Source organism: Actinia tenebrosa, unplaced genomic scaffold (genome assembly GCF_029948245.1).
Source record: "Actinia tenebrosa isolate PJP-AT-01 unplaced genomic scaffold, QUT_ActTen_1.0 PGA_scaffold7__59_contigs__length_16204524, whole genome shotgun sequence".
NCBI lineage: Eukaryota > Metazoa > Cnidaria > Anthozoa > Actiniaria > Actiniidae > Actinia > Actinia tenebrosa.
This window is the reverse complement of record NW_028292584.1, coordinates 2005429-2249221: the sequence shown is the minus strand read 5'-3', so window position 1 is coordinate 2249221 and position 243793 is coordinate 2005429. Positions and strand designations below refer to the sequence as shown.

Sequence of the window (243793 nt, the reverse complement as noted above, 5' to 3'; positions counted from 1 at the left end):
TGTAACATTCTTATTACCCCCATAAAGGTTATTCCATTTATTACGTCATGTGAAAGGGCAACAAAGTCTTAATTTTAGGGGTGGGGTGGGATGGGGCTAGAATGTAGGTTTATCTCTTTTGTAACGCCTTAAGGGAGTCTCGTTAGTTAAGGCAATAGCATAGTTTGATTTACGAGTGAAAGTTGAAGTTTAGTGCGTCTGGGGATTGATTCACAATATGGAAAAGCAATACTTGTTGAGAAGTATGAAGGGGTAGGTTGTGAAATATTTGTTGACTTTTAACGCCGCAGGAAGATAATTTTCTTAGAACAAAATCAAGTCTGACTTAGTGTCACACTTTACATAATCAACCTGCCTGCAGGTAAACCCTTGCCAGCCAACAGAAAATCGATAACTGCGATGCTAAAATTAATGATTTACCTCATATCCCTCCTTCCATGCTCTAATAAATACAAAATCCCTATTTTTTGCATTGTAAAACGAGATCGTAAGATGCTCGGTCGTCAGGTGTAAGTGTGCCCCTAATTTTTTAAATAAAAGCAGTCGACCTTACTAATACTGTAAACTAGTTCAAAAAAAAATATTGACATAGAAATAATTAAGAACAATAAAGCGAAAAGGTTAGAGAAAGAAAGAAAGAAAGAAAGAAAGAAAGAAAGAAAGGAAATGGTTGATCCCGCTATCATTTTAAAATGTTGAAACTTATCGAGTTCAGAAACATTATGCCACATAACCTCCGGATCGGCCCTTTTTAATGATGTGTGCAATTACTGCCATCATTCAGAGTATTCTAATTAGAGCGTAAGTGACGGGAAATAATACTTGATTACAGACTTTAGACGTCGATCACTTTAAAGTTCAAGGAAATGGAAAACTGCTAACTACTTTGAAATGAAAAAAAAAAAAAGTGTAGGTGATTATCGGAATATTCTGGAGTCTCGCCTGACTGCGATAGATGTAAATAAGTGCGTTCTTGTGAAATATCAAAATCGCACGCTGCTATAGTGAAGTCCTCACATATTGTAAGTATTTAACTAACTTTGAACTATTTCTACTCATTGAAATACCTGTGTAGGATATTGTCTCTAGTTTCATACAACGTGAAACGCTAGCACGTGACAAGTTCAACAGATAAACCACCCTCAATTGTATAAATCTGAAAGTAAAGGGCAACTCAGTGAAACATAGTAATAAAATTCCTAAAGATGTTTCGGAAGAAAATGAAATTTCTTGGCCCATTTGCTCGATTTTCAAGGCAATTCTGAGAGTTCTACGTAGATTTGGCTCAAACAAAAAAATATTTTTAAGAGGAGGTTTTAAATTTCAAGTAGTAAAACTAAAACTTTTAATGATTCCTTCTTGAAATGTTTTTAGTTAGTTATCGTTTCTTGACGAATAACATTCATGCGGAATTTCATAAAATATTGTTGAAAACGAAAATGTTAGGAGAGTGAGGAAACGAGATAAACTGGTTTTCAAACAGGTTTTATATCACCTCGGTAACTACAAGGCTTTAGATAACACTTAGTCACGTGGAAATTAGTTCATTGTACCTTTGTTTGAACGGAAGAGTGATCTATATCTCCGATACAAAACCACCACGAATTTTCTAAAACTCAGTGTTCTATACATTCCAGTTGAATAGGCAAGGGTTCTCTAGAAGTTACAGTTTGGTGACCAAGAGTTCTCTGTTAGATTTGCATTGATTGACATGTAATTATATATGACGATCGTACATAATAAAACACAAATACACCACAATTACTGGCGACGAGGATGGCCACATTGTAAAAATTCGGAGGACTTCTTCTTGAAATAATGTGAGATTTCCTTGGTTTTCACAAACAAAATGGCCTTTATTGGAAGAATAGAACCATTCGACGAAGCTACAGAAACATGGAGTGCCTACATCGAGCGTTTGGAACAATATTTTACAGTCAACGAGATCAAAACAGAGAAGAAAGTTCCCGCGCTTCTTACGCTACTTGGAAGTAAAACTTATAATCTCTTACGGAATTTAGCAGCCCCAGAAAAGCCTTCTGAGCTTGAGTATAATACCATCGTACACCTTTTGGAGAGACAACTATCGCCTAAACCGTCTGTAATCACTCAACGTTTCCGATTTCATACAAGAATGCAAGACGAAGGAGAAACTATAAACGACTATGTAGCACAACTAAGGAAGTTGGCGATTCACTGCAACTTCGATAACCTGAACGACACACTCAGAGATAGATTAGTATGTGGAATCCGTAATACCGGAATACAGAAAAGATTGCTTTCTGAATCTACGTTACCACTGGAAAAAGCTATCGCAATATCCGTAGCAATGGAAATGGCCGCGAAAGACGCCATTGAATTACAAGGTAAGCACAAAGAAGTTGGTGTAAACAAGATAGCTAAAGCAAAGCCTAGAAAACCAACCGAAAATCAGCTTAAACCAAGAGATAATACGTGTTTTAGATGTGATAAACCAGGTCATTCATCTAATTCATGTAAACATAAAGAAGCTACATGTTATTTTTGCAAGAAGAAAGGACATATCGAGAAAGCATGTTTAGCTAAACGCAGACAACAAACACGCCGCCATACACGCCGGAATGTACACGCCCTCGATAACAATGCCGATAGCGAAGACGAGTCGGACAGCGACAATGAACTTCCCGTAGGAAGCTTAGACATTAATTCGATAAAAGAGAAGAAAACTAAGCCTATTCAACTACCATTAAATATTAATGGAAAGAAAGTATCAATGGAGCTTGACACAGGATCAGCAGTTTCAGTTATGTCTAAAGATGAATTTGAGAAGCAAGTCGGCAAGGCTAAAATTGAGCCCACAAAAGTTGTTTTAAAAACCTACTCAGGAGAGAAAATTCATCCGTTAGGAATCACACGCGTCAAGGTAAAGTACAACAATCAAGAGAAAAACCTCGAATTATATCTAGTCGAGAGAGGCACAGCAGCACTGTTTGGCCGAGATTGGTTAGCAGCGATACAGTTAGAATGGAAAGAGATAAACAACGTGTTAACACTGAATAAGGAACCTGCAAGTACCAACAACGCACTAGACAATATCTTAAACAAATATCCAACAGTCTTTGAAGAAGGAATTGGGAAAGTGAAGGACATCAAGGCGACATTAAAGTTCAAAGAGGAACCGCAACCAGTATTTCTGAAAGCCAGACAACTACCATATGCCTTGAGACCAAAGGTGGAGCGAGAATTAGACGAACTAGAGAAAATGGGAATAATATCCAAAGTGGAAACAAGCGAATGGGCCACACCCATAGTTCCCGTACTCAAGAAAAACGGAAGAGTAAGAATCTGCGGAGACTTTAAGCTCACAGTTAATCCCCAGCTTGCAGTGGACCAGTACCCGTTACCCAGGATAGAAGATGTGTTCGCATCGTTAGCAGATGGAGAAAAGTTCACAAAGATCGATTTGAGGCAAGCCTACCTACACATGGAGATGGAAGAAAACTCAAAGAAGTATTTAACTGTAAATACGCACAAGGGTCTATACCAGTTCAACCGGATGTTGTTTGGAATCGCTTCTGCACCAGCAATATGGCAGAGGACTATGGAACAGATTCTGCAAGGAATACCATCAGTCCAATGCATCCTAGATGACATGATAATAACTGGTAAGGACAATACCGAACATTTTAACAATCTGGATAGTGTGTTGAGCCGTCTGCAACAGTACCAACTCAAGGTCAACCTAGAAAAATGCCAGTTCTTCCAAGATAAGATCGAATACTGTGGACACAAGATAGACAAGCACGGCATACACAAGACAGAGGAAAAGATTAAAGCAGTGCGTGATACTCCAGCACCAAAGAATGTCACTCAGCTTCGCGCATTCATTGGCCTCGTAAATTATTACCACAGATTTCTACCAGACCTAGCCTCGGTAATGAGACCACTCCACCAGCTACTGGAACAAGGTAAAGCATGGCAGTGGACGAAAGCATGTGACAAAGCCTTCGAGAAGGTAAAAGAGATGGTCACGTCAGATTTGGTATTGTGTCACCATGATTCCAAGAAGCCTATCCGCTTAGCATGCGACGCGTCACCATATGGAGTCGGCGCAGTTCTGTCCCATATCATCGATGGACAAGAAAGACCAATAGCATTCGCTTCTCGCACCTTAACGAAAGCAGAGAAAAACTACTCTCAAATTGACAAAGAAGCTTTAGCAATCATCTTTGGAATCAAACGATTCCACACCTACCTTTACGGAAGACAGTTTACGTTGGTTACGGATCATCAACCACTAGTAACCATCTTCAGCCCAACCAAAGGCATACCAGTGACCACAGCTACAAGACTACAGCGATACGCTATGTTTCTATCAGGCTATACTTACGACATAGAGTATAGGAACACTAAGCGACACACTAACGCTGACGCCCTTTCAAGACTACCGTTCGAAGTAACCCCAGAGGATCAAAAGGAAGAAGCTGTTGACATTTTTCACTTAAGTCAGTTTGAACAGTTACCAGTGACAAGCGCAACAATCAGGCGAGAGACAACAAGGGACAAGATCTTAAGTAGAGTCTATGAACAGACCATGTCTGGATGGTCAACTAAGCCAGACGACAAGTTACTACTGGCGTACTACAATCGTCGAGATGAAATCACAACGTATCAGGGATGTCTCATGTGGGGAATACGAGTAATCATTCCAGACACCCTAAGGAAACAAGTATTGGAGGTCATCCATTCAACTCACCTAGGCGTAGTGAAAATGAAAGCCCTCGCTAGAAGTCACATCTGGTGGCCAGGAATCGACTCCGAAATTGAACAGATAACCAAAACCTGCTCTGGTTGTAACAAAGTACGAAACAACCCAACAAAGGTACCCATCCACCCATGGGAATGGCCAAGTTCACCTTGGGAACGCATCCATATCGATTTTGCTGGACCATTTATGAACAAACAGTTTTTGATTATAGTCGACGCACACTCTAAATGGCCAGAGGTGTTTCCAATGAACAAGATCACAGCAACAAGCACTATTGAGGTACTACGCTCAGTATTCGCAAGAAACGGCGTACCACAGCAGCTCGTTTCTGACAACGGACCGCAATTCACGTCAGAGGAATTTCAAACATTCATGAAGAGCAATGGGATTCACCATTTTAGATCAGCACCGTTCCATCCTGCAACGAATGGACAAGCAAAAAGATTCGTGCAAACCTTCAAACAGAGTATGAAGGCAATGAAATCAGAATCAGCCTCTTTAAACAAGAAGATAGCAAATTTCCTACTGATGTACCGCAACACACCTCATGCTACCACTAACGAAACACCAGCCAAAATGTTCCTTGGTCGAAACATACGTTCACGTCTGGATTTGATGAAGCCAGATGTAAAAAGCACAGTGCAGCAGAAACAAATGAAGAAAGCACTTGAGAAGAAAACACCTATACGCTTGTTTGATGATGGACAGCCAGTGACAGTTCGAGACTACAGAGGACAAGACAAGTGGGTTAATGGAACCATCAACACACAACTAGGACCATTGATGTATGAAGTCAAAACAGAAGCTGGAAGTTATTGGAGAAGGCACACAGACCAAATCCAAGAAAGGAAGCATGATGAAAATCAAAGTGACCCTCAACCAAGACCAGCAGAAGATGTCTGCCCATCAGCAGTAGAACAGCCATCAGTCAGCACAACCCAGACAAGCAAGAAAGTTACCCCCGCTAAGAGCAACATGACGCAAGAAGGACAAGGCAAAGGACATCGATACCCAACAAGGCACAGAAGCCCACCAAAACGTTATATGTATGAACAATATTAGGACAGTCATAATAGATATGAACATTCAGAGACATTATTATTGAGTTATTTTTTCTATCACAGTGATTCATAACTAAGAAGGGAGGAAATGTTAGATTTGCATTGATTGACATGTAATTATATATGACGATCGTACATAATAAAACACAAATACACCACATCTCTATGTGTTCCAGTTCAGTGAGCACAATCAGCCCCGATTTCCCCTGCGTCCGAAGTCAAAACCGCCCCCAGTCTTTTTAGTTTGTCGAGTTTCTTTATCTGGTATAAAGATCCATGCACGTGATGGATTTGAAGGACCTGATAGGTCTAAATACTCATCAATTATTCATGAGTTTTAGAAGATGATGGTTATGATCTTATTAATCTCATCATAGTTAATGGAGCGGAATGGTTTGGAAATTCCATAGAACTAAGCTATCGTTTTGCGTTTGAAGTTTAACCGTACCATCACGTGATACTGACCGTGCAGAGTGAACCAAAGCAAGTATGGCTAAAAATACTCATTTCCTTATTAGTTTCATGTATGAACATTTTGCCAGTGAAAACTTTTATTCGATGACCACAAACTATGGGGATGAATATTTCCGCGCAGATGCATTTAAGTTACTAGATGATAAGTAGTATGAAAGGATGAAAAAAGAAGATTTTATTTTCAAATAAACAATTAATCTTAATCACATATGATTTATTTACAAATATTGACTAGTTTTAGAAGCTTTTTTAGGGAAATAAACTCATCAGGGGCGGCGGAACCGGGAGGGCCGGGGGGGGGGGGCATGCTCCCTCCCCCCCCCACGAAATTTTTTGGGGGCCTGCCCCCCCCCCCCCCCCTTCCACAAAATATTGTTTCTCAGTCATAGTTTTACGGCGCATGCGTCTGCAATCAAACAAAATAGCGGTCATTATCGCATAGCGTTAAACATAATATTTCAATGACCCTTCCCCCCCCCCCCCCCCCAAAGATTTCAGCTTTCGCCTCCCCTGCTTCTATATTCCCGAATACTATGAAAAAACTGAGCAACGTTTCTGTCTCTGTGCATGGTCAACGTCATATAACAATAGATGAAGTCGAACAAAAACATACAACAATAGGTTTCCCAACCATTCCGCTCCATTGACTATGATCTCATTCATCTTGGAATATACATAATTGTCCTACAACACTGATTATTTAGTGCATAGCTGACTGGAGCAAAATTTTATGAAACGAAATTTATTTTTTATTCTTAAAAAAAAGAACAGACAGACAAACAGAGAGACAATGGACCTGTCATTTGAAGTTCACTTACTTTATCTTTATGCGGAACGAGGCCCTCTATTGCGATATTGTATCCATTCTTGCCCCGATATGCTATGATATATACCATGCCTATTTGTTTGCATAAGAAAAAGCAGAACAAATAGTATAGTGGTTCTTTGTTATATCATCAGGTCTTTTCTCGAGTGTCCTTGATATGATCTATAGGATAATTTAATATATCCGCCCATGTAAGTGTGTTCGTTGAAAAATCTCGTTATTGGTCCTAATCTTCACATATAAGATCATAAATTAAGAGTCGTTTGTCTTTTTCTTGGCCTTGTTAAAGTGCACCTAACCCCTGATACATCAGTTATTTTCAGTATTGATTCTACATCAAGTGAATAGTTGAATGGTGAAATATTTCTTTATTTGAGAGTTGCTTCCAATATGTTACTGACTGTGACGTTATCCCAGGCTTTATTAAATATACAACCTTTAACTGGTTACACAAATAGTATTTTAGAGACATCACCATTATACTCAAAGGTTTCCAAAATGCTTGTTATACATTTGGTTTCTGATGATGGCTAGTGATCACAAGGTAAAGCAAATACATTCAAAAACCTGCGTTGACGTTATTGGAAATAATAAAAATAGTAATATATTACGGATTTTATTCCTATAGCTATGAAAAATAGAAATATATTACGGATTCTATTCCTATAGTTTAACCAATGTTAAACTGGGCTATTAGATAGTCTTTGTGTGTTTCTGTTAGACGTTTCGAAATTCCTCGTTACAGCTACATGCCCGAAAATCGTTGTGAGGCATATAGCGATATCATATTTGAAGTTCATTAGGTTAGAAAGGTGAAGTATTGATTGTATTTTGTACTCAAGATCGATGATTCATCTCAATTTTAGAGTCGTCAAATTAGCATATTTGCCTGTTTGCATAAACATTCAAATTTCTTCCAAACAAAACACAATTTTGCAAAACTATAAGTGCACAGGGGTTAATGTTCTATGATAGGATATCTAACTTCAAAGTTTGAACAAAATCGATTTTTTGACTGTTGCCGCGAATTTTTTACGGGCAGCCGCTCTTAAGTGCTTAAGGTAGTTCCGGACCCTTGCTACTGCGCATCCATTTCGCGCATCTCGTTTTTTACCCTTTCTTTGCGCTGTTTTGAAAATTGATTTAAATAATGTCGGAAGTTGAATCCTTTTCTATAACTTAACAAAGTATTTCGCTAATTATTCATGGAACTTTTGAGGCAAAAATGAAATGTTTTCAAAACATGCTTAGATCTAGATCTTCATTGCATGACTTGATCATTCTTTTGATTCAAAACGACAAATTCATGACTTTATAAAAATGAAGTAACAAAAAATGAACTTGACATGTTTTTCTCAAAATCAATTCGAAATACGTCTTAGATTTTGTGGAGATTACAAAGACGATTTGACATGTTTCAGACGGAGGTTAATGTACTAGAACCCAGTCCCGCGCGGTCAGGATTTGTGTTTTTTGACTAAAAACTTGGATTTAGTCACTCATAGCTCGTCTATTAGTACGGTGACCCCCAATTTCACTTCTAGAATTAACTTTTCACACTACTTGCAAAAGATTGGATGGATTTTTCATCTACAATTAGATATGTTTTCTAGACTCAACACCTATAGTTTAAAGCAGTTTTCTATTTTTCTTTGTTAAATCGATTCGAGTAATTTGAATTTATTAGAGGAGGCAGATTTTCGGCAAAAACGCGCGGAAAACTGAAAAATCCCTCTTTTTTGAAGCCTTATATCTCAATAACCAATACATTGACCCCCTTCTCTTTTTTCATTATCTGAATACCCTAACCATGAACTTTAAATGACAGAATTAAAAAAAGAAATCATTGAAGAATTTTGAAGATCCGGTACTGCCTTAAAAAGAAACAAAACCTTACAATTATACCACATTAGATAAGATTTTTAATTAAAATTTTGAAGGGAAAGGTATGATCACGTGACCCATTCATTCGATCCACCCAATTAGCTGACGTTTTGACGCGAAAAGTATGATCACCGTGACTTGTTGATTTGATTCACCTAATAGACGACTTGCACTAAAATGTCATGATCGATTAATCGAATCAAACGAAGTGATCAATCTTGTTTCGCCTGCTGCTTCATGACCTCAAAACAGAAAAAAATCTTGTCGAAAATTGTCAAGTATTTTTCAACTTCATTCTCGAAAAATTCGGATCCTTTTTCTTTGTAAGAAATATACTTTTAGTAGATATCGTAAGTATATTTATTGCTATTAATTTTCCAGAAAGAGGAAAAACTATGGTATGTTTTGAGGTTATGAAGCGGTCGGCGAAACAAGATTTAACACTTTTTAGGTCTTCACATCGTTTCGGAAAAATACCCTTTTTTGTCTACTTTGCGAGGTAATAGCAAAACTCTACTTTAAATATCTACTAAGAGTATATTTCGTGCAAGAAATATATATGGGATTCTTATAGTTATTTAGTGCGCTAATTTACCTTTTTATCACCCCAAAACATAGCTACCCGAGTCCGCCATCTTTGTTTACATTCTCGCATACCTAAAAACCTGTAAAATGCCAACGAAAATGGCGGATTTGATCACGTGACCTCTTGTGCAGGTCTTCTATTGTAATTACTTGACGTTTTGACGCGAAAAGTATGATCTTGTGTCCTGCTCATTTGATCTCCCAAATAAGCTGATGTTGACGCTTCAAAGTATGAACACGTGACATATTCTTTTGATTCACCGAATCAGCTGATGTGTAATTTCCCCTTTCGTTTCCTGCTCACGTGACAAAAACGTTTATTCCCAAAATAAATAAAAGAGTCAATTAAAGCCTTAGAAGCAGTCTTCAAGATATATATATATACTACAGTCTCCGCAAGGGTGCTAGGACAGACGGTACGGGTTAGATGTGTGTTTGTTTCAGTTATATTCTTAGATCACGGATTTACTATTGATATATGCCGGTTTTTTCGTACAGTTATTCGTAGATACGAAATTGAGGCTACTTATCTTATAGACCCCTTGCATTGATTTCCTAGACGAATTGTTCTGGGGGACAAAACAATACGCTGTCTTTTCTTATGCAAAAACAAAAACAAAAAAACAATTGTTTTGTCCTCCAGAACAATTCCCCTCGGGACTCAGTGAAAGGTGTCTATATATGGCGTACTGCCGGGCTTGTCGTGTTTTCCGATCATAAATGTCCTTTACCACCAACTGTCTTTCTATTTTGAAGAGCCGTAAGTCACTAAGTGAACAAGCATGTAAGCAACAAACATATCGATCCCGTTCGAAACAAATGTGACATGAAGTAATAATTGAATACAACACATATATACCCAATCTGTCCTCTAGCATGTGAAAGGTGTGTAAATTAAAACTAAACAAGAAAGCAAGAAAAAAAGGGTTCGTAGGAACAAGAAAAAGCGTTAATTTCTATATCCAGACCAAAACCAAATGAATGCAGTAAATGAAAACTAAGGAAAATAAAAAGGTGGCAAGCAAAAAAAATAGGCTTTTAAAACATGGAAAATCGAGGAAATGCTACATTAAAACCGAGCTTAGCCATTGAAACTGCAACATTAAATTAATCATCTCATAACCATTCGTGTCGAGATTCGAGGTTAGGTCCAATACTTTTGAATATATGTCAACATTGTGTCACTATTGCTCTCTTAATGTTATTCATCGTACAAAAACAAACATTAACTCTTTAATGACAGAGAAATTAATTTTTGAATATCGTTAATATTGGAGCTTGAGTTTGTTTTGTTTGTTAACGATGGCGCGCTGTTGGATTGGGCCACAATTTCGTCATTAAAATAAAAGTTAATTTGCTTTGATGTTTATTTTTCTTGAACAGTGCAAACAAGCTTCTACGGTTGCACTAATTTCCAGAAAAAATAAAAGCTTTGTTTTACAGCTGAAAAAAGGAAGAATTTTAAAGTCAAATCAGTTCCACCAATAGCGAAGCCTTAATTTACCTCTTTGATCCCAAAGTTTATAGTTTTCCTATAAAAAAAATAATGATCTTTTTAAAGTGGTATGTTTTTCAGTTGCCCAGTAAACCTTGCGCAGAATAACTTGAATCGAAAAATGCAAATTATTGTAAGATTACTATGAAAGTTCATCGCATAATCTCATTAGACTACAAGTGAAACAACATGTGTGGCTCGTCTGTAAAACAAATTAAACCAAAGCCCGACGTCTTAAGTACCCAGACAATGCCATGTCGTGATTTATTCCTGTCAATTTTTCGAATTAAAATCATCCCAGTTAAAAAGCATGAGAATCCGAACAAATGTTTTGAAAAAATGATCATTACCAACGTGACTCTAGATCGATTTGTCATGCAAGCGTAGGAGTTTTTTACCTTTATGCCATGTAACATTCTTACTTTCAATTTTCTTTTGAAATTAAAGTTAAGTCGTCTTTTGTTGTTGTTGTTGTTGTCGCTGTTGTTATTGTTGCTATCGTCTCTGCGTGTATTGGTGGCCAGCATGGTTTTTTGTTGTTGCTTCTATTGTTTTTGTTCATTTTTGCTACTACTTTGCTCATCGTTGTTCATTTGTATTATTGTCGTTGTTGCTTTTACTAGGTGTTGGTGGTGTCTTGTTGTTGTTTTTATAACAAACAAGCCATTTCCTGCAAGCAGACTGTCTATCCTCCTTCTTTCCCTTAGGAACTAGACTCTGCTATACTGACCAGGGAATCACACGAAGGAGCTTACACTCAATCGACCCTTCTTAAGATCGTCTTAAATGCGAGGCTAACATGGAAATACAAAAGAAAGCCTCAAATTCCAATGACAAAAAGTGAGATTCTTTTATATTTCCATGTTAGCCACGCATTCAAGACAATTTTAAAAAAAGGTCCACTTTTAATAGAAATATAAGGAAAACTGCGGTGTTTCGTAACATTTTGGCAAATTATAATTTTTGCAAAGTATTGCAGTCGGTATGTTGGATGGATATGGATAAATGATGCCCATTCATGTTAAGTTGTTGGTGTTGGTGGAGGTGTTGTTAGTGGAATTTCATTTATTCATTTAGCCACATATTTGCAAAGATAACAGCTCATTAAAGTTAATTGGTAATGGCAAATTAACGATTTACATACATTAACCCAAAAATGCAAAACCATGCGGGGAGTTGTGTGAATGGTTGTTGAAAAAATAGGGGCTTTCAAGCTGGCAAGGGTTGTTCTTGTCATCGCTAGAAAAAATTATCTAATTTTTCCATTCACCTGTGCCGTCATTAAACTTCTGCGAATTAGCCTTTCTTATTTCCAGTAGCTTTGACTTTCATTTTTCGTACAGCAAACTTACTTGGTAGCGGTAAGCTATCTTTTGGTCCTTTGGTTGCCATTCTCTGTTTCATTTTACAATTGTTTAATATATGATCCTGAGCAGCCATCCATCAAAGCTCTCTAAAAATAAACCAATCATTCCATGAATTAAGTCCACATTGCTTCGATACAAACGTCCTTTTTGAATTAACTTATTTTTGTCTAAATATTGAATGCATTTCTGTATAAATAAATAGCTCATTCTTCTGTAGATTTTCGGGATATTTCTTTAATTATTTAGTGCATCGTTTACTTTGGTTTAAATGAAATAAACGAAAAACCACGAGTTGTATATTTATAACTGATAAACCACCTTAATTATGACTTTCGAAATGATTAAACTAAAGTTTTTATCTAGCCTTAATGTTTGATCTTTCGACAGATTTCTTTCGGCATTGAAGTAAGAAACAATGCGGGGTCGAGCCGCCATCTCGAATAACACTGTGAACGCGACCCGTCGTGCCATATGGTCACATTGTTAATGAATGAGAAACTCAACGATGAGGTTTTGTAATTTTAAAAGCTAGAGTTCAATTCTGGGACGTGATGAGATAGATGACGACGAGCAGAAACTCTTCACAAGACCTGTATCAACAAGTACAGTAGCAGCTTCACCATAATTGAATGAAAAGCAAAATCTCTTCTCTTCAAACGTCTTCACTGTAAGTAGCAAAATGTTTTATGCACATTCTCTTGCAGTTATAAAACAATTTTCATTTTAAATTACTAAAATTTTAACGCTTTTTGAATTACAAATTTCATTTTTCGGTAACAGTAGTTTACAGTAGAACAGCCTAACGTGGCGCCATTCAGATGGAAATAAGACAAAGTTACAAAAGGCAAAAGGCTTTTTCGACAGAAACTAAAGTAAATAGTCGTTAAAGCTAAAGCTCGAAGATTGAAATTAAAGCTTTAGAATTCGAAGATCGAAATTAAACACAAGCTTTAAAAAACCAACCTTTCCGGCATTGTCTATAATTGGTCATGTCATGGTTCGAAATTATTGGCTTGAGCTGAAACCGTGAAAGTCTTTAAACATCTTAAAAGGATAAGGAGTTTAATTTTGGATTATTTTGGACTTACGAATCCAGAACTCGTGGATGGTATTACTATTTTATTTGAAACGCAGAAACTTTGACGTATTGGAAAATATATATATATACAAAAAGAAATGAAAGTAAAAGAAAAAATCCAAAAATGTCAAAAGTTTTCTTTTTCGTAAACCAAACCATACTAGTTTGATGGCTTCTCGTTTTTCGCTTTGGGCTTAGTATTTCACAGTCATCCTAACATGCTTTCCCTTGCCATTACATGACACTATATTCTCGGATTCATTTGGTTTCTAAGCATATATAATAAATCACTTGCCATATGACAATGTTTTTTGTTCGACTTTTCAATCTTATCAAGAAATATAAAATCATGCATATTCTTGTTACTGCAGCTAGCGACACTTGACAGATATTCGTAATCAATGTTATCATCCACAAATTTTAGATTAATGTTCTGAATATCAATGTTACATGAAACGGTAATAAATGGTTTCAAGCTGAGGTTCTTATTTTCCACGAAAAACTATGAAAACAAATAAATAAATTTACAAAATACAGGTAGTAAATAAAGAAGAAAGGCGCAGAGAAAACCGTTTAGTTTGTAAAAAGATTCTGCACCCTATGTCGGTGATAAAGAAAACGTGTACGATTTACCATCATGGTTCACTGTGTCTCATACAACATTTACTATATTTTGCTATCACACACATACATTTTAAATTACTATTCTGATTTCAATCTTATTAAGAATTTTCGATTCTAGTAAAAACACCTCCAGACGTCCTTTTTAGTACCAATAAGATAAATGCTTGGTAATATACTGACGATCAATAAATCCTCGATCAAGTTTTTTAGGCGAAAATTTAACTTTGCCAATATTTTTCTTAATTTATTTTTTCCGTTTTTAGTTTTACGATTTTTTTCATTATTTTTTTATTTTTTTTAATTTACATATCAAGTAGAGTTTGTTATCATATGTCCCGTATCTGCCCGGGCGCGCGCTCTTTAAAAAATCTTCGGGAAAATGGCGTGAGCAGGCCCGTACGGCTTTGAGCGAGTACGGCTCTGCTCGAAACCTGCGACTGCATTTTCTTTCTTTTCTTTTATTATTTTTCTTTTCGTGAGGGTCGTATGATAAAATGCTTATTGACTGAGTTACGTTGGGCCGTACGGGATAATATTTGGCTCTCGGTCATTTGTACGGACCTCGTTGTGTTGGTCCGTACGGCATCACCCCCGGGGCATCACCTCGAGCCAAATATTTTCCCTTACGGCCCTCCCACTCCGGCTCAGTCAATAAGTACATAATATTCACCACCATCGCTTATCGACATATACAGATATACAAAAAGCTATATATAACATTTTCTGTCTCTTTTCCTTATATTTCTTATATACGTTTTTTTTTTTTCTTTCTTTCTTTTTCTTTTTCTTTTTTTTAACCTACCTCCTACTCTTACATCTTTTAAAGTGAGTGTCGCTTGTCGACATACTTGCGTAGCTTCATCAGTAACATGGTAAAAACATGTTATGTTACGTCACGAAGTATGACACGGGCCTTCGTATCTAGCGGGAAGCGGTGAAACATGACGAAGGACTAACGTCCGAAACGTCAGTTTCACAAAGCTTTTTACGGTGATCCAATTTATCTACAAGTTCCTACCACTAGTACAAGAGAGCACCTATACTGGTGACAGACCCATATCATTATTTCAACTGTAGCGAAATGTGAATATTAAAGCTTGCTCATTGGCTTAATTAGAATAACTTTGTTTCGTTACGTTGTCAGTACCCGGCTAGAATTATATATAGACGTATACATCAACTGACATCAAGTCTTATTGCCTTGGGCTATTTATGCGTCTTCGCTCCTTTTTCGAGAAACAAGAAAAAACTTTTTTTTCTATTTTCGTTTTTTCTTTTGGTCTTACATTTTATACGTTTCGGCTTTTTCTCTGTCACTATCTTTCTTTATTGTCTGAAATCGTAAATAAACTGGTATATAGATACATAAAACACTGTTTATAAAAATCCAGGTATAAACTTGCTTAAAAAGCCAAACTAAGGTATATGTGGTTCTTGTTATTCTTTACACATCTCTAGTCAAACAGTATGGGCTGGCCTCATTATATATTCACACCACGATGGAGAAGCGTCTGTTTTCTTTTCTTTACCTTAGAAAGATCTGTATCAAACACGATCAATAAATTGCGGCGTCATTTATCTCAGAGTAATTTTTTTAATTATTTTAACACTAATAAGTTACTGTTGGCGTGATAGTAACAATAGCAAATATCCCTGTATTTAATTGAATCTCGTGTGTTTGTAGTACAACGTAAAAACTCAATACAGACAAATTGCCTCGTGAGTATCATAGCCAATCAAATGATAGCTGGCATTTCATGCGATTCCCCAGCAATCATAAGACTTGCGCTTCCTTATTTACTAACTAAACTGTGCCGGAATTAAATTTTGCATCCAAAAGTTGATACAGTCTTAAATATTTATTTCAAAGCTTCATTATTAAAGCAAAGACTAATACGTTCCCACGCATGATTTATATATTTTGTATTTTATAAATCATCATCGGTTTTCCCGTGTATTTACCTAGTCTCAGCCTGAGGATGATTTGTATTTAAAGCAACAAGTTCCTGGAATAGGAATTGGACACACTATGGCAAATTAAAAGCAGAAACGGCAAACTTATTCTTATATTATTGTTTCAGTTATTTTCAAATTGAAAAAGAAAAGCAAAATAATTTTAAAACAATTCAAAAAAAGTTTGAGAATGTGTAATGTTTTGATTACCCACCCATGTGCTAACCCTCCCCCTTCGGGCTTGACTTTAGTACCTTTGTGTTTGTTGGTTTGTTGGTTTGTTGGTTTGTTGGTTTGTTGGTTTGTTGGTTTGTTGGTTTGTTGGTTTGTTGGTTTGTTGGTTTGTTGGTTTGTTGGTTTGTTGGTTTGTTGGTTTGTTGGTTTGTTGGTTTGTTGGTTTGTTGGTTTGTTGGTTTGTTGGTTTGTTGGTTTGTTGGTTTGTTGGTTTGTTGGTTTGTTGGTTTGTTGGTTTGTTGGTTTGTTGGTCCTTGTGTTTGCTTTCGTTTTCTTGGCACAATCAAATTTTTTATAAATTTTTTCGCTTTAGCAATTACTAGTGCTTTGATATTGTTTCCAGCCATATTCGGTGGAATTTGAAACAAGTTTATTCGACTTGTCTCGGCTCATCGATCACACTGAGTTTCTAACAAGAATTCATCATGGCTAATGGACTGGCACTAGCTAAAATATTTATCGAGTTTGTATCCGATTTAACCACGATGATTCGGCAAACAAAATCGTGTTAGGTAAGCTATGCAACACTAAATTGAAGCTACTGACTGAATAGAGAATACCTACAAGATTAGCCAACTCTGAAAACACCAAAATATTTAGCTCAGCATTTGTGTCTCTATCTGCGGCATAAGGCAATTCCCTTGTTTTGCAATGCGTATTATTTCTGCGCATGCAACTAAAAGCATAGAAATAACGAAGTGTAGGCATTTTTCTTTTGAAAACTAAATAAGAAACATGTTCGAAGCCAATTTCACTTTTTTTCTCTTTTTTTGAGTAGATAAATTGTGATTTTTATCTGACTCGCCCCAGTCTCCACTCGGAAAAGTGTCAGTTTTCGACTATTTTGAGATGTTTTTTGCAAGATAAATCAAAATCGAGAATGGTGACCCCCATTTTTTATTTTAGATTTTTGATAAATGCGATGCTCGTCATTATATATCAAAATATAAAGGAAAACTTACATCAGAAACAATCTGTTAACATTTGGTCAGCTACGATTTCAAGCTCACGCCCCATCATGTAAGCCCATACAAATTATGTCTCAAAAATACGGTTTTTGGATCTTTTCTCAAAATAATGACTATCTAGGCAAAAAACAGAAGTGGATTCAGTTAATTCAACTATTCACGGACTGTATTATATGGTTTAGATTGAATTCTATTGAAAAAAATTACCGTACTTTTTGAGTTGAATGTACGCTATTGGATGTATTTTACAAGAGAAAATGCATGACATAACCGGGGTCAAGCTAGAAAATCGTCTCTCCTTGAAATAAAAACAAAACTTGTCAAAAAAACAGAAGTGGTTTGAAAACCCCGGGCTTTCCTGAACATTTTGGTATATAATTCATAGGAATTTGTTAAAATTTGGAACCATATTTTTGCTGATTTTACAAGCTCATACTATCTGTTGGCTATACATGTTTTGTCACGCAGTTTAATTGTGCTATTATAACTTTACTTTTAAGAACACGACCTTTTGCTTTGGAAAGAAAGGAAAAAGACCGAAAAGAGCAAATATTCCAAATGTATGGGCAATTTTTTTCAATGTGGATAGAGTTTGAAATATTTTGATGGGAATAGTTGACATGTGTAGTTGACAGGCGCACACACCTGCAATTTCACTAATAGTTCAAGAAGCATGGTCATCCAATGACTTTGGAGCATTACATGTAAATAATGTATTTAATTAGCAAACTTCGAGATATAAGTACGTTTTGTTATATGAAAGTACTTTTAACTGTGAATAAAGGTTCTTGATTACAGCTTACGGTTGCTACCGCATTTCACTATAAAATCCATAACATAATCAATGTCTATAATGCAAATGGTTTCAGGACAAAGTTATTGGCAAAATTTCTTTCAAGGACATTACCATAACGTGGGCTGGCTGTCTGCTCAAGCTTGTAATTGGTTTTCTAAAAATTCGACGCGTCTGCTGTTTCCTTGCCTTAGTTTTAATATAATTCAACGTCATTCATATTCACAGTAGTAGCTCCAATTCCTTTGAATTTTTGTATTCACATTTTGCCTCTTCTTCAAAAAGGCATTTTTCAAATTCGCCTGAGTGACCAAGAAAATATAATGCAGTGAACACATCAAGTCCATCCTCGACCTTGAACCATTGTTTGCGTGGTTTTATTTCTTAGGAACTTAAAAGAAAATTTCACGTATTTCACAAAAAAAGATGGGTTTACTAGAGAAAGGTCAATTAACATCTGCAGTAAGTCTACTTTTTGGCCATTTGATCGTATTCTGAACATATTCTTAAATACTAATGCGCCTAATATAAAATGAAGATATAGAAATATAGATAAGTTATAGTGCTTGGGAAAGAGGATATTCCGGGCGAAAGACCCTTGGAATTAAATTCGGAAAAATTAATTTCCGACCTCGCTGGGAATCGAACCCACGACCTTCGGAATTTTACTACCGATCTAGAGATCAGACTTAGAGCAGGCCAGGGTGAAATAGATGTTAGGTCGCGGTAATTATGATGCCAAGATGAGAATATGTGGACCGCGTAGCACTTATGAAATACATGAAGATATAGAAATATAGATAAGTTATAGAGCTTGGGAACGAGGTTATTCCGGGCGAAAGACCCGGAATATAAAATGAGTTGTTTTTATCGTTTTTGTTATTCTAAAATTGTTAATTATACATTTTACTCAGCATTTCGCCTTTGCAGCTGACATTCAGCCTATCCTTGTTTGTGTGCAAACTAAACTTGCCCTACGTCTTTGGTAGATAACATAGCTATGGTCTTGAAAAAAATAAAGTATCATGCTCAACTTCACACAATGAACGACTTTATTATTACTATACTTTTCAGTCTAGCTAATATAAGCAGTTTCCGGCTTAAACGTACTGGGAGTGTTGGCTAATTTTGGTAGCTATCATTTGTTTATCTTTGATCTTGGTCGGATCTTCCAGGTTGTTTTGATTTGTACATCAGATCTGAATGTTTATTTCCACTGGTGGTGGCAACTCATTAATGTTAATCACCTTATACTACATGAATAATAATAATGTAGTACTCGATTGTCGTACGTTGTACGTTTAGAGAATGTAAATACCTGAAGAGGCTTTTATCAAATTGGGTTGGGATGGGTGTTGAGGGGAGGGGAATCCTTAGCTGCAAATATATGGTGGCTTCAAAGTTTTGGCATGCCATCTTCTTGACAGGTTTTATGATTTTATTTTTTTCGAAAATGGTTTTGAGTGCTTCTTTAGCCTCTTTCCTCAAGCTATACTTTCTATTTCTTCCACCGGGCTTCCCTCCCTCCATACAGGAGAGACTCACAGAAAGCGTAGTCATCTCTAGAATTCCGCGTCGTCTTTGCACCCATTGCACCACCAAACCTAGAATTTCGATTTGATTTCGTACTCATGTTGTGGTTTGCATTTATGAGCTGTACTCTAATTGAAATACTGGTTTGATCGGGCTTAGAACTGTCGAGCGTTCAAATTTCCCGCCGCCACCTACCCACCTACCAACCTACTTAAATGCAAAAAAAAAACAAAAAAACAAAAAACAAAAAAAAAACTATGGACATATAACCGCATAGACAAAGAATAAGGATTTGGAATTCAGTCTTAGAATGGCTTCGGCTGTCATTGGCACTAATTTACCTAATGATAGAATCTACTCCTGCAGCCTATTTGACAAATAGGTACATATATACCCTTCCTTGCAATATCCGGTCCTGATTGATTGTACGAGACCCCCCTGGTCGTTTCTCGTGTAATTAAATCATCCATCCGGTATACCGTGAGTATTTTGACGCAAACACAAGCTTTGAAATAAAAACGACGAAAAAGCAAAAGAGTTGCGAGTTTCATCACAATAAACAACCGTTATATTGGAGCAACCAATGCGACTAGGGATTTGAATGAAGTAAGTCAATTATAATCTGATTTAATTAAGTATAATATTTTGAATATGGAAGTGAACTGAGTTTGACAATATTGTATATTGTGGGAGAATTAGTTGCAGCGATGCTAATGTTTAACTTGTGGGAGAATGATGAGAATATTTCATTGCTTACCATTACCAAAATGAGAGAGAGAGAGAGAGACTAACAAAAAAAGACAGAGAGACAGAAAGAAAAAAAAAGAGATAAAGGGAAAATGTAAAAATGAAAGTAATTAAAAAGAAAGAAAAACATGAAAATCAAGAAAAACGAGAAGAAGAAGAAATAAAGAGAAAGAAGAACGCCAAAAGGTATAAAATGATATAAATAAATGATGACTAAATACTTCATTTATGCGTTATCAGTGAATATAGACGGGAGCATTGGATTTTCACAAAAGCCGGGCACGAAAATAAAAATATAACAATTATTGTAAGAAATCTGGAGAGAGGAGAGAGAATAAAGAATAAAGAATAGAGTGTAATATCATTTGAGGCTTTCACGTTTTGACATATTCAGGAATGATGATTTCGGATGAAAGGCGTAGACTTAAAAAACATGACTTTTCGGTTATAAATAATAAAGCCTTCATCAGAATGATGAAGAGAGTGAAGTACAGTAGATGAAGGGACGATAGTGTAGATATAATATTTATGCTAGCCAATATGTTTGTACAAAATGCCTGCATCACTAATATCCGTACCGCAGGGCCGCCAATAAACAACATATCTACATAACAACTTTATCAGTGTTTGCCTGGGAGATGTTTCAGGAACCGCCTGATCGATACCTTGATCATATTCCATCTTGTTTTGCAACGAGAAAGAGATTGCGCTTTAATTACAGGAAGAGCGATATTGGTTTTCTTTGTATTAACGGCGGCGAGAGATCGATCCATTTTTTTTATAGTGTATGCCACAAAAATTATCATTCAACTTCCAAGAAAAATTAAAATCTTTATTGACGGAGTGTTTATAGTAATATTCTAAAAGTGTTTATTTTTTCTTTCTAAATATATGTTTCGATAATTCAATGACATCATCAGTAGTACATACGTTCAAGAATACTCAAAAAGAGCTATTGCGTGTTATAAGATTGATATGGTTGAGTTGTGGGTTCAGTATAGTGAGGCCTAGGGTTCGAGCCAATATACCAGTTTCGAGTTCGAAATCACTGTGTTCCTTGATTACAGACATTCACAGGGTTAACCTCGTATCATTGTTTAAATATTCACAAATACCAACGTAAAGTAAGGAATGAACATCTTCAACAAAACAAACACTTTGAAATTCAGCGGACCATTAGAACACATGAATATTCTGCACAAAATCGAGGCTAACCCTTTGTAAATGAGTCTTTAATCAAGGAACACAGCGGTTATTTGGAACTCGAAAATTGTATATTGATGTGTAGCGCTTCTTTGAGCTCGAGAGTGAATTTATCAGAGGCGTATGAATTTTTTTGTAGTTACTTGCAGAAGACCTTCAAACAAGGTCGGCATAATCTCAATATTCTTAGGCAAAATGTCTTCAAGAAAGAAAAATTATGAATAACTTATTCAATCAGTTAATAAATCAGCGAGAACGAGTGAATTATAGAAAATAAAAAATATATATGAATGAAATTGACGAATGATTAGCTGAAAAAATTAAAACAACAAAAACTTCCGAGTAATACTCTTTAGTAATTACCTTTTTAGTGGTTTGTTATTTTGAAGAACAAAAACCAATATAATTGGTATTTGTTTGTTGAAAAAGACTCGAGACAGCAACTGATTTCTTTGAAAATTCGAGGGGGGAGGAGTTGGTTTTTGCAGAGGGAGAAAAGCCGCAGAATCAGGAGAAAAACACTCGAAGCAAAGGAGACTGAGAAACAGTATGATCCATGATAAATCCAATAATAATTTGAAGATTAAAAATTATCAAAAGTATTATGTACCAAAGTTGGGATTCTCAACCTAAGTCCTAACCTAAAAAAATGCATAAATGCATTTCCACTGTCCGATAATCTTTGCGGGCTTTTGCTATAGAGTCCCGGTCAATAGTCCGATCAATTAGTATGTACCAGCTGCCAATCAATGTTACCATGATGTCAAGTGATTAAGAGAGGGCGTAGCCAGCCGATCACGTGGCGTAAATTATGTTTACGCATGCTCTTTTTCGTTGTCTGCTGTAATTCAAGACAGACGAACTATAAATACTCGTAAAAAAGGATTTCTAGCCCATTTCTAAGCGATTACGACTCCGAAGCGAATATTTCTAAGAATTTTCAATGCATTTCATGGGCAATAGCTTTTTTTGGTTGACTATTCATGATCCAGCTACTGGAGCAGTATTCTGTGAACAAGCGAAGATCTGTAAGGAGAACAGGGTTTCAAGAGCCAGGTTCACGATAAAGCTATATCAACAAATTCATTCAACGTGACTTGTTATTCACTAGAACTTGACAATATAGATATTCTTATAGCCTATATTTACGTACTTAACTGTTTTGACTTTAAAGTCTGCTACAAAGGAACATGAGGCACATAGGGGGCACATACCAATATTTATTTTAAGATTCCATTTGATTTAAGAAGCAAAATAAATAATTTGCTAAGCAAATTCCAGGGTTTGATCTTTGCCGTTCGAAGCCGCAAGCGTTTTATATAACCTCCTTTAATTTCCTTTAAAAGATAGCGATTCATTAAAAAATATTGATAAATTATAAAATCATGAAATGTAAAGCAATTCTGAGATAGGCCTCGATCAAATATTAGCGTGTATTTACGTTTTATATGAAGCAGTTCGATTTTAAAGTGAGTTATAAAACTCCCGTGCGATTGTGTATGTTCGTGCGTGAAAGCTCGATCGTCGCGACAGCGTATTTACGTATGCCAAAATCAGGATCGCAATTGGAATTGGAATTGGAGTGCCAGATTGAGTTATTCGAGGTCTGATAAGTATGGCATTAAAGTTCTGCCTTTTTTGCAAATTATTTCCACTTCTCCGTTAGATTCTTAGAGACTCTGATACTAGTAAACCTTCCCAACCACAGGTAACCCGGTCTAGCCTGCCACCAGGGTCTTGTTAAAGATTTTCTGCATCCATAATGATGAACAACAAAAAGTCTGGACATTTCTCTGGGACCTAGTTTGGAATTTTTGTCATTTTTTCCATAGCAAAAATCAAATATGCCGTATCCAATGAATGAATCAGTAGAAAAAGATAAAAATTGTTTTAGCGAAGTGTTAGTTCTCTCTGTGATGCTCTTGTGGTGAAAAGCGGCTATTTGAGTGCAAATGTTTTAGAGGTTTCTTATCGGCTAGCTGACATTAATGAATATTTTTGAAATACGTCCATGAAGTCAGTTGATCGCACTTTCAGCTTCTGGATCTGTGTCAGGGTATGGCTAACTCACAGATGGAACCTCTTGAAACAATCACTGGGTTGAACAAAACCATGGCATTGTCAAATCACAAATTAATTAAACCCTGAAACAACCTCTGGGCTGATCACTATGTCAGGGCACAACTAACCCACAGATTGAAATCTGGAGCAACCTCGGGACAGATCTAAGTCAGGGAACGGCTAACTCTTCCAGAATAAAACTTGAAAAAAGTAAACGTATGGGTTTATCTAAGTCTAAGGGCGCACCAAGTATAACGGGGATGAACGAAAACTGTGTTCGTCTTTATTTCTTATTTCCATAATGGTTTGTATTGGCGTAAATGTTTGGACAGAAATGACTTTCTTTTTTTAATGTCTTCTCTTTTAAAGAACCTTTGAATTGAACAAACATGATAACAATATTTGGTTTGTCTTTGATTTTAATTTACGAGAACTATATATCAGTCGTTTCGACATGCGATTCATAAATGACAAAAAATGGTTGCGCACGGATTTCAAATTATTATATGAAACCGTGCATTAGCTAGCTTGCTAACTATTCATAATAACTAACTAACTAGAAAACTCAACAAACAGCAAAGATATGTTACCTGAAAAAATATCCTGCGTATAGAGTTTTCTAATTCGTTGTGATTTAAATTTTGAAATTTTTCTACCTCTTTTTTTCATCCTCCTAGTTCTATTGTTTTATGGCAACCCGTTGATTGACCCGGGTGATTGATCATCCAAGCACCTTTTACAATGCACACACGCACTGGATGATGTAAGTTGTCTTCAAAGACTTACATTGAATAAATACCCGGGTCAAAAGAAAATAAAACCAAGACGGTCAATATGAAATAAGTCTCGCAGCCAAGCGTTATTTATTTATTTTTTAACGACGGAAGATCAGCCTTAGGCAACTACAGCTAGGGTCTGCTTGCATGTCCAAGAGTACTTGCTAGTCGACGTTCAATTTAGTTTTGAATTCATCTCCTCTCCTCTCCCATCATCCCGTCTTTCCTATTTCTTTTATCATCTTTTCATTATGTTTTCTCAAATTACTTGATCCTGTTGTAGTGCATTTTATCAATGCAGCAATTTTTTTACAGGAGAAATCTTTTTTTTTTATTTCTCACATAAAAATTTATATTTCCTCCTAAATATGGCTATCGCTAACTCTTGTATTCGAAACATTAATTAAGGTGCGATAACAAATACAACGATAACAAAAAATCCTTATAAATAAACATGGTCTTGAAATTGAAGTCATAAACTCTAGACACTGTTTGGATTTTATATTACATTCTGCTATCCTCAAAATCTTGGTTCTTGCTATATTTCTAGCTATATTTGCGATTCGAAGCCAGATTATTGAAATAACGAGATGAAAAGCTTAAACAAACTATAGTTGGTACTGCAATTTCCATTTTTTCATTGCATTAAACAGCGAGAAAAAAATAGGGATGTCGAAGTTGTCTAAATATGTATGGTTAATAGAAACAACATGTCCAAAATGAAGACGGTGAAGTGAAAGTAGGATATAAGAAGATGGAATAAATAAACGCATGATGTAAGTACGAACACTAAGTAAATCAAGGAGTAAAAATTCAATTTATTATGCACGAATGGATAAATAAAACATGAATCAAGAAATAAAGAAATGAAGAAATAAAAGAATGAATACAGTGATTGATAAAATGCCAACAAAGAAAGTATGACGCAAAGAATAAAAGACTAATAAAACTTTTGTTTTCAACACTTCAAGTATTTTCAAGTGCTAGGAGGAAGATTCTAGCTTCACGTAAGAACAATATAAACATGAAAGCCTTAGAAATCCTTAAATATCCGATGAAATAGTTAAACACAAGCTTCAGGGTGATATAAAGGAGTGGAACACCAAGATAATTAGTTCTCTCGCTACTTCGTGTATTGAAAACGAATATACTAGTAATATATGCGTGACGTTTGCGTGACGCAAACGTTCTTAGTTTAGAGTTTCAAGTCCATGGACCCGGAAACATGACAGGAAGAAAATATTCTCTTGCAGGGAACGCTTGAAGAAAAACTGTGCAGGCCTCGGGCTAAAAAACTAGAATTAAAAATAAAAAACAATAAAGACTTTTGTTCCGTTGACCAATTGACCGCAATTGACCACACCTTTACCGTTAAAAAATATACTACAATAAGTAAATTTTGGTGAAAAGTCAAGGTTCAAAAGAAAAAAAAAAAGGTTCAAGATTGATAAAGAGGCTCAGGTCTTATCATTAACTTTGACCAAGCTTCAGATCAAAATAAGGAAACAAAGCAGTAAGAGGAAATAGATACAAGTTTATTTATTGACCGGCGCGTTGTGGACCAAAAGGACCCACTTTGCGTCCAAGGAAGGAACAAAACTGGATTGTTGTAGGTTCATCTTTGATAACTCTAGCTATTCTTTGAATATTTGAAAGAAAATAGGACGTATTATTTTATTTTATTTGGTGTATTTTATTTTGTTAATTAATTAATCAATTGATTGATTGATTGATTGATTGATTGATTGATTATTGACTGACTGACTGACTGACTGATTGATTGATTGATTGATTGATTGATTGATTGATGATTGATTGATTGATTGATTGATTTGTTAGTTTGTTTGTTTGTTTGTTTGTTTGTTTATTTTTATATATATTTTTTTCAATGAAGATACTTCCATTGCTACTCCGAATGGCTACCGTTTTATTTCAATAGTCGTTCATTTTGCTATTGTTTATAATGATGAGGTTTTCTTCTCCTTTTTCTTCTTTTTTTCCATCTCTTCATTCTTCTTCTTTCTCTTCTTAATTAAATAATAGCATAAGCAGTCGCGGCTGCTTGTTTTCTAGCTTTTCTTTTCTTTTCTTTTCTTTTCTTTTCTTTTCTTTTCTTTTCTTTTCTTTTCTTTTCTTTTCTTTTCTTTTCTTTTCTTTTCTTTTCTTTTCTTTTCTTTTCTTTTCTTTTCTTTTCTTTTCTTTACTTTGCTTTTTCCTTATTACTCGCCTGTCATTACTTGCATTCCCAAGTATCTTATTTTCCTTTTATCAATGCGTGCAAATCCCAAGAACATGCTAGGACTTACGTCAATAACGTTCTTTCTTCCAGCTTCCCCTCTTCTTCTCGCTTGTCATATTGTTGTTTTTGTTGTTGTTGTTGTTGTTTTTAAAGTCAGTAATCCATCTTCCTTTTCCCAAGCAGCTGTTTAACAATGTTTCACTTAATTCTTTTGTCTTTGTATTTTTTTAAATTATTTTCTTGTTCGTAGTTTGATTATATTGATCTTCTAACTAACAAAAGTAACGATGACTTACGTACTACGGCAAGAGTGGTTACGGATCATTCTAGTAGGATATATTGGAAGAGAGAGCAATAGAACAAGACGGCCGGCAAAGTACTACTAACACTCGTAAATGGCTTTCATGTTTTTTTAATTGGCTCATCTCGGAAGCCCCTCGAGTGTTACCACACCTAATGTTTTCTGATCCCGGAACTGAATCTCCACTAATAACCAACCATATCCAAACTAATTGCCCTATAACACTATGACGTCACATGAAAACAATATTTTGCTTTAACGCTAAGAACATTCTAGTTAGTTTCAAACATTTACGCCAATACAAACCATTATTCAAATAAGATGAAATAAAGACGAACACAGGTTGTAAAAAAGGGACAAAACGGCAATAACCTAAAGAAATGCCAAACATTGAATTTTTAGAACCTAGAAAACCAATAATAGCCACCAACTATTGTAGATATTGTAGGATATATAAACATCGGTTTATAAAATGTTTTTAAAGAACACAGACATATCGATATATCAGAGCTATGCATTCAGCTGCAGAGTAAAATGAGCCTAAACTCATATTGTCCCTCGCCATTCTTTCCCCCTTTTAAACAAGCCGTATAATGCCATAGGAATATTGCTAACTTTCCAACTGTATTCTTAAGAGCAAATTTTGGATCATTTTTTAATTATTCCTTTATTTCTATAAGTTTCAAGAACAAGGTTTTCTGCGCAAGCGTTGGATACTCTAATTTAACGAGGCAGCATCTGGTGACTGACTCAGCCAATCATAACGCAATATTTTACCGTTTTTATTCCTTATCTACAAAAGCAAATTAGACCACTTGATATCATTAGCTATCGTTAACAACGTGTGTATTGTCAAATTAACAACTCTATTCACACATTGCATTAGTAATTAATGAGAATACAGTTCTTGTGAAATCACGATTATTCAACGAACTTTCAAAGATATTCTCACTTCAGATTGTCTTTGATGTTTCGCCGTGTTCGCCGCAGCCCACAATATCTAAACATGATAACGATCTGTGTGTCTACTGCGTCTATAATTAATCAAATGATTGGAAACACGTGCCGTTCAAAACTATTTCCTTTCTGGCAAAACCCTATTGTTCCAGTACTTAAAACCTCGCGACAATTTACGTCAGAATACGTTGGTTTGTCGTCAACCTATATTAAGTGCACTTCCATCCGACTTTGACGATAGTTACTTTAAACGTTAAGCCCAGTCTCGTAGCTAGGCTGTGTGTGGCCAGCTTCATATAACTTTGCCTGCTCGATTCAAAAGGTAAGACCAGAACAACTTATTTTTCGACGCCTTACACTCCAATGCCAACGAACAATCTTTTTTCAAATTTTACTGGATGCTGAATACTACTGAATACAGAATGACGCATTACAAGGTTAAAATGTTTAAAAGCCAAATTTAAAAAAAAGGTTTTTTCTCTATTTCTACACTGAAAAGAGATATAATCATAGAGAATACGAATAAAAACACTCCTTTCTACCACCTCTTTCTCTTTTACTCCGACGAAGGACTAGCGTCCGAAACGTCAGTAAGTTTTTTCGTCTTTTCACGGTGTATAATTTACCTTTTTATCATTACTGTTAGAATACGAATGGGTAAAAATATATGTTCCACTTAAGTTGGTCCGTTTTACCACCAAAAGACAGTGATTATGACTCAACACGTTCTCATTTAATAAGAATATCGAGATCCGAAACGCAAAGCTCAATATATATTTCCAGATACACTTAACAATCTTAAGCAATCTCGTCACCCATAGCTAATCCTGGAGGACCGTTGCTTTTGGTTAAATATTATCATTGCTGGTGAGTGAGGGTTTTGTGTGAGATCAATTCTAGTAGTACTCATGTAGATTGTTGGGTTCCACATAACTCAAGGGTTTTCCTTCATCTAGGACGTCGCGACATTAAGCTAACTTTCAATTTGATCGGTGTGTGTGTTATCTGTGCCCTTGCTGAAATCAGCCCAAAGATTGTTCCGAATCCGGAGTTCGATAACATTGAAGGTTGATCATGAGCTCGTGTATAGTTTAATATAATTATTATCTACTAGTTCGATCATTTTCTGCGTATAAGACATGCATAGTTCTGCTCGGCCGCCCTCCATATCTTTACCGTATATGCGGTCCAAAATTCATTGTATTTAATATCAACCGAAAAGAATATTTTCCTTTTTCGCAAAGATTACCTTTCAAAAACGTCACTTAGTTTCACAGATTACTCCTCAGTGATCTGTTAAAACATTGGAAAGCACTAGCTTTAGTCCTTATATAGTTTAACACAATTTAGAAACAATGATAACATTCATATAATATTCTACCTATGAACATGTGAGACACTGATTTACATGGATGTCAAATCCTGCAATCAAGGAAGCGACTCTTCAGTATTGCTACAACTGTCGTCAAGAGGATAGGGAGAAAAACAACACGATAGGAATGTTGGATGAAGAGGGAAACTAAAAAATAACGACGAAGCATTTCAACTTTCATAGCTACTACCCTACTCTAACTCATAATAATATATCCTAACCTAATCTACTTTACTCTCTGATTCTACTTACCCCACCCTGTTCTACCTTCCCCTACTTATCCTACCCTATATTTTTTACCCTACACTACACTACCTTTCCCTACCTTACCCTACCCTACCGTAATTTAATCTCACGGCTACTCTATTCTACGTACCTTTCCCTGCCCTCTCCCTGACTGCTTTACCATAAGACGTCACATATCATTTTAAACATTTTTAGACGAATCTACGAAGTTCTATTCATCTTAAACGTATTCCTTTTGAGAAGATTCTAAGCACTTATCATTCGTTAATACAGCCCTATTAAGTGCACCTTCTTTATCCATGACCTTCACCAATACTATTATACAAATTGCTTTCTTCTTAACCGAAAGCTTAATCATCTCCAACAGATTTATCCACTATAGTGTAAATACTACAGATTGTTTTGACTATCACAAGTGTGGTCGTATTTGTATTCGTGTTATAGGCTTAAATGTGTTATGATTGAGGTCACTACAACGATTGGATAGTACGTTTATATATATATATCCACTGATGGTCATACATCAAAAAGTTCTAAACATTGTTTTGTTTATTTAAGGACTTTTGGTTGTTTTGGATAATATTGTGGTGTAAAGAAGCCGACACTTAACGGTGAAAAAAAATAGAGAGAGAAGAGAAGAGAAGAGAAGAGAAGCAAAAAAGGACGGACTATCAGAGCAGAAGCATTGTGTTCATTTGAGCATTAATGATGTTATTTATCATTGATATTTTAGAATAATTAGATGCTAGATTGAGGAAAATCCTAAATTAATGAATCTGGAAACAAGGAAAACAGAGGCATTTATAAATTTGAATTAGTTCTAACTGAGCCGGTTTCTTATTTTGTTTCATTTTGCAGATAATAATTTCCAGATTGAATGTTTTTTACGTTTTTCACTTCATGCGACAAGCCATCATTTGTTAACTTATAAAGTCCATTTTCCAAAGATACAATCGGCGTTGTCTTCATTAAGACTTTAATTTGATGTAATTAATATAACTAATAATGGTAATTGACCTAGGGATTTTACTTTATTTTTTGCAGTTGGCGCGGCTTTTTATAACCAACTATCGTTAATCTTTACCTCATACACGAATGAATTGACAGAATTAGTTCTTTAAAACAAGCATTATAAATCTTTGTTGGTTTTCTTGTAGTTTTTCTTGGGGGGGGGGGGGGGGGGGGGGAGGAGATTGTGTAATGTTCGTCAAAAAATATAAACATAAGGGGTTTTGCTTTTTCATTCGTTCGTTCTTTCGTCTGTTGTAGCCATCTCATCCCGAATCAAAAATCGTATATCGCTTTTTATAGTGATCATCTGGAAAAGAAGAAAAAAAAGCCAACTACAACTACAACTGAATATAAATATAAATGGTCATTTTGAGAAGGTTATAGAAGAAGAAGGATGGAGAGTAATATTAAGTGGTCATCCGTAAGACTTATCGGTTCATCCATTGACTTGAAAGAAAAACCATTAAGTCAAACCGAATTTGTGAAGTACTAAATTAATGCGAATGAAATAAGTACAGTAACCCATATGGTTAATCCGTGTAGGATGACCATGAAATAGTGACAGCGGCGGGAACCCTAGCTCTTCGCCACCAACATTCACTTCAATAGCTGTTTTACCCTTTACAGAAAAGCTATTCTTTCCATTAATCGTAAATATGAAGTCTTTTTCACCAGTATTCAAAAATTCGGTAGATTTGAAGGATTTTTGGCTCTTGGTGATAACGGTTTTGATTGGTTATCTAATCCTGACATCACGATCAACTGATATTCTTATTAGTTCGTTAGTTAAGTCTATGTAAGATAGCCGCATACGTCCGTGTTGTACTGAGCTGCCGTGAATATTCATTATGACAAAAGGAATCAAGGAATACATGATCATTTGAATAGGGAAAATAGGAAATGATAAAACTAAAGCAATTTTTTGTTTTGTCAGACTGTCGATTTTGTTTAATTTTTGGAGCTCATGCCATTTTTCTCTGTAGTTCTCTTTCTGTCGTTCTCTCATGTCTGTCGTTCTCTTTCTGTCGTTTTCTCTTTGTCTCCCCCCCCCCCCCCCCCCCCCCCCCTCTCTCTCTCTCTCTCTCTCTAAACTGTTTATAATATACGGCTTTCACGTAAAGAAGTTGTAAAACTTATGGAATTACCGTATGTATTTATGGAAGTGAATCAATCAATCAATCAATCTCTCTCTAGCCCTAGTCTTTTTCTTCTTCTTTTCTCTCTTTCTTCTCCTTCGTTCCTCTCTCTCTCTCTCTTTTCTTTCTCTGTCATTTGTTCCTTCATTTTTCGACGACAAAAAACAAATGACAAACAATCAAAGCCCCAAAAAAACATTCAGCACAATATATAACAAACTTTGAGACTTTCCGTTCTTACCGGAAATTCAGTTCGCATTTAGAGCTTAGTCGAACCCAGTCGTGGTTGGTTTTCAATGCTAGCTGTCAAGCTCAATTAAGACCGTATCGGGGTTTATGTCAAATACTCGATAGCAGCTTAATACTGAAACCGTATATATTGATTAATTGTTTTTGCTGGTTGAACTTTTCAGTCAACTGTCTCGATATTTCAATATCAAAACGCCCAAACCGCCACTGAGCCCAATATCAGGAATTTTCAAGAGAGCGGCTACATCTAGAAGCGAACAGAAACCACAACAGGAGAGAGGCTTAAAAAACTGACCTCGCCAAAACAAGTAATAGAGTACAGAAGGTAAGAAATAATCAACAAACTACCAATTTCCCAATAATAAATGTTGACTTTTGTATTTTTTAGTATTAGCTTTTTTGACAAGCAAATGGAATTGGATTTTCGCTTTTTTTTTATATATATATATATATATAACGAAAATCTACTAGTGCTCAAATACTGTTTACTGGCCGGAAATTTGAAAAAAAAAAAAAAAAAAAAAAAAAAAAAACTGAGGGCAATATTTTTTTAAATGGCAATAGTATTCTGCACATCATTCCATGTTCTGTGAACATTTTAGCCCCCAAAGAACGAAATGTATAGTAGCTTGTAAGATTACCAGTCAACGGTATATTCAAACGCTACAACTTCTGAAATTCTTGAAGAATTTCATTATATTGGACGTTTACGACTAAGGGATGATTTCTAGAAGAATAGGGAAATAAGAACAATATGTTTGGATTAGATTTCGGAATAGAAAAAATAAACGTGTTTTTGTTTGGGAAACAGCCCCACGAAATATCTGTTCACTGTAAACAAAAACTAATGCAGAAATCGTTTAAAAAAATGATTGATGTGTGAAAAAAGTTCAAAAAAAAAAAAAAAAAAAAAAAAAAAAATCCAAGACCGTGTATATTTATTGCTCCTATGCACCTATCTGTGATTTTTGTCTTTTCATTCGTTCTCTCTTGTCTCTCTCTCTCTCTCTCTCTCGCTCTCTCGCTCGCTCGCTCGCTCGCTTGCTACATAAAGCGAACATTACTTTGATTATTCATTATTGAAATCAAATCGATCGTCATTTTTCTTAAAACCCTAAGGCCTTAAGAGAAAGAAATAAAGTAGGAGGAGTTCCTAAGCGAGAGGCTTTTAGATGTCAGCAATTGTCACGGCCAGAAAATAATACAAATAGAAATCGCGGTGTTTTCTTGAGGCCATTTTGCCATGTTAATGCTTTTTGCTCTGGAGAGTCGTTTTATAATGTAATTGATATTTTACGAGCTTTGAAAGTGTCAATACTATTAGAGTAATGGGCTCTGATGTTTTTACTTAAGCACACACGTTACTAGCCAGTCTTACCACGTTTTGACTACTCCAAACTCTACTTATGCATTCGGCATGACCTGCTTCTGCTTCTGCTATAAGAATTTTTTTAAGACCAAAGAAAAAGAATCGGACTTAACGTGGTTTGAAAATTTAATCAATCTGGTACAAAAACCAGTGAGTAAGTGATGTTAGGAAGATAGGCGGATTGTATGTGAAGTACAATATTAATAAATTTGCTTGGCTTCTCTAGAAAACTCATTATTTTAATCAATGACACTTATTAACCAGGTCAAAACAAACATGAAACTCAGAAAACTCTTTTTAGTAGACTGAACAGAAAAACACTGAACATTAAGAAATATCAGGAAATATTGGGCAAAGTTTTCTTCTTTAATTTCGCTTTCTTTTTTCACAGTTTCATGATATATTAAATATATATGAATATTAAAATATATATGTATATATTTGTTTTATTTTATTTATCTTAGTCTTCTCTTAAAAATATGTTCTTGTAATGCAAATTAAAAAAAACTTGATCATAAAGAAATTACCTTTCTTTAGCCTTGCTATTTTTAGAGGCTAGGAATCCATACAGGGAGATTTTCCCTAATTACAAAATCTCGATTGGTTATACTAGTGAAGGGAAAAGTCGATGATCGCTGTTGAAACACATATTCGTATGTTGTTTTGAAAAATGTTCTCAAAATTTAGGTTTGTTTACAATAATTTCGACACTGATTCAATGTTCTTTATAAACATTTGTTCCTTTATTTAGGTTTTTCAAACCACAATGTGGAATTTTGCGAATGATTTTTGGTGGTGCTTTAAACCCACTAAATTTCTTTTCTTTTCTTTTCTTTGTTTAGTTCCTTTTTTCCCCCCAGTAATATGTTATATATTCTTATATATTTATTTTTGATTTGATAGCCCCTCCTTCTTCCTTTTTCTTTTCTTTTCTTTGTTTAGTTTCTTTTTTTTTTCTCTTTTTCCCAGTCATATATTATATATTCTTATATGTTTATTTTTGATTTGATAACCCCTCCTTCTTCCTTTTTCCTTCTTTTGTCTCTCTTCTGTTCGCCTTATTTCTTACTTTATTTTTTCTTTTGTTTCATTCATTTTTTTTTCTTCTTTTTTTTCTTATACTAACTAATTTCATATTCCCTCCATTCACTTACATTTCATCCATTTCTCATACTTTAGCTTCATTTTCTTTGACATTTAGTCTCACGGCTTTCACGTACGTATCAGAACTTTCTTTGTTTATTTACTCTCATTCCTAATTTTTTTGAACTAAATTTGACCTTCCTCTACACTTCCAATTTCAAGTTCAAACCATATCTAGTGTATCTAAAACTCTTAACATAGTTAGCGTGTGTTTAAGACTGTGTAATGCCAATATAGCTTGGTCATACCCATCAACCAAGACATAATGTCTAGGACAAGATTAAAGACTAAAAGAGCTATTTACCTTGCGTCGGAGTAAATGCACGAAGGGATATAGGTAAGCAGAACATCGTGGAGCTAAAGGGAACAAGCGAGTAAACTACTAGTCTGAGCTGGTTGTATAGACTAATGCATAGAATAGTAGTAGTAGTAGTAGTAGTAGTAGTAGTAGTAGTAGTAGTAGTAGTAGTAGTAGTAGTAGTAGTAGTAGTAGTAGTAGTAGTAGTAGTAGTAGTAGTAGTAGTAGTAGTAGTAGTAGTAGTAGTAGTAGTAATAGTAGTACTAGTAGTAGTAGTAAAGATTTGAAATAACCTACACGATAACTATATGCATCAAGTAGCAGTAGTTTAGTGACTGTACTGAGAAGAATGGTTATTGATATTGAAAATCAAGCTCGTACTTTATTTTAGTAATTTGCGTTATTACTGACAATGTAATCTCAGTATGAGTCATGATCAGATAGTACACGATAAATCAAGGTAAAATCAATAACTGTCTTCTCTTAAAAGAATTATCCTTGGTTGCTTTGACTAATATTTACAAAGTTTTCCAAGGAAATCTAAAAATAGTAAGCGTTATAATGACCGAATATTTAAAAAATTAAGATAAATATAGATTTAAGAATTAATTTTTAAACTAACTTAGTTGACTGCAAAAAAAAATTTGATTTAGCAGCTATAGCATCTAGAAGGCTGTGAAACCTTACTTCATAGAAAAAGAGATAAACAATTCTGTACATAAAATTAATAAATGATACCAAGAGTTTCAAAAGGTATCTGAAGCTAGTGATTCCTCTTTAAATAGACAGACGTTTATTCGATATTTGCACTAATTTGGAATATTGGACGTCTCCGTTACTTAGTTCAGTCCAATACACATCTCGTAAAAGGATAATAAAATTGATAAATCACCATATATCGTTGCTTTTTGTTCTTCTCAAACATGTAATTCGATCGAGAATTTTCGATGAGGAAAACACAATAGAAATCATGACTGTGAAAAACACTACAATATATTAAAACACTCATTAATAATTCATAAGCTTATGGTCCAATTGGAGCCACCATACACGTCACGTGCATGAACCTTTATACCCGATAAAGTCCTCTTCATTAGTATTCAAGTGATTTTATATAAAGACCACTCGAATACTATGAGGATGACTTCATCAGGGATGAAGTATGCATCCAAGTTTAGATGAAGACATAGAGCTTCATCAAGGTCATAGTCAAACCTAATGATCTTCGACTAACGTGCCTGTCTTTGCCTTGGCACTACGCCTCGTGCTTTTATACCTGATAAAACACTCCTACTCGTTTTTTAAACACTACATATTCCATTTTCCATTTTCGAGTTTGGAGTCGCATAGCAAAACTAGAACTTTGCGCGGCAACTCCAACCTCAACTTGGAAAACTATTATTCGTGGTCACTGAACGGAACTGTAAATTGGAGTATTTTGATATAGAATCATGTCATATGCCATATAAAAACTGTGCGGCTCGAGTTTGTAAATCGTATAACCTGGGCGGAACTCACAAATCAAACCCTGAAACAACCTCTGGGCTGATCTAAGTCAGGGCATGGCTAACTCAGATCAAACCCTGAAACAACCTCTGGGCTGATCTAAGTCAGGGCACGGCTAACTCACAGATCAAACCCTGAAACAACCTCTGGGCTGATCTAAGTCAGGGCACGGCTAACTCACAGATCAAACCCTGAAACAACCTCTGGGCTGATCTAAGTCAGGGCACGGCTAACTCACAGATCAAACCCTGAAACAACCTCTGGGCTGATCTAAGTCAGGGTATGGATAACTCACAGATCAAACCCTGAAACAACCTCTGGGCTGATCTAAGTCAGGGCACGGCTAACTCACAGATCAAACCCTGAAACAACCTCTGGGCTGATCTAAGTCAGGGCACGGCTAACTCACAGATCAAACCCTGAAACAACCTCTGGGCTGATCTAAGTCAGGGCATGGCTAACTCACAGATCAAACCCTGAAACAACCTCTGGGCTGATCTAAGTCAGGGCACGGCTAACTCACAGATCAAACCCTGAAACAACCTCTGGGCTGATCTAAGTCAGGGTATGGATAACTCACAGATCAAACCCTGAAACAACCTCTGGGCTGATCTAAGTCAGGGCACGGCTAACTCACAGATCAAACCCTGAAACAACCTCTGGGCTGATCTAAGTCAGGGCATGGCTAACTCACAGATCAAACCCTGAAACAACCTCTGGGCTGATCTAAGTCAGGGCATGGTTAACTCACAGATCAAACCCTGAAACAACCTCTGGGCTGATCTAAGTCAGGGCACGGCTAACTCACAGATCAAACCCTGAAACAACCTCTGGGCTGATCTAAGTCAGGGCACGGCTAACTCACAGATCAAACCCTGAAACAACCTCTGGGCTGATCTAAGTCAGGGCATGGCTAACTCACAGATCAAACCCTGAAACAACCTCTGGGCTGATCTAAGTCAGGGCACGGCTAACTCACAGATCAAACCCTGAAACAACCTCTGGGCTGATCTAAGTCAAGGCATGGCTAACTCACAGATCAAACCCTGAAACAACCTCTTGGCTGATCTAAGTCAAGGCATGGCTAACTCAGATCAAACCCTGAAACAACCTCTGGGCTGATCTAAGTCAGGGTATGGCTAACTCACAGATCAAACCCTGAAACAACCTCTGGGCTGATCTAAGTCAAGGCATGGCTAACTCACAGATCAAACCCTGAAACAACCTCTTGGCTGATCTAAGTCAAGGCATGGCTAACTCAGATCAAACCCTGAAACAACCTCTGGGCTGATCTAAGTCAGGGTATGGCTAACTCACAGATCAAACCCTGAAACAACCTCTGGGCTGTGTCAGGTTTTTAGTAATCATACGTAGAGTATAGTAAGATTTCTTCTTTTTTTTATTTTTTTGCTCTTCGTTATAAGAGAAATACAAGAACAGTAAGTGCAATGTTTTGTGGATATTTAGATAAATAACACTCGTAACATTTCACAATATATTGCAGAATTTCTTTAGTGAAATCAAAAGCAGTTTTTTATTCTGCAATATATTGTGAAATGTTAGAAGTGTTATTTATACATAAAGGTCTCCCGCTCATATTTTATCTATTACTTAAAAATATCTCGAGTGAGTTTTGTTTTCGATTTCGATGCACGTCGACAATGATCTAAGTCAGTTAAGTTCAGCCTCTGAAATGAGACCAAGATGGTATTTCATAAAAAGCCGCTTCCATCATCATCATCATCATCATAATAATAATATTAATAATAATAATAATAATAATAATAATAATAATAATACAATAATAATAATAATAAAAATAACAATAACAATGATAATAAAAATAATACAATAAAAACTATATAAATTCAAAACGATTGGGCAGCTTCCTTTTGTGGTTTCTAGGATGCATAATACCCGGCGAAGATGCATCGAAACTTCATAGAAACTTGCGGAAGATAGTTTATGCTAATGAGTCATCAGTTAAAAATGTCGTCGAGCCGGGTCCAAGGCCTACGCGATTGCACCGAAAGCAAGTATGAGTACAAATCATTGAACCAAATACCGCATTAAAGATCACAATATGATTGGTTTATTTAGTGATCCCGCGTGGAGTATCCGCACACCAACTGCGTGCTGTAAACCAGAGGCATGTCTAATCAGTACAGAACTTACATAGGCGAGCGGTAGTATTGAAGGAGAAATTTTTACAGTCTTTTATTACCTTAACATTTGTGAAATTGGGAACTTCTTGAACTGAAAAAAAAATCATAAATATATGGCAAAACATTTACAAACTTGAGCTTGGCGCACGCAGAAAGTGCGTTAATGTATGGGCTTTAAGATCCTTTAAGGCATTCCTCAAGTTAATGGCAATACTTTACGCAGCTTTACGGTTTTATTAAACCACCGCAATTTTGAATTTTCCGCCAGACGTACTTCCATCAATTTATTCATTCTTCTGCCCATCTATAAGATAATCATTTATTGTATTAATACAAATTAATGTCATTTTTTGGGTCTATTCATCTTTTTATCGATATATCGATTTATCTTCTTCTGCTTTTTTTTTTTTTTTTTTTTTTTTTTTTTTTGTAAGAGAGTGAGTTTTGTAACTATATTCCATGAGAAGTTGTACGAATCAATACCCTCCTTGGTATACCAGCACTAACTTGATTACTATTTGCAGAAACATTCAAACTATTCTTGAAGTCAAAAATTGATCTGGATTTCGTGCGAAGGTACACGAGAGCGGGTTACTTGTCACTGTGAACTGTCACAAAATATAAATCTAATCTTTTCGACATTAAATGTAAAATGACGAAGGAAGGAAGCTGTAGATCAAAATATTTTTTAAATTCAGCCCTTGCTTATCTCGTAATCCATTTCTCCTCTCCTCTAATTCGGCTGGCCTCTTTTTCGTGTTGATACCAGTCCTGCTCGTCTTACTACAGATATACGAATCGCGGTTCTGTTAAAATGAACTGTAGAATAATCGACAGTAGTGTTAAAGTGCTTTCTCCCCCTCAGTCTGCTATTGAATACATCGATTCACTGATCAAACACAAAACATTCAACCAAGGCTGCACCGTTCAAAATTGAATCTACTTTTCAGCCTCGATTGAATGCTTTGTCAGTTGACCAGGGAACAAAAGTATGGAAGGTGGTGACTATTCCAAATTTCTGCTTCATGAGCAACTGCCGCCATTTCAATAATCCATAAAGATATCGTTAATATCGCGTTTCCGGTTCGAAAATAGCAATGTGTCGACAAGGCGTCGAAGCTCCTGGTCTTTGAACACTGTATAAGCTGATGTAAAACAAAGTCCTGCTACTTTAGGGTACTTTACACTGCACTTTAGACTTGATGCCGGAAAAACATGATAATTTTTTGACTTCTGTTCAATTTAGATGTTCAAAAAATATGTTTTTCTGCTCTCTTTTTTTCTTGAATTAGATCAAAGCTGTGATCAACTATGCCAGACTGGCATCTTTTGCTAGGAGCATTTTTGGACTGCCTCTACTAGTTAAAGGTTAGTAATTCATACACAAAGTATTTGATGTAGTATGTTGTCTTTTAAAAGACCTTAGATAGCCAATCTTGGGTCTTGGATTTCCATGCGTGCTAGATTACACGTTATGCTATGGTTTTCAAAATTTCAATGGATAACATGGTTAGGTTGTCCTCAGAAATGCACTTAATTTACTCTACTGTCCAGTAATTTTTAGAAATCTTCAGTTTTATAGCAGCTTTCGTATTTAGTAGGGGAAAGCGTTAAGTTTTGTAAAGCCTTCAAGCGACTAAATCACGAATCAAATCCTAAAACGACCTCTGGAGCTCTCTGGGCTGATCAAAGTCAGAACATGGCTAACTCACAGATACTAGAACCCTGAAAAAACCTCTCTAGACTATACAAAGTCAGGACATGGCTAACTCATAAATCGAATTGCAATTTAGCGTGTTAGGTTTTGCTGAGTGAGAGAAACCAGAGAAAATTCTCGAATGAAAGAAGGGACGAAACAAACTTTACTCACATGTGATGCGGAATTCAGGAATGAAACTCAGATAGGAGAGTCGAATGTTGTACCGATACATCAGCACCATCCATTCCCCAAGTACCATTGATTCCCCAAGTGTGAAACTTTAGGTTGAAACTTAACAAATACGTACCTATGCACTTTAATCGAATAGGACTGTTGATCAGATTATATTGCAGATATAAGAGAGACTTGAACCCTTTAGCTTGGCTTAGAGAATCTAGGTAGCATTGTTTTAAGGAGAAAGGAATACAGTCACTTTAGAGAAGAGAGATGGTCGCATACGACAGGTATGATATTACCCAAGATACCATCAACTGTAGGTGACATGTGTCTTGATCGCTTTAGACAGGTAAGATGGTCGCAATGTACAGGTCTGGCAATGTTTCGGGAAATGTAATAGCTTAAAGAGTGTTTTAAGGAATAATGAGATACTTTATTTAACGAGGGTGGCACGTAATAGTATAAAAATACTAACAAACCTGTGGCCCTCAAAAACTATGCATTAATTACAATATACATGAACCAATAAAATCCCTTATGTAGAAAATTACTTAAAATATCAAAATAGTAAAAATATGATACAAAAGCCATAGCTACAGTAAATAAAGTGTGACTGTACGAAAAATGAATATTGAGAAATTAATATATTATCAATCAAATACGTGGTCGCCTGGATTGGGCATGACCGTATGGTCGCAAACCAAAGGGGTGGCATTTGAATTAGGGTTAACGAGAAGAATGCGGTCGCCTTAAAATAGATAGTCGTATATAAGAAGTTGGACATTGTTTGAGAGACTCCTAATACGAACACGTGTCGTTTTAGAGAGGAATCATAGACAAAATCCCATTAAATAGTGTTTGTCTAGCAGGTGCATCTATTTCCTAATTCAACAGCCATCGGTAGATTAAGACCAATATTTATCCCCACAAAGCGTCTGTGGTCTTAGTTATTTCGCCTGAGTGATATTTCCAATAATATTTTCTTTTCATGAAGATACATACACCCACCAAAACCTGATCAGCTAGCGTCTCTGTTTTGTTATCTTACAAGCGGCTGTACTTATGCCTTCAGGCATTTCATTGTAGCTATTTTGGCCCCCATCTGCGAACCACAGAAACATTGTCAAACAGCACGTACATTGCAAAAAAGCTATCTCATTAATATTTAATGTCCATCGATTGCGCATCCATCTAATCTTGTTTACTTAACGGGCGGCTTATATTTCAAATGTAATTAAGAGACTTTTTGAAGAGATTTGTCGTGGATAGATGAGGTATTCTAGCCATCAATCCTATGGGGTTTTATCATCATAGATTTACAAGAAATAGAAAAGTAAAACGCCTTTGTCGGCGATGAACTGACATAATTCTTGATGACGTTCTATATATTGCATGTTGCTTACAATATGTATTGAGTTGATGATGATGATGATAAATGTCATCATTGATTTAGATTGCTTATTACTCCTGATACTTACTTCTTTGTTGCATTGCAGATTATATCTTTTTTCCTTTATTTCAATAATCATCAAATCTGAGTTTTCCCAACTAGTTTAAATTGTTCATTTGATAAACTATTTTCGAAAGTGAACATCATTATGCTTATTTTTCAATTCATTATTGAATCAATATCTGTCTTCTATTTTGATTATATTCCGCTATCCATAAGTATTCCATTAAGAATTTTTTTCTCAGTAAACGAATTTAGATGGCTCTATACATTTCTATACTGTATATTCACGATTTTTTCATATAGTATATAATACTAAAAAATGTACCGTGCTTAGTAAGCTTTAGAAGAAAAAAAGAAAGAAAGAAAGAAAAGAAGAAGAAGAAGAAGAAAAAAACACAAAACAGTCGGAATCAGTTTAGCTAAACCTTTGATGATGTTCTTCAATATTCAAAATTGAGTTTTTGATGCTTGAGAGTACATTTTGAAACCCATTTGCTACAATAGCACTTTGACCAGTTGTTCCTGTGTTGTATATTAGAATAAGCATGGTTAAGTGTTTGATTGTCACTGATTAAAAGCCTTTTTGGTAACAAATGTTGGGCTTTGCCTACGAAAAGCATCAGTAGATTCCTTGTGTAGTTATCCAATTCTGCACTCGCAAAGCAATTAAGTCGGGAGAATATTGCAATTGGTCGAAGCCAATGGCGCGGTGAAATGCTTTGGGATCAAACGATTGATACAACGGACGAGAATTTACTTCGAAGTTTATTTACGTTAGAAAGGATTCAAGATTTGTTCACTAATCAGTTGTGAAGGTTTTGCTCTTGAAGAATATATTGGATCAACGCGGTAAGTTTACAGCGGCTGCACGACAAAGAAGTATTGCTTCACAGATTATATTATTTTTATTACAAAATAGGGGTTTTGAACAAACTAATTCAGTAATATTTATCGTATTTGATAGTGATCCAGACAACGATATGTCGTTTCTTCTCGCATGAAGTATATTTGGAGTAATCACGTCTCTTGTCTAATATTCGAACTATTTGCGGAGTTTTTATTTGAAAAAAAAGTACTTGTACAACTGATTAAGCAGTTGAAGTAGCAGACGCAAGTATCCCTCATTACAAAACAATTCAGCAGTCATTTCCTAAAATAATTATTTTTTTCATCTGGCCGACCTTTATTACTGCTATAAGGCTGTCAAGAACCGCTTTTGTCGCATTAAACCTCATTAATCTGAAACCTCGGTTTAAAAAAATATATTGTCCATAAACTGAAGAAATTTTCATTAATATTAATTAAAAAAACATCATTAATTGAAAAAAGTTATTTTTCAAGTGTTAGCGACTTTCTTTTTGTTTTTGGATAAAATCGGAATTCGATTTTAACGGTTTTTAAATTTTGATTTTCAGTCTTGTGATGGAAACTACGAAAAAGAAAAACTTTACAACCTTAGCATAGAGTTTGAACTGATCATATAGGCAATAACTATTTTGTGTTTAAAATATTGCTTTAATCAGTCGTTTGCATAACATCAGTATTTTTTGATTCCATATAATTACAGAAAAAAGTATTTGTGTTAGAGTATGATCTGTTTATTATGACTTTGCTCTTTTGGCTCGAAGTAGTCAGAATTACTCGTTGTGTTGATTGATATCCTACGCTAGCCCTGTTTATAATGAACAACAGGTCAACAATATAATAAGCAATCTCACTAGTACAACGACAACTGACCAAAAACACAGACTGTAAAATATACGTAGGCCTTCAAAAGTTGTTTCGCAGTCGATGCTATCAGAATGAAATAGCAAAAGACACGGTCGCCATGGTTGAGAAAGATAGCGGATCTACCACCAATGAAAAGTTTTTCGTTCAACGTAGCCAATATGTCGCTTGTGATATGGCATCACACTAAATTAGACTTGGAATTATCTAGGGGATGCCTGTTGTCCAACATGGTATTTATGGTAAACATCAAATGTAGTGGTTATTTTAGCTAATCTGAAGTTCAATTCAAATCCGAAACTCTCCGTGACCTCCCACAATCGTTCGCACCATGAGGTGTTTACCAATTTTGCTCTGAACTTCGGGAAGAAATTCAACTGTGTTTACTCACTCCGCGATTAAATAATCTATTCTAAAAATGACTATTTCTAATAATAAACTAGTATTACAAGATGCTGATGCACGTTTCAGATGCTGCTTTAAGCAATCATATGGTTTTTTTCCGGGCGATTATACCAGAAAAACCTAAAATGAAGTAGTGTCCTATAGTATAGGAGGTAAGCAAAACACTGACCAAAATGTAATGGGCGGGTGATTTTAATACGCAGTTATCTAAGTGTTTATTTTACAACACATCTTGGAAGTCAAAAGAAATTGAAAATTAAATTGAAAAGATTTTTGTTCTTCTCGTAGGCCTGTTGTTTTGTGCCCGGGATGGTGCTCTAGGGTAAGGTGTATATTAGCTACTACTACTTACAGAAGAGCATATGTGAAAAATATCAAGTAGGAAAATTTGCTATTGATACCATTACTTTGAGCATTTATTGTCTTATTTAGTTTACATTTTGCAAAATCGCTGAACAAACGAATAAACAAATAAATAAATGAAGGAGTATAAAATGGATTGCTGGATGGATGAATGATACATTTAACGAAAACGTTTGGTAAATTTGCTTTAAATAGTAAATAGTCTGCTGCCAAAAGGAGTCACTATAGTTACTATAGTATAAATAATAATTGCACTTAATCTATTAGGGGATTTATAATTAGAACAATTTGTTAGTAAAATTTCAAAAATCTTACCTAGCTGCAAAATTGGTCTACAGACCTCAAGCGCGGTATTTTTCATTACTATAATCTATCAATTTATGCGGCATCTAAACCCGAATAACCACTGTACAGAATTTTTCAACTAGATGCTATCAACGTAAATATGTCTCTTATAAGATAGATATTTTTTTTAATTGCTTGAAAAATTTGACCGTAATAGGTTTCGTAAGATTAAATTATTTCCTAACCATCCTTAGTTTGCACTTTTACCCGCTAGGATTAAGAAGAGCTCTATGAATCCATAGTTAATTGAGGGGACTATTATTAACTATGATGAAAGTAATACGCCTACTTCAACCTTGTTCTAGTGTTTATTTGCACCCGCGAAAGAGCCCGTGTTGGTACTCAAAAATACTTAGAGGATATATGACCATATATATTCAAAAATAACTCTAACGAGTAGTAATAGGAGACAGTTTGTAGATATTGATTGATGTAAACATAGGGTCATCCATATGTTTGTTTATCGATTACTATAAAAACACAGCGGCTATAACAAACATGTAGTATAGCCGAAGGTTCGGAAAAGCTCTGTTATCATATATTATTACAATATTTTACCCATAGTTTTTCTATTAATGAATATCAATCTATTAGATATTAAAATCATTGCCTGTTAAGAGGGTTACAGTGAAAGGAATGCCTGTTAAGAGGGTTACAGTGAAAGGAATTACTCTGTGTGCTATCTGAGCCATGAAATGTGTCTCTGGATTTGTAATTAGAACGGTTTTCGAAAAACTCGTATTCATACGCCTGCGTACACTGTAGCCGTATACTACCGTAACGGTAACCGTAACCAAACGTTGCGATTGGATGGAAAAATAAATGAAAAAAAAAAAAAAAAGAATTAGCGGTTGAATTCTACACAATAGCTCTAGCTTTGTCCACTGAAATATCTATAGGAAGTAATTTAATAGGGTATGTTATACCTAGGACGTGTGGTAAGTCAGTACGGTATGTTAGACGGGCACTCATACAGTAAACACTCAGTCTAAAACATCGAATATATAGTTAGTGTTTTTAAAAAGCTAATTATTTGATGCCTCACACGAGGGTTTCTTGCTCCGTGACAACCAGACAGACGAAAACGAATCTTATGAATCTGAAAACCACCCTATAATGACACAACCGTTTGTGCTCAACTATCCAGCCAAATTTCTATTAAAAACTTGCCATTCAGTTAGTAAAACTCCTTTTTACTGAGAAAAGGCTTCTACTGATAGCAAACTATAGCCCTGGGAGCTTACGATCAGTTGACAAACGGCTGTTCGAGGTATACATCCATTTTTGAAATTATGGGATAACTTACTTCTTTTGATAGAGCCTTAGTCTTTAATATTCCAGAAAGGAAGACTGAATCATTCTTGTCATTACATAATGACATTGGAAAAAGTGCCTCAGATTTTCGAATTTTTTTAAAAAGATCGAGCGCAATTACGCGTTAAAACCGGGTATTTGAGATTTCGATAGCTGTGATTGCAAAATAGACGATATTTGTATTTTTTTCATATCAAAAATCTGAGATAACATTTTTAAGATCGCATGGCGATATAGTTATCATTATCCAACATTTCAGTTCGATCGATCCGAAATATTCCAAATGATCAGAGCCTGAAAGTAGGAAGCTATTTTCTTCCCTCAAAAATGACACTTTAAGCACATAACCTTTTTCTTGTTCCAAAATAAATAATTATATTGATATTTTTGAAAACTAAGGTAACTACATATTTGAATTTCAGGAAATGTGTAGTTTTAAATATTTTATTGAAAAAGGCAGCGCGAAATTCAGCTTGCGTGTATTAAGTGGTCTCCAAGGTATCTTGATCATCCCTTAAACTTCGATGCTTTGGGTATCGTGACATATGGGAGAAAACGGCTGTATCGAATCGTACCATATCAATGTTATATCGGAGTCTGAAAATTAACCGCAATCTTACGTTATGCGCAGTGGGGATGCGCAGAGCAAGAATACAGAATTACCTTGATATTTGCAATTATTTACTTAATACTTTTTAAGGCACAGATTTGTTGAAATCGGAAAAACGGATGTCAATACATATGTGTAGTGCATTGAATAACGTTTAGCTATCCTTGAGCCAAACACTCATGTTTTTATTATTATTATTATTATTATTATTATTATTATTGTTGTTGTTGTTGTTGTTGTTGTTGTTGTTGTTGTTATACTTATTATAATTATTATTATTGCTATTACTATTATATGCATAGTAAATATACAAAACTGTTCATAATACGATATCAAACAGCTGTCATTAATGAGAAAGAGAAGACAAGAGTACATTTAGTTCTTTCGGTAAATGAAGGACCGTTTCATAAGACTAATTTTTTCTCTAACGTTAATACCACAAAAAGCGCACCTACTGGGCAGTATCTATCTTCTAATCGAGTCCTGATCGTAATCTTTTAGATTTGGTTATATAAAAGGGTGCCCTGAAGAACTGGACATTTGACTACTCCTAAATGTCACTATGCTAAAGATAAAGTCGGAAGAGATCAAAGCAGCATCGAGAGAATTGGACTTTGGTCTAAAAGGATTTATGAGTAGTTCGGTGCTTTAGGGAAGTTGGAGATATTCGAAAGGAAGATTTGTCGTGTTGATACGACAACCTTTTACTGACTTCTTGCCAGCGACAGTTTGGTGACTTGTTTGTTCAGATCACGGCCATTTTAAATTAGTGCCCGGCCCCGAAAAACAAACTCTAGAGAATAAATCATTGGTAAGTAAATAAACTAGTGGACTTTATTGTTCGCGTCTTTACCAAGCTAATCAATAAATCTCATCTTTCCATTTCGCAAGATTTGCGAGAAAAAATCTCGACTGTGTTATTTACTAGCTAGCTATTGCAAGGATTATGAAGAATGCGCTGTAGGTTGTATAACTGTCATAAGGACTTTGTATGGAATAAAATGTGCAAAGTGCTGTATGAAATTTAAGCTTGCCTCATGGATTTAACACGCTCTAGGAATAATCGAGAAAGAGATGCTTTTTTTTCGAGTTGATTTTGAGATATGTATTGGATTTTGTGTTGAAAATATTACCAAATAGAATAGAATAGAATAGAATAGAATAGAATAGAATAGAATAGAATAGAATAGAATAGAATAGAATAGAATAGAATAGAATAGAATAGAATAGAATAGAATAGAATAGAATAGAATAGAATAGAATAGAATAGAATAGAATAGAATAGAATAGAATAGAATAGAATAGAATAGAATAGAATAGAATAGAATAGAATAGAATAGAATAGAATAGAATAGAATAGAATAGAATAGAATAGAATAGAATAGAATAGAATAGAATAGAATAGAATAGAATAGAATAGAATAGAATAGAATAGAATAGAATAGAATAGAATAGAATAGAATAGAATAGAATAGAATAGAATAGAATAGAATAGAATAGAATAGAATAGAATAGAATAGAATAGAATAGAATAGAATAGAATAGAATAGAATAGAATAGAATAGAATAGAATAGAATAGAATAGAATAGAATAGAATAGAATAGAATAGAATAGAATAGAATAGAATAGAATAGAATAGAATAGAATAGAATAGAAAGCTTTTAATTATTTAGATTTCAAAGTATAGGTTATGGTAAACAAGACAATCATAATGAAAAATAAATAAGTGAAGAAAAAAAACAGATTAGTGTTAAAGGATTATACTCTAAGCTCCCTTAATAAAAACCAGTAAAATTTCAGCTCTAGCTTATATGTTCCATAACCTCTCTTTCTAACTCTTCCATAGCCCACTCGTTATTTAAAATGCGATCAAAAGTATTAAAAGTCTGTGTGTACTTAATGGGTAAATATTTGAGCATGGAATAGGATTAGTAAATTAGTTCTGAACAGCATTCTTGACATATAATATATTAGCATGCATGACGTAAGCTGTTATTATCATGTCATAGACAGTTTAAAGCATTGGGAGATTAATTGCTTTCTTAACTTGTCAGCAAACCGATGATTTTAATGAAATGTTTGTTCAAATTGTCATGAATAGAAAATCCATTCATTCCTTTATTTATTTATTAATGCCGAATTGAATTATCAATAACTTCAGTCATTCGTTCAAGTATTTATTTACTGATTCATTCACTCATCAATCCAGGGCCATCCAGTACTTGTTTATTAGACCGTTAATTATCCAGCCATCCAACTATTTATTCATTTATTTTTCCATTCAATTCAACACTGTGATATTTCCCTCGATTCGATTTTTATTCTGTGTTTTCTATTCTTTTCAATTTTGCATTCATATTTTTATACACTGACTGAGAAGTAGCTAAAAATAATAAGAATCTTTCTTACAAACCTAGAAAGGAAAACCTCAGATCATAAGGTTCTTCAGGACCCTGAGGCACAAAATAGGAATTACGTACATTACAATGTTTCATAGGTATAGAAGAATAGCCAGAGGGGAGGCGCTGTGCAAGAGATCGACTTTTAAATTTAACAAGAAAATTACCGCAACCCTTTGGTATCCTCCCTGTAAACACTGACACTGATTCAATTAATCTATCTATCTATCTATTTATATATATATATATATATATATATATATATAACTAATACAACTAAGGTCATACAACTGAATAGTGTTATCTCTATAATGAAGCAATACGATCAGCATCATCTACTAGGTTTACTAAAATTCCATCTTTTGATCTGATAAATATTTCATATCATTAAGAAATCACGGCTATGATGTTAGAAAATGACGTCATAAGCCTTCATCTTGAGCCGATAATGGCGCCCCTGATTTTAAGCTGAATGTTTGATGAACGGTTTGTCGACTGACTATAAATGGTTTGTAATCATTCTAGGAAAACCAAAACAAGCTTAAGAAAAACAGTTTTTTTTTAATGGAACCAACATGGCGCCTATGAAAATCCGTGAAAAATTGTGTGCAAATATTTTCACTTTAATATTTTCCTGCTTTATCCTGGGTTTGTTTTTTAATTATTATTTTTTATTATTATTTCATTTTACTTCTTCTTCTTTTTCTTCTGAAGAACTATTTTTCAGTTTTCACCTGAAGGTTATTGATATCCTTAGGGCAAATCGTAATTTTGCCTTCTTTCATTCAATTTCAAACCAACTGTCTCTCATTTACATTTTGAAAGCTTTCAAGTTAACTTTTGGTTGAGAGAAAGGACATGTGGGATGTTGAAATATAAACACTGGGCTATTCTCGGGTCATAAAAACAGCATTGTTCCTATATATTGCTATCCATCACATCTAAAGAATGTTTTATTGGCAAGAAAGTTCTTTATAAGTTTAGGTAAACGTTACCCTGCTATTAAAGCAGTATCAGTCAGTCATATCATTCAAAAGTAAACCTAAAATTAGCAGAAAAAAATAAAATCGCTAAAATTTCATTTCGGGATCATATATACATACATACATACATACTTTATTCGTCCTCTATAAGGCTTTTCAGAATAAAGGGCCTAATTAATTACAATTAAAATAATACTATATATAATTATATAAGAAGCAAAAAGAAAAGATCAAAGAATAAAGTAAATAAATAAATAGATAAATAAATCGTACATTTAAATTACATTAAGGTTTTAGAAAATCTGAAATAAGATGTTGTTTTAATGTCCGTTTAAAGTCTTTCACGGTTGAGCTCAACTTAAGGGCAGAGTCTAGTGAATTCCACAATTTGACAGTTCTATAGTAAAATGATCTTTGTCCAGTAGTCGTTCTGCAAAGAGGTATCTGCAGCTTTTGCGAGTTTCTTGTCGTACGCTGCGTGATGCTTGATCTTGGAATAAATCGCGAGCATAAGGAATCAGGGGCACACCCAGTCATGCATTTGAATGCCATAATTGCATTACGGTAGTGTAATTGCTGTCTGACGGGTAACCATCGTAGCTCTTTAAGAATAGGCGTGACGTGATCGTACTTTCTTTTGTTGCTAATGATACGGCATGCGAAGTTCTGCACAGCTTGGACTTTGTTCAGGTTACTCTCAGTGGTATTGCTCCACACATTAGAGCAATAGTAGAGCTTGCTGAAAACTAAGGCATTTATCATGGTTTTTAGAGTGTTTTGATCAAAGGCATGTTTTACTCGGTTAATCTGTCCCAAACGCGACATGCAACTAGACACTGTCGATTGTACATGATCTTTATACGTCAAGTTGGAATCAAGGAGAACTCCTATATATATACACTTGATTGCAGAAAGGTTGTAGTATACAATTATACAGATATCTAATGAGATGCAAGATATCAAATGAGATGCAGAATGTAAAACATGCGTAAATACGATTGCTTAGCCAGAGCATTTAGCGGAAAATTTTTTTTTAACTTGACTTTGTGCAATACGTATGTCTCTGATACTGTACAATAGAAGATAAATAACACCAAATAAGTTACTTTTTTAAGCTTTGCATCTCATTTGATATCTTGATTCTCAGATATATTTTTATAAAATAATTGGGATACTACGCGGGCTATGATTGGTCGAAAACCATGTTTAATGATAGTATCAAAACACGCTCGCGTCATTTTAGCTCGCGCGAGAGTATTGCAACTGTCAGATTTTAATCTATCGAGCGCGCTCATTGGTCAGTTTGAAAAAGACGGCACGTAGGGAGAATTTACTTAGGCTTTGGGTTTCTGTCATCTTTTCGCGCGTTTGTTATTTTATAATTAACAGATCAAAAACAGTTTTCCGTGTTTGACACTCTGATGAATACACTTGGAATGTTGGGAGAACACACGGGAAGCTGGAAACCACTCCGCTATGCGTCGTGGTTCCCTACGCTTCTCTCGTGTTCTCCCAACATCCCGCGTGTTTTCATCAGAGTATCAAACACGGAAAACTGTTTTTGATCTGTTTAATAAATGTGTACTACAACCTTTTTGCAATCAAGTATATGTATACATCGTTAGCCGGTATAAAACTCAGTTAGCAATATTAACCCTGTATCTTGTTCTTTTCACTTTATCGCTTCGGGTTGATCTTAAAAGAAAAATAATTTTAGCTTGATTGTTAACAGTTTGCTTCATCAGCATAGATTCACCCACCATGAAAGTGACGTCATCAATCAAAGAAAAAGAAAACATCTTTTGTGAGAAAAATGTTTTTTAGAGGTGTGACTTTGGAAACGTCGGCTTTTTGGGTGTTGAATAATAGTAGAATAATAATAGAATCGATACGATACTCTAGAATATCGACAGTTTTCTATCTCTTTCAATACAGCCAAGATTGATAATATAATATCATCAGTCTGCGCATATTTCTGTCGGCACGTGAGTCAATCGACTAAAATATTGCATGTAAAGGCATTGGCCCGGTTTTGATTCCTATATTTTGTTGTGTTTGCCGTATCATTGTCAAAACCTTCCTTATCACCTCTCACTATCTTCTACACTTCTACACTTAAATCAAGTCTGTTCATAGTATTTTTTGTTTTGTCTAGCATGCACGGCACGATGGGTAACAAGATGGTATTCGCACCAACTCCTTTTTCTTTTTTACAGACTGAGATTTTACGAGGGTAATATCGTTCGAACAAGCAGAGAAAAAACAAATTCTGCGAGCAAAGGTAAGTCATTGGATAGTTAGCTAAAAACAGGGCTGTTCAGAAGTCTAGTACTTCAAGTATTTACTAGGAATTTACAATGCAACTTGCAGCGGTAGAAACAGCAGCGGATTGAACGGGGTCGTTAGCAAGATATTCTAACGGTTGTAGGCAAATTTAAGACTCGTGTTATTTTTTTCGTTGACTTGGTACTATAATATTCGGTTTTTCAGTTGAAATGAGTTTGTTGCTTTTAGTGTCTGTTATTGGCATGACTCGATTAAACATTAGGCCTCAGATAAAGTTACTCAGAGCTTTAACCTGGCTTAACGCCTAAAAGGTGAAACGTTTAGCCGAACCTTATATGTTTTTTCACCGGAACTACACTAAGTATATAAAAGCCCGTAAGAAAATAATAAAATCTCTTAATGATTTTCCGCTTGCCGCTTTTCTCCGGGTATCAACCATCTTTCATGCTGCTATGGATTTCCTAACATTGTGTGGATTAGCGTTTTCCCCTCTTTTGTGCTCCCACCCCCCCCCCTTTTTTGTTTTGTTGTTTTCGTTTCTTTCTCTTTTTCTTTGAAATTCTTCTTTACTTCCTTCATTTTATTATTTCCCTCTTACTGCGATCATTTTTTCTTCGTTGCTTTTGGATTTCCTCCCATACTTCCATTCCTTCTTCCTTAAGTTTTTCTTTTTTCACTTGTTTTTCATATTCCCCCATAAATTTTTACTTAAAACAAAAAACAAAAAAACAGGAGGCCATTTCAAGAAAATACGAAATATATTTCACATGTAGGAATCACCTCTAACTAGGCAACTAGCAAATACATAACTATCTAACAGCTCGTTCATCCACTTAACACGAGTTCTATCGTGAAAACACCTTGCAGAAGAGAAAATCGCCGCCGGGGGAAAAACGCAGCATACGGATTCGTTCTAACGTGGATGACGTACTCGCTGAAGGACTAGTTGCCATAGCAGCAACACCCTTCAATTTCTTTCTTCGTTCTTGAGTAAACCAGTTCATTAGCGGTTTCTTTGTTGTCCTTGTGTGCTAGGGGATCTCAAGTTAACTTGTTAAACTCAATTCCCATAGTTGCTTCAGTATTTACTAAGCTTACATCATTAGTTGCCTAAAAATCTAGATTTGCTAGCACGTTACGTACAACAGCCTCCAATATTACTAGACCGAGTACACTAAATCATTCTAAAAAAAAATTCTAAAAAAAAATTAAGGAGGCTCGGAAACTGGTTTTCTAGAATTGAACGCGCCACGCTATCGATAATGACACTGCTGCTGTCACATATGAAATTTACAGTAGTGATATCCATGCATATGATTTCTAAACACTACTTGCATTTCCGTAAAGTAGCTTAATTTTATGCCATTAAATAAAATATCTGTTTGGTTCGTTAGAGTGCTCACCATATATCCGTGAAAGACATTGTAAAAAATTCCACAAATTTGCGCAAATTAGCAAGTTCAGTAGATCGTAGACCTACAAACCTTTGGACTTATTTGTACAATTTTGTTATCTAACTTTTTCAAGGGTAGGATTTATGGTATTATGTGCTCTAACCAATAATGCTTTGTTTGGCAAATTAGTATCAATCTGGTGACGTCAGCGTTAACGTCAGATTTGTATCGTGAGTATTTGTTAAAGTAGGAAAAGAGATATCGATCTTTCAAAGTAATTTCTGCCGATATACAGATCAATTGCCTTATATCATTATCAACGCTGAAAATCATGGTCTTGAGAGGGTTACAAAACAGCAACACAATAAAAACTGCGACAGTGTGATAAACATTGTATTTTTAGAGCCTAGGAGAGCAATAACAGTCAACATATATTTTAGGTTAAACACTGGTTTATAGAATGTTTTATAGAGCAATTGAAGCATTGATAGGAATCGATCAAGTTTCTTTATGTAATTAATGGTGCTATTCTTTCTAGACCAATGACCTTGTTTTCAGTTATCCATAGGTGAATCCAGGTAATGTGACTACTAGGCACACAAAGCATGATTTTCTGATCGAAATAAGAACCATTGCCATCAACCTTCGAGTTCTCATTGCATTTATCGAGTTTCGTATCGGCCATCTTGAAAAGGAGCTATATATATACATACATATGTATACACCAAATCGCTAAAACTTTGACAAATTATCGGTATATATACATATATAAGTATCCCCTTTTTCCTATTGTCTTTCCTTGAAAATCCAGGTAAGACAATAGAAAACAGGGGGATACACATATATGTATATATATCGTTAAAATGTCAAACTTTTTGCGATTCGGTGTATATATATATATATATATAGAGAGAGAGAGAGAGAGAGAGAGAGAGAGAGAGAGAGAGATAGCGATTATATATATTGCGATTCAGTAATTTAAAAGAATTTTTCGCTGGTGATGCTGCATGTATCCTCATCATCATTACCATCTTCATCATCAACACTATCATCCTCACTCTTATCCTCATTATCACCATCATCCTCATTATTATCATCACCATCATCAACACTATCATCCTCACTCTTATTCTTATTATCACCGTCATCACCGCCATCCTCATCATCCTCATCATCACTCCTCATCCTCATCCTCATCTTCATCTTCACTTTCATAATCACCATCATCATCATTTCCATCGCCATAATGATTGTCATTCCAGAACACTCCGCCCAAAGTGTAAAGGGTCTAATCCTTATAGCAGGCTTTTATTTCAAAATATCAAGACCCATAGCATGATTTTAGCCTGATCAGCGGTATGATTAATGGCCTGAAATAATTTTCAATTACACCCATTCTAAAACGGATGCGCTGCTTCTGTTATAAGACCCTGTACGTGACGCATTAGGGAAAATAGAGGCTTTAAGATCAATTTACAATTGCTAGTCAAACTGTCTTTAATAGTCTACTTACATATCACGAAGAGGCACCAAATTTATTACTTTTTTCTTTTCTTCTTTTCTTCTTTCTTTCTTTCTTTCTTTCCTTTGCAATAATTCTTTCTTTTTTTCTTCTCTCCTTTCATTTTTGTAAATTTCTGTCGTTGCTATTGTTTTGTTTTTGTTGTTCAATGTTGTTGTTATTGTTGTCATTATCTCCTTCCTTCCACATTCTTTGTTTTAATTCCATTCTCACGACCTTTTCTCCTCTCATCCTATAGGTATAATTCACCTGTTCTTTCTTTCTGCTACACCTTACTGTTTTAAAATATTTTTTCCTTCCTATTTTTTCACGATTACCTTCGCCTACTTAACCCCCCCAAAACAGAAAAATAAAATGAAAAAAACATAAGAAAATGAAAATGAAAGCTATAAATTAAAATTCATCTCATCACATTAACAAAGAGAATTTAACTCGGTGTTGACACGATTATTATATGAATACATTTGAAAGGAAAAATTCTGTGCAAAAAAATCGAAGTGGGTTAGCAGAATTTTAAATCATATAAAAGATATCCAAACAAAGCAAATAAGGTTTAAAAGGAAAAATAGATAACTAATTCGAAATTAAGAAATCCTTGTCATAATCTAATTTGTAAGACCAATGCACAAAATGCAACGAAATGTCGAAAGAGCAATTAGTCACAACACGATAAGACTGCCTTATGATATTCAATATCCTTTGAACGTAATAGTTCTGTAGATTATTAGACTTTTCTTTAAATAAGTATAATACGTATTGCAGCATGTCAGCTTGTCAGTAATGTTCATGAGATGGGGACTTCCAGAATAATTAAAATTCGCTCATCTTAACTTGATTTCCAGACATTTTAGACTGAAAGGATTTAAAGGTCATTGTATAAGAACTTGGACAAAACTAATAAAGAAATTAAAAAAATTCGGAAAATATCTCTTCCAGGACGGTATACATATATATATATATATATATCTTTTTTTTTTTTTTCATTCCTATTCTTTCCTGCCCCGCCTTTCTTTTCTTTTCTCTTTGTTTTTTTTTTTTTTAAATCTTATTTTATTTATTCACTTTATTATTATTTTTTTGTTTCGAATTATTACCCGATCGACTATTATAGCGCACAAAGCTTAACGTCCAAATAAACAAACAAAAAACAACCTCATCATCATAAGTTTTCCTTTCAACATAAACTCCTTTTGTTCTGTCTTTCCTTTGATCAACAATACATTAACTTTATCAAGCTTTAAAAAAAATTCAAGTACTTTTATCAATTGGAAGTACCAAATATAGGTAGTTACTTAGACTTGAAAAGATCAAGTTTGACTCTTGACTTGGCCGGGCCTACATCGAGGATTTATACATACAATAGATCTTCTCATAATATACTGTTCTTACCATATCGCCGCATAGGTTAGTTATTCAGAAAGTAATAGTTAACGAACAAACACGAATCTATACTTTTCGCTTTTACTTTCCGTGACCATTAGCGTTAGATGTAGTGTAAGGACGTAAGGAATGGATGTTATGGATACGAGCTGAAACCAAATTTGTACAAACAGAATTTTTCAAGGTATGTTTTTTATTTTATTTTTCATGATAGAGTATTATGCAGTATTTGACAATCGCATTGAAAACCAAAATGTGTTACCAAAAATAATGGAATTAGTTTAGAGGTGAAATCAGTTTGAACGATACCTCGATTGGAATAAAATATAGAATTATCATGACACCGGAAAGGCCAGGTTTGGCCAAAACGTCTTTTTCTTATATTTAGACTTCTTAACTGAATAGAGTATATGATATAAGTATCTTTTTTAAAATTTGGTTGAAAGAAATGGCAAACTTATAACTGAAAATAAGTAATGTATAAGTAAAAGTTTAATTTTTCGTACAGTGCATTTCCTTACCGATTTTCGAAACAGTTGTAAATATTATATTCCCAAGGGTCGTCGATGGCATTTTGTGTTTATTTAAGCATTTCTCTGCAATAGTCGGATAACCATGCCAAGTGTTCTTTTTATCTATCGGAATAAATCTGTTCGCTACTCGCTCTGTTTGCATACCGTTCCTTTCTTCATTTTATTTAATATTGAATTTTCATTTCTTTTCATTTTTGTTATTTGTGTTTTCTTCTTCTTCTCCTCCTTTTTTTCAGTTTCGTGTGGGTGCATGTCATGTGCGATTTTGTTCTTGTCCTTATTTCTAAATTTTCCGATTCCTATCAATAATACAAACATCGTCGTTTCGCACTTAAATTCGCATTATCTTAAGAGAAAGCAGGAGAAAAAGCTTCGTCATTCGTTAGATATTAAAAATGAATAAATAAATTTAAAATTTTCGGAAAAAAGCAAAAAAAAAAAAAAAAAACGGATAAAACATGACCGAGGCACCATCCCGTCATTGCCTAACTAAGACTAGTTTGTAGTGGAAACGTCGCGCTCTTTTCTACAAATGACTCATGCAATCGTGAGGCAAACGGATAAGTCTTATTCATTAAATGAAAAGATATTCCAGAAAATAAGAAGTTCACCACCAGACATGCATTGTTTTTACTTCAGTTGTATATTGGTTAACACCTATAGATTGTTCAGTGTTTTTCAGTGATTATTCAACTGAACGATTTATCTCACGCTATACTGGCCCGGTACAAATCAATGCAATTTTTAGCACGTTGGCGCGAAAGAGTTAGAGTCATGGTAAACAACAACAGACACCTTTTGCAAAGCCATTTCAGTTTTATGAGATAGATGAAACCCGCGCCAAAATCGATTCTGTAGGACTCTCAGCAAATAAACTTTGTCTTGTTGACATAGACTAACAGATATAGCAAGCATGAAGGCATGTAATACTGAGGAGGCAATTGAAATCTTTCAGCCATATTGTGATGCTAGATGGATATTTATTCGATAGTGCGAAATTTTAATTTAAAGAAATTAAAAAAACCCTTGATTTTGTTTGCTGTTTAATGTTTGGAAAAGCAACTGAATCAACAGCGATGAAAATTGGATTTTACTCATGCGAAAACCGAATGAAAAGCCATATTATTTATCGGCTTTTCGTGGTTTTATGCTGTATTATAAATTGCCGTCAGATTGGATCAGTTTTTTGTTAACACTTTAAAACTCCAATCCTATTTTAATTCCTTTTAATGTTTGACAAAATAAGTGATCGTATGGAAGCCGAACTAACCTCGCGGATTCTAGACTTGTATGAAGTAGAGTTTTCATTAAATCTTAATATTTTAATGAAATATAATTCTAATAACGAAAGATCATAAATTTCCTATAGTTGAACAAAACATGACTCTTGTATTTGCATAGATTTGTAAAGTTATAACGCAGGGCAGAAAAACGATAGCACATATATTTAATCCGCTTTGACCAGAAGAATTCTAGCCAATCTATTATAATAATCGCAAGCCAACTTAAAATGAAAATTGAATTCTTAACCCACTTGAAAGGCATTTCCTTGCTGTTTCAAATGGGATCTTATCTCTGCTCCGACAAATAGGGAAATGACTGGCTCAGTTCATCCATTTGTCTTAGCTGTATTAGTCTGGCTTTTAAGAACATCGTTCATTTGGGTATTTTATCGTTAAGATCGGAGCTACTGATTTTGTACGTGCTAGGAAAGCATTTAAAGGACTTTTTGATGGGCGGAAGGAAGGGTGGACGAGTAATTGGTTTGGTTAATAGGTAATTGGACGGACGGACGCAAGGGAAATAGTTTTGTTTTCCCGAGAGTCTCGATGTTTCACGAGGCGAAGCCGGAAACATCGAGACTCTCGGGAAAACAAAACTAACTAATTTCCCGAGGGACCAGACATTAAGTGTTTTGTTATATAGCAATTAAGAAATATTGAGAAGTCATTTTACGCAATAAGAACTTTATTTAGCAAGCTAAATGCATGAAAACAGACCATGATTTTACAAATACAACTCACAACTCACGGTCTTGTATTTCTCTACCAAAAGCGAGGAGAGTAGCAACAGCATTTTCAGTCGCTTTTTTCGTATTTTTCAAATCCTTTTTCTCAATAAAAGTCTGTAATTTTTCTGTAGAAACACTGGAAAATCTCTATTGTTTCGCTTCGAGCTCTATTTGTACTGAAAATTCAAACAAAATATCTGCTCCCGCTCTGTTGTTTTTGATTGGTGCAAAATATCACGCATTCAGCGATTTTCACGTTCTGATCACGTGCACATGTTTATTGTCACGATTATGGTCACGTGCAACTGATTTCCCGACAGGGAAATAAGTAAGTTCTTTCCCGGTTGGGAAACATTTAGATTTAACTAGTGTCACGTGGTCATCTTTCAATCAATGAGAGTGTTCGTTATATAGGAAAATTTTGTAGCTATATAACAAAAAGCAATAAAATCTCTACATGTAGTTAGTGCATTGTTTCAGATGGAATACACTAAAAATAAAATAAGTAATTATTGTTAATCCTACAATGTCACTATGACCCATAATGCACTTTAATCTTGGAATGCACCATTCAGTATGCAGTATTTAGTATTCAACCTTTTTAGAAATAGCCGTATAACTGCGAAATAACAAGAAAGTATGATTATAATTAACTTACAATTGAAATGAAAAAATTATGTTTTTTATGTTTATTTATTCATTCAGAAATGGAGATTGCTCCTCTATCTCTTTCTACCCTCCTTACCTCTCTCATCCTACTCCTGGCTTACACTTCAATGATCAACACCACCCCTGTTGTAGGATGCTGTCACAATGAGACAAACCTAATTGAACTCTGCTGCCAGAAAGGACAATATTCAAACAGCAGCTCATGTTGCAATTCATCTGAGTGTAAAAATCAAAGTACACCATGTGTTCATCCCATACAGCTCCATATTGGAGCATATGTACGGTATCTTAACGAAGACAGGTATGCCGTCAAGAAGGCGATGGTGATGGCGATGGAGATGATCAATAACAACACCGATATTCTTCCTGGTCATGAAATAGTGCTTCACTTTGGCGATACTATCTGGGTAAGTATTAGTATACATCGCATCAAGCAAGGCATTTGAATCTAAAAATATATAAAAAGAATAGTGCTATTTTAAATGATACATAAAGGACGATTTCACTCAACTATAACGGCAGACTTTGGTGTGCATACATATCGATTTCATTGTTTTTACAGTTTTCTACCGTGAGTTAATGCATAAAATGAAAGCCATATATCCGTGAAATAGCACAAAAATTATTTCATGGATGTATGATTTGCACTCTACAATGTCACACTACGCTAGTTTGTTTATTTGTTTGTTTTAATATTCATCATGACAATGCTTTTTCTAGCATGCAACACGGACAAAATGTTTCACACACTTTCTAGAAGCTTTAAGCAGCATCATCGCTATAATATTTGATATAATTGTATAGGAAATCATCGTACGACTGGAGTTCGTGGAATAACTGTTACAGTGCTAATCGAAAAACCGTGGGCACCAAAAATATTCCAGGAATGTTCTATTGTTCTTTGGCTAATCAGAATTGACTTTCTAACCACAAGATAACTGAAAGATCACAACAACGCTTCTAATTGGTTAAGAAACATTCTTAAAATATTTCGGTTTTTTTATTAACATTGCACGCAACATTGCACGCAGCAGGACTTTTGCAGCGTGTGTCTACCCCAAGCTTGTTGTACGCAACGTTGCATGCAACAAAAGTTGAATCGCGCTTTACTCTTGCAACATTGCGCGCAACAAATTTCATCATGTGAACATGGCTGCAACATTACCTGCAACATTTTAAAATTTCCAGCCAATCAGCTTGCACCAAATTTATAACTGCTGACCAAATATCTTAACATAGCAGGCTGACACAAGCGATGTTGCGTGCAATGTTGCACCGTGTGTCGGCACCTTAATTATACTAGAATATCCTACTAAATTTACATGGTCTTCCTTATGAACACAGGGCAATGGAGGCAAAGCAATTGAGATATTATTCGATTGGATTCACAATCCTCCTACCAAGATGATGCTGATAGGACCAGCAACGACGGCAGCTCTTGAGCCTGTAGCTAAGTCAGTTTCTAGATGGAACTTACTTGAGGTATATCTCGCACATTACCTAGGACAGACTTCAAAGGGCGTGAAAAAATTATGGTGTTTTCTTTTTTTGCGATACGATGTAAAGACCGACGAAGCGTTTTAAAAATCTTGTTTCGCCGACACATGACCTCATGACCTCAAAACACCACATTTTCCCCCTTTTTTTCTGAGAAATTAATAGCAAAAATCTACTTAAGATATCTATTAAAAGTATCAATATTTCTTGACAAGACAATGACAAATGCATTTTTCAATAATGAAGTTGGAAAATACTTTAAGGTTTTCGACAAGAAGTCGTTTTTAGATCATGAAGCCGGCTAAACAAGACTAAATACTTCGTAGGTCTTCACATTGTATCACGAGACTAGTCGAGGCCGCCATCTTTTTTACATTCTCGCATAGCTAAAATCCTGTAGAATGCCAGCCATAATAGCGGATTTGATCACGTGACCTCTTAGTGCAAGTCGCCTATTAATCTTTTGAGCGCTAGCCCAAAACGTGTTGCATTGTGTTACCAAAAAGTTCGGACATCAATTGTTCTCGGATTCTGTAAGAATGTACTGGTTTTTAAACACACCATTTACTCGGTTTGTTTAGTTAGCTCTCTAACTACAAGCAAAATATCATCTCTCTAACATTATCGAGGCTTTTCTTACTGCTGTTTAAAAAAAGTAGCTAAAGAAATCGTTCTGAATTTTCTTTTTAAATTCAGTAAATTTGTGTGAGAATGAATCCGAGAACGATGTCCAAACTTTTTAGTGACCGTAACACGATCCAACGGGTTTTATGTCACGTGATGGCAAGCGTTCAAAAGGTGAATTCATTGTTTCTGCTAGTTCTGAAATAAAGACGGATAGCAACAAATCATTAAGTCTTTGGGTTTAGGAGAAAGAAAAACAAATTAGTTATGGTTCAGCTCACAATCCCGAAAATACGAAGGCATTAAAAAAAACGTTTTCTTCACCACTTTCCACTCGCCTACGAAGGCTCGTCTGTAAACCAGAGGCATGATTATAATGAGATAAAATTGGCAGTCAACTGCCTCAGTAATTTATACCCAGAATTCATTTCGGTCTAGTGGCTTACACTTTAGTTGGTCTACGACAACGTTTTTTAAATTGAGTGTATATACCTCTCTAGGTTTCTGGAACGTGAATAACAGAGCCATCACCAATAATGATTTATCTTTTTTCCCCCTTTCTCACTAGATTACGTATGCGGCGATATCCCCCAAATTCGGCGAATCTCTTGAATACCGGAATGTTTATCGGATGGTTCCATCCACCAGTTCTCTCAACATAGCAAAAGTGGCCTTTATGAAGCACTTTCACTGGAAGCGAGTGGCCATTATTCACGCGTATCATTCAGAAATATTCTCACCGGTAAGAAGAAGCAGATAGAAACATCATCATATGATACTTTTGTATATACACAAAAGTTTAATATCAAACCGCCCTTTGGCGAACTCGTGGATACTAGTTGACGTTCCAGAGATTGGGCTTCCTGTGTCCTTATAGTTGTTGACGTTCGAAGGTTTCAAAGTATTTCCCTCAATTTCATATTTTAAATTTAGCCGGTAAGATGATAAGTTAATTGTCTCTAGCGACATCTATTGTGTAGATTTGTACCTTCGCAGATTAATGTACAAGAACATTGCTTCGGCGATCAATCTACTTTTTATTCATAACGGCTCATTTGGATGACAAAACTAGCCAAACGTTCTTCAAGACTCTATCGGAATTGTTCCAAATTTCGTCTTTTGCAAATTTTTTTACTATCTACATCCACATTGATTATATAAGAAGTCACTTTAAGTAAATAACTGTTCTAATAAAACTTTAAGAGTAGTAAGTTTTAAGATTTTTTTGCTGAATACCGCCGTGACTTCGATCTAAAGAGAATAAATTCTCCCAAAGCTTAAAATCTGAATCTCGTTTTGAATTCTAATGAAAAGTGATTTTTTTTCGATGCATCCGGCTCAACCCACGAGCCGTATGGAAAAATCTAAATATGTTGACGAACGTACATTCTAGCTGTAGGCTCACTGTTTTCTTAATGAATAAAAACATGGGCGCAAATAGCGTTAATCGCATGCAGAAAAACAAACGATCCAGCAATTTGACTCATGTGCCCTAACAGAGGCACTAGACCCCTCACCCAGACACTCTAATTTGGGATATATATAGGCTCAGTATTAAACGAACTTTGACGCGCAATGATGAACAAGACCCAATAGCTTAATTTGGGATATATATAGGCTCCGTATTAGACGAACTTTGACGCGCAATGATGAACAAGACTCAATAGCTTAAAAAGGTTTCTTTGATCTCGATGGAAGTTGACTGATGATGTTGTTGTTGTTTGGTATTGAGGAACTTATGTTTTGGCAATGAAATATTGCCATGAAATCGTGTTACCTTTTGAGGGGTCATTTCAGCTTTCGTTTCACGAATACTTTCTCTTTTTTCATATTGATATCAATACTCAGTTTTTCCTTACATATATTTACTTCTAGTCTGTAAGAGAACTCCAGAAAATGTTAGAGAAAGAGAACATTAGTGCTATTGCTGTCGAGGGGTTTCAGTATAGCAGTACTCTTGACACCAGCTTCCAAGTCAAAAAATTAAAGGTAGATTACTGCTCCGTTATCACACTGCTGTTGTTGATCAATATTAATGTAGGAAATAACGATAATGATGCTATTTAGCTATATCTTTAAAAATATATAAATGTCCATGATTTATGATATTAAAGTGAATATTGACTATATTATATATGTTACTGTTTTATTGCAGTCTCTAGACGCTCGTATCATTATCGCGGAATTTCAGGATCTCAGTGCACCAACAGTGTTCTGTGAGGTTTGTTGGTCATTTTACTTCGATCTTTGTTGCTTATCGAAATAACCAGGATCTTGATCTGAAGAAAGAGGTAGAAAATATCTCTATTTAACATAGTTTTTGACTTGGATATAGAGGTTCGCGCGCTATGATTGGTCGAACGATCAGTTATTCTGTGACGATAATCATTGATGTTTCCCAAGGTTTGCCAGAGCGGAAGTAATTATAATAATTTTTTTTCTAAATCCTGAATTGTGTCTTTTTTCCTGATATTCAAATCTAAAATTATACAAACAATAAGACGATTTCGATTGACCCATGATAGCAGTTGGAAAGGAATGTTTTGCTCAAGTAAGCAGACGTTCGTGGGGAGGGAAACGTTATTACGTGACAGCCCTAAGAACGTTTGCGAAGGAGGGTACATATTCTTGGCTTTGAACGTGACTTCATCAAAAAACTAAAATCCAAAGTATTTACTCCACGAAACTGTTTGTCAAACACTTTGTTTATTCCGTTATATTTGAAAAAATTTTACCAAAATAATTTTATACTATCAATGTTTCAATACATTTTATGCCCTATGATAGGGAAGAATAAGGAATTAGGAATAGGGGATAATGTATAAGAAATAATGACTGCAAAGACAATGTTTGTAATAGGACGTTTACACGATGGCTTCATTGATCCTGTCTTACTTTTCTCATGATTGCTTTTTCGGCCTATAGAAGTTTTATTTATAAGTAATACCATGACACGAGGGAAATTAGTGATGAAATTTCCCCGAATAACGAGGGAAAATTTGTGGTGATCATGGTATTATTTTATATAAGTCCTGGGAAAATTTTCAATGACGTAGGTGAAAGTAAGGAATATTGTTGCTTACCACATATCCTTATCTCACGATTGACTAATTACTGTGCATACGCACTGTTGTAGTCAAGCATCAGTTTTTCTTACTTCTTAACTGAATGTACGTTGCAGGCTTACAAACTTAAGATGTATGGAGAGAACTACGTCTGGATCTTGTTTGGTAGAAGTAATCCCGTTTTCATTCTCCAGCTTATGGCGAAAAACAAGAGTACAATCGACTGTACGGCAGCCGAGATTATTGAGTTCATGGAAGGAATGATTGGCATGGATTCTTCTGGTCTCAGAAAGGACAACGTTACCACTGTTTCAGGACTCGTAAGTAACATTTAAATGATAAACAGGATTTGGCAGTGGTTCAAAAGCCCTCATTCTATTTTGTCCTCCAAACCGAGCTGCATTGCCTATTTGGAATGAAATGCATAAAGCCAAACCGATCTCTTTCTACTAGCTCACGATCATGTAAGTCTTAAATAATGGATATATGTGTATATGTTTTGTGGGCGCGGTGTTTTCGTGTCTGTGTATATACTATACTTTATAATACACTCTACAAAACTACTCTGATTCTGATTGGACAAGAGGAATACAATTGATCCCAAATGTAGAGTACACATTTTTGCTCTTTGCACAACCTTCTCGTACACTTCGGAATTTATAGACACTCGTGATGTATATCCAATGAGAGTTCACGTTAGAATGAGCAATGGCTAACAGCCAATCAGAATCTATTATATATAATCGCGCAATTTGCGGGGGGTCCAGAACAAGCTTTCTGGCGATGTTTCGCAGACGGTATTTACGAAGAAAATTCCGGATGTGACGCAGGCTAGTGATGTATTGAAAGTTCTCAAATTGGACTCGCCTAATAGGCTCGTCCAATTTTGAAAACTCTCAAAACGTCGCTCGTACATATAAATTCCGAGATCGTGCGATTTCTTATATCAATTTTCTCCTTTCTTATATTTATACTCTTAGATTCTTAATCGCAGATTTTAGTATACATTGTATTTCAATTTTCATAGATTACATATTGCTGATCACCGGTTTATACCAGCTGTTCTTATGTCCAGCTGATCGTCGTCCTTTCATTATTATTATCATTATTATTATTATCATTATTATTATTATTATCATTATTATTATTATTATTATTATCATTATTATTATTATTATTATTATTATCATTATTATTATTATTATCATTATTATTATTATTATTATTATTATTATTATTATTATTATTATTATTATTATTATTATTATTATTATCATTCACATTCAGCAAGCATGACTTTTGGCGTACGTTCGTAGTTCTCTCTCTGTTCGGGTATTTGACTTATGACTACCGAGATGTAGATACAAGTCTTCTATCTTATAAAGAGTTCGGTACGTCGTGAACCATTTCCTAGAGTTGAAGATGTTTGTGGACGTAATGCAGAAGCTTCTAGTGGTCTTGATGAACACCTAGCCAAGTGTACATGTGAATATAAACTGGTTCTTTCTCAGGTCGCACACAGACGTACAGAGAGATACCTGGTCATAAAAGGAGTGCGGAAAGCGAAGCATTCTGTGGTCATCAACTTATCCTCTGAGCTCCAGTGTTACTACATGGCTCAGTACATCTTTCATTCTTGCGTGAAGCTAGATTGAATCGCAATCGCTCAAGCAAAACATTGGAACCACATTTGGTCCCAGTTGTACCTAAAAGAAGACCGAAGAGAGAACATACCTATAGACATACTGATATTTGTGTTGGTACACAATAAGGAAATGTCAAGGAAAGGAAAACAAACGAAATGGACAGAGGGAATGACAGAGATGTTTTAGAATGTAAGGAAAGAGCATTCGAAATAATATCTTCGAAGGATCCACCGCTTAACCAAAATGGCAGAAAGAAAGGCTACATTCAAATAATGGCGGAGCTATGGGAAGAGAAAGGCTATGGAAGCCTTGGTTTAACCGGCCAAAACCTCAGAGATCAAGCCTCAAGACTGCGAAACACACAGAATTGCTCTAATATGACGATTTTAACACAAGTAACCGAAGAAAATATCGAAAATATCGAACAAAATGAGGACGAATATGCAGCTAATCAACCAAGACCGACACCGAATTTGCATACTAGTTTATTGCAATCCCCTGAGGCATTTCTCGACAAAGAAGGAAAAACCTCAAGCAAAATTCAGCCAAATCTACCTGACTTTGATGTGCTTCCCTCTAAAATAAAAGAGTAGTATAGGGGATGGGGGTTCCAGCGCAACGACCACTGGAGGATTACCCGTCTAAAGTACCCCCCCTCGATTTGTACCGTTATTACCCGCATCCCGCGTCTATGTAGTTAAATATGTTAGTCTATATATGGAGTGTGAAGAATGTAAAGAGTTTATCTACGACTTCTGTATAAAGTGCTTGAAACCCAGATTCGTACCTAGTAAACCAAATAAGTATATTTGTTGTGGTAAAAAAATGCAAATAGAAGATGACACGTCAGCACAGTGTTACGAGTGTGGTAAGAACATTCGTAATGCCGTACCTTGTGCTACCAGGGAACAATATTACGCCAATGGAGGTCGTAAGAAAACCCCATACAAGAGAATAAAATACTTTAGGGACTGGATGAGTCATATCCAAGGTTATCGACCGGTATATTTAGACAACGAAGTAAAGAAGAAAATCATAGACCACTTAGAAGAGCCAACCCCACAAAGTCTACGGAAGACATTGAAAAAATTAAAGCTAGGGAAATATTACAAAGCTATTCCCTACCTTTTGTCTGAAATTACCGGTAAGTCTATTCCTGAGGTTTCTGATATGACAAAAGCCGAGTGGATGTTTTGTCGGTTGGATAAGGATATTCCTTATTACCCTGACGTAATTTACGAAATATTTTACGAAATAGACCCCAACCACCCCCTGTTAGGATGGATTCCGAGGCGATGACGTCACATAGCAACGCCAACATTCCTCTTCCTCATAGCAACCAGCGCTTTCACTTTTAAAGTTGAAAAGTACACAGGGGAAAATGGAATGTAAGAAACTAATTTGCATATGAACCAGACAGCCGACGTTCAATATGTAAATAGAATCCTGTCGCGATATTTACTGAGCAAGCTTTCTTTGGAGCTCTTCTTTTGCCTCCTGGTAGATCTTTTTGCGAGATTCCTCGGAAAGATCTTTTACGACTGTTTTTTTATTTCTTATGTCCGTCTTTAGTTTCTCGTATTTGTCTTCTTCGGCCAGAATAAGCGAGAATTCTACGTCGTCTATCTTTCTATCACGCAATGCTTTTGAGACAAGATCGGAAATCGTATTTACTTTAGCCCTTGACAGAGCTATTGTCGTGTCATGCTTGGATATTTTGCTTGACAACTGTTTCATAATACCCGTAGCAACAGCAGAAATAATACCACAGGCTGCCCCAACGCCGGCCAAAGGAACTCCAACAATTATTCCCGGTCCAGTAAGCGAAGTAGCAACGCCGGAGCCCGTTAACACTACGGATATGGATCCTGAAGTTATCGCAATCTTATGTAGCGTACTCCGGGCTCTGACGTATTTTTTCCTAACTTTTTCATAGTGTTTTGCTTGTCCTTCCAAGTAAGCCAGGATTAAGTTTGCCTTATTGAGCCTAAAGTTTTCAGCGTTTAGTTCGTTGGGCTCCGTATAGGGAAGACCTGGGTACAACTTAGGTGCCGATGGTATAACATCCATTATATATACTAATGTACGACGCTTTTGGAAATGACTTTGGGGAGCAGCCACATTATGGGGACTACTTCAATCGGGGAGATCTTGAAAAGATGTTTGAGCATCGTCAAGAACCCAATAAGGTGTATGACGATTTGAAACCTACGCCAAAGCATCCTAAGATTTTACCGCCCGGTTATGTTAAGCCAAAACCCGTGCATAAAGAAAGGCAAAAGGTAAGCAAACAGCCCAACTTTCCAAAGGATCTATTAGTAACCAATCAGAATTACCCATTTTACGACAACAAAGATGGTGCAAATGACTTTGCTAAGATGGTTACTTCTTTGGAGATTCCCGTGGGTCCTGCAACCTTCAAGACAAAGGTCAGAGACATCTTTAGAGAAACCGCTATGAAACATACCTCAGGGAAGGAGTCCAGAGAATGGTTATCAGGCCCCAACATGCGGTATTGGCCGCAGCAGTTAAACTTTGCTGTCTGGGCTGCTACTAAAGGATGTGGTATAGCCGCGGACATGTTCCATGTTCCTTTCCTAAGATTTCATGTTGCTTTTACTATTCGTAGGATATTGTTTGAGTTAGGAGTGCCGCTTCCTGGTGACACTGTCTTTAACCCAAAGGATAACAAATATGACAAAGTCGCATGGGAGCGATTAAGGAATGAGTTTAAGCTTACCAACCCTGATTTTCGCAACAAAGAGGGTGCCGCCCATGGTTTAGGAGAAACTTACACCTATGCTTCGTATGTTGGTGCCAGCATAGAAACTCCAGGTATGGGATATCCTAGCTCTTACGAATTCTCAGACTTAGGAGGCAGCGGAACAAAGGGTAATCTAATTTACTTTATTCAGAGCAAAGAGAAGTATCCTTGGGCGCCTTTCTTTGCCGCAAAGGGGTGGGCCTAAAGAATCTAGCAAGGATTAACCGCAGCATCGAAGCCTTTGTTTACTGCATTCTAGGAGCACAGGTTAGCACTCGCAGCCCCATCGTAGATGCCAGTGGTGCGTCGCAGGAAACGCAACAAGTATTCTTTGTCCTCTTCGAAAGCGCTGTTATTGAGAATGAGATCTCTAAGTCAGTTCAAAGGTATCAATTAGCGGTGCAGCAATCCAAAGTGCGGTTAGATTACGCTTTGTCGCCTGGTTGTTGGTTAATGCCAAGTAATTTGGTCATCAACATCAATTCCGTTGTGGGTTATAACAACAAACTTCAGCGAGCTACTAAGGATATGAAGTTTGGGGTGAATGACGTGAACTCTGACATGACCAAGGGCATTCCTCACTTCGTAGAGAAGCCAAAAAAGGAACATGTAGAAAAACCATCAAAGAAGGCGCATGTAGAAAAGCCACCAAAGAAACCATCAAAGAAGGTTACCGAGGAATATGACCATAACTTACTAAAAGCCGGCTTAGCCGCCGCAGGCGTTGGTCTGAGCTATTATATATGGCGATGAACAACCCCTACGTAGCTGGAGTAGATTGTGTCTATACGACTTACACAGGCGAGAAAAAATACGCCCAGGCATCTTGGGTTGATGTCACTGGGATGTCTGTGGACCTGAACTACTCAGGAAAGAAGCTGATAATATGCAGTATTTGTATTGGTACGAGCAGTCATGCCAACGTGAGCTTTAGGTTCCTGGATGAGAATGGCATACTGCAGCCTATGAGAAATAAGACAAACAACAGGGAGCCTGCGCATTTCTCCGTAGAGCCCAACCCCCAAAGCGCCGAAAATCTATCGGTTTGGACTTTCCACATGGTTGCTGATTGACACGGGAAAGTGAAGCTGCAAATGCGCGTAGATGACTCAGGGAGCGTTTGCATAAATAGCATAGAAAATCAAAGAGATACAGCCTATAATCATAAGACCATTAGCACTTTTACGGTGCTTAGTCTCTAGAAGCAAACTATGTTTGCTGCCCCTTCTAGCGAAGAGGACTTGTTCCCTGTAATATATGAATATCCCACACATGAAGGAAGATTGGTTTCTTCATTACCTGGAGGAAAAGGAGTACTCAGAACAGCATTGGTATGACACCGGGCTGTGGGTGAAGGTTGGGGGCCTGGGATTAATCATGTGTACTATTAGCATTAACACGGGGTATTCATGCAATGCTGGGTTTAGGATCGTTGATGAGGATGACCACCCATTACTACCTTACAGAAAAAAAGATAACAATAGGAACCCAGTTCATTTCTCGTCGGAGCCCCCTCAAGAAGCACAGAAGACTTAACGCCGGTAACGTTTCACATGATAGCCAATTGTCAATATGCGAAGCTTCAGGTTCTCCCCAACGACGTTGCCTACCTTCGGATAAATGCCGTAGGCGCTCCTGCTGTAGATGCTACTTGGAATCATAAGCCCATTAGCACCATGACTGCCCTACCGCTAATGCCGAATTATCAAGGCGGCGCGAATACTATCTTTACTTATCCCCAGTCGAGGATGCCTCGGGTACCCGACGACGATAAGCCGCCAGTAACGTACAAGGATAAGATCAACCCTTCATCTTCTTCAGGAGTACCACTCCAATAGCGACGACCAAGATCCAAATGTTGTTGCCCACGAACTTTAACAGTTCGCCGCCGGCCCTAAGTGCCAAGGAAACAACCGAACCCAGCAGCCCAGGAAGACCGGCTGCCATCTTTTTCCCCAAGTCCGTCAGCCCATTGCCTAATTTCTTTACGCCTGCACCCGTAGCCTTAAGCGCGTTAAGGATGACTCCTACTACGGTGCTAATAGCGACCGCGAATGCCAGCGGAAGGCCATACTTCAAAAGGGCTCTTTTTACCTTTTCCTTGGTAGTAAGCCCCAGCTCCTTTTCCAGGTTGTCCTTTTGTGCCTGTAATTCCGCAAGGCGCACCTGAAGGGTTTCTACTTCCTTTTGGGCTGCCTCCCTTTCCTCTTCGGGACGAGTCTGGTCATTAATTATTTCCTGCTGCCGCTCTATTTGCCCCTCCAGGTCTTCAATAGCCTGATCTCTTTGCCGGATTTGCTCTTCTTTAGTGTCGATTTCGGCAACCAACTGCCGCCGTTCCTCCAAAGAGCCGGCTATGGTAATATGCAAGTTTTTGGCTTCTTCCTTGCTTATGTCCAGGTCTTGCAGGGCAAGATCGAAGGCCTTTTGGGCTTGGTCTCTTTCGCGTAGGGCATTTTCTTTTTGTTCTCTCATTTCTCTCATTCTTTGGTTTTTGTCGTCGATTTCTCTTTTTTGAGCATCAAGGAGCAGTTGGTTCTGTCTCATGTAATCTGCCTCCCTTTCTTCCAACGTTCCTTGCAGCTCCTCGACGCGCCTTTCTAACGCAACCCTCTCATTCAGGGTTGCCAACCTTTCTAAGTCGCTCCTAGCAGCCTCTTTGAAGCCCCTCAATCTTGCCACATTAACCTTGACCGAGCCATTTTCGTCGAAAAGGAGCTGTGGTTTCGTCCAACGGTTTTTGTCGGGAAATCTCATGTCTCTGACGCTTATGAGAACTTTGTTTCTGCGTTCTGTGAGTTTTATGTCGTCAGCCTCGAAACGGGGATAGCGCATTCGTAGCTCTTGCGTTGCCCACTCTACGGTTTCCCGCGCGGTTGTTCCCTGCTCGCTTATGTTTTGAAGCTCTAAGTACTCAGGGACGGAGCTGCCGCGGTTCTTTGATTGCCACATGCGATTTAAGGAGGCCTTGAAGCTTTTCCACCCACTACCATACTTGTTTTCTAGGGCCGTGTCGTAGATTAGGGGGTCGGTCTCCGCGCCTTGGGTCCATGCGTCGTATTCTTCATCGTTAATGTCTACTTGGCCTTCTTCAGTGGTGAGGTCAAAGTCAGTAGTTTCGTCTACCTCCATTATATATGATAAGCTCAAAGTTAAACCCCAACGTATTACCCAAGCAGGTTGGCGGACTAAAGGCAGAACGCACCTTTCACCGGGTCACATTCACGCCCAGCAGCGCAAAGCCAGGGGAGACGCTGTACGTAGGCGTACCCCGCCTAACGGATAACCTAGTCTTAGTTCCTGGCACCTTGGCTTTAAGGTTTGACTTAGCGGTGCAGCCCAGCACCAAGGACAAGCGCTATACCGTCAATAACGTGGGCAGGAACCTCGTCTCTAAGATGAGAATCAAGTTCGCCGGGGAATCCCTCTTGGACTTAAATAGGTACGATCTGTACACCACGTATAAGGATCTGTGGCTAACAGCCTTCGACCGTGCACAAAAAATAGAACAAGGAATTGGAAGCGTTATCCTTCGTAAGCTTCGCAGCGATACCAACCCGGCGCCTACGGACTCCAGCGGAGCAACCGCAGTAGCAGACGCAACGAGGGTAAAGACCGCCTATGGTAGCAAGTACGTTATCCCTTTGGACTTTGAAGTAATTACGAACCATGGTGCGTATTACCCCAGGCAGGTATCCGAGTTACAGTTTGAAGTAACCTTGGCGGAAACTACGAACGTCATTGGAGGCATAGACAGCGCAATTAGCGGGGCTGTTGATCCCTATTCTGTTACCAACTTAGAGCTACAGTACGAGACCGTGTACAGCGAAGAGCTGGCCCGTAGCGCCGGCATGGAATACAGCGCCGGAAAGGCATTCCTTTACGACCACGTAGTGATGTATAAGACGTTTAGCTTTCTGGATAAGACGGACGAGGTTATCAACCAAAGCATTAACCTCCCCCGAAGAAGTCTCACGGGGTTGATGCTGGTGTTTGCCAAACCCTACGAGGCCGGCAAGCGCAACTCCGAGGCCTTTCACAACCCTAACATTACGAACGTGGGGGTAAATGTCAACGGGGTACCTAACAAGGTATACTCCCAGGGAATAAAGCCTGCAGACGTGTACAGGGAGGCAATGCGTAAGTTTGGCGACCAAATTAGCCCTGAGGAATTCGTTAATGATAAGTATGCGTTATGGATTGACATGCGCACCATCAACGATGAGACCATGCACGGTCAGGGCCTGCGGCTGGTCAACACCCAAGACGGTATCACTTTGGAGATCAAGCGCACAATGAATGCCTCCGCGGGCGACGGCGACAAAATAAACTGCTACGTTTTCGTGGTGTCTGACGCGCAACTGAGCATAGAAATGAGTCAATTGAAAAGCGTTGTATATTGAAGTTAAAATATTTCTCAGATATACCATGTTACGCGTCTTCGAAAGCAACGATACCAAACTGCAATGCATAGTGCAAGGCGACAAACTGTACTTTAAAGCGAAGGAAATAGCGGCAGCCTTGGAATATGAATATCCAAAGGATGCTATTAAGGTACACGTTCGCGATAAATACAAGAAAAGGCTTAGCAAACTTAGAAGGGAGGTGAATCGCCTCCCTTCCGACTTACACCCAGATTCCGTGTACGTAACCGAATCTGGGTTGTATCAATTGATATTCAGTTCAAAGATGTCAAAGGCAGAGGAGTTCCAAGATTGGGTCTTTGAGGAGGTCTTGCCAGCATTAAGGAAGACAGGCAAGTATGAAATAGAGCGGCGTTTTAACAGTCCTAACAAGTTGGTATTTAAGATCGAAAATGAATTCGACCTGCATAAAAAGGTGGTGGACTACATCCGCAGGTTTTACCCCCAAATGCTCGTGACCCCTGGTCTAGGTGAACTGCAGGATTCGGACGGCAAACGTATAAAGTGCTGGCAGAAAGGATATCAACGCGGTCAACCCGACCTCCTTATCTTGAACGCACACGTGCGATACCGTGGCTTCTGCGTCGAGCTGAAGACCCCTAAAGGCAATGGGGTATTATCTGAGGATCAACGCCGCCTGTTGCACGAATACGAAAGAAATGGTTATAAAGTGTTAATCAGAAACGACTACGACGACATCTGCAGAGCCATCACGGAGTATGCACAAGGAATGCGTTTACCATGTAGGTGGTGCTGCAAGCGCTTTAAAAGCGCGCAGACTCTGGAAACGCATTTAAAGATATTCCATAGGTATAATGGTGAGGCAAATACATTGGCGAGATCTAATAGAAGGCATTGCGTATGAAAAAAAAAATTACGTTGTCTTTGAGGATATCAACCGCTTGCGGCTGGTCCTCAAAGACGGTGACGGCGTAGAGTATTCCCTGTGGGCGCCTGATAGAGTTAGGTACGTCATACAGGGCGAGGAATTCACCCATCTGCGCTCGCATGGTAAGCAGAACGGGCGGTGGGAGTTTGACATCTAAAGAAGAGTCACTCCATCTCCCCTCTGCAGTTAAGCGCGTCGGCAATGGTCCGTAGCGCCTTAGGGTCTGCGCTGCACCAATGGCCGGTAAAGTCGTCGCCTAAGTAGGTGTGGCGGCAGTAGAGACAGTCATACCTCTTGTCGGGGAAGAGGATGACTTTTTTTTTGATTTTCTTGGGTTGGTCGGCGCGCTCTTTGACGACCTCCTTAATAACTTCTATGACCTCAGGCCTCAAAATGCAATCGTTGGATATCTCGCAGGTAATACAGTCCATATATACCAGGGAACAAGCCCTTCGTTAAAAGGCGCCCTGGAATGTTAAGATTTGGTTAGGATTTTGTTAAGTCACCTCCAAGAGTCTCCTAAGGAGCGCCCTGAAATGTTAAGATTTGGTTAGGATTTTGTTAAATGCGGTCTGGAATATCTTAAGAGGTTGCCTCAGAATGTTAAGATTTGGTTAGGATTTTGTTAAATGGGTAGCAAGATATCAAATGTTAAGATTTGGTCAGGCAGTTAAATACGTGCTTCTCCTCTCTTATGCATCCACACCTGTTACACTCGGACCTCCAATATTCCCTGTTGGTCCATGGAACACCCTCAACGACGTCAAAGCGGGGGAATGTCCTGCTTATCTTATTAAAGTAGTCTATTCGATTCTTAAGGTAGTCATCTTTGTGTTTACAACGGCTTATGATATCCCCGCACTGGTAACAATCCACCCCATCTAAGCTGTAGTCTCTTGAAAGGTATCTATATGCCCCATTGTGTTTTTTCTTATGCGTTTTAAGACGTTGGTAGCTGCTAAAGACCTTACCACAATAACTACATTCAGTCGTCTTATGACAAACCCCATTCTTAGTGTGGTATCGTAGCTTTTGAGGGGTGCTGAACTTCTTATTACACGCCCTACAGGTCTTACCTATTGACCTCCTTGCGCAAACCCCATTCCTAATGTGGTATTGCAGCCTTTGCTTCGTACTAAACACCCTCTTACATCTGAGACAGTCCATATATATATTTAACAAAATCCTAACCAAATCTTAACATTTCAGGATGCCTCCCTGAGATATCCCAGACCGCATTTAACAAAATCCTAACCAAATCTTAACATTCTACGACCCCCTTTTGGGATATCCCAGACCGCATTTAACAAAATCCTAACCAAATCTTAACATCCTACGACAACCTCTTAAAAATTAGCGGGCACCTTGCGATGCCCTTCCTTTTAATTTAAATGGGGTAGCGCATGAAATCCTTTACAGACTATTTTGCCCACATTGCCATCGTTACCAGCGCGCTAAAGCGCTCCCCTTGCTTCAGGCTATGCATTTCCTCATAAAGCTCCTTTACGCGTTCATTCAGTCGGTCTATCTCCTCCCTTTGCATTTCGACCGTCCTCTCTAGGTCTGACTTTTCTTAGACGACGTTAACCATTGCTTTGACTGCTTCCACGGGCTCCATATATATCTAGTGGAAATCCCTGTGATTTCCTAGAATATATGAACCCAGATCACATGCCTTGTAACGCTCTGATAGTAGGACCCACCGGCTGCGGAAAGACCCAGTTCGTAGTAGAGCAGCTATTAGGAGCCTTTAGATACCGTTTCGACTATATCGTGCTGCTTTGTCCCACCTACGTGAATAACTGCACCTGGACGGGCGTGGGCGCGAAAGATGACGACTTCTTTGTGGATATCTTAGACCCCAATGAGTTATCCAGCCATCTTAAGTTTTGGCACAAACAATTCCCTAAAGATACGCAAACCTTGCTCATACTGGATGACATTGCCTGTGGGGACGACGTAAAAAGGCGCACGTCAGAGCTCGTTAAACTCGCCTTTAGCGGCAGACACGACAATATTAGCGTTTGGTTGCTCTCGCAGCAGCTTACTAGTGTCTCTAAGCCTTTTAGGGAAAACATAGGATCTCTCGTAGTATTTTATACTCCAAGCAAGTCTGACCTGGAAACCATCTTAAGCGACTATGGAGGTGAAATATCCAAGGAACAGTTACACGAATACATGCACCACTTAAAGACGCACCAACATTCCAAGATGATCTTCTCTTTGAGGTTGCCGTATTTAGTAAAGATCTGCGATCTTTGATCCCTAATGTATATGGAGATTGAGCAGCTCTTAGACGAAGTCCCCACACAGTTAGATGAAAGTAACCTTAAGGAACAACTTAACATCCTGGTGTCATCTGGGAAGTGCAAAGAAATGATAGGCAAGGAACTTACCCATGAGCAGGTTAATAAGTTGTCGGAAGAGGAGGTTAAGAAGTTCCATAAGAGGTACGAGGCCGCTCTTGCAAGTAAGACCACGGACGCCGTAGCAGACTCCGCTATCCGACTCGCGACTAAGTTGCTTGGACTTGCGCTACCCATAGACGACGTGGAGCAACTACGGAAGGACATTAGCGAGGACTATGTCATCGCCCAAGAACTTAAGATAACCTGTGGGTGGTTGTCTTTGAAGTGCGGTAAGTTAATGGCAGTCGCCTCTGCGGCACTTCACGTAGCTCAGCATGTCAACTTGAAGGAGGTACTGGTGTCTTGGAAGGACTTCAAGAAGGACAGAGAAGTCGAGAGGGTCTTCCAGGCGGCACTTGCTGAGGTACCTGATCAAGTCGCCTCAAGTACTTAGTCAAGTCGTCCTCAGGAATTACCCAGGTCGCCAAAAGTACTTAGTCAAGTCGTCCTTAAGTACTTAGTCAAGTCCTATTAAGTTACTTATCAAGTCCTTCAAGTCCTTAGATATAAATGGAAGCGGAGGAACCCGAGCAAAAGATTACCAAGGCTAAATCTCCAGGCAGAGTCGCTGCCGGAAAGAAGCTCGCAGAGATGAATAAGAAGAACAAAGCAAAGAAAGAGGAAAAGGTGGAAGAGAAAGAAGAGGAATCCTTTATTAATCCGGGCTACGTCATTGGCGCGTTGGGAGTCATCATAGCAGCAGGTAGCCTTTACTTACAATCGAAGGCAGCAAAGCCAAAGGTAGAATTAGACCCCGTGCATGTGACGCAGGATCCCCCTAAGAGAAGCAAAATACCCGTGATGGAATAGCGGAATAACCTTCTCGCTTTGTAATATAATGTCAACCGCGTTATTGAAAACTGTTGAAGAAGCAGCTATTATTACTTCCATTGTTGCGGGTATTGGTTGGGTAGGTAAGAAAGTGCTCAAAGAAGACTTTACTGAAGACCCAAGCAAGAGCTTCGCTAATTTTGCCAAGATGACCGCTGCCGTTGGCGGGGCTATCATGGTAAAGGATTACCTACGGAAGGAAAAGTACATTCCTCAGTAAGCGTAGCTTACTTCTAGAAGGGGACTTGTCCCCTGTAATATAAATGGCTAGCGTGGTCGCGGGTGGAATTATTGCAGCTTTAGCATTTACTGGAGCTAATTATGGTGGTCAATATTTGGATAGATTAGTTAGAGGTGATCGCAGCGGAGATTTAGCCGCCGAAAGAAAGAGACACGACTTAGCGCTGGAAAAGTATCAGCGAGACGTGGCGGCTTGGAATGAAAAAAGACAAGCTTACAGGGATTGGTTGGACAAGAACTACCGAAGACAAAATGCAGGCGGATAAGAACTTCGAAAATACGGACTACGCCTTTAAACTTTATGCACAGGCGCACCCCGCGGCATCGACGGGGTTGAAAAGGCCCCAGTTCAAGAATTACTACCAGCCTTCTAAGAAACAAAAAGACAATGAGTTGGTCTTCGTAGGAGTCGCAGGGCTGGCCGGAGGCGTGGCTTTGGCGTACTTAGTCTAGTGACGCGAAGCATGAGCGTCTAATATATAATGATCGTCTTTTTGGAAAGCGACAGGAATAACTTTACCACTTATTTGAATCCCCCCATCAAAGCCTGTAAGGTTAGGCTGGTTAGTTGCTCTTTGTACAATTCTTGGTATAATTTAATTAATGGCATGGTCACCGTGCATAAGGGGTCTAACAATTACCAAGGCGTAATGCTACCCGATGGACATTACACACCAATCACCCTTGCTAAGGAGCTCGCCAAGCGCGGTTATACGCTCACCACAAGATTGCCGCACGAAATGACCTTCAAACATAATCTTCCTAACAATTTCTCGGTAACCCTAGGAAAAGCTGATGCACTGGGATCTTTACTAGGTGTCTCAGGCAAGGAAATTACCAACACGGCCATACCCGTGAAATGGAAAGTCGCATCCTCTTACGAAGTCTATTGCGATTTAGTCCATAGCTACAGCAATGGAAAAAAGTCTTCTCTTATGTCCAAGTTTCTGCCCAAAGGTAATCCATTTGACCCAGTAGAATACGCGCCCATTTCTTTGGAGTATGACTTGTCTCATTTGGTAGAAAGCATAAACATCACCAACAAAGTGGATGGAGAGACGGTAGATTTCAACGGACGTAAGATCAATCTCGTCCTATCCTTCGCTTGAATCAAGCGAAGCGCGATTCTATTCATATAATGGGTCGAACTGAGGACAAACTCAAAAGGATTTACTATGGGCCCAAAGGCTATTGGAGAGGAGCGTCAGCTATCAAGAAACTCGCGACCGCGGCCAGGGTATCAGAAGAAACGGCTAAGAACTGGTTAAAAAAAAACAAACCCTCTGGCAGGTTTATCTTCCCGTGCCCAAGTACATTCCCAGGCCCAGCTTCACCGTAAATGCCCCCAATGAAGTTCATCAGGCGGATTTGCTTTTCTTACCGCACGATAAGGTGAGAAGAAAGACCTATAGATACGCTTTGACCGTAGTTGATATCGCAAGCAGATACAAGGACGCCGAACCCATAACCAGCAAGGATTCTGGGGAAGTCGCAGAAGCCCTAGGTAGGATTTATAAGCGCGTTTTGAAATGGCCCAAGCTGCTGCAAGTGGATGCGGGGACCGAGTTCATGGGCGTGGTTACCAAGACCCTGAAAGACCACAGCACTAAGATTAGGAGAGCCGAAGCAGAATACCACAGGGGTCAGAGCATCGTCGAAAGATTCAATAAGACCCTGGCCGAGCGTCTCTTTGGATACCAGTATTGGAAAGAGCTGGAAGATCCCTCCAAACGGAACAGGGAATGGACCCAGAGGCTCCCCCAGGTCATCGTGGCTTTGAACAACGAGGCGGCCAGGGCTACGGGAATAAGACCCAAGGATGCCATAAAAAAGAAACACGTGGAACACAAGTCCTACGTCAGAAGTTCGAGGGCGGTCTTCCCCCAGGAAAAGAGATTAGGCGATGTCACGGTTCGATATCTCTACGAGCTGGGTGAATTAGAAGGAGGATCTAAAAGAGCTACGGATCCTAATTGGTCTTTGGAAACTTATCAGATCCGAAGTGCGATAGCTAAGAAGGGCCAGCCCATCTTGTATTATCTTCATGATGGTCCCACACGTGGGTTCGTCAAAGAAGAACTGCTTATCGTGTGATGTCCGAATGCTATCGTATGGATACCATCATCACACATCCATCTCTTACCATCAAATGCGGACAGTGACACCTTCTCCTGCGTAACGTTGTGTATTTGATGTCCGTAGCTGCGCAGGGAGTTCATCTTGTGACGCTGCTCCTTACGCGTGCGCAGGACCTTCAAGTAGGAATCGTGGGTTATGTCCTTCTTAACCACGTATTGTTTTACGCCTTTAGCTTTCTTTTCTACACCGTCCAGCTTTAGCACGCTGTACATTTTTGGTTTTAGCCCCACGTATTCCACGATGGGTTTTCCTTTCATCTCGTCCTTCATTTTCCCGATTACTTTCTTGTTTTTAGGGGAGTAAAGAAAGTGGTCTTTCGGATAATCGCTGGTGTCGTATTCATCGATGTCGGGAACGCAGTCTTCGTAAATGTCTTCCGTCTGCACCTCTAGTATCAAGGAATCGGTGTCGGTGTATAAGAGGCGGCACTTATCACCGTATTTCGGTTTTAGCTTGTCGTAGTAAAACTTATACATGAGCAGCTTTGATAAGTCTAACACTGTAAACCCCGTGTATACGGGTTTGTTCAGGAATAGGTTTGCTTTCTTCATGTGAATCACGTAGAAGTTAAGCATTTCTACGTAGCGCACGAACCCCGGCTGTGATACGTATACCTCTGCCTCCTCTCTGGTGCTGGCAATCTTTACACTGACGCGCTTGCGAATGTTCTCCATTGTCTTACCAAATACACTGTTATTCATCAATTTAAAGAGATTCTTCTCAAAGTCATTCTTTGCCTGCGTACGCTTTTGTGTGTTAAAGTCAATGTAGGAGCGCATCCAGGGTTCCTGCGTAAACTTCAAGACTCTATGTATCTTGGTTACTCGCATGCCATGGTTAACGTAGAACTGCAGGTTGCGGTAATGCACCACGTACTTCTTTTTGTCCATCAGGTTCATAGTTAGCTTTTTGTACGGTTTGTATCCGGGGCACGTTTGCTTTTGTAGCGGGCTTAGCTGCGCAAATGGTATCTCTATCGCTTCTGGGGCAAGAGGAAACTCATCGTGTGCGTCGTGTAGGTGCTCTGGGTACTCCAAATCCACTTCTAAGACGTAACCTTTATCGTCTTCCTTACCCACCTGCATGTAGAAGTCTATCGGTTTCACTGGGCCCCATTCGAAATCTCTTACGGGTAAGTACTGTGACATTGCCCAACCATAGAGGTTGTTAGCGTCTAAGTAGAATATGTATGTGGTTGGCTTCTCTGGATTGTACTCTACTGTGGGATTGTTTGCTTTTGCGTATCGTCTGCTGGGCCCGCAAACACCACCACGAATACCGTCTTCCATAAACCGGTACATATCGTATTCCGTTAGCAAATCCAGTTGCGCGTTTGTCTTCTTTAACAGCGCACTCCAACTAAGCCCGGGAGCTGTATAAAAGTTCGCTGGATCCAACCCGTAGTATTCCATTGCCATCTTTCGAAAGCTTTGAAAGACGTCAGCCAGCAGCACTACGTCTGAACGTAGGTAGATGTCGTGGTATTCTCCCATCGTTTGGCAATCATGCTTCTGCCACACATCTAACGCATGCTGGTACTCCTCATCCTTTATACCAGACTCTGTTAAGGTGTTGTAGAATCTCTCTTTAGGTGGTAAGGACTCTTCAAAGCGCTCCCAGGAATCCATGTACTCGTATGGGTAAACTCCTTTCCTTTCTGCGCCGTATTGACTGGAAATGGGGAACTCTGTGTTGTATTTCACGAGGTTTGCTAAGGAGTCCGCCATGAATTGCTGTGAGTCTAGGAACTTTAGCTTACCCACAGTTACGGACATGTATCGCTCTTTGTTATTAGGTATACACTTTACGTCGGAACCGTCTGTTCCTTGTAGGAGCAGGTGGGAGTCGTAACCCCTTAAATTGTGAAAGAATACGGGTATTTCCATTTCTGAATTTACTTTGAAGTTTATATTGCATTTCCAATGAGCTGCTCCTCTGTATTTACCCGTGATGTGGCAGTGATCTCTAACCTTATCCACATAGAAATCCTCAACGAATGCTTTATGACAATGAATGCAGTGGGTGGAAGGCTTGTTGGGCTTTCCCCCCTTCCTTGCATACCTACCACATTTAAAATGAGCTTCTCCTAGATACTTTCCATCTTCGTCCCACGCTTTCTTGGCTCGTCTTCCAAACTGGAGAAGCGTATGTTGGCAAATGTGGCATTTCTTTGCCTTGGTAAAAGCCTCCTGGTTCTCTTTGGTAAATACCATCTTCTTTGGGCGTCTCAATTGTTCTCTTATCTCTTCCTCCTCTTCTCGCAATGCTTCTAGAAACTCATTAGCTGCGTTCTTACCTCGGTAAATCACAGGAGGGTCGGCCTTACCGTCTGATCTGACTAGTATGTAACCAAAGGAGCAGATCTCGTGTAATCCCACCTTATTCGTGGCACCACGTTTCTGCTCTTCCTTAGTTATCAGCGCTTCAAAGTCTGCATATATCACGTAAGGCACCTGCATCTGCTTTTGATGGTCTGAGTACGATAGGTTCTTATCTGTGGGCATCTGGATCCGTTGCGCCACTTCTTCGACTCCGCGACATATTTCGTCGTGATCCTTTAGAGCTTTAACGCTGGTAAAGGATAACAAACAACAGTCGCAGAAGTATTTCTTGCCTTTGTGTTTGGTGTGTCTGTAAAATAGTCTGCTAACATGTTTGACCCACGAATAATGTCCGCCGTGGTAGAAGAGGTGTATTCGTTCTCCTTTACTCTTTGACAGCACTAGTGGCACTATCGTTTGGTCTCTGACTCCGTAAACGTTAATGGCTAGGTCATTTTCCTGCTCGAATATCGGTATGTCTATCAACTGCATTGGGAACTCTACGCCATCCCACTCCAAATCATCTGTTGGGTACTTGCTTGGTCTACATGGATCCTTATCTACTGGATACAGTGCGGATTGTATTGCCCACATAAAGCATCTGTTGTCATCATTTTTTACGTTGACTATGGCTTTCTTCCTTTCTACCCACGTTGGTAGGGGCACGTAACTTCCTCCTCGTATTGGCACGTACCTTGCCATGCTAACCTCCATACCTTCTACCTCCTCCACTGTCCAACCTGATCCTTCTTTCGTGTAGTTAGACAGCGACTCCATTATTACTTCTAAGGCTTCGCTGAGTGACCTATCCAGATTCGTGGACTCTAATATCACTAACGACTTCGATCGCAACATTGCTGTCGTCATTACCTCGTCTTTTGATAGACTCACTTCTACCATTATGCTTGCTTTCAACGCTCCTAATTCTTCTATACCTTTTCGGAGCGTCCTTTTGACCTTCCTTTCTGACTGCCGCCAAAACTGTCTAACGTCAATCTCACCGTTACCGGGTATTGACACCGTTTCGAATTGCTTTGGGATTCCATCTATATAATAGGAAATATGTTATACCTAATTCCAGACCCTTTTCAGATCGTCGTAGTCATACTCACAATCCTGACAATGCCAAAACAATTTAACCTTAGTCTCAAACTTCTTACCACATCCACAATCATAGCTACTCATACATTTCGTCTTCATCTTCAAATGCTTCTTTAAGTCCGCTTCTTTCTTAAAAGTTCTCTTACATTCTTCACACTCCATATATAGACTAACATATTTAACTACATAGACGCGGGATGCGGGTAATAACGGTACGAATCGAGGGGGGGGGGGGGTACTTTAGACGGGTAATCCTCCAGTGGTCGTTGCGCTGGAACCCCCATCCCCTATACTACTTAAAAGAGAAAAGTTGGGGGACCATAACTCAAGAACAGTTCTGTAAACAAATCCAGGACATCTACGATGAAATTGTTCATTTTAAACGAAATATCTTCAATATACCATCGGGTAAAGCAGGCAAGAATTTCATAACCGAATTGACGTATTGGCTAAAGCAATTCAATTCTAATACAGATCTAAATTATATTGCCTTGAAAGCCTTTATGGTGCTCCCAACGTTGATTCTACAAAAACCCTCAGCGACATCCAAAAGCAAGGAACACAGTGAGGCTATTGAACGGAGGCTGTCCTTATGGAGAGCGGGGGATCTATCTCTCCTGTTGAAAGAAATAAGGTTCATACAGAGCAGGTTTAGCAAGACGAGGAAAGCAAGATCTATGGAAGATATATCCAAAATATTCGCCAATCTAGTTATGCAAGGAAAGCTATCAGCCGCTATAAAACTTCTTGACAGAGAGACATCTACAGGTGTCCTTACTTTATCACCCGAAGTCTTAGAGGAGCTCAAACAGAAACATCCTTCAGCTGCTGACATCGAAGATGAAAGCCTCTTGAATGGTCCCCTGGAACTTAATCCTCATGGCATCTTTGACTTAATCGATGAACAAATGATCTACAATGCAGCAATGAGGACAAGAGGATCTGCCGGACCTTCAGGAATGGATGCCGAACTTTACCGAAGAGTACTCTGTTCAAAAAATTTTAACGCCGAAGGAAAACTACTGAGAGAAGAAATAGTAATTATGACCAGAAATCTATTAAAATCCTCATACCATCCAATCCTGCTAGAGAGCTACACCGCATGCAGGCTCATACCTTTGGATAAGAATCCCGGAATTCGACCCATAGGAGTAGGAGAAGTTCTATGGCGAATTATCGGTAAAACAGTGTCTGCATTCTTTAAAGAAGAACTAAAACAAGCAGCAGGTCCCCTACAAGTTTGTGCTGGACACAGTGGAGGGGCCGAAGCCGCTATTCATGCAATGAGCCAGATCTTTAGTGAAGAGGATACAGATGCAGTACTACTGATCGATGCAAGTAACGCCTTCAATCAGATGAACCGGTCAGTAGCCATGCATAATATCCGGATTGCCTGTAAAGAAATATCCTTGTACGTAATTAATACTTACAGAAGCCCTTCCAGGTTGTTTATATGTGGTGGGGGAGACATCCTATCTCAGGAGGGCACCACACAAGGCGACCCATTAGCCATGCCATGGTATTCGGTAAATACATCCACAATAATTCAAACTTTAAGAACTTTTATTCCTGATGTAAAGCAGGTGTGGTTAGCTGATGATTCTGCGGGAGCAGGAAGAATTCTCTCTTTCTTTAATGGGTCCAAAAGCTGGTTGATCGTGAAGTCGGAAGCTTTGGCTTTGGAAGCGAAACAGGTATTTGGAGAAGAGGTTAACGTCACAAGCGAAGGCAAACGTCACCTTGGAGCTGTTATTGGATCAAAGATTTATAAAGACCAATTTTGCAACGAGAAAATCTACAAGTGGAAAGAAGAATTACAAACCCTCTCAGAGATTGCAAGGTGCCAGCCACAATCGGCCTATATCGCATTACAAAGGGATACAAATCCAAGTTTACATACTTCATGCGAATAATTGAATCTTTTGAGGACTATACTGATCCTGTTGATAATGTAATAAATGAAATGCTTCTTCCAACACTTTTTGGTCAAAACGAACCACTACCTGAAGAGCTGAGTAGGCTTTTTACCTTATCCCCTGCGGAAGGAGGCTTAGGGATGCCTGCACTAAAAGAAGAGGCTCCACAGCAATATGCGGCATCACTTCTAATAACAGCTTCACACACTGAGGCTATTAAAACGCAGAGCAAAACGATGTATACGACCACAGAAGATGTGAAAAAACAACATCAATCACTAAAAGCTGAAATCTCTAAATCGAAAATGGATGAAATCGATGCAGCATTACCACCTGACATACTCCGTCAAGTAACCCAAGCAAGAGACAAAGGAGCAAGCTCATGGCTCAATGCGATACCAATTAAAGAACAGGGACTTACTTTGAATAAACAAGAATTCAGAGATTCTCTTTGTCTGCGTTATAATATACCGTTATCGGGTTTACCAAGTACCTGCGCTTGTGGGACAACCTTTTCGGTAAGCCATGCACTATCTTGTAAAAAGGGAGGATTTGTTGCACAAAGACATGACAATGTCCGTGATCTACTTGCCATACTTTTAAACAAGGTTTGCAACAACGTTCAAAAGGAGCCACAGCTTATCCCATTGGATGGCGAACAATTTAATCTAAAATCTACTAGCACAAGTCAGGATGCAAGGCTCGACATCAAAGCTGGATCGTTTTGGGCACAGGGAGTAACTGCATCTTTTGATGTAAGAGTATCGCATGTTAATTCCAAGAGCAACCAAAACAAATCCACTTTTACAATCTTCAAGGATCAAGAAAGCGAAAAAAAGAGAAAGTACCAGCAAAGAGTAATCGATGTCGATGTGGGAACTTTTATGCCCTTAGTTTTTGGTACAAATGGAGGAATGGGGGCAGAATGCCAGATTTTTCTAAAGCACCTTACTGAGAAATTAACCAAGAAGACAGGGGACACATATGCAAGTACTATAACATGGATTAGAACTCGATTATCTTTTGAAATAATTAAGTCAGTACACATGTGTGTCAGGGGGACAAGAACCCCTTTTTTTAAGGACAATGAATTCTTGAATGACTTTAATCTTAACGCCAATGTAGCGGAAATTTAGAAATATTTAGATTTTAATAATAAATGTATAGTTTTAATATAGTATTATATCAGTGTGAAGAGCTGGACTCGTGTTTTGAGCTATTAATTTATTTTACAAATATGTTTTCATAGATAAATAAGTAAATATTATATAGATTTGTTATTTTATATTTATAATCTTTTCTTTTTTGTTTTATAATTATAGCAATATTCTTATCACGTCTCATATTATAATGAATTATTAGTTAATTATTATTGTCAATAAAGTTATTTATTATTTTATTATCATTATTATTATTATTATCATTATTATTATCATCATTATTATTATTATTATCATTATTATTATCATTATTATTATCATTATTATTATTATTATCATTATTATTATTATCATTATTATTATTATCATTATTATTATTATCATTATTATTATCATCATTATTATTATTATAACTATTAGTTTTATTATTATTGTTATTATTGTTATTATTATTAAGATTAGAAGCTAAACAGCTTAAAAAAGCATTCTAAAACCACCTTAAACTTGTTTTTCCCAAGATTGTCCCAGTTTAGGTCCTTAATATCCCTTTATCAACATGCATGGTCTCCCATGGCCTCATTGGCTGACCTATCATGCAACGTTGTACATGGCCTATATTAGGGATTGATCTGTCATGTACATTTTAAATGACCTGTGTTAGGGATTGATCTACCATGCACATTGTACATGACCTGTGTTAGGGATTGATCTATCATGTACACTGTACATGACCTATGTTAGGGATGGATTGATCTTTCATGTACAATGTACATGACCTGTGTTAGGGAGTGATCTATCATGTACATTGTACATGACCTATATTAGGGATTGATCTATCATGTACATTGTACATGACCTATATTAGGGATTGATCTATCATGTACATTGTACATGACCTATGTTAGGGATTGATCTATCATGTACATTGTACATGACCTATGTTAGGGATGGATTGATCTATCATGTACATTGTACATGACCTATGTTAGGGATGGATTGATCTATCATGCACATTGTACATGACCTATGTTAGATTGATCTATCATGTACATTGTACATGACCTATATTAGGGATGGATTGATCTATCATGCACATTGTACATGACATATGCTAGGGATTGATCTGTCATACACATTGTACATGACCTATGTTAGATTGATCTATTTCCACTCCAAGGTATTTGTAACTTTCTTCTATTAGTAGCACCACGCCATCCTGACTTTTTCTCTCTTTTAATAGACGTCAACGGAGTACTGGAACTTGATCCTTTCCACAAATCCAAGCCCAGGCCCCGCCTCACCTTTTGCATTCGATACCGTATGGACCACTGCTCTTGTCATGGACAAAGCATTAAAAGACGGGCTAGCTCTAGATAATTTTACATATACTTCTCGCATTCATATGAGAGCATTTAGGACGGCGATAAGAGAGCTAGTATTCGAAGGAGTCTCGGTAAGATTGTCATGCAAAGTACACTCTAGAGGGCTGGGGTGGGGGATATAATGGATAAATCAAAGTACAAGGGGTAGGGTGGAGGTTATGATTCAACGCACTCTCTAGAGGGGTAGGGTGGAGGTATGCAATGAATGCAGAGCTAGTATTTTAAGGAGTCTCGTTAATGTTGTGATGCAAAATACACTCTAGAGGGGTGGAGTGGTTGAAGCAATGGATCCGACGTTTGAGTAATGATTGTTGCAAACTTAACCTCGCTCTTTGCAGCAGTTGCTGTCATATTCATCGCTTTACTATGCACAATAGCAATAATATTTTTCTTGTATATAGTAATATTCCTATTATTTCTGAAATTTGTTTTTCTTTCACTGTTGCAGGGAACGATTCGCTTTGATAGTAAAAGAGAGAGACAGGGACACGTAGTAATCAAACAGATGCGCAACGGTATTGTCATTTATGGTGAACATTGCGTATTTTGGTCTAGCTTGGGTACAAGTGTTTTGTTTAACAAGCCCTATATACTACCCAAGCTATACCACAATGCATCTTGTTTATCGAATACGGATAATGCCTAGGCCTGTTTTTATGATGTTTATATGTTTCTGCTGAATAGATTTTTTTTTTTTTTTTTAAATCAACAAAAATCTTTTAACAAACTCAATGCAAAAAACCATTTGGAATTGACGGTGGTATCCGGTTAAGGCCGTTATGTTGAATTGTACTGGCAAACTTACTACAAATAATAAAAACAGGCGTCCATATGAATGTCTGACAACGTCTTACAATCAGTTGGAATAAACAAAGTTTATTAAGGTTATTAACATCATTATCCTCGTTCAAAGTTTTGAGCCGAACAATTAAAAGGGCCTTTTGATCTTGGTATTAACGGTAATTCGAGGAAAAAATGTTATACTTGTTATACCTTAGTTGTGCTAAATAAATAAGTCCATAAGCCTCCCGCTTTAATAATCCAGCTTTTTGTGGCGCAAGCACGAAAGAAGCTAGTGTAAGGAGAAGCACGCGGGAGCCGTAGACACCTCTTGAGTGCTTTATTACTGAATTGAGCACGGCAAAAAGCTGTTTTAATCGCTCTATTATATAGCTACTAATTTTTTCAGTATTGAATTAATTTACGCAAAAATATATAATAAATGTATATAATAAATGTTAATGTGTTACGGCCATAAATGTTAAATGCACTTCCATTACAGCAAGCTGGGTTGAAGTTGGTCAACATTTTACGTACCAAGATAAACTTGAATTTTTTGGTTCAAGCGAAGAGCATCTCTGGCCAGGTTAGTACGCCTTACTTTAACGCGTAATGAAATGCGCACGTGACTAAAAATGTGCACTTGAATAAAAATGTGCTGTGACTAAAAGTGTGCACGTGACTTAAACTGTGCACGTGACTTAAAATGTGCACGTGACCTAAAATGTGCATGTGGCTTTCTCAGCTTTCGCGCGCTTTGACGTTATGACCGCCATGTATGAATTTCAAAATAATTTGGTAATGCGAAGGACGTTTTCTGAATTTCTTTGGTCTTTTGACACGTTCACACCAGCTAACCTTGTTTAGCTGTTAAGGTGGCTGACTACTTTGGTAAATGATAAACAGAAAATTGAAAATTGAAACTTTCTTAAACTGAAATTTCATACAGATTACTTCTTTTTGTTGGCCCGATTACGGTCATTAACTTGTTACTCTCACTCGGGATCGGAGTTTAAACAATTATTTAAGAGTATCAAGACGTACGAAAGGAGGATTGATTTGAAAGGACCTACTTTTTACTTACTAGCGTGTTATGCGATTCTGTCATCACAGGAAACCGTGTTCCCATCGACCAGATGATCCGCATTGACGACCTCCTCTTAAACCCCGTCACGCTTATTGCTGTTATATGGCTGCTGGCCTTTGTGGGGGCCTTGCTCTCCATTGTTTTTCTCTACTTTAATATTGTTTACAGAGAAAACAGGTAAGTAGGGTAACAGGCATACATGAACTGGGACGAAAGAACGAAAGAACGAAAGAACGAAAGAACGAAAGAACGAAAGAACGAAAGAACGAAAGAACGAAAGAACGAAAGAACGAAAGAACGAAAGAACGAAAGAACGAAAGAACGAAAGAACGAATAAATAGATAAATAAATAAATGAAAACTGTTATCGTTCACAGATCAATCAAGATGTCTTCCCCTCAACTCAATAATGTTATCATCCTAGGGTGTTTACTGTGTTATATTTCTGTAATATTGTTTGGGTTGGATGGACGATTTCTCTCACTTCACTCTTACGGTATCAACTGTAACGTAAGTAGACTTCAACATGGTAAACGTTAAGATAGCGTTCTCTAACCAAGAAGTTTTATTTCAGGCTCGAACGGCTGTGTTATCTATTGGCTTCTCGTTGGCATTTGGCGCTATGTTTAGTAAAACTTGGCGAGTACACAAGATATTCACTGCCGCTAAAACACTGAAAAAAATGGTTAGTGAAACACCTAATGACTTGTTTTCTAGATCTGATATACTTATTTCAATCAAGTTAGTCACCAAACACTTCAAGATCACTGAGGATCAAGAGAAACTTGGTATAGAATACCGTTGCTGCCAAAAGGGATCGAATTTTTTTATAAGGGGCTAATTTTTTTTTTGATGAGTTCTATGTTTTTTTGAATTTACCTCGCGCTCTATTAATATTTTCAATGCCCTGATGATGGAGAATTATCTCCGAAAGCTTGGTTAAGAAAAAAGTATTACGTGATTGATACAAAACATCTATAATAATAATTAATAATAATTAAAAAAAAGTTGCTTCAGATTAATTATTACAGGGTGGAAATATAATATATAATATATAAATTTAGGCACTGCCTAAATGCGGATCTCCCAAAAGACACAGGGAGCCCAATTTAGATCAATAAAATCGGAGAAAAAATCTTCAACTGTTTTTCTTCTTCGAGATGAAGATAATGTCCCCCATATTGAAAAACAAAAAAACATTAAATGAAAAAATGAAATCGAAATGCACTATATTATTTTCTCCAGGGGCTAGTTTTGTTCTTGAAAAATTCTTCGACAAAGTTTTGCATAGCCAACATTTATACGCTTTGAGTTTCCGGTTAATTTTATTTGATAAGCGAAAAATAACTACAGATAATCCATTACAGTATCAAGTTTAGTGAAATTTGCCTTGGATGTCTTTCATTAAAATACAAATTTCGGAGATTTCCGAACTTCTTATGGACAAATCAACACTATGAAACAGCCTTGAAAACTGGTTAAAAAAAGGTGAGCAAAACATAAGCTTACTTTTACTTCTTTTACACAATGATGTTTGGCTGTTTGGTTATTCATTTGAAGATTTTTGTGTTTTAAAAAGAACCGTATTTTTACCGCAATGAAATTAAGAAAATAAATGCTTTGGTAGCATCAGAGAGAAAACTAGCTGGAGATCATTAACTAAGTGAAACTAGTCAAATGAAGGCCCTCAAAACCAAATGTGTCAGTTAAAAATAATTTTCTTATCCTGAAAATATTTTTATTCCTTTCATAAAAGCCTTAACTATTTTTCGAGAAGCTTAAGCTTACTAGATTTTGAGATTCAATTTTACCAGTTTTCATCTGTATTCATTTGTGAGAAAGATACGAAATTATAAAATAATTGGGATACTACGCGCGCTATGATTGGTCGAAAACCATGTTTGATGAGAGTATCAAAACATGCTGTCGTCATTTTCGCGCGCGCTCATTGGTCAGTTTGAATGTGACGGCACGTAGAGAGAATTTACTTAGGCTTTGTTGTTTTTTTTTCCGATCTTTTTGCGTGTTTGTCATTTTATAAAACAAATCAAAAACAGTTTTCCGTGTTTGATACTCTGATCAAAATACTTGGGATGTTGAGACAACACGAGAGGAGCGTAGGAAACCACGACGCGTAATACAAACACAGAAAACTGTTTTTGATCTGTTAAATCACGAACGACAAACTTTTCGAGATAAAAAAGCAAGCTTAACTAAGTTTATATATTTAGTTAAATTTGACAAGAACAACTGAGACAAAATAAAAAAATTAATAGTGCAAAATGCAATGCAAAATACAAAATAACAAATTTTTTTTTGTAAGTTGGCATTTGCATGTAAATGTTTTTGAATATTTTTTTAGCTTTTGAAAGTGAAAGACAAGGTAACGCTCTTTATAGTAATAACTATGCGATTGTTCGGCTAAAAAATACACACCTGAACTCTAGTTGAAGAATATTTCTTGGTTTATCTTTGACTACATGGAATTTTTTTTTTAATTATCATTTTTAATCTGTTGTTGGTCTATAATTTGTCCCAAAGCAATGAAAACTCGCTATCGAGAATATACAAAGAACTCGCTAGCGATTACTAAGCCTAAAATATAAAAATTTGAACACCTAATTTTTTATATTTTTATATGTAATAATAATCTAAAGCAGCAAAAAATTTCAACCCCTCTAAAAAAAATCGATCCTTTTTGGCGCCAACGGCATTCCATAAACTTTTCATATCAAACAAGTAAAGCTTTTTTGATACAAACTGCAGCTTGAGGATGCTCAGAAGAGGTGAGACTGTAACTGGTATAAAATGTGCCAGTCAACAGTTATCAAGCGATTGAAGCATGTAATCTACCAATAATCCTTGTTGGTCTCAGCTTTTTAGCTTTTCAGGTGACTATCTCCATTGAAATAAGTATTTATAACAGGATTGATAATGAATATGTTCATCGATAGGCCATCAAAGACATCCATCTGTTTGGCATAGTAGCTGCTTTAGTCGTCATCGATGTCATTTTTCTATCTCTTTGGTTTGCGTATGATCCTCTACAAGCACACAAACTGAAGTTTAACTTAATGGTACGTATTGTTGAGACTACACTGAATAACATGCATTAAAAATACGTTGTTCCGTTGGATTCTTATTTATCTTATATACTTCGATTGCTACAACTGCCAACATTATCTCGCTCCCTGCCTCTCCTTCTCGCGTACACTGAGAGGAGCATTACAATAGACAGGAATTGGTTACACAATTACGAATTGAATTACGAGCAAAAACATCAATATATGTATATCTTTAAAACCAATAAGAAAAACGAAAGAGCTTCCATTTAGTTAGTAAGAATTAACTTGATTCAGCTGGGCTTGACTCATTGTGTCTTGGGAATACGTACGATGAATCCCCCCCGCTCCCCATCTTTGAACCTGGTTTCTAGAAGGTTAACACACCAATAGCCGTGAAAAATGCCACGGATAAACTAGATTATTTCCCCCTCCAAATCGATAAATGTTGCAGATAGTACAAGGGATTAGCTGTAGATACGGTCTGGGGGTCAGCTAGTTTCTCCTCTGATGTTTTATTGCGTAATCCGTACAAACAAAGGCGGAAGGACGTAATTACCGTCAATCAAGTCCGAAGTCCATACGACGCCTCGGCTTCTGCGGATGTCAGAGGGTATGACATAGTGGATCTTTTAAAATCTTGGAATTATTTATTGGATTTATGTTGGTGAAAGTAGGTTCAAATCCAATTGTATCCAGATAAAAAAAGAAAACAAAAATTTGACATAATCTCAATATTGTATCTGTAGTGAAGAAATAGAAAACGCGCGCGCGTGCTGTGTGCTGTCATAAAGCACGCGGGGGTTAGCAGAACACGAGAGAAGTGTTAGGAGAAGCACGACGCGTAGTGGAGTGCTTCTGGACACTTCTCTCGTGTTCTGCCAACCCCCAAGTCCTTTATGACAGCACACAGCACAGCAAGCAAGTTTTTTTATTTCTTTTATAAAACACAAATTACAATAATAGATAGGAATGACGCAACGGAAAGTGCGCGCGCGTGTAATGTGCTCTCATAAAGCAAACCAATTAGAACGCGACATTCATAACAGTTACTTTACAATGTTTTTTTGTTAATGTTACTGCGACTACTGTCGGATAAAGGGGCATTTCCTAGTCTGTACGCGACAAATAAGTCGCCAACCCATTTCTGTCAAGGGCTATTTGCTTCTATGTGCACTCATATGATCAACCCTTCAAGATTTTGACTTTGAAAATGTTTTGAACATCACAACTCTTATTATTTGATACCAGGAAACAACCAACAATGACAAGATCTATGTACCAGTCCTATACCAATGCACCTGTCAATATAAAACCTACTTCCTGGCCACTATGTATGTATACAAGGGTATACTCTTACTGTTTGGTCTCTTTCTGGCCTGGGAGACACGTAATGTTACAATAGCAGCACTAAATGACTCCAAATACATCGGCATGTCAGTATACAACGTGGTGACGTTATCGTGCATTGGTGCTATAGTAACTACAGCCTTGGATAATACCATCCATTACGAAGCTCCGTATGCCATATCCTCTCTTTGTTTGATTATCTGTACGACAGCTACGCTGCTACTTGTGTTTGTACCCAAGGTATTTATGCGTGCTTGGTTCATTAATTCATTCATCTTATTTTCACTTCTGTGCCTTTGCTGTGGCCATCGCTTCACATTTTCAACTTCTTCGCAATTCTAAAAGAGTCTTTTATCATGAGAAAATAAACTAGTTTTCTCATTTTCTCTTGCTTCTATAGACCAAATGCAAATATAGCGTACAATTTGAATATCATTGTTGATACTAACTAGCCTCGTGTTCCTGTTCATGTATGAGAGGCTAGTCAATCGAGAACGATAGTTATTTAAGTTACTCGCCATGTCCTTCCATCCCCATCTCACGTCACTCTATCACACACCATCCTAATCATTAATAATATCATCATAGGTGTACAACTTTGTCATGGGGACAGACGATCAATCCTTCAACACCGCAACTATGACTAACGGTGTGGCAACGACCATTGGACGAAACCAGAGCCATGCTTTCCGATTTGATTCCGACAACGGCACGAAAGCAACCCGATACTCGACCAAGAGTGTGCAGACAGACCACCATGAAGTTACTGGCAGTGCAGGTAGGTTGGAATAGTCATGAAAAGTATAAGGAATAAAATAAAATTATGCCCGCAATTGAATCATGGATTATGATCATGATGACACAACTGAAGACTTTGGTGACAATGAAAGAGGTTATGAGTGAGAAAAAGGACTGCTCTGTCAAGCACTGTGATTGGATGACATACATTTCGTTACGATTTGATTGGTTCATTGCGGAAGCCAATAAGATGTCAGAGTCTTTTGTGTGCTTTGTTTTCACTTTAAAATAAGATCCTGGTTTAAGGACAAGAAATTTAAGGACTTACTTCAAGAAGAAAACTCTCTCTCTTTCTTGTCGCTGTTTTGCTCACGTGATTAATTTCATCGAATCACATTGCGCGGAAAGAACCTCAAGCCCAGATCTAGTCTCTTCAGATTTAAAAGAGGCCTGGACTGAGAGGACGAGAAAATCTATAAAGAAAAAAATCCATAAAAAGAAACGTATGATAGCGAGTAGAATAATGAAGATCTCGAGGATAAAAGTCCTCATTCTGCAAGGGTGAGAGACATCAGCTTCAATACGTTCGTATTGTCACTGTTTATCAAAAATACGTTTGTTTCTATGGGATTAAAGTTTCTCCATTTTTTTATTAAATTATACTTTCGTTTCTTGTCTGTCTGTCTGGCTTTATGTCGATTCTGTCTGTCTGTCTGTATATCTGCGTCAGTCTCTCTTTGTCTTTCTTCTCTGTCTGTCTGTCTGATCTGTTTGTTTGTTCAATTGTCTGTCTGTCCTTGTCGTGAACTTTATCTGTCCGTCTGTTATCTTTGTCATTCTTGTGCTAACTAATGCTGAAATAACCAAATCGCTTGTAACCAGGAGATGCATTATGGGTAAGTAACCATAGCAACAGCTGATGACCTAACAACCTTAACCTAAGATGCTTTATAGACGTAACAAACGCTAACACTTCTACAGTAACTGTAAGACTTCAACTAACATGGAAAAACAATTTGAACCAAAGCGAAGAGACTTGTAGCCCTCCTTACATGCGTCGTACAGGAATAAAATATCATTATCGACCACGAAATGTCCTAGACATTTAGCAATAAGGCAAACTCTTTTACTTTGTATACTGGTCTTTGTACTTTCAAGAATCCAAAATTTATAGTAGAAATAAGCATGATGCATTGAAACAATGGCTAACAGGGCGGTTTTCTTTAATGACATTAGGTTCGGCTCATGTGAAGTTCGAAAGTGCCGACTCTAAGGCTGATGTCAAACATGATCCTTTCAAATTTTGGCATAGGTATTTGATTTGAAAGACACATTGTGCTCTATCAAAAACACCATACGAGCGTAGTGTTAGTGACAAACACTGCTTCTAGTTCATCACCATGTTAGAAGCTAGTGTGAAATAGACTAACACCTTACACGGCTGGTAATATTCCCATCGGATCATATTTGTTTCTCTGTCCATCAGCTATAGGTCATTTGCCTATGATCTAAGCTTCTTTAAAGCATGTTAGATTCTTCGCTTTTTATCAAGGAAGATCTTGTCTTTGCTTCAGAGCACCGTTCTGCCTCCTTCAGTCACTAGGCCCCACCCTCTAAGCCAGGGTTCTACCTTTTTTGTTCCCTTTTGCCCTGGTTGCTGTCGTGTCTATTTTCTAGATACAATCCATTGGAATCCTACATAGGTAACCAAGGGTGCAATAATTAGAATTATGGTAGCTATGGAAACGTCTTTAATAAATGCCATAATAGGTTATAATTCTTTTTACTTGAACTAGAATTGGGGGATCGAAAAACGATATTTCTGGAATGACTAACTATGAATATTAAGCTCCTCTGTCTAAGTTAGAAGCTAAAAGCTATGTCTCCAGCAGAAAAGCACTCTTACATTAATGATTAATATCTTTTCAATCCAAACTGAGTGAAATCTTCAATCAATATAATTTAACCATTGACAGCAAATAAGCAATTATCGAATCTAACACAGGCATTACTTACAATATAAGGACACTGATATTTAACGATGACGTCATTACTCGATCAGGTGATGGAGGATGATGTCACTTAATGGGGTGTACAATGGCGGCATTCTAACTGCCTTCTAACCAAAACTGGTTATTTTTCTGCGTTTATACTTGGAGTGGATTTTAAAATTATTTTTTTGGGGAAAAGCGATGAGGCTGTGAGCTGGGCACTGCAGCTACGCTTGTCTAACCTGATTCAATAATCAACTACAATAATTGGGGAATTTTTCTTAAACTTAAAATAATTCCTTTAAAAAGTTTTGATTAAACTAAATTCCCGACAGGTTCCCTTGCATAGTGTTGGCAGCCATGACAGAAAGCAGAATCTAGTTTAAGGGGGAAAATATACTCTTGTTGTGTCTCCTGTCATGGCTACCATCACGTCATGGAGCAAACCCTAAACTATTTGACTTTAGGACCTGTATCTTTAGCCATAATAGGAAACCATCCCATGTTTGCGGGACAACGGAGACGACGGAGCAGTTTTTAAAGCCAAAATCCAGACGTAGACGTTTGGATGGTTTGCGTATTATTCTGCGGTTTGCTTAGTTTATTATGAGACTGCAGTAACGTCCAGGAACGGCATGCGCGGTACACCGGTCTTCCCCGCCTCCAAACTAATCATTTGTTTTTTATAAGCCATTGAATTTTCTCGAGTTATTGATAATTATACGTTATACTCAGCAATGATGAGTCCGATGATTAACTCATGGACCTAATAGTCACCTGACCAGTGGATCAACCAATCAGAAGACAGTAAGTCAACTAAAAACATTGTCATGAATATTTATTTGTATTTATAAATCTAAAAAAAAGTGTTCAATATTTTACCGCTCATGTGACCAAATGGTCGGTCAATCAGAATATAGTTAAGCACGTGACATAGTATTAGCCAATCAGCACACTAAGTGTGCAAATCATGCGATTGAGTATTAACCAATCAGAAGCCTTTAATAAAAGTTTTGGGTTTTGATAATTTATCAATCAACAATCCAAACCAATTAAAAAAATCAAAATAAAAAACTATTGAATTGTTTTCATCTTGAAATCATCATGCATGTAAAAACTAATATATTCGCCTAAATCTGCTGTAAGGCATAGTAATAAATCAGTACAAATTATAAAAACACCCTCCTTCATTTCAATCTTTAAAGAGCAACTGTAAACTTAATGGAATATCATAAGAACTTAATCTTGCTATCCAAATCATGCCACATTTACTAAAATTATGTTTATTAAGAAATCCCTTTTGTATATCGTGGTTGTTTCTATTTTAAGCACCTTGTTGATCAAGAAGTATGAACTGAACTCGTAAGATATATTTCTGAACATTGAATAATAAAAGCAACGATCCAAGAACATCACTCAATATAATCCAATAAAAGCGTAAATACATTATTCCGACAGCTAAGAGAGCCTAAGATAAAGAATCTTGAGAGGTAAGGGATGGATGCCAGTTTAATAAAGCAACCAATGTCTTTCGTTATCTACAAGAATACGGGAAGCAAGACCGACGAGGCTTAGAAAGCTATTAGGCACAAACTGATAAAGATTATCAGTTGTTTATCGTTCGCCCTTTTGGATTACTTATAGGCTAATGTTTATGAGAGGGCCGTGGCGTCATAGGAACACCAGCTGAATCTAGATCCGATGGAAATCTCTTTAATTCTTATATTAGAGAGTTTTAGATTGACTTTTTTTCTACCCGCAAATGGCAAACGTGACCACGTTTTCATCGTTTTTTCTGTCTTTTACTTTACCTTTTACAAACCCTCTCGCCAAGGGCAAATACTCTTTTGTTTTTCTATTACTTGGACTTTTTTGCGATTCTTTTTCAGTAATTTAAAATAATTTTTTACTGGTCAACTGACGTTTCACGTTTGCCGTGAACGTAAATCTAAAACTCTCTCTATTAATTCACGACGAACCACAATTGGAAATGGATGTAGAATATTGAAGGGATTACCAGTTGTCGATATATAGCAAGTGACTTGCCAGTGACTTGCCAGTGTGACAATACAGTCGGGCTAGGCATACAAAGCTTGCTAGGTAACCATCCTTCTTTCGTCATCGATTCTTATATTTTCAATCCTAATGAGGGACGCAAGGGCTTGGGGGAAAAACAAGTCACTTAAAGAACTTGCGGTCTTGCGCATCCTTAATCTTCGTTAAATCTTTTATTCTTCGCGATGGCTTTACCTGCTACACTCCAACCAAAATGACTTAAACAACTTGACTCAAACCACCAATGAAATACCTTACGGCTGAGAACAGAACGTTTTATGGCTACAAAAAAAGCCGTTGACAGCTTTACATATTACAAGCACACTAAACGCGTAGTCGAACCATTTAAAACCACAGAAAACCCAAGTTCATATTGTTTGTGCTCCTTGCATTGCCTTATACTAACATTAAACATTAGTGTAATCCATTTATGTTTCTCAATATCCTATTCATTTTTTAATGTCGCTAATTTTTCCAAAAAAATCCTTATTTTGGGTAACCTGTGGTTTTAGGTCTAAGAACTTCCATGATCTATCTTATGATGCAGTATATCGTATACTTTTGACGACTCCTAACACACTGAACAAGCACAACCGTTAAAAGCATGTTTTAAAAAACGCAATTTGAAGGAGTTTTTGGTTTGGATTGCCTGTGGCTTTATCAGTCTCAGAACTCACAACACCGATCCTTAAACGAAAATAAAGAAAATTAACGATCAAATCGCTAAAGCCAATTTTTAATTTAAAAAGCTTGTGTATTTTAATTCCCCCAAGATTCTAGTGGTTACGATACGTGGTTATGACGAATCATCTATCTCGAGTTTGTTCCCCAAAAACAGGACCCCAAAACAAGACTGGAAGGTATGCATGAAAGAATGAACAAATGGGAAACGGGAGAAATTATAACTGATGCTTAAGTAATCATAACCTAGCTAATTTATTATTGTTCTCTTAACAGTACATTTTTGTTGCCTTTAACATCTATATTAACCGTAACTGATTTTGCCAATAACCTTCGTTACTTACCAGCTAGAGTGCATAATTATCTCCCCACCCACCACCACACCCCAACCCCACCCCCTTCGAGAAGAATATTCGGTTTTACCTTTTTGAAGAGGAATGAGTAACAAATTCAAGCAGTATTAAATGCCATAATAGATACTGATCATGTGCCACGTGGACGTGTGTTGCTATTTCTCTCCGTCGTGACCTGGAACGTATTTTAATATAACATAATATTTGTTCAGTGAATCGGTGTCTGTTCCGTGCTGTATATCAAAAACACGTTTTAGCTTTTCTGACGTACAAGGAGGTAGAACATTGAATGCGGGATCGGTGTATTTTAGACTTATAGAGTTTTACCTGCTTTGATTGTTCGAGTGATCACTGAGTCTGAGACGATATTCACTGTATGCTCGAGCGTTGATGTTTCTCAAAGTTTGACAAAGCGGAAGTAATGCTATAAACGTTTTTTGAATCATAAATTTCGTCTTTCCCTTCGACTTCGGCGATAATTGTTACTGAAATAATCTGATGCTGATAGCGGGAAGTCTTAGAAACAAAGATAATTATCAGTGTCTCCTTTAAGTCGCTTTATAGCAGTAGATTTTTTTTGATTATTTTGGCTAAAAAATTATTCGAACTCTTAAAAAACACATTATGCTCTCTTGATTAAACCCATTCCCATTACTCACGTTCATTCACTTTCAATTTTTGGTCATCAAATGCTTTCCTTTTTTCTTCTGTTTCTCCAAAGTGTAAAAGTTTGCTTTTGTTTCCGTTTTTACTTTACGATTTCCAAAGTATAATGCATGCCTTAAGACTTCTGGGAAATATTTTCTATTCTATTTCGTTCATTAACCGCTTTCAATTGTTTTCTGTTTTGCATTCTGTTTAGTTATCCTATGCTTTATCGGTTTACTTCTAATCTACACATACTTGCACCAGCTCAATGTATTTCAGCCAATCATCATCTATCAGTTTTCTCAACCTTTCAGAATCTATACATATTTAAATGAATTTCAAGTACCCTAGCCCATCATATATCTAAAGATTTTATTAGTATCTCAGACCTAGCCTACTTTCAAGATTATTAGTATTTTTCTAAGTAGGGTTTTCGTGTTTAGATATTTTGTTTTTAGTATCTTATTACATTTTTTGTTTTTTTTTGTTTTTTGTTTTTTTCTCGAAGATTTAAGACAAGAGAAAAAGAAAAGAGAGTAAAAGATAGAAAAGAGATGAAAACGATGAGAGGACGTATTGAAAAAAATCCTCTAAGTATTAAACAAATGAATAGCATGGGCGTTATGTTTTGCTATTTTAGACCACTCGTACAGTTGTATTCATATTCCTGTATCTTCTCACGCGCGTCCATTAAACAAAGAAAGTATACTGTATGGAATAATATGTGAAATCAGGTAATAAACATCACACCCAAACTAGAAAGGTTATAAAACGTTATTTTTCAAATTCATACCCCAGTATTTTGTCTCCCATAACATTGTAGTATTCTCTTTTCTTCAAACAGTAACCGAAACCTTCATGTTGGACAACACCAAGGACTATGACAACGTTAATATCAACAAAGGCTATGAGATTGACATGGACGACATTGAACTGAAAGATAGTTCATTGATACCTAAGACACGATATGATCAACAAGTAACAGACAATGGACTAGTAACCCTGATGCTTACAGATATGTAAAGCATTTCTTGGTTTTAGTTATGTAGAACACAAACTAATACAGCAACCAATAATGGGTGTTGGATACCTCTAGTCAGTCCCGGACTCACTTTCTGTCGGCCCCGGCAATTCACTGATCCCGGGCTTTTTTAGAAGTTTTCCAAATTGATTATAAACAAACTCGAATTCAGAAGGTTTTTTAGTTATCATAGAGGTTTTGCATCATCACGTGCTACGCCAATAGAGAGTTTTAGATTGAATTTTTTTTCTCCCCGCATACGGCGAACGTGACCACGTTTTCATAGTTTCCCTGTATTTTACTTTACCTTTTACAAACCTTCTCACCAAGCGCAAATACTCTTTTGTTTTTCTACTACTTGGACTTTTTTGCGATTCTTTTTCAGTAATTTAAAATAATTTTTTACTGGTCAACTGACGTTTCACGTTTGCCGAGTGAACGTAAATCTAAAACTCTCTAATAATACAGTTTGGGCTGCCGCTGGTTAGATGGCAGAACAATAAAATCCATTCTCATATAAAACGACTGCATTTTTCCTGTCATCTAAAATGGCTCAGTGCCGTCACGTGATGGTGCATTGATTCTAAGACAGACATTTACGATTTTCAGCAATCGGTGTCTGTTCCATGCTGTTTATCAAAAACACATATTAGCTTGTCCGACGTAGCAACAGTAACTAGGGAGGTAGAACAATGAATTCGGGATCACTGAATAACCCTCCGCGGCCAGCTATCGAGCGGAGCCGACAGAAAGTGAGTCCCAGGACTGGTCTATGACTTCTATGATCTCACTTCAAACATTTAGATATGTAAATTCACAGTCAAAGCGGAATGTATATTATATATATAACAAACAGCATAAGGATCTAAAAATAAATTCAAAAAAAAAAAACAAACTATTAGTCTATATAATAAGAGAAGTCATTTAAATTTGGGGTTCTGTTTGGGAACGCGAAATTGTATTACTACTACCAAAATCCTTTTCACTGCTCTGAAAAATAGCGACAGCACTATAACAGCCGCGGGGGAGACTACCCTGGAAGCTATGCTTTGCTAATACGAATGTCATGCTCTGATTGGTCGAAATACATTTAGCTATAAGTTTGACGTCAATACTCTATACCATTTTAGATGAAAATATTTATTGTAAAATGCTTATGTCATTTTTATTTCGTACGAAAAATAAAACAGTACTTTTCGTGAATGTATGCGTTGTTTTATAAGAGTAATAAAACACTGGTTTTCCGTTTAAGATATGTTGCGAGGACACGTGAGAAGCGCGGGAAACTGAAAAAAAAGTCCAAATGACAACTGTTCTTTATTTCTTTGAAAATCCGTTTAGCCAACTTCCTTTTCCATGCATTAATGTGTTAATAACTACATGATGATTGACTATCATGTATATTCAATAAAAATACGTACAATGCTGTCATGAACAAGCTTATATTTCCTTATGTTAATTTGTCCCTTTAAAACAAATTGTGAAGATTTCCACAAACTGACGTAAAATAGTCTTCTTCACAGTTCCCTGCGCTATCTTGAAATGTAATTGTGTCAGTATATCTCGAAGCGAGAACTGCAGTGACCTTGCTGATGATAGAAACATGTCAATAAGTTTTCAAGGTGTTACCGCTACTGAACGTGCCCGATTTGTGTTTAAGGCTCCGGCATTCTTTCAAAAAAAATGAAAATAAAAAAAATCATATTCTAAATCTTTATTATATGGCCTTTAAAACGATATATAGTTAGATGGGGTTTTGTTTAAAGTGTTGAAAAGAGATAGTCTTAAACGAATCATACCCCTGACGATCTCCAGTAAGCTTAAGAAAGGTCTCTATCATTACAAGGCCACCGCCGTCTTTGCTTTGACGCACAGGCACGGTTACCTTTAAAGGGCCACTTGGACGAAAATCGTTCCAAAATTAAAACTCTTTCATTCGAGCTGGAACTTTGCTGAAATAATCTTGAACACATTAAGAACCTCTCACTGAAATATCTTTCTAATATTCGAACGGGAAGGGCCAAAATGTTACGATTTATTTTCGTCCGCCATTAATTTTTTGACTCACGGCCAACGAGTCATTATGTACAGAGTTTTACGCTGTGACGTCATTTACTCAACACCGTCATGTTAGCGTCGTTTTGACTATACATTTCTTGTTAGATTACCTGAAGTTTATTTGATGTTTTAAACGCGTTATCGTGAAAAGAATCTCTAAACAGACTTTTTTTAAACCTTTGATACCTCTTCAAATATGATGGAAACTCCTTTGGACGCTCGCTTTGTCAATCCTGAAGAGTTAGAACCATAAGTTATAATGTATGAAGATGAAGCCGAACTAGAAGAAGAAGAAATGCTTGGGAAGAGGTTTTCATAAAAATTCCTTACGTTCATTTCATTATTTGTATTTGCTACGTACTGTCCATGATATAAAGATCTTAAATTTGAAGTTTCAATGTAATCTAATAGTGATTGATGTTATGAAAACAACCGATTGCCTCTCGGATTCTGCGTTGTGATATAAAGATTTGTGACAATATACTTAGATCTATGTGCCGAATAATTTAGAATGTGAGCTCGTAATTCTCCTAGCTGATTTACTACAGAACGGTTATTATTTGCTTCAAAATGTTTATTATTCATTGAATAGGTACAAACATACGATTATCTAATATCATCTTTGTAAAAGAACATGTCAAAGGTTTCTTATTTATTACTCGCGCGACAGCGGCGTCTGTCACTCAGCTCGTAGATTTTTCTTTCATTGTGTCGGATTTCTCGCGGACCCAAATTGTGGGGTTGCTCTTTGCCTTTGTATGTAAATATACCTTGAAAAGTTGTTATCCTTAAAATGATTCGAATAAATCCCGAATATCTCAGTCACTTCGCGCGATGGAACCGCTAGGATCTCGTCCATGCGTCCTACTTTGTTGTGATTCTTGGCGTGCCGAGATGTATTGAAATTTTCGAATTATGATCGTCAGTATTATTGAAACTGAAAAATTTCAGCGCCTAGACATTGTTTGGTCATATAGTAGTTAGGAAACCGAATGAAACATTATATATTTTCTGAATAAACCAAATAAACCGAGTTTTACGAACATGGCACATACATTACCCACCAATGTTTTGGTTTGGGTTGAGTAAATGACGTCATAAGTACTCGTGCCAGTCTTCTTGACTCGAATTCTGTGAGTCAAAGAAATTAATGGCGGACGAAAATAAATCGTAAAATTTTGGCCCTTTCCTTTCGAATATCAGAAAGATATTCCAGTGGGTGGTTCTTAATGTATTCAAGATTATTTCAGCAAAGTTCCAGCTCGAATGAAAGAGTTTTAATTTTGGAGCGATTTTCGTCCAAGTGGCCCTTTAAAGATGGTACAAGGAACTGTGAAGGAGACTATTATTAATTACAGTTTCATCAAATTCTTCAAATTTTGAACCAGTTATTTCCTTTTATTACCTGAAACCAAACACATTACTGCAATTTTTATAAAAAAGCGAACTTAGACTTTAAACTTTTTTATTATTCACACACATAAATTTACTTACAAAAATAATACAGTAAATTGAAATAAAGCTTGAATATACAATGAATGTGATAACCAGGATATGTTAAAAAATAACTTAATCGTTAGGTGTGTGTGGCTGTTGAAATAGTTAAAATTTTCGTGTCTACGAGCTGCACGCTGAATTTTGTTTTTTCGAAGGGCTGAAGGGAGTACTCAACTACTTTGACGATATTGTTGTGTATTGGTCAACTCCAGAAGAACACTAGCAGAACTTGAGACAAGTGTTACAGGATTGAGGAGAGCAAGCCTTAAATTCAATAAAGCTAAATGCGGTATGGGTGTGAAAGAGCTGGAATTTCAAGGTCGTATTATCTAAGCTGATGGGATCAGACCAGATCCGGGGAAAATCAAGGCTATCGCTTTTGCTCCAGTGCCAGAGAACGCAGCAGAGCTTCGATCGTTTCTCGGAAGTATTACATATCTAACGCAGTATTTGCCAAACCTCGCAATGGTACTAGCCCGAATACGAGCCTTGACCCAAAAGGGAGTAGCCTGGAAGTGGACAAAAAGAGATACTGACGCGTACAGCCAGGTAAAACAATTACTATCTGGCGCACCCTGTTTAGCTCATTACAGAATGGAGGCAGAAACAAAAGCCCGGTTGGTTTGGCTGCCGTGCTGCTACAAAAAACTGAGAGTGGAATAAGTTCAGTAGTGTATGCATCCCGTGTGGATTAACAGACGTAGAAAAGAGGTATCCCCAAATTGACCGCCAGGCTCTCGCTGTCCTCTCTGGATTAAAAAGTTACACAAGTATGTATTTGGTCGCCATGTCACAGTTGCAACAGATCACAGCCCGTTATAGTGTCTGTATTTTCAAAGCCTTCACAATCGATAAGGTTAGAAAGAATTGCGTTGCGAACCCAAGATTATGACGTCACATTGGTTTATGAGACTGGAGCAAATAACATTGCCGATGGATGGCCAAGGCTGTCAGCATAACCAAGTGATGAGATGACAAAGTTTATAGAAGATCATGTGCAGTTTGTTGCAAATAAGATGGAGTTACTCACACTTAAAGAAATTTGTGAATAAGGCAATAAGCATGTTTATGGAAATTGTAGTAAATGAGTCTCCAGTACCCTTGGCAAAGTGCCATAACTTATATATTTTTCAAGTTCAGTGAACTCAGCCAGTCTTGTGTTTCTAGTTTAAAAGTCCCATGTTTAGCTTCAATATTGATGGTATTTTGATGACCTCCTAGACTGTCATCAGTAACGGTGCCATTCACTACAGCAGACAGGACTGTAAAGTTTTCTCCTTCATCTTTATTCTCTACAGACATGTTCATCACCGGGTCAATGTTGATGTCTTTAGCTTTCACATGAATTGCTGTTGACTGTGTTTCTTTGTTCATTGACACGGTTATGTTACCTCCTGTGTTAGAAAATAAGCAAGTTCAATTGAGATAGTTTGGCTGGTGTCTTATGATTATTGGTGTTGGTACCAAGGCTCCAATGATGCAATAGCCTCATTAACATGACCCAAAAACCTTCAGTTTAACAAAAATCTGAAACAACATCTAGAGTGATCTAAGTCAAGGCACTACTCAAAGAAAGTCAAATTGAAATTAGTTTTTGCAAAGAGAGGAATTACCCTACTTATGAATTATACAAATTTATCTTACCCTGTTTAGCTTTCAGTTTAATATTGTTGGGTTGAGAAAGATGTAGATTGAGGTTTCCTTCATTAGCTACAGCAAGCAGGTCACCAGAAACAGAGCCAATGGATATGTCACCTTTTCCTTGGTTAACGTCTATAATACCTACATAATGATGGAAAGCCAAGTATGTTGTTTATCTCAAGAACTTATATATATTTACAGTTAACAGATCTTTGGTACTTGCTGCATGATTAAATATATAGAGGATATAACATGGGCGCGCGGAGATACGAAATTTATGAATTTCGTATGTCCAAGCGCCCATGTAATATTCTGTTTATTATATATTTATCCATAAAATCAACTTAATAAGCTTTTTATTATGATAACTAACCAACTAATAGCTTAAATACACATGGTAAAGATATTTTCACATGTGAAAATAACATGTTATTTTCACATGTGAAAATAACAGTTTTTCGAAAAGGAGAAATATAGGTATTTTATGGATAATTATATGATAAATAGAAGTATTTTGTAAGATCCCATAAGATTGTGTAGGATCCTACAGATCTTAAAACAGGATCCTAAAAAAGATTCTTTGCAGGATCTACTTATGATCTCAGGCTAGAATTCTGGCTAGGATTTAATTGCACCATGGTCAAACCTACAACACAATGAGTAGAAGCTGCCTATTTGTGGTGCATGTAGTCCCCTCCCTCTGGATTAGAACTTCAACTTACCATGGATGTCTCCAAGACTAATATTCCCAGATTCTGATTTCACCTCTCCTCTTTGTAAATATAATGCGCCAGTACTGATTGTCCCCACTTCTGAATCCAAACAGAACTTACGGCTCTGTAACTTGTTGACACAAATCTTGCCATTATTTTCCACAGCTAGGGTTCCAAACTCAGCAACCAAATTACTTTTAGATATGATATTGCCATGTGAAGATAGGACATGAAGGTCTTGACCTTTGAGCTTAGATAAATAACAGCTTCCTTGGTCAGTAGTTACCTCATATAGCCAGCCACCTTCGAGATTTTCAACATGAACATCTGCATTGTCTGATGCATTCACTTGTATATTGAACTGCGTAGGGACTTCAAGGACTAAACTGATGTCTTCTGGAGGAAAAGTGAATCTACGCTGCGGTCTACCTTTCACCTGTTCATGAAAAATGATTGATATCATGAATATTTTATTATGTAACAAAAGTGCCTATCACCCATTCTGAAATAGCACTAGCATATGGCATGGAAAAACCTTTATGATTTCAAGTAGCCACACTCAAGCTATGAAATATTTTCGGGTTATTCCACATCTTACCCCATGTAGAATCAATACTGTGAATATTGTCAGAAGGGTGATAGGCACTTTAATATATGAAATAACTATATTCTAATACACCTACTTGCACTGAAGAACGTTGTCATACGATATTAGAACATTAGTAATTTAGTGAGAAAGGAATACATTACAAGACAAAAGAAAAAGTTCAGCTTCAGTGATCTTCTTTTGTTTTTTAATATAATTCCTATCCCACTAAATCACTAATGTTCTATTTTCGTATGACAATGTTCTTGCAAGTAGTTGTATATAGAATAAAAAATTTCAAAATGAATATATATAAAAAAAATTTTTAATAGTACACTAACATGACCATTATTAGTTATCATTATAATCAAGGGTTATGCAGTGTTAGATAACTTCTCTCTCACTTGTGGGGTCTCAGGTTTGAATCCAGGGTACAGTATAAAAGAAGCTTGGCAAATTCATGTTACAATGGTAATGTTTGTAAACGCCAACTTTTGCTAAAGTTATATACATGATTGTATGGATAATTCCATACTATTAAGATCATTTTTATTGTTAAACATTTACTGCTTCAATATGTTGTTTATCATTTAATTCTGCAAAGAAATGCTCAAACTCCCTCTAAACTCTATTGTACCACATCCCACTAAGCAGATGAGGAGTGCTGATACAGTCTCATATCAGGCATGTTCTTTTCCCATATCATCATGCACGTATTCTCTGCATAATTACATGATAATATATGAAATCAGTAGTTGCAATTTGCCTATTGAAATGTGGTTTTCACTCTTGCAAATCATTTTTGATTGATGAAAGCAAAAAAAAACAAACAAAAAACTTTAGCATGCAACTTGCAACTACTGAGTTTGCATAATACTAATATATGCAGTAAGTTGATTTTTGTTTTGGTTGCCAGTCAAAGGAAAATAAGAAATAAAAAATGCATGGGTTTATAGAGAAACAGGTACCTTGTTACACACTCCATAAACATACCACCCTGTGACCAAGACACATCAACCCCTACCCACCCCACCCCCTGATTTGTAGTTACATAACAACCTATGGATACTAACCACTAGAAAGTACCGTTGACTCTCAATATTCAACTGTGGGTTATATCTTATGTCCTTGGTGAATTCATCTACGAACGTTTCGTCTATTTTCAAGTCAGATTCTTCTGGTAGTCTCAGATTCAGAGAAACACGTGCGCTGGCTTGAGTGCCATCATCAAGCTTGTGAGGCCATATTTCAGGTTTCTCTATGTATTCAAGCGGGTCCAATGGTTTTATATACGTTGTAAAGTGAGTATTGACTACAGCAAATCCATTTGAACGAATAGGAATTGTCCAAGTGTCAACACAATGGATCTTGCTCTTAAAACGACGAAGCAAATAAGAACAATTTGCACTTGACTTTAACAGCAGGTTTGCCTTTCGCATAACCTTGCAACTCGTAGAGACAAACATCTTCAGAATCGTACTCCCTTACAGATGATATAACTTGCAAACTAAATGTTCACAGTATTGGATAGCTTTAAGTCCATCAGCTGGCTATCTTACAAGCACAATTTGTCAAATCACAAACAGCCGCCATGTTTACTATTTTTTTTCTTAGGGGTCTCCACTGAGTTCCATTTTGACATCAATTGATAAAAAAGCGGAAATGAATTCCTTAAGTTTGGTACGGCAAAAATCAAAATTTTTAAATTACAAGATTAGTTAAAATTTAAGTATTGCTATTTTTAAACAAGACAATGCTTATTGTATTCAAAATTAAGTCTTGTTCTCAGAATTAATGCATTACTGAAACATCAACTAGTAGTCGATATCTAATCGTGTTGGGTTCGTACTCTTCCAGCGGCATTGTACTGCGGGCGTAAACAGTTTCCCAAGATGGCGACCACGTTTGACTCAGAGCTAAGGAAAGTAAGTAAAAAACGTTTTACTATGTTTATCTATTAATGTATTAACTTGTTTCTTCTTTAGAAGAGTAAATAAGGGCGTACTCCGCCTACCTATAGCTGGTCTTTCACTGCTAACTAGGCGAATCTACTGAAAAACTGCAATGATAGTGTGAAAGTTTGGTTGTCAACCATGTACAAGACTGGGTGTGTTTCGTAGAACATGTGAATGAGCCAGTCTTATCTGTTATCAACCACGACTTTAGCCTTACTAAATCAGATTACATGAACCTTATGCCAAATTGCATTCTAAAAGACAAAGTGAGACAAAGTGAGTAACTTATTAACCCAGAGTGAGACAAAACCAAGCCTGGTTTCTGTCAACCAATTTAAGGTCTCGCACTATTCCCCCCCCCCCCCCCCCTCTTCCACCTGAAACCCCCTAAAATTCCTCCCCAACTTCTTGAAACCTTTTCTATTTCTGTGTAAGAGAGGAGGAAGGAGATAAATTAGGTACGGGAAAAAGAGAACATAGATTATAATTATTAAATAATGTAACTTTGTCTTAGGCATTCCAAGAACTTCAAGTCAAAGTGATTGACACAACACAGAAAGTGAAAATAGCCGAAGCTCAAATAGATCAGCTAAAGAGAGCAAACCAACATGCAACACTGACTGATCAAGAGCTCAGCACCCTCCAGGAAGACACTAAAACATATGAGTCTATAGGCAGAATGTAAGATAAGCTTGCATTAACCTATTTATTTAAAAAAAGGCTATTAGAGCTAAAGGATATAGGTGATAGCTAATATGTCATACAAAGGAACCATGGGCCTTATTCACGCGGCAGCCATGTTGAATTGAATGATAGATTCCACCACGCGTAGCCTCAAATTCAAGTGCTTGAGAATTAATTTATGCTGGGGAAACAAAGAAAATAAACATGGGCGCCGTGTGATAAAGGTCCATGGACACTTGCATTGTTATATATATACAGATGAATATTGCAAGCAGCAATATATCCAAGATTGCTAAAATAAAAGCTAGTTGCTGGCTTCCAGCAGCCAATGAACATGTCAGTATTTTCTTCCTGTAAAATCAGAATGTTTAGTGGTGGTGCAGACTATTTATGGTCATGCACTCTAGAAAGACTTATCTTCCATCTAGAGCTATGTAGTTTGTCTTTAACAGCCTTTTTTCATGTACAGTCCATGTGAAGATCTATGAAAAGATCTATGCAATTTGAAAGCATTTGGCATGTTAAAAATAAGCAATTAATCCCCTACCCATACCAACTGAGTGGGGGATTTTGTTTCAGCCAATCACAGCACTTTTAGCTGTTTTGCTGTCAGCTTTCATCCCCATGCTACTGTATCCCAACTTTTGATGTTTTTTTATTTCTTTTGACTAAAAGAAGCAGAATTGCGGAAAGAAAAATTAAGAACGAATTAACTTTACTGCCATGATTGCTTCACCATTCAAGCTCCAAAAATGCTCAGGGCTGGTCATTTTGTCCACTGTGCTTTGTTCACTGCACTCACCACTCAGCTGGTATGGATTATGAGTCAACATATCTTGTTGTTCAAAGGATAGAAAAGTATGAGACTATAATTGGACAGTATTATAGAAAATAATCAAAACTTTGTGGATCACATAGCAGTGTAGTTTAAATGAAGTATTATGGTTTACAATTGATACTATTATTGTGTGCATCATGTGTTTAATTAAATCTTGATTCAATCTTCAGGTTTGTATTACAACCTATATCAGATGTTAGGACCACAATATCAGCAAGAGTAAAGGCTAATGAAGAGAAAATCAAAAACATTGAGGTAGGTTAAGTAGTAGTTGTGTACTACACTGTTGCATTGTTCTTTCATTTGTATGATGCTAATAATGATATTGAAAAAAAATATGCACACCCTTCCCTAATCACAAAGAGTTGCTGTCTCCACTCCACTCCCCAAACATTTTTCCTTTCATTCCCTCTCTAGCATGGCTGACCCAATATCCAACTACTTGTTGGATGCTGACTGATTCTTTTTTATGATTTATTCAGGCCAACAAGGATTATTTACAGAAGTCTGTCAAAAGTCATGAAGATAGCATAAGAGAAATGTTAATGCATCGTAAATAGAACACCATGCACCCAATCTTGATTACTATCCACGATGAATGTGTGCGATTATAGGCTGTGTTTATTGTTTTCTTTTGTAATTCAATTTTTGAGTGCTAGCCCAATACGTGTTGCATTGTGTTACGGTCACCAAAAAGCTCAAACATTGTTTACAGATTTCCAAACAAATTCTTAATGAGCGTAACACAATCCAACAGGTTATATACCATGTGGTGGCTAGCCCTCAAAAGGTGAATTGCATATCTTGATCTGATGTATAAAGAAATAGTTAGTTAGGTCCAAAATGTTTATCAGATTTGCATCAAAATGCTAAGATTTTGATTCAATTCAACTAAACAAAAGTTAATCACATGTATTTCCTTCTATATGACCCAATGACCTCATAGCATTGGCAGACTGCATGTCAGTGATAGATGTAGATAATATAGACCCATGCAATTATGTTACTGCCTTTGTTACTTTAAATGTGACCAGTTTTCTTGTGAGTGATAAATGGTTGTTACAGTACCGCTCCATTGTGCTTTGATTCCTCAACCCCAGCAATATACCTTACTCGTGGTGTGACAATCTTTTCCCAATTCAGTGTGACAAACCTCTAGTGGATTCATTTTCTTTTGTTTTTACTCTTCCAAAAATTCATAAGTATCCCAAAGCATAGGAAAGGAATAACAATGATATCCCGACGAGTTTGTGTGCGAGTTTCAAAACAATAGTTGCTCATTCCCCTAGAGGTTTGTCACGTTCAATTGGGAAAACTTTGTCACACAACGAATAAGGTCTATAGTGTACACATAGTCGTGATGGGTTTGTGTTGAAGGAATCCCTTCTTGTATGATACCAGCAACCATTCCTTTGTCCTGTAAAAAGTTTCTTATAGGATAATCTTGATTCAATAACTCATAATTTATGAACCATTGCTCCGTTTACTTGTGATATCTCATCAACCAGTGCACCTGTCTTGATGTTGACATACTGTCCTCAACTAATGGAGCCTTCTTGGACGGACATCACATGACCGTGAGAAAGAAACAAAGAAAATATCTTGAAGACTCATATTTGTCAACCATGAAAATTATTTCAATTTTTGAAGCTGTTTGATAATCTTGCAAATCTTGCTTGTTGATTAAACACTACTGAATGCTTCAGGGGCGGATCCAGGATTTTTTCAGGGGGGGTTGTAGCATTGATTGAGGTACTTGTTTGGCGGGAAAGTAGCACAGGGTTCCCAAACGGAAGTAGGTCTTATGATAATGATTATTTGCTGCAGGTGAACATGGTTGTTTCAGGTCCCACACACGGCGTATAGAAAAGAGTGAAATGTGTTCGGCTTTGATAAAACTCGCGATGATGTTGGTGTTGTCATGAAAAGAAAAAATCACGACGGCTCTCATAGGGGGGTTGCAACCCCCAAAACCCACCCTTAGATCCGCCACTGTGCTCCTGTACCATTAATAAAACTATGAGCCTAATGCAGAACTTGAACTTAAGGATTTTTATTTATATACAGTCAATCCAAAAAATGTCGTCGACCAACTCAAGCCTACGCGACTATGGCGCGTTTTCGGGTTCAAAATTAGATATGTGTAGCTTGTGCCAATTACTTTTAAATTCATATCTTTTTACCGCTTATTACTTACAAAAACATGTTTGTTTCACTCAAATTACCTTTGAAAACATGTAACCTAGAAGACAACTGACTTTTGAAACTGTTCTTGTGTAAATTATTTTTGAATTCATATCTTTTACCACCATGTATTACTTGCAGAAACACGGATTACTTTTGAAACACGTCTTTCGGCATCACTACTTTGAAAACACTGCTCTTTGCAGCATTATTTATCAAAGACCTTCCTTTCACTAAATGACTTTAACAAAACGAATCCGGTTTGTGCCCATTTAATACTATCGAAGCTCACACCTCGCTTACGTCTAATACGACGATCCTTTTCAATTAATTCTTCACATTCCAACATAGCGACTTCCGCTTTGGCTTTCATTCATTACTTGCGAACAGTGATCGCATTACTTGCAAACACAAATTACTTTTGAAACATTTTTGAGCCAGGCGTTCCTGGTCAACTCTGAGCCTGATCATGTGACAAGAGACTAGGAGGAGCGAACTTACAGCTTTGTAGTATATTTATTTATGTAGTTCTTTATCAAATTTAATATAAATTTAGTCAACCAGTATTAATATATAATTGCATGTGTTCAAATGTTCATGAAGAACAGTTGAGGCTTCTGTCATCCCTTCGTCATGTGTTGCTCGATCTCTCTAGAAGGCTTAAATCAAGATTCAAGCGAGGAGTTCCCTAGCGGTTGTTTCCTCTCTTTTGTCAGTCAGAACGATCTCTCAGGGTCGCAGTCACAAATTTCTGATTGGTTCGGTTTTAAAGTAGTTCCTTCAGTTGAAATTCAACTGCTATCAATGGAAGCCGACGGTGCGCACTTTAACCCCTCTCTCCATCAGTTTAAAGCTGAAGCTACACGGATTAGAGAGAAGTCGAAACAGACGTGGAGATCCTAATGATCGTACCGTGGACCTCAGCTCCGAAGGTCGCGCACTAACCAACTGAGCTACGCCTGCTCCTAGTTTTCTTATATTTTTTCCCGAACTTTGGTTCGGTTGAAACCGGACCAACCGTATCGGTGGCTACGGCCCTGTCTCTGGAAAGATATAACTAGCTAAAAACTAGTGTGAGCTGCGTCGGTGTTTCTAATGAAACAGTAATGATGAAAAGGTAAATTATACACCGTGAAAAGATGAAAAAACTTACTGACGTTTCGGACGCTAGTCCTTCGTCGGAGTAAAAGAGGAAAGTCTCTGGAAAGTGTGTGTCCAAGTGTGTAATTCTGGGCAGGTTGGTCGCACACGATTCGAAATACCGAGGGAACAGTTGCAGTATCTTATAGATTGGGATTTAACTTCAACAGATATTGCTCTCAAAGGATCTACAGAATTGGAAAGTTCGTGGAAATGGATTGCTTCTAGAGGATTCGGTGTCTCTGGTACTTCCACCCTGTCTCCCCAAGGCCCCCCAAAACCCACAAGGAACGCCTGGCTACGCAGGCTAGCTCCTCCTAGTCTCTTGTCACATGATCAGGCTCAGAGTTGACCAGGAACGCCTGGCTCAAAAATGTTTCAAAAGTAATTTGTGCTTGCAAGTAATGCGATCACTGTTCGCAAGTAATGAATGAAAGCCAAAGCGGAAGTCGCTATGTTGGAATGTGAAGAATTAATTGAAAAGGATCGTCGTATTAGACGTAAGCGAGGTGTGAGCTTCGATAGTATTAAATGGGCACAAACCGGATTCGTTTTGTTAAAGTCATTTAGTGAAAGGAAGGTCTTTGATAAATAATGCTGCAAAGAGCAGTGTTTTCAAAGTAGTGATGCCGAAAGACGTGTTTCAAAAGTAATCCGTGTTTCTGCAAGTAATACATGGTGGTAAAAGATATGAATTCAAAAATAATTTACACAAGAACAGTTTCAAAAGTCAGTTGTCTTCTAGGTTACATGTTTTCAAAGGTAATTTGAGTGAAACAAACATGTTTTTGTAAGTAATAAGCGGTAAAAAGATATGAATTCAAAAATAATTGGCACAAGCTACACATATCTAATTTTGAACCCGAAAACGCGCCATACGCGACTGGACCGAAAGGAACTCTGGGTAGTAATCATTGAAGCCGAGTTGACTACATAATTTTATCTGACTAGTTATGCCTGGTTTACAGCACGAACCTTCGTATGCGAGCGGGAAGTGCTGAAGGAGACGTTTTTTTAATGCCTTCATATTTTCGAAATTGTGAACTGAATCATAACTACTTTATTTTTCTTTCCCTAAACCCAAAGACATGCATTTGATGGATCGTTTCTCGCTATTATTATCTTTACTACTAGCGGCAACAATTAATTCAGAATGAATATTTAACCGCTACAGTGATTTTTACTCATATTTCTTTCGGTCCAGTTGCGTAGGCTTGAGCCGGTCGACGACAACGTTTTTTGAATTGACTGTATTTCAAAAAAAAGCTATCATGATTTTGTAAATTTATTTTTTGTGGCTAGTGCCTATGGCGTTTAATATGTTCCCGACAAAATTCAACATCAGGTTTTCAACATTCTAATAAAGAATTCAGTGTTTCACTTGCAATGCAATATTGTTAGTTGCTTTTCCGACATTGAAGATTTCGATTTCAACTTAGCTGTAATCTCGTCCAACATTCGAGTTCCACGATTGAACATTCGTTAATAGCTTTCCGTGCCTGGACAAAATTCAACATTGCTCTTTTGACATACATAAATTTCAACATTCAACTTTGAGAACGTTATTTTCTAAACCGTATATTAAAATGAACCATTAGAGTTTCTCGTTCAAGGACTAAGGTTTTAAAGTTTTTAGATACAAACACATAATCTTTCCTTCATTGTTGGATTACAACCCAACATTCAAGTTCTACCATTGAACTTCACGCACGAGTGCGTTTGACCTATGCCATAGTAAGCCGCTATACAGTGATAACGTGGGCTCATCACACGTGCTTTAGTGCTGCACGAACTACACTTACTGTAGCTTGCAGAGATGGCGGACGAGGAAGCTAAAGCAACCCTTTGTTGCGTAGCTGAGCAGTTACTTTCTTGGGCAAACACTAGTGAGATTTTGCTTTTATCTAATCTTCAGTTTGGAGGCTGCCCCGAAGTGTTACTTAAAGCCTGAACTAAATTGAAAGTTTCACGTAAAGCTTCTTAGTAAGGAGGTGTTGGATTGCAGTTGCAGTTGGTTAGGTATCTTAATCTTTACACTGTCATGGCGACCGGTCACGTTTTGGGAGTGCTCCCACTCTTAGGATATTTTTACGTTTTATCGAGTTTACTGGTACTTGAAAACCAACGTACTGTCTATGTAAATACGGGAGAATGTTTTCTTGGACAGACCAGAAGCAGTGTATGGATCTCAGGAAGTATTTCAAGCAAATTTTTCACAACGAAGGGCCGAACAAGATATGCGAAGTCGAGGGCATCTTACTACAGTAACTGCTCGGCAACTTTTAACTACGAGTACCTTCGACTCTGTGGCGATGTAAGCACAAACCCAGGGCCTCAGTCAACTAGAAGGATTTGTACGGAATGTGAACGGGTAGTAGCTCGAAATCATCGGGCAACTCGGTGCGATGGTTGCTCCTTGTGGACTCACATTAAATGTGGAGGAGTCCTTCCAAAGGAATATCGGTCTATGAAATCTACCGAGGACTTTTCGCGCACCTGTAAATCCTGCCTTGAGTTATTACACCAACTTCCTTTCGCCGACGCAAGCCTAAATTCTAGCAACAGTTCGATTCTGGGCTCTGAATCCGGGGCAGAAGACGCAAACTCAGTCTGGGACGAATTTGACGAAATAGCAAAAAAATACCGAAAGAATCTCAAGATCGGACACGTAAATGCAAACAGCATTGGCGGTTTCAAGTTCCATGAAGTAAAGACCTGGCTGCTCTCTGGCAAGCTTGATATCCTTGTGATTTCTGAGACCAAGATTGATGAGAGTTTTCCTGATAGTCAGTTTCAAATCGACGGTTATCGTTTGTGTCGAAACGATAGAAAGGCCGGCGGAGGAGGACTCATGATTTACGTGAGAAGTGATATCTACTTTGTGAGGGTCCAGCAACTCAGTGGTCTATCTCCGGAACGTTGGTCTCGGTTTAGAACCGAATCAATTGTACTCAAGATTAAACTGGGCAAAACTTGGCTTGTTGTCGTTGGCATTTATAGACCTCCTTCGTTTCCCAAAACACAATGGACGGAGGAGCTTACACTTCTCTTTGAAGCTGTTTCTGCACTAAGCGATACTGTATTTTACGCCGGGGATTTCAATGCGGACCTCTTAGATCCCGACAAACCCCCTCGAGAAGGACGTTGTCTTCTGGATCTAATGGATATTTTTGATCTTGACTGTCTAATCACAAAGGCAACTCGTAAGACACACACATCCGAAACGCTGCTAGATTTGATCTTGACAAATTCCAAGAAAAAGGCTCTGACATCAGATGTAGTTGATACGCAAATAAGCGATCATTCTTTAGTATACACCATTTTACGGGCAACGGCTCCAAGATCGCGCTCTCGAAAAATATGTTTTCGAAGTCTCAAGAACTTTAATCAAGAAAAATTTATGCAAGATTTGCAAACGGTACCATTTTCTATAGTAGATGTTTTTGACGATGCGGATGATAAACTTTACGCCTTTGACCAACTTTACACTGGTATTTTAGATGAGCACGCACCTCTTAAACAAGCAGTTATCAGGGGAAACCAGGTTCCTTACATGACAGAGCAGTGGCGCAAGGCTATAAGGCATAGAAACAAGCTCTGGAAAAAGTTCAGCAAGGACCGCACAGACGCGAATTACGATCAATACAAAATTCAGCGAAATAAATGCACATCGTTAAGACGGAAGGCTATTAAAGAACATTTTGCGAAAAAATCTACGGAACCGGAAAACCCAAGGGAGTTCTGGAATACGTATCGGCCTTTCCTATGCACTAAAGCGAAACAAGCAAAGGACATAATCCTAGAGGAGAACAACAAAGTCATAAGTGAAAAGCGTGAAATTGCTGAACTTTTAAATAAACATTTTATTAAGATCACAGAGAGCGTGGGGGCGGTGACTGAAGAGGAGTACGGAAAGAATTTCGTCAACCATCCAAGCATTATAGCGATCCAACAACATAATAGCAACACGAGTTTTGAATTCCAGCGCACAAATCAAGTGCAAGTCGAGAAGCTGCTATTAGAGATCAATTGTCGTAAATCGTGTGGCTATGACATGATGACACCTAGACTTGTAAAGGATTCGGCGGCTTTTGATAGCTAAACCTATTGCAAGCATTTTGAATTCGTCGATTGACCAAGGTGTTTATCCGAGTGGTTGGAAGAAAGGACAGGTGACACCATTGTATAAAAAGGACGACGAGTTTATGAAGGTCAACTACAGACCCGTCACAGTCCTTGTCGTGCTCAATAATGTGTATGAAAGGCTGTTGGCGGTACAGATGCAGGACTTTTATCGCGCGATCTTGTCTGACCTAATAAGCTCTTATAGAAAGCTATATAGCTGCGAAACAGCTTTGTTACGCTTGACAGAAGATTGGAGGGCAATGCGCGATAAGGGGGAGCTAGTTCCGGTGATGTCGATGGACCTATCTAAAGCGTTTGACGTTATCCAGCATGATTTATTGTTGACTAAACTAAAAGCGTATGGTGTTGGTGAGAGAAGTTGTGCGCTTCTGAAAGACTATCTCACTGGGAGACAGCAGAGGGTGAAGATAGGAGACACTTTCTCTAGCTGGGAGGGCGTTAGCCGTGGAGTTCCTCAGGGTAGCGTCTTAGGACCAATGCTATTCAACATATTCATAAACGATTTGTTTTTCCACGTCACAGAAGCCAAGTTAAATGCTTATGCGGACGATCATCAAGTATACTGTTCAGGCACTGATCCAGCAGAACTTGAACACTGTTTATGTAGTGAAGTAGCTAAAGCAAACACATGGTATAAGGTGAACGCAATGAAAGTTAACGAAACCAAGCACCAAGCGCTGATTTTGGGAAAAACTGACCACAAATTCTCATTCCCTGTGAAAGATTCTCTGGACATTTTTGGAATGAATATAGACAATAAGCTCTCCTTTGACAATCACATCTCCGCCATTTGCAAAAAGATCAACAATCAGTTTAATGTTATGTTAAGATTTAGAAAACTTATCTCAAGGGACACTCTAATAAAGCTGTATAAGGCTTTCATTTTGCCGCATTTTCATTACTGCTCGTCGGTGTGGCATTTTTGCGGTGCGCGCAATGCCAGCAAAATGGAAGCTTTAAACAAGCGAATATTAAGGTTCCTTTTACAAGATTATGATTCTTCATATGATTTATTACTTGAGAAGGTCAACCTAAAATCTCTACAAGTTAGACGCCTTCAGAATTTCTTAATCATATTGTACAAAAGTCTATTTTTTTCTCACTACCCAGGATATCTAAACAGTATGTTTACTTTCCGGTCTACTTCCTATAATTTACGCGGTACACTGTTATTTTTTAGGAGTTGATATAACTCCAAAAGTGGAGTAGGAAAAAAAGGTACAGGATAACTCCTTTTTTGGAGTAACTTTAACTCCACTGATTTAACTCCCTTCCAAGAGTAAAATTTACTCCCATGAATAGTAACGTTTACTCCCATGAAAGAGTAACATTTACTCCCATGAAAGAGTGACTTCTACTCTACATGGGAGTTGTTTTGAACCCCCTAACAGAGTCAAATTTATCCTTTCGGAGTTGTTATAACTCCCTGTTTGTCACCTTTCAAAGGAGTAAAATTTGCACCTTTTCAGGAGTAGATTTTTTCTTGCTTATTAAGCTTCATCAATTCCCACTGTACGTTAAAGAATAATAACACAAATGACTACAAAACTACATTTGGTTTAAAAAATATTTATTACATATAAATGCCGAATTGATAAGTATATTTAAGAGCGGCTGTCCAGAAATATCGAGCACGGGGCGGCCACAGTCAAAAAATAAAAGTCCTTTATTTTTGGTCTGTAGACACTATTTGATGAGTTTATGAAAGTACTGGGGTCGGTTTTTCGATCTACGTAAAAAATCCGGATTTTTTTGAAAAAAACGATTTCACCCCGGGTCGGTCTAAAAATTGCTCAAGAAACGGCTGCGAATTACGCTTTCAAAAACATTCTCGCTCCAAGTGAAAACCCAAGTTACAATCAAATTTGCAACTGAATTCAAGAAAAGGGGTGTTGAACAATTGTTCCAGGTGATTTTAGACGTTTTAGACTAAACTTTAGATAGAAAAAATTGCATTCTTCCAGCACAGTTATTCACAGTTTCGATTTTACCTCACATTTATAAAAGCGATTTTTCGCATGTGGCCATTCTCCAATTTTTACAAAACTCAAGCTGTACAATGTTCAAATGATAGAATAACACGAACTACAAAAATTAGTTTGGGTTTTTCCACAGGCCTTATGAAAACTTTATGCGAAGTTGGAAAAATTTGCCATGTAAATATGCAAATTAGTAGTTTGTTTACATCTCCACACCACAGATCACGGCCGCGAAAAAAGTCATCTAAAATAGTTTTAACAGCTTATTAATCCACACATCAGCCTATCTAAGGACTATCTAAGCATGATTGGCCTTTGTTATTATTAAACGATTATTTGTTGAAGTTAAGCCTACACTTCCGGTGTTGAAGACACTCAGCTTGCTTGCCTCGGTGGCATTCCATCGGTGCGTAGTAAACTTAGTAATCATAAATGACTGTTAACATGCTCTATAAACGTTACTATTCCTCACTAGTGGTATCCAGCTTATCACAGTATTTTCACATACTGAGTATGCTTGAAAAATTGCATTACTTTGTAAATAAGCAGGGATCAAACCTGTCAAAGCGGATTATGTGAGCTGATGGCGTGACAAACGACAGTTTGCGCGGAGCCGGACGTGACGTCGTTTGGTACAGTACGTTTTTTATTGCCTGAACATCTTGTGATTTGGCATAAACTAAAGAGAATCACTCATTATCAAGATTTATTTTTTTTAGCTGTCATATATTTTCTTGCTTGATCGAAGTCATGTTTAAAAGGTTTGAAAGTTTGCATTACTTTGTAAATAAGCAGGGATCAAACCTGTCAAAGCGGATTATGTGAGCTGATGGCGTGAAAAAAACAACAGTTTGCGCGGAGCCGGACGTGACGTCGTTTGGTACAGTACGTTTTTTATTGCCTGAACATTTTGTGATTTTGCATAAACTAAAGAGAATCACTCGTTATCAAGACTCTCTATGAGCTTTCAATGAAATTGTTTTTTACGACAAAAAGACCCCGATTTGAATAAGGCTGCGTTCATATTGTATAGCAGAAGGGGTTGGGGCAGATGAAATCTTTAAATGACAAAACAATTCTTAAGACCACCCAAAAGTCCCTCAAAAAATATACCCCCCCCCCCCCCCCTGGCAAACTCTCGTAGCTTCTTCTAAAAATTTTGCATCCCCCCCATTTCTCTGAAAAAAGGTTTTCAACCCACCCACCCCCCCCTTTTTATTGGTAAAACGTTTTCCGATCCCCCCTAAATTTCATCTGCTCCCCCCCCCCCCCCCCCCCCTCACCACCACTCTCTGCCATACATTATGAACGCATCCTAATGTCTCATGGAATTCAGACATCAAAGAACTAGTTTATATAATAACTTAACTGGAATCATCGAACCACATCCCACATCGATTTGCAATCAAGTAGCTTGCGTCCCTCGTGTTGTTCGACTTAACAAAGTCAATTCTTCCATTCGTAAGATAACTTCACTCTCTTCCTTGGCCTCCCCAAGACTATTTCTATATGTGTAAGGGACTGGTCATAAAGTATGGTAGGTTGGGGGGGGGGGGGGGTTGGGGGGCAAAATCAGGGGATGGGTCACATAATTTTGAACTCCTTAAAAGGGGCGGGCTGTTGATAAAATTTGACAACTAAAATGGGTGGGCCTGCAATTTTGCTTCTAAACTGGTTTTGGGTCATCAGGATTTTCAGCATCATTTTATGTGGGCCACGATAAAAAACACTGATTCTATTCTGATTTTGCCAACCCCCACCCCCCCCTATATTTTATGACCAGTCCCTAATCAATGATGTAGTAGCGTCAAGCTTGCACAATTTCACGACTGAGCACTGCGCAAATAGTCATGGCGTCGTATAGACCGTATATATTAGTCAATGTAATGCTAGCAATCCACCAACCTTCCTGAACCAACAGTAAGAAAAACACCAGTCTCTTTTAACACAGTTTTCGATCCACTTTTGCTCAAACCCCACTCTGATTTTGGATTCCTTTTGACATCGGCTTTGTGCTGAGAAAGAGTTACGGGTACAGAACAATTCGCTGATGTCCGTTTCCAGCTGACGCCCAAACGCACGGTGATTCCGACAGATTGTAAGGCTGTCTATGTTTCTAGAGGGCTCAAAAATACAAACTCTTGCGAGAATTAATTCGACCTCGGTTTCAACTTCAAATATACTAAAACATCGTTTGTCCTCGGCGATATCCCGTCTACATCTTGTCAAAGGAACGTTAGTGACAGATCTACCTCTTTCTTTTGGGTCAAACCCACAATGACCACCAATGATAGCTTGAAAAGAACATGATTCACGAGCCTCCATAACTGATGCTCACCATAATTTAAAAATTTTTTTTATACTGACTATAAACACTTTGTTAAATGCTGCTTTTATTTTTGTCTACCTGGTAATGTACAACAAATTTTTGGAATTTGATTGAAACTATCAAATTTCTGGACATTTCGGCCACACACGCGTCATGTTCAGATCACAGTTCTATCAAATCGCACTATCGACATAAAATGTTATGTATATATATATACTTTAAAATGTATTTTCTTTTTTCTCATAGTCTTATATCAGATTTACGCTTCCACGAAACCAGGCGAGTCTATCATACATTCGATCTATTGTACAGCCATGAAGCTAGTGGGGTAGGGGAGGGGGAACTGTATATCAGGCTACAACTGCACTCATTATACATGTAACCAATTTTAAACATGACTTCGATCAAGCAAGAAAATATATGACAGCTAAAAAAAACAAAATCTTGATAATGAGTGATTCTCTTTAGTTTATGCCAAATCACAAGATGTTCAGGCAATAAAAAACGTACTGTACCAAACGACGTCACGTCCGGCTCCGCGCAAACTGTTGTTTGTCACGCCATCAGCTCACATAATCCGCTTTGACAGGTTTGATCCCTGCTTATTTACAAAGTAATGCAATTTTTCAAGCATACTCAGTATGTGAAAATACTATGTGATAAGCTGGATACCACTAGTGAGGAATAGTAACGTTTATAGAGCATGTTAACAGTCATTTATGATTACTAAGTTTACTACGCACCGATGGAATGCCACCGAGGCAAGCAAGCTGAGTGTCTTCAACACCGGAAGTGTAGGCTTAACTTCAACAAATAATCGTTTAATAATAACAAAGGCCAATCATGCTTAGATAGTCCTTAGATAGGCTGATGTGTGGATTAATAAGCTGTTAAAACTATTTTAGATGACTTTTTTCGCGGCCGTGATCTGTGGTGTGGAGATGTAAACAAACTACTAATTTGCATATTTACATGGCAAATTTTTCCAACTTCGCATAAAGTTTTCATAAGGCCTGTGGAAAAACCCAAACTAATTTTTGTAGTTCGTGTTATTCTATCATTTGAACATTGTACAGCTTGAGTTTTGTAAAAATTGGAGAATGGCCACATGCGAAAAATCGCTTTTATAAATGTGAGGTAAAATCGAGACTGTGAATAACTGTGCTGGAAGAATGCAATTTTTTCTATCTAAAGTTTAGTTTAAAACGTCTAAAATCACCTGGAACAATTGTTCAACACCCCTTTTCTTGAATTCAGTTGCAAATTTGATTGTAACTTGGGTTTTCACTTGGAGCGAGAATGTTTTTGAAAGCGTAATTCGCAGCCGTTTCTTGAGCAATTTTTAGACCGACCCGGGGTGAAATCGTTTTTTTTTCAAAAAAATCCGGATTTTTCACGTAGATCGAAAAACCGACCCCAGTACTTTCATAAACTCATCAAACAGTGTCTACAGACCAAAAATGAAGGACTTTTATTTTTTTGATTGTGGCCACAAATTTTCGATTTTGCTCGATATTTCTGGACAGTCGCTCTTAATAACAACATTTTATGTCGCCTGCGTTCACTGCATGACATAATCTCTACTCATACTTCTTCATTTTTCAGTTACAGTCAAACCAGCTAACGTTCCTATCAAGGCTAGAAGATTCATTTAATTATTTAGAATCTGATTTCGAGTTTGTTTTGAAGCTTGTATTTAATAATACGTGCTCAGATAAAAATCGTTTTATGTCTTCACAGATTTGTGCAAAACCAAAATTATTTCACTGTTGTATTCTCGGTTTTCACTCACGTGACCAAATCCTTGACAACCGTTGCTATCCGCCATAGTGGTGTACAAACAAACACTTGAAGTGCTCGTAGTATGAAGTAAAGTTAATAATAATAATAATAATAGTTAAGATGGTTCTGTGCTTATTTGTGGATTGCCACTTAAGAAGTGGTCGAGATAAAGATGTTTCCTTCTTCAGAGTGCCAGTAATTGATAGAAATCACGGTGAAGAGGCAGAAGAGCTTTCAATAAAGCGTCGAACGAAGTGGATCGCGGCTATAAGCAGAGATGACTTGACGGAACAAATCCTTAAAAACGACCGTGTTTGTAGCCGTCATTTTATCTCCGGACGTCCAGCAAAACCGTGGGATAAATATAATGCTGATTGGGTGCCTACGCTCAACCTTGGGCACACGAAAACTAACAACAAAGACAAGGGGAAAGTAGTCCAGGAACGAGCAGAGAGAGCCAAAGCTAGAAGAAAGAAGAAGCTTGAAGACGCGAAAGGGACGATCGAAGAGAAAAGACTTCGGTTGAATAATGAAGGGACTCAAGTCTCTAATATCGCTTTTGCATCTTCGACAACAGAAGAAATTGATGTGTCGTTCGCGGAACAAAACATTGATGAAAACGAAAAATCATCGCAGACTGAGGTCAAAAGCTTTGCCGAGATGAGCACTCAGACCGAAGGGTTGGCACGTACGCCTAAGATTAAGTCTTATGATGCCTCTTCACAGACAGACGAGTTTGATTATTTATTTAAGTCAAACGAGAAAGTCACCGATTTTAACGAAGATTATTTTAGAAATAGCGATGATAAAGTACTATTTTATACTGGCCTTCCCTCTTATGAAATCCTGAACTTTGTGTTTGAACTCGTGTCACCGTTTGCCTCCCGTCGCTCCCAAACCCTTAGTCCTTTTCAAGAATATGTAATGGTCTTGATAAAGTTAAGATTGGATGTACCATATCAAGACCTTGCTTATAGGTTCAACATCTCAGTGCCCACAGTATCTAGAACATTTCATTCTTGGTTGACAACTATGGACATACGATTATCTCCATTTATCCACTGGCCAGACCGTGAAAGCTTGATACGATCAATGCCACAATGTTTTAAGTTCAGCTTTGGAACTAAAACGACCGTAATAATTGACTGTTTCGAGATTTTTATCGAGAAACCTACAAATTTACTTGCTAGAGCACAAACATTTAGCTCCTACAAACATCACAACACCATCAAAGTCTTGATTGGAATAACTCCACAAGGCACAATTTCATTTGTTTCTGAGGCATGGGGTGGTAGAACCTCAGATAAGTTTTTGACAGAGAACTGTGGGATTTTGAGCAAGTTGGTTCCTGGTGACATGGTGATGGCTGATCGGGGCTTCACGATACATGAGAGTGTGGCATTCAGGAGGGCAATATTGGTAATTCCAGCTTTCATCAAAGGCCAAGAGCAGCTTGACCCTGTTGATGTTGAAACCACAAGGGGAATTGCCAATGTTCGCATCCATGTGGAAAGAGTCATTGGTCTTTTGCGCAGCAAGTATACAATGTTACAGGGAACACTGTCAACTGATTTTTTAATGAGCAATCCTCATGGACCTACTGAAGATAGAATTCCAGCACTCGATCGAATCATAAAGGTTTGCTCTGCTCTGGTTAATTTATGCCCTGCTATAGTACCATTTGACTAGGCAATTTCAGTTATTTTCATGTGGAATGAAGCTAGTTGGGGTCACTCAGGCAGTGATGAGCAATCAGAATTTATATATATATAAAAAAAAAATGCATTCAATTTTTGTCATAGACTCCCTTCAATGATGAGCATCATGCTCTTGGAGTTAATCCTGACAAAAATATGTTTTAATTAAAAAAAAGATCCAAGCTTAAGGCACTTCCACAAACCTACATTCCACAATTATTGAGAATGCATTGTTTTCTTTTTACTCTTAAAAATTGTCCCCCTTTTAGTGCCTGCACTGCTGACAGAAACAATTCATAAAAATAACAAGACATAATTATTTGATATTACCCACAGTGGAGGGGGCTATGCTGTATCTATTATAAATGGATTATTACAGGGACTTGCAGTTTTTAAATCAAAATTCAAATTAAATGGTTATGTACAGCCTCCATTTGTAGATTTCAGCAGAGTTTTCATTTCAGTTTCTCTCTACATGGTTTACTTACAAACTGTATTTTTTTCTACTTTCTCCTTCATTATTGTAGTTCTGATGTACTTCCTGACAGCATTTTCAGTCAAATGCTAATAAAATAGTTTCATTTAAAAAAATTTTAAATATGAAATAGCAATTGTTTCATTGATTCTTGATGTGATATTAGCAATGCTGAGTTCTTCCTTCGATCTTGAATAAATTGATTTCAAGCTAAGTGTCCATCATCAGGAATGCACTCAGTAATAAGAATGTTACATTGAACCATTCCACCATTGATGGTGGCTGACTAATAAGCTTATCACAGGTTGAAAAATGACTCGGCTGATTGCTAATAAAATTTTCATAAGATTTTACAGTTTCCAATTATTAATCACACCATTGCATAATAATTATCATTGAGTGAATAATAAATAATCTTATATCTCAACTAAAATAAACAATAACATGTTATTATATTTTAAGCATTTTTAGGTGATGACTTGATCACCCTTAGGGAGTGTTCATATTTTATCTAGAGGGTGTTTTATGAATTTTTTATTTTTCCCTTCAAAAGATGTCAATCAATCAAGGTAAAGTTATTTTATTCCTGGGGAAATTTTTGTTACCCCCTCCCAAAAAATCATTTATGGGAAAAATGGTACCCCCCCCCCCTCAAAATCCTCATATTCCCCCCTCTAGAAAAAATTTGAATACTCCTTTAGATCCTAGTGGTAGGGTACTCTTCCATTATATTTTGATAATAATAAACTTGTATACACTATTACACTTCTGGTTAATATTATTTAAAATGTAAAATTTATACCAGTTTATAAAAGCTGTACAACTCTATGGAAATGGGGTGATCACTCCAGTTTTTAAACATCTTGATAAATGTGGCCGCATTTGTGGTATATCAAATTTGGCTGTACCAGGGTTGAGACCATGCACAATACATGTCGCAAATGCGACAGAGAAAACACCACAATCACTGCCGTTTCTTTGTTGCTGGACTGGTACAATATCTATTCTTACAAATTTGTCTGCCATTAAATCTTTCACTTGTTGTTCTACTTCATCTACAATGACGTCATGAAATAAACTGTCATACAAGTTTACTATGCCAGGTAAACAGCCTACAGAACTCGTACATACCCAATGCTGATTTCCTGTATGAAGAATTTGCACAAATTCGCTTGATAACACATCAAAGTTCCTTACTGGTCCCAAGGTGGTTCTTTGAAAACCATCAATCATTGAATTTACCTGTTTCAGGACAATGTGGGCTTGTTGAATGATGGTGCAGTCTAGCCATCCAGTTGGGGATTCAATGGTATCATAGTCAGCCTGGGTTAAATTTCCCAAAGAGGCTGTCTTATCAGTGTTTCCCTGAGTAACAATAGTTATCTCTACAGCATCATCACTGTCAGATGGATCATCAAATAGGTCATCATCAATGATGTCAGATAGATCATAAACACTGTTATCATCATCACTGCAAGTAAGATCTTGTGGACTCAAAGAAGTACAAGTGGTAGATTGTTTGGAAGAAGTTGATGTAGAACCATTACATTCAACTTGTGGTGTGGTGGTGGCATGGGATGCTTTAGGTTTATTTTCTTTGTGGGGCTTTCCTTTGCAGTTGTTGCAAATCCATGTACTCTTGCTGTTGTTTGGCATCCTTTTATAATTAAGGCAGTCTAAATGAAAGAATTTTCCATTTTGACAGTCTTTACTGTGACATTCAAGAAGCCTTTGATCTAATCTTGGCTTGGACTTACAAATGCAGATGCTATCCAGGCTGAGTGCTTTGTTACATGTATCCTGCTCTGCTGCATTCCTGGTTTTTGCACTTCTTTTGAATTCTGGCAGCAGACGACAGGTAGGACAATACCAAATCCTCGGGACTTGATCACTTATTCCCAGACATGACGAATGAAACTTTATAAAAGGGCACTTGGGGTTGGAGCAGGTGATGGTTTCCTCTTCAGTAGCTTTTCTGCAATAACAAATAGAAATGTCATTGCAAACTACTGAAACTTGTGTTAGACTTGGCATGTGGCATTTTCTTGTGTACCATCGACCCAAAACTTCTGGGAGAATGCAAATCCTCCAAAACTTGGTCAGCTTTGGTTGTAGTGATTCCCACAGGATGTAATCAGGATATATCCTTTCATGATAAAACACTGGTTGATTACTAGCATTGAAGGCAAAGACAACAAAGTCACAGTACTTCATCTTAGTTATATTCAGCTGCTGCTGGACTTGGAAATAGTACTGGTGGTTTCTCTTCATCCTGAATTGACCATTTACCTTTTCAAGACAGGAGGTCTTCTTTGAAATGTAGGAATTAAAATCACCATTTTCAATTCCATAGGGACATTTAACCTCCCCACAACCATCACCACAACAGGAACAAGAAGGCATGAAGTCAGGAGTGGTATGCAACCAGGGATGTTCTTTATCCACAATAATTCCACAATACCCAACTTGAAAGTCTTTGTGAGTCTGCTTCATAAGAGAAACATATGCCTCAACAGCAGATGCCTCATGTTTCTTGCCATGGGTAACAGCTTTCGAGGTGACTTTAAACAAGTGGGGGTAGCAGAGAGACTTTATCAAAGACTGTGAAGGCTGCGTCGCATTACTGTGTGCCACAGACCAACTGACTGAAGCACCAATGCGGCCAGCCCGATGTCGGTAGAAGAGGTTACCCTTGGATTGCTTTCTTGTGTCTGCTTCAATGGCATGTAGTGCTCTATCATCAAGGTTTAAGTTGACTTCGAAACATTTTTTTAGCAGGTCTGGATAGCTGAGGTTGAGGTAACCAGGGTCATATAAATCTGGTATTGTAGCAACATGTTGGCTTCTTGATATAAATCTATCACAATAAGGTTTAAATAGACTTAGGATGACTGGTTTTGCATTCAAACCATTCAACTTTTCCAGCTGAGCGTTCATTTCATCCTCATTTGGTGGTCTTAAAACGTTCGATGTTTTGCAAGGCCTTGCTTGAGCGCTGGATTCTGACTGTTTCTCCCCCACACAGGCATCTATCTTAAAGTCCAACTCAGCTTTTAGCTTCTTAGATGATTTAAAATTGATATCCCGAGCTCTAGCGTAGGGAACTTCATTCACGTAGGTCGGCAAAAGCCACGTGCATTTGACTTGGGTACATGCTAGTTTTCCGTTGATTCTTGTCCATGCTTCGATATAAAAAAGCACGCTTGCAACATGGGAACACGTTTCCGCTAAACCTGCCTTACATCCCATGCAGTGGGCCGAAATAACAGTTCCTTCTTCACTTGAAATAATCCAAATGGGGATCGGAGGGTCATTCATACGCTGGGAATGTCGCACCTTTGCTAAGACCACGTACTTTCCCGCGATAACCTTCCCTTGTACGCTGGTGATAAATCCAGAAACCATCTGATTATACGCTTCCAAACTCTTAAAGGCTTTGAACTGCTTAGCTGTATAAAAGCTGGTATCCAAAACCAAATAGGATAATAGATCCGTAGCTTCGATAGGAGGTAAACATTCCGGATCCAACTTCGCATTCCACAGCGTAGCCGGGTCGATACCAATCACTGAAATTTTCTCTACATAACGACGTTTTACACGACTTTCTAGCTTTTTAGAGTATTCCGATAACAGAGGAACAAGAGGGCAATATTTTTCATCGGGTTTTTCTAATATTTCTTGAGCAGATTCGTCAGATTCCTCGCTACAACTTTCAAACATACTAAAACCTAAGCCAAAACATTGCAATTTGACATATGCAAATTAGCCGTCTGTACACCAATATGGCCGACGACCGGAAATACGATACCCTATGACGTAAAGTGAAAACCGAGAATAGCTACCAACTCAAACCCATCTGTGTGATGTGATACTTTGAGTTAATGCCGGGATCGAAGGTCATTACAACCGCCAATACAAGTTTCAAAAAAAATTCGAATTCAAATTTCTGTCTATATCGTTAATGAGCATGTTTGGCGCCATCGAGCGCCATCGACAAACATGCTCATTATCCTGTTAAATCTTTTCATTCTTTAACCATCGGTCCCTTTTTTCAATGTTCCAGCTGTGTGGTATATATTTTTCTACCGTATATATCAGTATTTCTTGAAGGAATACAAATCTTGGAAGACAGTTTCGTTTCGAATTTACCTCATTGTCAACAAGCTTGGTGAGGTGCGAGCCTCGTGCTTTACTCCGGCAGAAACCAAAGCATCATACAATTCAGCACCCATAACCTATGATAGGACAAAAAAAGCTATTATTAATGATTTATCATACTCAGCAATATACAAGGATGCTTAAGCTTAAATAAGAGCATCGCTTTGCAGTTACAGAACACCGAAAGCTTTCAATTTCTTATCAGTATTAACATAACAAACTTAAGTTTAAACTTTCTGATCTAAATAATACGAAAAAAATAGTAATTTACCTGCACAATATATTGAATCCTTTGAAAGTAAGTCATCCATTACCACAAAAGTTACTTTTGAAATAAGAATTCAATGGGTTTTAGGCTGGTTTTTAACTTCAAAACCCCGAGACAAGCACTTTCCATCTCCAAGCTTCAGGACACTGTTGCAGGAAATAGTGATACTCTATACCAGGTCATAGTCCAAAAACATTCCTGGCATTGCCGATGTAAGATCCACCAATCACGATCAAGAAAAGTTGATACATGTCATGTAATGTGCAAGTGGTCTAACGAGTCCAACTTTCATGTCCTGTGTGGTATAGATCTTGTGCGAAGACCTACAAAAATGTTCTCTCTTACAGAAACATCTGATTCGCAAGCACATCATCGCGAAAGATACGCAACAACACGATTCATAAAATGACGACTCTGGAAGTGTTTGAGTGCTCTAGCGCAAGTGAAGTTTATCTGACAAGCGAGGAGCGCCAAGAACTTTACCATCGGTCCGATCGGGCAGAGAATGGACAATTTGACCCACAAAAAAGCCGAAAACTGAATGAAAACGGCATATGCTTTTTCCCTTGTGAAATTTAAAGAAAGGAGTCGAGTGCTACAGGCAATTATAGATTTATATACGATACGTCAGAGTTAAAATTACTCTAGGGTCGTATTAACGAAAGGAGTTGAAACAACTCCCGTCAATTTTACTCCAAAAATTATGGAACGCCAAGTGTTTCAAAAATACTTATGCGCCACCTATAAAACTTCTGTTGACATATCTAAGACTTCCTACAACATATATACAAGACATAGGTCTTAAAACAAAAGTTTCGACTAAATATAATACTTGTTTATAAATATATAAGACATCTATCTTAAAATGAAAGTTTCGAGGTCTCAAGATAAAAGTTTCTATCAAATTAATACTTGTCCTGATAAATATACAAGACGTCTGTCATAAAATAAAAGTTCCGATTCAAATAGATACTTCTTGTCAATAGCTTTTCTCGGTATGTATATGTATAGTCTTTACATGGATATGTAAAATAAATGAGTTCATAAATGTACAAAAATATAATAGCAAAATAAACGGATATCTAACACTTACAAAAATATAAAACTTCTTTCCAGAAATACAACTTGTTGCGCAATTTGCTTTAGGAACCAGGCTCTTGCGGCCAAGTCCTTGTTGAGTCTGGGTTCTAATCCATAATGGCGACCATTAAAATTCCAAGTAGAAATAGACATTAATTAAGTCACATAATATATTCTTTAGTAGTTGCAGCAAATGACTCATCAAATCTGCTCCTTCCGTTCCAAAATTCTGCGACTCGAAAATGCTGTAAAACAACACACAACCAAAGCATATGCCTTGTGCAATTCTAGACATTTCATCGGCAACCTCCAATTTGTCCGTAAGAGCGTTTACTCGAAGTTGTTCATAGGGAAGATCAAGTAGAAATCGTTGGAACTCTCTGCGAATAATATCTGTACTGTCCTCCGTGGTCGCCATTATGGATTAGAACCCAGACTCAACAAGGACTTGGCCGCAAGAGCCTGGTTCCTAAAGCAAATTGCGCAACAAGTTGTATTTCTGGAAAGAAGTTTTATATTTTTGTAAGTGTTAGATATCCGTTTATTTTGCTATTATATTTTTGTACATTTATGAACTCATTTATTTTACATATCCATGTAAAGACTATACATATACATACCGAGAAAAGCTATTGACAAGAAGTATCTATTTGAATCGGAACTTTTATTTTATGACAGACGTCTTGTATATTTATCAGGACAAGTATTAATTTGATAGAAACTTTTATCTTGAGACCTCGAAACTTTCATTTTAAGATAGATGTCTTATATATTTATAAACAAGTATTATATTTAGTCGAAACTTTTGTTTTAAGACCTATGTCTTGTATATATGTTGTAGGAAGTCTTAGATATGTCAACAGAAGTTTTATAGGTGGCGCATAAGTATTTTTGAAACACTTGGCGTTCCATAAAAAATAGAGTCAAATTTACTCTGGTTGTTTCCGTCAAACATGAATTAAAAACAGCATGGTTTATCTTTTTTATCTAAAAATAGGCTTAAATCTACTCCATTATTGATAATGTACTCTTTATAGTAATGTTCAACTGTCGTCATTTCCAAAGAGTTAAATTTACTCTTGGAGGAATACATTTTACTCTTGGAAGCATTAAAATTACTCTCATTGTAGAGTAGATTTAACTCTCTTTCAAGTTACTCCACTCTGTAGAGTAACTTTAACTCTTTTGGTAGGGTTATATCAACTCCTGAAAAATAACAGTATAACTACATTCTGTCTCTCCCTAAACCTAAAACAACTACATATGGCCTTCACTCTTTTTCTTATTTAGCTGCTACTTTATGGAATGCACTGCCGGATACTTTTAGAACCTCAAACTTTTTGGACTTCCGTCGTAATATACTAAAGTATGACTCTTTCGAGTAACTACTCATCAACATTGAAATTGAACTGATTCTGCAAAATAGTGTATATAGTGTACATATGTAAATATTAATTACCATTATATAATAGTTTTATGATCATTATTCAATAGCCCTTTTCTTTTCTTTTTTTTTTTCTCTCGAAGATATTAGCTTTGTAAGCTACTCTGAAATTCGAGGTTAAATAAAGTTTATGTATGTATGTATGTATGTATGTATGTATGTATGTATGTATGTATGTATGTATGTATGTATGTATGTATGTATGTATGTATGTATGTATGTATGTATGTATGTATGTATGTATGTATGTATGTATGTATGTATGTATGTATGTATGTATGTATGTATGTATGTATGTATGTATGTATGTATGTATGTATGTATGTATGTATGTATTTATGTATGTATGTATGTATGTATGTATGTATGTATGTATGTATGTATGTATGTATGTATGTATGTATGTATGTATGTATGTATGTATGTATGTAGTTAGGGTTCTGTTACAAAGCTACACTGTAGTATACTGTGAAAGTTACTTATATCGTGTCTACTACATACTACAGTATACTACAGTATACTACAGTGTAGCTAAATTGAAAGTTTCTACCCCATACTAAAACTAAGAATTATACACCCTATCCCAGACTAAAAGACGGAAAATACGGTTTTACAATTGATTGCAATCAATATTTACTAACATTTCTATTGTTTTTGTGTCGGCGGAAAGCGTAGCCTATTCGCCAGACAAAAATGACCAAATCGTTAAATCGTTAACCCTATCCCATACTAAAATGATACCCTATCCCAGACAAAATGTCAAAAAAATGTTACCCTACCCCAGACCCAAAAGCCCAAAAACCATACCCTATAGGGCGGCACATACCCGTATAGCAAATATAGGGGTATACCCCCTCCCCCCCCCCCCCCCCCCCCCCCCCCGGGCTTATTTGGTAGTGTTATTCTCATAATCATCACTTCTTTTTATCTTTTTTAGCCATTATGGATGTTTAAAAAAAAAAGCTTCAATAAATTTGATTTAATACAAGCAGCTTTATAGTCTAATTGTTTTTTTTTTATAACCGCACTGAAATTAGCAGCCAACTCAGCAACCAACTCAATATTTCGAAATATTGCCTCGAATGCTAAAAACTGTTGTACAAGGCTAAAATCTTGTTATTCAGAAAGTTAAACTTGTTTGGAAGTGGAGATGACCGATGAAAGTGGAATCAAAGCGTTAAACCCAAGGCAAAATTTTGAATCAAAAATGAGGTTTAGTCTTCATTTGCTTATTTCGCATATATTTTCTATTAAAAAGCCTGACAAAGCTACTTTCTAACACAAATGCAACGAAACATCTTTGTACAATTGAAAATACCGCTTCAAACAAGCATTTTATCATAGTACATCAGTTTCTAACTGTTTAAAAATGGTTTTGAGTGTTAACCCAAAATGACTAAATCGGGATCAAAACTCATACGAAGGAGCAGCAGTAAGGGGGACTCGCGATCACCATTTGGAATCGCCTGGGAATTACCCGTGTTTATACACTAGCGTCCCCCGCGGGAATTACCCGTGTCCCGTTATATGTTGCGCGAATGTTAAGATATTTGTCTTATATATGCATGAATGTAAAAAGTTCACCAATGACTTCTGTATGATTTGCCTAAGATCCAAAGTTAACATACCTAAGCCCAAGGGTTTCTGGTGTTGTGGTAAGAAAATGCAAATAGAAGACGACACGTCAGCGCAGTGTTACGAATGTGGTAAGAATATTCGTAATGCCGTACCAAATGCTACCAGAGAGCAGTATTACGCCAATGGAGGTCGTAAGAAAACGCCATATAAGAGAATAAAATACTTCAGGGACTGGATGAGTCATATCCAAGGTTTACATCCGATATATTTAAGCGACGAAGTAAAGAAGAAAATCATAGACCATTTAGAAGAGCCAACCCCACAAAGTCTACGGAAAACGTTGAAAAAATTAAAGCTAGGGAAATATTACAAAGCTATTCCCTATCTTTTGTCTGAAATTACCGGTAAGTCTATTCCTGAGGTTTCTGATATGACAAAAGCCGAGTGGATGTTTTGTCGGCTGAATGAGGATATTCCTCATTATCCTGACGTAATTTACGAAATATTTTACAAAATAGACCCCAACCACCCCCTGTTAGGATGGATTCCGAGAAAATAAAAATGCAAAACTGGCGTTTATTTTGCCAGAAACCCCACTGGGGAATGCATCGCGCAGAACACCAAGCTATCCCCAGTGGGGTTTTTTGCATTTTGGGCTTACGGGGCTTATTTCATCCCGCGCCAGAGGCCCTCTAGTACATACACATATATCTTTCTTACGACCCACCAGAGGGTGAACTCCGGACAGCGTCCCGAGACACCCCCTGACTTTTCCAACTTTTCCTCACGAAACCCCCCATCGCGGGGTTGAATCGCACTTTCTACCCCTCCCCCCACGGCTGCTGTGAGTGGGGGAGGCTTTTTTTTCACTCACAGCAACCGGTCCAAATGCATCTACAGCGAGGCTCGAACTCGGGACTTTAGGCCTCCCCAGCCCCAAAGTCCACGATCGCGAGCGAACGCCAGACACATCTGGACGCTTATGTATGTGAAAATTATTATATTTAATTTGCATAATTTCTAGACTGACGTTCGATATGTAAATAGAATCCTGTCACGCTCTTTTCGAAGCAGATGTTTACTGAGCAAGCTTTCTTTGAAGCTCTTCTTTTGCCTCCTGGTAGATCTTTTTGCGAGATTCCTCGGAAAGATCTTTTACGACTGTTTTTTTATTCCTTATGTCCGACTTTAATTTCTCGTATTTGTCTTCTTCGGCCAGAATAAGCGAAAATTCTACGTCGTCTATCTTTCTGTCACGCAAAGCCTTTGAGACAAGATCGGTAATTGTATTTACTTTAGCCCTTGACAGAGCTATTGTCGTGTCATGCTTGGATATTTTGCTTGACAACTGTTTCATAATGCCCGTAGCAACAGCCGAAATGATACCACAAGCTGCCCCAACGCCGGCCAAAGGAACTCCGACGATTATTCCCGGCCCAGTAAGCGAAGTAGCAACGCCAGAGCCCGTTAACACGACAGATATGGATCCTGAAGTTATCGCAATCTTATGTAGCGTACTCCGGGCTCTGACGTACTTTTTTCGGACTTTTTCGTAGTGTTTTGCCTGCCCTTCCAAGTAAGCCAAGATTAAGTTCGCTTTATTCAGACGAAAGTTTTCGGCGTTTAGTTCGTTAGGTGTAGTATAGGGAACGTCTGGGTACAACTGAGGTGCTGATGGTATAACATCCATTATATATACTAATGTACGACGCTTTTGGGAATGATATTGAGGAGCAGCCACATCACGACAACCGGGATTACTGGAACTGGAGGGCCTTTAGGAAGATGTTTCCGCATGCAGACCCTAGTAAGTTCGAAAGAAGACCCGATGGGATTTACTATAACGGCTCTAGGATGTACAGCAATGAGGATTTGAAACCTACGCTGGTCGATCAGATAGACTCTCAGCTGAAGCATCCTAAGCCTAAACCCGTGCAAGGTTGGTCAAAGGAATTATTGCTGGGTACCGGTACTTATCCGATACCCGCAGTTTCATTTGATAAACACCCAAGCCTGGACTTAACGTTGAACATACGGGTCTCTAACAACCATTCCTTTCCGTTAAAGGTGCGAGATATCTTCAAAAACGTGCCCATTATTCATACCACCGCCAAGGAATCTCATGAATGGTTAAGCGGTCCTAACATGCGTTATTGGCCGCAGCAGCTGAACTTTGCGGTTTGGTGTGCCACTAGCGGCTGTGGTGTGAGTGCGAACTTGATGAAGAATTCGATATTTATGTTTCATTTTCACTTCACGGTTAGAAGAATACTGCATGAGATGGGCGTTACTGCATTACCAGGAGATGCCGCGTTTTATCCAAGAGATAACAAATACAGCGTGCCGGCTTATGACAGGCTTTGTAAGGAGTTTGGTGTTGTAGGGAAGGATTTCCGATGCACTACCGGTGCTAACAATGGTCTAGGGCACATTTGGGCTTATTGGGGGATTGGTGGACATGTGCTAAGCGATAAAGAAGTTCATGCATTGCGGCTACGGTGGAACACGGGATATCATAAGGAAACTCACGACAGTAGCACCTTCTTTGAACCAAATGCTATGACCACTAAAGTCAGAGACGGACCTCTGTTTAAAGACGAGGGTGGTAAGTATGCAGGGGCTAACCCGCTGATTATTAAGATTACCAACGACGAGCAAACGAAGCAATACTTTAATTTCATACCCCCAGAAGGTAAAGGACTAACCAAAGCCGGCCTTGCCCGTTTGAACCGCAGCATAGAAGCTTACTTGTATTCTATTCTTGGAGCCCAAGTGAATACCCGATCAAGTATAATTGGAAATACGGGCGCCGCAGAAGAGACGCGAGCCGAAGCCTTGATCTTATTCGAAAGTTCAATCTTGGAGGGCGACATTAGCAAGGGCGTACAGCGTTACCAACTAGCTATACAAAATTCTAAGGCGAGGTTGGACTATGCAGTAGCCCCGGGTTGTTGGTTAATGCCTAGTAATTTATCTATAAATACTGGTTCTGTAGTAGGATACAACAACAAACTTCAACGAGCTACTAAGGATATGAAGTTTGGGGTGAATGACGTGAACTCTGACACCATTAGGAGGCACTTAGTCGAACAGCCTAAAAACGTGCACCAACCACCTAAAAAAGAACCATACCGAGCGCCTAAGAAAGAACCATACCGAGCGCCTAAAAAAGAAGAGGAATATGACCATGACTTATTAAAAGCCGGCTTAGCCGCCGCGAGCATTGGTCTCAGCTATTATATATGGCGATGAACAACCCCTACGTAGCTGGAGTAGATTGTGTTTATACGACTTACACAGGCGAGAAAAAATACACCCAGGCATCTTGGGTTGATGTCACGGGCATGTCCGTGAATTTGAACTACTCGGGAAAGAAGTTAATCCTTTGTAGTATTTGCATTGGCACGAGTAGTCATGCCAACGTCGGCTTCAGGTTCCTGGATGAGAATGGCGTACTGCAGCCTATGAGAAATAAGACAAACAACAGGGAGCCTGCGCATTTCTCCGTAGAGCCCAACCCAACCAGCGCCGAAAATCTATCGGTTTGGACTTTTCATATGGTCGCCGATTGCCATGGGAAGGTAAAGCTGCAGATAAGAGTAGACGATACGGGAAAGGTTACGGTAAATAGCATAGAAAATCAAAGGGATACAGCCTATAATCACGCTACCATTAGCACCCTTACGGTAATGAGTCTATAGATATATGAACCCACACGTAAAGGAAGAAGGCTTTCATTACTATTTAGGGGAGATTTATTACCAAGGGGATGAGTGGTTTGATACCGGAATTTGGGTAAAGGTTGGGGGTTTAGGATTACTAATATGCACCCTTGACGTTAACCTACGCAATAGCTGTAATCTTGGGTTTAGGATAGTAGATGAGACCAACACTCCACTATTTCCATATAGAAAAAAAGTAAATAACAGGCACCCATCACACTTTACGTATGAGGCTTCAAGTAGTAGGGAAAATCAGTCGCCGGTGACTTTTCATATGATAGTTAATTGTCAATACGCGAAGCTTCAACTTCGCCCCAGCGACACCGCAGGAGGTGATAAGTATAAAGGCTTCGTCGTATTTAATGCCGCGACGTTTAAGGGTGACGTGGTGGACGCTGTTTGGAATCATAAGACCATTAGCACCATGAGTGTGCTGCCGCTAGTTCCGCATTATCAAGGCGGTGCGAATACTATCTTTACTTATCCCCAGTTGAGGACGCCTCGTGCGTCTGACGACGATAAGCCACCAGTAACGTACCCAGATAAGGCTAACCCCGCATCTTCTTCAGGAATACCACGCCGATAGCTACTACTAACAACCAAATGTTATTCCCCACGAACTTCAACAGTTCGCCGCCGGTCTTTAGTACCAAACCTAAGGTGCTGCCAAGCAAGCCCGGAATGCTTGCCGCCATCGTTTTTCCCAGGGCTGTTAAGCCAGCACCTAATTTTTTTCCCATTTCCCCCATTTCTTTTCCCACCTTTTTTCCAAGCGCCTTTGCACCTGAAGCCACACCGTTAATTGCATTCATAATTCCAGCAATAGCGCCTGCGAGCGCTACGGCAAACGCCAGCGGCACGCCGTACCTCCGAAGGCCTCTTAGTATTTTTTGTCTGGTGGTAAGCCCTAGCTCCCTTTCCAAGCCTTCCTTTTGCGCCTGCAACTCCGCAATCCTTTCCTCTAGGGACCCTACTTGCGCCCGAGCTGCTTCTCTTTCCCCGTCGGCGCGAGTTTGATCGTCGATTATTTCCCGTTGCGTTTGTATTTGCCTTTCCAGGTCCTCTATGGCTTGCTCTCTTTGTCTTAATTGCTCCTCCTTAACGATGATTTCCGTGTTTAACCGCCGCTCTTGCATTACCGAGGCTTCCAGCTCCGCACCCACGCGTCTAAGTTCAGCGTTCCTATCTCCGGTGTCCCTAACTGCACTGTCGAAGTTCCTTCTAGCCTTATCCCTTTCATGTAGCAACATGTTGATGCGCCGCTCATTGTCCTCGCTTTCCCGTTCTTGAGAATCCGACATCATTCGCATCTGCTTCATGTATTCCTCTTCTCTTTCGTCCATCGTCTGTTTTAATTCTTTAATGTGTTCCGCCTGCTGCTGCAATTCGGCGGTTTTTTCGTCTAATTGCTCCGTAAGTTCGTCAAGTTGTTCCCTATGTTTGTTTATGAGTTCTTGCTGCGTTTTTTCTTCCATGTTGAGGGATTCTAAAGACTGCTGCAGCTGCAAGGCAGCGCTGCTGCCCGACGGCGTACTCGTTAGCTTTTCCTCTACGTCTTCCTTGGTAGCTTGTGTTTTTGCGAGCTTTCCTTGATCCTTATCCAGAATTCCGGAGATGGCATGCATTTGACTGGTAGCCCTAGCAGTCCTAAGACGTTTGAAGAATCCTGAAGCTAACCTTGATGTTTCCTTAGTAGTTAAGCTGGACAGCACGGATAAGTCAGGCCTACCCAGTGCTGTCGTTATTTCCTTCCGTAAGGCATTGTTAAGTGCGTTAGACTTTTTACTTTGATAAAAGTCATACCATTTTTCCCTGCCTATGTAACGGACTTGAATTTGACCCTTGTCACCGCGTTGGAATTCTAAGAGAGTCGAACTGGCGCTAGGATATCTCTTACGCACGTCGGTAAGTAGCTTTTGGGGTACCGTTTCGCCGATAGCTGCCATTAAAGTTGGAGGAATTCGGGGGTCGGTAAAGAACCTTCCTTCTCCATCGCGGATGACGTAAACCTTAGCGCCGCTTCTAGCAAGTCTACCCATGATTAGTTCCCTGCCGTATTCATCTTCTTCGAACATTAGCTGCGCTTTTTCAGGCATCCACTCGGGTAGTAGCTCCTGAAGCCTTTCAAAGTCATCCGGGGGGTCTTCCATGGATTCATCCATTTCCGTTTGTACTTTTCGCAACCACTCGTCGCTAGGAGCTTCAGGAACCAATCCTAAGTCGTCCATTCGCATGTAAGGTGGGGGGGATTTGCCGGGGTTTTCCCTTTTGAACCTGTCCGTAAGGCTACGTAAGGCACCGCGGGCCCTTGGACCATACTTGCGACGTAGCTTTTCGAAGAAGCCCGGCTTATCCGCTTCCGGCAGCAGGGTTTCACATTCTTCATCGTTAATGTCGACTTGACCTTCTTCGGTAAGGGGATCAAAATCCGTTCCTTCTACTTCCATTATATATGATAAGCTCAAAGTTAAATCCCAACGTATTACCTAAGCAGGTTGGCGGACTGAAAGCAGAACGCACCTTTCACCGGGTCACCTTTACGCCTTCTAGCGCTAAACCTGGAGAAACGCTGTACGTAGGCGTTCCCCGCCTAACGGATAACCTAGTATTGGTTCCTGGTACCTTGGCTTTAAGGTTTGACCTAGCAATACAACCAAGCACCAAGGACAAGCGCTATACCGTCAATAATGTGGGTAGGAACCTCGTCTCTAAGATGAGAATCAAGTTCGCAGGGGAATCCCTCTTGGATTTGAATAGGTACGATTTGTACACCACGTATAAGGATCTGTGGCTAACAGCCTTTGACCGTGCACAAAAGATAGAGCAGGGAATTGGAAGCGTTATTCTTCGTAAGCTTCGCAGCGATACTAACCCCGCGCCTACGGACTCCAGTGGAGCAACCGCAGTAGCAGACGCAACAAGGGTAAAGACCGCCTATGGTAGCAAGTACGTTATCCCTTTAGATTTCGAAGTGATTACGAGTCATGGTGTGTACTACCCCAGGCAGTTATCCGAGTTACAGTTTGAAGTAACCTTGGCGGACACTACGAACGTCATAGGAGGAATGGACAGCGCAATTAGCGGGGCTGTTGATCCTTATTCTATCACCAACTTAGAGCTGCAGTATGAGACCGTGTACAGCGAAGAGCTGGCCCGTAGCGCTGGCATGGAATACAGCTCCGGGAAGGCATTCTTATACGACCACGTAGTAATGTACAAGACATTTAGCTTCTTGGATAAGACGGATGAGGTTATTAACCAAAGTATTAACCTCCCCCGAAGAAGTCTCACGGGGTTGATGTTGGTGTTTGCCAAACCCTACGAGGCTGGTAAGCGCGACTCCGAAGCCTTTCACAACCCTAACATTACTAACGTAGGGGTCAACATAAACGGCGTTCCAAACAAGGTCTACTCGCAGGGAATAAAGCCCGCAGACGTGTACAGGGAGGCAATGCGCAAGTTTGGCGACCAAATTAGCCCCGAGGAATTCTTTAAGGATAAGTACGCGTTATGGATTGACATGCGCACCATCAACGACGAATCTATGCACGGTCAGGGTTTACGTCTAGTAAATACGCAGGATGGCATAACATTGGAGATCAAACGCACCAAGAACACCGATGCCGGCGACGGCGACAAAATAAACTGCTACGTCTTCGTCGTGTCTGACGCGCAACTGAGCGTAGAAATGAATCAGCTAAAGAGCGTTGCCTATTGATCCACTCGCTCATCCTTTTGATAAAAAAATATCGTTGGTATATAATGCTTCGCGTATTCGAAAACAACGAAACCAAACTGCAATGCATAGTGCAAGGCGATAAACTATACTTCAAAGCAAAGGAAGTGGCGCTGGCGTTGGGTTACGAACGCCCAAAAGATGCAATTAAGGTGCATGTTCGTGAAAAGTATAAGGTAAAGCTTAGCGAACTTAGAGTGGAGGTGAATCGCCTCCCCTCGTATTCACAGCCTAATTCCCTGTACGTAACCGAATCTGGGTTGTATCGACTAATATTTAGCTCTAAGATGCCAACGGCAGAGACATTCCAGGATTGGGTCCTCGAGGACGTTCTTCCCGCATTGAGAAAGACAGGTAAGTATGAAATAGAAAGGCGGTTCGATAGTCCTAACAAGTTAGTCTTCAAAATGGAAATGAGTTTGACCTGCATAAGAAAGTCGTGGACTACATACGCCGCTTCTACCCACAGATGCTCATAGCGCCCGGCTTAGGGGAATTGCAGGATTCTGACAGCAAACGCATAAAATGCTGGCAGAAGGGTTATCAAAGGGGTCAACCCGACCTCTTAATACTGAACGCGCATTTAAGGTATGAAGGGCTTTGCATCGAATTAAAGACGCCGAAAGGAAATGGCATACTCTCCGCAGACCAACGCAAGATAATTTCGCAGTATGACGCGAATGGTTACCTGACCATGGTTAGCAACGATTATGACGTCATCTGTCGTGCCCTTAGCAACTACGCGGAAGGCATCCGTATTCCCTGTCGGTGGTGCTGCAAACGCTTCAAGACTACGGAGACAAGGGCAACGCATTTAAGAATATTTCATAGATATAATGATCGTCAACCAAATACACTGGCGTGACCTGATTTGCGGTAAAGCATACGAAATAAAAAATTACGTCGTCTTCGAAGACATGGACCGTTTACGGTTAGTCCTCAAAGACTTAGAAGGTAAGGAATTTTCCCATTGGGCGCCGGATTGCGTGCGGTACGTAATTCAGGGCGAGGAATTCACCCACTTACGCAGCTATGGTAAGGTAAATGGCCGATGGAAGTTTGACATTGAAAGAAGAGTCACTCCATCTCCTCTTTGTAGTTAAGCGCGTCTGCTAAAGTCCGCTGCGCTTTAGGATCCGCGGAGCACCAATGCCCCACAAAGGATCCTTCGGAGAATACCCTGTCGCAATGAAGGCAGGTGTATTTTTTACGCGGTTTGGGTATCGGTGGCGTACGAGGGGTAATGCAGTCGGCAGGTAGTTCGCAAGTAATACAGTCCATATATTGAAAGGGCGATTAGAATGCCTCCCAGAAAGGCAGCTGCGTAGGCTAGCATATACCTTTTAAAAGGGGTCCTTATATTTATTAATGTATCTTCTTTTCTTTTTAATAAAGAATCAAGGGATATTAATAAATATAACAGTGTGTTTTGAGACTCTTTGCGCAAACTAAGGACGCCTTTTTCTTACCTCCATGTTTTGAGCATGCCAATCATCAAAGCGATCCAAGTACTCCTTAAAACCGCGGGAACGATGCTGCGGGCACAAGCACTGCCAGATATGATCATCTCCTTTCCTTAAGCCGCCACACGCGTCACAGGGCGCACTCCAATACTCTGCGTTCTCCCAGCGCGTACCTTCGGCGCGGTCGAATTCCGTAAAGCGTTGGTCTATTTCTTTCTTACGAAGAGTTAACTTCCTTATGGTTTCCGCTGGGCAACATCTCGCTGCGATATCACCATGCTCCTCGCATACGACATCCAAATCATAATTACCACGACATCTATGTTGATGCCATGCGTCGGTTAAGAGCTCCCCACAGCGCGCACACACATCCTTTAAACACACCCTATTTTCTTGGTGGTATTGCAACATTTGGGGCGTGCTAAAGAGCCGATTGCAATCAGCACAGCGTCTTTCCTTAGACTTCAAACACACCCTTCCTTCCACGTGATATCGCAGCGCCTGTTTACTGCTAAACTGCCGGCTGCAAGTGTCACAGGCGGTGACGTTATCCACCTCTTTAAAACATACCTTCTTTTTTTGGTGATATTGCAAAGCCTGTTTGCTACTGAACTCCCTGTCGCAATCCTTACACTTCATTATATAATAAGAATTTATTAACCCTTATAAGGGATACCGCATGAAGTCCTTAACGGAATCTTTCGCCCAGCCCGCCATCGTCAAAAGCGCACCAAACCGTTCTGCGCGCTTCAGACCGCACATTTCATCGTACAATTCCTGCACGCGCTCTTTTAACCGATCGATCTCCTCCCTTTGCATTTCTATGGTGTCTCTTTTATCTTTTGCGTCGGCGACAATTCTTTGCACTGCGTCCACTGGGTCCATCGTATATATAATGGATCCGAACCATATTCCTTGTAACGCTCTGATAGTAGGACCCACCGGCTGCGGAAAGACCCAATTCGTAGTGGAGCAGCTATTAGGACCCTTTAGATACCACTTCGACTACATCGTGCTATTATGCCCCACCTACGTGAACAACCGCACCTGGACGGGCATAGGAGTGAAAGATGACGACTTCTTCGTAGATATCTTAGACCCTAACGAGTTATCCAGCCATTTGAAGTTCTGGCACAAACAATTCCCTAAAGATACGCAGACGCTCCTCATATTGGATGACATTGCCTGTGGGGACGACGTAAAAAGACGCACTTCCGAGCTCGTTAAACTCGCCTTCAGCGGTAGGCATGACAATATCAGCGTTTGGTTGCTCTCGCAGCAGCTTACCAGTGTCTCTAAACCCTTCAGGGAAAACATAGGCTCTCTCGTAGTATTTTATACGCCCAGTAAGTCTGACCTGGAAACCATCTTAAGCGACTACGGCGGCGAGATATCCAAGGAACAGTTACACGAATACATGCGGCATTTAAAAACGCACCAACATTCCAAGATGATTTTCTCTTTGAGGTTTCCGTATTCCATTAACATATATGGACATTGAGCAGCTCTTAGATGAAGTCCCCGCGCAGTTAGACGAAAGTAACCTTAAGGAACAACTTAACATCCTTGTGTCTTCGGGGAAGTGTAAAGAAATGATAGGCAAGGAACTTACCCATGAGCAAGTTAATAAGTTGTCAGAAGAGGAAGTTAAGAAGTTCCATAAGAGGTACGAGGCCGCCCTTGCAAGTAAGACCACGGACGCCGTAGCAGACTCAGCCATTAAGCTGGCCACCAAGCTTCTCGGACTTGCGCTGCCCATAGACGACGTGGAGCAACTGCGGAAGGACATAAGCGAGGACTATGTCATCGCCCAAGAACTTAAGATAACCTGCGGCTGGTTGTCTTTGAAGTGCGGTAAGTTAATGGCAGTCGCCTCTGCGGCACTTCACGTAGCTCAGCATGTCGACTTGAAGGAGGTACTGGTGTCTTGGAAGGACTTCAAGAAGGACAGAGAAGTCGAAAAGGTCTTCCAGGCAGCACTTGCTGAGGTACCTGATCAAGTCGCCTCAAGTACTTAGTCAAGTCGTCCTTAAGTACTTGGTCAGGTCGCGCCCAGGTTATTTCCAAGTCGTCCTTAAGTACTTAGTCAAGTACTTATCAAGTCCTTCAAGTCCTTAGATATAAATGAGTGAACCAGAGTCGAAGGTAGAGCAGCCCCAAGAGGAGCAAAAGATTACCAAGGTTAAATCTCCAGGCAGAGTCGCTGCCGGTAAGAAGCTCGCGGAGATGAATAAAAAGAACAAAGCCAAAAAAGAAGAAAAGGTGGAGGAAAAAGAAGAGGAATCCTTCATTAATCCTGGGTACGTCATTGGCGCGTTAGGAGTTGCTATAGCAGCAGGCAGCCTTTACTTACAATGGCGGGCTACGAAGCCAAAAGTAGAACCGCCAACATATCACGCGCCCGTGCACGCACCCGTGGAACCGGCTGTTAGAAAAAGTAAGATCCCTGAAATGGAATAATAACCTTCTCGCTCTGTAATATAATGTCAACCGCGTTATTGAAAACTGTTGAAGAAGCAGCTATCATTACTTCCATTGTTGCGGGTATTGGTTGGGTTGGTAAGAAAGTGCTCAAAGAAGACTTTACTGAAGACCCAAGCAAGAGCTTCGCTAACTTTGCCAAGATGACCGCTGCCGTAGGCGGAGCTATCATGGTAAAGGATTACCTACGGAAGGAAAAGTACCTGCCAACGACATAACTCGTGAAAATCCCTGTGATTTTCTAATATATAATGGCTAGCGTGGTCGCAGGTGGAGTCGTCGCAGCTTTAGCATTCACTGGAGCTAATTATGGTGGTCAGTATTTGGATAGATTAGTTAGAGGTGATCGCAGCGGAGATTTGGCCGCCGAAAGGAAAAGGCATGATTTAGCGCTGGAGAAATATCAGCGAGACGTGGCGGCTTGGAATGAAAAAAGACAAGCTTACAGGGATTGGTTGGACAAGAACTACCAAGACAAAATGCAGGCGGATAAGAACTTCGAAAATACAGACTACGCCTTCAAACTTTATGCGCAAGCACACCCCGCGGCATTAACGGGGTTAAAAAGGCCTCAGTTTAAGAATTACTACCAGCCTTCTAAGAAACAAAAAGATAGTGAGTTGGTCTTCGTAGGAGTCGCAGGGCTGGCGGGAGGCGTAGCTTTGGCGTATCTGCTCTAACGAAGGAAACTGTGTTTCCTGAAATATATGATCGTCTTCTTGGAAAGCGATAAAAATAACTTTACCACTTATTTGAATCCCCCCATTAAAGCCCATAAGGTTCGGTTGGTTAGTTGCTCTTTGTACAATTCTTGGTATAATTTAGTCAATGCCTTGGTCACTGAGCATAAAGGCGGCGGCAATTATCAAGGCGTATTGCTGCCCGATGGACATTACACACCAATCACCCTTGCTAAGGAATTAGCAAAACACGGTTATACGCTCACCACAGGATTGCCGCACGAAATGACCTTCAAACATAATATGCCAAACTATTCAGTAACTTTTGGAAAGTCTGACCCATTGGGATCTTTATTATGTGCCTCGGGCAAGACAATTACCGACACAGCCATACCTGTGAAATGGAAAGTCGCATCCTCTTACGAAGTCTATTGCGACTTGGTCCATAGTTACAACAATGGAGAAAAGTCTTCTCTTATGTCCAAGTTTCTGCCCAAAGGTAATCCATTTGACCCAGTAGAATACACTCCCATTTCTTTAAGCTATGATTTGTCTAATTTGGTAGAAAGCATAAACATCACCATTAAGGTGGACGGAAAGACGGTGGATTTTAACGGACGTAAGATCAATCTCGTCCTGGAATTCATATAATGGGCCGCGTAGAGGACAAACTCAAAAGGATTTACTATGGGCCTGAAGGCTATTGGAAAGGAGCGTCGGCCATCAAGAAACTCGCGACCGCGGCCAGGGTATCAGATGAAACGGCTAAGAACTGGCTAAGAAAACAAACCCACTGGCAGGTTTATCTTCCCGTGCCCAAGTACATTCCCAGGCCCAGCTTTACCGTAAATACCCCTAATGAAGTTCATCAGGCGGACTTGCTTTACTTGCCGCACGATAAGGTGAGAAAGAAGACCTATAGATACGCTTTGACCGTAGTTGATATCGCAAGCAGATACAAAGACGCCGAACCCATAACCAGCAAGGATTCTGGGGAAGTCGCAGAAGCCCTAGGTAGGATTTATAAACGCGTTTTGAAATGGCTTAAGCTGCTGCAAGTGGATGCGGGGACAGAGTTCATGGGCGTGGTTACTAAGACCCTGAAAGACCACAGCACTAAGATTAGGAGATCCGAGGCTGAGTACCACAGGGGTCAGAGCATCGTCGAAAGATTCAATAAGACCTTGGCCGAGCGTCTCTTTGGGTACCAGTATTGGAAAGAGCTGGAAGATCCCTCCAAACGCAACAGGGAATGGACTCAGAGGCTCCCCCAGGTCGTCGCGGCTTTGAACAACGAGGCGGCCAGGGCTACGGGAATAAAACCCAAGGATGCTATGAAAAAGAAACACGTGGAGCACAGGTCCTACGTCAGAAGTTCAAGGGCGGTCGGACTGAAGGAAAAAAAGCTACCCCGCAACATAGTGGTCAGATACCTCTATCAGCCGGGGGAACTCGAAGGTGGCAGTAAGAGAGCCACGGATCCTAACTGGTCCCTGGAAACGTATGAGATTTCGAAGTCCGTCACCAAGGAAGGGCAACCCGTGTTGTATTACCTAAATGACCCAAGTCGCGGATTCGTCATGGAAGAGCTGCTCATAGTCCCCAAAGACTCAGAGTAATGCTGCTCCACGCGCCCGATTACACTCTAGGCATGTCAGCCTTACGTTGCCTCTGCAATGCCCGCGCTTGTTGTTGATACGATCCACGGAGAACTGCTGATCGTCATTTGGGTCAAACCTCCATAGTAGAGGTATGTTACACTTGGCACACCGCGCCCCTTTCTTATAGACGTCGTCCACGCATAGGTCGAACGTCATATCTTTTTCTTCGTCGTGCCGCTTGTAGCGAAGGAGTTTCTTAGCAATGTTCTCTTTGGCTACGTCTTCTGGGGTCTTATCGTAGCGCAATTGCGGACCCCAGGCTCTTTTTAACTGTTTGGCATACTCCACACGGCTTACGGCGGTGTAGATAAGGTTGCTCCAACACAGCCGCTGGTCTATGATCCATAAGGTTTCTTTTATGGTAAGCCCTTGCGCGCTGTGGACCGTCATGCAATAGCCTAAGCGCCAGTCTGGATGGGAGGTTATTTTTTCCACCTTTTCTATGGGTACCCAGGCTTTATCATGCGTTACCGCATTTTGCAGTTGGATGTCGGTACCAGGTACCCAGACGTCTCTTTTTTGCATGCGGGTGTCGTGGGGTTTGTAGCAAACAGGTACGGGATGCGTAGGGAAGCGCTCTTGGTGTATATTTAGCAAATCCTTTTGTATGCGAGACTGTGCTGCGCGTTTGCTGCTCAGCACCAGATCTTTAGGATGCCAGGCGTATAGAAAGTCCTCGTATTTCTTCGCTCGTACGCGTTTGCGCAGTGTCTTGCATTGCTCGGCATTACTGAGCCCCCTTAATTCCGCTTTCAGGTTCCTTACTTGATCCTTACTGCGGTAGTCGGCGTTAATTTCTTCAGAGTAGTCTACGAACCCCTTTAGCCATTCGTGGGGCATTTCTCCGGCTATTGGAGGAGGCTGGCAGGGATCTCCGGCGAATATTACTTGACATTTCCCGCGAAGGAACTCTACGAATTCTTTGAGGATTTCCAAAGATACGGTGCAAATCTCATCCCAAAGTATCACCGGAGGTATGTCGTGGATGGCTTCTGGTACCCACTTTTGACCATTCCAACGGAAGAAGCTGTGGTAGGTCTGCGCGTCGTAACCCATTTCGCAGATTTCTCTTTCCAAACGATGCGTTGGCGTTAGCACCTTTATCTTAGGAAAGAGTTCTAACACACGCGTAGTCTTACCGCTGCCTCCTGTACCGTAGAGGTAAGAGAAGCGTTGGTAGGAAATGGGGTCGGCAACCGAAGGCAGTGGCTCCCCGGTTGGTTCCACGCTACCGCAAAGATGTTCTCCGTGATATTCTACACGTTCTCTCCATGCTTTTATCTCCTCATCTTTAACGCGCCATTGACCACTTTCCGCCAACTCACCTTCGGTGTAGAATCCTTTCTCCCTTCTCTAACACTTCAGGCTTTACGTACAAGGAATCCGTGGCTACGCGCGGAACGTCCTCTTTGTCAAACCGTAGGAGCATCGCAAGTAGGTTAATATGCGCATATGCTAACATACTCGCACGCAGGTGGTAATATTGCGGCCTGTGGTCTTGGTAGTAACAAAGTGCATTCCATTTCTGTTCTTTTTGCTCGGCTTCTATGAAATAATCCCACTTCTCCACGGATACCATGGTTCCTTGGTCATGGGCACGTTTTATGAGGAAACTCAACTCACCTTCGTCTGTTATCAGGCGTCGCTGCATGTGTTTCTCGCCCTCCTTAGCGCCCTGTGTGAATTTTCCTATGACAACGCGTGCTGTGGGGTTGTGTTCTGGGAGCCATTGCGTAAAGGCGCCATGACAAAGTATGGCTTCATGCGCCGTGTATTTTAAAAGCTTGCGCTCTTCAAAGAACTTCAATAGAGGTACGGGTATCCATTTTTTCTCTTGTAGATGCTTCCCGTACCACGCGTAAATTATGGGATGTAAGTCTTTAGCCAACTTCCAAGACGTTAATCGTACGAATCCAGTTGCTGGGGCGTCGTAGTGACCGTCTAACGAAACGCGGAAGAATTGGGAGTCTGGATGTCCGTAACGGTCGTAATATTTCTTACAATCCCCTAGACCTTTAAAACTTGCGGGGTAACAATGTTTCATATCCAGCGACACGTATTCGTCTTCATCGTACTCCATGTTCCACAGACCACCGTGACCGTGTTCTACACAAGCTTTAGCTATGTCTCCGAACTCTTTTGGGGTAGGTTTCCATCCATTTCTTTTCTTTGCGGCTAAGAAGTCCAAGCTGCGACTGCTAAGGACCTCGTCAGAGAAGTCTTCCCCTAAGGTCTCACAGGCGCTTTGAATGCGCTGTTGTTCAATTTCGGGTCGATACAAAGTGCCGTCTTGCGTCATAAACTGACTTCCTTCTGAATCCATCAACCAAATGGAATTCTCATGGATTAACTCTGCCAATGGAGAATTCTTATAGACCTTCGTTTCCTTCTTTCTTGGGAACCGCAGTTCACGCCAGGCGTGCCCATTGTGCTGGTAGATGACTATAGGCGCACCGCGGCCCCCATATTTGTGTGTTCCGGAGTAAATAAAGCCGTTGGTGATATCTTTCACATGGATTCGCCTCTCCAGCGCCGTTTCTAACTTCTTGATGTTGTCTATCGACCCTCCGGTCCTATTAGTATCTTTTTCCCATTTCCTGATGGCTTCTCTTCTCTTTAAAGTCAGTTTACCGCCCCGAGAGGAGTCTTCAAAGAACTCTCTTACTAACTTCCCTACGCAGTTACCGGGATGTCGCATCGGTTTCAACTTCTTAACGTCTGGCGTCTTTATCTCGTACGCACCGTAAATGACTACGGTAACCGGGTAAGCAACCTCGTAGAACAGCATGTCTATTCCTACCAATGCTCCCGGGCGTGTGTTTTCGTTTAAGACAAACAGGTCCTTCTTACCAGACGCCCTGATAGGATTGCGCCCCTTTTCTATCATCCACTCGCCGTCTAAATACTTTATGAACGTTAGCTCCAACCGGTAGTTACCTTCGGGTATTAAGTTAATTATTCTTTCAGCCCTTTCTTCTGTCATCGTCTCGTCCGTATCTCCCTCCATAAATGTTGTGAAGGCAAAGTCAGCATCCAGGCGATCCAACACCTGAGTTCGCAGTCGGCGCACAGTTTTATTTCGAATACTTGTGATGGCGTCCATCTATATGTAAGGGATATTTTAACCTCCGTTTGCGGTTCGACAACTAGCAGCAGTAAGGACTTATCGCGCGGCTTATTCCCGCTGCCGGCGCCTTCCTTAAACCGCCTGTAAAACCCGTAAATCTTTGACATCGACCGCGAGTCCCCCTTACTGCTGCTGAAGGTCTAGTTTTTGGCGCTTTTTGCCATTATTGCTTGTTATTGAAATAAATTCCATTAAGTTTTAGGCCTGGGTCTTTCTCTATATCACACACTGAATAAACTCAAAAAGAAAAAAAGAAAAAAAAGAAAGAAATACGTCACAGCATTTCTTAATGAAAAACCATCTCAACTAACAATGTGCAACATAAATCTCTAACGAAGTTGATTATTAACTTTTGCAGTTGAAAAAAGTGACATTTATAAACACACAAAATTACGAAACACAAAGAACGTGTAAACATTGAATGAAAAGTCACTTAATAAAAAAATCTTGAAAAACAATATACAGGGCACCCACTATAGAATGATATCCAATAATAAGTAATGGGTTATTTATAGTTAATAATTATGAATTCACAAATAAACTGTATAAGATAAAAGATCGAGGCTGGTTATATTGAAATATGTGTTACTTTCTTCTTGCACACTAAGAATTAATTCAAAATAACCGAAAAACACACAAGCACAATTAATTCATAAAAAAATTTACACCCATTTCAAGTACCTCTCTAACGAATTTTTAAAATAATTAACTTTCACTAGTACTTTTACTAGTACTTTTAAAAGTGAATAAGCTTAAGGACCTCAAAGAAAAAGTAAACATTGAACGCCGGAAAAGTTACTGAATGAAACACATCTCTTGAAAAATTATATTCATAAGCCAACCTATAAATATATAGGCCATTTAAAAATTTTAAATTCAAGATAGAGACCGCACAATGTATAAATAATTTATGGAACTCGCTATATATATTGAAAACGTTTTCATCTTCTTTTTCCACAAACAAAAACAAAACAAACATTTGCCAACATCAACGGCTGCTGTATTACCCTTAAATGAAATAAAACCCATAAATGTAATACCCACCATAAATGTAATAAAAATCAACTATAAATGTAATAACCAAGTATTCCGGATAGTCAAACAAAGTGTTCAATCAACAAACAACTCTAAGCAGCTTTGAGTGTTTCGTCAAACACAGTGGGTTGGGTCACGCTTATCATCATCATCGCTAACGTCATCGCTTATCACCACCACCACCTGTCTTCTATCTTATAAAGTTTATTTGTGAATTCATCATAATTATTAACTATAAATAACCCATTACTTATTATTAGATAATATTCTATAGTGGGTGCCCTGTATATTGTTTTTCAAGATTTTTTCAAGTGACTGTTCATTCAATGTTTACACGTTCTTTGTGTTTCGTAATTTGGTGTTTATAAATGTCACTTTTTTCAATTGCAAAAGTTAATAAACAACTTCGTTAGAGATTTATGTTACGCATTGTTAGTTGAGACGGTTTTTCATTAATAAACGTGTGACGTGTTTCTTTCTTTTCGTTCTTGAGTTTATTCAGTGGGTCAGTACTTCGTGTAAGACTACATGAGTTGTCCCGGCTTTATACACCACTATTTCAAAGATTCCCTAAATTTGTCTGTGATCCCCTTTGTTTCCCTATGTTCTCCAGTAATCCCCTGTGTTCCCCTGTGTTCCCCTGTGTTCCCCTGTGTTCCCCTGTGTTCCCCTGTGTTCCCCTGTGTTCCCCTGTGTTCCCCTGTGTTCCCCTGTGTTCCCCTGTGTTCCCCTGTGTTCCCCTGTGTTCCCCTGTGTTCCCCTGTGTTCCCCTGTGTTCCCCTGTGTTCCCCTGTGTTCCCCTGTGTTCCCCTGTGTTCCCCTGTGTTCCCCTGTGTTCCCCTGTGTTCCCCTGTGTTCCCCTGTGTTCCCCTGTGTTCCCCTGTGTTCCCCTGTGTTCCCCTGTGTTCCCCTGTGTTCCCCTGTGTTCCCCTGTGTTCCCCTGTGTTCCCCTGTGTTCCCCTGTGTTCCCCTGTGTTCTGTTTCCCTGTGTTCCCCTGTGTTCCCCTTTGTTCCCCTGTGTTCCCCTGTGTTCCCCTGTGTTCCCCTGTGTTCCCCTGTGTTCCCCTGTGTTCCCCTGTGTTCCCCTGTGTTCCCCTGTGTTCCCCTGTGTTCCCCTGTGTTCCCCTGTGTTCCCCTGTGTTCCCCTGTGTTCCCCTGTGTTCCCCTGTGTTCCCCTGTGTTCCCCTGTGTTCCCCTGTGTTCCCCTGTGTTCCCCTGTGTTCCCCTGTGTTCCCCTGTGTTCCCCTGTGTTCCCCTGTGTTCCCCTGTGTTCCCCTGTGTTCCCCTGTGTTCCCCTGTGTTCCCCTGTGTTCCCCTGTGTTCCCCTGTGTTCCCCTGTGTTCCCCTGTGTTCCCCTGTGTTCCCCTGTGTTCCCCTGTGTTCCCCTGTGTTCCCCTGTGTTCCCCTGTGTTCCCCTGTGTTCCCCTGTGTTCCCCTGTGTTCCCCTGTGATCCCCTGTGTTCCCCTGTGTTCCCCTGTGTTCCCCTGTGTTCCCCTGTGTTCCCCTGTGTTCCCCTGTGTTCCCCTGTGATCCCCTGTGATCCCCTGTGATCCCCTGTGTTCCCCTGTGTTCCCCTGTGTTCCCCTGTGTTCCCCTGTGTTCCCCTGTGTTCCCCTGTATTCCCATGTGATCCCCTGTGTTCCCCTTTATTCCCCTGCGTTCCCGTGTATTCCCATGTATTCCCATGTGATCCCCTGTGTTTCCCGGTATTCACCTGTATTCCCATGTGTTCCCCTATGTTCCTCTATATTCACCTGCATTCCCGATGTGTTTTCTCCTGTGTTCTCCTGCTTTCCCGTATGTTCCCCTATTTTCCCTTGTGTTCCCCTGTATTCCCATATGTTCCCCTGTGATCCCCTGTGTTTCCCTTTATTCCCCTGTATTCCCCTGTGTTTCCCTGTGTTCCCCTGTATTCCCCTGAGTTCCTCTGTATTCCCCTGTATTCCCATGTGATCCCCTGTGTTTCCCGGTATTCCCCTATGTTCCTCTGTATTCACCTGCATTCCCCTGTTTTCACATGTGTTTCTCTGTGTTCCTCTGCGTTCCCCTTTGTTCCCCTGTATTCACCTGCATTCCCATGTGATTCCCTGTATTCCCATGTGATCCCCCGTATTTCCCTGTATTCCCCTGTGATTCCCTGTATTCCCCTGTGTTCACCTGCGTTCCCTTGTCATCACCTGTGATCCCACGTATTCCCTTCTATTTTCTGTGACAAGCGTTTCCTGCTATTATCAGTTTTTATGTTAATTTTTTCCCTTTGGTTTCTTTTGTGATTCTCGGTTTTTCTGAGTTATGTTTCGCATCCTCTTGTGATTAGCTCTGTTTTCTTTATTTCTTATGGGTTACTTATGAACCCCTTTCTGGGCCATAGCAATAATTTTTCAACTGTGGCGCTTTCAATATCTATGGGCATGGCTTGAGAGTCCAAGAGGGACCCCCTCCCCCTTCCCAACCTCAGAAAAATACAAGGGATTACAGGAGAACCCCGGTGCGCACTGAAGATCACAGTGATTCACAAGTAAACACAGGTAATTACAATGGACAAAGAGGGTCACTAGGGGAGCACAGGAGAACAATGTGAATCACAGGGAACACTTGTGAAGTCGGAGATTCATAGAGGGCAACACAGGAGAACACCGGGGAACACATCGGAACACAGGGGAACACATCGGAACACATGGGAACACAGGGGAATACAGGGGAACACAGAGGATCACATCGGAACACAGGGGATCACATGGGAATACAGGTGAATACAGGGGAACACAAGGGAATACATGGGAATACAGGGGAACACAAGGGAACGCAGGGGAATGCAGACGAATTTACGGATTCTTTAAAACAGTGGCGTATAAAGCCGGGACAACCCATGTAGTCTTACATGAAGTAATAACCCTTCAGTGTGTGATGTAGAGAAAGACCCAGGCCTAAAACTTAATTAAGTAATTTATTAAAGATATTAATATTATTTTGATAGTTGTATCTTTATTTTTATCAAAAGCTTTTCCTTGGATATACCATTCGTAATTTCTAGCATTCGAGGCAATATTGCGAAATATTGAGTTGGTTGCTGAGTTGGCTGCTAATTTCAGCGCGGTTTTTTAAAATCTTTCAACCACGCCAAATATATGCCTCCCTAACATCTTTCTCGGTGTATAATCAGGCTAGTCATATTAATATCGTTTTATTTACATTGTTTTCCTACTTATGTAATCTGTACAACTTCTTTGAAATTTTGTACAATTAAAATCTAAAGTGGCAGTAGACACATGCGTTTTACAACTGCCTATTTTATTAAATTTGTAAATTTATGTTTCATGTAACTATTAAGAGCTGATGAAATAATTGTATAATAAAAACAGACACAACTGCAGCTAACTACAACCTGGTTAGTAAAGAGTTACTTCAGCAACGTGATTTGACCGTTTTATTTTATTGGAAACTGGAGTGCCCCCCCCCCCCCCCCCCCTCCTGTTGACCCTGTAATACTTTGACTGGTCTGATTGTCACAAGGGATCAACTGTTCTAGTAAGGGTCGGTTGTTTTTCCCTAAACATCAATGCTACGGGTTCGAAAACATTGCAAATGTGAACCACTACTGTGTATTGTTTTCCCATTTCACACCACTTTTTATAACATACAATTCTTCCTAGAGTGCAAATATATTCGTGAAACTTTAGCAATGCTAAATAGCACAATTTCATGCAAATTCCATTGTTTTCTATTGTTTAATTAGCACTATTTTGTACTATTTAGTAATTAGCGTTTCACGGATTAGAGTGCACGCACTAAATCCGTGAACATTAATTAGTACTAATTAGTACTATTTCATACAGAATCCTTTGTTTTCTATTGTTTATTGATCACCATTTAGTACTAAAAGTTAGTATTTGTTTCACGGGTTTAGTGCGTGCACTCTAATTGCTTGCACTCTACTTTGTTTTTCCCCTATTTATCAGGGCTGATCTCTAGCTTCGAGCCTATAGCAAATTACTAAAATAAAACCAATAATACTATTTCAGGGCTTTGAGTTTACTGTTACTTTTCGTTCTTTTCCCTCTTGTTTGGCAACACCAGATGCTAGCACTTCATGAGAGTAAATTATTAAACAAGGCAATGACGTGTATAGCTCTAGTGGAATCGAAAATCCTATAACAAAACTAACTATTGACATCTATTGACCATCATCTCATCAATAAACTTTGCCTTGCATGTGAAGTGAGCGCAATCCCCAGGAACATTTTGAAGATCTCACATACACCGGGAGACATATGTACGTTGATCTCAGTCAAGATCCATGGCAGAGATCATTATTTCGGGTTTGGCCTATCTATAACAGAAACCCCTGCATAACTGCGTCCTATACTCATACATGAAGGAAGCAATCCCCATTGATCTGTTCGAGGGTTATAAACCTCTACTGAGGCTAAGTTAGTCGATCCATCGTCACCCCCAACAACAAATAACAGTCCATTAACTGAAGCAACCCCTGCGTTTCGTCGACACATACTCATTTCTGACACAGGCCTCCATGTGTTTGTATCAGGGTTATAAGATTCCACGCTCTTTCTAACATGAGGCCCATCATGTCCTCCTATTGCAAACATGACTCCTTCTGCAACTCCGACTCCCGCTCCACTACGCCGGGTGCTCATATCACTGACCAGACTCCATTCATTGGTGTTAGGGTTGTAGCACTCGACGGAACTCAGACAATGCCTTGATGCGCCGTCATAACCGCCGACCGCGTATAATACTCCGTTTAACACTCCTACACCGACACTACTCCGTCGGCTACTCATATTTGCGATAGGTCGCCATTCGTTTAACTTGGGGTCATAGACCTCACAAGTGCTAAGTCCAGTCGTGCCATCAAAGCCACCAACAGCGTAAAGCAACCCGTTCAGCACAGCCGCCCCTAGTGTGCTACGTCGTGCTTCCATTGAAGCAGCAGGACGCCACTGGTCTTTGATGGGGTCGTAACAATCGACCGTGCGCACGCGTAAAGAACCATTAAAACCACCTACAGCATAGATGAGACTGTCAAGTACAGCCACCCCGGCGCGACAACGACGAGAGTTCATCTCGGCCACAGGATACCACTTTTCTGCTTTAAAATCGTAGCATTCGACACTGAAAACAAAAGGTAAAATTAAGGGTTAGGCTTGAAATCTAAACTTATGGGACAGACAGGTTTCGTATGACTGTTAAACCTACGTAGCGTACGTGTTATGCTGTGTCTAAAATCTAAAATCTACAAAGCTTTTCGCTGTCATATCACAGCGTGGGACAATCACAACAGAGCTGGGCTCCAAACTAAGTGAAAGCCCAAAGATCGAATTAGAATTTAGAAGTTGATTTTTGAGGAGGGAGGAAAACCGGAGAACCCGGAAAACCCTCGAAGCACAGGAGAGAACCAACAAACAACTCTACTCACATACAACACCGAGATCGGCAGGACTCGAACTCGGGCCACGTTGGTGAGAGGCGGCGCATTAGCAGCGCACGCCACCCGTGCTTCCCATTAGTGTCGTGTCGGTGTCGTGTTTGAGCACTGTTCGATCTGCTTCACACATGTGAATACCTTAATACTAACAGAAAGTGCCGCTGCAGTTTTTCCACAAACGAAATATACAACAGCTCAATCGGCCATCTACCGCAAATCAATATGCATGTTGCCAAGCACCTACATGGTATTTTGGTTTTTCTCGCTCGAACCTTGGCAAGTCAGAAGCAATTAATATGTCCTAAACATTCAATTTTTCGATGAAGAAGAAAGATATTGTATTGTTTTCAACAAACTACTCTACTCAGACTAAAAACTTATTGGTAGCGAAAAGACCCCGGCCTATGAAACACCGTAAACTGAGCTCGATCGTTCCACTCAATCGTTAACTTTTTGGCGTTCACATCAGATATTAAATGGCCTCAAATTTATTCCAGATAAAGTCGCTAGATCATTTCGTCTTAGCTTTTTAGTGCAAATAATAAAGTCTAATGGATTTTAAGAAAAGAAAGCGTCAGTAAACGACTAGGAAAAGCTTCTTGATTACACGAAAACAATATGGCGTCGCTTTTGTCGATCGATGTTTCGCGCATAAGGTATTTTGTATTTTTCTCGAACTTTGGCAAGTTAAAAAATGATAAAGAATAATAAAGCTACCCAAAACACACATTTCATAGATTAGAGTATGGGGAATTAAAGTCATCCGAGTCATGAGATGGTAGAAACGGACTCGATATGGTAGAAGAGAACGCTGTCCTTGGTCAATTTCACTGATCGTATCGTGAAATGATCGCTCCAAATATGCTTCAAAACCATATACAAATGTCTTTCAACAGACTATGTTTCTTCTTTACTGATCGTAAAGCCTTATGATTATTCCTTCTTGGCGGAGTTTGTTGAACGTTTCTTTACGAATTTGCCCTAACACGACCAACTGCTTGTAAAAAAGAATACGAAGATGGAAACCCGATTTTGATTAGGAACTGTGAAAATTCTGCCGATATTTAGCTTTTCATGATTTTGCTCGCGCACCATGCACGCGAGCACGCTGTGATCGCGAGCAAATTGCGAGCAAATCGCGAACAACAATAGAGAAAGGTGCGATCATTTTGCGGTCAAAACGCGTGCAGAGCGGGTGCAAATCGCGAGCATGTGGTGCGATCTGCTCGCGATTTGCCCGCGGTCAAATGTACACATGTTTATGGACTGCACTGTATATCTTCACGCGTGCTCTTTTGCTTGTGTACGATATCGTCACATTCAACTTAACTTTAATGAATTCGGACTAACACTTACTGGATACTTTTTGATGCACGCAACTTTTAATGTTGATCACCCTGCGTTGTGTTTAGGGAGTGAAGAAGAGTGACATGGTAAAGTGCACTCACCTCTGGGGCATTGGGTTTGATTCCTACACTCGACATCACATGTGAGCAGAGTTCTTTGATAAGAGCTCCGGGGCGGCCGGTTATCCTCCCTCCACAAAACCTAACATGCTAAATTCCAATTCGATCTGAGTTAGCCATACCCTGATTTATATCAGTCCAGTGTTTGTTTATGGTTAGATCTCTAAGTTAGCCGCTCCCTGACTCAGATCAGCAAAGAGGTTCGTGTCGTTTTTTTAGTTTTTTTTTTTTTCCTCTTCTTAAGTAAAAAAGTGAGCGTTTCGTGTTGTTTTCTCGCAGAAAATTGCTTTAAGATTAAGATTCTCACCTTCGTATAGCTTTGGGTGCCTGTCCACCAACGACAAACATAACCTTAGGTAACCCAATGGGTGTCCTGGGTCGTGTTCTGGGTGTCTGTAGCATTGACCTCTGTTCACTCGTCAATAAATGATACTTTAGCGCTTCTATGAGAAAGTCTTTACATGCAACATTGTTCTTGATCAAAGCCTCTGTCTCTACTCGGCTGACAAGGTATTCCCGAGAAAGAAGCGGAAGTCGCACATGCTCCATCAGTTGGGCAAGACAATCTTGTCTATGTTCTGGGTCGTGCATTACCCACCTGACTACTGATTCAAACACCTGGCAAGATTTGAACATTCGAAGCTCATATTAAAAGATTTGCATTGTTATCACCATCATCGCCAATGATCACATTCTATCATCATTACTATCATTAATATCATTATCATCATCACCATCACCACTGCCAGCATCACCACCATCAGCATCACTACCACCACCAACATCATTACCAACATCATCACACCAACACCATCATCATGAACTAACATCATCCTTGTCATCAAAACCATCACCACCACCACTGTTGTCAGCACCACTACTACCACCACCATTATCATCATCATGAACTACAATCATCATTGTCTTCAATACCACCATCATAAGCAACATCTCAACCACCACTATCACTGCCATGCACATCACCCCCCTCACCCCTCCCCCACCATGCTATTATTGTCAACCATCAATAACACCATTGCCACCATCATAGCCATCCTTTTATTTAGAATGTATCAATATTACCTTTTCTTCTGATGGAACACACGACTGATCACTTGATATCAGCTCTGCTACTTGCATGTAGGGTAGACCAACAAACTCTTCCCCATTAACTACTTCACTGAAATGCTGTTCAGCATAGCAATGACCAGATCCCATCAGGTCAGAACAAGAGTGCATATCAGCAAATGCTCTGATGCCCAGACAGTTGGATGGGTGAAGCTGAGCCTTCAGGAACTCACAGCAGGCATCCCTTACTTCTGTTAGCTGGAGAAGGTTAGCTGCTGGTAGAAGGACCTGTTAATAGCACAAATATTTATTGAATGAAGGATGTCAGTCATTAAACATATTTTTCAATCTAGCTTGGTCTATTGATTTAGAGTTTCTCCATTTTATTTCCATTCATCATGTCATATCATACCCTATCCCATCCTCTCCACTCATCTATCCTTTCATCTTTCTGTCTGGGCACCCATCCATTCATCCATTCACCCACCCATTAATCCCTTTCTCCCTACTGTATGTCCATCCATCCATTCATTTACCACTTCCTCTCTCTGTACACCCATCCATTCATTCACCCCCTTATCCATTTAACACCCCCTCACTCACTCACTCACTCCATCCATCCATCCCTCCCTCCCTCCCTCCCTCAGCTTTTCATACACGTCACCTTACAAGGCACCAGCATTCATTAAGCAATATTCATTTCTGTTTGCACAAAACAGTTAATTTACTTCTCAAATCCTTACTATCTTGAACTATTTTTTATTTCCCCTAAGTGTTCAAGATAGCAGGATTTATCTCTGTATCCAAAATAACCTAGTTTTTGTGCAATTATATTACTTTGCAGCTTAAATGGTTACCAGGCAGACTTTACCTGTACATTTTCCTCAGTCACTTCAATTTCTGCAATGTAAACAAAATCCACCAACAGTTCCAGTGCTGTGCTGTCAATTTCTTTTAACGTCACTACATTTTGCTTGCTTTCAGAAAGTTCTCCAGTAAACATGGCATAAAAATAAGGGCTAGAAGAAGCTAACACCACTCTGTGAGCAGGAATTTCAACATTTCCTGCTTTCAATATGACATCACACAGTTGGTTTTGGTGCCTGAGTGCATTCATAACCTGGAATCCCTTGTTACAATGATCAAGATCTTTGTAGGGTGGAACAGGAACTTTGTCCTCTTCAGCAAGTTGCTGGGTGAAATCCATGCTAATGAGAGGGGAAAATAATTTAGTTTATCAATTAAAGAACTGATAAAAAATATCCATTTTTTTATGTATATGTACAGGGCTCCTACAGATTTTGTAATACAAAATTTAAGGACTTTTTAAGGACTAATATTCAATTTTCAAGGACACAAGATCAACAACAAAAAGAAAAAAACAGTTACTATACTGATTTGTCTATGTCCTAAGGATTTTTGACAAGGGGAAATTTTGCCTTGGCTGCAAAATTCAAAACCTAATAATTATTGCTTCTGGCTTTTTTTAAAAGAAAAGAAACAAAATATCAAGATCTAAGGGTTTGAAGGTCTGAGGAGCAGTGTTTGAACTGTCTGTGACTGTCTGTAAGGTTATTGATGAAAAACACAGTATGTAATTCATGATCGTGGTCATTATTGTTGTCATTGTTGCTGTTGTTATCATCATTGTTAGTTGTTGTTATTACAAATTAACTTTAGCCTGGCTAGAACTCCAGTCCATACTTGATTGCAAAATCACTGTCGGGTTTAAAACATAGAAAGAATAAGCCGAGACCAAAAGCTATTCTGGGAAATAACATAATAATCCTTTGATGTGTTCATTTGAGATATACAGTCGATATATAACAAGTTTTAAAAGCCTCTATGCTTTCTGTGAGTGTGAAATTTTATGAACATTCCACAAAATTTTCAATCACTAGATACATCTAACTAACACACTTCCCATGTACCATTATGGTCTCCAGCTTCTATTTTTTATTGTATAGAATGGTCTGAACCCAGGTAAATGAATGTTAATCAAAGTAACAATATTTGTATTATGATCATCAGGGTGGATGTAGTCCTGAGAAGGACTGTTTGATGGGACTGCATGACGTTTCAACAACCTGAGCGGAAGTCATCTTTAGAGTCAAGTGAAGAATAAAGTCAGATTGGTCATATTTATACTGCAGCCATATGATAACAATAGCCTAATTACTTGGATTTGCGTAATTGGCGGCACCCATGTAATGAGTGTGAGTCGCTAGTTTCGGTGTTGTGGGCGGAGTTATTGTTTCTAATAAGCCTATTATACGGAGCCGGTAAGTTCATTGAGTGTTTTAATTAGTGGATGATGCTCAACTCTATTTTCTATGTCAAAAACTGACAATGATTTTGCACTTGAGTGTATAAAGTAGCACTAGTTGATAGATGCCAAACAGGGATGGATTCTCAAGCTGATAAAACAAAACAACTTTGCAAGAACTATTGTGATAATGTTTAGCACACTAATGTCACACTGCAGCTAATGTCTATAAACACCAACTAGTCTACAAACGACATATAGAGAGCTTTGAACATCACAAAAAAATTTATTAATTACCCAAGAATTCATTTCAGGGAAAAAGCCTCTATTGTTGTGCCTCCAGATTTTCCCACTACACAACAGTTCCTTGGGACTTCCCTTGACAAGTAAGCTTAATTCATTTATTCTTCTTACTTCATTATTTCTATATTTAATTTGGTATTAAATTATAATATTCTAGGAACTATAGAATAATGCACTTTTATGTAAACTGTTAACCACAACCACATATGAGGAGTACAGTCAACACAAAAAGTTATTAGCCTAATAAACACAAAAAAAATTGTATCGGTTGGCAACTGGAGAAGTGAGAGTTTCAAAGCTCACATACCTGCGAATAAATAATCGACAGCTAAAGGAATCCAGAACTAAGGAATGTGTCAAACTACCAAGAAATGCGAAACAAGACGACGAGCAAAGATGGCGAGTTTTTGCTGAAGAAAATTGATGTGGTTATCGTTGCTGGTAAATACCACTTCAAGCCATAGATAACATGTTAGAAACCTTCTTGAATTTTCTAAGGAGCGTTTGGTCAGTAGCTTTAAGAAATCGGCTGAAGAGATCTGCCGTAAACCACAGAATAATTCTCCTCCCTCGCCAAGCTCCTGATAATTATTTACAACTATATTTTCCCTTTCCCATGATGCCCTATCAGACAAATACTTCCCTGTGGGTAGGGGGTGGGGGCAACATTGGCACTATATTTTTATTCGAGCGCTTAGAATTATTTAAAAAATTTTGCCTAATGTCGGCATAGACATTATTTATAAAGATTCCGACTTTTTTAATACTTTTGTTTCTAAATTATTTTTTGAAGATAGGTTTTGATATAAATGTTTATAATTAGTGCTCATACTTCTCGCGGTCTTATTACTAGTACTAGGAACGCCTGTCGATTTTGTAACTTTGGGCACAAAATGTGAAGAAAGGTAGCGAAAGTTGTAGGAATATATTTTCGTCAATAAGTTTTCTTCCCGAAAATATAAAATGGACGAAAATAAAGAGAAGGAATCGATAGAAGACATTGCTAGACCCATAAAGACCGTCAAGGTGGGTAAATAGACTCCTCATATGTAGCAAGTTTTGCAAAACTATTTTATTTATTCCATGTGCGCTATTTAGGAATGAATTTACTGACTCAATACTCTCTACTCCTTCCTTAAGGATAAATGGAAACTCCTACCTGCATTCTTAAAGGTATTAAAATGTTCCTGAAAGTGGGTTTTATTCCTTCAAAGTCTTGAGAATTTTGCACAAAAGATACAGTGTAAGATGACCATGTTTTTATCTCCATCATCTATAGGTCAAAGGTCTGGTGAAGCAACACATAGATTCATTCAACTATTTTATCAATGTCGAGGTTAGTATCTTTTATTGTAGACCTATTATGTAGAGACTGCTGTGATAACAATGATTGGGATTGTTCAGGGTGGAAACTGCTTGTTCTGATCGATTGAGGAGGGGAGGAGCATACATGGACAAATTGTTCTTGCATTGCTGAAATAAAATCAAAGAGGAACTTAAGTCCACAGTCTTAACCTCTGTCTGTAGTACCTTAGTCTTGGTACCTACCCATATGCATGTAAAATATTAACTACATGTATCCTTAATTCCCCCTCCCTATCCCATGGAAATATGACATTAATTTTTGATCTCATACCCCAGGCCTTTTCACAATTAGAATGTGCCATTCTTGAACCTTGTTCAAAGGAGGAGGTACTCTTGGTATTTTCCATGAGTTGCGTAAAAGACAATTGAAAAATATACATACCAAAAACAATCTGGCATCATACAGTATTGTAGTGGATAAAACATGCATGGATAAAAGTATATATGTTTTAAACTTCCACATTTGGTTTTTAAATATATTTCATACATTTTTTTACCAAGATCAAGAAGATTATTAAAGCAAATGAGAAAATCACTACAGATGCAGACTCTGTTTGGTATTTAAAGTGAGTATTTCACTGCCTTATGATAATTATAGTGTACAGTACTAGGCTGCATAATACCTGCTGTCTGGTGTTGGGGGATTGGGGTGAGAAATGCGAATTGGAGAAGAAAGGGACAGAGTTGCTACAATATCCTCCCCTCCCCTCTCCCCTCTTTCACATTCCCACAAAGGCAGGCTTTATATAGTAAATAAGCAGAAATAAATATAAAGATCTATAATTTAATTAACAAATAAGAGCATGACAAAAGTGTGAAGAAGCATTGTGACGATATAGGTGTGAGACAACGTGATTAACTATGCTTCATTCACTAATCAAAAGCACAATTTAACCAATCAGAATGGGGGTCCCGGGAAACTAGTTAAATCATTTGTTTTTTGTTTAATTTTCCTACTTTAAACGACTGGAATTTCAGCCACTGAAATAAGAAAAAATTTTTGTCTAGGTATAAAATTGTCAGGACTATTAATATTCATGATATGATGCTGTTTCAATTTTTGTTTCTTTTTTCGAATAAGATTCCTCAATATTTACGTTGGAACACCAGATGTTGAAGAATCATTCAACATTACAAAACCTATATCTCCTCATGAGGTGAGCAGCATTTTATTTTATAAATGCTTTCCTTAACATATTCAATAAATCCTACCCTTTTTTCCTTAAAATTCTAGTGTCGCCTAAGAGATATGACATACTCTGCTCCAATAACTGTGGATATTGAATACACAAGAGGACAACAGGTAAACACTGGGAAATCTGACAAGGGTACGGTGATACACCATTCATATTTTACTTAGGATTGCTCTTCTTAAGGTTGATAATCATTGTACTTCCTGGAAATACAATTATCATAAATAATTTACAATGATAATTTTCTATTACAAAGGGTTTTTTTGCATATTAGACTTGATAGCTCTGCTCTCTTCAAGGCATATGATTGTACTTTCTGCAAATATAATTAAATGATAAAAAATTTGCATTAATAATTTTCTATTTCAGAGAGTTGTGAGAAACAGCCTACCAATAGGCAGGTAAGTAGTTATCTTAAATTGCTATTAAAAAACAAAACACAAAAAGATAAGTCAGATATCTAATTTATTCATGACTTTTTAAAAAAAAGTATAATTAAAATTTGATCTGTGACTTAGCCATAGCCATACCCTGACTTTATAAGATCAGCCCAGAGGTTGTTGTAGAGTGTTGATAAAATTTGAAGGGTTGTCTCACTAGGTTTAAAAGCGCGATTACACAGAGCAATTTTCTCCGCATGGAGCATTGTGCGTGTAACCTACAGAGCAATTTGAAAAATGTTTAAGACAAGTTGCAAGAATAATTGCAAAAAGTATAACTACTTGTTCTGTTGCAAGACAAGTTGCAGAGACAAGTTGAAGAGAAAATTGCTACATGTAATAGAGTCTTAAAGGACAGTTTAAAGCACTCTGAGAACCGTGATGAATACATTTTTTTTTTATATCCCAGGATTGATCTACCCTTACTTTTTTGATATTGTAATCTTTGTCAGAATGCCAGTAATGCTTCGTAGTTCTAATTGTGTATTGACTGGCAAAAGTCCTGCTGAGCTGGCCTTACTAAATGAATGTCCTATTGACCCAGGTATGACTTGATACACATTTGACTTATATACTAACAGTAAATATGTGAATAACATATTATATTCCAATTAATTATGCATGAAATATTAGGTCAGGAAGACAGACTGCACAATGTAAGTGAATTTCCTGGTCAACTTCAACACACTGTGCAATTTTACTCAGCGACTAATTGCCTTGCAATGCAGTTGCAAACCAAGGTGCTGGAGAATTGCACAGTGTAACACAGGTTGTCTCACAGTTTTGTTTCTCTTTTTTCTCTGCTTAGCATTGTGTGAAGTAGAATGATTTGACAACTGCCAGCGCTATTACACAGTGTACTACTCCTCCAACCCCTTTTCTCACAATGTTAAGGCATATTTATTTTGCACCAATTATTATATTGCAAGTTCTCCCCAAACTACCCAGGCCAAAAAATGTTGCAAGCTGAGATCGTGTTGCAGTGTAACACCTCACCTCTGCAACTTGCAATTATGCTACATTTTCAAGCATTGCAACATGACTTTTACAGAAAGATTTGAGAAATGAAAGATGGAAACTGTTTGTTATTTTAACTGGAAGGAGTGGAGTTTTCTATGTCTCACAGACACTAATGTTTTGATGGATAATGCCAATAAGAAACCTTTTATTTTTCCTTCAACAGGAGGATACTTTATTGTGAATGGCACAGAGAAGGTTATACTGATCCAGGAACAACTCTCCAAGAACAGAATGATAGTGGATACAGACAGGAAAGGCAATGTTTGCTGCTCTGTTACCAGGTATACCAAGCAAACATTGATGTTTTAAGGGTTTCAGTTGATGGGTATAAAGTATATTACTTTAAAGGAGGTTTTTAAGTTGAGGTACTGTTTTATTATTATCAAGTCAAAAGATTCTGCCCTAAGGCTTAAGTTTGTAAACTAGTGCTTCTGTGCACGGCTAAGCATTGACCATTGCTTTTATAGCATTAGCAAAACAAGTTTATCAACAAAAATTCAAGTTTTGTTCTAACAAAATCTTCATTACATAGCGTGTGCTACTCAATCACATCAGTGTGCACCATCCATTTTTGGATGTACGCTCACGCACGCTAATTAACCAATCACAGCACACCTATTTTGGATATGTTACATTGCAATAGTATTCATTAGGTGGTGTGTACCCATGGGTCAGAAAGTGGCCACCATATTGGTTAGTTAATTGTATAACAAAAGAAACCATGACCAAATGTTAAATTCCATTGAACCTTGTTATTGCGTGTGTAGGATATCACTTGTACACCAGCCTTCCCCCGCTTATCATACCTTACAATGACCTTACATGACGTATATGGTGTGGTATATATCAAATGGCATGGTATCTCATAGAAACCTGTTTTCTTTAGCTCAACTGCAGAAAGGAAGACAAAAACAGACATCATCACAAAAGGTGGAAAATTCTACTTGAAACACAACACCCTGACAGAGGTATGTGGTATCCTTGATTCTCACCTGGTATTGATGTCAGGCTCTCAGCATGTGATAATTCGATATTTCACACATATATTGTAAGAGCATTGAGAATGTCATAAAATGCCTGTTTAAGAATAAAATTATTGTTATTATTATTATCATTATTATTATTATTTTATTATTTATTATTATTATTATAAAATTATTATTATTATTTTATTATTTATTATTATTATTATTTTATTATTTATTATTATTATCATTATTATTATTATTATTATTTATCATTATTAGAATTAATTTTTACTAAATAGATTTTATGGTTATACATTAGTAGATATATTTTTATTATAGTATATTTTATTATAGTTTTTCTTTTTCTCTTTTTTTGTTATTATTATCATAAATAGATATATTTTTTATTGTAGGATACATGAAGAGATAATCTATACGTCGTATATATCTATACAGATACCAAATACTTTTTTTTTTCTTAGTGAAGAAATTTAGTACCTAGCAGAATAAATAATTATTATTTAAAAAAAAAAGAAAATTATTTATCATTATTATTATTATTATTTTATTTATTATTATTATTATTATTTTATTATTTATTATTATTGTTTCATTATTATCATTATTATTATCATTATTATTATTATTATTATTATTATTATTATTCATCTTATCCATTATTGTTTGATATTACTATCAGCTATTACTAATCCTAAAGGGAGTCATAAGATACATTACATGTAGATACATTTTATCTGATTGATACCGAGCAATAGAATATTAACTTGTTGAAACCACCTACATAATTGGGTAATTGGTAATGAGATTTATGTGATTGATTCAGCTGGTTTAATTGATACCAAGCATTAGAATATATTGGATCAATGAATGACAGTCATCAATATAGATCAGAGAATTCATGAGATTGATATCATTCTAATTATGTTTGTACTAGGACCTTCCTGTCGTAGTTATTTTCAAGGCCATGGGTCTAGAAAGTGAGCAAGAGATTGTTCAGATGGTTGGTTGTGAGGAGGATATTGTGGGTAATTTTACCCCTTCACTTGAAGAATGCCATAAACTACAGATATATACACAACTACAGGTGAGGCAACCCTTATTTTGAGTATTGCCATGTACCCTCTAATGTCAGCAATGCTATAGTACTTTGACAAAGTAATGAAAATTATAAATAATATTCAATAGAATAAAATATTAGCCGCCTTCACTGATCAAGAAACAATGGTTTCAAGTCGAGGTTGGAGTTGATGAATAAAAGAATCAAGTTCAGTTAAACTTCAAACCATTTTTGGTGGTATCGGAAAAGGCGTATCGTAATAAATACTTTTATTCTTTTATTTTGTATCGTGATTAAAGGACTGCAATGTTTGGACTGCCAACTGTTAGTCTTCGTCAGGCGATGGTGTAGCATGGATGGCGTGCCCGCTATATGCCGCTTGTAGGATAATTTGTGCTGACAATTAAGATAATAGTGATGGTGATATAAATGTTGATGGCGATGTTGATTCATGTTGATGATGTTTGTTGTAAATTATGCAAAATACAACATCATCATTGTGCTGTTGTCATTAAGCATGGCTGTTGTATTCAATTGCAGGCCTTAAAGTACATGGGTAAGAAGGTGCGTGTGCGAGCCACCTGGGGCAAATCAAGAAGCAAAGTGGATGAAGCCAGGGAATTGTTGGCTCACGTTCTCCTCGCACACATACCTGTAAGTACAGTACTCGACCAAGACAAGAATGTATGTAAGGATTTCCTATGAAAGTTGTCTTAAACACTACACATACACTCTAACCTGGAAGATTCTTGGTGATTGTCTATGTTGTTGTTCGTTCTTTTCTTACGAGCTTGATTTGTTTATTCCTTTTCTTTACGTTCGTCTTTTCGTTCATTTGTTTGTTTGTTCGTTTGTTGTGTTTGTTTGTGTTGATTGTTTCTTGTTTTTTTGTTGCTTTTTCGTTCGTTCGTTCTTTCGTTCATTTGTTGTTGTTGTTGTTTTATCTTTATAGTTTTTTTCTGGTTCCTTCGTTCGTTCTTCGCTCGTTCAGTTGTTTGTTTCTTCCTTCGTTTGTTCCTTCGTTCTTCCTTCGTTTGTTATGTTTGCTTTGATTGTTTTGATTTTTTTTTGTTAGTTTGTTCGTTCGTTTGTTGTGTTTGTTCCTTCGTTCTTCGTTCGTTCAGTTGTTTGTTTGTTCCTTCGTTCTTCGTTCGTTCAGTTGTTTGTTTGTTCCTTCGTTCTTCCTTCGTTCTTCGTTCGTTCAGTTGTTTGTTTGTTCCTTCGTTCTTCCTTCGTTCTTCGTTCGTTCAGTTGTTTGTTTGTTCCTTCGTTTGTTCGTTCGTTCTTCGTTCGTTCAGTTGTTTGTTTGTTCCTTCGTTTGTTCGTTCGTTCTTCGTTCGTTCAGTTGTTTGTTTGTTCCTTCGTTTGTTGTGTTCGTTTTGGCCGGTTTTTTTTTTTGTTCGTCGTTTGTTCGTTCGTTTGTTGTGTTTGTTTGGTTTCGTTTAATTGTTTGCTTGTAGTTTTTTTTTCATTTTTTTTTCATTCGTTCGTTCGTTCGTTTCTTCGATCGTTTGTATGTTTGTACACTTCTATTTGAGACAAGATTAAAGATTATTTCAGATTATTTCTTTTGGAGAAATAGACCTCTATTCTCTACTTGTATCCTTTTTGAGTCAGTGTTACCAAGTGAATGAAGAGACCGAGTTGAGGCTTCCAAGAGTTCTTCAGGTGATGAAATTTGTGGGTTTTGTTTTTTTCAGGTCCATCAGTATAACTACAGAACGAAGTGCGTGTACATGGCACTGATGATTCGACGTGTAATTCTAGCATCTGCCAACGAGGTGAGCACTGTTTGAGCACTTCATATTGTGACACTATTTTAGGGCACATATTTCCCAAAAACAGCCCACAATGCACTGCGATGCCAACTCGACCCAGTTATTCCCTCAACCTCAGAATGGCATTAGCTTACGGTGAACTGTGATTTGTTAAAGGCACATGTAGACGATAGAGATTACTATGGCAACAAAAGATTAGAACTCGCCGGACAGGTATATAATTGGGTAACATATGATGTGTTATTGTGTAGCTTAGTTAGGTGCGTTGTTTGGTGTGGTGTTGCGTGGTGTGGCGTGGTGTGGGCTGGTATGGTGTGGTGGTTAGTGTTGCGTGTTGGGGTGAGGTGTTGGTGTTGTTTTTAGCGTGGTGTGGTGTGGTGTGGCCTGGTATGGCGTGGTATGGTATGTTTGGTGTGTTTTGTGTGGTGTTGCGTGTGTGGTGTGGTGTGGTGTTGTGGTATTGTTAGTTGTGTGGAGGGTTTGGTGTGTGGGTGTTTGTGTGTTGTGGTGTGTGTGTGTGTGTGTGTGTGGTGTGTGTGTTTGTTTTGTGGTGTGGTTTGGTGTGTGTGTGTGTTTGGTGTGGTGTTTGGTTGGGTGTGTGTGTGTGTGGTGTGGTGTGGGGTGGTGTTGTGTGTGTTGTGTGGTGTGGTGTGGTGGTGGTGTGGTGTGGTGTGGTGTGTGTTGGTGTGGTGTGTTGGTGGTTGGTGTTGTGTGGGTGTGGGTGTAGTATGGTTGGTGTGGGTTGGGTGTAGTATGGTGGTGGTGTGGGTATGGTTGGTGTGTTATGGTGTGGGGTGATGTTGTTGTGGTGTGGTGTGGTATGTTGTGGTTATGTTATTCTGTGGTTATGCATGTGGGTTTGGTGTTGCGTGGTGTGGGTTGGTGTGTTGATGGTGTGGTGTGGTGTAGTTATGGGGTGGTGTGGTGTGGTGTAGTCATGGGTGTTGGTGTGGTATGGTGTGGGGTGTAATGGTGTGGTGTGATGGTGTGTGGTGTGTGGTGTGGTATGTGGTCGTTTATTCTTTGTTCTGCTGTGGTTTGTGTATGAAGTGGTGTGGGTGTGTGTGTTGGTGTGGTGTGGTGGGTGTTGTATGGTGTGGTGTGGTGTGGGTGTGTGGTGTGGTGGTGTGGATATGGTGTGGGTGTGTGGTGTGTTGTGTGGTTGGTGTGTGTTGATGTGGTGTGGTGTGGTGTGGGTATGTTGTGGTATGTTATTCTGTGTTATGATGTGGTTTGGTGTTGCGTGGTGTGGTGTGGTGTGTTATGGTGTGGTGTGGTGTAGTATGGTGTGGTGTGGTGTGGTGTGGTGTAGTATGGTGTGGTGTGGTGTGGTGTGTTATGGTGTGGTGTGATGTTGTGTGGTGTGGTGTGGTATGTTGTGGTATGTTATTCTGTGTTATGATGTGGTTTGGTGTTGCGTGGTGTGGTGTGGTGTGGTATGGTGTGGTGTGGTGTGGCGTTGCGTGGTGTGGTGTGATATAGTATGTTGTGGTGTGGTGCGGTGAGGTGTGGTGTATATGGGATTGACTCTCCTTTTTTATTTGCTTTTCATCGCAGCTTCTATCTTTACTATTTGAAGATCTTTTCAAAAGGTTTTGTGGAGAGGTGAGTCTAGCTAGGTACTCTGAATAATGGAAGTCTTCTAAGAAAAGGGAAGTTATTAATTATAAAACAGTTTGGGATTGGGATTTATTTTGATAATGGACCTTTATCACGCGACAGCCATGTTGACAGAACAATAGATTTTACCGCGTGGCCTCGCTTTCGAGCGTTTCAGGATGAGTTTACCGTATTTATTTTTTGTTCAGTTGAAGAAAATTGCAGATCAGACGATACCCAGGCCTCGTGCAGCACAGGTTAGTTTATAGACTAAATACAAATCTGTATTATTCTAGATTTTAGTGCTAGTGCTAGGTTTTCTCGTTACTGCATAGCTTCTCTTTGTGTCATGTCTATTTCCAGTTTGACATCGTGAAGCACATGAGACAAGACCTGATAACCAATGGGCTGGTACATGCAATATCCTCAGTAAGTACATCATCTGCTAATCAAACTTTCAACTTTTTTCTTACTCAGTACAAATAATTGGCGCAGCTTGAACTGCGTTGTTTTCATGTATTATGAACAAGACCTTGAGTGCTGCGTTTGTTATTAGTGCGCATTCTCCGTTATTTGACTGCTGCGCATTGCAGGCTCAAATGGTGATGACTGGGACCCAGTACAGCAAAAGCACGGGTAGTGGAGGACTGTGGAGAGGCTTCTGATCTTTATCGCGAATCAATAAATCTGATCAAATGGCATGCTCAATGATTTATAAAGCAACTTTTGGTAGCCTCCTTAAATTACCAGTTATTGTATCTATCAAGGGCTTAGCTAACTGCCCCTTCCTTTCATTCTCTTTGACTGTTTCGATCTCATATTTATATATTTTCTCTTTAGGGTAACTGGGTAATCAAGAGATTCAACATGAATCGAGCAGGTGTGACCCAGGTTGGTACCATAACATGCATTTGTGCGATTTATCTTCTCACGTACGAGGTCAATCAAGGTGTTTTCATGGCATCATCGGAAACATTTTCAAGGGCACGTGTCGATCTATGAAATGTCATTGAAACGCCTTGATTGACGTCCACCAAGACCTACTTTGTCCTGGCGACAAATTGTACGATGTAATGTGTTTTTGTTAAGAGGTGTAAATCTGGACCTTGCAAAACTGAATCTGCTTGATGTGTACACGTTGTTGATATCCGCAGGTTCTCTCCAGGCTTTCTTTCATTTCTGCTCTAGGAATGATGACAAGAATCACTAGTCAGGTAAACTGCGCTCTGTACCATGCCGCGCCGTCCTGTTTCACAGTCATAAAAAAGTTGTTTTAGTTCGACGTTGCGTAGATTAAGCATCTTAAAAAAAAACTGAAGTGCGTCATATCTTGTCATATCTTAGGAGGGATTTTACACACTTAAGAGATAAAATGAATGCTCTGGAAGCTTATATGAAGTTATTTTTTTATAGATATTTTTTTCAGTTTTCTTCTAACAAGTTTCAAATCATTACTACTGAACAAGTGAAGCGTAAATGCAATGAATGTTGTAATACCTTTCCCTTACTTTTTTCAGTCTTTTGTAGACCACATCAGTTAATTAATAGGCAAGCCCAGTTTCATGTCACGAAGAGAGAGATCCGGCTCTGAATAAACCTGTACTTCATCAATTATTTATTTTTAGTTTGAAAAGACACGTAAAGTCAGCGGTCCTCGATCATTGCAGCCTTCCCAGTGGGGTATGTTGTGTCCCTCCGACACTCCTGAAGGAGAGGTAAGAACTTGATTTTATAATTTGATTTTCAAGGACAGCGTGAGTTATTTTTGGTAGCAACAAAAAAAGAATGGCTCGCCATGGAAAAGAAAGTGGCTGCACGTGACAGTAGTCTGGCTCATATAAGGCATATTGCTTGCGAGGATGCCTATTTCCCTGTTTTAGTCTAGTAGGAGCTGGTAGTCGATTTAAAGAGGTCATTCCTCACTAGTTGTGGTAGGCTTTTATCAGGTTTAGAAGGATTCAATAAGAAAGTACTTTTATGAAAGTGTGTACTCGTTCTAGCACTTTTGCTCTAATAGTTTCAGGACACACACCTGCACTACCGCTACATTTTCCTTTTTTTTTTTTCGTCAGGCATGTGGTCTTGTCAAGAACTTGGCTCTGATGACCCACATAACGACCGACCAGGATGAAGAACCAATCATACGACTGGCTTATAATCTAGGCGTAGAGGTAAGAAGGCACACTATACAAACATAGGAAACTATATTCGGAGGAGGGTGAAAAGGTAGAAGAAGGACTTTAGTATACAGTAGGTGTCAATGTTTGTACTTCGAGTATATGTGGCTGCTCTCGTGTAAAATTCAGGTTTCCATTTCGTACTTTATTTGGGGCATGAAAAAGTAAAAATAATGGAGAAATCATTGTTGAAATTATTTGTTCTTTGTCGAGGTAACCAATGACTAAATGGTCTCATCGATGACTTGTTTTGAGATGCGCTCACACTCTAGCTGTGGGAAATCTCTGTTGCTCAGGGTTAGCCTCGATTTTGCGCAAAATGGTCATGTGTTCCAGTGAAGGCCTTGGAATTTCAAGATGTTTGTTTTGTTGAAGTCGTGCATTCTTCACTTTTGCGTTGGTATTTGTGAACATGCTAACCCTGAGTAAATGAGTCTGTGATCAAGGAACACAGCGGTATTTGACTAATTCGAAAACGGTGTACTCTGCCACTGATCTTTAACAAATTATTTCTTCGTACTTGATCACTATCGTAAATTAAACTGTTTACGTCATCACAGGAAATGTTACAATGAAATAATGAGTAATGTTTTTGAAAATTAGAACGTAAACCTTCTGTCTGGCGAAGAAACAAGTCGTGCATCTGTCTATCTCGTGTTCTTGAACGGTAAGGGAATGGAATTGATTCAGAGATAACGTTAGGTGAGTGGGTGAATAGATGGATTGAATGATGGAATCCTACCTTTCCTTCATCTATCCATTTGTCCTATTTGCTCATCCACCCATCCATCTATCAACCCATCCATTCATTTATTTATTCACTTTTATTCATCCATTCACCAATCCATCCATTTATCCATCCATCCAACCACCCATTCATTCGCCCATACGTTTATTAATCCACTGTTCTACCCACCCACTGTCTTATATAGCGTTTTTACTACATCGAAGAAATTCTGAAAAATTGATCAATTACAGAACGATTAAGAGAAAGAATGAGAAAAAAAACATATCTTACATTCATAGGATTGTTCCTTGGCGTGATCAAAGACTACAAAAAGCTTGTCAGAACATTCAAACTGATGAGGAGAGCTGGTTATGTGAATGAGTTTGTGTCGATCTGTCCCAACCATAAGTTAAGGTAGGTACACCATACCTGCTGAGCGGTCAATATTGTTTCAGCCAGTCACAGAGCGTTTATCTGTTTTGCCGCTGGCCCTCATTCCCAGGCTTCTGTCAACCAACTTTTGCGCATTTTTCTCTTTTTCTTTTGACTAAAATATACGTGCCTACAAGCAACAGACCTGATTCTGTTATATTTGGTCCTCAGGTCTGTGAACATCGCAGCAGACGGTGGAAGAGTATGTAGGTGAGTACTACATTAACCATCATGCATTGAGTGTTCATGGTATAAAAGCTGGGTATTCTTTACCTTCACATCCCCATAATACTTTGCGATTTTGGGGGGTAACCAGAGGGTAAAAACCCACTTATTTTGCTGAAGGCTGATCAGACAATGTTGACAATACCTTGTTTGGTATCCAAAAATAAAATGAAGAAGTAAAAAACAGAAAATGATAGAACCAAAACTCTTCATGATCTGTACACGTAAAAATAACTTGGAATAAACTGATAATCAGTATTGTACAGATAAAAGCAGGTATAGTATAAATTCAATCAAGAAACCTTTCAATTTGGGACAGTTTTTTAATTGGTTACCCCCCAAAGACGCAATGCATTATAGGGATGTGAAAGTAGAGAATTACATTAACATTCATTGTGTTTATACCCAAGATAGCTCACTTTAACATGCCGTTTTTCCAGACCCTATATCATCGTTGACAAAGGACAGCCACGCGTAACAGATAAACACATCAAAGAGCTAAACCAGGGGTTCAGGTAATTATGTCTCGTAGTAAACACATGAGTTTTAGGGCTTCGGAAAATATGTTGATATGAGTACCAAAGCTAAGTAAAGGTTACAGTCAATTCAAAAAAATCACTGAAGCAGGTGACTGCATATTTTTTTCTGTTTAGTTATGCCTTCGGTTTACAAGACAGACCCTTCGCTGGTGACCGAAATTCGGAACTGAATCATAACTACTTTAATTTTTCTTTCGTTTAACTCAAAGGCATATACAGTTAACGGCTTGTTGCTGGCCATTATTATCTTATTCCTACGATAGGCCCTTTACAGCTCAGTAATCACGTGCTAATTAGTTCACTGAGAGCAAATGAATGAACATCTTGATTCCCATGGGTGAAATATGATGGTGAGCGAACAAACTTTCTACAACCTGTTTCGAGAGATCGTAATAAAACTGCATTTCGTGACACACTGCTTACACATCGTTCCATTCAGTTCTTTACAAGTAGCTAAAAAGAATCTCCAATTTAAAATAATAATAAAAAATTCTCACCAGTACAGACACGTGACCGTTAACTTCAAAAGGCCTATTAATTCAGAAAGAATATTTTTAAACCGCTTCAGTGATTTCTACTCGTATTCTTTTTCGATCCAATCGCATAGCCTTGAGCAGTTTGACGACAATGTTTATTGAATTGACTATATGTATGAGCATTCCTTCCATCTTCGTTGTGAAATTCGCAACACAGGTATCCCAATTCATGTGATATTAGTGTAGGTATTTTTAGCCTTTCTCTTCTTTTATGTAGGAGTTTTGATGACTTTCTACATGAGGGTCTCGTGGAGTATCTTGACGTAAACGAAGAGAATGACAGCGAAATAGCATTGAGTGAAAAACATGTTACGAAGTATGTATGCAAGGTTCTGTTTCTTAATTCCATCCATCTTCCTTCTGGACATCTATACATCCATCCTATTCATCCCTTTCTCCTGTCATTCTTTCTACCATATATCCTTCCATCTATACCCACTTCTTACTTCCTGTCCTATTTTTTGTTGTGTTTTCAGGAGTACAACCCATCTAGAGATCGAGCCGTTTACATTACTAGGTGTGTGTGCTGGTCTGATCCCATACCCACATCACAATCAGTCACCAAGAAACACATATCAGTGTGCTATGGGAAAACAAGCCATGGGTGAGTGACTACTTTCTCCATCCCCCCTCCCCCCGCTCCGTTCACAACCCAAGGTCTTTTACATCAGCTGATAAACGTCTTTAAATCTTGTTATCTGTTACAAATGATGTTCAATTACTGACCACCATGTGCTGTCAGCCAAAAAGGCTAGACGTTAATTCCCGTTTCGCCCGGAGTCAGTGAGGTAGCAAGGGTACCAAAGTTGGAGGGGTGAGCACACGTACTTTGGCGAATAATTCCCGCCAAATCAAAATCCCCCCCTCCCTCCCCCCACCGGCAAAAAATAGGAAAAAAGGAAAATGTATAATTTTTAGTCAAACGCCCTTTCCTGGATTTTTACTGATTTTGTGATGTTTGCCTGTCGTTGTAGGCTTTTTCTAAGATTCATGAGAATCATTCTATCGATTGATACTAGTTATAATATTGTGTGGTCAAAAGGAGAAGACTGACAGTGTTTGCCCTTCATATCTAGTACACCTTTTTTTCCAGGAATCTCGTTTCCATTATTTTGTTAGCGGTACGCAAACTATTAAAAGTGGATTTCACTTTTGTTTACAAGGGTTGTTGTCTTTCCAGGTTCTATCGGCTACAACCAGAGAAACAGGTAACTCGTGCTTTTTTGTTTATCGTAAGGAAATATGATTTATTTGTCTTTCTCGTTGGAAGGAATTCAAAATGCTCACCATTAGAGAACATGTCGCATGATTGTACGGTACGGACGGGTTGACCGTCCCATGAGGATATCTCAGTATATCGATTCTCTCAGCAGAAAAAGCTAAAAGGTGCACGAAGGTGCACATTCTACCCCCTCTTACTATCAGTACTCCTTATTGCGGAAATTTAAAGCTAAATCTAGACGAAACAGAGAGAAGTCGAAACACACTTGGATATCCTGAGGATTGAATCGTGGACCTCTAGCTCTAAAGGCCGCGCACTAACCAACTGAGCTACGCCTGCTCCTAAATCGAAATCTCGTGCATTTCGTCCAGGCCCGCACCATTGCATTCCCGTGTGCCGCGCCGTATCATTTTACGGTCATGTAAAATCTACTGAAGACCAGTGGAGTTTAGAAGCCGATTCTATGTTCTTAATTCATCTGATTGTTTTTCAGGATCGACACCCTTCTTTACTTTTTGGCATATCCCCAGGTTCCACTCGTTAGAACAAAGGTAAATAGAGATGATACAAGATACCAATATAAAATATATTCTAACACACTTGACGTATCTTTTTGTTACACAGACTATCGATCTTATTCACTTCGACAAGATCCCTGCAGGTAAAAATGGTAGTAGGAAGAAAAGGAAAAAAAGAAGGAAGGAAGGAAGGAGAAACGGATTGAAGGAATGGAGAAAGTAATAAAGGAAGCTTTTAGAGAATGTTTGAGAAAGGAAGAGAGAAAAGAAAGACGAAAAAGAGCAAGGAATCAAGGAAGGGAGCGACAAAGAAAATCTAGATGTAGAATTAAGTTTATTATATGTACGTAGGGTTTCATATAAAACAAAGATTTTGCGTTTCATCTACGCTTTTTTGACGTTTGTTTATCCGACTTTTCGAGCCTTAAAGGCTCGATTGCACGGAGCAATTTTCTCTGCAACTTGTCTCCCAGCAGCGCTGCAACATAAGCTGCAAGAGTGTATATACGGTGCAATGGAGACGCAGTCGTTGCCAAATATCTACTTTTCGCAACAAGGGCTGCTCCTTGTACTGTCTCGCAACATATTTCAAATTGTGCTGTAGGTTACACGCTGCAATGCTCCATGCAACTTGTGTCGCAACGGCGAGAAAATTGCTCCGTTTAATCGAGTCCTTAGTTAGCGTTCAAGCTCGTCCAAAAGAATACTGGCAAACATATAAAGAGCGTGCTCTATATTTATAAGTATGTCGTCAATTTAATTGGGGGAGAGTGAATGTTAATTTGGCGGAAGAACCTTGCCAGAATCTTTGTTGCTTGGAGCGTTTTCATTATTCGTTATCTTTTGTCCTAATGTACTCTCCCACCTATTGCAGGTCAGAATGCAACAGTTGCTGTCATGAGCTACAGTGGGTATGACATAGAGGTGAACACATTTATTCTTTTTGTTGAATATTGTTATATATTATTGCATTATACTGAGAACATTGGTTTATTTCCATCGCAGGACGCACTAGTCTTAAACAAAGCATCTGTGGATCGAGGTTTGTACCAGATAATATATCTGTGCCATGTTTACTCATCGACCTTTTGTCAACAACACTTTTCATAATATTGAATTTCTATTTCGGTTTTACTTGTGCGCGCTTCTTTAGCATTTTCCTTTTCTTTTGTTTTCTTATCTTATCTTACCTTTTCTTTCCATTCTTTATTTTCTTTCGTTATTTTCTTTCGTTTTCAATTCCATGAATTTTCATTTTCTTCATCTCCAGGTTTCGGTAGATGTCTGGTGTACAGAAAACAAGTCTGTACTTTGAAAAGATATGCAAACCAGGTAACATTGTCTGTTGAACAGAATAATGTCGTAGTCTATAAAATGAATAACTTTTGTTATGTTTTTTCTTCCATGAATTAAAAGACTTTTGATCGAGTGATGGGTGAGTATAATGATCATAATATAACTAGATTATTACGCGCGCTCTGATTGGCCAAAAACCAATGAACTATTTCCCCATGGGCTGCACGCTCGAGCACGCTGATCTCAACGGACGCTCGCCTTTTTTCTCTAAATTTTCAAACCCGATGGCGTCAATAGCGCGCGCACGAGCGAGATGTGTGATATAACGCGCGCTCTGATTGGCTGAAATGCCTATGAACTATTTGCCCACGGGTCACACGGTAGATTTTTGGTCATATTATAAATCACTTAGACGACAAAAAAGCGCTCGCCCATGGCGATATAGACGCACTTGAGAAAATATAAAGAACTCTTAACAAGCTAGAGTGTCACTCGGCTTCGCCTCGTGCCACTCTTTCGCTTGTTAATCGTTCTTTATATTTTCTCTCGTGCGTCTATATCGCCATGGGCGCGCGCTTTTATGTCGTCTAACTGATAACTGATACTTCTATTCTCAGACATTTTTCCTGCTATATTTGTTAATAATTTGAAGTACTGTTGATCTTTCGCTGTCATTCCAGGGCCTAGTAAAGACGCGCAGACAGGAGAAGTGATTTGGAGACACAGACCACTTGATGCTGATGGTATTGGCTCACCTGGTAAATATACCATGCATAATAGTCCAGTTTCGAGTTCCAAATTACCGCTGTGTTTCTTGATTACAGACTCACGTACTCAGGCTTAGCCTCGAATTAGTATCTAATTACTCGCAAATACCAACGGTAAAGTAAAGAATGAACAACTTCAACAATACGAGCACTTTGAAGCTTGACAGACCTTGACTGGAATAGGTGAATATTCTATTGTTCCTGCCCTATACAATATGGCTGCCATGGAACCTCTCTACTGCCGTAGAATGTAGAGTTAGCACGCGCTGTGATTGGTCGAACGATCAGTGATTATAACACGATATGTTTACTACTCGAGAGGTGATTATGACTGAGGTTTTCCTAAGTTAGCCACAGCGAAAGTAATACTAAAAGGTTTTTTCATCATGAATTTCTTCTGATATTGAAGTCTAAAATTATTCTAAAACTATTCACTTTGCCTTCGGTTTATAATTATCCTTGCTTTATCTAGTTGAGCGGTTATATGCTTGAATTGTTCACTTTTTGGTTAAAAGCACCAAACTTGCACTGATTATAGGTTTCATTGTGATAAATAAGATTTGATATGGAGCCAACTTGAAATCGGGTTCTGAGGTTAGTTATAGGGAGATTTTCAAAATGGCGGCCATCTTGACCGGAAGTAAAATGTCATTTCCTTAAAAGTAACGCTGATTGACAATCAATTCATTTTTTAAGACGACAGTTGCATAACTCATAAGTAAAATACGTATTTCGTAATAAAATGTTACAAAAACAGTTTTAATCGTGGTGAAAATGACTTTTGGCAAAAAATATTGTTTAAACCGGAAGTGAGACTACTCACAACCGGAAGTCCTTTAAAACAGTCATTCAGCGTTGCCACAGTCCTCAAGACAACCACATAAGGCGGTACAGACAAGTTGAGCCTTCACACATGAGCACCTTCCTGAGCAACCTTTCTTGCAGGCACATTTCACGAGCTCCATACATGACCTGGTGACATCTGGTAGGGATGACCAATATGGCTGCCACCCATCGTCACTCATGACCCATACCCAGTTTTGTGGACTCGGAAGAACTGGTACCGGTAAAATTACTTGGCCCCAACAGTAGCCAGCCTGGTAAGCGGCTCTTCTTGAGTGTTGCACCAGTGCAGTCCTTGTTGGAGGGATTGATTCCAGAGAACGCCCTTTCTGGGCAAACAGCTGTTTCCTTGCCTGGTTGATGTCAGTCTTGTCACTTGTACGATCGTACATGAGAATGACAAATCTCTCCAGACGTTCCATGCATGGCGCACTGACATCCATTCGACAACAAGACAACGCAAGGAAAGCATCGGTTACTTCTGGATATAGCTTCCACGTTTCAACTGCTGTCTATTTTCCCCTCCCACCAAAACAGGAAACAGTGTCACATCCTGTAAAGGCATGGAAAAACGGGAGTGCAAAAGACCATTCCTTTCCGCAGGGCAATGGCTATCTCGTGGGCAGCGATGTATCGCAGGCGTGTCCCCGCACCAAGCAAGCAACCCAGAGAGCTCTAGTGTACTCTCCTCTGTTTGCAGATTATGGTAAGCTGCAGTGGCCAATACAAGCACATCTGTGTCGACAGTGCGGATTACGATCTTGTGATAGCTTTCTTCAACTGCGTTGGCATCATGGAGATAAGTTGTTAGTATCACAAGCAGCAGTGCACCGTATTTCTTTGCCATACGTTGTAACAACCAGTTTATCGGTATCAAGAGACGCAGTGAGTACGGCTAAGAACTTGAAAAATTCTCGCTTGTTATCATCCACCCGAAGAAAATCTTTCCAGCTGCGAGGAAGACACGTCGTCGGACACCAGTTCCGCGATCACATCTAATCGTTTGTTTCAGGCTGTTTTCTATATACTCATCCCATACGACTTCAACACGCCGAGATTTTCTGAGTTGTGTTTTGACATACGGCAAGAAAGATTCAGTGGCATATTGGTGAAACGTCTTCTGTGCACCAGGTTTGATCATGTTCACCAGAGCTGCGCCGTCAATTATGATAACGTCGACATTCGATGGGATCGTGCTCTGTGGACTTGTGTGAGACTGAAGACCTTCTACCAATTCTGATTCGTTTCTTGGAATCCGTAGTTTTCCGAGGTTAGATAACGCTGGTGGACATCGCTGGTTTTCATGCTGGAAAAACTGATCCAGATCACCGTCCCTTGACTGGCATGAAATATACAATCTGGAAAAAAGGGAGCAGTCGCTCTTGAGAGATGAGACCTTTTGAGATGCTTTGGATGTCTTTGGTGCTGGGGTATTAAACAGGTAGATCTTGTTTCTCTCGATTGGTTCATACATCGACTTTTTTCGGTTCACTAAACACTCAGATATGTAAGCCTGGCTTTGTTCTTGACCAATAGCTTCTGCCTTCATCATCATTGATACAGCTTCTCGTCCAGGAATTTCTTTTGTGTCTAAGGCGATAAGATCTTGGCTGTCTTCCAAAAAAGGATTTCCTAGCTCTTCCATGGTATTTACAAGGGCTTTAACATCTACTAAAAATGACGTCTGAAAACTCTTGTGCAATTCATGATGTGATGTGGCTGGCATCTGATGGTTTGCTTCTCTATTCATATCAGCTTCAAATTCATTCACAAGTCTTGCTAGCTCAGGACCTGCCACCATCCAGCGTCGAAGAGCGTTGGGGTTTTCAGTTACACCAACTGCTCCGCCTTCTCCTTTTACGATGGCATTATTTTGCTCATGAGCCTGGTCGATGGCCATACTCGAAAAGTTTCTGGATGATTTCTGTACTGTGAAAAGGCCTTCTTCAAACTTTGATGCAACACTGGGGGAAGTCTGGGTAAGTCTGCGCATGTCCAGCAAATGGACAGGGAGCCAGCGTGCATAGTTGATGTGCTTATAGCAAAAAGCCAGGGAATCATTTTGGAAAGAGAATCGGTGTACTGCTTGAAATTGGATGTGCGAATTGATCTCAGGAACACCAGTAGTAAAAGTTGAAGCTGCATAGTAACGTACCAGTAATAGAACTGTGGCACTGACTACTGTTTCTCACACCATTCATAAAATAAAAATGCTCGGCTTCCATTTGCGCTTGCGTGCTCTGGGTACTTGGCATATGCACGTTGAAGTAGGATATATAAGCTGATCGCTGTGATTTGATGTGCCCGCCTTGTTCGCGTAACACTCGACGCCTTCAGGAATGAATTTGCTGTTCCCGCTGAGGCTATTTCTGCGTCCGTCAATGCAGTTGTCCATCCGCACCTTTCCAGCCATCCACTCCTTTCCAGCCATCCACCGAGTAACTTCAAGAACGCCATTTCAATATGGAGGCCACCAAACATTATTACGAACTTTGTTTCTCCATGAAGATTATTCCATTTCCATTGGATTTGTACCAGTCTTTCTCGTGCTTTATTTAAAGACGCAAATTTTTTGTTCTCTTTTTTTCTTTCTTTTTATTGTCTTTCTTTCTTTCTTTTTGCATTTTCAATCACATTTCATTGTTTGACAAATTCAGTTAAATACTTAATCATTCAAAACCAACAAAACGTCATTAATTTCTTAGAGCGATTTTGCAAATCAACAACAAAATACCTTTAATAATTCTTTGGTATAATGTGTCCATTTCTTCATTTTGGCATTAACCAGTTATAGTTAGAGGTTCTTTTCTCAACAAACCTTACTAAACTAAACAAAGCAGTCAGAGCACTTGTAAAAAAATTTTGGACAGGCTGAAATATCACTTCCGGTTTGAAATGATGTACTACCGTTTTATCTAGAATAAGAATCGATCTATTCATCATATTAATATTTTATCAATATTATCCAATAGTTTTGTCTGTATGACCGTGTTGCTAAGTTTAATATTAGAAACAGCAATATTTAAGTCAAAGAAAGCAATTTTTCTAACGTAACTTTTCACTTCCCGTCACGATGGCGGCCATTTTGAAAATCACCCCATAACTCAAGCCAGAACGCGAATTCATGGTGGCTCCATGTCAGATATTGATAAGCTTGAAGAAACCAATATTTCCCGAAAATTTTGTGCTTTTAACCTAAAAGGGAACAATTTGACCAAAAATTCTGCACCTATCCGCTCTACTAATCCCTCCCTAACCTACTTGTCTATTGTATTCTAGGTGAACGTGTCGAGAATAAACAAATATTAATCAACAAATCAATGCCTGTTGTCACGACAACCCCGTTACAGTCAGGTACGAACCCCAAGTTATATCTTTATCATTAATAACGTTCTTCGATTGAGTATACCCTGCACATTACATGTAGGCTTCAGAGAGATTGTATGTTGGGTTGCCTGTGCTATCATAACAATAAAGCAACCACCTCCTTCCAAGCCTCACCTCATTTTGAAACAGGAAGCCCACTTTCATAATTTGCGTAGTCCCAAAACGGAAGCTATACAATTGGACGAAACTTCGATAGAATCTATTTAAATATTTACTGTTTGTGACCAGGTACACCAGGTCAACCACCACAGCCAGAGTACAAGGATGTGCCGATAAGGTAAACAACTTGCAGCTGCGGGCCACTTGCTATCCCTCCTCTTCTCTTTCTCTTCATCCTCGTTTCCTTTCCTTTCGTTCATTCTTTTCTAGTAAATAGATATACTCTTTTTTCTAGTTACAAGGGGTCAGAAGGTGTCTACATTGAGAGAGTACTGATCACTTCGAACCCTGAAGAGGTACCTCATTAGCCTATTTATAAGACTTAATTATTAAAACAACGTACTACTTAAAACTAAAACAATTCCATTTTACAATGCCTTTCTTTCACAGGCGTTCCTCATCAAGATGTTATTGCGGCAAACCAGGAGACCAGAACTTGGTGACAAGTTTAGCAGTAGACATGGACAAAAGGGGTAGAAATCTGGGATATTAGAACATAGTTGCTTTCCCAATGTAGGATAACGGGGATAGGTGATTGCAGCCAGCCCTTGCCCATGCTCATATGGGAATACATTTTTGTTTTTATTTTTTTCATTCCCTGCCACGAAATCCCTGGGTTTGTCCTCTCAATATGTCAACAGTTTTGACTATAGGTACAATAGGGATTTAAAGATAAACTGCCTTGTTCTTCCTTAGTGTTTGTGGACTGATCGTGAACCAAGAGGATATGCCCTTTACTGATCTGGTGAGTAGTATCTACAGTATGCTATGACATCATTAAGCTATTATTAGCTATTATCGACTTTATGTGGATAACGTTTATTGCTTTATTAAGGTATCAAAATTGCTCAAAAGTATCGATTTTTACATTTTTTTATTTTGCGATAAAATATATAATATAGCGAGTAATAAAAAAATACGGTTGTGTCAACAAAGCTGCTTCCGTTCAGTCAGAAACATTTTTGCGTTTTTCTCGGAAGTGATTTTGCGTTATATTTTGAGTCCGATGTCAAAGGGAATTTGACCGATTTAACCGAAATTTTGAGGAAGTCATCTTGAATAGTTGTTCTTCAACAGTGTGTTTCCATTTTTTTTTTTTTTTTTTTTTTTTTTTGCTTGTTTCCAAAGTTATCGTGGATTTTGGCTTGCATACCGGTGATATAGCAGCGTCATAACTTTAAGAGCGTATAAGAAAGCAACGGGGCAGCTAATCAAAAATCGGAGACACACTTTTGACAAGTGATGTCTTGTGATCTCGGAAAGGTAATAAGCATTGGTTTTCGATCATTACCGGCTGTCATCAAACTCCGCGAAGATGCTACGGTAAAAATTGGAATAATTCGCTCTAACTTAAAAGGATAAATATATTTTACGAAAAGGAAAAAAGGAATAGTTTCTACATTTATTCAGCTTTCAGAAAATGTATACTTTGTTGAGGTTTCGATTAAAAGGTTTTGTGCTATTAAGAGTTGAATGCACAATGGTCGCTAGGGGTACCCTGATACCTTAATTATTACTAGTTATCTAGTTTTGTACTAACCAAGGGTTCTTTTTTCAATATTTCCTCAGGGGATCTGTCCTGACATCGTAAGTACCTGTCTTGAGCCTATGTTCAGTCTATACTGACCAAACCATCACTAACCATATTGCTGTAATGTGTCCAGATAATGAACCCTCATGGCTTTCCATCGCGTATGACAGTTGGCAAGTTAATCGAGCTGATTGCTGGTAAAGCTGGTGTCCTTGAAGGACATTTTGGCTATGGAACTGGTACGTGTAGACCTTTTTTATACTTGATATACCTTCCCACATGCCCGCTGCTTGCTAACCTTATCTTGTCAAAATATAGACAGTTACGACTAAGAAAATGATATTCATTCTTTTTAGGGCTGTTTAATATCGTCAAAATAGATATTTTTCTAATAACTTTCTTTTTCCTATGTTTTTCCTTCTGTCAGCGTTTGGTGGGGATAAAGTAGATGACATTTGTAAAGAGCTTATGAACCATGGCTTTAACTACGCAGGAAAAGACTACGTCACTTCCGGTATCACTGGGTAAGTAGTATGGGTTGATATGTGACGTTGAAGCAGCTCAATTTGGAGGACAAAACAAAAGAATTTCAATCTCATGAGAACGTCGTATCCGGTCCCTTTTAGAAATTTTACCTGACAAGTCGAGCATCGAACCATCGACCCTGACCTGAGCGACCCCAGGCGCGTAGAAGCAGCGCTGTAATAGTGCTTGCCACTCGTGTGCTTGCCACATGATTTATTCAGCTGATTGATACCAGGTTTAAAATAGTGTTCGTTAAGTGGTTTATACATTTCTCTTCGTTTTCTAGTGAACCTCTGACTGCATATGTGTTCTTTGGTCCAGTGTATTATCAGAAGCTAAAGCACATGGTGTTGGACAAGATGCACGCCAGGGCCAAGGTTAGCAATTACATATTCTACCTACTGCTGTTGTTTGAACTTGTCACTCCGTGATTCTGTGACTATTTCTACTCAGAACTCCAGACGTCCATGCAGTTTTTTTTTTTTTCAATACTCATATCTACATACGTGCCTTCGATACTTACCGCACTTCCGCTTGATTCACCAGGGTCCACGAGCCGTCCTCACCCGCCAACCAACAGAGGGCAGATCAAGGTAAATGATGTTGTTCAACTGATGGAAGGGGGTGAAGTGTTGTCTCCAGTAACTCAGTTTTCCATTTAGTGTATCGTTCTTATCAAGAAAATGCGAAATTTTAAGAAATCCTCTATTGTAGCCTGTTATTGTGCCATTGCAGAAAATCCCTTAAACGACTAAATGGTATTCTTCATAGTTTTTATAAACAAAATTACTGCAAATTTTGTGGGGAATTGCATCGATCAATGGCACCCATCCCTTCTCTAGTTTTCCATAACAGTATGTCAAACATTTAAAAAAAATATGTCAACATTATTAGACCCTAACCCTTATGACATTTACATTCTTTTTCAAAGTCTCTTTTAAAAACCAATCACGCCCTATTTCTATTTGATGTAGTGTTTGAATATTTGATGGCAAACCTGTCCCGGGTTTCGAATTCAGCATTGATACTAACAGGGGAGAAATCCGGGACAGTTTTTCCCTCGAAGTTCAAACCCTACATCAAGCATTAGAAAAAGAGCTGGGTTGGTTTTTAAATCAGTAAAAAACGCACGTGCGCGGCCTTGAATTTCAATGCAAACCCTCGCCCTAGCGTTTTAACCTTTATTTCATATTCAAACGTTAAAACTCCTTTGAGAATACCAAGATAAGAGTGAAAATTAGCATAACAAAAAAGCTACCATAAAGGATCAATATAGAGCGTCATCTTGCTTTACGTCTATTTGATTACCATTCTGCAATTCTTTCCAGGGACGGAGGTTTGCGACTTGGTGAGATGGAAAGAGATTGCCTGATAGCATATGGTGCAAGGTAAATAAATAGCTGTACCAGCACCCAACCTTGACCACGTTACATTAGCACTTGAAATATTCTTGGGGGAGGGGAGGGACGAGGAAGGATACCTTGTTCTATCCCATAATGGTTTATTACTCAGTCATCATGCATACGTTCTATTCCATGCCGTGTTTGCCTCGTAAAAAATACTCTCTATCGCATTCATTTACGCTATATTTTTTCTGTATTTGTAGCATGTTGCTTATTGAACGATTAATGATCTCAAGCGACGCGTTTGAGGTTGATGTATGTGGAGAGTGTGGGCTCTTGGGCTACTCTGGATGGTGAGTTAGATAGAAATAGATAAAAAGATTGATGTACTTGCACCTAACTTCAAGATCAAATGCTATCAAACCGTGAATAACCTTAGAGCTGATCAAAGTCGGAGAACGTACTCAAAGATCAGAATTGCGCGTGTTAGGTTTTGTGAGGGGGGGAGGGGGAGGGGGGGTTGGCCGAAGAACCCGGAGAAAAACCCTCAAATCAAAGAAGAGACCTAAGAAAACTCTACTCAGTATGTGTGATGCTGAGTCCAGGAATCGAACCTGAGACCCCAGTGGTGACAGGCAAGTGCACTACAGCTGATCTGAAGGGGAAAAAAACAACAACAACAAACTGAGGTGTCACTTTTCCTCTTCAATGAAGTTTTGGATTTCCAGTTCACCATGCAAATGAAAATATATGTAACATTGCTAACAAGAGGTTGATAATAGTGACAATAATTAATGATTTTAATATTTTTATTGCAATGGCGGGCATGCTTTTTTTTTTTTCGGTGGTCCATTTTTGAATTCTTCATTTAAACCTCAGTATTACAGTGACGTCATTTCTACGTCACTATTTCAGATACCGCTACGCCAAAAAGCTAAAAGTGTCAAAAAGCTAAACAATTCCTTAGCAATTGTGTTCTAAATTTTGCTTCTAATCGTTTGCAGGTGCCATTACTGCAAATCCTCGCATAACATCGCATCCCTCAAGATCCCGTACGCATGCAAGTTACTCTTCCAAGAACTCCAGTCGATGAATATCGTACCACGTCTATCTTTGAAGCATTACACTGATGACTAACATACTAATTACTGACGTCACTGAACATACTTGTGAATCGAAAAAAAAACCAGACAAATGAAACCAAACACAAATTATAGCTGCTCTCAAAATGTTTCTGTCGTGACAAAATAAACCAATCTTTATATTGAAACAAATCCAGGGCTTGTCGTTCAAGACTATAAAAACTGTAATTTAATTAATAACTATTTAATTAATAACAGATTATAATTTCATGAGGTATGTTTACGACACGGCAAATGTCAGGAGAAAATACTGTTGACGCTCTCCGCTGCTAACTAATTTCCCCTGCATATTTAATTAATATTCCCTTAGAAATACTACGTAAACTGAGCCGGGTGAAAAATAATTTGAAAATACAAAAAAAAAAAAAAAAAAAAAAAAAAAGGAAGTACCAGAGTCGTATAAATGCTCTGTATTATAGGACTGTTGAAATAGATTTGAAAAAATTAACACGAACGAGGCGTCAACGTTTGGACCTGGATGGCAATGAATTATGTCCTTCTGCCCTTAACGTACGAATCGTGCAGGATAATGTTCTATCCCGAAAGCTTCAGGGGAGAGACTAAATGCCCCCCACCATCACCAATGCATGCAATCTTACAGATCCCACAGATCACAGGAATGTAATAGTCTAGTCTCTGGTGCATTGTTTATTCGGACATTGGTGTGATTATATCTTGCACCCTTGGGCAGTGGTAAAAAACCTTTGAATCAAGCCCGATGAGCGAAGTAAGCATCTTTGGCTCATACTTAACAAAACCTATCATTTCAATTTTTTTTCAAAATGTTACTTTAACAACTTCAAAGTGCCCACGTTACTACAATGCAGCGGGCATTCCAATCATATTATTACGTCATAGTGCGCAAAGTATATTTTTCTTGCGTTCAGACGTGCGACTTTTGCTCCGTGAAAAAGTTTCAAAAGCGCAGTAATTTTTCGCTGATATCCAATTTTCTTTAACAAAACATGGATTTTATATAAAGACAACTCCAATATAGTGATTTTCAAGACATGAAAGAGTAAACTTTGAATGTAAAATTTCTTTTGCTTCGATTTCACGATATTTAACCTTTTGAAACTTTTAAGAATTCGTTTCCGAATTCCAATTTTTTTTAAATATTATTCACTTTTGGTTGAAAATGAAATTTTTACAACTTGTTGCATGAATAGATTTAGTTGTGCCAATGATGTGATTGCAGTTTTCTATTAACCGCTACTGAATTTTTTTTCAGCGCGATTAGTCGCAGGCAAGATTAATTGTGACATCACAAGCGCGCGCACTCTAGAAACCCCTATTCTGATCTTGAGCAAATGTTACCAGAAAATAATCGATTCTTATTTAGGTTATTAGTTAAAACAATATCGAGATTGTTAGATTGCTGAAGACTTGTATTAACAATCATATAATCCCGCTTGTCATTAAAACTGAGTAATAGCAGAGCTCCCGCGCGAGCAGAGCATCATACTTAAGAAAAATCGGTTACATGCATGAATACCAGATATTTCTTGTCTTAGTTCATATTTTGGAGATTTGCAAATTTTTTCCAGAGCAAAGCAGCACTAAGCAGACTTGAAAACTGAGGGGGGGGGGGGGGGATACTAAGCAAAATATGAGCCTACTTCTACTTCTTTTACATAACGATATTTTCTTGAAATAATAAAAGAAGTTTATCAAAAGTCATTAATAAATAAACCAATAAAAAGACCTCAGGCTAGAGAAAACGAAGAATCAAGAAGAAGAAACAAGTACTCTTCTTTCAGTACGGTGGGAATCGAACCGGCGTCCACCAACTTTAATTAGATAATTAATTCCAAAACACAAAAGGAAAAAAGTAGTGCCTTCATGCCATACCCCGAGACATCTGCTGGGTCATCGTATGGACTTCGGACATGATGGCAATCAAGTCCCTCTGCCCTTGGGTGTACGGATTACGCAGGATAGTGTTCTAGCCGAAGCATCAGGGGAGAGACTAGCCGGCCCCCAGACCATATCTACAGCTAATCCCTTGCACTCTGACACGCACTGGCACGTTGATTTAAAGTGGAAAATAATCTAGTTAATCTGGTGCATTGTTTTCGTGGCTATTGTTTTTCTAATTTCCTGAAATCGTGGTCCAGTGGACAAAAACTTGGGCTTCCAAGATACTGAGTCAAGCACGTTTGGGGGAAATTAGCACCTTGATGGGTGACCTAAAATTTATCGTCACCCAACTCTGTTTTTGAAATTCCTTTTTTTAAATATATTTGTAGAAATACTCAAATAAACACAGACAACTAATAAATGCTTTTTTTTCATTTATAATCCGCCATTCCTGCGTGTACCCAAATACTTTGAAAGTATTTGAACAACAGATTAACTCCTTGAATACTCGAAAAGATATAGATCCTATACTGAAATGCTTTTTTTTTCCCCCACTTAAATCCGCACTTACAACCCAAACGCTTTGAACAAATGCTTTGAAGAAATGCTTTGTTTTTGACGGCTTTAATGTTTCATTTTTGTTAGCGTTTACAAGTCATCATTGCCTTCTTTTCGTCTTTCAGTTTTCAGTCTTCATGGTATTTTCATGTTCAGCTTAACAAGAAACCAAAATTGTATTGTTATGCCCCGATTTTTTCCATCCTCTTTCTTTATGTTTTGTCACTTCCTTCTTTCCTTCTATTATTTTTCCTTCTTTTGAGTGTTCTTCCTTCCCTCTTTCCTTCTAAATTGCTTTTTTTATTTATTTGCTTTTACCTTCCTTGCTTAGCTTTGAATCTTATATTATTTTTTACTGATTCCCTTTCCTTTCTTAATTATTATTATTTCTCTCACAATTTCATTTTTACTTCTCCTTCTCAGTTATTTCTCTGTTTTTTCTTCTTTAAAATTTCTATATTTTCAATATTCTGTTATCAGTAGAAATTTTAAAAACTGTAGAGATTAAATTCTTTGATTTGGCGATCGGAGGCGATAAACAAAACTGCTACTAGAATGTAAAAATATATGATTTTTGGCAAGAAATTAATTGAATTCCATAGAAGAACCCTTCTTACTCCATCTTCGACTAATTGAGAATATATTTCTTTGGTATGGTTCTTTTGTCCCAAAGCGATGTTTATATAATTGTCTGTATACTCGTGCATTCGCGAATTTTGCTTTGAAATTATAATTAAGCCTGTGGTGTGTACGCAAACGAACGTAGCGACGAAAGTAACGTTAGTAGTTATAAAGCCATGAAAAACCGACTCGATTGGAACACGAGTGAAAAACGTCTGCGCATGCTCTGAATTCGTATGCTAATTCTTTAAGGCTAATTCTTTCATATTGTGTTATTGAAGGTAATTCCCTTGTTCTGTACTGCGCATTTTTCTGCGCATGTAACTGAATGCATGGAACCGAGCACAGTTTAGGCATTTTTCTTTCGCAAACTAAATAAGAAACCCAGTTCAAAACAAATTTTCACTTTTTTTTTGACCAGAAAAATCAATTGCGATTCTTACCTGACTCGCCCCAGTCTCCAGTCGGAAAAGTATCAGTTTTCGACTATTTTGAGATGTTTTTTTTACAAGATAAATCAAAAACGAGAATGGTGACCCCAATGCATTTTTTATTTCAGATTTTTGATAAATGCGATGCTTGGATAGATTTTGAAATATTTTGATGGGAATAGTTGACATGTGCAATTTTTGGACGTTTGTAGAGGTGCACATACCTGCATTTTTAACGAATAGTTCAAGAATCATAGTCATCCAATGACTTTGATATGGTTTTATTAGAATAAATTATCTAGTAGACTTTGAGTTACATAACTACGTTTTGTTATATGAAAGTACTTTGAACTGTGAATAAAGGTTCTTGATTACAGCTTCCGGTTTCTACAGCATTTGACTACTAAACCCATAAATTAACATATGTGGAGAGCATATCTAGCATCTAGCATCTAGCATCTAGCATCTAGCATCTAGCATCTAGCATCTAGCATCTAGCATCTAGCATCTAGCATCTAGCATCGAGCATCTAGCATCTAGCATCGAGCATCTAGCATCTAGCATCTAGCATCTAGCATCTAGCATCTAGCATCTAGCATCTAGCATCTAGCATCTAGCATCTAGCATCTAGCATCTAGCATCTAGCATCTAGCATCTAGCATCTAGCATCTAGCATCTAGCATCTAGCATCTAGCATCTAGCATCTAGCATCTAGCATCTAGCATCTAGCATCTAGCATCTAGCATCTAGCATCTAGCATCTAGCATCTAGCATCTAGCATCTAGCATCTAGAAAAAACGAGAATGGTGGCACATCTTTTTTTTATTGCAGTTTTTAAATGTCCATAACATAATTAATGTCCATGCAAAGTTTCAGGACAAAGTTATTGGCAAACTTTCTTTCAAGGGAATTACCTTAAAACAGTATCTTGGCCTGACTAAAGCATACTTGGAGAAAACAAACATTTACTTTCTCACTCAAACTCTTTAAAATTCTTAGAAAACGTGCTGAAATGCACGCATGCGCAAACATTTTTCTCTTGTCCTTGAAACCATCATAGGCACCGTTTGATGCAAGGGAGCACGTTAAAATTTTGATTGTGTTGATTTATCTTCGATTTTTATAGCGTACGTAATCTAAGATATGACAGGCGTTCCTTGCAGTGCTTGTTTACGTGCGCGCGCTACACTAGTCGGGCTAGCGAATTTACTCCGAAAAACCGACGAATATCTTGCGAGGAGAGTCATGCCTTCCTTACACGATCGTAAGCCATTCGGATCGGCCGCTGTTTGCTTGCGTTTTATTGAAAAACATTTTTTTTAAAACATGAGTATAAGAAGCTTAGTATGCGCGTGTATAAAAACAAACGTTCAAGTGAATGATTCTAAAAATAGCATCAATGATTATAAAAATACCATCTGAGAGTGCTCAAGATAAAGCGCGGGATTCCTTCTCTTAGTTCGTTTTCTTTTGATCTAAGCCATTCTTGGTAAATTTCACTAAATCTGACATTCGTATTGGATCATCTGCAGTTATCTTTAGTTTTTCGAGTACAATTCAAAGCATAAGAGTAATGTCGTCCATGAAAAACTTTATCAAACATTTTTCCATTGGAAAAAATTGCCCATACATTTGGAATATTTGGTTTTTCGGTCTTTTTCCTCTCTTTCCAAAGCAAAAGGTCGTCCTTAAAAGTAAAGTTATATAGCACAAGTAAACTGCGTGACAAAACATCCTAAATGACCCGTAAATCTTCTGTTCTTTCGCTAACTAGTTGTAAGCGTGTTTTCGAGGCTACGAAACCTAAGAAACCATAAGAGGCGAATGTATAGGCCAACAGATAGTATGAGTTTATAAAATCAGCAAAAATACGGTTCTAAATTTTAACAAATTCCTATGAATTATACCAAAATGTTCAGGAAAGCCCAGTGTTTTCAAATCCACTTCTGTTTTTTTTTTTTATTTTTTATTTATTTATTTATTTATTTATTTTGACAGGTTCTGTTTTAAATCAAGGAGAGACGATTTTCTAGCTTGACCCCGGTTACGTCATGCATTTTCTCTTGTAAAATACGTCCAATAGCAAAAATTCAACTCAAAAAGTATACGGTGGTTTTTTTCAAAAGAATTCATTCTAAACCATATAATACAGTCCGTGAATAGTTGAATTAACTGGATCCACTTCTGTTTTTTGCCTAGATAGTCATTATTTTGAGAAAAGATCCAAAAACCGTGTTTTTGAGACATAATTTGTATGGGCTCACATGAGGGGGCGTGAGCTTGAATTCTTAGCTGACCAAATGTTAGCAGATGTTTTTCTGATAAAGAATAAAACTAGCCCCGCCCCTTGCGTGGTGGGAGAGTAGTAAGGTCCTTTTGTTCACACAAGTCTTTGTATTCCATGTAGTATATTTCGATTAAATTCTTATTAGTCTTTATTATGGAGGAAATTACCTCATTTTCTCAGTATAAGTAGCTCTTGTAATAATGACAACAGCGCTAACAAAACCGTCAAAAACAAAGCATTAGTTCAAAGCGTTTGTTCAAAGCGTTTGGGTTGACGAGAATGGCGGATTGTAAGTGGAAAAAAAACAAAAAACAAAAAAACATTTCAGTACATGATCTATAACAAGAGTATATTAAAGAGCATATCTCGCATACATGGGTCTGTAACCATGAAAGTTTTTTGAAAATCTATTTTTAGCTCTGCGCACAAAGCCTGAGCTATTTTTAGCATGCAATTCCTGTTTGTTCAGGGTTGTAGTGATTTCAATGTGAGAGGAAAATATTTTTCGACGAGAAAAAATTGTCTTCAAAACCAGTAAGACAAAGTTGAAATTAAACTATCATGTATCAGACGAATTAAATATTATTAAACTTAACAATTGATGTAAAAGAACATCGAAAAAGATCAAATCAGGATGGTTTTCAGTATACAAGCTAAACAGCGAAAACGCCAGGGAAGAAAACAGCGATAAAAATTGCGATGAAAATAGCAAAGAACCTACAATGAAGATAGCGAAAAAGCATTTATAGTAGAGTTTTTCGATAGCAAATAGAGTTTAAGTTCAAGTGGTTAAGAAGATGATGAACAAGACGAGTATTTTGTTTCGCAAATGAATCAGAACAAACCATTTGCACAAACGATTTACTTAGCGTTCAATTGAGTACTCATACTTTGAAATATGTTAAGATCTTCGCGCATAGTTTGTTACGGCACAGCTTTTGAAGGTGACTTGAGTAAAGTCATACGAAAGAAGTACAAGCCCATTTATTTATTCACAGAAGAGAGACTATCTAATTGAGTTCGTGTAAAGTATTACAAGTAGCAGAAGAAGGAGGAAACAAAAAGCGACCAGAATCTTTGTGTTCGATTGGGAAAGTATCACTCCCCCACTTCCCTACGTGACACTTCTTTCAAGAAAAATGCTCTATAAATTCTACTTAGACAATTAGTTCACCTGTTTTTTCGACACTTCTAGAATTCAGATATGGAAATCTGTATGTCCTCATTGTAGGTTTTTTCCCTATCAACTCTTACTTAGTTATTATTTTGCTTTTTTTTTTTTTTTATTGCTAGCCTCGTTGGGACTACGAGTCCGTTCGCTCTGCCCCTCATAGTATAGTGCACTTCTATACTGAGTACCGACTTTCAAATAACCTGTGCACACGTTTCGTATCTCCTCCACCCTGTGGGGTGGTACGATGAACGAACGAACCAATCAAAAAAGAGAATCTGAATGAATCCCATCCAATCAAACATTTAGTAGAGAGATGAGAGCGCTCAAAGTAATATAACACAAGAAATAGAAAACTTTTCGTATTTTCAGAATGGAATAAAATTGGTATGAATTTCTAGACCATATTTCAGTGGAATTAACACCACGTGAAGTGTTTTAAGGTGGTCCAGGATTTGACGGTGTTGCGCAATAATGAAAATAAGTGCCAATCATGATGAATAAGGTGTCGTGTGTTTTTCTCCAGGAGGCGTACCCTGTTGTCTTCAAGAAAGTCTTCTTGATATTCCCTCCTTTCTGGTTCGCCTCCAGAATTAATTAGACCCCTCGAACTAGTGCTTGTTTTTGACTAGAACGTCTACTTGTCTCAGCAAATGTCCGGAAAGAACGATTACCATTCACGTGCATTCCCAACAGCCTTGTCGGTACTCTTGCTGTCGACAATCATCTGACTTGGATCTGTCAGTGTATGGCTGTTCATTCAGCACGCATCGTGAGTGGAAAGCACAATTTATCCGAAAATTAGTCAAACGAAGACCAAGATATTCAAGACAACTAGGCCGGTCTGAAAGAAACATCTTAGATTTCTAAGGGATAAAACTAGTGGATATTTTGTAGATATTATCGTAAAAATGATTGAAATGGTGTAGGAAATAGACGATGATTGTTAATATATGTAAGTAATTGATTTCATTTATCATGTATTATTTTTAGTGTAAATATATAATAATAGGGTTCTAGTTGAAATGAATTCGAATATATTGTATCGAGTTTCTCGCCGTGGGGGATCGCCGTGCTAATAAACGATTTATAGCACAAAGAATCGTCAAATTTTAAGTATATCACGTATTCTTGTCCGTTTTCTTTACTTATCAAGGAAAACGCTGTCGGGCCAATAATTCTTTGGAACAGTTGTTGATTTGGTTTTGATTGCACATAATATTCAGACAAACCTTTAAAAATATACCTAAATAAGTCTTCAAGAACGAGATGGGTATGCGCACGCAAGGTCCGGAACTACCTTTATAACATCGGCATTTGAAAAACATTCAAAACCACAGCCCAGTGATAGCCCAACTGTAGAGGTAAATTTCCAGAATCATATGCATAAAAAACGCTAACATAAACAAATCAGTTAAAATTGTGAATTGTGGCGAAAAACCGCCAGCTGCTTGAAAGACCATCGATTATGGACACTAATATTACTGCATGTGTTTTACTCAACTAATTTAATGTAACCTTAAGTTATCTTAGCCAATCACAAACGAGGCAATTCTTCTGCGATCATCACTTAATTGGTTCATTATTTCAACTTTCACGACGTTTATTTGTGAATACAAAAGACTCAGAAGCAAAAAATTTATTGATATTAGTTTGGCGGCCACGAAATGAATCGCACTGAGTTGGTATCTGAGAAGAAATGTTTTGGACTGTTTCTTGGACTCGATGATCAAGACACAACAGAACAAGTCATCAATATTATATTAGCTGTCCTCAACTTCCCCACTTCACTCTTTGCTGTCGTTGAAAACTTCATCTTGATTCTGGCCATCTGGAAGAATGCTCATCTGCATAAGCCTTCGTTCGCCTTGCTTGGTTGTCTTGCCTTTTCCGATCTTCTTACTGGGCTCGTTTCTCAACCATGTCTTGTTGCTTATGGCATAGCTAAGCATTACAAGAACTGGACAGCAACATGCAATGCCACTATCTTAATTATTTTATCAATCGTTGTTTTATCAGGAGTTTCTGTTTCGACTCTGACAGTCATAAGCATAGATCGATTCCTTGCTTTACATTATCACCTACGTTACGGAGAAATTGTTACAGTACCGCGCGTTCTGGTGTTGTTTGCAGGATTCTGGCCAGTATTCTTGATTGTCTTGATTCCTCGAATTCTTAACGAGCTAATTATTTTTACCATCTTGCTTAGTACAGGATGCACGATATCTTTGATTATAATCCTAGTTTGCTACTGGAAGATCTACAAAATTACTGAAAAACATCGATCTCAGATCCAAGATCTCGAGAGAGCAATGCAACACGCCAACAGACTGACAAATGAACAGATAAAAACAGGGAAAAAATCTTCTTTTTCATTTTTCATTGTGACAGTAATCTACCTTGGGTTTTCGATTCCTTACTTGATATTTTGCATCTTATTCATAGTTATAGGCTTTCATGGTTTTGTCGTCCAGCTCGGGGAATTATCCTTTACTATAATTACGATCACTGCCTCTATCAACCCCGTTGTCTACTGCTGGCGCTTACAAGAACTTCGAGATGCAGTAAAACGTCAGGTAAAATTGATTTTCAAGTGGAATAGTTCTGAAAGTCTTTCGAGGTAGGGCTAAGTTAAAAAGTAAAAAAAAAACTTTATTTGATGCTGCTTACCCTATGGAACGGAATCGAGATACTAAAAGCAATTGAAAACTTAACTTGCTAATTTATCACCGAATAGAAAATTGCAATGTTTCTTCGTAAATACACCTGCAATCACCACGACACGTACAAATGTCAGCTCACATTTCACAATCGAATTCTAATCAGGAGATTGAAAATCTAGGCGAGCAATGACATTTGGTGCATCTTTCCAAGCATAAATTTTATTTTCTTTAGTTTTCTAGTGAAATACTTTTATCGAGCCGAAAACTTGGAATTAGGAAACTGTAAAAACAAAAAAAGTTTTCGCTAACTGAATTTGGCTATGGACCTATTTAATTGGCTTGGGCATAATGTTTTCTCATTTCAGACCACCTGTCATTCTCTTGAGATTACGATGTTTCGTTTGAGTTGTATCCATATTCATGTGTCTTCTCATGAGAAACCGTTAAATGAAAGAAATGAGCAAGCTAGGGAATAACAGGTGGTCTGAAATGGGCAAAACCGTTTAATATGCCTCGTACGGCCTGATAGAAGTGAAAATCACCTGGAACTGAACAATATGAACTTTCTCGCCTTTTTTTAAAGCATTTGATATATAGCTCTTTTCAATACGAATATAACGATGTTCTGACCGCTTAGATTTAACGCAAGTCAACTACTATTTTTTTCGAAAAAACGAAGGGGCTCCTTTTGCGGGTGACAGAAACTCAAGTAGGCTACCTTTTCCTACAGGAATTCAATTAGTGTTTCGCGACTTCACGTAAATAAAAATACTGTCAGCCAGCGGTCTCACCAGTGAAAATGTATGAGTACATTTCACTTTCAGCCCGCCAACGCCGTACAGTATTCAGTGGCCTTCAAACATTGTAGTGTCCTCGCTGTACTCCCCCGACCTGCGGTTGTTCGATCTGTTTATTTTTTTCACACCCACCAGCCCCCCCCCCCCCCCCTCCTTTTTTTTGTCGCGCTTTTATGGTAGGTACTCTTATACAACGGTACAACGAGATCGATAAGAATAGATTACGGTTGATAGAAGAATTCCGTTCAGTGTTTGATTGAAAAACGGCGGTTTTTAGTTTTAGGGTTACATATTTTCAAGATGGCTTGTATTTCGTCCTCTACGACAGTCCCACAATACACTGCAATGCCAACTCGACCCAGTTCTTCTCTCAACCTCGGAATGGCTCATTGGTTTTTGATGTAAATCTAGGCAGAACTACAAAAACAAAAATGCCCTAATTCTAATGATGATAAGAACTTTTATTTAAGCAATAATTTAATGCCTTTTTTTACAAAATCGTAAACTATATATGAACAGGGCCAAAAATAAAAATAAAAAATAAACAAATCACATTCATCGCGTACCGCTTTGGATCCCATAAACTTTTAATGGTAACTATGAATAGCTAACTTATATATAAACGAGGCCGAATCTGTGCTCATCAAAAACAGCGGTATGCATCAGATGAGAAATTGAATTAACTTTTACATAAAGCAAAACCTAGTTATCGAATCCCTTGGATCATTTGAAGAGGAATGGTACAGGACATGCAATGGATGTAAATGCAAAAGAACGAACTAATGGACTCTTCTCAAAATGATCTTATGTATACGAGGCTAACATGGAAATACAAAAGAGATGACACAAATTCCATCGAGAAAATGTCTGATTTCTTTTGTATTTTTCATGTTAACCTCGCATCTATTGGCTTACATGAGGGCAGGGAGCAAAACACTCAACTGAGGAATCCTTTGCCATTAAAACTGTCAAGGTCAACGACATTATTCAATAACATCACCTGTTGTAAAATGCATTTAGCATTATTGGGGTCAACTATTGGCATTGCCCTTGACAACTTTAACATTTGTAAATTGTATGCTTGATCTCATCCAAGTGCTTGGAGTAGATTAGTAGATTTATAGTTTCATCACATCCCATGACCATTAGTCAAACCCCTATCACATGCATACATGTAATATATGCTTTACAATCCAAAAACGGCTTAAGATGCATTATAAACATGAATGGTTGATATATTGGTGGAATGCATCCCTTCCCATGACAATAAAAGGCCAAAAGACGTGGCCTCCATGTTGGTTGACAAGACACCAAGACCAAAGATTTTGTCAAAGTCAACCAAAATGGCGGCTACAACGTCACATGCACCCAAAAAATTAGGGTCATATTGCAAATGCTACAGTGGTAAACAAATGAAATAACTGTCTGTCATTTTCTATATTCAACAGCAACAAATTATAGCATCTTTCATTAATATCGCAAATTAATGCTGATACATCCTTTTGCTGCATCAGACTGCGAAGAGGATTTTTATAAGCATCATATACTATCTAAAGGAACTTTCATTCCTTCATAACTAAAATGACGCTAGTTTTGAATATTGTTAAAATTTAATAAGATGGCAAGTTCTGAAATTATCATGTACCATCTCAGGCAATAGGAGCACATTGCGTACAGCCTTGAATTACAACTTTTAAATGCCATTAATAATTTGCTATTTGATAATGGATATCAATTAAATCATTAGAATTTAATTACAATAATCCCATAGAGGAGTAGTTATGTTGACAAATATATGAAGAATTATCGAAAGGCAGAGAAATGGAAAGGGACATTAAATGCGAGTGTTCTTTTGCTAGTTGTCTTACCCACTCCCTTTTTCTTTTCTTTTCTTTTTTCATCATTGACGGGTCAGGATGTGTTAGGACAATAGAATACAAATGACAAATAGTGGTAGAATTGGAATGTAAAACAATCTATCTCGGCATATTGGTGTCTAAAGATCATCAATGTTCTTCTTCTGCTGGCTTCTGTTCACTCGGAGGATTTTCTTGATAAAATGTTGGCTGAAATAAGAGATGAACAAATCTTAAGAATATAAATAGGCATCATTAAATGACAAAACGTAGACCACATAGAAATACTTGAAACTACTTACGGTAGATGGAGGTTGAACTTCTGCTGTCTCTCCACCTGCTTCTTCCTCATCACTGTTCTCTTCACCAGACGAATCTTCATCTCCTTTTAATTCCTTGGAGGGTGCAGGGACAGCTGAAAAATATGATGAATGAAATATCCTACCTGTTTTCTTTTCATTTGAAACTTTATTCTTGTGTTCTTGTTCCTTTCGCACTCTTTCTCCTCTTCTTTTTTGTTCTTGCTGTATTGTTTTCTTTTTCATTCGAAACTTTATTCTTGTGTCCCTGTTCCTTTCTCACTCTTTCTCCACTTCATTTTCATTCTTGCTGTATCATTCATTCTAACATTTTTTGTTATTTCTTATTCTTACTCTTTCCTTCGTATCATCCCCCTCATTTAAATCCCACTTTAGTTCTCAATATTTTCATTTCATTGTCGTTCAATCTAATGCCTACTCTCACTTTATCTCTCAATTTCCAATCTTATTCTCATTCCAACTAAAAATAGTAAGTTGTTTCTCCCCCCCCCCCCCCCCCACCCCCCACCAAATTTTTCAAAACATACCATCTGTCTTCTTACTGTCTGGATTCTTTGCCTTTGACATTACAGCCTGATAGCAAGTGTTGCATACCCTCAGTGGTTTGGATGACTGGGCTGGTAGGCTGAGCCTCTTGGCAGAACATGCACCGCATACCACTGCACCACATTTTCGACAATGATGCTTATCAAAAAAGAAAAACTAAATGTCATTATCAATGCTTGCAATAATGTTAACAATAATGCAATACTTTAATTTTGGCTCACAAGTAAATGGTATCATTCTATTCTCAGCAGTTTCACTGCAGATAGAAATGTATGAGTCAGAACAAATCAGCTTCAAACCTGCAAAGGCCAAAGTATTCTGACCTCACTATACCTGAAGTTGCTCTTTCTTTTTTCCTTTTTTTTTTCTTCTTCCCCTACTTCCCACACTCCCACCCTTTCATCACACTGTTTTGATCTTTTCAATAGCTCTGCTATGTCTGCTACCATACTCATACATGAGTACAGTGAGGCCGACATGAGAAGATTACTAAATAACAATGTCTCCAATAAAAATGAAAACATTTTGGGACACTTTTGCTGTCACAATAATTTAAAAAAAAAAATTCAGTCCCATTAGATGTGCAACCCATTCCTCCCATTCTCCTGAATTTCCTGCAGAAATGTCTCCAATAAAAATGAAAACATTTTGGGACACTCTTGCTGTCACAATAATTAAAAAAAAAATTTCAGTCCCATTAGATGTGCAACCCATTCCTCCCATTCTCCTGAATTTCCTGCAGAATATTGGGACAATTTCAAAAAAGCCTTGAAACCTTTGTCCCACCATGGATCCCATGCTGTACGTGGTCAATGTGAGTATTTCTTTGATCCTCAGAAAGGCGAATTTCCTAGTTTCCTTAGAGGTTGAAATATAGTGTCCAGAGTATACTCACCCTACGATTCAGTGCAGTGAACTTGCTCTTCATACAATGCATACATGTTGATGCCTCGCTGTCAGGAACCCACACTGCTGCATGGTTATCAGATGCCTTTTTGCCAGCTAAAAAAAAAGAGATGTTAACTAATGAACAGGGTTCGTGCTGAGGTACCCACATAAAAAAAAGGAGTATTCAAGAACCCAAAAATAATTTTTCAAGGAGTATGTTTAGCTAACTATGCCATGGTTTTACACGGTGGTTGCACAAGGGAAGTAACTCCTGGTTGACACTGTATCTTGTGTATAGCTGTAGGTCGATGGATATGGAAACATATCGTGCATTTTCGGATGGCTACATGTAGGTCTATTTCAGAGTTGTCAAGGAGTTTTGCTAAAATCTTAAAATTCAAGAGATTTTCAATAAGCCTGAAGGGAGATGACATTTTACCCCCGACTCTATACCATAATAGTTTTTAAAATTCTTTCATATTAAAATTTTTGATTCCTTAGAGAATACAGGAACAATATAGTCATAATTAAAGAACAAAAGCAGTGTGAAAAGGATTATGTACTAGAGACGGGGGTAAATGTCATCTCGCTTCAGGCTTATTGCCTTTGAAAATATTCATCAAATTTAAGGAGTTTTCAAGAAGTTTAAAAAGTAGCATGAACCTTTAATGAAGACAGGTGCAAATCGCAAAATAGACCAAATTAGATTTGGCATAGCTCATTTACCCATTTCAGACCATGTGTCTTTCAATCTCCAGAGTATCATTTCTTTGTTTAACAATTCTTCATAAGACACATGAATATGGATACAACTCAAACCAAGAATCTTATTCTCAAGAGAATGACACATGGTCTGAACATGGGTAAACTTTATGCCTAATCTCAAAAGGTTTGTTGTGTGTATGGTTTTTGGATGACAGATAACTGTATTTCAACTCATCCTAACTCAATATATAAAACAAAGATGCAAAGTTCATTCATTGAGGCAGGTAACACTCACTCTTGGCAAATAGGTCTTGGATGCATTTGTTTATATGAGCCATCCATTCTGCTTTTTCTGTAGCTGTAGCTGCATAGACAGCAAACGACTTCTTGGTACTAATTATCTGCCAGCCATTCTTTAAACCTAGACACAATAAAACATTAGCATTCAATCAGCCAGTGAGTTCATGAAGTTCATTAACAAAGGAAATACTCAATTTACAATTGATGAAAGAGACAGGGAAAAAAGAGAGATATACAAAAAGAAAAATAGATAAATAGAGAGAATAGAAGAAAAACAGAGGGATTGATGAAAGGAAGTTATCATAAGGGGGAATAAAAACAAAATCTAGAAACTTCGCCTGACTAAATACAGGTGTATGAGCTGCATCATTTTAATAGCCCTTGAAATTTTATCATAGGAGCTGGTATATTATAGAAATGGACATCCACACATATTAGAGACACTAGTTTAGTTGTCCCTTTTTCACAGCAAAACTCAAAGCCATGGCATAGTCTTGATTAATAAAATTGTAATTAGTATACCATGCCCATATCATATGCTACAATCACACAAAACCTGCTCTAATATGCATATTGTACACAATATGATGATAATCTAATCATACTGTGCCATGCAGTATACCATGCCCATATGATATGTTACAATCACACAAAACCTGCTCTAATATGCATATTGTACACAATATGATGATAATCTAATCATACTGTGCCACGCAGTATACCATGCCCATACTATATGTTACAATCACACAAAACCTGCTCTAATATGCATATTGTACACAATATGATGATAAACTAATCATACTGTGCCATGTGGTATACTATGCCCATATTATATGTTACAATCCAATGACATACTTCCATCATCCTCCAGTGACAATAGCTTGACTTGTTCCAGGGGAATAAGATGTTGTTTATTGTACTGATAAAATAAAGTATAGATAGAACATATTATAAGATAATACTGCTAAAAATATCGTCATCTCTCAATGGGGTTGAACTAAAAGCATGTGAAGTCACCTAGCTCTGGCAGCTGCTATACAATCCATGTATGACCTCAGAGCGCAGCTCTAACCAGTTTTAATTAGCTAGGGTTGATTTTGAGAGGAGGGAGGAAAAACCGGACCAAAAAAACCGGAGAGTTAGAAAGAGAATCAACCTACTCAGCTCACGTGGGGAGACTGGGATTTGAACTGAGATTTGGACCCAGGACCTCCGAGTTGAGAGCCAAGTGAGTGTTTAAACCACCATGCCATCCTGACTCCCCTTAAAAGAACAATTACCTGGTAAAGAGTGTTGGGGTAAAAGCATACCCCTCTAGGTCCTACTATACTTAGTTTACACTTGAACATCACATGACCCAAGCTTTGTCATGATTTACTTAATTAACTTCTAATACAAAATTTATACAAATCATGAGTACGTGCAAATATTGGCAAGCAAATGACTATGAATATGGCATTTGACTTTTGAGAACAAATTCCTAGCCACCTTCCAATTTATTTATTATACTTCTTATATCTATTACTTTTTCCTTTTTTTTTCCTTAACAAATCTTGTAATACAAAATCGTGAGCAAAATAAACTCGTATTATTGTATTGTATCATATTGTACTTGTACAGTGTAGCTCCAACATTTTTCCAAGGTAACCACTCTATTAGTTTTGCATTAGGAGTGCATGACAGTGCACATGCATGCCAGGGTCCCAGGTTCTATTCCTATACTTGCATTATATTGAAGCAAAGTTGAATGGGTCTCTTCCTTGATTTAAGGGGTTTTTCACAGGGTTACATAAACCTTTTATAACGCCATTTTATAATGCACACATACCTTTTTCTTGTTGATTACAATATTTCCATACACTAGAATGTCATTAAAAAGGAAGAACTAAAGATTGGAAACAATGTAAGTAAGTAAGTAAACTCTTTATTTATTGAGGGATGGTGGAAAAGAGTAATAAGGGAGTAGGCTGAAATATGTTTTCATGGAACCTTTGCTTAAAACAGACCCCTTATTAATTAAGTGGACACCCTTCACTAAATAGACACCTGTCTATGCAGCTACACACTGTAATTACATGGTCTTACAATTTTCCTTCAATATTTAATCTACAAAAAACTATTCAGGGGACACCTTCTAACAGACACCAGGCAAGGTCCCAAACCTGTTCATTTAATAGAGGTAGTGCCACTGTAGTCTTACTTTCACAGGAGTCCAGAGCTAAAGAAGTGGGTGATTGAAAGGGGCTTGGGATTATTAAATTTCAGCTTCACAAACAGGGAATTTGAGAAACAAAGTTTCTTACCACTTCTTAACAGTTCCTACTAAAATACTCATGCCCACCCTCCCATGAATAATAAATGGTTTTACTGCAGTTTTCAATATTTTGCAAACTCAGATATTTTAACAGCTTGTTGTGAAATTTTTTTTTTTTTTTTTTGCTGCTGCTGCCAGTCAAGGACATAAAAGGTACTGACTGATTATCTTTGATTGACGGCAGTGAAAAACCAAATTGCAGAGTGCAGCTTGTAACTACCGAGTTAGCAGAATATCGAAAACTGCAGTAATAGCAAAATAAATGTACCTGTCTTGGTTTAGGCTTCTTACGGCATAATTTTGTCAATACACCTTCACCAACAAGAACTCTTGATGGAACTACCAAAGGCTGAAAGCAATGATGGTAGGTAACATTAATAAAATCAGTTAAGGTAGTTAGTTACGTACAGTAGATATAAATTTACGTCATCACCAATATTGCTTTGCTATTTTAGAACTTACTTGGCCTGAACTACCAAAGCAGGCCTCAACGCCTCTGATGCGCCTCAAATTGGCCTCAGAATTAACTGAATAAAGAAGAAAAACAATAAGATAATTCACAGAAAATTCAAGCACTACATGACATGTCCAAGGTATGAATCCAGGACAACAGCTGTGAGAGGTAGTGTAGATTTAACGATGCACTCCTTATAATTCAATTTTTTGTTCACTGCTTGAGCTCAAAGGATGACAACTCACAAAAAATACTAAAGCTAAAGATATCTTGCATCTCATTAGATATTTGAATAAATGTATACTACAACCTTTCTGCAATTAAGTGTATATATATATATATATATACAGTACGAGTGGCAGTGTTGTATCAGATATACAAACTTGAGGCGTAGCCGAGCGTTTGTATATCGGACACAACATGGACACGAATACTGTACAGTAGATTGCTTGTCAAAAGTCTAAGTTTTTTCATCTTTTCACGGTGTATAATTTACCTTTTCATCATTACTGTGTCAAAAGTCTAGGTTAGTTCCTTTGTGTTTCACTAAAATTTTCAAAATTAAAATGAATCTGGCCAAGGAAATCAAACTTAATGTTTATGCAAATGAACACAATCTTGTATCAGATTTACTACACTCTTCATGGTTGTGATTTCTGTCGAGTTTTCCTCATGAATTATTAATGAATTTGACATACACACACACACATACATTATATACATACATACATAAGTAAGGCTGGTCAATTACCAATTATGTTGACTGGTGAATTAGTTTTAACATGATCAGGCCTTGGTAATAAATTTGCAAATAAATTTATCTTTGTCAAGTTCACTCAAGGTCACCGAGCATGGTAGCTTTGCCACTTGAGTCAACATATGCATCTTGTTTTCTCTAGCTTGGTAGTTTCTCAACCAATAAAATGTATAATAAAACAATTTGGTTTTTGCATGATATCTTAAATTATCACGACCTCAGGTCTGTGTTATCTGCCTCAGACTATGGCTATTGCAAGTAACACAGCCTTGGTCTTGATAATTTACGACATCATGCTTAACCTCATCCAATAATAATTATTGCTATTAAAAGTTTTTTATTTATTTTACAGTAAAACCCCGCCTTATGGCCATCCGCTTTATATGGCCACCCCGTTATTGCGGTCAGCTCTTTTGGGTCCCGACGAAATGGCCATACATTTACTTTATAAAATGTACTGCTTAATACGGCCAACGGCCACTTTTTTGTGGCCCAATTGACAAACTTCCATACTTTTTAATCCCGTATTATGGCCAGGACAAATAGGTTACAGTTTAGATCTTAATGAAAATACTGTAAAGTTATTGCTGCAAAATCTGTGATTCTTTTATTCATTTGGTTAACATTCTACAGTAATGCTTTTTGTAGAATCAGAATCAAAACATACAGCACAATGCACTAAAGTATGTCCGCATTTATTTCATAGCGGTACAGTATTAAAACAAGCCATGCTGATAGCCTGTCTGGGGTGATATCCAGCCTCGAGTCAGTATGACTTCAAAGGAAGCTTCATTCGTCTGTACAGAGCAAAGTCACTGGCTATTTCTACTTCTACTTTATTAATTGATAAAGTGTACTTAACGCATCACATCAATATTTTAAAAAGTACTCAGTACTATTGTAATTTGTATTTTATAAAAGAAATAAAAAACTTGTTTGCTGTGCTGTGTGCAGTCATAAAGCACTTTGGGAACACTCGAGAATGACAGCACACAGCCAGGCGTGCGTTTTCTATTTTTCTTTATTATTGCACTTAATTTGTTTCGTAGTTTCGTACTGATTAATAAAACACGTTTTTAACATATTTTTGACAGCCCGCTTAATACAGCCACCCCATTAAAATGGCCATATTTGAATGTCCCTTTGGTGGCCGGATTAATGGGGTTCCACGGAATAACTTTAGAATACACCACCAAATGAAAGCCATTTCTAAGGAATGTGCGTGGCCTACTTGGTGAGTAATTCTTCATATGAATTCTCAATGTACTTTTCATTGAGTCTCTCTACCTACGAAGCCTACGTGCCTACTCGCCTACGGGACTACGAACCCTTTGTTTATTCTTACAAAGCCTTCCCCAATCCTAACCCTAAACCAAGCCCCATATAGATATAGCATATAGATATATAAATCAAAGCCATTAAATACAATGCCTTATGTTCTCACTCTGTAAGGCACGTAGGCAGCCCACTATTACACTTTTCCTTGCTGGGTAATCTATAGTTATACCAAAATTTCAACAGGTAAACAAACAGAATTGATACCACGGAAATTGTCATGCCTGACTTACCGGCAATAACTTAAATATAAGTGAATTTATTAGAATCAAAGTCTGAAAAAATCTTTAGGTTTTTTACAAAAACTGAAGCTATAAAATGTACATAAAAATCCAAGAATTTTAAAAATATTTTGATGGCACTTTACCATACACACCCTAAGAAAAGCATTCATGTATATTTAGTGTATGAGCTTCATGGAGATTTAATAGACCATTTCATTGAGAATTCCAGAATCAAAAGTCATTCATATCGCCCTTTGAATGCCTTATCTCGGAATAACTTGAAAATTATTCGGTATAACTCTTCCGGAGTAAGTACGAAGAGACAAAGGAAAATTACTGAGTGTTTTCGAAAGCATTCAGAAGGAAGTTTCGAAGCGGAAATCCAAGAATATCAAAATAGTTTTACACTCTGCTCACCAGTAAGTCGATCAACTGCTACGCATAGTTTATGCATTAAGCGAGGAAAATAAAAGAAAATTCCGAGTTAGATCAACTTGATCTTAAGATATTTTAAACCTTAATAGCCGCAAAAGCCTATGCAGCTTTTAGTTGACAAATCGGCTCGAAATATATGTAGTGAAAAGAGGATTTCATAAGACTTTTCCTACTCACCAAGTCGGTCCACCATTTTGCCTCTTCCCTTAGTGATATCACGTGATAGGGGTATACATGATCAATAGGAGGGGCCTTGTCTGATGTCCTTTTTTGGGCAAATCGGAACTGAGCCGAAAAAATGTCAAATCATTCGCTTCACAATATTCCTGCCAGAAAACAAATAATTACAATAAAACGGTGTCGATTATCTTTGATTTTATTTTCAAATTAGTAATTGAAAAATTGTAGGATAATGTAGGATAGGGACATACAATAAACTTGGCCAATCAAAAAATGGTCTGATATTGTCTGTATCATAGGTGAAAAATGAGAGTTGCATAAATTTAAGGAGGCAGCTAAGGTGAAGGGCAAAATAGTACAATTTGTTTTGCCAATCATGGAAATTATGATTAAATTCCCACCCCCCTCCCCCCTCCCCCCTTGTTGCTTGTTTTTGATAACTTATGATTATTATATGACCATGAATCTTAGAGCCTGGACACTAGCAAATCGAGCAATCTGATTGGATAGATCGCATCGCGGCCTGGTCTAGAGTCTCTGGTATTAACCGGCCCGATCGCATATTAATCTTACGGCGAAAGCATTTTGTCCTTTTCAATGAAAAGTGGTCATATAATAAAACTCTTATCAACCAAGCTTGGTCGGTCTGTACGGGATAATCTTGACCTCGGTCGGGTACAGACCTCAGTCAAGATTATCCCGTGCAGACCTCCCGCTCGTTTAATAAGATCTAAGTAATTATTTTACACATTTAGTATCTCTATTAAGCAGCCACCCTCGGGACCGAGCCAAGTGGCATGGTATTAAGAATCATTATTAGGATTTTGTGGCCACTTAATAGAGGTAATAATAGCATTTGGGACCAGAAATTAGGGCTACTTTGCAAATTACCTCTGTTTTCATTGCTATGCACTGATCAAGACAACAGACCATCAATCAAATAAATTGTTCAATCCCTTGACATGCTGTGATTGACAGCAGTCTATTGTAGGATATCCCTTTCACCGCTGTTGTTTTATCAGCATAAGCAATGAAAATAGTGATATCCTCTATGTAGATCAAGATCACATCCTAAACTGACCTCCTCAAAACCCCCCTGAGGAAGAGATGCGATCTTATAAAGAACACCACTACTTCATTTATTTATTTCTTCATTCATTCTTGTTCTATTTCTTATACAGCTACTTTAAAAAAATACATTCCTCTATAATTAAATTTCTTTACAATATTTACAATACTAATATTTTTACATTTTTACATTATAGAGTACTCTAAGCTGGGTTTGTGTGTGTGTGTGTGTGAATAATGAACAATGGAATGGTAGTAAGCAGGTCAGAAAATTACAAACTTACATCATCATAACATTTTTACAATGTTCCCATGTACTAAAAAATAAGTAAAACACATTTTAAACAAAATTGAAAATATAATATGAAGTACATTGTGTTTTGCAAGAAAGGATGGAGAAAAAAATTAGAATTAGAAAAAAGGGATCCATCTCCATATTTTTTTCCTCAAAATGTTCGTAAGCTGTAAGCTGACCAGCTTGATCATGATACAAAACAATGGATATATTAGGATATAAAATTCAGCCACTTTCAATTAATTGGGGTCTAAGCTTTAGAAATCAGGTCACATGAATATCATGTAAACCCGATACAAACCTTACAATGAAAATGCTAATTAGATACACCCACTAGTGGATGTATACTGTTCTGATACAGCACTAGTGGTTGTATCTAATAATTTATTAGCATATGATTTAAAATATCTCAAAGGATTCATGAATCATTCATGAATTTTGCAAGTAGTTTCCAATATTCGTGTCTGTCTGGCCTCTGGCTCATGATTGTATAGTCAATACAACACTGCCGCTCATATTGTAAGCATACATACAACACATACACTATGCATTCATAATTATATCTTTATAATAAAATGTTACTCAATATTTATCAGCTTTCTAATAATATCTTTATGATTATTGGTGGAAGTGGAAGATGTTTAATATTTTCCTTGTCAACCAGCCCCAATATAACTTGCTTACAATATTTCTCCAATCTGTGGACTAAAAATACAAATTCAATTTAATACTATAGATCAAGCATACAACTATTTCATATTAGAAAACTCATTAATAATTCATGAAGAAAACACAATAGAAATCATGACCATGAAGGTGATTTTATATCTGATAAAGATTCGTCTTCATTTGCATAAACTTTAACTTGGATTTTCTCTATCAAACTTGGTTCATTTCGTAAAAAAATCGGTACACAATGAGAACAAACATCATAAGTTTTCTAAGCCGTTCAATAATCTCGCAGATCGTGGTTTATCGGGTCTAAAACCACTCGGCTGCGCCTCGTGTTTTATACCCGATAAAACACTCCTGCTCGTTTATTAAACATTACTTAAAAGGTTGAAGGGGCAAATAACCATCAGTTATTGGCAATGGCACAACCAAAAGGAACTGTGGGCTTACATTTAAACATGACTATGAACAATACTTAATATCTCAATAATAACTTCGGTGTTACTGTCAAAAATAATAATTTAAGTTAATAGTATAGGTAATCGTATGGTTTCCTCGTAAAATTAAGTATTAATTTCTCGAGTGTTTTCAAAGTTTTAAAATTGCACAAGTCAAGAAGCTACAAGGGCAATTTCAAAACCCTGAAAACACATGTGAAATTAATCCTTAATTTTACGAGGAACCATATGATTACCCGTTTATCATATATAGGACAAAATTCATCAAAAAAAATTGTCTTGAAACCAATATGATGCCCTGTGCGTTGTCATTTATTCTGAACTATCAAATCAAATGTAGTTATATGGCTCAAAAGAATTTTATTCAGAATTCAAATGTGTTTCCTTCATTACACATGCTCTCTTCTATCAAGCTTTGGACAATAAAAATTTAAGGTTTTTTCCTGTACAAAAGCATATCATCAATCACTGAGTTTAAACAATAATTATTTGGCAAGTTGCCCTTGGATCCCGCTGAATGAAATGTTAAATCTTGAAAAAAAGTGCTTCAACCGAAAGAATGGAAAACGTAAAATATCCCGTATCAAAACCCATAAAAATATGCATAAAAATATATTCCTATCAACAAAGTTCTTAATCTGAATCAGAATCCAAAGGAAGAAGCTGAATAAAGTGGCGTTTTGACTGATTAAGTCCAGACCATGGCGTTCAAAGTCACAATTGGAGCTGGTGAAGTTGTACACATTTGGGACTACTTGAGTGGTCTTTCTGAGGCCCATTTACGGGAAAAATTTATTCAAACACCTGTACTCTTTCTAGTGTTCTCATTTCCGCTTGAACTTTTTAGTTTTCTTGTGGTTTCTTTGTCTGCCAATGCAAAACATGAAGCCATTTTTTGCAAAAATTGAAAGAAAAGTTTCCATTTTATGAGCGTTGCTAGGCAACTGAACTACCAATAATTTTCTGGTAATTCAGCCGCGAATTACGGAAAAAAGCCCTCCTTCATTAGCCAATCAGCATCGAGTAATTTTGCCCTGTATGTGATAACACCAGTCATTCCAGCTATTTGTGGATTTTGGAATGACCTATATCTCCTATTGCTTATAGCACATCGTTGTTCCCCCTCCACCCTCCAATACTTAGAACTGCATACATGGAAGGTGCAGTTGTTTACCTGGTTTTGCTAGAATGTAGTGAAATATAGAATGTAGTGATGGTGCATGTGGAGTGAAGCTCACAGAAGAGCCCAGCACATACAGTATTGGGAGTGATGGTTGGAAAATATGTTTTTTTTAGATAGTTGTATACAATACACTGATACTCTCAGAAACATCCCTACACCAATCTAAGATGAGACCTTAACTTGATACAGGAATGAACACTGGCAAGCGAAAAATACTGCACTTTCTTTACAATGATATAACTATGTACAAAACAATGGACTACTTTGACGATATGGCAGCCACCTTGCCAAGGGGCAAAACAAAACAAAGATGACGGAAAGTATACAGAGTTTCAAATGTTCAAGTTCCCTCTCCCCTACCCCTTTTCACCAAAAGTAACATGATGGAATGAGAAATGGAAGAGAGACATGGAATGAGAAAACTCCACATTGGACTATTGCATAACATTTTTGTTCTCCCCATTGTTGACCTAAGTTTTTAAGAACCCCCTAAGAAATTACTGGAGACATGCACAAAACCAGCACAAAAAAAAAACTAAAAACAACCCTTACCCTTAAAGAATTCCAGCACAAAAACTCCCTCAACCCCTGAAGAATTCCACAGTCCTCAAGGGATGGGGGAAGGGGAGGAAGGGGGTGGATACAAAAAATTAATGCAATAGCTGATTACTTTTGGTCACCGCCCTCCTTTACAGAAGCCGTTCTTGGTTTGCAATCAATCCCAAGAGAGCACAATAACAAAAGGGATGTCCGCCATGTTGGAAGATATAACAAAAGAATTCATTGAAAAATCTTTTGTCAAATTCTTCCAACATGGCGGCTATGACGTCTATTGCAAACGAAGAATTAGCAGCTTCCTAATCCCATTTGACGGTCTCTCTGCTCTTATAAATTAATGTTTCCAAAATGTAACGAAATTTGCATGAGCTACAATATAAGCTAACGTCACATAAGAGAAAGTAAGCTACACTAGTACCTGGAGTAGTGATTTTCACCAGAATTCTCTTTGCTTGTGCTCTGCGTGGACGAAAGTCATTTATTACGATTTCAGGTTCCACGGGAAAGAAGACTTCTGAGAAGTTCAAAAGGAGTCTCTCTTTAGTCTCAGAGTCTTCAGCAAGCCATGGATGTGTGACATACGTATTGAGATTTTGGTCCTGCTCTTTCTGTAGTTCAACTAACATTCCTTGTTTGCCTTCATAGTCGATCCAAATGAGATTAACATTTCGTCCAGTTCTGTTTTGAAATCGTACTGGCGAGACACAATGGTGATGGAGGGACCTTATTCCTTGTTCTTCTTGATCTTGGTCGTTGTTTTCCATGCTTAATGATCTTGATTTAAGCGAAAATTTGTATAAAACTGACTTCGTGTATTTTCACGACTTTCTTGTCATCTTACTGAGCCTGCAGTTCCGCATCAGCGAACATAGAAGTCCTTAGTCCATCATTAATTTACAAACGATTAGATATTGAACCTACAAGGCTTTCATTTTTAAAAAGTCTTGCCCAAGTTAAGAAATTATAAGGAAATAAAGTTAATAAAATTGAATAAGATTTTGAGCTATTCCTAATTGAAATTACCAGGTAGTCATAGCAACAAAGAGGGTAGAGCTTCCTTAATATTTGACCGAGGCTTGGTTACATTGCTCGTTTGTATTTTTTTGGGAGGACAAGATGGCGGTCGATACAGAGATCTAGATAAAGAGAATATGTAGTAGATTTGAAAAGCTTTAGGACCTGTTTTAACCAATTACTTGAGTGATTTCATATAGTATATGAAGCCTCCACTGTATGGATATGGATTCGAGAGCTGCAAATAACTCGACACCTTCGGGAAATTCAGTGAATCCTAACGCTTTAGAACCTTTGCTAACCCTTGCACTGGGCGCCTCTGAAGAAGTAAATACGACTGCTAGATCCAAAGATAAATCAGAGAAAAACTCCTACATGCTACGAAGTAAAAGTTCTAAAACTAAAGAGAGTTATATGGAGAACTCAAGTCAAGGGATCTTACAGACAACACCACTTAACACTCCTATTACTAACTCTTCACAATCATCATCTCATCAATCACCTAGCAAAGAAAATGAAATATCTGAGCGTGTGGTTTCTGCTAACGACACTGATCTTACTCAAGTCTTACTGCCAGAACATTTGAACCTTATCCAAGTACAAACAGTGAGTGAGTCAACCAATAGCAATGCAGAAGGAGCAGAGGCAGTCGCTTTACCTGCTGGCCTTGTAATGATTGAGCAGGCAGTCCTGGAACAGATCAATGGAATCCTTAGAAATGCTGGTACCGTTACTAATGATACCATCCAAAAGATAATCACAAGTGCAATGACACCTAGTGTTCAAATTACATCATCAATACAGGATCAACAAACACTAATACAAAGTAATACCAATGTATCAACATCTGAAGCTGAAGAGCCTGTGTTAACCACTGATGAGGATGAATGGATAGACACAAAAGCTACGGCATTGCAGTTGACAGATGAGCTTAGGAGATATCATATCCCACAAGCTGTGTTTGCTAGGAAAGTCTTAAATAGATCACAGGGTACTTTAAGTGATCTTTTGAGAAAGCCAAAACCCTGGAACGAGATGCGTTTAGGAAAAGAAATATTTAGAAAAATGAAAGAATGGCTCAGCTTACCAGAAGTCAAAAGAATTCCCCAGCTACGTATGGAGGGTATGTTGCTAGATACCATTAATATTACAGTTATACCTCTATTAAAGCAGGCACCTTTGGTACCTTGTCTCATGTCCACTTGATAAAGGTTGTCTGATTAGAAGCGGTTTGCTTAATGGAATAGTTTGATGATACGGCAGCCATCTTGGATTGGAAGGCATTATGGGATGTCCAGGGGGGAAAATATTATAGATTTCTCTTTTGTTTTCTTTCTTTCAATGGTAAAGGTTATTATGTGCTATCTTTGACTGTAATGAAGACAGGTGATATAAAGGAAACATATCATCAAGCAGCATATGAGCTCTATATTTGACCCCTGGATGCCCCAAAATACATGTACCTCGCAATTCAATACAGCCACCATATTGTTTGTTTACGTACAGAAAAATATCTGCTATAACCTAAGCAAACCAAATATTTTTCTGTATGTCAGCAAACTCATACATTGAAAACAATCCTACTAGTTAATTGATAATGCTCTAGATAATAGCTCTCGCATGTCTTTGATTAGAAAATAAAACTAGGAAACATTTCATTCATATTATGGGTCTTAACAGTTTGCTTCACTATGACCATTAATTGTTTATTCCAATCATTGCTGAAGAAACCAGGATTTAAAGTGGGAACCTCAGTCACAAACAAATTTGATTCAGATGCTATAATTGCAGTTGTATTGAACCTGAACATGCTGATATCTGGTGTCCGTTTATATGTAAGCCAGTTCTTAACAATAGAAATTACCAATTGGGCTTGTATTTTAGTGTCCTTGTCCACTTAATAGAGGCGTTAATTTTATAGTAGATATAGCAGAAAGTTTTCAGAACCCAGGCTATTGTCTTCTAATCAAATGCAGTACTTGCTTTTAAAGTGCAACTCTGACGAAAATCGCTCAAACTTGGATTCAGCTGAAACTTCCTAAGAATACTCTTTAAAGGTCCAATAATCACTGTATGAAGTTTTTTCTCGATATTCAGGACGAAAGTATGATATTTCTATGATTGGTTTTTGGAGTCTGTGACGTCATACACTCAACATCGAACATTGTTCCATACATTTCTTTGTAGTTTATGATCAAAATATCAGTAGTATTAAAGGGAGAAAGAAATTCATACCCAAACACCCCAAAATATAAATCATAGTCACAAGTAATGTGAAATAAGCACATTAGCCACCCTTTGGGCTTCATAGGAATAAAATAAATTAAGGATTTATATACAAAGAAATATATGTAGCAATGTTTGATGTTGAGCGTATGACGTCACAGATTCAAAAAAAATAATCGTAAAAATATCATACTTTTGTCCTGAATATCGAGAAAACACTTCATACAGTGATTATTGGACCTTTAAAGAGTATTATTAGGAAGTTTCAGCTGAATCCAAGTTTGAGTGATTTTCGTCAGAGTAGCACTTTAAATAAAGGCTTTAGCTTCTTTAGACTTTTGAAAATTGATAAGAGAATTACTATTCTTGATAACATTAGCTGAATTGTTCCATAGTTATAGATGCAGCAATAGAAAAGACTTCATGGCCTGATAGGTGTTCAATTTCAACTTAAGCAAGAAAATAAGTCTGGGCACACCCTATTTTTCTTTTCATATTCTTGGAATCAACATTAAATTGCTAAAGTTCAAAATTGTTTCCAAAAGTAGACAGTCACCTTAAACATTACACGATTGTTTAAAAATTATACTATTTAACAAGAGGTGAGGTTAATATTCCATGATATTCACTGAGCCTGAGGTAAATAATTATTTATTATATATTATATTATATTTTTTACAATAACTTACAAATCACTTGCGCGCTGATTGGTTGTTTTTTATCATCAATAAGAGGACAGACACATAAAAAACTCATGTCTATTTGTAAAATTTATTAAATAATACTTATTTTTATATTTGTTTTATTATTTTTAACACAAGTGAATTTTTTTTAAATGGAGAAAACATTTTGTCTTATTGACAAAACAGCTCGTCGCTATTTTTCAAAAATGCCTTCACTGCTATATTCACCCATAGGTGTATATACCAACATAAAAATGTAAATCTGAACCAATGAGCTCGCTGGATTTATTATATTCACTTGTGTAAAAATACTAATGTATATTTTTATTAATAAAACTGGAAAACAAAGAGAAGAAACCTAAAAACAAGGTGGGGGGAAATCTAATGTGTTTACAACTCCTGGGTGGACGGCTTAATGCCTAACAAGCCTTGCGACCCAATTGATAAGGTAGCTGGTTGATCGAATTAGAATTTAGAAGTTAATTTTTTTTGTGGAAGGGAGGAAAAACCAGAGAACCCAGAAGAAAAACCCTTGAAGCACAGGAGAGGACCAACAAACAACTCTACTCACATACGACACCGGCAGAGCTTGAACCCTGGGTCGCAATAGTGAGAGGGGGCGCATTAGCAGTGCACGCCACCTGTGCTTCCCTGGAAGAGAATCAACAAAAGAAAGAAATTTATAAAGAAATTCATATGAAAAGTAAAATCTTTCTTTTTTATCTTGTGTTCTTACCATTCAGCCGCTAAAGATTTAGACACTCGTTCCAAGAGACACATATCGGACTCTGAAGACATCAGACAAGAAGGGACAGTACCAAAGAAAGTGCGTCGACAGTTCACAGAGCCACAGAAAAGGGCACTTTTTGCCATATTTAAGGAAACAAAGAAACCAACAAAGGAAATGCAGAAAGCTCTGGCAGAAGAACTGGGGTTGGACATTAATACGGTAGCCAACTTTTTTATGAATGCTAGACGTCGGTATGTATCAGAGTAGAATCATATCTCTATATAAAAGGATTAGTAAGTTATCAAATCTGTACCAATTACTATAGTTTAACCAAATACTGTAGATACTTGTATGTACTGTGTACTGAGGGTTCAGGAAAATCCCAGAAATTGAGCAGATTTTACAGTGAACTCAGAAAACATGTCATGTACAGTATTATTAGTTACAGGCCATGCCATTAGGTAAGACCTGGATTGGACATTTCTTGTGCTATCAGGAACCCAGGAGTAAAATTCTGTCACTTTTTTCTCAATCCCAGAAAAAATGGGAATAAGAAGTGAGCAACAGGATTTTACCCCTAGGCTGCCGAGGATGCAGACACTGTAGAACACACAGTACCAGGTATTTTAAATAGGGTAAAAAGTTGTCATGACTTTTTTTAAATATTCAAACATTGATTATAAGGACGATCATTAACTGACCTTGTGTGAAATACATTATGACATTATGATACAGCTTTCATCATAAAAGTTATTGATTTGAAGGTCTAAAGATATAATATAAAACCTGTCATCTTTTTAACAATAGTTTGATAGATCATTTACACTTACAAGTCACATGACCCTAACCCCTTAAACCAGTATCCTCTATAAACCATTGTACCAGTTGTGTCTAAATGAATAGAAATGCAGCCTTGATGTCTGTTTTTATTGGCAATTGTATATGAATATCGGGCTGGACAGCAAGCTCTGGCTAGCCGGCATACAGCCCAATGTAAAGTCAGGTTACTTGCAAAGTAGCTCTCGCCTTCTAGAAAATCTTCTTTCATATCCTAATAAAATGAGACATATAGGTAGGTGTTTTCTTACTAAGATCAAGGCACTCTTTCCATTTCTAGGATTCATTTTGCCACAACTGCCTCATTTATAGAGGGTAGGGTCACTAGACCTATTAGTGTGAACGGCCTATCGCTTCTGAAAAGCTGAAATGCAAGGATCATAAGTCGAAGTAGGTTGACATTCAGTTTTCTTCAGATACAATTTGGAACATTATACAAGTGTGCTTTTACTTTGTATCACTTATGTCTTTTTGACAGGAGTGAATCCAAAGGATTACCCCTTTTCACATTAACAGCTTGTTTTTAATTTGTTTTTGTGTTTAGTGGGATTAATGGGAAAATCTTGATGATGCCCTCTGTTATATGACAAGCTCCTTGAACCGATCAACATCAAATAAGACTTGGATGGGAATACACATTTTCAGAAAATTTCTATACAATTATATCTGTACAATAAAAAGGAAAAATTTCTGCACATCTCATATCGTAATATGTATATATCGATAAACAAGTTTCAGAAATTTCTGAACATCTGTTGTCGTAATATATATATACACCTACATACAAGAACGTTGTCATACGAAAATAGAACATTAGTGATTTAGTGGGATAGGAATTATTAAAAAACAAAAGAAGATCACTGAAGCTGAACTTTTTCTTTTGTCTTTTAATGTATTCCTTTCTCACTAAATTACTAATGTTCTATTCTTGTATGTCAACGTTCTTGCAAGTAGGTGTATATGAAACATTCAACTTTCAGAAATTTCCCCCTCACCCCACGTTCCCTTTTTTTGTTAGGTCACATTTTTCTCGCGGGCCCTTGGTCGAAACAGGAACCCCAAAACCGCGATTCTTCCTCTCAAATCCATCAAAAGAACGCCTGCTCTGCAGGCTACAATGCCATATGTCTTGTGCTTCATTTCCTCTAGATATGATTCATTGAAGCCTGATTACAAAACATAATACAACACAAAAGCTAAACTAAATTAACTTATTATGCTATTGATAGTGCTAATATTACTAACCTTTGAACATGTTTCACTGTCTACTCTCTCAGCTACTATCTATCATATATCATATACTTTATATTTAAAATAAAAACTTACAAATACACAAGTCGTCTTTTTGTGCTTGGTGAGAAGGTTTGTAAAAGGTGAGGTGAATTCCAGGGACACGGTGAAAACGTGGTCATGTCTGTCGTTTGATGGGAGGATTTAAAGGAAAAAAGTTATAGTTAATCAGGGGTGGCGTGAAGGGATCAGAATAAAATAAAGTAAAGTAGCGCAGTTTCGCAAAAAGTATGTCTTATCCGCCTCTAAAAACTGAAACAAATACGTTATCAATTCGATCTTACTTATTTCATATAAAGATATGGCAGGGGGGGTCTAAATCCAATGATGGGAGGGGGAGTGCCATAAAATATAGAACATAGAATGTTAGAACGGCCTAAATAGCTCCGGAATTCAGGCCAGGAGTACCACTCTATTATCTTTAGGAGACTGATTAACTTACTTCGCAAAAAAATAAACTACGATGGGACAAGTAGGAAAGGGTAGGTAAAAAGCTAGTTGTGGTAAGAAGAGCGAAAAGGTGCTAAAGGCACATGCAATCACAATGCAATTTTATTTAACCATTAAGTCCTATATTGCTACTTAGTATCATTTTAATAATTAATCATTTTATCGGAAAGTTTGGACTGCCGGGCATTTAGTGTATTTGAGACCGCGACCGGCAGTGTTCATGTGACATGAACCAAGTGCTCGGTATTCTATGCCGAGTAAAGACAAACAATCCTTATTAGAAGCAGTGTAGAGTGCAAGAAGCGCTTCATATTCCTCGATAAATTTAGACTAGTTTGGCTTCATTAACGTTGGTAATTTATCGTATTTTTTGCGAAAATTGCGACTGGCAGTGTTGGCGAAAATATTCTAAGTGACATGAACCAAGTGCTCCGTATTCTATGTCGAGCGAACACAGACAATCTGTTTTCGAATCAGTCCAGACTACAGGAAGCGCTTAATATACCATAATAAAGTTAGACTAGTTTGATTTCATTAGCTGTAGCCAGTTCTCGTTTTTTTGGTGAAAGTTTGGACTGCCGGGCAAGTAAGTAAGCTTATTTTCTGCTCGCCTTAACCAGTTTTCAAGTCTGTTTTTTGGTCTTGATTTGTCCTAAATCTGCAGATTTTCGATTTCCATGAAAGACATTCGAGGTAAATTTCATTAAACTTGATATTGTATTGGATTATCTGTAGTTATCTTTCGTTTTTCTTAAAGTAAAAGAGATTCAAAGCTAGCCTAATATAAAACTGTCGGCCTTGGAAAATTCTTCCAAGAACAAAACTATAGTAACCCCTGAGGGTGGTGGTGAGTTGTGTACAAAATTCCTAAGTGGGAGAGTATACTCGCGCAAAAAACAAAAACAAAAACAAAACAAAACAAAACCAAAAATCAAACAAACAAAAAAACAAATAAAACAATGTACTGCATTTGGATTCGATTTCACTGCATGGTTTTTATTATGGGAGAAATTATCTTTATCTCGAATAAAAAAATATTGAAGATTTTCCCCCCGATCTTGTTTTTACCTTTCAGTTTCATTCAAATTGTTCTCCCTGTGACTTCCGTATTGGGAGCTCCGCTTTTAGGCAGTGCCTAAATATATATATTAACTAGGCCACTCGTCCTTACTAGACCATTAATCCTTACTATGCCAATCCTCCTTACTAGGCCGTTCGTCCTTACTAGGCCATTCGTCCTTACTAGGCCATTCGTCCTTACTCGGCCACTCGTCCTTACTAGGCCATCCGTCCTTACCATATCATTTGTCTTTACTAGAACATTTCGACCTTACTAGGCTAGCTATTCGCCCTTACTAGGACACTCGTTCTTCATTTTTAAATTCATCCTTCATAGGATATTCGTCCTTACTAGGCCATTTGTCCTTACTATGCAATTTATCCTTGCTAGCCCATTCGTCCTTACTATGCTACTCGTCCTTACTAGGCTATTCGTTTTTACTAGGCCATTTGTCCTTACTAGGCTGTTCGTCCGTACTAGGCCATTCGTCCTTAATATGGCATTTGTTATTTACTATGCAATTCGTGTTTATACTAGCCTATTCGTCCTTAATACTTGGCCATTTGCCTTTGATTATTACGCCATTCGTCCTTACTAAGCTATTCGTTTTTACTAGGCCACTTGTCCATACCGAGCTATTCGTCCTTACTAGGCCATTCCTCCTTACTAGGCCATTCGTCTTTACTAGGCCATTCGTCCTCACTAAGCGCTTCGTCCTTACTAGGCCATCCGTCCTTACTAGGCCATTTTCCTTTTATTAGGCCATTCGTACTTACTACGAGGCCATTCCTCCTTACTAGACCATTCGTCCTTAGTAAGCGCTTCGTCCTTACTAGGCCCATCCGTCCTTACTAGGCCATTTGCCTTTATTTATTAGGCCAATCGTACTTACTACGCCATTCGTCCTTACTAGGCCATTCGTCCCTACTAGGCCATTCGTCCTTACGATACCATTTGTCCTTACTAGGCAATTTGTCCTTACTAAGCTATTCGTCCTTTCTAGGCTAATCGTCCTTACTAGACCATTCGTCCTTACTAGGACTTTCGTCCTTATTAGGCTATTTGTCCTTACTAGACCATCTGTCCTTACAATGCCATTCGTCCTTACTAGGTCATTCGTCCTTACTAGGCCATTCGTCCTTACTAGGCCATTCGTTCGTACTATGCCATTTGTCCTTACTAGGCTAATCGTCCTTACTAGGCTATTCGTCCTTAGTAGGCCATTTATGGAACTGCTGATGTTCATGTGGGATACTTTCTAGCACTGTGGACACACCTAGCACATGCGCAAACTCGCACTTAGTTTTATCTTCGGTTTATTTATATCAAAAGAATCAAGGAATGATGAAACTTGAAGTGAAATAATACGATTAACACCTAAAACTAAAATTCCAATGAGTCAAACCTTTTTTGAGGATGCGATAAAGTAAACAGAAATGCTTGTGTACAATCGTCAACATATTTAGATCCTCTCAGAATACTCGTAGGTAGAGCCGGACCGGATGCATCGAAAAAAGAGCTTTCATTAGATTTCAGAACGAGAGTCATGGAGTCCTACTGAAGAAAGTTCGGCTAGTTTTGTCATCCAAATAAGCCGTTCTGAATTAAAAGTAGACGAATAGCCTAGTAAGGACGAATAGCCTGGTAAAAACGAATGGTCTGCTAAAGATGAATGGTCTAGTAAGGACGAATAGCTTAGTACGGATAGATATCGCTCGAGACTAACGAGAACTCGCTTCAATAAATAATTAGTAATTTACAAACTTGAATGAAATTTTAAAAAAGTGTATTTCTAAATGAATTTCTATAAATATTCGCTTAGTTCACAGTGTAAATAAAGTGTTTCATGTGAATCTAAATCGATTGTAAGCGTCATGATGACCCTTGAAGGTCCAGATAATTAGTAACGCAACGTTTTTCCAAGTCATCACAGAATTCGCTTCCAAACTCAACAAAATAACGGAAACCTTAACAGGTGTTAAAAGTAAAATGAAAGGACGATTAATTATCTTACCAGCTAAATTGAGTATGTAAAATATGAAATCGAACGAAATACTTTGAAACCTTCGAATGTCAACAAGCATAAGGACACAGGTTGGAGCCCAATCTCTGGAAAGTGCAACTAGTATCCACGAGTTCGCCAAAGGGCCGTTTGATTACATTCGTCCTTACTAAGCTATTCGTCCTTACTAGCCCATTCATCTTTAGCAGACCATTCGTTTTTACTAGGCTATTCGTCCTTACTAGGCCACCCGTCCTTACTAGGCCATCCGTCCTTACTTCTAGGCTAATCGTCCTTACTAGGCTATTCGTCCTAGCTTACTACGCTATTCGTTTTTACTAGGCCATTTGTCCTTACTAGCCTATTCGTCCTTACTAGGCCATTCGTCCTTACTATGCCATTTCATTCGTCTATACTAGGCCATTCGTCCTTACTAGGTCATTCGTTCTTTTTTAGTCACTCTTCCTTACCATGCCATTCGTCATTACTGTGCCATTTTTCCTTACTATACGCCATTAGTCCTTACCTGGTTATTCGTCCATATTAGGCCATTCCTCCTTACTATGCCATTCGTCCTTAGCAGGCCATCCGTCTTTACTATTACTAGGCCATTCGTCCTTACTAGGCCATTCGTCCTTACTAGGCCATTCGTCCTTACTAGGTTATTCGTTTTTACTAGGTCATTCGTCCTTACGATGCCATTCGTCCTTACTCGGGCCATTCGTCCTTACTAGGCCATTCGTCTTTACTAAGCCATTCGTCCTTATTAGGCCACTCTTCCTTACTAGGCCATTCTTCCTTACTAAGCTTTTCGTCCTTACTAGGCCACTCTTCCTTACTAGGCCATTCGTCCTTACTAGGCCATTCGTCCTTACTAGGTCATTCGTCCTTACTAGGCCATTCGTCCTTACTAGGCCATTCGTCCTTACTAGGCCACCCGTCCTTACTAGGCCATTCGTCCTTACTAGGCCATTCGTCCTTACTAGGCCATCGTCCTTACTAGGCCATTCGTCCTTACTAGGCCATTCGTCCTTACTAAGCCATTCGTCCTTACTAGGCCATTCGTCCTTACTAGGCCATTGGCCCTTAAATAGGTCCATGCTTTCCAATTCAAGTACAGCTACAGACTAAGACTCGGCCTTCTAACTGCAAAGTTAAGCCAATTCACTGTATGCAAGAGCTTTATTTACTTCCTTTTTCGTCTCGAACGGACATAAAGCAATAGTCCCCTTCACGGTTCTCTGCGCCATCTTGAAAGGTAGCCGAGCCTTTGCATCCAAGCGAGACGAACGTTGAGTTTGCAATGATAGAAACCTTTTTTAACACCTTGGACAATTATTCACAGGTTACGATCTTGAGCATTTAGAAAAAAACTACAAAACCTGTGAGTACCTATATATTGGATCCCTAGGAGCTAGGGTGACTCCCACTGACCCTAACCCTAACCCTCCCCTCCCCAAAAACGATTCTCAGGCTCGTTGTTGTTGTGTTTCAAGGGTTTTGGTCCGATTTTCCTCCCTCCATAAGCTGCTGATCTGAAATAGTGACGTAGAAAAATAACCTTTTTGAGCACTCTTTTCTGCCATATTTTAACGGCGATTTTCATAACTGCAATACCGTCTAAGAACAGTATTCGAAAATCCTCTGCGAACAGAAAGTGGGGCCACTCATTATTATTCATTCTTGCTAAAACGTATGCAACCAACTTAGCAGTGACATAAGAAATGCCCCACACACTAGAGAGTTTTAGATTGACTTTTTTCTCCCTGCAAACGGCAAACGTGACCAAGTTTTCATCGTTTTCCTGTACTTTACTTTACCTTTTACAAACCTTCTCACCAAAGACAAATATTCTTTTGTTTTTCTATTACTTGGGCTTTTTTGCGATTCTTTTTAAGCTATTTAAAATAATTTTTAAATGGTCAACTGACGTTTCAAGTTTGCCGTGAACGTAAATCTAAAACTCTTTAGTAGCTTCCTTCAAGCGTCAAGTTTTTTATACTCTTTCTATCATTATTAATCATTTAATCTCTTCAACATTATTATCTATATATCATCATATAGTTTTTTTAGGACCCTCGTGTAAACCACTTGATTGTGATCCTGGTCTCACATCACTGCAAAACTGAAGTGTCCCTGAAGCCTGTTAAAAATGACCAGAGAAAAATATAATTTAAAATAGAATTAAGAGGAAAATTTTTTCAATAATGAGCAATAATGGCAAAAAGCGCCAAAAACTAGACTTTCGTATGAGTTTTGATCCCAATTTATCAGGCATGACGAAGGTTAAACGTGCTGACTTGAAACGGCTCCGCAGTTTTTATCTTATTGGGTCGTTAATCCTCACTTTTTTTACTGAAAGCCAACGCAAGATAACACATGAAACTCAAGTCTTCAGACAAAATGATATTCTGGTACCGAATCCATACTTTCAAGAGTATAAACCAGCACAAGTTGAATTCATCTTGGTATCAATCTCAAACAACAACTCGGCGTTCTGGTATGCCCGACCACGGAGACGATTCTACAAGCAAAGAATTAAGTTCTACAGTAACCACGACGCTAGTTTTCAACTGGAGCTTCGTATACTATCTTGTGGAGACATTCATCCTAACCCTGGCCACGACGACAGAAACAATAATGACAATGTAGACACAAAAAATAAGGTGACAAATCAAACCTCGAAGTTATCAGTATTCTACTCGAATGCCAGGAGTATCGTAAACAAAATCGCAAAATTGCAACTAGAATTAGCCAAAAGCCAAGTTGACATCATAGTCCTTACTGAGACCCATCTAGACGCTTCGATAACGGACGCCGAAGTATTCGGTATGTTTTGTTGCATTTGTGTTAGAGATTGTTGCTTTGTCAGGCTTTTTTATCGGAAATATATGGGAAATACGCAAATGAAGGCCTAAACCTCATTTTCGAATAAAAGTTTTGCTTTGGGTTAACACTTTGATTCCCGCCACTTTCATCGGTCATCTCCACTTCCAAACGAATTAAACTTTCAAGTTCTGAATAACAAGATTTTAGCCTTGTACAACAGCCTTTCTTCAAGAAAATAGTTTTTGGCGCTCACTGTTTGAGTACGAAAATAATTGTCTCTTAAAACCTAAAGAAAGCACGGCCTAATATTGATCGAACTATGAAAGTTTTATGTTATTCATTTTGACGTAATATATCAAACACAATGAAGGAGTGGCAGCCGATTTTCAAACACCGAGATCTAGAAGTGTGTACGTAAAAGAACGAGGCGGAGCAGATTTTTTTGACCAACTTCGAGGAGTTTGGATAGAGGATGAAACACTCTTTCAAGTGCTTGATTTTCTTTCACAGACAACAATTAAAACCATTTATGATAGAACTAACTAGCTTGGGTCGATCCCATATTAAATGTCTCAAAAGCAAAAAAGGGAGTGCGTTTATTTGATTCATAGCGATAGGACGGAATTAAATACAAAAATATATATAATCAAACAATTGGAAGAAAAACGGCAATACATGTACATATGCAAACAAGAATTTATGTTGGCTCATCATGACTCACTTTAATTTATCAACCTCAAGATTTGTCACCGTTACATGTTGTAAGAGGTTATAAAGTAATATACTAAGCAACTACTATCACTCAGTTTTTCTTTTCTTTTAAATATTTGTACGATTTTGACATACTGAAAGGATTCAGCTAAGAAACGGCACGGTAATTCAAATTAATATTAAATAAAAAGCGGCTCACAACGACACTATAACTTAAAATCACTTTATGTACAAACGCGTTGACTTAATGAAACGAAACTAACGCCAAGACACTAACTATGCTTCATATTTTTAAATTAATTTCAGTGGCCTGAGTTGGATCTTAGCATAAAATATACGACAGGGACGTGACAGAAATAAAATAATTGAAAACTGGCAAAACCCACCAAGATCTTTGAATAGAAAGCCAGTGGGAATCGCGCCACCAATTCACTGTAATCAGTTTGATTAGCGGCTTGTTAGTGAAATTTAAAAAAAGCTGTCTGTTTTTACGCCTAGCTAGAAACTTATTAATAAAGCCGCGCTTCTCTAAGTCGTACTATAGAATTTTTAAGGTAAATTAGGCATGGCCACGCTCCAGAAATCTTGGTCTTCTCAGAAACAAAGACTGATAAGTTAAAATTCGCCGTCCGTACAAGTGCAGATCTCAAGTTTGCGGAGAGGAAAAAGAAATAAATTATAACAAGTTATGTGTAAAATGCAATAGATTCTACCACAATTAATTACTATATTGCTTTATTTGGTTTCACCTAGACCCTTGCTGAACCATAGTTATAATGGATAATTTTATCGTCATTTCACAAAATATCAGAAAAGATCGATATTCGAAAACGTTATTTTGTTTTGCTTTGAAGAATGATAAATATTGAGGAACTAAGAATTGCTAGTTTGTAATCATGATCATTCCAAAGAGAAACGGTAACCAAAGTTGGTTAATCTAACAAAACAGCTAGACTAGTTACAAGTCTTTTGTTTAATTCAACCGAGGTGTCGGCTTTGAAAACTAGCAATATCTTCATCTTCAGCCATTCTTTCGATTCAAATTTTTAAAATGCAAATTTAAGGGGTTGAAATTAAGTTATTGTTGACACTATATAACAAGAACGTATGCTCCAGAACAAGTACATACTAATGTATACTGTTTCAATCAAAGAGGTGGTCTCTCCTACTGTCTACTCGTCACTGGAGTGCGTTTCTGACTAATGGAACACTTTGAATCAACGATATTTTGAACATTTAAAACAATAAGTTAAAATTTCCGGACTAGAGGTTCCATTAGCAACTTGGGAGACGGCTTGTTCAAAATCATGAGAATTGATGAATATAACTACTAGCTTGGGGTACTTTTGGACTTTTCTGGCAAAAACATGATGACCGCTTCAACGATACATGGAATCTTGACAGCGATCATATTGCTCTTCGTTTTGGCGGGAAATCGAAAAGGAATCGAATCAAAAGATTTACGAATAGGCGCTTTGATTCCTTGGAATGGAAGCTGGCCTGCTGGTCCTCGCCTGGCCTCAGCTGTAATAGTAGCAATCGACAAAGTACGACACCTTAATCTACTACCTGAATACAATTTGTCCTACATTTGGAAAGATAGTTTTTGCCAAATTGGTCCATCTTTGCAAGCTCTATCGGATTTAAGGGTTTTGAAGCCAAGTATTGATGTATTCATAGGACCTGCCTGTTCAATGGGATGCACGTCTTGCGGGTTTTTAGCAGCTCATTGGGATTTACCTATGATTTCTTATGGATGTATCGATGAAGATTTATCGGATAAGTCCTCATACCCGACTTTTGTGAGAACCGTCGGCTCTTTCAGCCAGTCTGGCAACCTATTCTTACTACTAATGAAACAATATGGATGGAAGAGGATTGCAATATTGACATCAACAGAGCCAGTGTGGTCGCAGCTAGCAAGCCTTATCAAAAGGAAAATCGATTCAAAACCTGGATACGAAGTTTCGTACTTTGAGAGTTTTAGTCCAGACTTCACGAGTGATGTTCAATACCAGAGATTGATCCAGTCAGCCAGGAAAAAAGCACACGGTATGTTATCAATAATCTAGCAATATTATCGGGTTTTACGTAGTAAAATAACCAGTAACTGTAATAGGTTTGTAAAAAACCTAACAGTTTTGGTTCCTTTTTCTTAATCATCTACAAATGTTTACATAATTAATATATTCCTCCTTCTTTTTTTCTTCTTTTGAGATGACTAAAAATTCATGTATTTAGCTTACTTTTCTAGCCGTTCGAAGTTCAAAACCTATCTAGGCCTATTGTGGCCTGCAAGCTGTCTACTGTAACTATTACATTTACGTCATCAACCGTTTCACACCGTTTTCAGTTCCGCTAACAAAAAAAAAACAGTGTCTGAAATGTTTGGATAATTTGGCAAACATTTCCACGCCGAAACTCGCTGTATTTATTTTTTTCAGCATTACACATTTATTGACATACAAATTTTGAGATGAGAATCATCGCCAGTAATCGTAATATCAAGTAAAAAACTTATTTGTTTTTATTCTGTTTGAGTCTTTGTCATAATCCTCGAAACGAAAACCACACTTCACCGTACGCTGATTATTTTATTTTATTTTTATTTCATTTTTATAATATTAAAAAAAGGAAAAAGGGAAGAAAAAAGGCCGTTTGTTTAAAGTAAAACGTTGAGCCCTGTTTTCCGTCTTTGAAAAATAACACTCTGAGAAATAATTCATTTTTGGTTTAACAATATTTACGATAATCTAGTCTTTTAGTTGATTCGATTTCGCGACCCTTTATTTGTTAATATTTTTTTCCCCAAAGCGATAGTCTATGAAGTCTGGTAGAATTTCCATCACAAAAAAAATTAAAAGTCCGTTTTAATTTCAAAACCATGAAATCTGTCAGTTACATATAGCAAATATGACTGGCGTGCCAGCTTTATCAACAACGTGAAAGGCTTTGATATTTTTCCCCCTCCCATAAAATAAGGTTAAGAAAAGGACTTTTAAAACATCGTATACCACCGTACACGGAAAACCATTTGAGTGTTTAAAATAGAAATAAATAATAGCAGCAAAACTAGCGTTATTTTTCCTTTATTATAATAACCTAATAATGTTGAGTAGCATTTTCTTTTTCTTTTTCTTTTTTCTTGTACAAATATTGAATATAAGAACAGTCATATATAAAAAATATATTTTTGCTTTTTGCTTTATTTATTTCTTTATTCTTATTTACTTCTTATTCCTTTTTTTCTTTTTGTCTCAATTTATCTATAAAAAATCGGAAAGTTGAAAAGACAAACTATATTGGCCATTTAAAATAGCTAAAGCTAAAACTATACCGATTATCTGTAAAGCTTTAATACATTGAATATCTCATCTATAGGATTCGTACTAAAGTTACATGCGCCTTCAGAAAGATAACATTGTTTACATACAAAGACAGCGGCGATTTTGGTAATGCCAGAATTCAATTCTTTTTTTTTTTTTTTTTTTTTTTTTGCTGATTGGCTGATTGTCACCAGGCGACTTCAAGTTAATTAAGCTGAGAGGGGTCTTAGGGCGTTTAGGAAGCCATCTCGCCTAGTTTACTATTTTCCCAAACGTTAGGGGGTTTGTAAAATACCCTAAGCAGCGCCACAACCCACTGTGCATTAGATATAGAGCCAATGAACCAATATGCCATATTGTTTTGAATATGCTTTGCCTCGCGGCTATTAGAGTTACTATCTAGCAAAGATAACATCGCAGTTTACTGCCGGGGGGCTGTCGAATGGATAGCTTCAGCTTTGTAAACAACTTAAAACAAGAAAGACCTCACTGGATCTATTCAATCCCATTGATGAGAATAGCCATAGAATTTGCTCAGTCATAAGCTCAGTATAAATCGAATGATTTTGTCTAGTAATGAATCTTTATGAGCACACCATTTTTTAGCAACCACAAACGATTTTCCAAAACTGTCTTCAATCAGCTCTTAGTACGGAGCGAGCCGGCATGATATCAAAGATTGAAAAGTGGGGTTGACATTTGAAAATTAAGCATATTGAAAAAAGAAAAATAGCTATAAAAAGATAGTAAACGATTTTTATTTATATCCATATTTTGGCGCAAAAAATGGGGTCGGTCCCTGTGGGAACTGTGTTATCCGGCCTCGATCATGATATGCTTGTTGGAGTCCGTCGTTGTAAAACATAAAGCTTTCAACCATTTACTTCTAAAATCCCTAAACCTGTGGGCATCTAATATCCCCTCCCCTCCCCTACCCACACCAATCTTTTGAACACTTAATCCGTTCAGCATAGAAGAATATGACATACTATAGATATAACATTAAATGAGAAACTGTAAAGATTGAAACAAAGCCTCGCATTAAATCAGAGTTTCTGTGTGACAAGCAAAGCATGTCGGAAGTGGTGTTTTCTCTGTTGCACAGGGTTAGACTCGGATTAGTATCAAAGTATTTTGAATATTCATGTATTCTAGTGGAGTCTTGGAATTTCAAAGTGTTTGTGTTGCATTCTTTGGTTTACTGTTGGTATTTGTGAATGTTTGTACAGTGAAATGAGGCTAACCCTGTATAAACGCATCTATGATCAAAGAACACAGCGGTATTCAGACTAATGGGCCTAATCCATTTCATTCAATTTCATTTCCCATTTCAGACCACGTCACATTCCCTAGATTATTATTTCTTTGTTTAATGGTTGCACATGAAAAGACACATGAATACGGATTCAAATCAAACAAAGAATCTTATTCTCAAGAGAGTGATACTCAAAAGAGTGAGACGCGACCTGAAATGGGCAAACGCCACGCCCAAGTGTGGATTTGGTCCATTAGAAAAAGGCCTATTACTGACCACCATGTGCTGTTGCGAATACTTGCGACTCAGCTGATGAACATTACGCACAATTCAAGGAAAATCGAGTGTAAAATAAATAGCATAGTGGAACCTCCATAATTCGGACATCGAAGGGCCAGAAAAAGGTGCCCATAATATAGAGGTGTCCATAATATAGATGTCGGGAATTTGAAACAAAGAATGTATGGTGAATTTGCCGGGATCTAAATATTTGTCCGTAATATAGAGATCTCAGTATAATATAGAGGTTCCATTGTAACAGCCACCTTTTTATAATGTCCTGAGCCCCTTGCATCTAATACCATTTAATTGTTCTTTATTTCTCGCTTATATTGTCCAGTGTTTATCTTCACATGCTATGGTCCTTGTGTTCGTCAAATGGCCCTCAACCTTCTTGACATGGGGATGATAACATCTGACTACGCATACTTTAGTTACTTCACACTCTCGGACACATGTAAAGGCGGCTCCGATGGGCGAAACGCCGAGGCCTGCCGAGCATTCGAAGGGTTGATGGATATTGGAGTGTACATCCCTAATACTGTTGAATACCAGAGTTTTAAGACCGAAGTGCGCAGACGAATGCCGGAGTTTGCTGGCTTGAATTATCACATGCGTCATTCTGATGAGGTAAATCACCATACGATATAATTGCTGATCTGTGTCAACGTTTGCGGAGGGTCAACCATCAAAGCAACTTTCATAAGCCTGAGAAATGTACCGTGTCTTGACCCATGCAAAAAGGGACTAATTTGCCGTATTGTTTACCACAGCACCCAGCAATGCATCTATCTAAAAACCAGTGCACACTTGTGCAGTCTGTCTGTGTTGCGATCATCTAGCTGCTCTACTCCATTTACCAAATTAAAGGTAGTTCATTATCAGTATTTCCATCTTTTTCACCTTTTATTTAACAGGTAGATGAGTTCGCATGTTTTCTACATGACAGTGTTCTGCTTTACGCAATGGCTTTAAATGATACGATAAAAGCTGGGGGAAACATAACGAGTGGTATAGATGTGACCAGGCAAATGATCAATCGATCTTTTGAAGGTAATTATGAGATTCGGCGTGGGAGATGGACACTAGTAATAGGGTAGATGATGGTTAGTAAACACTAGCGTGGAATAGTAATAGGGATTTGATCAACAAAATAAGCTGACTTGCTTCTTACGCGCGTGTTGACTGGGTGTGAAGCACAGTAATGGAGAAAGCGTGCAAGGAATCGTCGTCGCAACGAAATAGGGTTTCAGAACTCAGGGTTGGATCCAAAACACTAAAACTGAACCAAAACAAAGGACTGGTCTTGTTTTTATTTTAGGAGGTAAAGGAGGATGGGATGATTCTCACGAACCCAATCTAGATCCGCCCCTGTGGAAGTATTCTTTATAATCAGAACTTTTCTTTGCAGGCGTCTCGGGTAATGTTTATATAGACAAACATGGTGATCGATACTTGGCTTTCCAAATGACTAACGTCCGAAATGGCAAAATGGTCAAAGTCGCTGAGTACTACAGTTGGGATAAAAAACTTATAATGTCAAACACAACCATCTATTGGCCAGGAGGTGGAACGACTGCACCCCTGGGAAGACCTCTTTGTGGATTTGACGATGAGTATTGCCCGTCACCAGGTAAGGCGGTCGCTAAAAATGCTGGAGGTTCATGCCATGATACTACATGAAATCATGTGAGGTACGTACATGGCATACGAGTCTCTAGCTGATCTTTGATTTTTGAATTTGATTTAGATATTTTGAAGATTTTGATCTGTGTATTGGTAGCCATCCTGACTGTCTTGTTGGTTGTCGTCGCTGTGGCAATATATATGAAGTAAGTTCAAGAGACATATAAGTAGACATATAACTAGACATGTTGATGCAAGGGACGATTTGCTTGTCGCTGCTTATTTTATTGGCGTTGTCGTAAATGTGTTTTTGTCGGTATTGGTGTTGTTATTGATGCTGCTGTTACATTTCATCTCTGTATCCAGACCATTACCTAGCAGACTACACTTTATATTAATCCAGTATTTGCACCTCAACACTTTATTAAAATCCTCGATTTTCACTTTCTTTTAATAGAAGGAAGTTGTTCGAATCATCTTTAAACAGTGACATGTGGCGAGTGAAGGTTGAGGATGTGACCTTCACCAAGAGATTATTAGGGTCGAGTCAAAGCAGACGTAGCATGGTGGGTATTTATACATGGACAGTCTTATGAAGGGTGGCATGAGTGGCGTAGTGGTTTACAGCTTGCCTCTCACCACTGTGGTCCGGGTTCGAGCCCCGGCTAAGACTGGATCATATGTGAGTTTAGTTTGTTTGATGTGTTGTTCTCTCCCTTACCACAACGTTTTTTCTAGATTCTCGGGTTTTCTCCCTCTGTAAAGCTCAACATGTCAGTTGAGTGTTGTATATTGTACATATATAGAATGTAGTGGTAGTGTGTGTTGAGGGACCCTCAAACAATAGCCCCATATGAAGAGTGGTGGTTGTAAAACATGTTTTATTGTAGATAAGTTTTTGTATGGCTGCTATCTATGTTCAGCATGTCCTGCTTATGATGTAGGGAGTTGGACTATCTGTGTTCAGCTTGTTGGCCATAATGTAGGAAGTGGGAAGTGTTGCCCTCTGAGTTAAAGCGCGCGGAATTCCATCAGCGAATCGATCTCTGGTTGGCATAGTAACGACAATAGCTCATGTCACAGCAACTAGCGTTATATAGAGAGTTTTATGCAAAGTTTAATTTTGTGTTATTTATAGTCTGCTATAGGTTCCCATAACCCCAGCAGACGCAGCGTGGTAAGTATGTAACAAAAACATGAATATTCTCCACTGCAACTACCAACATTATCACATCACGGGTATCAAATTACCTAGTGGTAGTGTCTATGCGGGGTAACAATTACTGCCATATTTTCTCTGACAAGGAGAGAAGTAATATCAAAGAGAATGAATTCATATTTCTCGCAAATATCCCTGTTTCTTTTTTTCCATAGGACAGCAGTGTAGAAGATCTGGGCAGCATGTACTCACAAGTTATGAACACAAAAGACGACTTTCAGCGTGGCCAAATATTTGCCACCGTAGCTATCTACAAGGTACGAATTTGCTTGATTCACACGCCGCTCTACTCATGTGCTAATCGGGAACGGGCCTTATTTAGTAAAGATTTAGCACTGCTAAAGTCTCTTCTTCCAAGTTTTAATCTTATCGTCCGCTGGCAAAATAAAATGTTTTTCTTTTAAGACCACTAAATGTTCTTCGAAAGAAATAGTTCCCTTTCACTGAAACAGGAAAAAAAAAATGTTATAGAGGAAAAAAAAAAAAAAAAAGATTTCTAGTGTTGCTCCAATGCAACAATACAAATCTTTTCCTTTTTCCCACAAAGTAAAATGTATTGTCTTGTAATAACATGGCATTGTTTTTACCCCATAACATGGCTGTTGTAAAATCCCTCTATAACAGAATTACTTAGCTTTACTCATCCTTTTCTTACTTCATCTCTTACATTCAGTCGACATTAGCTGCCGTAAAGAAGCTCAGAAAAACGAGTATTACTTTGGATAGAACTATATTACTGGAGCTGAAACAGGTTACTTATGGGGAATAAGCAAGGGGCGAAGGAAAAGAAAGGAAAAGAAAGAGCTAGGAGTAACGAAGAGAAAATTAAAGGAGTAGATATGATATATTAGCATATACCAACTTATGTACTTCCTAAGAACGCGCGCGCTCATTGGTTATTTGGAGGTGAATATTGACCTCTGAATCTTGGAATATTTAGTCGGCAACAAAATGGCCTCTGCCGGCAATCGTTTTACTACAATTTCCAATGAGAAATGCCATTCCTATCAGTGCTAAAAAGTCAACGGAGTATGGCCCAAACGTTTTGCTAAAAGTTTTGCTAAACGTTTTGCTAAAACTTTTGCGTGAATTTGTCACGCAAACTAAAAGTTTCTGTTTGTTTGTTTTCATTGAATAACTGTGTATGTAAAATAAGTTACTCTGTACACAAGTTGGTATATGCTAAAACTGGGGAAACGGGTACATATTACTTTGACGTAATGTACAAGGTACAAGTGATATATAGGGTAACCACCAGCATAGCGGCCCAAATCGGAAGGGAATGAGGGGTCATCTACGTAAAACAGATTCATCGGTAGATTCAATAGGAACGGGAACAGAAAAAGGGGAAACAAATGATTAGATATTCCGCTCATCGCATTCTGCAATACCACTCCACGTATTCAATAAACTTTAAGATGAATTTTCGATATTTATGATTTTGTTCCTTCTGTCACAGGCGCTCGATGTACAACATCCCAACATAAATCGGTTCATTGGCGCATGCGTAGATACCTCCAATATCTGGATACTGACTCAGTATTGCAATAAGGGTAGTCTACAGGTAAGTAGCGGCTGCAGCAATCGTTTTTTGGTCTCACGAATCTTTTTTTTCTTCTAAACCACTAAGCATTATTAACATTGTGAAATGTGTTGATAACAGTCAAGTGAGGCCATATATTACACTGTATGATCTTCTTATTTGCCTTTATTATTATTCTTCATTATTAACATTGGTGCAAAAATACATTGTGGACCTGTCTTACCCATCTGCGGTACCCCCCCCCCCCCCCCCCCCAAAAAAAAGAATATTTCTGAACCCCCATCCCTCCAAAGCTCGTCCGCCCGTCTGTGCTCACTGCTAAGAGATGGGAGCTGGGGCGTAATTATGGCTAATTGTTCAATATCACCATTCCTATCAGGGACTGTGATTTTTTTCAGATTTCTTTTCAGTTTCGTTTTCAGCTAGTGACAAATGACAAATTATCCTATACTCTCGTCCTAGCTTATTAACCTATTCTCATCATTGCTGTATTTGTATTCACAGGACGTTCTGAATAACACTGACATCAACCTTGATTGGATGTTTCAGATCTCTTTTGCTTCAGATATCGCTAGGGTAAGTATAACAGCGTTTATTTCATCCGGTTTTTTTCCCCACCCGCTTTGCCTTCTGGTGCATGGATAAATATCCCGCCATCTTTGTGTAAAACGCAGTTATGTTATAAGTATCGGGGAAAAAAGCTCATATTACTCCTGCCATCTTTATTGTCCATTATCACGAACAATTAATTTTCATCATTAACAATGCTGCTATGAACGCTGTTCGCAGTTGGCTTATGCGTGGACTTTTGGTTTGAAAGAACAGCAAATGTCGACTGTCTTAAGTTTTAAACTTCTTGTCAATATTGTGTTTATTACAACAAATTCAAGTACGCAATCACTCGCACGGTAAAGTAATGAGCCAATAATGGCCATCTTCGGCGCGAACTCAATTTTTGTATTCGTCTGGAAGCACTTCGATTCGAGCCAAAGAATTTCAAGATGTAGTTTGTTTGGAGGAGTAGACCGATGCATTCAATGTATGCGTACCAGGTTTTGCTTGGTTTAGTCGAATGTTTTGACTCGGAAGTGTTGTGTCTTTAATTATAACACTGATTGGGGGCTTAGTTTGTTGTGAAATGTGATCGCGAACGTATTTCTCGCGTGCGCGGGGAATGCAAATCATGCATCTTTTGACAGACAGTAGTCGAATTATGTACTATACATTATATAGATATCATGGATTTCGGACCTGAGGGCAAGTGAAAAACTATCCGCCCTTGAGTGTACGAATCACGTAGAATAATGTTCTAGCCCGAAGGCTTCAGGGAAGAGAATAACCCGGCGGTCTCCAGACCGCACCTACAGCTAATTCCTCGCACTCTGCCACGCACAGAATCAATGTCAAAATTAATATTCAAAAGTCTAAACTATATTGTGCATTATTTTCACGGCGGATATTGTTGTAACACTATCATTACCACCACCACCACCACCACCATCACTATCCTCATTATCATCATCACGTACACCCTAACGACGATCAAACCAATTTTTCCTTCTCGTTCCTATAGGGTATGAGTTTCTTGCATAAAAGCCCCATCTGTTACCATGGACACCTAAAGTCATCAAATTGTGTGATAGACAGCCGTTGGGTCTGTAAAATAACGGACCACGGGCTCAGAGAGTTTTGTGAAGGCCAAGCACCTGACCCTGAACTTGGTGTTGACACCATGTATAACCGTAAGCATCTGTCACGGATATGGTTTGCTATTTACAGCTATTTGCGCATTTCAGTGAACTCCAAAAACTTCTTGAGTATTATATTATTATTGAAGACTAGGGCCAACTAACTATGTTACCAAATTGTATATGTCAATAATGCTGCCGTACATTTGATGGACCGACGGTAGCCAAAATACATTTTAAAATAACTGTTAAATCTCGTGTTCTGATTAGTTGGAAGCGCGTGTGCTTTATGAGAGCATCGTCACGCGCGCACACTTTCAGTTGCGTCATTCCTATCCAAAATAACGTTTATTGTAATTTGTATTTCATAAAAGAAATTTTCAAAAACTTGTTTGATGTGCTGTGTGCAGTTATAAAGCACATAGGCATTGCCAGAACACTGGAGAAGTATCGCGGAGTAGAATCGCGCTACGCTTCTCCGCTGCGCGTCGTGGTCCTCCTATCCCCGCGTACCTCATAACTGCACACAGGACACGAGCACGTTTTCTATTTCTTCAGGAGAACACACACTCCTTTCCAAATCACATAAGATTTTGGTGATGATAATTCGTATAGAAGAAGAATAGTTAGGTTTTTCTTCTGGATTGATGAGCATGCGCAGTAGCTCTTTCATTCTTGGCAAAATGATCTCCTTTGATTGAAGCAGCGTTAATCAGCTTTTTGATCAAGCCTAGCATTCATAATAGTGAGACAATAGGATCCTTAGCTTTCTAAAGATCCATGCATGTATGTGATGTAGCGGAGTCTCACAAAAAAGATCAATACTGTATTGCAGCAGTCTCAAGCGTCCGGCGTCAACCAGGCTGATTATGAACCTTTAACGATAAATTGATATTAGATTGACTTTTATTCAGATTTACTATGGACTGCACCAGAACATTTGCTTAATCCAGAGAGACCTGGTCAGTCACCTAAAGGAGACGTGTACAGCTATGGGATTATACTCCAAGAGATCTTATTGAGAGGGCTGCCTTACTGTATGAATGAATTCATGGAAGCGAAAAGTAAGTGATTCTGCTAATATGAAACAATTGAAGCAATTCATTATTTATTTTCAGCGATCAGTTTTTTTAAATTATTGGGCTTGTGGGGCATAGCAACGGTAACTTAGGGGAGTCGGAACTATTATGATGAATTGCTGGATTAATTATTAAGGTTTCTATGTGCTTTTTTTAAGTGATGTCGCAAACAAGAATATCAGACACACAGCGCACTCATGGCTGAGCAACATATGGTTGTCATAGCAAAAATTAAATTTTTAACTTTAATTTGCAATTCCACCGATGTACCAAACCGCTATTCAGTGTAAAATAAATCAGTAATCGCTTGCTATTTCTTTCTGAATATCATGCTTTTTCATGTCCCAAAGGTATCGTTAACAGAGTTCAGCAGTCTGAGATTCCACCATTCCGTCCCAGAATTCCACCTGAATCTGGAAGTCCTGCATTCATCAAATTAATGGCCGAGTGTTGGAACGAGGTTCCGGGTACTCGCCCTGGATTCACCGACATCCTGCGCAAGCTAAAACGCATTAACAAGGGAAAGTAAGTTGGAAGATATCTTAAATTCAGATTCGTAAGATATGCGAACAACCGTGTTTTTTTTCAATTCCTCTAGGGAAATAAATATCATGGATAATATGATTGCAATGATGGAGAAGTATACAGACCATCTTGAAGAAGTCGTGCAGGAAAGAACTCAACAGCTGGAAGAGGAAAAGATAAAGACCGACGCACTGCTTTATAGAATGCTACCAAGGTAATGATCAAGTGTGTCCCGCGGGACCACCCTAGGGACCGCTCGGCGCGGGGAATTGCAATGCTATAACATTTGCAACAAATAATAAGTTATGTTCCTTGCAACCTGTCTCGCATCTTAGAGTAGCATGTCACAATCATTCTTGCAAGAAGAAGCTAATCGAATTTTACTACTTTTCAGTGAAGTAGCAATTTGATTACATTGCCTGAAGTGACACCCCGCCATCAACTTGTGTCGTAATAATTTTGCCATTAATTATACTAATAATACATTACGGTGTTCACTATTTACCATGCTAGTCCTTTACGGTCGAATGTATGGCACAGGTTGCATAAAAATCTAGTTTGACAACTTGTCTGTACAGCTACTACAACTGCACTGTAAACAAAAGTATGCAATATAGGAGCATTGCATTATAACATACGCCTTATATTTTGATTTCGGCAACATAGCGGATAAATAAGTGATATCCCTTGGGCCAGCATAATATATCCCACTTGACGGCATCTACATGCATCATATACATTTACCAGTCATAGCTTCTTGGGTGGCTATACCAGGGTATAAAGATATCCCCGCGTGGTTTTCCCATGACATTGCTTTCTTTCACTATGATCACAAATCTTTTCATATCTTTGTCACCTCCCTGTTTCACTTAACAGAAGCGTAGCGGAGAAGCTGAAAATAGGCGCACCAGTTGATGCAGAGTTGTTTGAATCTGTAACGATTTTCTTCAGTGACATTGTGGGATTTACTAAGCTTGCCTCAGAAAGTACTCCAATTCAGGTACACAATGAGCTTTTACTTCAAACATTTACTTCTAATGATAGAAGCAATTAATCTTCGTGTAAGTCATGATCAGTAGAGAATCATATCAGGCTTTATGCTTCATTCTCGCTCTATTTGTGGCCATTTACATGAAGAAG

At 38.2% G+C, this 243793-nt stretch overlaps 13 protein-coding genes and 1 long non-coding RNA gene across 25 annotated transcripts in view; 8 read left to right on the top strand and 6 right to left on the bottom strand.

Annotated features, from left to right (window-relative positions):
* Positions 1-12925: 12925 nt before the first annotated feature.
* Positions 12926-103048, top strand: LOC116288562 (gamma-aminobutyric acid type B receptor subunit 2). 10 transcript variants are annotated; one of them, XR_016121787.1, is made up of 21 exons: positions 12926-13106; positions 32085-32245; positions 39694-39769; positions 52095-52159; positions 59710-60080; positions 61018-61155; positions 62363-62536; positions 63670-63783; positions 63950-64015; positions 64976-65179; positions 87939-88151; positions 88529-88595; positions 89363-89446; positions 89974-90124; positions 90324-90456; positions 90521-90631; positions 92901-93023; positions 94260-94598; positions 94947-95136; positions 99916-100002; positions 101669-101800. XR_016121787.1 is itself a non-coding variant. In XM_089040562.1 (21 exons), exons 5-20 carry the CDS (start codon positions 59712-59714, stop codon positions 97855-97857), a joined length of 2511 nt encoding a protein of 836 aa, XP_088896688.1. In that variant the 5' UTR covers positions 12927-13106; positions 32085-32245; positions 39694-39769; positions 52095-52159; positions 59710-59711; the 3' UTR covers positions 97858-97894; positions 101669-101807. The 10 variants fall into 10 exon arrangements, 9 of the variants coding, with proteins under 9 accessions (XP_088896688.1, XP_088896679.1, XP_088896681.1 ...); XM_089040562.1 differs by lacking the exon at positions 99916-100002 and adding an exon at positions 97823-97894 and having other exon boundaries at positions 12927-13106; positions 101669-101807; XM_089040553.1 differs by lacking the exon at positions 99916-100002 and having other exon boundaries at positions 12931-13106; positions 101669-103048.
* Positions 59981-67736, bottom strand: LOC148905327 (uncharacterized). The gene is made up of 3 exons (XR_016121788.1): positions 67631-67736; positions 61074-61183; positions 59981-60121 (listed from the first exon to the last, which is right to left on the bottom strand). It is a non-coding gene; the product is annotated as an uncharacterized LOC148905327 (long non-coding RNA).
* LOC116288561 (uncharacterized) lies at positions 83867-85644 on the top strand. The gene has a single exon (XM_089040563.1). It carries the CDS (start codon positions 84126-84128, stop codon positions 85533-85535), a length of 1410 nt encoding a protein of 469 aa, XP_088896689.1. The 5' UTR covers positions 83867-84125; the 3' UTR covers positions 85536-85644.
* Positions 103049-105351: 2303 nt separating the features above from the next.
* On the bottom strand, positions 105352-110107 carry LOC116288563 (protein FAM185A). The gene is made up of 4 exons (XM_031695368.2): positions 109414-110107; positions 107764-108190; positions 107045-107182; positions 105352-106794 (listed from the first exon to the last, which is right to left on the bottom strand). Exons 1-4 carry the CDS (start codon positions 109804-109806, stop codon positions 106520-106522), a joined length of 1233 nt encoding a protein of 410 aa, XP_031551228.2. The 5' UTR covers positions 109807-110107; the 3' UTR covers positions 105352-106519.
* On the top strand, positions 109623-112886 carry LOC116288564 (prefoldin subunit 1). The gene is made up of 5 exons (XM_031695369.2): positions 109623-109641; positions 110198-110265; positions 110810-110976; positions 111988-112072; positions 112300-112886. The coding sequence occupies exons 2-5, from the start codon at positions 110233-110235 to the stop codon at positions 112375-112377; spliced, it is 363 nt and encodes a 120-aa protein (XP_031551229.1). The 5' UTR covers positions 109623-109641; positions 110198-110232; the 3' UTR covers positions 112378-112886.
* A 12165-nt stretch (positions 112887-125051) lies between these two features.
* Positions 125052-132699, bottom strand: LOC148905325 (uncharacterized). Its single transcript, XM_089040058.1, has 2 exons — positions 131979-132699; positions 125052-131784 (listed from the first exon to the last, which is right to left on the bottom strand). Exon 2 carries the CDS (start codon positions 131267-131269, stop codon positions 128375-128377), a length of 2895 nt encoding a protein of 964 aa, XP_088896184.1. The 5' UTR covers positions 131270-131784; positions 131979-132699; the 3' UTR covers positions 125052-128374.
* LOC148905326 (uncharacterized) lies at positions 125309-128312 on the top strand. The gene has a single exon (XM_089040059.1). It carries the CDS (start codon positions 125498-125500, stop codon positions 127064-127066), a length of 1569 nt encoding a protein of 522 aa, XP_088896185.1. The 5' UTR covers positions 125309-125497; the 3' UTR covers positions 127067-128312.
* A 25124-nt stretch (positions 132700-157823) lies between the features above and the next one.
* On the bottom strand, positions 157824-165129 carry LOC116304454 (kelch-like protein 2). The gene is made up of 5 exons (XM_031714191.2): positions 164840-165129; positions 162835-163171; positions 161979-162251; positions 161203-161513; positions 157824-159116 (listed from the first exon to the last, which is right to left on the bottom strand). Exons 2-5 carry the CDS (start codon positions 163168-163170, stop codon positions 158294-158296), a joined length of 1743 nt encoding a protein of 580 aa, XP_031570051.2. The 5' UTR covers position 163171; positions 164840-165129; the 3' UTR covers positions 157824-158293.
* A 292-nt stretch (positions 165130-165421) lies between these two features.
* Positions 165422-191474, top strand: LOC116304453 (DNA-directed RNA polymerase III subunit RPC2). Its single transcript, XM_031714188.2, has 48 exons — positions 165422-165558; positions 165673-165705; positions 165812-165868; positions 166399-166463; positions 166979-167054; positions 167132-167200; positions 167460-167491; positions 167983-168074; positions 168714-168831; positions 169437-169518; positions 170474-170623; positions 171137-171250; positions 172297-172377; positions 172531-172587; positions 173932-173979; positions 174183-174230; positions 174337-174402; positions 174814-174864; positions 175128-175187; positions 175599-175688; positions 176046-176144; positions 176754-176817; positions 177177-177291; positions 177481-177519; positions 177975-178049; positions 178827-178925; positions 179086-179213; positions 179790-179817; positions 180325-180382; positions 180456-180492; positions 181224-181273; positions 181355-181391; positions 181620-181681; positions 181766-181784; positions 182326-182403; positions 186535-186609; positions 186871-186919; positions 187037-187097; positions 187192-187274; positions 187498-187546; positions 188371-188388; positions 188466-188571; positions 188760-188856; positions 189144-189234; positions 189404-189450; positions 190186-190245; positions 190464-190553; positions 191205-191474. The coding sequence occupies exons 1-48, from the start codon at positions 165496-165498 to the stop codon at positions 191335-191337; spliced, it is 3399 nt and encodes a 1132-aa protein (XP_031570048.1). The 5' UTR covers positions 165422-165495; the 3' UTR covers positions 191338-191474.
* Positions 191475-199864: 8390 nt separating this feature from the next.
* On the top strand, positions 199865-201864 carry LOC116304450 (melanocyte-stimulating hormone receptor-like). The gene has a single exon (XM_089040222.1). It carries the CDS (start codon positions 199938-199940, stop codon positions 200892-200894), a length of 957 nt encoding a protein of 318 aa, XP_088896348.1. The 5' UTR covers positions 199865-199937; the 3' UTR covers positions 200895-201864.
* Positions 201865-202170: 306 nt separating this feature from the next.
* On the bottom strand, positions 202171-212154 carry LOC116304452 (pleckstrin homology domain-containing family F member 2). The gene is made up of 10 exons (XM_031714187.2): positions 212045-212154; positions 209125-209189; positions 208931-209011; positions 208177-208233; positions 207204-207267; positions 206341-206466; positions 205348-205454; positions 204434-204590; positions 203889-204001; positions 202171-203796 (listed from the first exon to the last, which is right to left on the bottom strand). Exons 1-10 carry the CDS (start codon positions 212058-212060, stop codon positions 203737-203739), a joined length of 846 nt encoding a protein of 281 aa, XP_031570047.1. The 5' UTR covers positions 212061-212154; the 3' UTR covers positions 202171-203736.
* A 1027-nt stretch (positions 212155-213181) lies between these two features.
* LOC116304457 (von Hippel-Lindau disease tumor suppressor) lies at positions 213182-217273 on the bottom strand. Its single transcript, XM_031714194.2, has 2 exons — positions 216700-217273; positions 213182-214115 (listed from the first exon to the last, which is right to left on the bottom strand). The coding sequence occupies exons 1-2, from the start codon at positions 217043-217045 to the stop codon at positions 214003-214005; spliced, it is 459 nt and encodes a 152-aa protein (XP_031570054.2). The 5' UTR covers positions 217046-217273; the 3' UTR covers positions 213182-214002.
* Positions 217274-217385: 112 nt separating this feature from the next.
* Positions 217386-223107, top strand: LOC116304455 (uncharacterized). Its single transcript, XM_031714192.2, has 2 exons — positions 217386-218418; positions 220948-223107. The coding sequence occupies exons 1-2, from the start codon at positions 217515-217517 to the stop codon at positions 221199-221201; spliced, it is 1158 nt and encodes a 385-aa protein (XP_031570052.2). The 5' UTR covers positions 217386-217514; the 3' UTR covers positions 221202-223107.
* An 8117-nt stretch (positions 223108-231224) lies between these two features.
* The window catches only part of LOC116304456 (atrial natriuretic peptide receptor 1), a 16479-nt gene continuing 3910 nt past the window's right edge, over positions 231225-243793 (top strand). The window contains exons 1-16 of one of the 3 annotated variants that reach the window (XR_016121761.1): positions 231225-232165; positions 235314-235603; positions 235891-236026; positions 236385-236606; positions 236724-236805; positions 237057-237165; positions 237738-237776; positions 237974-238075; positions 238492-238569; positions 239278-239382; positions 239866-239937; positions 240935-241103; positions 241964-242113; positions 242479-242653; positions 242727-242867; positions 243530-243653. Coding sequence is in view for 1 of the 3 variants with exons in the window: in XM_089040410.1 (XP_088896536.1) it covers positions 231481-232165; positions 235314-235603; positions 235891-236026; positions 236385-236606; positions 236724-236805; positions 237057-237165; positions 237738-237776; positions 237974-238075; positions 238492-238569; positions 239278-239382; positions 239866-239937; positions 240935-241103; positions 241964-242113; positions 242479-242653; positions 242727-242867; positions 243530-243653 (2679 nt within the window). In the remaining 2 variants the exon portion in view is untranslated. The remainder of the gene's footprint in view (positions 232166-235313; positions 235604-235890; positions 236027-236384; positions 236607-236723; positions 236806-237056; positions 237166-237737; positions 237777-237973; positions 238076-238491; positions 238570-239277; positions 239383-239865; positions 239938-240934; positions 241104-241963; positions 242114-242478; positions 242654-242726; positions 242868-243529; positions 243654-243793) is intronic. The other 2 variants (XM_089040410.1, XR_016121762.1) reach the window with 2 other exon arrangements.

What these genes read in the sequence shown, in the direction of transcription:
- LOC116304455 (XM_031714192.2), top strand. Translation starts at nt 217,515, where the DNA reads ATGGATATGGATTCGAGAGCTGCAAATAACTCGACACCTTCGGGAAAT. An exon ending in TCCCCAGCTACGTATGGAGG is followed by an intron (nt 218,419 to 220,947) that starts GTATGTTGCTAG and finishes CTTACCATTCAG; the next exon opens with CCGCTAAAGATTTAGACACT.
- LOC116288563 (XM_031695368.2), bottom strand. Translation starts at nt 109,806, where the DNA reads ATGTTTGTCTCTACGAGTTGCAAGGTTATGCGAAAGGCAAACCTGCTG. An exon ending in GTCAACGGTACTTTCTAGTG is followed by an intron (nt 108,191 to 109,413) that starts GTTAGTATCCAT and finishes TTTCATGAACAG; the next exon opens with GTGAAAGGTAGACCGCAGCG. An exon ending in TAAACTGAAAGCTAAACAGG is followed by an intron (nt 106,795 to 107,044) that starts GTAAGATAAATT and finishes TTTCTAACACAG; the next exon opens with GAGGTAACATAACCGTGTCA.
- LOC148905325 (XM_089040058.1), bottom strand. Translation starts at nt 131,269, where the DNA reads ATGTTTGAAAGTTGTAGCGAGGAATCTGACGAATCTGCTCAAGAAATA.
- LOC148905326 (XM_089040059.1), top strand. Translation starts at nt 125,498, where the DNA reads ATGGTTCTGTGCTTATTTGTGGATTGCCACTTAAGAAGTGGTCGAGAT.
- LOC116288564 (XM_031695369.2), top strand. Translation starts at nt 110,233, where the DNA reads ATGGCGACCACGTTTGACTCAGAGCTAAGGAAA. An exon ending in TATGAGTCTATAGGCAGAAT is followed by an intron (nt 110,977 to 111,987) that starts GTAAGATAAGCT and finishes TTCAATCTTCAG; the next exon opens with GTTTGTATTACAACCTATAT. An exon ending in AGAAAATCAAAAACATTGAG is followed by an intron (nt 112,073 to 112,299) that starts GTAGGTTAAGTA and finishes TGATTTATTCAG; the next exon opens with GCCAACAAGGATTATTTACA.
- LOC116304452 (XM_031714187.2), bottom strand. An exon ending in GTCACTGGAGGATGATGGAA is followed by an intron (nt 206,467 to 207,203) that starts GTATGTCATTGG and finishes TATTGTGTCTAG; the next exon opens with GTTTAAAGAATGGCTGGCAG. An exon ending in TCACTGCACTGAATCGTAGG is followed by an intron (nt 204,591 to 205,347) that starts GTGAGTATACTC and finishes TTTTTTGATAAG; the next exon opens with CATCATTGTCGAAAATGTGG.
- LOC116304453 (XM_031714188.2), top strand. Translation starts at nt 165,496, where the DNA reads ATGGACGAAAATAAAGAGAAGGAATCGATAGAAGACATTGCTAGACCC. An exon ending in TACAAGGATGTGCCGATAAG is followed by an intron (nt 186,920 to 187,036) that starts GTAAACAACTTG and finishes TCTTTTTTCTAG; the next exon opens with TTACAAGGGGTCAGAAGGTG. An exon ending in AGATGCACGCCAGGGCCAAG is followed by an intron (nt 189,235 to 189,403) that starts GTTAGCAATTAC and finishes TTGATTCACCAG; the next exon opens with GGTCCACGAGCCGTCCTCAC.
- LOC116288561 (XM_089040563.1), top strand. Translation starts at nt 84,126, where the DNA reads ATGGTGCTCCCAACGTTGATTCTACAAAAACCCTCAGCGACATCCAAA.
- LOC116304454 (XM_031714191.2), bottom strand. Translation starts at nt 163,170, where the DNA reads ATGGATTTCACCCAGCAACTTGCTGAAGAGGACAAAGTTCCTGTTCCA. An exon ending in TGACTGAGGAAAATGTACAG is followed by an intron (nt 162,252 to 162,834) that starts GTAAAGTCTGCC and finishes TGCTATTAACAG; the next exon opens with GTCCTTCTACCAGCAGCTAA. An exon ending in GCACCCAAAGCTATACGAAG is followed by an intron (nt 159,117 to 161,202) that starts GTGAGAATCTTA and finishes TTTTGTTTTCAG; the next exon opens with TGTCGAATGCTACGATTTTA.
- LOC116304450 (XM_089040222.1), top strand. Translation starts at nt 199,938, where the DNA reads ATGAATCGCACTGAGTTGGTATCTGAGAAGAAATGTTTTGGACTGTTT.
- LOC116288562 (XM_089040555.1), top strand. Translation starts at nt 59,712, where the DNA reads ATGGAGATTGCTCCTCTATCTCTTTCTACCCTCCTTACCTCTCTCATC. An exon ending in AATCAAACAGATGCGCAACG is followed by an intron (nt 88,596 to 89,362) that starts GTATTGTCATTT and finishes CTTCCATTACAG; the next exon opens with CAAGCTGGGTTGAAGTTGGT. An exon ending in AACTGAAGTTTAACTTAATG is followed by an intron (nt 93,024 to 94,259) that starts GTACGTATTGTT and finishes ATTTGATACCAG; the next exon opens with GAAACAACCAACAATGACAA.
- LOC116304457 (XM_031714194.2), bottom strand. Translation starts at nt 217,045, where the DNA reads ATGGAAAACAACGACCAAGATCAAGAAGAACAAGGAATAAGGTCCCTC. An exon ending in GGTGAAAATCACTACTCCAG is followed by an intron (nt 214,116 to 216,699) that starts GTACTAGTGTAG and finishes TTGTATTTTTAG; the next exon opens with TCCACAGATTGGAGAAATAT.